At 49.2% G+C, this 219927-nt stretch overlaps 4 protein-coding genes and 1 non-coding gene across 11 annotated transcripts; 1 reads left to right on the top strand and 4 right to left on the bottom strand.

Annotated features, from left to right (window-relative positions):
• Window positions 1-8816: 8816 nt before the first annotated feature.
• Window positions 8817-8898, bottom strand: Trnas-aga (transfer RNA serine (anticodon AGA)). The gene has a single exon. It is a non-coding gene; the product is annotated as a tRNA-Ser (tRNA).
• Window positions 8899-13484: 4586 nt separating this feature from the next.
• On the bottom strand, window positions 13485-14541 carry LOC120951930 (trypsin-1-like). The gene is made up of 3 exons (XM_040370941.2): window positions 14414-14541; window positions 13903-14360; window positions 13485-13835 (listed from the first exon to the last, which is right to left on the bottom strand). Exons 1-3 carry the CDS (start codon window positions 14472-14474, stop codon window positions 13506-13508), a joined length of 849 nt encoding a protein of 282 aa, XP_040226875.2. The 5' UTR covers window positions 14475-14541; the 3' UTR covers window positions 13485-13505.
• Window positions 14542-19610: 5069 nt separating this feature from the next.
• LOC120952804 (general odorant-binding protein 56a-like) lies at window positions 19611-20378 on the top strand. Of its 2 annotated transcripts, none has more exons than XM_040372322.2 (3): window positions 19611-19727; window positions 19814-19966; window positions 20083-20378. In XM_040372322.2, exons 1-3 carry the CDS (start codon window positions 19680-19682, stop codon window positions 20293-20295), a joined length of 414 nt encoding a protein of 137 aa, XP_040228256.2. In that variant the 5' UTR covers window positions 19611-19679; the 3' UTR covers window positions 20296-20378. The 2 variants fall into 2 exon arrangements, with proteins under 2 accessions (XP_040228256.2, XP_040228255.2); XM_040372321.2 differs by having other exon boundaries at window positions 19612-19727; window positions 19811-19966.
• A 5966-nt stretch (window positions 20379-26344) lies between these two features.
• LOC120951862 (homeobox protein cut) lies at window positions 26345-193083 on the bottom strand. 6 transcript variants are annotated; one of them, XM_040370835.2, is made up of 8 exons: window positions 192919-193083; window positions 190867-191719; window positions 116626-117348; window positions 56237-56418; window positions 55148-55275; window positions 50992-51654; window positions 31168-31582; window positions 26345-31082 (listed from the first exon to the last, which is right to left on the bottom strand). In XM_040370835.2, the coding sequence occupies exons 2-8, from the start codon at window positions 190984-190986 to the stop codon at window positions 27842-27844; spliced, it is 5472 nt and encodes a 1823-aa protein (XP_040226769.2). In that variant the 5' UTR covers window positions 190987-191719; window positions 192919-193083; the 3' UTR covers window positions 26345-27841. The 6 variants fall into 6 exon arrangements, with proteins under 6 accessions (XP_040226769.2, XP_040226771.2, XP_049461631.1 ...); XM_040370837.2 differs by having other exon boundaries at window positions 192923-193083; XM_049605674.1 differs by having other exon boundaries at window positions 31168-31576; window positions 192923-193083.
• On the bottom strand, window positions 144845-148029 carry LOC120951863 (uncharacterized). The gene is made up of 2 exons (XM_040370842.2): window positions 145355-148029; window positions 144845-145283 (listed from the first exon to the last, which is right to left on the bottom strand). The coding sequence occupies exons 1-2, from the start codon at window positions 145685-145687 to the stop codon at window positions 145008-145010; spliced, it is 609 nt and encodes a 202-aa protein (XP_040226776.2). The 5' UTR covers window positions 145688-148029; the 3' UTR covers window positions 144845-145007.
• Window positions 193084-219927: the final 26844 nt, after the last annotated feature.

Here is a 219927-nt window from a genome sequence, read left to right as displayed (position 1 = left end):
CAGAGAGGTCCCGCGACCATTCGATCGCTTTTCGCCGGCCAATCCATCGGCAATGATCCGCGCTCTGCTGTTGCCGGACGAAATTGAATCTATAACGCGTCGCCTGCCCGCGTTCGGGCGACCCCCACAAGCCGCCCATTAATTGCTCCAGATAAATAATCCGATATTAAAGCCGCTCGCGCAATTGGCTTTTCTTTTACGTGGGCTTTCTTCCCTTTCGATTTGGTACAGTTTTCCTCGACCGTGACAATCCGCATTCGGCAGATTTAATCATCCCGCTTCTCGTTTTATTTTGATTGCCCGGTGGGTGAAATGAAAGGAACTCCCCCCATTGGAGCGGAACCACCTGCCCGGTGTGGGGGCCGATTTTTTGCGAATTCTTTCTCTGCCTCTGGCTCTACCCCGCTGGCCGTTCGTCGCTGCCATGGGGAGAGTGGCAATCTAACTGATCAAATCAAACCAACGAAAGCCATGGCAGTTGCGCTAATTGAGTTCCTGCTATTGAGTTGAGTCGAGTCTTTATGGTTGCATGGCGTTTTCCCGTTTTTGTGTGTGATGAGTTTTGCATGCCATCCTACTGGTAGCCTTGTAGCTGTTTTTTCGGAAGCCGTTCGCGAAATTGTGACAAGAGGAAAATAATGGATAACTACGAAACCAACGGAGAAGTAGTCAATTGTTGCGAAAAAAACATTGCTTATGAGAGGGTATTTTTTTCCTTCGCTTAAGTACATTAACCTGACATTAGGTTGCCACTTTTTGCTGCCTTTTCGTGGTTGTGACAGTTGTCATTTCGTTGGTGGCAAGAATGCCAGCTGCAACCTAACTCTGCTCCGTAGCTTGGAGTAATAAGAGGTGCATTAATTCGTGCACACGGTTCATTTAGGAAGGAACAAAAGCAGCAAACAACCACCCTTCCCCCTCCAATCATCACACAACCGAGAAGGAAATCCGTTCGCAAAACAAAAAGCGACACGAAGAGGAGAACGGCAGAAGAAAGATGCAGCGAAAGAAATTTTGCACCGTTCGGAAGTTGGTAACTCGAAACGGGATCGGATAGAGAAGCCATAGCCAGTCAAACACTCTTGGGGCGGCAAATCTTGCTGCTTGCCATCGCTTTGGGGTAAAACTGCAGAATTGGAAGAACATGCGGCAACGAACGAACGATTGAGCATTTATGTTACTGTTTTTTAATTTTTTATTTTTTGCAAGAACACTGTGTTCGCACGTGGCGTGAAATGGTTCCAGTCATTTGAGACAAATTTGTAGCAGCTAATTTTAGACCGCAGTATGAGTCGTTTAACCCCTCTTGTGCTGCTACGCCATACAGTGTTTATTCGATATGTTTGCTTCACATTCAATGCTCTGCGAGATTTTAGACTGGAATTTAATGTGACTCTTTCTGCACATCCAATGATGCCTAGCTGGTTCTCCAATCTGCGTTTGATCGTTTGTAAACGCTTGTCTACAACGTGCATTAGTGTGCTGCGTAGCGGATTCTCGCCCAACGCAACTGCATGTTTCGGTGCAAAGTGCAAATTAGACATGATGCTTAGCAATTTGTCATCCGTACCGGTACACCGCTGCAGTAGTGGCCAACTTCAAGCCCCATCCCGCACTTGATGTACGCAGCAAACTCCAGAGAGCCAGAGCGAGAGAGGCAGCAGACGGGACGAGTAGGGAGAAAGGCACGGGCTCGTTCGTACAGTAGCGCACCGAACACGGCTCAAATGTCAAACACGAACAGCTGTTTGAGAAGTGGCGTGAAGCACAGATGTTATTCGCGCACCGTCCGCTAGAAGCAGTTTCCCGAGCCCTCGACCGAAGAACGCTCGATTGGCCCCCTTTCCAGCACCGTGACCGTGCTTCGGAAATGGTGCGCGAATTTTCCACTTCACCTGCCGCAGGACATTCCGGCTGGTGGGTTCGGAAAATCTGCTCACCTCTTGGCATGATTCTGCAATAATTTGAGAGCGAACTGTGAGATGCCCTAGTGTAGTAGAGAGAGAGCGCGCGAGTAAAGGTTCGTCGTGAGAGTCAACGCGTCTGAGATGTGCGATATGCGCAGGAGCGTTTTACTTCTCGGTAAGGGAATAAAGGGCACACCAAAGGGTTTTTCGCACAGTGGCTGCATACATTTGGGCACTGCATTCCCACCGTGACGCATCCACGCTCTGTATGCACGGTCGCGAAAAGGGCAGCAGATGATGCCGCGAGGAAGACATTGCATCCAATTCAGACTGATTTAGGAGCAGCGACCAAAGCTCATCATTTTGTTGGTTTGTTTGACTTCAGAAATCGACTTCGTTCGTCACGCTCGTTTGGGGGGCTACGCACCGCAGCACACGCGGTCGCACCTTACACGTGGTAAAACAAAATAGGGAAACAAACACGTCGGGGTCCCGTCGTCGTGCCACAACCGTATGAATCTAGCTAATTAACGTCGCTCGAAACTGGCGGAAGGGAAAGCGGCGAAACAGGGGCACCCCTTAACGGGTCAATTTCATTCGATTAACAGGTGTTAACTGCGCTGAAAAGTAGACTCGTTTACTGACCCGTTCGAGCGGACCATTCGAGCGGTTGTCTTTGCGATGATTAGCAACCGAAAATGATGTACAACAGCAGCAGCAGCAGCAGTGCGTACCTCAGGGGAGCTGGAGCGTGTATGCTTTCCACTTTATACTTACCCTTCTGCTTTCGCCGCTGCGCTCATCTCGCGAATTTCGCAATATTGACACGCGGGCAAGGTCGATGGACTTGATCGGTGTATCGCATCCGTTTGTTCTCGGTGCTTCTAGTTGGTTCTAAACTCGAAAGTGGAACACCTGTCAGTGTAAGAATAGCATCGGGGAACGGCACATTAATAGAACGACCAATGATATGCTTCATGAAATTGAAAGCTTTCCTTATCCGTTTCGTCTAGACCTACGTCAAGTGTATTTATTTCGGAACAGAAAAATTAATAGTCAACACATTTATTTTCATTCTAAACATAATCACAACTTGCAACTGAACTGTCTTCCGATGAATGGCTGCTGACGTATTTCCGACGCAATGAGGAGCTATTTATGATCAAAAGGAATGTTCTCGGACTCGTAATGGTAGCTCATCATCGGTCTTGATTATCAGAATCTATCTCACAGGCCTAATATCCGGATGATGAACATTCGGCACCGAAACGGTCAGATGCTGCCACATCGTCTTGCATTTCGAATCGTCAGCACCTGACACGCAGCACATGAAGCGAACGAAGCTGTCAAGACGTCGGTGCTTATCATCCGCCTTTGATGAAGCACTAATCGTGGCCTGAAGAGGTGCCTACTGGATAAGCTATTTGTGAGCTTCCCAGACACGGTGGTGGTAGACGTGCATTACCAAGGGTAAAGCTCAGTGCCCGTTCCTCGCAATCGATAAAGTAATCTTTGACACTGGCAGATGTGCTCGAGCCGGTGGGAAGGCAGGCGACACTGTGTTTTATTTGGCGCTTTACTGTCCGGGCCAATATTTCATCGGTGGGGAAAGACGGATGAATACGGAAAAGCATCGACCGATACGCCTTAAGTAGAATGGTCACGGCCAACTGGCAGAAGTATCGCTCCAAGTAACGCGTCCCCACGGGGACCGTCAGCGACAAGCCCCACTGCCCATCAAGCTGCCGGTGCGCTTCGACAGTCGGAAGCAAGCGAGCGGAATAGCTTCATTTATCCACGTCCAAGATTGCTGCCCGGGTCGCTTCCTCCTTCAACCTCCGACCTCCGACGCTATCATTAACTCCAATCGCACTCCGAAAAGTAGCTCTTCCACCCTTAGTTAGATCTCCCGCCCGGCCGTGTGCAAAGATGACCGAATGCGAAATCGATGCCCATTTGCCCAAATGTAGCTGTGTTGAGATTGGACCATTGGACAACCACCCTCCGTCCATCCTTCCACGCTCCTCCATCCCAACCAGACCGCTGTGACGGATGTCCCATCGATTTGTTTCTATATTTGTCGCCGAGGGTTTATTTTTATTTGGCTTTTGCCGGCTTCTCTTGCCGCTGTCGCACTCGCCGAATCCTTTGGGGCCGCATAATTCGCGCAAATGTTGTGGCAAATGGTGTACGATCAATAATACGGTGTGCGGGTGCGGGTAAGTGTTTGTGTGTGGGTGTGTGCTGTATATGCTTGCTCTAGTTGATGCCCTGCCAGCGGAACCATGAGTTCCGGTTGATTCCACATGATCCAGTCGGCGGTATCCTGGAGGGAATGAGGGAGCCAAATAGGAAATATGTCGCCTGCGCTGCACTCCAGCACAATGGTCACACAATGGTGGTGCTACCGTTGATGATGATGATGGTGGTGGTGGTGGTGCTAGTGGCGTATATACGATTTTATGGCTTTCTTCCGGTTCCGGTCCAGTTCTGTATCGGCCATTCGTTTTCGTCGTCGTCGTCGTTGTCGGCATCGCCGTTGTGGTCACCACCAGGAAGGTGTTAGTGGCTCTCATCCATTTCAGCAGGATATATCCCAACCCTTCGTACCCTTGATTTCGGAATACGTAGTGTCTATTAGAAATGCGGTGCCATTGCACATAAAGCCGGTGTGCAATGCAGCAGGGCGAAAGAAACAGTAGCCGGGTGGTGTGCACGGTTTGAACCTAACTGTGCATTCTGCACTCAACATCATCGCATAATGGCGTATCGATCGGAAATAAGCATTCAAAATTTCATCATCCTGTTTCGCGGTTCGATTTGCGACTTTTTCCCTTTCCCCTCCAACCGGAACTGTTCGATAAAGATGCATATAACACGCATTGCGAAATTGAGATATGTCCTCGGTGGAGCCACCTTTGGTGCTGGGGAGCTGTAACGCGTAGCTTGACTTCATTTCCATACGAATCGGGATGTTTTATAGCCTCCGTGGGGAATATCAACCCGTCAGCGTTGGCGACGGAAGGCGATACCTGGGCTTTTTTTTTCTTCGCGACTGCTTGCAACCACGGCTTGCTGGCTCCAAGCCACGCGCTGCCAGCCGTGGAACATTAAAAGCAGCGAATAATACCAATATAAATAATAATAAAAATCCATATCCGATTGCGCAATCAGGTGGGAGCTTTGGCGTGTGCGAAAATGCCATACTTTGTAGACGGTGTCCTGCGACACGACGCCCTTCGGAAGGAAGCAGGTGGATGGCAACCGGGACAGCACTATTACGCTTATATATGTGCACTTTACTCGGTGATACATGGGAGGGAAGGGTGGGGTTGCAGATGCTGGCGAGAGGACTCAGAATCCAACATTCCGACCACCTTTTGGCGGTACAAGTCCAAGTGTTGCCGGGACGAGTTGGCAACCGAGCTGTGTGGCTTTAATATGTAATGGGGCTTTGTTAACCTGCGAGGTTTATCCTTGCCCGTGCTCCTTTCATATGATAATGCCGGTGCAAATGGAATCACCAACGAAGCCTACCGAAGGACCCGAGGACGATTGCCAGACGGATCAGAGCATATTAAACCGGGCAGCCATAAAAAAAAAGATGGAAGAAGCGAAGAAGCGAAGAAGCTCTGGTCTAGGGGTGGGATGAATTTAAAATGTTGGAAAATGCTGGTAGCCTCAGGTTGTGTGCATTTGCGTCCGATTATGGTGATATTTATTGCATTAGAAATCTCTGCAAAAGGGGGGGATGCAGTCGGGGTACGATGGTAGCTCATGCAAATCCACTTGAAAGGGTTGAAACAAAATGTTTAGAAAAGGATTATGTACAAAAAAGGATGGTGTCAGTATATCCGTGACCCATTTTCGTACCTTTATACACTGCAACAGGTCACTCAAAGGTTATATGAAAAAAGAATGCTTGTTTGAATACGTTTCGTTGTTTGAACGTCGATGGCAAAGACTTTTCTTTTACTCTCGACTTTCCTCCCCGTAGAGAAACAACAAATCGATAACAGGGATGCACCGTTTCGGTGACCGAAACCGTACGCGATCGAAAAGATGGCCGACAAGCGATAGTGTCAAAAATTTAAATATAATAGGCACCGATGCGGCACCGTACATCATCATCAGCCCTTGCGTTTGTTCGTGCCTTTCTTCCCTTGCTCGACCTGCAGAGACCCCGTTGTATGATGCCGGGTCGTCCTCCTCAACACTTGGCACACTTCCCATCGAAACACGGAAAACTGCAAACTCGGCATTAATCAGCCAAATATCGATCAGTGTGGCGCTGCCCAGGTCGAGGTACTGGCGAGGCTCGGCGCCTCAAGAAAGGCAAACTATTTCGGTTTTAAGAAGTGTTCTTGTGTACGAATATCTTAACCTTTCCCCTGAGTTGTGGGAAGTTGGATAGTTGAAGCAAGTGCAGGGGAAGGTAATTGGGTATGTGTCAGTTTTAATTGTAATTTCATTCTATTTTCAAGTGCACCCAGGGAATGCTACTCGGGTTGCGGGACTATTTTAAACTTTTCCCTAAACTATTTGTAGTGCCTAGCGAATGCCGCTCGAAAGAGCTCCAAGTACAAGTGCGCTCGGTCGAAGCAGCAGAGAACAGACAGAATAAGCTTCTGGAGGGGAACAGAACTCAAGAAGCAGGCGTTTGCGTTGGATAAGCGACATCGATTTTTCATTAGCTTCCATCTCCGGTAGCTTTTTCGGTAGCTGTGGAATCGTTTGCCTTCACGGCACCGTTTGATTAGCTGCAATGTTCAACATTGCAAAGGGCACCAGCAATCATTGTCGCGTTCTTGAGCGAGCGAAATCGATTCTAAAGCTTGCCACAGCCGGCTCAGACACCAACCGCCATAAAGAGCCGTCTCTCGCAGACGAAGGAATTCCCTTTCGGTCGTCCTCAAGCGAAGCCCTGCTCCAAACCAACGGCAGGGAGGCATCAGGCTGTTGCGGTGGTGGAGCTTTCTCGACCGCCGCCCGAACGGCTCCCACCGAGCAAGCCCTTTGGTTCGTGCGCCTCTCCGTCTGTGCGTGTGCGGTGACCTGCTCAGTATCCGAAAAACATGCCATCCGGACCATTTTGGGCTCCGAAGCTCCCAAAGCTCGTGCTCGAAGGGCTCCAACGAGCAGCGGCCTCGAGCGAGAGCCTCCGAAGCGAAAGCCAAACGAACGAAACGGAATGAAACGAAACGAAAAAAAAAACCGGCACGCGAGCGCACGGAACCAACCCAGCAACAGCACCATGGCAACGAAGGAGAAAGCGAAACCGACGAATAATTCGAGGCGATCGGATCGGACCGGGCCACCTCCTGCGGGGGCTGATCGCCTGGCAAAAGTAGAGCATTGTTGTGGATGTCGTCGTTGGGCGTGCGCCCCGAAGATGGCCGGGATTCTCTTGCCGGTGTGGTCGGCGTGGTTCCCCAGCGCTCGCTTGCGCGACACCCGAATCGCAACTATACGTGCGTTTGTGTGGGTTGGGGGGAGATCATCTTCACACGCGCGGCGACGATGGCGTCGTCTAGCAGTTTTTCCCCGCCGTCTCCGCCAATGCTAGCGGGAGGGGTGTGAACTTATCGGCCCCACGTTTGCGCTAAGGGGAGGGGGGCACGAACTCGCTGATTGGCAGACGGCGAAAGTTCGCTTTCGATGACCACCACTAAACTCGATATGCCAACACCAGGAGCGCAGCAGCGCCAGGCGGCGGATCACATTCTACCAGACGGCTGGCGCGAAACGGACCGACTCGCGTGTGCGTTGAAGCGAGACCGAACTACCGACCACCAAACCGGTCGAGTCATGCGCAGCGCTGGTGCGAGCACCCGGTCGACTGGTACAACGGCGCTACCTCTTGCGCGCGCTGAGCGCCGGCTAGTTTTTGTCATTTTCTCTGGAGTCACGAGAGCGACCGAGTCGATCGGGCTTCTTCTTGTTGGCGACGCTGTCCTCTTCGTGCGACCGGGACCGGGGCGAACACAATGGAAGCGAACAAAAGCGCGCGAAACCGGCCGACCGGTACGCCTGGTGTGCGCGGCCCATCGGTTGCGTGACGTCGGCGGGCGTCGTCCTGCTAGCAATGCTGCCACACTGTTCTGTTCAATCATTTTCTTTCTCGCGTTTCGACAGTTGCACCAAATTTGCATCCGGCGAGAACGGCCGCCGCCATGGCATCACGGTGGCGAGCTCGCTAAGCACCCGGCCAAATGATGGCCGCGGTGGTATTATTTTTCAATGATCATTAACGGAATGGTTATTGCCATCATCATGAATGGCGAGGGGAGGTGGCGCTCCAATTCGGCGCGATAATTTATGTTTTCTTCTTGCCGTTGGGCGCGCGCCGCTGCCATCGCTACGACAGGGCCCCGAACGCCGAGGCCGACCGTGCACCCTCTTTGGCAGGACGGAAAGTATCCGTTCCTGGTAAGTTCGTGGATAGATGTTACGAGACATTTTGTTTTGTTTCTTCGGCGTGTGGTGTGCAACGCAAACGCAGCTGCTGGGCCTGATGGCGGCGACATGTTACGCCGCCCATTTCTGTACCGGTCCCACCACCATTGCTCTTTTTGTGCACGGTGTGGACATTGCACACACATCAACCATTTTGTTTGTGTGTTGCTTTGAAAATCGCGCTGCCATCGCTCGGCTGTCGCAATAGATTGGGAGGTGTTTTGTGGGGTACAATTGAAGACGTTACTAGTATTCACGACAGATTCGTGTATGCAAATGGTACACGAAAGCTCACATGCGCATGCTAGGCAAATTGTGTCAATGGTCGCCGTTCGTAACAATCAAAAATACAATGAAACAGTGAAAGATGAAAGAGGTCATTAGTGAAAGACGTGAAGGTGACAACTAGCTAGAAAAAAAAATCAACGAGAAAAAAAAAGATTTCATCTTTGCCGCAGTCGGTAGGATTCGAACCTACGCTCCCAGAGGGAATCTGATTTCTAGTCAGACGCCTTAACCGCTCGGCCACGACTGCTTCTTGTGAGAGGAGGCGATTATAGTCGTATAAGAATCGAAACGTCCAACAGACTTGTTCCCTTTGGTGCCAAAACCGGTTCTACTCTTCGTTTCCTCTGTCATCATCATCCTACCAGTTCCGTTGCACTGCTGCCGCCCTGAAGTGCATTTGCTGCTGTGCAACAGATCGTACGTTTCAGTCGTCGTATAAAAAAAGAAAAGTAAAACCCTTTTACGATCGCAACTGAATCCCCACCACACGCGTGCATTCACACTGCACCGAATGCACTTTAGCAGCAAGCAGTCCGCCTTCCTACGGCCGTCGCCCCTCGCAAGCCCTCGCACGGTGCAATTGCACTTTAGTTCTTAGCTAGTACAGACGTACCGCCGCGATCGCCTGATCTCTTGGTAGAAATGTTGCCGAAACATAATATTCTCGCGGTTACCCAACCACCCACGGTGAAGGGTGTTTCCGCAGGAAGCTAGTTTTAATCGTCGCTTAAGGGACTATTAGAACCTCCTCGTTCCCTTCCTTTCCGCGCCCTCTTCCTCCGCTGCGGCCTGCGACTGCGATAGTTGTGCGCATCGCGATAGTGCACTTGCACACTACCTCCTGCATCGCATTGGTGCATAGTGGGTTCGCGACTCGTGTGGTCGCAACTATCGCGCGCGTAAGCCATCGCGCTATACGCAGATGCAATTGGCAACCCTTTTTGCTGCATCTTGCCCGAGCGCAATGTGTGTGCGTGTGTCTGTTTTACGACACCGTAGTAGGGCCCTACCCGAGCCGTTACGAAGGCAATTACGACCCTTCGCGTAACGACCAAGGGCCGCTGGTAAAGGCGAACGATGGAGAATGTAGTTCGAAATAATAAGTGAGAATGCATTTGAGAAGCATCGTTAAAGGGAAAACTCACCCCTCAAGATGCATCGCGCCAAAGTGCATCATCATCGTTTTCGCGCAGGGGCTGTCAACTTTTCTGCTTGACGAGCATTTGAGTCAATATTTTTGGAAGTTTCTTCACACGATGGTGCTTTCGGTAGTTAAGGGAGGATAGTGAAAAGAATGTAAATTATCATTAATTGGTGCTTTTTCAGCAAAACGAATTCATTTAACAGCCCTTTAAATAGCTGGTGCGCCTAATTTCCTCAACGTTTTTCATCTTTTTGAACATTCTTTTCTAGCTTATTCTACAATAGCTCCCATATTTATTATAAACAAGTATCATAACAAATTATCTCACTTTTATGAATTCGTCATTTTGCTTTTCTAAACAATAAATAGCCCCTCCCACCTTCGCAACGCAGAGTTGCCGATCCCTGCGTACGGTGTGTCGATGTGTGCGTGGGGCAGATTGCCGCCTGGTACCAACCGCTCAGCCGTGAGAGGTGACGGGCGCACGAAGCCGCCGGTTCCCATGGCGAATCACGACGAATTCACTCGCCGGTACCGAGAGATGAGTTTCGCGCGTAAATTTCACAGGGCTGTGCCAGGGTCGCATGCGCTTTGCAGGGCGTTTCGGTACCTTCGGTGCAGTTCGCGCACCGGTCGTGGCCGCTTCGGGCAGCCGAGCGGCGCCGAGCGCGATGGCGCTGTCACGTTTTCATCACGTCATGGCGAACTTCGTACCGGGCGCGCAGGGGTTCGGACGGGCGGTCCGCTGAGACGCGATGACTGGCCGCCATGGTTGCGCCAGTCAAGTTCAGTGTCACGCCGCACCATATCGCTGCGGCGGCCAATGGTGAAACATCGCAGCCCCATGGTCGCCGTGGCCTCAATTCGCTGTCAGGGTTCGGTGTCAGGGACTCGCCGTTGTTGCTGTTGTTGCTGCTGTTGGTGGGAACGGCTTATTTCACTTTCGTTTTCTTGTTCCTACCTTTTTGAGACTGCGACCAGGGCAGCAGACCGCGCAGCAGTGGCCGGGACGGGATAACACTGACGGCGGTCGTGGCCGTGCGCGCACACGTCGTCAATGACATGGCAATGTCCTTGGATGAATCTGCACCAGGGAGACATGCGCAGAGCAGGGCGCTTTCGGTCGAGAGGGCAATCAACCCTGCTCGCTGCCAGCGTATCGAGCACACACATTCGCTCTGTACGGGGTGGTATGAGTGTGTGTGTGTGTAACCGTGCGTAGCAACGAGAAGTTACACGACCACCGCTGTAACGTTGTATGGGACAGGGCGAATGGGCGATTGGGCGAAGAGTTACAGTCGATCTACCAGCGTTGCTGTGGTGACTGGTGTTGTTCTATCCACCTAGTTGGAGGCGCATGACTTTCGCATGATAGATTGGAGGGCGTACGAAAAGGAGAAAATGTTTTAAATTATATTTCATGATAATTGTTCGAAAATATTAGGTTGTTTACCCTTGTGTACAGTTTTTAAATGCGCAAAAGCGGTGTTGCTGTGCTGTCAACTATTTAATTGAATAATTTGCATCAATTGAACATGTTTCATACGATTTTGCATGAAACCGATACTATAGTACAGAAATACACTCTTCATTAGGGACGCAGGCGCATGCCAAATATTTGTTCGGCCGTTCGAGCGCCACCGCGTGTCCCCGTGCTCTGTTGCACCGAGGGGCTGGTAATATGATGTTAATATCGTCGTTATGCGCATGGGGAACAACAGGCACACAACAATTGACACTAATGAGGATGCACATTTGGGTGGGCGTTTTTATAATCGTCAATTGGCCTGCTGCTAATTGATTGCGCTTGTACCTCCTCCGGTCGCTGTTTTGGCGCGCACGGTGTCCTCTTTCGCCCGAACCTGCAAAAAACAAACAAAACGCATCCGTCGGCGGTGTCCTGTTGCACCGCTAGTATGCAATCTTGGTACCGATGTCGCAGTGCGAAGAAGTGCGCGATCGCGGTCTTGCCGAAGCGAAGCAGTCCCGGCGTTCGAGCGCTTCTTGGAGATGTGTGTCACCGCCTCCCTGGGCACGAAGACACACGCGAGGGCTTTTCTTAGTGGAGCAGCGGTTTCGCTGTTTGTCGAAAGGGCCTGCCCTGCCAACAAAGTTGCGCCGACGCTCGCTCGCTCACTCGCTTGCTCGTTTGCGCGTGTTGCGCGCGTTCGTGAACCACATGTTCAATTTCGAAATCGTCTTCCGCGGCCAGCATGCGCCCCAGGAGGCAGCTGCCGGGTGTTTGAAATACGCGCGTAACAAACGCAGTGTGTGCCAGTGTGGAGAGATTGTACACCCCGCCAGACATACTGTGCTTCGTTCCCACCGACGAGGACCGACGCGTGTTGGTTGTGTTTGCTCTGCGCGCTCATGCGCCTCCCGGCAACATTTGTATGCAAATTATGATAGAATTAGAATAGGGCTTCAGAACGCGGGGAGATTTGATCTGCCTCGTTGCTCGAATCATCGCCGTTGGTCAGTCACAGTGGGACACACGACGCGGCATTAGTGGTCAGAACGGATCTTTGGAAACCCTTTTTGTCTTTTGGAATTGATTTGCATGCATACACAGGGAACATTAACAACATTATATTATGGATGGGTCCTTCTCGACCCTGAGTATGGGCAACATCGTGACATTGTAGAACAAAATCAAATTCTATCCGAACCGAACCTCGAAAGCAATCTTTTCCCAGTGTGTCTTACAAAATAGTTAGAACTAGACACACACACAAACGATTGCGCGGACATGCTCCTCCTCGGGGCCTACTCTCTTGTTACTTCGGTTCATATTTTTGCTGGAAAAATGGGTCCATCCCCTCGGCGTAGCCAGCACAACTGGGACTCCGAGATGTCGATCTGCTGGCTCAAACCGACGATTGCGGCGCCACCACCCTCTGTCACCCTGCCCCACGTCCCCAGGCCCGCACCAAAAAACCAACTCGCTCGCAGGTAACCTTCTCCAGGGTCTGCGCTGTTGTGCCAAGATTCGCTCTTTTTCGACCGGATTCGACTAAATCTTTCCGGATTCGATCCGCTCGCGTAGTACCGCACTGGCTGGACAGGGCGCGGATTCTTCCCGTCCCTTTCTCGAATCCCGAATCGAGTTGCTTCCCAGCTGCCAGCTGCCCAGAAACTCTTCGCACCACACGACTCCTGGTTGCGCTTCGACTCGATAAAAGAACAGCACACGTCGGCACTGGGCACTGTCGCGCCCACGGCACCTGCCCTGTATCTGGCAAGAAGCGCGCGCGTCCTGTGTGCGGCCTCCGCGGTCCGATGCTGGCGTCCTAGTGCCCTGGTAGCGGTACCCCATGAAGACAATAGTTTTTGGACAACTCGTGTGCCCGCGCCCGGGCGCTCTGCCAAACGGCGGCCATTACTCGAATCGGCCTGCGGGTGGGTGCGAGTGTGGCGGCGGTGATGGTGGTCGTCGCTCGCTTTTCGGAATCGATTCGGATCGAGTCGAATAAGTACGAAAAATTTCACAAATCATACCCGGCTGGCATGGCAAGGTGTAGGTGGCCATCTACGCCAACACGGCACTGCGCATGCGCACAACCATCTCCGGCTACGCGTCATTCCCTTACCGTTCTTAAGCGCAGCAGTGGAAACGTGTTGCATTCCGCGCGGTGGGTGCTTTCGAACGAATCCTGTGGTCCGGATAGAAATGACCGAATTGCACGTGGTATTGGGGCCGAAAACATGCTTTATTGAGGCTGCTCCTCCTTCTCCTCCTCCCGTGGCCCCATCTTCAAATGCTGCTCAATCCAGTCGACGAAGTAGGCAACGCCGGTGAAGATGTTGGGCCGCCAGGGAGATGCGCACGGGTACGGTCCCCAGGAAACTAGTCCAATCAGAACGGGTTCCTCGCTGGCACGCGTACCGTTCATCGTGACTAACGGGCCACCGGAGTCGGCGGAGCAGGATGATTTAGATCCATCCTCGGGCCCGGCACACACGTTCGTATCCGCTAGATGGCTCACGTCGTACCACAGCTGCCGACATTCGTCGTAGTCCACCAGAGGCAGTACCACTTTCTGCAAGACGAAAACGATTGCTATGAGATGCTGTTTGGACGTACGGGATGGGGTAACAAGTTCTTACTCGTAGCTTGTCCGGATATTCTGGCACTATGGCGGGGGTCGTCGATCCCCAACCACTGACCAGAGCGCTTCCCTGGAATGTCTCGTTCAGCGCGGGCAATCGGATTGCTTTAACGGTATCTCCCAGCACGAACGGTTCGACGACACGAATCAGTGCAATGTCGTACGGACACACCGTCCCACAGTACCGTTCGTGTGTGATAATGCGCTCAATCTTCCGCCGCTGGTTTACCTCCCCCCGGTTCAGAATGTCATGCGCTCCGGCCACTACCTCTATGTATCCGTCCGCCGTGTAGGACGTCTTACAGTGTGCCGCCGTCAGTATCCAGCTGTCGGTCAGTACGGCACCACCGCAGAAGTGCATCGGCGGTATGGTATCATTGCTGTAATTCCACTGCAGCGACACCTGATAAGGGAGCTCGTGGGGTGCCGTTTCCTCTCCACCGATGATTCTATTCACTGCAGAAACGATCGGTGAGTTGGTGGAAGATGCATGTTTAATGTTAGATTACCTGTTGCAGCTAGTACGGGTGACCACACGAAGGCAAAAGTGCACAGAAAGGGAAGATTCATGGCAAAAATGGATACACTCTGCGATGCACAGCACGACCGGCAACGGACTGGTGCGGTTCAATTGCGCTATTTTGCTATTTATATCAGCATGAAGTGGCCAACTAACCCACTGGATTAGGCTGAGATCTAGCTCTTGTCGCTAATCTACCGTTACGTCGTGTAAAAAGTAACTGTTGGCATCATTCCATCGAAAGAAATATAAATTACCCGATTTCAAAATAACATTTCAGTTGTCTTAAATGAATCCCCTGAAAAGAACTCGAATTTGAATTCAAATTGTGTGTTGCCTTATTTGTCTAAAACACCTCACATTGGGTCCAAGAAAAGTCAAAGAAACCAAACCGCCTCTTGGGGGATTGGAAGGCAGACGAACCCGAAGTGTACACCTATCGCTTCGCATACCATACTGCTAACGGATCGGGTCGAAAACTGAAAACCAGTTCGCAGCACCGCGGAGAGCAAGCCCCGACGCTTCGACCGTAAGGGGAAGGTGCCCTCACCTTACGATAAACACACCGAACCGGCCGGCCGCGGGTGTGGTCATCGACCGGGCGCAAAAGGGGAATCGAAAGCATTCCTCCACATCAACCTGCTGTTCTGCTACTGGGGGATTTACGAAATCTCGCGAGCTGCGGCCCCAACACAGCTGGGGAGCGCGCATCGTCGCTGCGTCACGGCGAACGCAAAAAGGGGGCCAACCGACGACCCACTCGATGTGATGGGGAAATGATTGCCGTGGGAGTGTTTTTCGCTGGGGCATGGCAAGGCGGGAAGAAGTTTGCCAAAAAGTTCGTATTTTTGGGGACCTCGTGGTGGTAAAATTTTGGACGCCCACCTCTCGGGGGATGGTGAGCGCAATTGCACCAGGAAATGCACGCGCCACACCGTACTTTTGTGGCGGATGGCAGCGTCGTCGTGGACAATAGGGGGGACCCTTCTGCATGGGCTCATTATCTCAGTTTCAGTTTTCTACATTTTCTTCAAAAATTTTATCCAATCTCACAGGAGAAAAGGGTTTACCGAAGGTGGCGTTTCGCGTTTTCGGGCCCCGCGCGGCAGGTGAACAGAGATAGAGCGCCGAGCGAGAAGAGCGAACAACGGCGGTGGTGGTGGCGACGGCGACACGTGGAACTTGCGCAACGGCGTCGGCGTCCGGCGAGTGCGGAAGCGTCGATGCGTAACGTCTCACGAAGGCGGCCGTTTGTGGTGGTGCTGGTGGTGGTGGTACTGGTGGGAAGCGTCGACCGTAGCACGCTTGTGGGAAGGTGAGCGAAGGCGATGCACTTGAAAAGAGCACACAGGCTGCTCGGTTGTTGCATGGTAGAGAAGGTTTGATGTTCGTGTTTTGTTCGAAAGGGTTCGATGCAAACGTTGAACATGATGGAAAGAACAGTATTGATTTCCACTGCTACAATTTTCACGTTTACATATTGAAACTTTGTCTCATTTTGCTGAAACTCTTACAAATGGCAAATATATTCGTATAAGATTCGTATCCAGTCGTTATTCTGCTCGAATAAGGCTTCCTCCCCAAGCAAGCCATCTGCTGCTCTCATCGGTTCGTCTTTTCCCTCGTTCGTTTCGCTCTCATTTCTTCGGCGCATCGTGTCCGGCCGTTTGCGGGCGGCGTTTCGTGGTGCGCTCGCTACAGCGGGTCGTGATGCCGTCCCCTTCCCCTTTCCACCCGACTGCGTTTCCGGACTGGCTGGCTGGCTGGCTGGTTGCTCGGTGCCCTACCGAATCCCCTGAGCCCCTGGTAGAATGGATAAAATTTTTGTTGAAATACCGGAAATTGAAATTCCGCCACAAGGGAAGCCGCCGCCGCCACAGCACGACGCCCGCTTCCATGCGCTAGAACCGTAGCGCCCTACGTGGTGTGTAGAATTTAAACCAACCGCCGTTACCATGGTAACTCTACAAAAAGCTCTCTAGGAGCCGGATCGGCAGCGTTCTTTGGCGGCTTTTCGCAGAAATGGAAGCAGAAGCTCTCGCCACCGGGATCGTGTGCTGTGGGCTCCTCCCTGCTTCTAGCCTAGAACACGCTGGGTTTCGCTAGCGTTATGCTTCTCGAACTCCTTCTAGCCTTGTCGTTCGTTTTCCCCCTGCCGAGAAAGAAACATGCCCGACACGACGACGAAGACACGACACACGCGCCCGCGGGGAAGCGCGTAGCCCAACCGGTTCGAGCCCAGCCTAAGCCCATCCGCGTGTGCGTATGCGGGAAAGCAACGGCAGCATAAACGAACCAGAGAACCGAGAGCCATCGAAAGGTAGACCACCGAGAACCTCGCCGCGAAGCAAGTTGAAGATGAACATTGGAAACACACACGGCAAGACAGGGAAGCAACAACACACAAAAAACAGATGCGCACAAGATGAGCGCGAAGAGAAGAACACGGGCGTTTGGTTGTCTCTCTATGTGTGTGTGTGTGTTTATGCCAAGTGTGAACCAGATACAGCGCCCGGCAGCTGGCGGCAGCATGCTCGGCGAGGCGTATCGACATCCGCGTCCGGGTGCGCATCCCATGCGGCATGCTCTCTTGTTACAATTTCAGAAAATGTGCAGCTGAAATAAACAACTCTCGCCATCTGTCGTTTCGTTCTGTTTTTCGTTTGCGCTTTTCTCAAAAAATAGCCAAGCGACGGGGCGGGGCGGGGCGAGGCCGCTTCTGGGCTGCGCTAGCCCCGGCTAATAGAAGAGTGTGCGTTGCGGTTTTCCTCAACCCGTACCGGGTTTGGCTCGAAAGCTTGGGCCAGACCTTCTGCGGAGGGTGAAAAACTGCAGAAACTACTTGCCCCATCAGATGGGCGTCCCGTTTCTAAAGCTCTTCCGGGGGGAGCCTAGTTTCCGATGGATAGTTTCCCTCCCCACACACACTCGCACACACGCGGCGAGGGATGCCATTTTCTGCTCTGCCCGATAGTTTCACTGCTAAGCAAGCATGCGATGGTGGGGGATCATCACGTCTCCAACATTCGGGTTGCATCGGAACTAGCTTGTGTGTGTGTGTGCATTTGTGTGGAACAACTAGTCTTTGCCAAATGCAACGCTATGGGGATGAGAAACTAGTTTTTGCGCGGGAACCAGCCAAAGAAAACAGCTGTTTAATCCGAAGAAGGTCGTCGCTGTGCGGACTGATACCAGGCAGGAGTTCCGAGCTAGAGAGAAAGAGATAGAGAAGCACTGGTCCTGGTGTGGGGGTTTTGCTAGCAAGAGTCGAAAAAGACCATTAAGCGATAATAAAAGGACTAGAGGAAGATGCTACACCGAAGGTAGCTTCATGTTTTTGGGAAATTATAGCTAAACAGTTGTAATAAAAATGTATATAAACAGTCGGCACACCCCTTGCACCATTCACCATGTCCACCAGGCCCGAGGAAGAAACCGTCATCTCAAAAAAAACACATAAAGCCACCCTTCCACATCGATGCGGGTGTGTTTGTGCTTGTTCGTGGTGGTTCACGAGTTGGAACGGTTTTATATGGGTTTTCATAAAAGTTTACTACCCATTTTTATGGCCCAAACGCACTGCTGTTACCCAAAAAACACCCATCATAAACTGTAACGTTTGATGAGCCTGGCCGTGCATGGGATGGGAGGGTCCGCGAACGATCGTAATGCCCAAGATCAACGCGTTCCTCCGAAGGGTAGGTCATGTGTCGAAGATGTCTCAAAAACTGCAGCCCTAAAATGATTCAAAACTGCATTGGAATAAAGTGGCGTCTGTCTGTCATAACAGACCACCCGGTCCATGCTTGCTGAATCGATCGTTTCTCCTGGCTGGCTGGCTGGCAAACACGCGCAGTACGAGGACTCTCTGGCGAAGCGACTACGAACGCCGTTTCTGTGCCGCTGTACATACAATAAAGCAACAACAAAACTCTCCTTCACCCCCCCTTGAAACCCGATGTGAGTGCGAGAGCGAGGGCAACAAGATCTCGGAATTTCGAGTGTGGGAAATTTTTTATCGATCCGCAACGATTCGGCCAGGAGTGAAGCACTGGCAGGAGCATTGCGCGTTGTGCCGCGTCGTGCCCAAGGATACAGCGGAGCGTAACGAGCGCAAACACACACCAACACACCGAGAGTGCGAGATAAATCGATCGAACTGAATAAAAAAAAACCGAACCTTTCCCTTTGGTCCGTTTCCCCCTTGTTTCTGGGACGACGAAAGTGGTTGATGGTTGGACCGGTTTTTTCAAACGCCAGCAAGGATATCGGCGTTGCCAGGGGTTTCCCTTACGCGGTCGGCATGAAGGCCGGCGACGAGGCTGCGCAAAGGATACACGCTAGGTAACAGCGTACTCCTCCCGTCGGTTGGCTTGAAATTTCACATTTGCATTCCACATTTCACTCGACCAGCCCGAGGCGGTTTCGGCTGAACTGAACAGTGTCTGGGTGATAAGATGCATGGGACAGGAAGAAGCAGAAGAGAACGCGCAGACAACGACGGCCACCGCATGCAGCATCCCAAGGGGCTCACTCCCATCCGGGGCTGTGTTGGTCCGGCGTGTGATTTTTTCGATAATTTATTCGAAATACTGCTTCTACCAGCATCCCAGGAGCGTGCGGAGGCTCCCGCCGCTCGGTGCACACGAAACGGCCGAAAATTCGAAAACCCGAATGCAGAATGCGACGAATTTAGAAGTGAAGCAGTGAAGAGATATCGGTGTACGATGCGACGTCTGGGCCGGTCCGAGGAGCAGACGAACGAGAAGAACCTAACAATGATGATGATGATGATGGTGTTGAACGGCTCTGTTGCATCTCGCCGTGTGTCCGAAGTGTTTCGAAGTGTTTGGGTTGTTTGATGCGTTTTGAGGCGATTCATGCACCTTACCCTGGGACTCTGGAAATGTAGAACAAACATCTTGATTGGTGCGTGTGTGTGTTTTGATGCAACGCAGTCTCACGCTGCTTGTTTTCCTCTTTTTTGCGATAGAACTGATATTATTCCACTACCGTGTGAGATCATCGATGCGTCGGTGAGCGTCAACGGATCAATAGCGCAATTATCGTTGCATGTCTAGCGGTGGTGGGATGATTCCATTTTTAATTACCCACGACTGCTCCCTGACTGCCTGGAGCCTGTTGGGGGGTCGAGATGCCCCTCCATATTATAAGATTCATAGGCGAGCGATAATGCCTCAGCAGTTGCCGTTTGAATCTCGTCCGGATCAGTTCGAAAAAAAAGTGTTAAAACGATGGTCCGCGTGCTAATCGTGTTTGTCGCCCTGCTGACCTTCGCCGGGGTAAAGTAGGCCATGGCGGGGCTTGCGCCGCGCTTGCTTTGATGGATTGATTGGGAACGGTTTACGCTTGTGCACTCTTTCAGCAGCCGTTTGCCGTCCGGGGGCAGCAGGAACTGTCCGATTTGCCGGAAGTGAAGGGCTACAAGCTGCACTGCATCGAGTCTAGCGGCATTACGGAGTCGTCCGCCAAGAAGCTCGCCGCTGGCGAGTCCATCAAAGAGCCCGATCAACCGACAAAGGTGACAACAGAACAGTTCACACCTTAACCATCCATTCGCACATGACCGTCTCACTTCATTACTCTCTCTCTCTCGCTCTCTCTCTCTTATCGCCTTCTTTCTCTCCCATTTGGCAGTGCTTTGTGCAATGCTTCTTCCAAAAGCTGCGCCTGATGGATGAGAAGGGCGTCGTGCTGAAGGACAAGCTGGAGGTGTTCCTCACCAAGCTGATGGACGCGGACAAGGCGAAGGATTACGTGCAGCAGTGTGACCTGCGGCGCACCAATCCGTGCGATACGGCCTACGCCGTGTACGATTGCTATTTGGGCAAGAAGGCGAAGCTGTTTTGAGTGCGCCCTCGATTGTGTGGATGTGTGTTTTTAAACAGTAAACAGTAAATTGGCACACCAAAACAGAAACCTGTTTTCTTGAACCGGGGGAGAGTGTTTCGTTCTTTTCTTTTCACTTTTGCTGCCGTCCGCCGCATTTCGCATGAGCCGAAAGTGAAAGTTTTGCTTCGTTGCGCAACGGCGCCTTGGTGTGGTGGAAAAAAACTGAGAAAATGATGTCGTTTTAAAGGGAGAAGCTTCTTCTAGCGTAGCTTCAATCGATTGGCTTTGCTTTGCACACTGAACAAATAGCTAAATGTATCATTCGTCCAGCTCGTTCACATCTCTACATCGTGTGTCGCGCTGTGGAACTATTTTCCACTGCAACTTTGCAATGAGCCCCAGCGACAATGTCTGTGTCTGCCTGTGTGTGTTTGTAGCGGCACCGCGGTGGCACTTCCATCACAATGAAGCTTCCACTTCCACACTGCACATTGCGTTGCATCGTTGCACCGTCGGCTCGAACCCAAGGCCAACCAGTCGACCGGTAATGGCAGAGTCGCGAGTGCATCGACGATGCACCGACGATGCAAGCGCTTCACAGCAGTGCATGCAGTACCCTCGCTCCCTCCCTTCTCGCCGTCTGTTGTGGGTCTCCATTGGTGGGGATTAAGCTCTTGGACAGAGGGGGGGGCACTGTGAGGCCGGTAGATGGAAAGCTGGAAGTTGTTCCCAGCCGCGCTGCCAGACGTTCCGAGGCCTGCTGAAGTGCATGTGTTCCTGGTACGAATTTTTATCTATGAAACTATTCCCAAACGCCTAGACGACGTCGGTCGGGGTGGTGCTAGTTGCCAAGTTGCCAAGAAAACCTTGTTTTTTTTCGATATTGTTTCGCATTAGGGCGGGGTGGAGAGATGGATCCCAATGGCATCCAATGGCAACGCCATGCGTAGACGAGAGCGCTAGCTAGATATACATTTTCCACCGCTTCCCCTATCTAGCTTAGCTTGCTGGGAAATCGCTCTACAGTTGCTGGGAAAATGCATCCCCCCAAAGTCGTCCGATGAGATGGGGCAGGAGGGGATAGTTTTCTAGCCAGCAACGAGCTCTCTGTGCGTGTGTGAGTGTGTTTGTGTGCCATTTTGCTAGCTAAGCGAACGACCGTTTTCTCCTACTATGGGCGAGGAAGATAGTTGGCAGCGAGTGAGCGAAAGGGAAGATTGACTTTTTGTTGTTGTTTTCTTTCTTTCGCCTGTTCGCTAGCTGCAGTGATGCATCGTTGCATCACGAAGATCGTTCCCCCCACTGTTGGCAATGTGCCGTGAAGTTCGAGCATCGCTACTGTGCGTGAGGAGGGGAGGGATGCTAAGGAGGGGAGTGTTAAGGTGATTTGTTTTGGTTTTATTGTGCAATGAACGTGGGGAAGTTGGACAAATGCCAAGGATTTCGTCTAGGAAAGGGTAGAAGTTGCTTAAATTTAACAAATTTTCATATAAAATCAGAAGTTGTTGTACTGTAAGTATTGTTTTTAAGGTAAAAATAAGCAAAAAATCCTGTTCCTATTATTTGAAGGAATTAAGCAATTCAGGCATAGTGAGTATATTTTTGTACATTTCCCCCTCTTTTTGGGGCGAAGGGAAAGCAGGGGGTTGGGGGGTTTAAAAAATGCAACTCTGAATCCTCCGCCAGTTGCTGCCAGTTTGGTAGTTTCTGCGCGCGTTTTAAAGTGGGAGAGCCACTCGATTCATCCAACGCCCCAACCCAGGGTGGTGGTACATTGTGAGATGAATGCATTGGGCGCGGTACCAATTGTTCGAAGCCCCAGACATCTCCGACACGGGGACACGGGGATCTCTCCTATTCGTTTGTTTCTTTCCCCCCATTGTTGCGTTTCCTCGTTTGGTGCTGTCCACTTTTTTAAGGAAGCAAGCTACCAGAAGCTCATAAAACGTAGCGGTCTGGGGAGGTAGCTGCTCGGTGGCGTAGGTTTGTGGGTTGTTTTTTTTTCTTTTGTTACTTTGCCTCCTCCTTCTTATCATCAACTGACCAGCAAACCGTATCAACGCAAGAAACGACGTCCGGCAACCCTTCTTTTTTGTCGCCTTTGTGTGTACTCTTCCAAGCATCTTCAGCTGGATGCAAGTCGAATGGGCCTGGGGTGGCAAATGGATGATAGACACGACCCTTTTTTTTTGGGTGGGTAATTTTGGAAGCGGCAGAGCTAGACATAGATTTGCAATGAGAGAAGAGAAGGACCAACAAGCAGTAAGAACCCTTTGCTTTTGTTGTGAAACTTCGGAGAAAGTATCAGCAGGTTTTTTTCTACTTTCCTACCGTAAAAAACACCTCCCCTTGCGCACGGCTTCGCCCAATTGTGGGGTGGAAAAGAGAAGCTGCTCGCTCGGGAGGATGGTTTGCGCGCAGCTACCACCCACAAAAGGGGTAAAGGGTTAAAAAAATCCAGCCCCCACGGATCTTCCAGCTATCAGGCGAACAAAACCACTCGCAAGGTACATCGAGCGACAGAGAGCGATGCTGATAAGGCAAGGGCCAGTCAGTCGGGGCAGCGCTGGTGTGTTTGTGTGTTGGGTGATGTGATCTGCTTTCTTGCATTCCCTTCGCACCGCCCATTGAATGGGAAGTTGGAGCTCGCGCAAAGAAAAATGAAACCAAACAGAAAGAAACATTTATGAATGTAACAATAAAAACCTGCTGAATATAACCTTAACATTGAACGAGAGTAGAGCCGAATGGAAAGGAATTGTTTTCAATCATTAGGCGCTTAATTATGTTCGATGTAGTGTCGTATTGATTAATGTGCATCAAAACTCTCTTTTAATTTAATTATAAACCACATTCATATTTAATATAGATTCTTAATTGCTCTTTTATTCTTTTTATAAATTCGCCTATCAATTGTCTATAAAAAATTGAAGAAACTAGCGCCACCTATTGTTCAGAATCGAAAGTATGTTGCGCCATCTGTATGTGATACCATAAACTACGTATAGCCTAAGACCAAAAAATAGATGCCGCTCGTTAGTTAAACACGATAGCGGCAGATGGCGCTACTGTCGATTTCATCCGCGTATTTAAATTTGAATAATTCGTTGGGGGCAGTATCATAATAATGGTTTAGAAATAACCTTTCGAGCGCAATGATTGCTAAAAAAGTAAAAAAAAAATAATAATTTCACGCAAGCAATCTCCAAGGAAAATCAATTACAACCAAGAACTTCGGATGTTAAACTGCAAATCAATGCATTTTGATAGGATCGAAGAATAACAACTGCATCATGTTTTGTTTTATATTATTCATTACAGATAATATTTTATTTTTCCTTTTATTGTATAGAAATTCATAAAGAAGACAATATAATTTATACTTCCATTACTGTACGCTGTACGTCGGTCTGCTTCTTCTTCTTCTTCGTCTTTCGCTACAACTTGTATGTATTTATGCGCTTTTTTCCGCGTCTTTGCTCGCATTTGCGGGCGTTATCCACCCGTTTGTCTACCGCGTTTGTTTTTTCCTTTTATCTTCAATGCAATAATGTATTACCATTACTTGTGTGTTTTGTGTGTTTTGTTTTAATAATATTAATCAATACAATATAATATAATGATATGATAATAAGTATTTACAATTTGCATTACCTTGTTTGCCTTCCCGTGTTCCCTCATCTCGTTCTCTTCCCTAGACATTTGTTTATTGTTTCGCTTTTATTTATGTTTGCTTGTTTGCTGTAGCTTTGTTTCTTTTTTTGTTTGCTGTTGTCGCTTGAGTTGTCTGTGCATGTGTGTGTGCTGTTGATGTGGATGTGCGTGTTGTGTGTTTTACCGTGGAATCGGAGTTTCAACTTCTTCAGCTGAACAGCAACTAACCCTAACCGACTCGACTGAATTACGAAACGAAAAAGAGTTTTGCATTCCTACATTCCAGCGGCTTTTGTTTCATTTATTTTCCCTTCCAGAAGCCGAATGAATCTCGATAAATTACTACGCTACCTTCGAAACACGCTGGTTAAGCGTACTTAATAATACATTAGTTTTATCCTTCATTTGCTTCCGACTCTTGACTATACCTTGGGCAAGTTTAAATTACTGTAAACTATGTTACTGCACAATTTTCGTGTTTTTTGTGTTATTTTCCCTTTTTGTGTTCCATCAAGGAAACTTTATGATTTGCTGGTTGGCTTGAGACATTTCTAAATACTCGATCTGGTTAATTTTGTGAAACAAACACCACGATCACCTTATCGCTGTGTGTATATGCGCTGATTTGAAACACAAACCAAAACTCACCGCCAACGTTCTTATGTACACGATCCGTCACATGCAGCAGATCGATCGCGCCCCAAAACGGTTAAAGTACCCCCTACCCAACAAAAATTCAACCGGAAACGAAACGAAACCTAACCGATTAAAACGAAAACAACAACCAGCCATCCTTGCTCCCTGCTTTCGTCGCGAGTCCTGCAAAGCCGGGAAGGGCTGACTTATTGGAAGGGACTTGTTGTCGTCGTTGTTGTTGTGCAAAAGATTCTGCTTTGTTCACCCTAAGAACTAATCAATAGAAGACTTACGGACAATAAGTTAACAAAATGTGTTTGCTTTTCTACTTTACATACTACAATGGGGGGGCATTTGTTTTTGTGCTGTTTTTATCAGCTTTTCACATTTTGTTGTTTGCTGTTTTGTTGTTTGCATAAAATTATTGTTTCCTTCCAATGGGTTTCTTCGTTCGCTCATAATATTGCATTTCGTTACCCTTTTTTCTCGTCCTCTTCAACCACTTTCCCCAGCTCACTTTTACGTATTCTTAATTTGCTTTTCTTTTATGTTTCGTCTCTTTCTTTTTCATTTTTTTTTTCATTCAATTTTATCATTACTTGTGTTTTACTTTCAATTTGTTTCGATTTACTTATGTATTAAAAAAAAGTTGAACCTTTTGCTAGCTATTCTTGTATGCCTTCCATTCGCCATTTTTCTTAACGCTTGCATGCTTTCTGCATTCCGGCGTTTCGAAACAATTTGTTAAACAGTTGCTTCACACGAACGTCCTTTAAGTATGCAAGAAAAGCAAGGATGTGTATCTGTGCGCTTATTTCGTTTAACAATAAACGCCACCAATACACGGTTGGGGATACACAATAAGGTAAAAACTAAAATCAGTTCCTCCGGGAGCATTGCCTGGACAAACCCAGGATCTCTATCGGCTTACGTACGGTTCTGAAATGTACACTGCTTACGAGCTACGTATTCATCCCCGCAAACATGTTAAAATGTGTATTTATCTCTGTATCTGTGTATCTCTTATTAAATGCGTAAACATTCAACCGATTTTGCTGATCGGTTCCGTTTGCTTTCGCTAAATTCGGGATATGCGTTTCATTGCTGCTGCTGCTCGGGGGTTGTGTTTTGTTACTCATTTCATCATCATTTACGTTAAAGATGGGAGGAGTTGGAGTGATTCAATTCATACAGTGGGGGGGGGGGGGGGGGGGGGCTCAACTGGAAGCAACGGGAAAAGGATGATCCAATGATCCAATGATCGCGTGTGGCTACGATCCATCTTTGTATGTACAGGGCAATGTACAACCTCCAAACCCACGCGTCGGGTGGCGAGGAAAGTAATTGTAAAGGAGAAAGGAAACACTTTAGCCTTTTAAAAACTTTTGTTGCCATTTTCCAGCCTTAGCCAGTTGTTGTGCTCGTTGTGTGTGTGTGTTTATGTGTGTAAAAGTGTTGCTTGCGCTATATTGTTAAATATATTTGGTATGAAATTTGAGATCGCTTCATCGATGCTAAAGGAGGAAAACAACAACACAACAAAACACGGCTACCTTTCCTACCCCTCCCGGTGTGTGGAATCGGGCAGTCACACGCAAGGGCGCGAAAATAAAACAATAACTAAAGGAGGAAGCAAAAAAACCTGATGTAAGCGTCTCCCCTCTACTAAGGAGTCGCTTCCCTCTGCTGGACTGATCGAATGCACAACGCAGCATCCTGCCGACAGCAAAACCGTACCTCAACACCGTCCTTACTACTCTGCAATGCTATCAATTACTTAGACTTTAACAATATATTTGGCCTTTTTTCAGTTTGTATTTGTGTACAAGTCCGTGTATAATGTGTGTGTTTGTGGTTGGGTGTGTGTGTGTGCATATGTTTGTTTAACTATAATCCCACTCGACGATCCCACCTGCCTGTGGGCGGGCTGAAGTTATGATTAATATAATTTACAAAACAAACAAATCGCCCTTTTCTTGTCGTGCGTGCGAGAATAGCGCACAAACAGGCGCATGGCGGAAGTTGATGAGCGCATAAGTGTGTAATTTTGTCTTAAAATATCTCACCCTCACTCGCTACTGATCGTCCTCGTCCTGCTCCAAAAAGGTTGGATAAATTTTGATTGATTCATATACTTAAATACGATTTGAGTTGTTTTGATTTGCTCCTTGGCCGTGTCCAACGCGATTTCGGGATTTGAATATGTTGCCTTTCCTTCTGTGTATGGTATGTAATGGTTTTGGTTTTGTTTTTGCATACATTGTTTTGTCTCGCTAAGTACGTTTATTAGAATTTTCTTTGCTTGACTCCATTCCCACCGCTGCGCCGTCCGTTTGTTGATATCTACAAGATTTGATTAAAAAAAACATATAAATGCATTTCACGAGCGTCGTCGCTCGGTTCGTTTCGTTCCATGCTCCCGCTCCGCTAGCGGAAGGCGGAGAGATTCCTTAACTCACGACTTAAGCCCTGCTGTTCGCTGGATCGCTGGATCTATAAACTATGTAAAAACATAAGCAAAGGAAAAGGAGTAACGTAAGCATAATAAAACCTAACCGATAAGCCGAAGCGCGCTTCGTTTCTTTGTATTCGTGCTATTCCGTACAATTAAACCATAGTTTCATTTAAATATTGAACGTGTCTTAACGTCTAACCGAGCCCGCCTGCTTTGTAGCTCTTTTTGTATTGCGCTGTTGCTAGCGATCTGCGCTTGCAATGGCTCAATGCCTTACATCTGGTTATTCATTTGTTTTTAAAACTTCACTTTTAACAGTCTTCTTACAGTGATAAAGAATAGCGAGAACAGGAAACAGAATTAAAAAAAAAAACAGGGGAATACATTTGCTTTACAAGAACATATGCTATGTACAAGTGTTGGGAGGTTTGAAAGAATATTTGCGATCGTACCCCGTGCGATCGTATCACGCTTGTTGCGATCGATGTTGCGATATGGTCGAAACAAAATAGAGCGAAAGGTAGAGCATTGAAAGGAAAACAGAAGGTTTAGAACAATCACATACAGCGCCAGCTGACGCTGTCTACTTTCTCTTGGTTTTGTTTGCTACATTTGTCGCCTCTCTCGCCCGCTCGCCCCGCTCGGGAGTGACACTTTTCGTTTGTCCAACGTCCATTTTGGATGCGTCCATTTTTGATTGCACTGATACCTGGGCTACCAGCGTCCTGTATCACCACTGCCACACACACACATGCACACGCCTGCACTGTCCCACAGATGCGGTTTAGAACCGCGTTGAACGGGGGATGGAGTTGGGTTTTAGTACGCATCCCATCGATCGCTGTGGTTGTCGTCGAGGATTTCCTTCTTGACGGTGACGGACGAACCGGCGGGACTGGTGGCACCCGATCGGTTGCCGTTGCTTTCCTGCGCCGCATCCGACGCATCTTCCGCCGGTCGTAACGCGTCCGAGGGTGCCTCCGATTCCGACTCGGGATCGTGCGCGGTTCGGGGTCGCTCCTCGTCCAGCTTTCCTTCCGACCCGTACGAGGAGTGTTTGGAATGGGTCGACTTGACGTCATCCTCCTCGTGTTCGGCGTCGCTCGACGGGTCGTCGGGGCTTTGGGAAGGCACGGTCGCACCGGCACCGGTGGCCGCCGCCACGGCGGCAGCGGCGGCCGCTGCCATGGCCGCGGCAAAGCGCTGCTGCACCGAGGGCACACCGTCCGGCGGCTGCAGAACGCACACCCCGTTGATGATGGCATCGGCGGCATCTTTCTTGGCGGCGACGGAGGAGGGAATGTTGGAGACTGCCGTGGCGGCGGACGCCGGCTTTTTGTCCGGATCCTGCCACTCCGGGTTGACCCACTGGGGGGCGGCTGGCTTGCGGCGGCTGATCCGCGACATGGCCTGCAGGCTGGCGAGCGACAAGGACGTCCTGAGATCGTCCTCGTCGCCGCCCCGCTTGCTGCTGCTGTCCATCGATTCCGAATCGCTCAGGTGCCCGCTGCCGGCTTCCTCTTCGTTCTCGGCGTCATCCTCGTAGTCGTCGTCGCCCTCGCGCTTGAGCGTCGATGGCATGGACAGGTCGAGGCCGCTCATCTGCTCGCTGATGCTCTTGTTGAGTGCCGCCAGGTCGGCCTCACTGCCCGGCATGAATCCACGCCCGATCAGTGCGGCCAGATTGGTGGCCGGTGCGGTGGCGGCGAAGTAGGGCGGGTAGGGGAGCGGCATGCCGCTCAGTCCCAGCCGCTCCTTCTGGATCTCCATCAGCCGCTGGCCGAGCAGGACGCGGAACTGCACCGGATCGAAGGGTGCTCCGGTTTGGTTTTCACGCGACGGGATCGGTTCCGAGGGCTGACCGTGCGGGACCTGCTGCTTCAGGCGCATCCGGTGGTTGTGGAACCAGTTGGTGATGGTGCGGGTGGAGAGGCCGAGCTCGCTGGCCAGGAATTCGATTGTCTGCACGTTGGGGTAAGGATCGAGGGCGAACGCGAGTCGCAGCGCTTCCTTCTGCTCTTCGGAGAACAGTACGCGCTGCTTCTTGTTGGGTGGAGCCGTTTGCGACCCGACCGATCCCGGGCCGGGCGAGTTGGAGTGATAGAACTCGGACGTGTCGTTGCTCGAGGTGTCGCTGCTATTGTCCTGTCCTCCAGGGCCGGTCGATCGACGCCGCTTGCTGGCTTCGCGCCGCTCGTTCTTCAGTACTTGCAGTCGCTCGACGTTGTTGGCGTCGCTCAGCCACAGCTGCATGCGAATGAACGGCTCGCGGCCCTTGATGCTCAGCATGTGCCAGGGCTTCGGTTTGGACAGCAGCTCGGAAACGGATCCTTGCGACAGCCCGAGCACGGCCTCGCCGAAGATCTTCTGGCCGATGTTGTTCGCCAACAGTGCCTCCTTGATCTTGGTCGTGATCACCTGCGTGTCGAGATCTTGCGTGAGCGCCGCCATCTCGTACACCGTCGGGGAGATGTGCTGGTGGAGCGAGCCGCGCATCGAGTTGGGTGCGCCCGGCTGGGCCGCGTGCTGACCCACGGAAGCGGGCGGACCTTGCGGGACGGGCGAGTGGATCGGCATCATGATGGAGGACTTCTTGTCTGGCGCGCCGGCATGGCCCTGCAGAGCGATGGCATGCTGGGGAGGAATGCCCGGAGGCGTCAGGAGCATCGTCTGGGGCGAGGCCTGCTGAGGTCGCTGCTGTGCGGAGGAGTTCTGCGAGCCGCCCATGGCACCGAGCGGCGATGGCTGCGAGGAGGAGGAGGAGGAGGAGGGCGGTTGTTGGGCAGAGTGGCGCTGGACTTCCTGCACCTGGGCCGCGTGATGGGCGGCGGCTGCGGCAGCAGCTGCAGCGGCCAGTTGATGCTGATGCTGGGCGGCAGCGGCGGCTTGGGCAGCCTGTGCGTTGGGCAGTTGCTGCTGCATTTGCGAGATCTGCAGCTGGAGCAGCGTTTTCTGCTGATCCTGCTGCAGCTTGCTGATCGAGTCGCTCAGCATCTTCGGCATCGTCGGGGGCATTTGCTTCGGCAGGTGCATGCCGGGCAGCTGGGGCGTACCGCTGTAGTTGCCCGTGCGCATCAGCTTCTCCGGCGCGATCTTGTACTGGCTGGCGACTAGCTTGTGCACCGCGTTCTCGTCCTCCAGGAACATCTTCATGCGGATGAACGGTTCGCGGCCCTTCTGGGTGAGCATGTGCCAGGGCTTCGGACGGGCGAGCAGATCGCTGACCGAACCCTGCGACAGCCCGAGCACGGACTCGCCGAACAGCCGCTGGCTGATGGAGTACTGCGAGAGGGACTCCTTGACGCGCCGCACGATGTCCTCCGTGTTGAGGTTGTTGTACAGATCGAACTGTTGCTGCGTGATGGGCGGCAGGATGGCTTTCAGCGGGCGCTGCTGCGTCGTGTGATGTGGCGTGACGGGCGGCTGCGTGATGAGCGAGTTGGTGATCGATGCCATCCGTTGCAGCGGACTGGCCGCCACGGAGAAGTCGTCCGTGGGCGTGATTGTCGGGGGCAGGATGCTGTTACCGATGGGGCTCGGGGCCGCCGAGGAGGCCGTCGTGGTGGGCGTACACATGCCCGACGGTTCCGAGGGCTTTGGTTTGACCAGGCTGAAGGCGCTGTGCTTCATGCTGTCGTCCAGCTCCTTCTGGCTCATGTCGGCATCGGACTCGGCATCGGATATGGTACCGTTCAGCTTGGAGGCGGACGATTGCTTCTCTTTTGGCAGGGATAGGTCTTGCACGGCGCCACCGTTCAGCCCGGTCGCGGCATGCTGCGATGGCTGCGAAGGAGTCGACGGCTGTCCGGATGGGGTGGAAGGTTGCGACGGTTGTTGTGGCTGTTGCTGCTGCTGCTGCTGCTGCTGCTGCTGCTGGTGCTGGAGTGCCAAGAAGTTGGGAAGGTTGGAAATGTTGGGCATACCGGGCAGGCCGGCCGAAGCGTTCTGCTGCAGTTTGGCCAGCTCCCGATGGTAGGCCTCGAACGCTAGCCGCAGGTTGTCGTCCTGTGGGCGATCCACGGGAGGCATCGCACCGCTGAGGAAATGTGGAAACAGAAGACTAACGATCAGTTATAGCAAAATCCAATCCCACCCAGCATGCATCAGTTGGGTGCATCTGCTTAGCCGCCGGCGGTTATACTTACTTGGGGAAGTCTCGCGGGCTGCGCATCAGCTTGGAGAACTCTTCCTGGTAGATCTTGGCGATCTTGTCCTGCGAGATGTCGTCGTTGTCGTACTTCTTGGGCCGTCCGGTGCTTCCGAGCCGTCCGCCGAGATAATCTTTGGAGAAGGGCGAATGGACGTCGCGATTGTGCGGCGACTTGGAGTCGTTGTCGCTGTGCTGCGTCGAGTCGTCCAGTCCGCTCAGATGAAGCTGCTGCAGTTGGTGCTGCTGGAGCTGCATCTGTTCCCGCATCTGCTGCTGGTGGTGGGCCTGCTGCTGTGGAGTCGGCGGCTCGCCACGCTTCATCATCGACGCTTCGGACAGGATTTGCTGCATGCGGTCGTCGCTGAGATCACCGTCCGGCCGACCGTAGGATGGCATTCCCGGTTCTGCACCTGCAATTAGTATACATCTGTCATATAAACCAGCGACATTGGGCCAGCCCGTGGCATGGCTGCGGACGAGGATGAAACCAAATCTGAACAACTCCCCAGTGGGTATCCTTCGTTGCGAGTGATGGCGAGGAAATCAAAATGGCAGGAGAAACTACAACAACGCACAATCAGTGACCGGAGATGGGCGTCACCTCGCGCGATGGTGCACGTCTTTGCGCATATATGTTTTGCCACCTCTACCCACCGCTCGAGGGTCAATTTCAGACGGCATGAAGAAGATGGATAAAAATATTGCTCTTCAAAATCTACATTTTATACGAACGTGTATCATCATCATCATCGTGTTCATCGTCGTTGACGTCGTCATCGGTTAAAAGGGAACAGCGCAGCACAAAGTACATCAGAAGAAGCCCTTGAGGCTTGCCTTTTTGGGCCGGGGAGGACGACGGAAAAGGACTCAGGGAAAGAAGACAGATCGCACATATGCACATCGGCACACCGAGCATTATCGTCCAATGGCGTGACGGGAATGGAGCAAAAGGGAAACAAAACGCACGAAGGGCATCGTCGGATTTCTCCGAAGGCTTCCAGTGCGCCTGTCCTCCTCCGATTGGAGCGACGAAAGGGCGGACATCGAAAAGGCACCGCCAACCCGGGACTGGAAGCACCGGGGAGAAACCGTGCCCACGGTCGGCGGCAGTCTATCTCCAGCTCCCAATCTATATTTATTCGTTCGTTCAGCTTTTATAAAATTTATATCAAACGACTCCATCCATATCTTCCCCACCATCAACCGGGGGGAAGGGAACGGAGGGGGTGGAGGCCCGTTTCTTGTTCCGTTTTTGCCATTTCGCGATTCTCTTGCGATTCGAGTTTTTATTTCCTCTGCCTTTGAAGCTCCCATCATCGTTATGCTCTCGGGGGCGCGCTCGGGTTGAGATGAGACGTGCGATTATGATGGCAGACGGCAGCAGAAGAAGCGATTAAACAGTGCAACACACACACATACAGAAAAGCAGCACTGCACGTAGTTTCGCGATGCGTTCGTGGTTCGAAATGAGCGCAGAAAACGTGCGGAACTAATTGGCATTTTTAATCGCGACCATAACCTGCATCCTTCTTTGGGATGCAATTTTCAACCCGAAAGGACCGGATGGCATTAAAGCGATCCCATTCGCCCTCAGCGATGACTTTGATCGATTTTCACCGATCGGCGCGTTTGGCGCAACGCGGCCATTTTGCGCCTCGAAAGCATTGTAGTAAGGTGAGTGAGTGTTGTGTGGTGGTGGTGGGTACTTAAACGGTAGGGTTGTAATTTTTCTAACCTCACTTTATTTGACAGCTCGGGAGTAGACAGTGCTGCGCGTGCTGTATATGTCCTCGGTGGGCGCGTGGGCACGGCGAGGGTCATGGCCCCGATAGGGTGTGTGTGTGTGTGTGTGTGTGGAGTTTATTTTCGTCCCCATTGGCCTCTGTGTCAAGCAAAGACAAGCAAAACAAAAAAAAAACCCTCCGAGATGGGGATCATAAAAGCGAATACCTATAAATCACATGTCTCGTAAAAAGTCGATTCCTCCCCGAGAGCGGTTTTGTTTTACACCCGTGCTGTGAGTGTGTTTGTGATGACTGGCGGTCGTCGATGTCATTTTGCAACAGGGCGCAAAACACCCGAAACCCGAAGCATCTTAACGATCTGTGACGCTGCAGTGTGCGTTTGTCCTTGATCAAACGCCCAATTCCGCGAAGTGACAACGATAGTTGCCCACCACAAGGGGGGCACCGGGTGGCGGTCTGGTTCCATTCGAAGAATCAATCAACCCGCAGGCACGGAGCTCGGGCTTCTTCGGGGCTTTGGGGATCCCATCAAATTAGTCATTAGCGCACGCAGAGGGCAAAACGACCGAGGCGCCGAGGGCCCGGGCGCACGTAATTGGCCAACAGCACGCAAATCCCAAACGCGCGGCCCAGCGTCGTCTGTCATTAAACGGAAGTCAGCAGAAGCATCAGCAGCAGCAGCAGCAGCAGTAGCACTCACAAATCGAGAGCCAGAAATCTCAAAGGCTCGCCCGATTCGCCCGATTGATGAAGTCTTGTGCGCCGGGACGCCGGTGCCATCAAACGGAAGACGAAGGCAGGATATGGGTTTGCTTGTAATCGCTTGCCTCCTTGGACCGCTCTTCCGGTAGATGGCATTCAGTGAAGGAGTCGTTTCCGATGAGACTCGTTCACTGTCTGCTGGGTATACCCGTCTAATGCTGCTGCTGCTGGGTCTGCGAGAGCAATGGCTGAGTAATTACAGCGAAATGTGTCTGTCATTTGTATTTATGTGTCGCTCTTTTCTGTTCTGCCACCCAACCGATATCGTCAGAGATCCGGGGGAAAAGAAAAGAGGGCAACAACAGAACAGAAATCATTCCCTGTAGAGCCAAAAACAAAAACTGTCGGTTCCGAAGGTTTTGCGGTGCAGTTTTGTAAGAGATTCGTAGCAAAAAGAGAGCGAAAAAAAGGGATTTCGTCTGTTTTTTTCCATTTGCATCTCGATAGGGAGCAGCGCCCGTGCCATAGCTTTGAAACCCTTCGATTCTGTGTGTGTCTGATGGTGGAAATGTGCCTTGTGCCCCGCGGTGTTGATGTAATATTTTTGATTGATTATGAATCTCTTTTCAATTTCGCTGCCGGGAAGGGCAGATGGCAGACAGCAAAACCCTTCGCAGATTGCAAGTAAGGGTAAATGCAGTTACGGGAGTGTAAGTGCAGCAGCTTCCTTATTCGGCGGGGTGAAGATCTGGGTGGATTTTCTGTGTGTTTTGTTTGTAGAGCAGCAAAACGCGCACCGCAAAGGTAGCTTCGAGCGGCATTCGTACGCAGAGCATTTATTCCCCCGGGCGGCGACGCGTACTAATCACGGCAGCAGCTTCGGTGGATCGAACAAACCAAAAACAACAACAGATTTATTTGATATTAATACGGTGAATGGAGGGAGAATGCATACAAAACCGCTGGTGTGTCTTTTGTGTTCGACGTACCACGCTCCTTCTTCGCACAATATCTTCGCGCTTCAACACCGCGCATTGTTTTTTTAGTTGCGCGCGAATCGCAATAGGGACGCAACACGCAACGGCACGCTTCGAAGCCCGAGGGCGAAAAAAAAAAACAGAAAAAAAACCTTTGCTGGCAGGATTTGATTATTTTCCTTGCCCGTTTGTAGGCTGCTTTAGGCGGATGCCCTCCCGCCCGTTTCCCTAATTGAAATTGACAATCGAACAAAGTGTGCCCGACGACGATGGGCGAAGTAATTATAAATCAGGTTCAATCAATTTCTGGAGCACTTGTTCACCCTCGGGGCGATCGGTCGCGTATTGATCGGCAATGTTTGCACATTCGGCGGCTCGTTAGTAAGTGTGCACGTGTCGCGATACATGTTGTTGTACTACCGAGGCTCTCATTAACAAATCGTTAGAAAGCTTGATTCGCTTTTGGCTGTGGCTGCTGGTGAGTTGCGACACGAGGCGACCTATAATTACGCCAGCCAATTGGAGGATGTCCTCTGGAGTCACCTGTCACCCGGGAAAGGAAACGATAAACTCAATGAGACGCGTCCAGTTCCCTGCCTGTGTCCTCCCTTGGCTCCGAAACGATTCCATTTCGTAGTGCAGAGGCATACATTTTGCATTTTAAAATGTAGCGATCGTTCGGAATTATCACTTCATTAAGTTTTACATCGTACTGCACTGAGCGTAATGATCCCGAAAATGTGTCGATGGGTTGAGTCACACAAGACCCCAGGTTGGGACTGGGCCTGGAGTGCCGGGATGAGACAGGTAGATCTGATTCCAAACGAACTGAATCAGTGTGACTGGGAAGCAGCCGGAATGCATCCCTTTATGTGTATGTGTTTGTGTGCATATGCACTTGCAGCCAGTATCACATTATTACTAAATTATTTTTATGACTACACCCGTACCATCCAACGGCGGGAGGAGCAACAGGAGCAGCAGCAGCAGCTGCTAGAGTGGGGCAGTGGAGATGGATTCAAATGGTCATTCGAACGACGTTGTAAAATTTGCGTTCAAATCGTCTCGTCGCCCGGAGCCCGGAATAATGCCAGCGTGCGAAATGGGGAAGCTTTTAATTATGAGGTGATGAAATAATTTGAAATTTTGTAATAATTAAAACCGATTTAGCGCCAACGTCACCGTGGGCAGCGGGCCGTGTGATGCGGGTGTCACTTGCAATTAAAGTGCCGAATGTGTGTGTGTGAGAGCGTGGAGAGCTGGTGAAGCGAAATCGATGAACCCACCACCACCACCACCACCACCGGCAGCAAGGCGGACGAAAGCGCATTCGGGCATTCGGGTTTAATTATTCGCGCTGCGTCGGAAAATCTCGTCCAGGCGCAAATCTTCACCACAAACACTCTGCCGAGGCAGAGGCGGGCCAGCCCATAATCCATCTAATTTAGCACCGAACAGCTGGGTTTCGGTGCTGCTCGCCCAAGCAATGGAAGGAAGCCAATCGAGGGCGGGATTAGGAGTGTTTGGCTTCGGAACTGACTGCTGGAATGTGGCGGAATTTGCATTAGCAAAAGAATGGCACCGAGGTGGAGGAATGGAAGAGAGAGAGGGAGAGAGAATGAGAGAGACATTTTTCCTGGTGGCAAGTTACGATAATTGAATAACTAATACCGCCTAATAAAAATAATCTGAACGGAAAGGTCCTCCCGATTGGCACAACGGAAGGCACGGAGGGAGAATGTGTTTGCTGGGAGGTTTGCTCGACCTACCCCCCCAAACCCAACCAAAGAGAGCACGTAATTTATTCACCCTCCATTTTCTGATCGATCTGGAGTGTCTTCTAGACAAGAATCGAGCGCCGCGAAACGGAACCGAGGCTTGAGCAGCTTTTTTTTGTGTGTGCGTTGTTTTCGCACGTTGTATTAACCTTGTGAGTGGGAAAAAGAATCATTTCTTCATCGACCCGATCTTTTCTTGGCCGGCTAAATAGACCTGCGTGTTTTTTTTCTGGCTTCTGCCACATCACAAACCATTGTTCTGTTTCGGAAAGTTCCCCATGCTCTGGGAAAAAGAGACGATTGTGTGGAAAGAGACAAACAACGAGCGAAGGGCAAAGTCGGCGTGTTTTGGGGGGTTTATCAGCTACCCATCCCCAGGAAAAAAAGACAGTCCATCTATCGTCAGTCCAACTCCCCGTGCGCGCGGGCGCGAGCTAAATGAGAACTAATTAATTCACTTTTCGGAAGCCGCGATGTATTGGATGAATTCGTAATTCGCTGTCTGCTGTGTCTGTCGAAGGCCTGTGTGGGGCGAAAAGCGAAAAGTGGGCTCATTTTCTTCGCTTTTCTTTCTTTTCCGCTACTCCTTTCTGCTCAAGTTGAATTGATACGGTTGTTTTGCCTGCCAACGCGCGCTCTAAAACGGTTCGTTTTTGTGTTGTGGGACGCTTCTCTCAATGTCACGCATTTCAGCACTCTAACGCTGTGTTGCGCGTATTGATAAAGCGTATTTTATGACAGTTTTCAACCCTCCCTACCCCACCCCACCGTTTGGACACACGAAACGCGGCCCGAATAGCGCAAAACTAATGGAAATATTAAACATTCATCGTAACGATCACACGCCGAAACAAGGGCGGCGGGTGGGTGGTGGTGGCATCCTTTTGGGAAACGCAGTGGGGGGAATAATTTTACACAGAAAGAAAAAAAAAAACCGAACCGGCATCGACATGCATTGGCAATAAAAATGGGAAGCAAACGTTTTTCGACCATTTAAAGCGGCATCTCCCTTTGCGTTGCTACAAACGCGCCATAAATAAATATGGATTTTTATTAACAAACGCTCTCACCTTTCTTCCCTAACTCCCGCCTCGCTGGAATGGTAAAGGGTAAGACAGTTTAACTGGAGAGAGAGGGGAACGGGGACGGAGTTTGTGTACTTTTTTGTTTCGTGTGGGGTTTAACAATGCATGCTTTACAAGGGCATGCAAATGTCATCCAAACCGGGAGGGTGACGATTATGCCATTTTCGATGGAAATCACATAAATTCCTTATTGAAAGCAATTCTAACCCGAAATGAATGAAATAATAAGGAAAGAAAGGTATCCGGGGGTTGCGCAAAATGAAAAAAAAAAAAAAAAAACGCACAGCAAACCGGATATCCACCCCCTCGATATGGGCCCGCGAAGGAGGAGAAGGAGGAGCTACATTTCCTTTCTTTGATATTCAGTGCCCGCTTTTCACTTGCCTTGCGTTTTTCCTTGCGGACGGGAAGGAATATTGTTATTAATCTCTCTCTTTCTCACACTCTCTGCTTCGTTTCCTCGTTCCTCGGGGCTCGTGTGGTCTAATCTACATGTCAGTTGTTTATTACCTTCACCTTTCTCTCCTTTGCACCACCACCACCAGCCGCAGCAACAACTCTCCCGAAGCCGCGTCCCTTTATTTCTTTCCTATCGACGAAGATCACGCGGTCGTTGTAAAATATTCGCGGGATACAGGTTATTTATTTCGTATTTATGCGTCCCCGTCCTGCTTCTTCCTCTTCTTCTCCTCTGCACCGAACGACCGAGGGTGAAATGTCTCCGTTATGGTACGCATTATACCCACACCCACCGCACCCCTAATGCCTGCTCGAGGGTATGATTTATACTACACGAAAGAGACACATCCGCGATAGGGAGGGCTGGGGCGGAAAACCTTTATGAAATTGGCACGCCCGGGGTCGAGGGAAATTGACGAAATTGTCACCGCTTTTCCACGGCAGCAGATGAAGTAGCCCGAGCACTGGGTAGGTTTGATGAAATATTTTCAATATTTTTCCCATTCCGGGTGGAACTTTCACTTCGCCGCGGAGAGGGTGGATTTATTTGATTTTGTCGTCGGATGTCGCATAAAGATACCCAAGGACATACACACACAGAGACCGGAAGGAGGATGTGCGCTGGAAAGGATGACGGTTTATTGAAGTGTAAACAGAGGGCTTTCGCCTTTGGGGGTAAAACACAGGGATGGCCGCGTGACGTCGTGATTGATAAATGTCATGTAATCAATTATCGTTAAGGAGAGTAAACGCGACCCGGGGCTGGGTGGGGAGGGGGTGGGGAGAGATTTCAGATCCTTGATGTGCCACTTTTGATCTCGTTCTCGTCTCTATCGCGTTTGGGTGGGTGGCCTTGAAGACGGCAGAGCAGACCGAAAGAACATTGCCGTGTCGCAGGATGGTGCCTGCGCACGCTGATTTATGGCAGATTGAGATTCGGCGAAAGAGACGCCCGGCCCGGGCCCGGGCGACGATGATGATGAGTTCGAATGCGTGATTTTTCGATTTTAATTACCCCGGTGGCGGGCGTCGGGTGCACAAGACGTCGGTGCGTCGGGCGACTTTTTACTTTCCGTTTGGAAATAGATCGATTGCGCGCGTATAAGGCCAACGGCATCGCTAACGCCGTACGCCGTGTGTCATCGAAATGTTATTAACCTCTCCAATCCCGCTCCATCCCGCCCATCGAAGAGCCGCGGGAATGAAATCGAATTTATAAATATGTCGCGCAATAATTAATTAATGTCGCGCAATGGTACGCGAAGCGACAGACGACGGTTGCGTTCGACATCGAAGTCGAAGCGATCGTTCGTTCATGTCTGTTCGCTCGCTGCGGATCTTTCTGTGCGTTTGTTTGCGGTGGAACAATTTGCATTAGTAACGGTTTGGCTTTGGCGCGAGTCTTTGTGTGTGTGTGTGTGTGTGTGCGTGCTTTACGCTTTTCCTCCAACTCCGCGATGCGTGTGCGTGTGTGTGCGTAAACAAAGAAATGTCACCCGAGGAGCCGAGTTTTCCACCGCGCCAAACCTAGACGCAGGGAACTCGCAGCTGCCGTCTGCCGAGACACAACAAGTGCAGCAAACCGCGCATGCAACCTTCGGGTGACAATATATTTATAATATTAGTTTATTGAAATGTGCGATGGCGAGGAAGGGGCGATGTTTTCCGGGGGATGATGAAGCAAGGGGATGATCGCACACACTAAGCCGCCAGATTCGCACGAAGGTTGCCCGCGCTACGGTTGGCCAATTTAAATTCATTCCCGCTTTTCGCTTCTCCTCGCACACACACACACGTCGTTACATTGAAATCTATAGTTGTGTAAATTTTGTATCAATGTATATAAATAACCCATTTCGCGGCAGAGCGACGGTACAAGCTCGGGGCCTCGTGTGTCTTGTGTCGCACACGCAAAAAACGCATGTTTGCCGTCACGAATCGGTTGCGATCACTTGCGATCGCACCCCGGGAGGAACCCCCTCCCCGGTTCGAGCGTTGTGTTGTGTGTGTGTGTGTGTGTGTGCTGCACATTGTGGCACATTCCCGGCGACATTTCCCTCTTTTGTAGCGCTGTCCGGAGGAGGGAGGGATCGTCGTCGAGATCAAAGATTAAAAATGTGTCCTGTCACATTATTGCGTTTAATTAGAATGGACTGAATTCGCTGAGAGCGTGCCCTTCTGCGTGTTGGTATTTGTGAGCCGTTGTGTGTGTTCTCTGCTGTTTCGGTGGCATTAAATCACACCCATGCGGTTGTTGTTTTTTCACTTCGATTCGATTTATTGGCATCACAAAGCCGCGCGCAGTGTTTGACCCGCTTTACCCCGAGCGCGCCAATTAGTAGCTTCGTGTGTGTGTGTGGCGGGGGAAAATTGAAAGAAAATCATCCGATTCCGTTGCTGGACATCGTTAGGCGCCTTGTCATGTCTTGAGAAAATCCTTCCAATCGGGTTTTTGTTTGCCACGCCACGGTGCGGTGGTTCGGGGAAAACTTGCCTTCCATTAAATTGGTGTCCATTTTCCGACCATCGTGCTACTTTTGCCTCTTGCCGAGTCGAGGCAATAACGGCCCTGTGGTGTGGTGGGTGTTTAAGGCAGAGTTTAACATTTTTAATAATAAGCTTCGCCGTATTTGTGGTTTTAAATGCGAATGGAAAATGAAATATGGCCGTGGTGCGGGTACGGGATCGTTCGGTTGTTGTTCGTTGGTCGGCTGCCCTGTTGGAAAAACAGGGGACCATCTTTTGTCCACCCGAATGGGGTTGCATGTCTCCGGGCAATATGAACACGCTTTTTTATTCGAAATCTCACCGCTTGCTTCACCTTCTTTTCCGCTTGCAAGGGACGAAAGGACATCGAAGGTAAAACAGGACACACTCTGCTGTTGTTGATGTTGGGGGTAAGTGTATGTTTTGGAGAAAGAACAGAAAAATGGAGCAAAAATAGCAAAGTAGCATAATCACAACTCGATATCGGCAGGAGCAGCAGCAGCAGCAGGGGAGCACGCGGTACGCGGTATCTGTTTCGTCATTGTCGTCCTCGTGTCCTCGAGGGCTGCGGCGGCGCACCAAGATGGCCGCTTCCAGCTAATTAGATATTGTTTGCTTTTGACATGTAGTAGCACCGCGGTGATTGGATGATTAATGCCACTCAAACACGCCGTTGTCGCCTGTGCCACAGCCCACAGACTGTACGACAAATGGCCAAATGCTGACGATGACGATAGGAATATTGATAGGGTCACCGCTGTCCCGTCGAGAGCCGGCAACCAGTGCTGCGCGGCAGTGCTTCAAATCGAAGAAGGTTCCCTGTTAGTCCCGGCTCCCTTCGACTGCTTTCTTCAATAAGCGAAAAATCGGAGCTAGCCAGTGTGTTTTGTTGGCCGATTCCCCCCAACCGGACTGACCGGCGGTACACTGCAGTGCCATAAAGTATAATTACAAGCAGCCGGAGCAAGCAGCCACGCTGTAGGCTCTCCAGGATATCGATAGTTGTAAATCAAAAGTCCGACTCGCTGCGACCGGTGGGACGGGATGACCCGTTTTGTGGCCGGTGGTCGAGTGGTCACTGGAATCCATCTATCAGAAATCCGCACACACACGACGCGAAAGTTCCGCGAGCGGGAATAAATTTCACATAATGAGTGTAATAAACAAATTAATAACCCGTGGGGCGAAGGGCTTTTTAGGTTGGGTGTAGTTTCCTGCCCCCTCTTCCCTTGTCGGACGTGACCGCACAATCTGCCCCATCCCCAATATCGAGGCTTTTCACCTATTAATATGCAAATTGGGCATATGGAAAGCTTTCATCATTTTCCATCCGCCAGCGCCAACGACTCCGACCGGGCAACTGTTTCCGACCGGCTCAAACGAATGGAAACTCACTTTTGCTGACATTTCAACCGGAAGTGGTTCGCTTTAACTGTTTGACCGGCAAGGCTAAAGTTGTGCCTTAGTGGAGTGAGGGTTGGGCAGTGAAAAAGAAAATGGTTCCGTTTTCTTGTTGCGGCCAGCTCATTCGCGTTCATGAAAGATTGACGAATGGAAGCAAAGTTTTGAGCGAACTGCGGAACTTAAAACCAAGATTATTAGCACAGCATTCACGCAGCGTGCAGGTGGAAAGTTTTAATTAGTTAGTGTTAGCAAAAGGTTGCTAAAGGAAGCGGAAGCTTCTTCGTTCTCCGAAACAGCACACAGGAGTCGCACAAAAAGTTCACTCAGGAGAGAAGCGAATAAAAACGGCTAACCGATTGGTTGGCTGTGGCGCGAACGAATTGCAACGAAAATGCACACGTGCGGATTAAACCATGGCGCACTGCTCCACCAACTGCAGCTTCTGTGCAGTGCTGTGTGTCGACCGGACCGGCGCTTGTGACACGCGGCGAAATAGCTGCGATTTAATTTAATTAATTAAAATACTTCATCACTATCGCACTTGACGCTCTCTCTCTCCTGCCGCGCAAACGAACGCGAACACACCATGTGTTTGTCGATCGTCGTCGGCCCTTCCCCTTCGTTCAGCCGGGTGGCAGTCCAAGGGGGTGTGGAAATTGGGCCCGATCTGATCCCAAATTCGCGCTCGAGAATAATTACACATTAATTAATACATTCCTCTTCACGCCGGACTGTGCCACTAAGTGAGCACTAAGTTTTTGTCACCGAGTGTGCTCACGCTATATTTAAGCGCTTCGACGACGATCTGGCATACCACCCAGCGGGGTGTACGGTTTGCTTTGTATCCGCCCGTGTATGTGTTTCCGCTCGTAAACTGGTCGATCCACCGTCCCATCTAATCTGCCGCATCGGACCAGGCGGCGGTGGTGGAGCAATAAAATGAAATATATTCTTTTATTTACTACACACTCACACACACACTCTCTCTGTCTTTCTCGAATCGGTGCCGGATTGAACGAATAATTGCGACACCGATCCGGTTGTTCTTCCCCGAACATCTCCGCCCCACGGCTGGGCAGGTGGCCAGAACGATGATGACGAATGACAAGAGCCCCCGAAACAGGGGCCTATGTTTGTTTACAGTTGTTTGTGAAAAGAGATTTTCGAGCGGTGATTGTGAAAGTGGCCCTCGGCGAAAGGGCTCAACCGGGTGCCGATCTCGGTCGGCTTGGGTCGTGAGGAAATGTCAAATTTAGAGATCATCGCCCAACCAACGACCGGGTGTCGGGTGTGATGGCATTTGATGGCCCGCGCAGATAATGTAAGGATTTGAGAAAATAGAAACAGCAACGCGATGGACCCCATTAAAACAAGGTCAAATGCAAAACAAAACGAACGGGCCTTTGTGCCCTTTGTGCTTGCGAACTGATTTGTCGTTCGAGTTCAATCGTAACAATCAATAGTTCATAAAGTTTCATCGCACTCAAAACTACCAACTACCAGGCGTCCACTTTGCTCCGCGGCTGTTTGATGTTTGACTTCCCCGGCTAGACGTGTTTTGACCTCGAAAAGTTTTCGACTGACTTGTCGAAATCGACACAAATCGGTTTGATAGACGTCTTACGATTCTGACGTCTTAGGAATTGGTTGTTGCTTTTTCGGCTTCGGTTTGTAGGTAAGAACCGGCCCCAAAACCCTAGGTCAAAGTTTTAAGGAATTATTTTGATTTGTTCGTTGATTGCTGGTAGACCTTCGACAACCCGCGGGTCCTTCACGGGCTGTGTGTCATGCTGTAGGGCAGAAATCAATCAATGGTATCAAGCGCTAGGGAAGAGAAAAACTCAAGCCATGCTGCTGTTGTTTTCGATTTCAACAGTCGCCACCGCTGTATCGTAATCGATTGTGACGCGTGACCTCCGAATCGGCGCTGTGCACCAGAATCTTCAAGAAACCGAAAAACGCCGCCTTTTCGATCTTTCTTCATCGATTTATAGCCGAGAGATAGGTAGTGTGTTGTATTATTCTTGCCCTTGCTGTTGTCGTCGTCGCTGGCGGTGGCTGGCGTGGTTTGTGCAAAACGGGGATTATTTGTGAGTTGAAAATGTTAAAAATAGAGCGACAGGTCGGAGTTTAGTTCTGCAAAGGTTCGCTGTTTGCCGTTTGCTGGGCGGTAGCGGTAGGCAAGGTGTGAAAAGAAGAACATCCCCGCACGACCGCCTGACAATAATACAGATAGGCATAATCAATTATTTTCCCATTTTCTTAATGCCCGCTCGGTGCTCGTTCTGGGGGTGGCGGCGCAGTTAGCAGTTGTTTTCCGCCCAGACACAATCACCCCAGGCACCTGACAACGTCTACCACTGTGTCGTGTCTGTGTGTGTGTGGATCAATAAATTATAAAAACAATGTTTTCAACCGGCCAGCCGATGCGATTAACCCTCGCGAAATAAGCGGTTTGTTGTGTAAAGGCGGCACAGACCTTTCATCTGGCGTGTGAGCGAATCCGACGAGCAACATTTTGTGATTGTGTAGCTAATGCCCGCTGCTCGCTGCACTCACGCTCACGAACGATCGGGATGCTCGAAATAAACTCCCGCTTGGGTTGGGTGGTCCAAGGATCCATGCCCATGGTGTGACCATTTTATCGCGTACGCCCCTGAGCCTGGCGGACCGTTCCAGTCACTTTCATTTTCATTATTTACAATAATTAGCTATAACGTCCGTGCGCGCGCGTTAAGAATGTGTCGTCGATGATGAAGCGTCGCGCGTCCCATCCTTGGTCGCCGGCTGACGGCATTCAAGGAAAGTGCAAACAACCCGCAGGCCCACAGTACAATGACTTTCGGCGTGGACCCACGCAAAGCCGACCGTCCGTCTGGTCCGCTTTTTTGACATTTCTCGCTTTCTCGTTACGGAAGATTTAATTGCACCGCAAACGAGTGCAATAAAATGCGTATTCGTGCGTGAAGAATTACAATGGCACGGCAGTGGCCGACCTGCTGCGTGCAGTCGCGGATGAAACGATGATTTGGGTGAAATTCGTTTCGCCGCTCGTGCGCCGCCGTTTCCTTGTGCTTGGGTTTGTGTCTGGCTTTCCTTCCTCCCCTGTTGCGATGGGAAAGGTCGGACTGTGCCGAATTATTACCACCAAACAGTCGAAAAATTTCATTTTCGATTTCGGGATTATTCATTGATCTAGAAATTCGTTTGATCGTCAATATGGTGTGTAATTCATATTTGGGGCATTTTTTGCCTTTTTTTGTGGGAAAAAATATTAATTTGCAAACAACTTTCCCTTTGAGTTCGAAAAAGCCATTTGCTTTAATCACAGCACAGAAGGATGAGCTGTTCATACTTTTGCCCTTTATTCTCAACCCCATTTTCTCGCCCGAAAAACAAGAGGAAGAGTGCATTATCATGCAATTAAAGTCATGCAACTATGAAGGGGCCAGTTCAACCCGTTTGACCTCGGCTCGGAAGGACACAGCACCGCTCACCAGAAGAGACAGAAATCTGTCAAAATGGGCTGAGAATGGGGAAAAGGCAAACTTTTCCTACCCAAATCGGCAGACGGTTGCCATCATCATTACCGACGATAGGAGAGAGGTACAACTGCCTCCCTTCCCTGTCTCCACCCACTGTGCCGGTGTGGTGTGGACAGTGTTTAGAGACAGAGGTTTAGCCGGATGTTGATCCTTGACCGGGTGGTGTGCAACAAATGCGTGTTGCTATCCCGAGCTTCACCAGTTCCACCGCTGCGCTCTGTCGTGTCTGTGGCAGAGATAAAAGAGCAATGATCGTCCCGATGGCCGATCGGCGGGATGGGGAAGAATAACTTTTATTTAGTGCGCGGAGTAGTACGGGAAGATGTCTTCATTTCGGGTGTTCATGTTCAGACGACTTTCGGCCGTGGTTGAGGCCAGCAGGAAGTGGCAACCGGGTGGCTAGTTTACGATAAATACCCCAGTCGCAAATCCATATCCTTTCCCGGGGAGGAGTGCGATGCAAAACTAACGAGCTGGTCCTTTTACTCGACGATAGTACGTACCTCCTTACCCAAACCCAACCACGGCAGGGACATTGGGAACCGGGAATGGGGTAAAACGGGTCCCGAGTTTCCTCCGCCTTTTTGGGTTTGGGAATGTTGAATTTTTCCGGCAATTACGCTACGCTCGACCTTTTCCCGGGGATGAGGGGCGCATGTGCTTAAGCGGGCACCTTCAACTTATCGAACGCAATTAATTGTGAATTATCGGAAGATAAATGCCCCCGAACCGGGGAGCAGAAAACTATAACAACGATTAGACCCCTGTTCAATGTTTAATTGATCGATAAATCAAGCCTCGGTCTCGGTGTAGTGGGTTGATTTAAAATGGCCGCAAAAGTGGGCACACACCCAACAGCCAACATGGACGGCGGTGGCCTATCGTCTGGGGGGTGGTAAGCTTTCGAACCTTCTCGGGCAATTGTTGGGTGAAGCAGAACGAGGGAACCTTAAATGTCAAAAGATCACTCATATTTGCTCATTGCTTTATGTGCACACACACAAATGCTCTTGTATATGTGTATTGTACCAAGTGCTCTGATCTGTGTGCGCTTTCTATTCAGCTGAACAAACAAAGAGCCAATGGCGGGAGGGGGATGAAAAATCGCGAAAAAGAACGCCGCGAAAGAGAGAGAGAGAGAGAAAGGGGGGCTGGCAGACAGACAAAGACACAACAGCACAGATCGCATCTTCTGGTGAGCGAGCTTCATTGCGTTTTTCGTCGACGAGCGAGCAGCAGAGCCGCCAAATGACGTTTAGCTTTAAGCATCATGCGGCCACATCAACCGGCGGCTGACAACATGATGCAGAACCGTTACCGTACCGTGGCTGGTGGTTGTGTGTCTGTGTGTGTGTCTCTGTGTAAACTTTGGAGCACTGGAGGAAAGCTAATACCCATGAGAACTTGTTCCCGCAGGGCCTATTGTTCTGCTGTCATTTGATTGAACTTGCGGCAGTCGCTTGCTGCTCCTGACGTTTTGCGCTGGTGGCAGTCCGTTGGACGTGACGAGCTGCCGAGCGGACAGAGCGAGACAGTAGTAATGATAGTAATCAGATTATGAAAATTTTTCTTGAAATTTTCTCCCTCTCCACGCACACAAACATGTACCAGCGCTTGCATTTGACCTCAGGTACCCAAAAAACAAGAGGAGCCCTTCGCGGTAATGCTTCGCGTTCGATAATATCTTGGTCGTTTCATTTCCTTTTGATGTAGCGTATGTGTGTGTGTGAGTGTGTTGGCGTGCTTTTTTGTGAACACATTTTTACCTTTTACATAAAGTGGATATTTTTATGATATCTTCGCGCACCGCGCTTGCCGTGGAGTCGTTGTATAAGGCATCCAGGGATCTGCCACCACGATCAGGCTGGATCGTTGAGCATAATTTATGCTACATCGTTTTCGCAACAGAGGGACAACACAGAGACAGAGATCGGCTCGTTTGTAAAAGATTTATCATTAGTTTTTCATGATGGAATCTTTTTGCTACGTTGTTTCGCAAAATGGTTGATAAATTGTTTCGTTCTGTGTCTTGCTCAGGTACTTCATCTTGGTGGTTTGGGAGTTCTTCTGCCGCCCTGGATACAGCGACCCTTTTTTCGGTCAGTGCAAAGGTGTCCAGTGTTGGGTCAAAGTTTAATAGCTGTTTAACTGTCGATAATTTCATCAGGCCCTTTATATCCCAGGCGAGGGAGAGTCATTCACAATCGGTCATTGGAGGATCTTTCGAGGCGATGCACAGTTTGCTGGGCAGATAAAGATGGGGTTACCTTGATTACAGTTTAATTGGGGACATATTTTACGAATCCTTTGCTGTGTGTGTGAGAGTGTGGTTAGGCTATAAGGTACGGAATGCTCGATTTGTCAACTGTCACGCACAGAATGTACGTAATTTTACTTGCAGGAGAAGTTCCGTTCTAAAGCACTTGCTCTGCACTGGCGGCGAGGGGTGTGAGTGGACGGGTGCCGTAACGAGTAAAGCATTCCACATGACGATTCCCCGCACAATAGGATGGATATAAATGTTTACCAATCATTAAACTGGTTCAGCCCCTTGCCAAGGAGGGGTGGCATTTAAAAAAATGGGTAAGGAACGGCTTCCGAGCGGGTTTTTGGCAGACGAAATTTGATGATTTTTAATTTCCATCTTCTCCTACGGTCGGGTGGAAAAGTTTCGAGCGAAGGCGCATGGGTGTGTACTCCCGCTGGCGTCGGCAACCCCTTATGATATGTTTATTTTGTGCTGCGGAGCGTAAAAATCGTTCGCTGGTGCCCCCTCTTTTCAAACTGCATGTGTATAAACCTTTTTCGGCGCACACTTTTCGTACACTGCGTCAATTAATTGATGAACGAAAAAAGGGTTACACACCGCGGAGGGAGGGAGGTGGAGGGAAAAGTTTTTAATCTCCACCACCACCCACTACGTCGTCCTTCCTCATCTTGGCCTCATTTCCATATGTAAACACACACACACACTCATGTGTGTCTTGAGACGACAGACTTCCTTACATGCAATGGGGTAGAACACGAAGACAGTGGGAAAGGAGCATACGACGTTGCATGTTGCCTTTAGCCCGAAAAAAGTAACCCCAACCTCTGAGGGGGGGTGCGTGAGATGGAGAGAGGGGTTGTGTGCCCCGGAAAAACTCGCCCAAGAAATGAAGGTTTTATTTTCCTTGTCGTGAGCCCAAGAACTCACTAACGACCTCCGCAAAAAGAAGCACGAAGGAGTGAAGTTTAATGAGCGGATTAGCGGTAATCGATTTTTCCTGCCCTGGCCTCCCTGCGCCTCAGAGTTTGTTTGGGTTTCTCCCGAGGAGGGGGGGGGGGGGTGTGCAAAATAAACCGGCGGGGTTTTGAAATAAAACAGCCCGGAATGCCCCCGAAACCGATGGCAACTGGGAAAATTCCATTGGCGCAAAAAACTCACCACCACCGAACTGCTTGTTGGTGTAAAAATGCGCCAAACTCCTTTGGTGCGCTGCTGCCGTTGTCTTTATTGTGCCTATAAATTGCCTTTATCTATAATTTATTCAAGACGGCAATTATCGCAGCACAGAGAGAAGGAGAGAGAGAAAGAAACTTTCCACTGCAGGATATTGAGATGTTCGTGTAGGTATCGGCGCTAGGCATTCGGAAAATGGTTCAGTGAGTTCTGCGTGAGGGCAAGAGGTTCAAGACGGGACATCCCCCGACCAGTAAGCGATTCGCGGCTCAGCAGCGGAACGCATGTATACTTGCGCGCACACATGTGACCACCCTCCCCAGTGGCGGGAAGGTAGCACAGAAAGGCAAACAAGGATTTCGCTGCGAGGGAACCTTTAATGACTTGAACAAAAAGCTGTCTTTCTCACCAGCCGGCAAAGAAGCTGTGTTTGATGTGAATAATTGATGAATTTGGTTGTGTTTGCGTGGGCTTTAAAATCGTGGTGCATATTTAAATTATCCCGATCGATTAATTGAACAAGCCGTCAAATGGGTGGAAAACTCTTGCGAGGGTTGGAGCGGGAAAGGATTAGCAAGAAAGACGGCGAAGACGCTGGCAGTTTGGTTGCGAAGGTAAAGACAATTAATCAAATTTTCAAATATTTGAACCGAACTCAACATGGGGAAGCTACGGTACAGAACCATGGTTGGTTGTTTGTAGCCGTTTTGTAAGCAAACCACTTGACAGCTGTCACCCATCTGGTAGTTCCGTGTCACTGTGCGTTCGGCGCTGCTTGATAAGCTGCTGCACGGACGTTGTCGACGGACCGACGGATATCCGGACCACACAATCATCTGGACTGCTGCTGCTGTGTGTGTATTCGTTCTTCCCTTTGCTCCCTGTGTGTCTCGTTGACAAGTTTGCAAGAGCATTTGTTTCCTTTGCTTGTAGTAATTATTGCATCCAGAGCAGTACCTCCCACCATCCACTTCATACCAAGTCCTGCATTACCCCGGCAACGCATGCTATCGACATTTGTATGACAAATAATCGCCGGCAAAGGGAGGCCCCACCGGCACAAATCAAAGCCCTTTGAGCGCGAATGTCAAAGCACCACAATTTCAAAGGACGAGCTTCAATCGATGGAATGATTCGTTTGAATATGATGGCCCCGCACCCACCGCCGCTGTGTGCACGGGTAGGTTTTTATGATTAATCAAAAGAGCAACTGAATTGACATTCTTTCTATTCTCAATCGCTCCGACCTGTCAAGTGTGCAGGCGCGCTGTGAACAGGGGCAGAAAAGAATCCCAACCACTTGGCGCAAATGGCAATTGCGCCCGGATGGCGGAACGAAGGATTGAAAAGCGGTGGTGCGCACGGGCGAAAGGGCGAATCACAATGAAATATTAATTATGAAACCAATCGCAACGATTGGTCGCGGGAGTGTGCAAAAAGAAATCAAAACGGCACCACACAGAAAAAAAACAGGGATGCTGCTCGCTATCGCAGCAGCGAAATTGCAGAAAAACTTTGCACAACACAAATGAATGAAAAGCATTTTCAAGTGGCTGATGGCGCAGCGCTATGGCATCGTGGAATCTGCCAATTTCGGGGTAGAGATTTCGGTATTAATCCCGCACAAGAAGCGATCTGTGGAGCGTGACTCAGGATGGGGAGTTCCCGGGAAGACAAACACAACCCCTTTACCTTAGACTTGTACGGTTTCATCTGCCATCTTCTTCTACCAGCGTTCCAATTCCAGCTTGAGGATGCACTTTGCGAAAAGCGCTTTGTTTTCGCTATCGTTGCACAGCGGTAGAGAGAGATATTGCAACGGCGATGAAGATGGAGGAATCGGTTTCTCCACCATCGGGACACGGTAGCTGCAAAGAATGCTCGGCTACAAATTGCAGCGCCCAAGCACTCCGGTCCCGGAAGCAAAGCGTATCGTATCGTCTGGGAAGGAAACTTTTTTAATAAAACATCATTTATGCTGGCGAACGAGCGACTTCTTTCGCTCGCGACGTCGGGCTGCACATTGGGATATTAATGCAGCTTTGCAGAAAAGCAACTCCTGCATCCGGCGGAGTTGTGTGCTGAGCGCTTTTCCTTTTTTTTTTTGAATCCTTCCTCATCACTCGCGTAAAACCCCACTTCCCGCTGTTGTGTAATTTCATCGTTCATCATTGGAAGTAAATCGATCGACTTACCTTTCTTCGGGATGAGAGACTTGAGCAGCATGATGGCGTTCTCGTCGCACGCCCAGGCGTGCATCTTCCGGTAGCTGTCCCGGCCCTTCTCCGTCAGCTTGTCCCACGGCTTCGGCTTGGACAGCAGCTCCGACACGGTGCCCTGCGACAGGCCGAGCACGTACTTGGCGAACAGCCGCTGGCCAATGTTGTGCACCGACAGCAGCTCCCGGACACGGCGCGAGATGTGCAGCGTGTCGAGGTTCTGGTTGGCGTACTTGTCCATGTTGTAGCGCAGCATCTCCTGCAGCTTCGCCTCCATCGGGTCGCCCTTCGGGATGAGCGAGTCGCCGAGCCGGCCGACCATCGAGCCCGGCGGCATCTGCATGTCGGACGCGTCGGCAAACCGGAAATGTCCACGCTCTTGGAATTGAAACGGAAGTCCCTGTATGAGATTGCCGGACGCCGCCCCATCCAGCCGGCTGAGCGCACCGAGCGTGTTGTTGTTGTCCTCGAGCGGGCTCTTGGAGATGGACATGGGCGTGAGGCCGCCGCCCCCGTTCAGGTGGCGGTCGTCGTGCCGGGACGAGTCCTCGCGCAGGACGGGCGTGCTGGCGGAGGACGAGTTCTCGTGGTGGCTGCTGGCCTTGTCTTGGTCCTGCAGGCCCGCGCCATGGTGCAGATCTGTCGAGGGCGAGTTAACAACATGGTGGTGGTTCATTAGTAAGGCTGGATTGCGTGCCGCAGCGGCGGCGGCTGCGGCGGCCGCGGCAGCAGCTGCTGCCGCCAGTCCCGGCGGCGGTGGCGGTAGATCGAGCGCTCCCCGACGCCAGCTGCTGACGAGCTCCTCGCCCAGAAAGGACCCGAACTGCTCCACGTTCTGCAGCGAAGGCGCCAGGAACGAGTTCAGGCCGGCCATCGGGTCGGTCGGGTTGGCTTGGCCCGGGGCGGAGGGCGTTGTCAGCGTCGTCGCAACCCCTGCTCCAGCGGTGGGCGGCGCTGGGCCCAACTGCTGCTGGCCGGCGGTGACGCCGGAAGACGACGGCGATCGTAAGGATGGCTGGGGAGAGCGAGGCGGAAGCAGCGGAGGATGGAGCAGCAGGGGCTGCGGAGGCGGAGGAGGACAACTGACACCGGAGGGCGTCGAGGCCGGCCGACCGGTGGAGGAGCAGTTATTGTTATTAATTTCGGCCAGGGAAGCAATGGCGTTCGTGCTGGTGTTAGTTGGCGAGTTGCTGTTAGTGAGATCGTGCGTGATGGTACGCGCTTCCAGGTCGCCGGTGGGCGCTTGGATGGAGTTGCTGGAGGTGCCGACCGACGCTTGGCTGACGCAGCTCGTGCTGATGCTGCAGCTGCTGTTGCTAGCGTTCGAGGGCGACAGGGCACGGGCGGGCTGCGAAGAGGCAGCGCCAGCCCCGGCCAAGCCGCCGTCCCCATTGATGCCACTGCCGGGACCGCTGGCAGGTGGAGATCCTACTCGCAAAGCAAACCCGACCAGAGGGAAAGAAAAAGAGAGAGAGAAAAGAGAGGGCAAGAACATGTTTTAAATATTACGAATTTGCCCTTTGCAGAATGCGACGTGTGCGACAAATCAGCGGGCGTCAATGAGTGTGTCAAACTCGCTCGATGTCTGTCCATCGCTCGGAACCAAAATGGGTAAAACGAAAGCCAAACCAACCCAAACACATGAGTAGAAACGAAAAAGGGATGAGATCAAACAAACAATCGGTGTATACTTTCAAAACATATAAGATTGCTGGAGCATTGCTTCCGTTCCATGTGGCGGAAACCGTTCAAAAGACCGATCCAATATTCCAACGATCGATGCATCAACCACGCATTAAGCTGCTGATCGTATCTCACGCGCGTGTGTGTTTGTGCTCTGTGTAAGATTTCCCTCTCATTTTGCTTTACTTTCAGTGTCTCGAGTGGAATATGTTATGAATGCATGAAGAGTGCTACTGTGTGTGTATGTGGCTGGCTGATGATGATGATGGCGTTTGGCATGAACGGGGTGTATTTTTTTCCAAGAGAGACAACCGTTATTGTATCATGTGTGCGTATGGGCGTATGGGAGTGAAGAAAACTTATGTAAAACATGTTTATTTTCCCATGAAATGGAGGCAACCGTTTTCGAATGCAACCCGGACACCCCCGGGGATAGATATAGCAGCACAGAAGCGATCTACTTCGGATCGCGGCGACGAGCGAACGAACGACACTCTGATCGAACGCAAAACAATAATAACAGTAGCCATAAATTTCAATAATTCCATCATCGTGCGCGCACACCCACGCCGCCGCCGGCTTCCCGGCTTCTCGAACACAATCGCATCTTGCTCGCGGGGGTGAGAGTGTGGGTTTGGGGGTGGCTGGGCGAAGGGTGAGAAGATAAACGGCAAGTGGGAACTTTGCGTTTGCGTTCGATCACTTGATCGTCGTTCGAATCGCACCGGGCCTAACAAAAAAAAAGAGAAACCATTTGAATTCAATTCTCAAGACCAACCCGAGAGCCAAATAACAAAGTAGGTGAGTTTTTTGTTGTTGTCGGTGTGCCTTCACGCCACTGACAGGTCGGCCACTTGACGGATGGCTGTGTGTTGGCCAAAACAACCGGGTGGTGGGGATCAGCGGGGGGAGCGGTACTTTATTCTGTCGCTATTTTTTCGCAATCGCGTGGGAGAAATGATCGTTTGGTGATCGTTTCGCGCCACAAGCCGGTCTTTTTGTCTTACTAATGATGAAACTTTTATTAATTGTCAGAAGAAGCATTTTGTACTAAGTAAACCGGTGGCTGGCAGAGCATTTCGAAAATTAGAATTACAGCCAGCAGCAGACACAGCAGACGTGTGGCAAAACGAGCACGGCAACACACACACACACACACACGCAACACAATACTCAATCAGTCGCGGCGGGCGTGTGTGTGGGCGGGCTGGGCTAGGATCGTAAAAATAAAATTTAATGCCCAAAGGGAGCACGCGAAGAAAAGGAAGAGGCAGAGGAATGGTCGCTCCAACAAACCGAACCGATCCAAACCGAACCGATCCGTGGGAAAACAACGAGGGAACGGAAAAGCGTCGATCGTGCAAACGGTAGCGATGAGCTGGATGAGGGAGGTGAAGAAGATGGTAATAAATGTACCATTTCCAAACAAAAGCATCCCAATAGCGATCCAACTGTTGAAGATCGATCTTGCGCTCATGGTGTGCACTGCACAGGCAGCACAAGATACACACGTCATTAGCATGTAAACATAATTAAGAGCATCGGCACTGGGTGTATCGCCTTGGGAGACCTCCCTGGAGACCGGGGCCGTGCCTGGTTGTTTACGAAGAGTGATAAAATATGAAGTAAAACAAACACACTTAATACATTAGTAATGAGGCCGCGTCGCGATTGTGCCGTATTATTGATCGCAGCAATCGAACGCAACCTGACGAATTGGTTCGAGCTGGTGAGTGATGCACACGAATAAAGGCACCCGCTGCACCGTTTTGTTGGCAACCGGCTCAAGGTGCCGATTGATGGTGGTGTTGTAAAAATTGGCGCCACACCGTTGCAAGCCGTTGTCTGCTGGGTGGTTCTCGCTGGGTTGCATTTTATGACCTGCTCCAACGGAACCGGCAAAGAGGGGAGGATTGCTTAGATTGTGAATGTTTTCAGTTGGTTTTCTTTCCCTCGTTCGAGAGTTTTTTTCTTCTATGTTCACGCCAGCGGGTGGTGGTGACGGTGGGGAAGGTTCGTTAGTCGAGCCGGCCGGTCGCGTAGTGGGAATGGGTGAGTTTGAATCTAATTTAATGAGTTTACGATCTGACGCGACGCCGCCGTTTGCCGCCTTGCGAGCGAGAGTTAGTGTTAGTTGCACTGTATGATCGATGCGCCTCCATCTCTTCACCCCGTTCGTGTGATGGTTTGGTGTGTCTGCGTGTGTATGTTAATGGAAACTGTACATTGTTGGGGTAAGCGTTAGTTACTGTGTGTGCCTACGTGTCTGTTCTCGCACACAAATGACTCATAAACATCATCGGGCTGATTGAAAAAGCAGCACAAGCGCCGCGGGTATGATGTAAACGCCACACCACACACCGATCGAATGCAGCATGCAAAAATGGGTTCGGAAAAATGGGAAACTGAAACTGAACTGCCCACCCACCCTCCCTGCTCCTCAACTTACCTTCCGAGGTGGCCGATGACGATTTGATTGCCTCCGTTTGTGCCGCCAGCGCTTTGGTGCGTTCGAGCAGTAGCTCCTGGAATTGTTTCGACTCGTGGGACGCACTCAGATCGACCGAGCGAAGCATACTGTGAGAGGGGAGGGGAATGGAATAGAAGGAAAGAAGAAAAAGAATCGTTAAAATGCATCACAACGTAACGCACGCATGGATTTGTGGACATTTAGTTTAAAGCGTATCGGGTGCGGCGGGAACAATTTAAACTTTGACCCAGTAGCTCAGCGTGGCTCGGCCTGGCATGTAATCCACTGACATACATCCGTGGGGGAGCGGCTTTGCGGTGGTAACCACAGTAAAAAACAACAACAACAAAAACACATAAAAACACGCTTCTAAATCCCGGTTTCACGCACCACCTCCAGGCGCGCCCGTTTGCGTGGTGAAAATTCCATTCGTTGGTTTGTAAAATTCCTCCTCCATTTTTTTTGTTTTGTTTTTTTGGCAGTACAGGGGAGTACGAAAATTGCGTAATGTGTTTTCCACACAATCGCAACGGTTTGAAAATATCCCTCCAAATCCATCTTCTATTGGATTCGGCCCAAAAATTCGACATACTACTGTAGGCGCGCGCGTTCGTTCGGACGCATTTTCCCCCATCGCTTTTAAATCGCCACCACGCGTCGTTCTGCGAAAGCGAAAGTGGGAAATGGGAGACGCAGAAACGCATTCGACGAAGGGCGCCACACACCGCAGGGGCACCGATGGGCTCGGTATGATAGGATATGGTGGTTTATGTTTTTGTTTACGTGTTTTTTTGTGGTAGTATTTGTTGTTGTTGTTGTTGTTCGTTGGCCAATTTAATGCCGGGGGAAATGTTTCCCGAAAAGGTAGAAAACCAAAAATAAAATCATACAAGCCCGCAGGCAAACATACGGACCTAGTTGATGTCTCCCCACCCACACACACACACCTATGCACGACCCAGTGCGGGTGCGATTGGAAGTAATGAGATTCAAAAACGTGTGCCACACCATAAAAAAACCCCCACCAGGAGGCGGGCGGAAAGCTAGGGAAAGGGCCCGCGTTATTACCTATTTTCCTTTTTGATATCGTCAAAGTCCTGCTGCTTTTCGATGCGCGACTCGAGCCGCACGATGTGTTGCCGCTTCTCCTCCAGCCGGTCCTCGAGCCGCTGGATCTGCAGGTTGTGCGATTCCTGAATGTTGGCGATGGCCGTCCGCAGCCGTCCAACTTCCTCGAACAGGAGCGATATCTGTAAACGGGAGAGCAAAAAAACAGAGGGAAAATGAAAACACAGTTTAGTCAAATGGATCGAACCCGGGGGCCGGCTATGATTAATGATATGAGTGTGGTTCCCGCTGCTGCTTAAATGCGACCTAAACGGAGGGAAGACGTCAAATTGACAGCGCTCCAAAGCGAAGAAGACAAGCGAACGCTTTGCTGGGAACGTATCCGTTTCGTTCGGTTGCAGCGTGAGCTCGGAAATATATAATATTCTAAAATTAATTAATTTCCCGTCATGTCCCGTCTTATTGTAAATCTATTAAACAGTGATAAATATAAATCGCCCATTTGTGCGTCGCTACACCGCATGTGTCCTTGTGACGCGCAAATGTCACCGAAGAATTTACCAGCAAATCACACACCGAGTCCTTTCGCTTTACACGCTTCGCATCAAGTGAGGGTGAGAAGCAAGAAATGACTGGAATGTGTCGGTGTAAATCGTCATTCCTCAATGGGTTCCTTGGTGTAGGTCCAAGGTTCTGTCTCGCCGGCATTTCCCCACGGTCGGCTCCATCCTTTCGCTCTACAATGTCACGGAAGGATTCGATACCGATTTGATTCATTAATTTTCACGTCGCTCACCAGCTCTCAGCAATGAACAGTAGCCCTAGATTGCCAGACCGAAACGACCGCACGGTTAAGGATGGGCGCTATAAATCAAAATTGTAAATACGATACCGCAAATTTCTCTCAATCGCAAGCCACTTGGGCTGGCGATGGGGGAAGCAAGAAGAGGTTGTTGATGTTCATTTCCGGCACCAGAAATCGATCGTTCAACTCACTCTGCCCGTTTTTTGAGGGATGGCAAACCGATTGCTGTAAATTTAACTAAACCCTCCAACCGTCAACAGAAGAACGAGTTTCTCCCAGTCAGACAATACACACACGCACACTCGGCATGGCAAATCAAATCCTTATCAAATGGAAGGAATGGAATTTCAGCCAACAAGAAACTATTCCGATTTCCCGGTTTTCCCGGGATGGATGGATAAAGTTTCTCACCCTCCCCCCTAGCAAAGCAATCCTTTGACGAAGCGCGAGCCCGCCCAGCACAAGATATACGATGGGAAATTAATATTTTGCAACGGAAAACGCTCACGCTTCTTTGTTTTGCACGGTGAAAATGGAAACGAGGGGGGAGTTTGGGAAAAATTGGCTGCATTTCGTCTGGCGTCGAAGGAAAAGCTCAATCACTCAGCGGCGAAAGCATTCGCAAGATGAGTTTCCTGAGTGATTTCAATCTCTCTCCCATTCTCGCCGCCGTTCCTTTGCTGGTAGCAGGAGTAAAGCTGCGGTTTTTGGAGGATTTCAAAGAAAATCACTGCCACTGGTGGAAAAGGAGGAAGAGGGACATAAATTCCAATCAAATCCGCCATAGTGAGAACCGGAGAGTCGAAACACAAAAAAAGGATCATTAGAGGATTGGTCGAAAGGATTTTCTTCTACCCAGCCTTCCCCCCATGCAACCTGCGACCCCGCATCGTGGTTCACGTTTTTTATCCACCCGCAGACCTTAGAGAGCCGTTATTGACGATGTTTGGATTATTTCGAACCAGTGACTCTTTCTTTCTCTACCCAACACCGACCGAAGTCCACCTTTCATTCGCAGCTTATTGTGGAGGGATTGTAACATAAATTTCATGTTTTTAAAATCGACGCCGGTCATAATGGTGCTCCATTGGGCAGGAGGGGGAGTTGGAGTGTTCTGTCCACCGGAAAATTCACTCGAGCGGGGATGATATTCTTTTATCTACTTGGCCAGCGTCCGTCCTGGACGGTTTGTTTGGCGAGGTTGGTCGCTGTCGGCGTCACAAACTCGCCCCGCTTTGGGGAATGGGAAGTTATCGTACGCGAGGACGCGCTTTATTTCAGTTCGGTCCCTCCCCGGTCTCCTTTTGGTCAACCCAGGAGGAGATGAAATAATATTTGGAGATTATTAGGTTAAAAGCAACGTTGTAGCGATGTTTGGAGGGGCTTTTACAAATATTGAATATCGATACTACCCTGTCAGGGCCTTTGTACGTGTGTGACGCTTGATGATGAGCAAACACAGACCAGCGTTTACCAGCGGGTTTTGGAGAGATCATGCGATCGATATTAATTACAGATAACCAGCGGATTGTGCCGCCCTTTGCTGTGTCGTGGATTTAGTGGCCATTTGGCAGGCTATTCCCTTGCAGCTAATAACTTACTCATACATTACGATTAAAGAGGCACTTTTTTGGCGTTGCTTTTCAGGTGGTTTCCACAACGCGAGCACTTTTCGCAATCCAACATGGGACGTCAATTTTTCATTATTTACCCCGTTGAGAGGGTATGTCTGTTCATCGGATGTAAACCGTTGATTAATCACTAGCGTCAGTGAGTTCCAGCGTCCATCTTTGAGATGAAACCATGAGCTGTGGGAGTGTGTGTGTGCCTGTGCATGTGTGGGAGCAAGTATATTGACTAATTTATGACCAACGGATGGATCTTTTGCGACGAGTGGCCACACACATTGGCCCGCTTCGGTTCACGGTGGACTTTGCGGATGGACGACGGGCAAAAAAAAGGATATGGACAGTTCGGAGCGTCAATTTATTTTCATTACGCTTGCCTTCATGCTTCATCACGGGAAGAGCTGATGCGCGAACGTGCGCGAGCGTTGAGAAGTGACACAGATTTCCTCTTTTACACTGCGACAAAATCATAAAAATCTTCCCTTTCGCTCGCCTAAGGACCTCTCGAAGGACGTCTCTCGTTTGCTTCCTGGGACACGGGGGCTTTTATTCTAAATCCACGAGGCGGTTCTTTGGCGGGATTGCAGACGAAAAGATGGTGTGCGACCGTTCTAATGCCTTCCTCACACATGTCCTACGGGAGAGCACAAACGAAAAAAGCAGCATTTTGACGAACATCCTTGAAACGATTGGAATCCTTGCTAGAACGGTGGACGACCGAACTTCTGTAATCCTTTTTGGCAGTAGAGCTCGTTTTTACCTACTGGAGAGTTGTCACATGTTTTGAGCTTCTGGTGAAAATGCCTGGCACCCCGAATGCATGTAAATAGATATAAATTTTATAAATATACGACCTGTGCGATACGGTCGTGCGATGGACGGAGAAATAAAACCTCTCCATTAGACGAGCGCAACATCGGCCATATCGGCCATACGTCCGAAAGAAAACGGACACGAGAGGACTCTTGATGAGTCTTGATGTTCTGGGCAAATGGTCAAGCAAAGTACGCCTTCCCTGAAAAGAGGAAAAAAACCTTCTCCCGAATCAATCCATTTCGTAGCCAGAAGACAACTGAACCGCGCAAAAGGATGTGTGTGTGTGGTGAAATGGTGCTAGGAGAGCGGGATGGAAACAAGCCACCCGAATGATATATTCATCTTAATATTACCATTTCAAATCAGTCGACCGTTATGTCTACATTTTTTCCACATGTTTTTGTCTGCTTGTGTGTGCGCGCTCTTACCGCGAAATGGAGCACGCGGAACGGAACATCCAGTCATCCGCTGCAATCCATCCACTTCCGGACAAATTTTCCACCATCTTTCCCATACCCGAAGGAAGATCCAACCGGCTGAAGAAGAGCAGCTGGTAGGGATGGACAAATATTATATATTTGGGAATCTCTCTCATGTGCGCTCGTGGCTTGGCAGGTTCGAGTGTGGAGCGTGGAGAACGGGTATCATCAAGATTATCTATCATATTATTCGCTGAAGTTCGTGGTCTCGTTCCCAGTCTTCCGGTGTTCGTTACACCCGTAACCAGACGAGACCACGCTTTTCGAGAGGATTTCATGATGTGGTTGTTTTTTGCTACTCCGTTCTATCGTTGTTGTCCTTTTTGCGCGAGTCCCGGTCGCGACATCTAGGACCACTCGAAAGGATGCCAGCACCAGGGAAGTAAGAAGGAAGGTGTATTGAAAAATATTATTTATTTGTACATCAATATGCCGTGCGATGTCGGGATGGATCATCGAGCAGGTAGGGACGCGCTCTCGGTTTCGCAATGTAATGGAAGCGTACGTACAATGTTGGAAATATCGTTCCGCCCTCGGTATACGCTGTTATATCCCACCAGGAGCAGACAAACGGGACGAGCTATAAGTGTCGGTGTGTAATTAAAAATAAACTCCATATCGGGAAAAAGCTGCGATGTACGGAAGGGCGAAATGTTTGAAGTGGATTCGGGGCAGGCAGGACTGCCTGCCACTTGAATTTTAACGACTCGCAAAAGATGACATCGAAAAGACATCTTTCACCCCTGGTTCACCCACATCCACCTGCGGGATCGTTATCAGTTCTATAGAAATTGATCCTCATTAGACGGATGAGCGGCGGCGGGATGGTCCTTTTCTATTTTCACCGACCGATTCTTCCGAGTTGACATTTGACAGTTGACGCAGTGAGGGAGCGCGGTGAGACTAAGTGGTTGCTCGCGTTGGCTGCTGGTGTGTTTTATTGATACACACCGAACGCTCCCCTACATAGGCAAATCATCAACCACTGTCGGCGAGTGTGAGTAGTTGAGGAAATAAAATTTGATTGTCTGCCGACAGGATGTGGACACTTCGTCATACGCCGACGGGACGGAGTGTAATCGAATCGTTAAAATTCATAACTTCCAAACACCAAAAACGCGCGCGCACGGGCGGACACACATATCGAGTGTCGGTCACTTTCGTTCGTGATTGAATTACAAATTTTCGCGCCCCGACTGGCGTACGGGCGTTGAAGGCGTGTGTCGTCGCGCTCGTATCGTGATTGAATTAGTGTTTGTCCGAAAAATTGCCCATTGACGTCGCTTCTAAGCCGTTGGCTGGAGTTTGACGGAAAACCGTTCTTTCTGAACTGTTGTTTTGTGTGCTGGAAATCAGTAAAACGCGAACACTATTTTCAAAATTAACTGAAATTAAAGGGATGCGAATGCGCTACACATTAGACGGCTCTAACAATCATGTAATAGAGAATGCAGAATTAAGGACGATCAGCTCAATCATGTAATGTGTGTGATAGCCTTTTTCATCCTCCATGTTACAAAGGAGGAGCAAAACAATAATGATAGTAAAAGCAGCAGAAAGCGAACGCAAGTGTGAGATCACGCAATACGAACAATACGAACGAATCCTTTCTGCCGCTTGCCGAGGTTTTTTGTTCCAAAATGTCCTTCTCTTTTTTTTGGTTCATCCTCCAACCACCGATTCCTGGGACATTCCTGAGTGGAAGGGGCTACGAATGAAGTGGCATCGGTATGCGGCGTTTGGCATTTGAATGTGCGCGAGTTTTGTCTTTCGCTCCGCTCGTTACCTTCCCTCACTGTATCCCCGCTGGTGTGTGGCCATTGTGTCGCCGAGCGTCGTGCGGTTGTGTTCACGCAAATATTTTTTGACAGCAACCAAATAATCTATACCCTATTTTTATGAATATGTAGATGATATCCTTTGCCATTTGGTCCGATTGGCATGAGGGCTTTTTTTTTTTGCTGCTGCTGCTGTTGTTATTTTCCGTTTGTTCTCTGTCGTTGCCTGTGGGAAGTGAGCGAGCGTAGGAAAAAAGGACAATCGCCATGCCCATGCCCGTTTTGGATGGAACGATCACCAAATTGAAAAATTATGTCCAACCCATCCCCCCCCCCTCTCGCTCGCGCTCACTTCCTGTGTGTCTTTGTGGTTGGAGCGAGAGGACGGGGATGTCGGTCAGTTTGTATGTGTCCTTACTCGCGGTGGTACCCCTTTTTTTCGCACACAATGTGTGCTGTGAGAGAATGGCTGGGGCTATTGGCCATTATGTGCCGGTCGTGGTTTTTTTGTGCTTTCCTCGCAGAGACCTCATTGATGATTAGGAAATGGACGAGGAACCTTTTTTTGTGTGTGTTTGTGTGTGTGTGTGTGTGCACTGGACGTTGGAGAGGGCGGCAGCTACTGTCGAATTCGTACTAATGGTAGTAAAACAGGACAATTGAGGGACAAGAATGCCCGAAAAAATAATATAACCATAACGCAAGCGACGAACGTATGGCGCGGTTTGGTGCTGTTGGATAGTTATTAATGGATTGATGGTTGGTTTTGGGCGCCACAAGCAAGCACATACAAAGACAGGAATCTATTTGTTTTCCCATCGCACCGACTATAGTTTGCATTAGCTGCTGAGGGTGCAAATTTTATGATTCGGAACGAGCTGATAACAAAAAAAGAAACGAACAACACAGACCCCGGATGCTCCATTTCTTTCTTTTTCCATGTTGACAATGTGCAATCTCTAAACAAATAATCGGGAATAATACCAAAAGCAGTGGTTTTAGAATGCGTTGTAAGAGTGCATTTAAAATAGTTTCTCCTCCAGTTTTGCTCCAGCGCAACGGAGCATTAGCATGAATATTTCCATCGCTCTGCAAACGTCCATAAAACGCAAGAAGCGTCCATCCATTTCGCTTGAATATATTTTTCACACACACGCATCGCACAAAGCTTTTGCGAAAGAAGCTTACCAAGCAAGAATCGGGAGGCTCCACCGTCATAAAAAACAATCTCTGCAGTCCTGACGCGATCTGCAATAGTTCATACGCAACTGTCGCAACGCAAGTTCTCGAGCCTCATAAAGTGGCGCTTTTTCCTTGTGCGGTGAAAATTCTTTCCAAAACCCAGTGAAGCAACAGCTCTCCCAGGCCAGGGCCACGGCGCTAGTGGGCAATGTTTGTTCAGTTTTTATCGCGATCTAGGGGCGAGAGTGTCGTTCGTCGGCGAAAATATTGAAGCGACGCCCATTGTTTGGTAAGTGGCCAGCCGGGGCCCGGGATGGTCAGTTGGTTGGTTGTCATGTAATCCTTTCTAAATACTGTGCGCGCAGCACACACACACACTTTCACATCAGGCAAAAGCCGATCCGGGGTCGATTCGCCCCGACAACACGCGCAGACATATATCATATCGCTCTCGTCCTCGGGGGCGAACGCAGCAGCGTTTGATGAGCGCTGGGAGTGGAAAAACAAAAAACATTTCCACGAATAATGGCACTTTTCGATGGTTAGGAAAAAAAAGGACTGGAAAATTAGAGCCCTCCGAACGGGGCGGGGGAAAAAAGGGTTTGACAGAATTATGGAGACGCACGGTGGTGGTCGAGAGGTTGAAAAATGTATAAGTAATAATCATTACCCGAACGCAACCGAAATGACAAACGGGTCCGCTCTCTGTCCACTTTCCATCCGCCCGGGCGCGCCAAAAAGGAGTGCGCATCTTGTGCGACCGTTATTGTTGGTTTGATTCCTCATCCCTTCCCACCCACATCCGGCACCGCCTGGCTGTGTGTGTGTGTGTTAGTTGTGTTGTCATTTTGCGTATTTCACAGGCGCAAGGATTCTTTCCCGGTCCTCCGTTTTTTTTGGCATAGGGTTTGGTTGAGTTAATGGATGTATGTGGCTTTTTTGTGTTTGTGTGCCTCCGTCGGCAAATGAACCCTTTTTTCCGTTCTGTCACCGGCCGAGGGAATCACACCCGCTCGGTGGTGTTGGCGGAGGGTAACATTATAAAACATAAATTTATGCGCGTTTTAGAACACGCATGAGCATCCGTTCCTCCCTGTCGGTCCGTTGCCATAGAACCCTCGCGCAGTGCGATAAACAACGGCAACGGGCGACCGGGTAGGCAAGCGCCGAGAGCAGAGGACATTACAAAAAGGATGAAAGGAATCGTCTTTTTTGCGCCTGCAAATGTGTATGTGACATTGCTTGTGGCATCGGGCGTTGCTTCGGCGTGGCAAGATGGGGAAGAAGAGCGAGATGATAATATCGCCAAGATCCGTCATTGTGTCATATCAAGAATCGGTGAAAAATTGCCCACCACCAACACCGCCCTTCGCACCTCGGGCATCGCATCGCATCAACCAACCGGGAGGAAAACAGGGCGAGAATCCATCGCTTAATGGAGCTGCTGCACGGTTCGGTGCCGCAAAGCGTGCGGTTCATTTGTGTTGCGAACGCGAAAATGGAAACAAGGACCAAGCATGGATTCAATAGCGAAGCGAAGAAGAAAAGCGCCCGGATTCGAAAAGGACTCATTATCGAAATGCATTCTCGTAATGGATTTATAGAGAGTCTCGACGGGCGTACGGGACGACGACGCAGGGCGACGACAAATGCGATGGCAAATGACTTGTTGAAATATGCGACGGCCGCACTCTAGGAGGGCGACCGCACGAAGAAAACAGATAATAGCGATTTTTCTTGTTTTTCCATCGACTGCTTGAGGCGTCATTGCGTCAGACGGTTCCTTCCTGTTTCTGTGGCGCTCGGGGGGGTTAGTCATTCCATTAAGAGCAAACTGGTCCGAAATTGTCGATCGTCACGACGTTAAGTGATACAAAAATTATGCTCTAGCTTACGATCCCTTTGGTTTTGTTTTCATGGCTGCCTGCCTGCATGAAAGGACAATTGGACTTCATACCTGTGAAGGAGAGAGAGAACAGAAAAGAACAACATTAGTTTGTTTAGGTTTTTCACACAGCAGTACCCATAAATCATAATTTGAGGAAAATGGTTGTAGCAAATGAGCCCCAAACTCGTCGTGCTCCTTTTTATCAGTACACAAATATCAGCCTTTTCTATCTGATTTAAATAAAACACGAAAACTTTCAGCTTCCTCCCTGTGAATCCTTTTCCCGCACCATCACCGTCGATACGTTGGCAAATCGTTGTTCGACGATAATTCATTTAAAAGTCAGAAACAATTTTTAACCAATCGCAAACGTGCCAACCGGGCCATGTACGAACATTTCATCCGAAAAAGTTGACTGTACACATACACACACACACACGTACAATCAAGTCCAGTGTTCCGGAATTGCGGAGACGAACTCGGGACAAACCTCACCACTACCACCAGTACTACGGTTGCTGGAGAAAAAGTTCCGAAACGCTCCAAAATTGGTTGGTGCTCGGTGCAACTAATCCTAACCTTATCTGCGTCGTATCACCGCCACCACCACCACCCGACAGGATACGTGGCTTCGTGTCTTCCTGATCGTAAACAGAGCAGCCCAGGGGGAATGCTGTACCTTTCGTCTCCGAACGCGAGGGCTAACTATAAATAACCCAAACCCCTAGCAAGGCCGGCAAGGACCGAACCCCGGAAAGGGAACTCGGGCTGCAGGCGGCTTAACCCGGGGACTTAGCCGGAACGTATGCCGGGGCAGAGATATTTTAAAATAATATTTTGCAGGATTTCAATTTTTAGTTTTCCCTCTCTGCATGTGCTGAATGCGGGCAGCGCCGCCAGCGACCTCCTCAATTGACCGCTTGCCCGCCTGTGACGGACGGGCAGTGGGAGGGGATTTAGACTGAGGTGGGGTGGAAAATCAACTAAAAATCAGACTAAAAACCAAAAATCCCGTCGATTCGAAGGGTACGATTTGGCAGGGTGGACGGGTTGGGTGGACGCGCGCGCGGTGGTTACGGTCCGTTTGATTCTCCAGCAATGGATTTGGGAGGATTCGCTGCTGGAATTTATGTTTTTCTTTTCATGGTGCACGCGGTGTGTGCTCGAGAGAGTGTGGGCAGAGTTTATCCTCCGGACATTATCCTCGAGCCGGTACCGTAAAGGCGAAAGGCAACGAAGACGTGGTCATATTTATACGTTGGCTTTTGTTTTATTTTGCCTTCCACGCGCCCTGGTGCGGGTGGCCGGGAATCGATTGGCCTGAATTTAATTAGAATCGGGAAAATGGACCCGGCTAATCGGAACAGATCTCGTTTCGGTGCAAACCTGGAATTAACTGCCACCGACCGCCGCCGGGGGTACCGGTGGCCGCCTGTTTGTGTCCTGTTTCTCGATAATAATCTCTAATCCAATAATCATTATCTGGTGAAATTGGACGCAGCGCAGCGAAGTGGAGTTTGAGCAGCTGGCCCGAGCGGAAACGGCGAACGGCGAGAAAGCAAAATGGTGGCCATTCGATTCGAAGAAACAGGACTTCCACACGGACCCTGCCGATCGTAAAGCGGACCACGGACGGCTTGGGAGGATGATTTAAAAATTCACTCAAGCAGATCATTGAAATTCGAGCGAGTAAGGAAGCGAATCCGATTGCAGGACGGATGGCAGTTGGCAGGGCCCGAACCGAACCGCGAAAGTGGACGCATAAGGAAATCGACTACTTAAACGCTTCACCATCGTCCATCGAACTGTGCGATGGCGGAGGTGCGGAGCAGGCAATTGAATTAATTTACTACGAAAGCAGATCATTCAATTAAGTCACGTTTTCCGTCGTCCACCGGACAGAATTCTTAGATGTATTTTTTTTCTTCTGGCTCCTGCTTGTCGTTCTTCGGGTTTCCCCCTTGCCCAACACAGGAGGCTTGGTGCATGTTTCAATCGTTTGATACACTTTTTTCGCTCTCTCTCTCTTCGTGGTTGGAAGGACTTCATTATTTACCGACAAGCAGACAGTGTGTTTGGGTGGTGTTTTTTCCCTTCTTTCGGCCTTATCATAAAAAACACACGAACCCATGCAGCGGCCGGAAGGAAGGCAGATGAACGCAAATACTTAACCTACCGGTGGCCAATGGGGTGGTGCATTGCGCGGCCAACGGATCCCCTTGACGACATTCAATCATTGGTGCTGGAGGTTAGGGGAAATTGGAAAACGGTAGTAAACCTGGTATTAGGCGGCGGAGCGACAGAGGCACGCCCGCAGCCCAATAAGGAGAAGCAATAATGATAATACCAACATTAAGTGTCTTTAATTGTTTAATTAGTGAAACGAAGCGTGAAAACGAAAGCCAAGACGCTTCGTCCTTCACCGTCGAAAGGGGAAGAAGACACAGGCAGGCTCTTTAAAACAGGGACGAAAAGCCGAAAAGAAAAAGGAACCAACCGAAGGAGACCCGTCTCGAAGCTTCAATCGATGGGCGATGGGGCGACTTTATCACTTTTCAATTAATATTCAAATTTAAGGCGACTAAATACCTAACGGTCCGTGCGAAAATCGGTCACGGCCCATTGGTGGCGCTTTGGTTTCGACGGTGGACGAAGCGGCGGCTAGGGACGATTTCAGTGGGCGAGAAATTGATTTCCTAATTCGATAAGATTGAGACGTGTCGGCTGGATTCGCTACTGGTTGGCTGGCTGGCTGCGCTGAAAACGCTGACCAAAGCGGCGTCCCATCTCTCCGTCGTGCAGTGAACGCCAACGGCTTGATGGACGAAAGTCCCGGGAGTTTGGAGAACGAGGACGAGCAGATAGTTCATAAAATAGTTCATTTAATATTTAAATCAACTGGGGGAAAGTAAAGACTCGTCTTGCTCGTTCTCCCACGATGGTCATTTCAATGGCCGGCAGGACACACTCACCCCGAAAATGTCCTCTCCCGGCCGTCAAAAATCGTGCCTGAAAAAGACGATAGACAATCGGAACTGTCCACCCTGTCGTTATCCTTCTTTTTGCGTTGCGTTCCGTCTCAACCACTCTACCGCTCGGTTTCGGAAAAGTCGAAGAGTTGGTTCAATTTATCATTTCACATAAATATTATTCCTCTCACAGCAGCAGCGTCCCTTGCGGCAGACGACGGACGGGAAACGAGCTGCTGTCGACCGGCTGAATGACTGAATGATCTTCCCAACCTCTTCAGCACTCAGTCCAGTCTTCGGTGAGTGCGGGCAAGCATTTGAATGCTGCCGTCAAAATTGTCCTTCCTCGGAAAGTTTTGTCCGGACGGTCCGGGGTCCGGACGAAGAAGCGGTCGGGGGGAACCTGCACGACTGAAGGATGGGCTAGTGATTTATAATATTTAATAATAAAATAAATACCAAAAAAGCGAAGATGAACCCGGAAATGTCCATTCTATGGGACGCGGGGGTTTGCGGCCAGTGGTTGCTGTCTCCGTTGATCCTTGGCCGGGAGAAAATGAAGCAAAAAGTGGCTGTCACCACTCGGCATCGGACCGTCCCCGAGACCGGGTTTGCAGTTTGTGCCTTGAAAAAATCAATATCCAACCATCCCTCCCCAGCAGCAGAGGCAGCTTGTCGCCTTTTAGATGCACTTTCTCCCCGTTCACCCTTCTCTCGCCTTGTACCACGGGCTTGTTTGTATTGTGGCGCGGCGTCATAGACGGGAGTGTGAAGAAGGGGTGTACCAGGGGGCACTTGATGGGTTGGGATGATTTTTGACGAGCAAAAATAAAGGGACAGAGGGGTTTGAATGAGTGAGTGTTGGTTGATTTTTGGAATACAAATTTTTAGGAATTTTGATTAAAAATATTCCTCCCATTTCGTTGCTGGGGCGGGCAAGGGTGAGGAAAACTATAACCACCGAATGCTGTGTGTGTGTGTGTATTTAAAATGGGTAAAGCGCGGTGAGACGAGAGATAGTTCGCTCTGAACAGGACGAGTTCGGAATTGGACAGGCGTCGTTCTCGTATTCAGATCAACGAGCAATCTTTGGCAACGGTTCGGTTTTCAAAAATTAAACCCTCTCTCTCTCCCCCCCTTTCGCACACCAAAGCCTTAAAAATGCAAATTTTTCTTTCACCTCTGACAGCAGACGAGAAGAAGACGCTCTTGGGCGCCGAAAAATGGGATACCGAAAAGACAGAAAAATATCCGGAAGGTAAGTTTTTATTGAATAAAATTACCCATCTTCGAAAACACGGCCGTGTGGCGTCGGTGCGCCAAAAGCAGCCGAAAGGATTGTGACTACAATGAGAGTTAATTAATGTAATTATGGCCAAACTTTTGCACATCGAGTTCGGGCACGTTCCGTTGCAAGAATTTCCCTCCCAGCGTGGTGAAAAAGAAATCGAACCAGAAAGAGCACGGGCGATGACGGGTGAAGCTGGCACTGGTGTGTGTGTGTGTGTGTGTCCTCGCTGTTGCGGTTGCTCGTTGGACAAAGTAGTGATGAATTTAATTTTAATAAATTTACAACAGTCTTCTCGGGCAGAGCGCGCACACAGAACGACGCAGAAAGTGTCGAGTTTGGCGAGGGTGAAAGGACGACTTCCTACTTCCTGCCATCATCAGCGTTGTTGCAGGTGCAACTTTTCACGACACTGAACGGTTTTGGTACTGATTTGAATTCCCCGAGCTTGCCGGAAAATCGAGCACACGTTGGCTTCGATTAATGCTACCTGGTGCGTCAAGACGGCTGTCAAGAGTTCGTCAGTTCGCACGGTTCGTCTGATTCCCGTTCGTGCAAAGACGCAGACACACTCCTTCCAATCGATTTACCTCCCAACCTCTCAGCGGCAACGGGCAAACCCAACCCAGACGGATGTAAAAGCATTTCAAGACGCTCTTGAGATTAGCTTTCATCAAACACACACACATTGAGAGCTGTAGGTACGAAACTATCGCTCCAATTCCAAGTCAGCACCTTTTCAAATACCAATTCCCACAACGAGACCCAACGGCACGGTTCCCTGGCCCGGTTCTATTGATATTGAAATCGAATTCAATAAATTAAGTCAAGTATGTGATGTATCTGTTATAATTTATTAATAGAATTATTAAGCAGAAGACGATCCGATATGCCGGTCGGCTCGGAATCGAACGCTCAAGCTAATCGAGATGCTGAGGAAGTGGTTGGGTTGCGGGTGTGTGTGGCTGGAATGTGTGTAATTTCTCACCCACTTCTCGAGCGCACCGAGATGCTTCGTCTGGAAATGGAGTTGTCTTTCGGCAGGAACTTTCGATTTCCTTACTCCGACCAGCCTTATTCAATGTGGCGGTGGCTTTGGGTTTGGGCCGAGCAGGCTCCCATTAACATGTTGTCGTCTCTTGCCTGAGATTCACACGAACACGCCCTAGCAAAAATCGAACACGTCGTCTTGCCTTTGGAGGAGGATGTTGTTGATGGCGATGCTGGTGGCTCTCGGCATAAAGTGAAGCAAAGGAATCTGCAACCTTTAGAAATCCCAATCCAAGCTGAAGACGATGGCGAAGATTTGCCACCACCGTCCCACCGTCTCGGCGCACGATATTCAAAGATAATACAATAAAATTGAATATTAATTGAATGATAAATAACGCCTTTGAATGGTTTTGGTGGGAAATTTGAATTTCTAAGGCAGTTGGTGCAGTTTGAGAAAGCCTCGCCTCGCCGCATCTACATCGAAAGCAAACGGCGTGTGTGTTTGTGTGCAATGAGCAAGCGGTAACGGATGACGAGTCTGAAGCTCCCGGTTTGGAATTGAAATGAATTACTAAACCAATTTATGAAATATATGCTACCAAAGCAGAAGTAGCAGGCAGTAGCAGCAGCAGCATCACCGACACCGGCAAATAGTTCGAATGGGAAAGTGCTGCTGACGCTGTGCTGGCTGATACAGGGAGGGCTGGCGGGCGGCCTGGCAGTTCTACCATGCGCTTGTCGGTTGGTTACATCGTCTCGACCGATGCACACAACTCAAAATGACATCCCATTCGAGGGAGTATCTGCACCGCGGAGCGAGAGAGCGAGCGAAGAGTTCGTGATCGTTGTGACAAATGGCAGGCAGGCAGCGCGCAATGGTTTTGCTGCGTGGCGTGTGTTGTTCGGGCGCGCTCCGGGGGGAAATTGGAATACTAAATTGATCGTTTCCTTATTTCGATAACTTGTTATGTACGTGTGAGAATTGTGTATGTGTGTGTGTTTGTATGTGTGTGTGTGCCTCGCGCATTGGACACATAAATAATGAATGGCGTTCTGTTTCGTGAGTTTGTGGGCACTTTGCTGAATGAACTTTAACTGGAATAGATGGAAAATCATCATCATCATCATCATCTCTGCAATCGGGTTGATTGGGAGCGAATGCGCACAAACACACAGCCACACTTCCACGTGCGGTGGGTTGTGTAAGTGCAGTGAAGCGAGACACGACCGACAGAGGGCGCAACGAGCTCGAAACTGCAGGTCCACACACAGAAGGTGAATTGATATGTTTTATTGTTATCAATTCAATGGTCAACACAATTTGCCGTCAGTGCGGTGCATGTGGAGGTTTGATCAATTCTTCCTTAATTGATTGAATATTGTCAGTTTGATGGGCTCTTGAATGCGGTTATTAAGTTACCATTCTCTCACATCCACCAGCCCGTGCGCCATTATCTATCTGCTCGTCTCAAAAAAGATGACAAGTATTGAGTGAAGCACAGCACAGTAAACGAGGGACCATAAATCCCATAACTCTCGGCAACTTTTAACCGGATGCAATAAATTATTTCATCCAGCGCCTCTTTCCTGCTCCCAGCACCCAGCACCCAGTCACAGCCACATTCACACAGACCCACATGCATACTCTCTCTCTCTGTTAAACTGTTTTTTTTCTGTGGCAGATAAAACGTTCGGCCAAAATAAAAGAACAGAAACAAACCAACAACAAAAAAACTGAAACAACAACTCAACATAAATGCATAAATTCAATATCATAATGACAGTGATGGAAGAACCGGGCGAGAAGGGCTAACAAACGTCTGGAGCAAGGGCAGAATGCGGCGAAGAATCCAAACGAAAAAAAGGTTGATCGTTGCATCGCGTTGCATCATCGAATATGCAGCTCGGGAGCGCACTGTTGCACACGGGAACTGTTGCCAGAACGGGACAGAACGATGGGAAAAAAGGGAGCAACAAAAAAGAGGCATAAAACACCCGTCCGAAAACCCGGAGGTGCAAGAAAAGGGTGCCTCGACGCGTGGTTCGAGACGAAAGACGAAAGAGAATACGGCCGGAAAATCCTATCGAATGATTCAATGTTCCAGAAGGAAAATGCGTAATGAGCAACAGTAGCAGGCAAACGAGCAAAAGACGTGGAAGGTGGAGAACGGGAGAGGTCGCCCGGGAAAATGAATTATGATATGCATTTCTTCATAGTTCCTGTTCTTTATGTTGCCTGCTTTTTTTGCATTTCGTTCCCCGTTCTTGGGGCGTTTTTTCGCTGCTGAAACACCCCAAGAACGACGATGATGATGGGGGGGACTTTGGTGCATTCGATTCGGTATAAATAAAATCGAGCCAGCGATGGTTGTTCGACTTTCGGTTCCACGCCGTGCTTGGGTGCCGTTGCGGTTCAGTTCATTTGACGTTTCGTCGCCGTCTAGCTCAAGAACGATGCAACACAGCACAACAGCACAGCACCCAGCACCACTTTTCTTTTACGAGTGAACCCTGCCCCTTATTGCACTTTCTTTCTCCCTCTCTTTCGTCGTTCGCAAAACTTGCCGCAAATCAACTAAATGGAGCCAAGTTGAAACAGCAAGTAGCACACACACAAAAATGTCTCGTCAAGTGCAGCATAATTTCGCGGTCGCGGCACATGGCACGCAACGAATGCATTTCATACAATCCAGCCACCATACATACATACACACATACACACATCCACTGACACACAAACGCTCCGCAGGGTTCGGGGACGAAGTTTCCTCCTCCTGCAGTTAAATGCAATTTCTATCTTTCGTCTCTTAAAAGGAAGGGTGGACCGAAATTGATTTATGAGCAGTTTCTTCCAAGTACGATAAATTATAATTTCTCTCTTTCGCTGTCGGTCTCCCGGTCCCCCAGTCTCCTTCATCAGCCAGGAACGGAAGAAAGCATAACTTTGGAGTACGGTTAAATAACAAAAAAAAAAATCACGCAAACACACACACACATCCATTAGTGCACAAACAAACCGAAACAAAAGTGGCATAACATTGAGGGAACAAAAAAAAACAAAAACAAACACAGAAACACACAAATGTAACTTTTTGCCCCACGTTGCACTAATTTCACGCAACCACACACACGCTCGCACACATACACAAACGGCTCGGGATGAATTTTGCTCACCTCCATCATGGCCTGCTGGGCGGTGTGCTGAAGTCGTCAAGGCAAGAGGGTAGCTTTTCCTGCTGCTGGTTTAGAATTTTTCCCACTTCAAAAACACCACACCGCACTATCAGTCACAGCTATCAGCGATGATGGTGCACCACTGCACTAGTTCACACGGCACGAACTCACACTGGCACTGGAAGTTTGGAAATCTTTCGGATTGATAATGCATACGGAGAGGTTCGTCTCTTAATGCCCAAAGCTCGTTGAAGCTGATTTACGAGTGCAATGAAACGGACACACAATCACACACAGTCACACACACCGCGACGCCAAGCACACACGTACAAGCTTGATCACTGAGGTTTCGGTTTCGAGAGGAGCGCTCAGCGAAAAACGGAAGAAAAAAGCGCCGTTACCGAAAGCAATTGACGGGCGCAACGCACACAACAAACACCTGCACTACGCTCGCGTCTAACGATTCAACGACCCGGTACCAGCGCCGCATCACCACGGACACCGCTGCGATCGAGCGCGTACGCGAAAGAGGATGTGTTTCTCTGTGTCTGAGAATTCGTATTCTGATGTTGATTGTTTATTTTCCAACGGCCGAACCCCTCGGATTCTGGTCGTCGCCCGTGCGGTGTGCGAGCAGGCGCGCAAGCGGCCCGCCAGAGCGAGCCAGCGAGTGGTGCGCGCGGAAGCGAGATGCTGCCAGCGTGGTGCCGCGTGCGAGAGCGCGACACCGATAGTGAGAGCACTCACGCGAGTGCCTTCTCACTATGCGCCGACAGAGTGCGCACGAGGCCGCATCGGGCAATCGGGCGTTCTCGCTCACGCAAAATGGGATGGGATTTCCCCTTCCACAGCACACAGCACACACAGGGCGCACGTTGTTGTCGATTCCCTTTTCGTATCGGTTTTCGCTGCTGCTGCTGCTGCTGCTGCTGCGCGGTGTCGTTTTGTTCTTGCTCTTCCTGTCTCTCTTCCTCTCTTCTACTTCTTCTTCTTCGCTCGTGCAGGACACTTTCAACCGCTGATGCCGTTCTTCCGGGTGGTGGAAGAAATGGAAAAGCGCCGTCATTCGAAGGGCAGCTTTAAACCCAACGGAGGTGGCTGCGTTACCACGGTAACCGAGAATTGTTGCAATCAGACCGTGCTTCTCGGGTTTAAAGTTCTCGGGCCCGCTCTATTGGCATTTGGGATAGAAGTGGCTGGAGCAACGACAACAACGCTCCTGCTGAGACACTACGCCACGTGAGCCACGAATAAATCATCGCGCTTCATTACGGCCGGGTTAATTTCCATTAGCGTTTACACACTTGTCGTCAGGTGATAATATTCCTCTATTTGCTTGGTGCCTTGTACGTGTGTGTGAGAGTGTTTTTTTGTAAGCGACATTGTTCCAATTTTGGGAATGACCAGCACTTGAGCCACTTATCATCACCATCATCAGCATCATCATTGAGCCAGTGAGTGGTAAACAGTATCTAGCTGCTGCTGTTGCTGCTGCTGCTGGCCCACGGTAAACCGAGCACAGTCCAGAATGATTTGTTTTGTGACTATTTGATTTAGTTGTAGCCAGTGCGTTCTTTTTTTTCCCCACCACCATCGAATCCACTTCCACTCAAAACAGCCATTCGAGTTGCTCTATTTCAAGCTCTTATCTGAGCGTATCATAATCATAAAATAAAATCGTGTGCAGATGGAGAGAAAAAAAAGCTCAGTCTGGCGCTTCTCGAAAAAATAAAAAAAAACAAGTACCACGAGCCATGGTGATGTTGATAACAACAGTTTAAAGTGGGGGATCGGGGGATGGATTGAAGGGTGGCTTTGTGTACTCGGGTGCATGTGGGTGTTGTTGAACGATAAAACCACTGAACGGGACTCTCTGGGGCTTGTTGCCTGGGCACTCGGTGCTGCCAAATGCGGCCCGAACCCAAGAATCAGCCCGCCAGCCAGCGCCGCCTTGCCTAGGTGGTGGGACAAACATTGCACGTCTGTTTGACAAGCGGAGAGTTAACAATAAATTTTATTAATCAATGTCACTTAGTATCTGCTCTGCTTAAATGGTCGCGTTATGTTCTACTTTTTTTTTCTCCCTCAGTCGTTTGTTTGTGTGTGTGTGTGTACGCTGTAACCCTTGCCAATGACGAAGACAAGTACAAACAGCGCACGGCGAACGGCACAGCGAACGACTTTGAGTAGACGCGTTTTGAGGAAGGGATTAATTAAACATTAAACAATTAACCGACACATTAACCGACCTTACCGTGTTGTTTTTTCTTCTTCTTCTTCTTCTTCTTCCTCTTGCTCTGGTCGCAAGTGGCAAGGGTTGGTAACTGAATTTGATTTAATTACTACGGATTGCGTACTAGCGTGTTCGCTGCTAGTGGTTTGCGCAATTGTGGTCCCCGAAAAAAACAACAACAGCGACCATTGGTCCAACGAAAAATGTTAGTTTTTCGAGCCCAATTGGACCATCGTCATCGTCAACAGTGGAGCCTCCCTTGGGGCCCCGTAATGATCGTGTTGATCGTGGACGGATTTATAGCACGGCTCGTGTCATTCGCGCTGGAGAGCAGGGGCCTAGTGTGCTTGCACAGGGCAGGACCGGGGCATTGGGAGGAGAGAAAAGCGACCTGCAAGAATTAACAACGAGCTATGACATCTCCGCAGCAGCAGCAGCACCAGTCCGTAGGGGGAGAGGGTTTCGTACGCTTGATTTATGGGCCGAAGGGGCCGAAAGATTCAGGTGTGAAATGGAACTGTCATCTTAAAGTGGATGGACCATGAGCATTCGGGGGGAGAGACTGCAACAAAAAAACGGAAGCATTTTATGCTTGCGAGATCATTCTAGGCTGATAGGGGAGGAGGCAATAAAGAATTAGCTTTATCAGAAAAACATCCCGCACAAATAAAGTGTGCTTCGAATGAGGTTGTTCGTGCGGCCGTGAGGTTATAAAATCATGATAAGAAAGATGCTGCTTGTTACAGAGCAACTTATCTCCGTTCAGTTTAATCCAAACAAGCGCTTTATATGGTAGCTTCCTTGCAGCAACAGAAAGCTCAATGATTATTTTGTTTCTTAAACCAATTTATTTCTTCTCAAAGTTTTCCCCCGTCAAAAGTTTGTCAAGAAATCAAATTTCAATCCATTCTGCCCGAAACCGAACGCCAACGTGGGAGATCCCACGGATCAGTGCCATCGGTGGTTTGGAAAATGCTCGCCAGCTTCCGGTTGTTCCGGTGGCGCGGTGGATGAACTGCGAAGGATTTCTATAATTTATTTTTATAATTGATATGCAAATCCGTATCCGTTCTCGGTGGAGTTTTGTTCGAGCTGCAGTCGTGTGCGGTACAAATATCTTGCCGCTGTGTGCCGAGTGAAAAAAAACGGCAGAACGGATCATGTTTTGTCTCCACCACCAAAGCGATGGCTTCGCTGGCAGTGGTAGAACAAAAAAAGTTGGTCTACTTCTCGCTTCCTTCACGCCCGGCAGGTGGGAGGGACGGGAGATTGAGAGTAATTTCCAATTCAATACATATTCCATTCCACCGCACTCACAAACACAAACACACACACAGACCTGTGCTCGGATGCGAGCAGGGAAAGGAGATGGGAAAAGGATCACAAATCTACCGCACCACTCCGGCAGCACACATTTCGTAATTTCGTAATGAAAAATATAAACAAAAAGGAGCAAATGTGAGAGAGACTGTACGAGATATCCTGAACGTACGATTTCGTTCGTTTGGTTTGATTGTTCCGGAGACCGACACCGTCTTCTTGTGTCTTCATATTTCCCTATCCCCCAGGAGGAACGCAATATCGAAGCGAAATCTACATATCTACGCGATGGAAGGAACACATCTCATCACACATCGCTGTCGCTCGTCCGGAATCGTTCAGCGATCCGGGGCAGAGAAAAATGCAAAGAAATGGGAACAGCAACAACAGCACAAAGGGAGGAAAAAAATGGTCCCGAGTACCATTCATATATTTATTATATAAAATAATCAAACGACAATTGGCGGCATAAGGTGGGTGAAATGAGAGGAGGGGGGAAGCACACCCCTTCCCGTGTTGTCTATTCCCCAAACGATGCCATAGGAAAACCGCGGCTTAGAACACAACGACGATGTTGCTCGCCAATCGGAAACAATGCGCCTGATGTTCCACAACCCCGTTGGAAATAACTTTTGCGCGATGAGTGAAAGAGCGCAAAAGACCGTGTAGAGAGGGGGGGGGGGGGGGCGGTGTGGGTGCGGAGAGGGTGTACTGATGGCAAGTGAAATGACACACCATTTGAATGGATATCAGAACGAAACCGCGCGCGCGGTTGGCCCCCGTTTTTATCCCTTTTTTCACCATTCACCGCGAAAGAGAGAGCGAGAAGATGACGATTAATCGGGATGAGAGGCGTTGTGGAATGGGGTTAGCACCCACACACCCCCACCCCCTCCCTCCCTTGGAGGGTAGTTGGCTTCGATCGTAACATTTTCTGATGGGTTTTCTTGTGCAGAAGAGTGTATGATTCGATTTTTAATAATTTTGCCATCGTGCTCCGTGTTTGAACCTATGCCGCTTGAGGGTAAGGGAGCGAGACAGTACGGGAAGCGTGGGAAGGGAAAAGTTATTATTCTCGATTTTGAAATGAAAAATCAAACTCCAGTCCAGTGATGCAGAGGGGAAGCGTGACGTCGTTTGTTGGCCTGCCGTCGAGCAAGGACGATATTCTTACGAGGACGATTTATTCGGCTGAGACGGGGGGGCGCGGTATAGTGTGGCAGCACAAAAAAGGGTTAATTTGTGGGGTTCGATGCGTAACGGATGCCAACGGGCGTCGCGTTACGGCTGTGTGTGAATGGAAAAATCCACCTCAATCGGCAATTCGTACAAACGGTAAGACAGTCGACAGTTTCTGGTGAAAAGCGGGAATCAAAGGCAAGCAGGATACACATACATAGATCCAGCAAACCCTTTTTAGCATACGAAATGGGTATATATACACACACACACACACACACATGCGTTTTCATATAAGCGATGACGATGATGGGCCAAGTTGGTCATGTTGGTTTGAAGGCACATCAAAAGTCGTAATTCGTAATAATAAACATAAAAAGTCACTCTCCCGCATGAGACAACGGAGAGGGAGAGAGAAAAAGAGAGAGAGACGGGGAGAGAGCCGCGCGGGAGTAAAGGAAAAATAACCCTTTCGGAAAAAGAACCTTTCAGTTTAAAAAAGGGACATACATAGCATGAGGGGATGGGAGGGGAGGGGGTGTACCAAAAACATACACACAAACAAACACACACACATGAGTGAGTGTAAGCGTAACGGGGAAGCAGCTCGAACCCAATTAATAACAGAAATTTGAATATATAATTCATGTCAGCCAAAAATTGATGGAAAATTCTGCTGATGCGAAGCGAAGCAGTCGTACTTCTGCGCCTTGTGCGTCCGAGGGGCGGGGAGTGGAAGGGAGCGGAAGGGAATTATGTTTATCCCTCGAAGCTTCGAGATGAAAACTCAGCTGCTGCTGCTCTCTGGGTTTGTGTGTGTGTTTGGTAATGATCGCCCGGGAAGGGATTTTTAAATTCCCGCTCCTTGTTCAAGGTGTCCTGGTCCTTTTATCTTTCCACCCGCCACCGAATGAATGAGGATGAGAAGAGTGGGGGAAAACGGTGGAAAACGGAGTGCACTGTGCAGGCTTCTTTCGGTTGATTGATTAAAATGGCCGAAATGTGTGGTAAAAATTAATCAACTTAAAGATCGATCCTTGCAAGCTCCACTCTTAGCCCTAATCGGTATCTCACCATCTGCAGCATCCGCGCCGCATTTCCCACACGCATCTTTGCATACGCGCGCACACACACACACATAGCCTTATCAGTCAATGATGGAGGAGGTAAAAAATGACATCCCAAAGGCAGACGCACACAATCACCACGCGGCGCACACGCTCTGGTGGCCGTTAAAGAGTGAGTAATGGCCACCACCACGAGAGGTTGAGCAGGGCCACCGCGCATCCCTCCACCAGCCCGCTGCAAGACGTAATGATGATGATTTCCACTCATCAACCCTTTCACCCTTTTTCGATGGAAAACCACACACACACACATACACATCAGAGCGTTTATGCAAAAACAGGGGTGACAGTTTCTAAGGATGAAAAGATTCTCCAATTCCTTCCGAAGGGCTCGTCGATATTGTCACCGCCGTGCTCCTCCGCCCATCGCCCAACGTTTCTAAAACTCATCGACAAACGAACGCGTCGCCGATCGAACCAACGCAACGCAGCCTTTCCCTTTTCCCTGCCACCCTGCAAAGCGGGAAAAAAGGGTTGACACATCGATGTCTGCCTTTTGTCCTTTCGACGAGCGCTCCGTTCGACGTTGGCCCGAGTTCTCAAAAACTCACTCACGCTGCTGCCGCCACTACACAGTGGCATTAATTTAGGATTTAGATTTATAATTCCTCCCTCGTCCTCCCTCGCAAGCGCCTCATTCGTGGCGCTTCCTTCCTTCCTTCCGCTTCGCTGCGATGCGATCTCTCCCGTCCCGAAAGCGGTGGAAGCTGATACCGAGGACGACACTCTCGAAACAGGCGAAAAAGGGTTATATTCCGACGGAAGGCGCACCATTACTACACCCTCGCCTCCCGGGGACCTCTTCTCCTCTCCCTACCCCTCCTTCCACACCAACGAACGATGATGAGGATGATGGAATATATTGGTAAATTTGGAAATTTTTCATTTTTCCAAGATACGAATGCGGGTCGGTGTGGGTTTCCCTGGAGCGAGCGAGCGGCACGGGAGGTTGTTGTTTAGTCTTTGTGTGTTGTGTGCTGGGGCCAATCGACAACTGGGGAGGGACTGCTTGATTTGTGAGCTGTGTTTGCCCCCGCGCGCGTGTGTTTGTGTGTGTTTGAGACGGATTTGGAGAATGAGAAACGACTCCCGTTTCAAATCTATGTCCCGAGGTTCTCAGCGTTCGAACACGCCAGCTGGAGAGAGAGAAAGACTGGATGAGGGAAGTGAAGTGGAGTTGAAGTTGAGTTTTGGTGAACATTTGGATGCTCTTGGCTTTTGCAAAAGGATCTCCTTGTATCATCTCCCTTCTTGCGTGCGCGTTTTTGTGTGTGTTTATGTATGTGACTCTAGGGGGTCGTCCTTGCGACGACGACGACGACGACGACGCCGGGCTGTTGTTTTATTACAACTGATTTTTCGCCAGAAGCCAGTCAACCGTCAAGCATCCGTCGAAGCCGTGGGGAGGAGGCATCCGCACACCGTATGTCTTTATCCACACGCGTGGAGAGTTACGGGGCCGATTTTTATTCTGCGGGAATGAGGGCGAGGACTTAATTGTGTCGCTCCTTTTTTCGGTAGCGCCACCGCGTTTGCGCCCCCCCCCCCCCATATGGGAAGCAATGGGATTAAGAAACGAAAATTAAATATTACAAGCCAAAGCATCCCGTCCCTTACTGTGAAGTTGGCAATCGCCAAACAGAGCACCGACCGGGTTGAAGATGTATCGCTTAAAGACTTTGAGCAAAGAAGCATTTTAGCTCCAGACGAATCCCAAACAAAAAAGGGGTTTGATCGAAGCATTTTAAACAAATGCTGGAAGCAAAGTGGAATCAGAAATCAATGGCATTTTGGGATTAGCAGCTGCTTTTGCGCCAGTGTCTGTCCTGCCAATACTGCCGACGAACGGAGCGCTTTGCCTGTGCGAAGAAAGCATAATTTCATCAAGAGTTATGAGCTCTTTCATCTTTCCGCCAAGCACAGGGAAGGATGGAATTGCAATTTGCAGCAAAGAAAAACATAAATTTCCCTCCTGCTCGAAGATAATTTTCACAAACACAGAATTTATAATTAACAATCTTTCGTTCGCGCATTCGCCCGATTCCTCCCGCAGAGACAGAAAGGGGAGTGTTTCACCACGCTCGCCAAAAAGTCAAACGAAGCGCCGGGAATGTGTCTTGCGCGCCCCGATCTGGTGCGACCGGGTGGTTTGCTCATCAATTTTTCTACCAACAGCTTTGAAGCCAGGGAAGACATTTTTGGGCAGGAAATACATACACACACACCAAGCAACAAACAAACACACACAGTCTTCCGTAGAGGGAATCATCTCCCCTCCCCAAAAGGCCACCTCTTTAGACGGCTTTGGAAAAACTGGATCGAAGCTTAATGATAAAAGTTTTCGGTGTAATTATATTGATTAAATATCGAAAAATGTTTGATGTTTTGACAGGGTTCCCGCAGGGCCCTGCCCTCCGTCTCGGAATGACGCTTTTTAGCGACACGGAAGCGACACGGTCCCACTTTTAATCATGATAAAACTTGTTCTTGTTTTAATTTTTGATTGATGGATTATTGGAGCCCTACGGCGACGGGTTCGGGTCTGTGTCTTGGGCTGTGCTTTCGAGGCTGGATCGATTCAGCCAATGCGGATTGGCCCTACTCCGCTCTCCAAACGCCAAACGCCAAACGGTTGTTGGCCTTGTCAAACAATCGTATCGAAACAAGCAGTCGGACCCGAGAACGGCTCGTCCGTTAAGGGGTTTGGGAAATAGGAACTCCCTTCTCCCTCGCTGGCTGGTAATCAATATTTACGATTGACGACACGGATTCTCGAAAGCACAGGCACGGCCTCCCACGAACAAGTTGCTTTCTAAGCTGTGATAAGAGACAAACAAGTTGAGCAGGGAAGGCGGCGGCAAGATTAAGACGAATAGTCTTGGTCTGTCCGAAGTTTGTAGTGACGCGTTTTTGTCCCTTTAAAAGCATTCGCTAATGGAGGCATTTGGTGATGGTGGAAGTTTTGCTCGAAACGATGTCGCTTTCCTTGCCTCCCTCACTTGTTTTTTGGGGTTCGCACACAGAAATCTGGTCCGCGCCCCACACCAACTCGTGCTAATTCGGTCCAAAACGGCCCAATGGTTGTTGGTAGAAGTGATTAAACGCGCGTGATCTGAGAGCATAGCTCGGGAGGTGTGTTTGTTTGGCCTGCAGGGATACCGGATACCGGTGCAATTCCCTGTGACTTTGAGGTACTGGTGGTGAGGACAGTCGACAGAAACACATCTCACAAAACAAAACTTACAAACTTTAGTGAAAAGTGCAGAACAACCCTTTTCGTGTAAAAATAGAACAAAAAAAAGTGCCCTCACACACACACACACGATATTTGCACAACGATTTTATTGACTCCGTTTGCATCGTCTAGTCGCGCGACAAACGAATCCTTTTCCCCCCCCTCCCTAAGGAAGCCAAACAAGAAGTGGTGTTCAAATAGAAATTCAACAAGAGCACGAATCGGTTGATGATTATTCGAAACGACAACAGCAGAAGCGGAAAAATCAACTCGGAAAAAGAGTTGCAGGCACAAGATGGTTAGGTTTTCGCAAAGTTGGTCCTTCGAAAGGATCGCTCGCTACGGCCGAGCTTCATTGAAAAGGAAAATAACAGTAAAATTTAATAATCCAACCTTCAATAAAAGCATAAATCCTTGCGCACGACGAATGTATCAATCTGTTTCCTTCTTCGCTGTTTTGTTCGCCAGCCGACAGCCGACAGCGTCGGCAGAGGACATGCACCAGCACCAGCAGGGGACAGATTCCTCCCCCCCCCCGTTGTGAGCACCGTGGGGACGCCGCCAAAATATGGTGCGTTTTTTATGCAAGAGAAAACTTTGCCGTCTTGCCATCGACGTGCTAATTACCGAAACTTCTCAAACGAAGGGGAGCACGCGAGGGAGTCGCGGGACTGGTGGATCCGGAACCGAACCATGAGCATCATGTCGTTAAAAATCGGATCGGTTGGAATTGCAAAACTGAGGCACCGGTTTAGCGGAGCATTAATTTCCTCGTTCCGTCGTTTTCCACTTGAATTGATCTGTATGGAAGGGAAATTATCGCGCTCCTGCTCCCCCGCTGGATTGTTGTGGTGAGTTGTAAATGGGGTTTTAAAAAGTTTACCTTATTTTATGGCTTTACGATCGATTGGCGCAGTGTGTGTGTGCGCGTGACGATGGGCCGATGTGTGGGGTGTCACATGATCATTTGCCGTCGCCGCCGTCGATGGGTACCGACGAGCGACGGTGTCACATGACGGCGGTGGGTCGCGCGGCCTACTTTGCCGCTCAACCAAGACGAACCATATTTGCTAAACAAAACGATAAATTGCTCCACCAGCCAGTCAGCGCAAGGTTGGCGGGCCCACTTGGGCGCAATGAAGCTCAATTATCAGTCAATGATGGCGCCGTGGAGGCGCTCGCGAAAGCTTAAAACGCGCACCTTAAGCCTTTACTGTGGCAGTGTGTCTGTGTCTGTGTGTGCGTGTGTGAGTGTGTGTATCTCTGGGGGTGGATTGATTTATTGTTTGTTAATTTTCTTAACCCTTCCACCACCACTTCCCTTGGCTGGCTGCAGACGCGAAACAAATCATTCACCCATCGTCGTCTACCCCGGTCGGTTGGTCGGTATGATAAGCGATGGAATCGGCTGGATGGAACAAATGAAGGGAAAAAGCCGCGAATTATCATTCGCACACACACCTTTGTGCGCATGAAGTGGGAGGGGAGGGGTGTTGGTGATCCAACCCCGTTCTGTTCGTCATGTTTGTGCTGCTGCCGCTGCTGCTGCGACAATAATTGGGGACAATAAATTAGTACATGATAATTTGATAACGCTCCACTGCAATGTCACCCGAGACTCGCCGGTTGGGTGGGACGGGCGAGAAGATGCTGAAGCGATACGACCATGTTAATTTATGGCCCTAACTAACAGCTTCTTTTTTCCCTCCATGTAATGATGCCCGGACATGTATCTTCCTGCTGCTGTGAGTCCTTTCGACACGAAGTCGCAGGTGTGATAAAAAGTAATTACCACGAAAACTTTCAGACGCCCTCTCGCTCTCTCTCTCTCTCTCGCTCTCAAAACAGTCAAACATGCATCATTTGGCAATCGATCCTCGAAGAAGGATGGGATCGTTTCGACGTGTCGTAAAGCAAAAATTCCAATGTTCAACTAGCCACGAATTAAATGTAGCGGATGATTGGATAATTTGATTGGAATTATTTATGTCCGTTCCGTGAACGGTGAAGCCTCTGGAAGAGTGTCTCCAATAGTCCAAGGCATCTCTGAGTCGGGAGGAAAAACTCTGACACACTCTGCGCCTGCAAACGAAACACAATGGACCGTTCACTTGCCAGCGTCTTCACTAGCAAGCACAACACTTACGCATACCGACAGTGGTGCAGCACCAAAGGACGACGACAACGACGACGACGACGACGACGACGCCTCCAGTACGACAGTCAGTGACAAACGAAGAGACAACGAAGAGACCAAACTGATACAATGAATAATTACGAAAAGGATATTAATTTGATTTATATCTTACGTCATGTTTCATTAAGCAATGCTCACTCGCTAGCACGCTCGCCCGCTCACACGCACGTGCTCGCTCGCTCACTCGTTCACTCACTAAGATCGTCTACTAAGAGCAGCCGTTCGGTTCGGTGGCACATTCCTTCCAAGCGTTGCTCCAAGCGTTTGGCATTTTTGGCACCACTGGGCGGGCTGTGTGGCGAATGGCACGGAACGGGACGGGATTTGTTTCCTATTTTTTCCTCCCCGGTTGCTGGAGTTTTCATTACAATTGAATTAATTTTTGCGTACTTTTCTCTTGCGCCCAAAGATCCTCGGCACTCCCATAGAGTCCTTCGCAGCAGTGGTACAGTGGGAGGATGCTGATAATGGAGCACAAACACGCGAGGGTGCGTCGTTCGGAGACAAAAGAGTGTAGGGCACCCGTTGCCATACCATTTTCCACCCTGGGAAAAGCGTTCCGGTCGTTCGAACCGAGATCCGATTTTCGATGTTTACGCCCGGCGCCCGTGCTGAAGCGGGGCGGAAGAATTGAATGGCAGGAGCGAAAGGATGCAGGATTTTGAAGGATTAGCATTTCAAAAACATCCACGCAGATAGCATCACTGCAGTTGTTGCAGCACCATCCTTCACCGGGCTGCCATTTGGTTTCTCTCCCCTTCCGCACCGAGTGAAGGAATGTATCTTGTCTATTCCGTTTAAGGCAATCACACCCGCTTCCCTCCCGCACCATCCGATGTGCCATCGAATTCCGTGTCCCTGGGATGCTGATAATTAGACGCTCGCAACGAGTCAACCGACTTGTTTGGGAGTTGATGTAAGAGAAGCGGAACGTTTGGTTTCGTTTGGTTTGGCTGGTGCAGTACGAAAACCCGACTATGCTCGATTGGAACCCGTTTTTTTGTAGGGAATCGATATTCGTTGCTTGCAATCTCTTGTTCCAGTTTTTAGCGCAATCGTCGCTGCGCTAACAAAGTCACGTCAAATGTAGACTTTCGCATCGAACCACGTTTAGTGTGTGTGTGTGTGTGTGTGTGTGTGTGTGTGTGTGTGTGTGTTTAGCTCCAGTTTTGTTTGGGCGGTGTGCAGTCATTGCGTATCTTTCAATCAAAAGTTAGGCACAGTGTCGAAAAGTTTTAACGAAATCGGGCAAAACGGGCGCTTTTTTTCGCTTCCCGAATTCTTCTAAATCGTCAAAAATTTGACAGTCGTCAAGTTCACATATGGTTTGGCGGGGTGCTGGGTGCCTGCGCGTATCGTTTAGTTTGACTGACATTGTGCTTACCTACCATTCGCATGCAGCAAATGGGAAATATCACCTATCGAAAGCATGGGTGTGGATGCGTCCGGGCAGGGCTCCACTTCGGAAGAAATCAAACGTGTGGAATAATAAAAGTTTTCTCAACGTCTCGCAGGGAATGAGAGGAGAGGGGAGAATTCCCTCACCTCTTTTCCTTCTGCTCGATTGTTAGAACTCCACAATTTGGCACGGTTTGCCGGTTTGGCATCAATTCAAACATTTCATAATCAAATTTGGCTTCCCGTCTTTGGCGGCCGTGTTCTGTGTGTGTGTGTGTTGTGTTTACGATGAAGAAGACAACCGTATGGGAAGCGGAATTTTCCCAAGACATAGAATGCGCTCAACCGTTTGCTTTCGTGGATTGAAGCCTCGGGCTACGAACGGATATGCGGGAGGATGTGCTTTTCGATGCATGATTTCCGGAGTTTTGCAAAACTTTTCTCCAATCATGCCCCCTCACCAAAGGGACGGGTGGCCAAGAAGTCAATATATATTGTGCAATGGTGCCACACACATGCATGCACACACCCGAAACGGAGTGACAGAGTTTGGCCGAGTCAATCAGCTGTCGAAAGGGCGCTGACTTCCGAAGGGCGTTGGTGCAAAGTGGAATTGATTTTTAATTTGTATTCCGCTTGTTTTCTTGGACGTTGGTTGCGAGGAACACGGCCCAACCCTCCCGCTTGACGGTGGATTCCATTAAAAGGAAAATGCGGACGAATAAGCTTCAGCCGTTCCGAGTGATGGATGTCCGAGGGGCACGAAGGCAACCGAAGGCGGCCCCGGAAGTAATCTTAGATTAGAAACGGTCGTTCCTTGTGCAGGCAATTTTCCATCGCAGGCTATCCATCGTTCGTCTGCCGGCGTTGAGTTTCGGCGAAGCAAGAAAAGCATAACGAACCAGCAGGAAGATAACATCACGGACGGAAAGGGGGACTGTGTCAACTGTGGAGTAGTGGTGCCAGACACCCGGAATGCTTCGCAGGAGTGAAGGCAACCGAAATCAACCTTTTTTCCCGTCCCAGTGCCCGAACGTCTTGCAATGAGACATAAATAATCTTTAATGAATTAAATGCAAAGACGTAGCACGACTTGAAGATTGGTGGAAATTCAATAATGTTTGATTGGGACATTGGAACCGTCCAGCTCCTCGGGGAAGCGGCAAGGGACATTCACATCCGATTACCAAGACGACAGGAGCGTCTTCGTTAAAGTGGGAGATTTATTTAATCATCTGTGCAAAGTTTGTGCCCAAAAGCGCTGGTGGAACGAGTACGCCCAAGCGAGTGTCAATAATCGCACGATAAGATTAGGGAATGAACGATACATACGGCGCAACACATCTTCAAAGAGCCCAATCAAGCTCCCACTCTCTTTCTCTTTATCTCCTTCTCTCTCCAAGCCAAGATCAAAGTTGATCCGATCGGTACATCTTCGTTAGAGTTTTTCCCTCGCTTTCGATTCGGCGGCGTTTCCGATTTTGATAGACCACCGTACCATCCCAAAACGGGGAAAAGCGATGTGCTTGGGATGAATATTTTTAATTACCCTCCCACGAGCAGCACAACAAGCCGCTGATTTGGCGCGGCTGGCCTGCGGAATCGAATCGAAAGTAATCAAAATTCAAAACGAGTAGGAAGTCAGTCGAAACACCAAACACTGCTGCTCAAACGGTTCGCTAACGGAATCCGCTCAGCCTCACCAATCTCCTCGCCCATCGTTTTCGTCTTCTGTTGATGATTAATTTGACGCAAGCTGGCTGGCGTGTTGGGGGGGACTCTCAATGCGCTCTCGGGAAAGGAAGGATGTGAACCGTGTTTCGGTGGTATCGACCTACTGTTTAAAGAGTTTTAATTTTATTTACCCATCAATTGCGTTACAAGCGGCACGCGGGAAGCAGCTAAAGCTGTACAACAAAACAGTGCGTTTATGCGCTTTGAAACAAATCAATAAATTTCCAACAACTCATTAATGTGCTACAACCCAATCTGATCGGAAGTGTGTAGTAGCCTTTAAGTGTGTGCCATAAAAAGCTTCTCCTAGCTAACACACGCGTACGAAGGTTTAGAGTTGCGAACGAGCGAAACAGTTCATTGGCTTCGTACGGCGACCAACCTGGACCTGGAGGTAAAACAACCTCCCCAGTGAATCATCATTCCGGGGCAGAGCATCGATCGGGGGCCAGTCCGTCGACTCGGTGATCAACCTGATCACGAACTCCCTCGAAGCTGGCGTCGGCACTTGTATTGGTGGGCACCTTCTCCCATTCGAGAACGGCAGTCGGTTTCGGTCGAGCGGAAGGTCTTCTTTCTTTGATGTGAGCTTGCAAGCCTTAGTCAACCGGAACTTCATGATCGGACGAGTTCTAAAGCACAACAACAATCCCGCACACACGCCCAAGAGAGGGAGGCAAAAAATCATCATTAAACATCAGCCCAACTGCTGATTGTGGTCGATCAATAAAAATTCTATTAATCTATAGTCATCGGTGCGGAAACGACGCTTCGACTGATTATCGAGGAAAACGGTGTGTGCGCATCGCACCGGGTGGAAGAATTGAAGCCTCGGGAGCATCGATTCGATTTCCACTAATTGCCATCGTCGGTTCCAGTTCCTCGCGCACCATAACGCACACACACACAGAGTGAAGTGGCGGTGGTGAAGCAAAAGGTAAAAAACGAAGGAAAATTCTTTCCCTCTTTCGCAACAAACAACTCACAAAACAGCGCACGGTGTAAACTCGACGGCAAAGTTGCAATTTGATGCGTGTAATAAATCTATTCCGCCATCGTCAGCTGGCCCATCACGGTGCGGCTGGCTCCCCTTTTTTGCCATCAATTTATCCCCCCTGGACACGCAGCCATCTCAGGGGTGTTCCCTTTTGGCGTTTTCACGGAAAGCCTTTCCTTCGGTGCACGGTATCTGTGCGGGCCGCCCGGTGAAGTGTGAAGCAATTCGAAGCATTCCGAGAGGCGCATCAGTCGCTCGTTCCGCTCGCCACACGGTGGTCTAGAGGGCAATTGGAAAATGCGGCAACCCAACACCATTCCTGACATTTCTCGATCGGCTTTTCCGATCGCACCGCAGATCGTGTGCCGGTCCCGCATTCGCATTTGGCATTCGCAGAGGCAGAGTGGGTTTTCCCGCCGCGCCGAAGAAAAACGTACCATGCCACCGGCGCTGGTTGGATCGATGAAACGCCACCACGGCTACGGTTCAGCTGATGCGATCAGATCGGACTATTAATCAGCCTGCGCGGAGCCGAACTCCGTAGGCACAGGCGGAGGGAGCTCCTCCTGCAAGCACTTCTCTAATTATAGCGAAATAGGAAACGAAAGAAAGAGTGAGAAAAACGCTGCGCACACCTGCGGATTCATCGAGTTAAATGAATTGTGAAGCACTCCCCCCGGGCCCCGCTGCCTTCCTTACACGATGATCGTGTGCTAATGATCGCAGAAAGCAAGAAGCCGGTGTTTGCGACGAGACAGCCCACGTCTTGCGCGAAGATCGAAGTGCGTGAGTTCGCGATATGGGAAAGTAGTGTGCAGATCGATGCCGAGACGGTCGGAAAGACTTCTGGCCAGAACACGACGATCGGCATTCATTCGATGAATTTATTCACCCGGCGGAGGGATAATGTGGCTTGCCAGACGCTTTTTATCGAACCCGGCCATGCGTATCGGTTGGTATCGGTCAGCTCGGGGAGTTCGCGCTCGGGACCGTTCGCCAAAACAAAGCCGTACTCCGAAAAAAGAACCGCCAACTTTACCCCAATCGAAATCGCTGCTCCAGTCGACCTCGAAAGTTACTGGGGGTTGCGGAAACGGAACAATAACAAAAGCTTTTAACCGCAATTGTTGCCGCTGCCGGTGGATAGGTTGCGGTTGAGAAAGAACGGGGGCCAGAAGACGGCCGTCTGCCGAAGGGCAACAATTCAACTCCAAACCCCTCGGTCCCGGGGCCGGGGAGTCCCAGGGCGAGCATGATCGCTCTTGTTGATCTATCAAAAATCATTCGAATGAATCGAAATAAAACGATCTTTCGCTCATCATGTGTGATGGTGGTGGTGGCTGGTGATGAAGGCACAAGATTGCTTTAGAAAGGAAAGTGCGCGCGAAAGAGAGCTAACGAACGCGCTTGGTGGGGCTTCCCTTTCTCCGTGCGCGGGCAGGGGAAGAAGATATCGAATGAATTTGTCTGCAAAACCACAATTTATGCGCAATTGAACAGCGATGAAATTCTGTACGATCGGAAGCCGATCTGTGGCCGGTGTGGCGGTAGGACAGGGCAGCAGCACCAGCCACCTGTTTGTACCGGTCAGTCACGGTTCGTTCGGTCGTTTTAGATGCAGCGATCGCTGCAAAGTGCAACAATGTGCCTCGAGGATCGAGGGGAGAAGGAGTGCAGTGCAGTTTTGCTTTCGTTTTCCTTTCATTCTGGAGCAAAAGCATGTACGTTCTAGACACTTCCTGGCCAGTTTGTCGTGTTAGTGATGGTAACCAGTGAAATGATTTAATATTTTCACTCACCCCCTTCCCGAACGCTTTAAAACAAACAATAGATAAGCGAGCTGCACCAGCACTGCGGTTGCTGTTGTTAGTTTAAGGCGCAAGTGTCATTGCCGCCAGCTTCCGCCAGCAACAGGTTGCGTTGGGTGGGTGTTGGATAAACACCGAAGCCAACACAAAACAATCAAATCACTCGCTCTCCCCCTCCCCGAGTGCTTTAGGGCAGTAAATCGATCCCACCGAACGATGCCGAACTTTCGTGTCAATAGCGTGTGTGTGTGTGTGTGTGGTTCTTTTTGAGTTATGCGCCACCGACACCGGAGCTACGGTTTGAAGGGCAGCATAATAAAGCACCGACACACAAGCGAATCTCACTATTGATGGAAATTAAAAGAACCCCCTCGTATGTTCGTTGCTTTCCGAGGAAACTTGCCCCGCGTCCCCCTTGTCAACCGACCGGGAAGAAGGAAAAGCGTTCTCAGTTTTCACCTTCCCTCGCACACACATCGGGACCGAAGTGCAACCGTTTTATCTGTTGATCGCGTATTGGTGAAAATTGAATGGAAACTGAATACCTGTTGCCTGCTGTGTGGATGTCACTTTGCAGTCGTCGCCGGCGTGTCTTCCCTTGTCATCGGATCGGCCCCAATCGTCGGCTGTGTGTGTTGCGCTTTGAAGTGCTTCCACGGGTTGCACGATATCGATACCGTGTTTTTTTTCTCTTGTTCAGCACGTTCGACGACACGAACCACCACCACACACGAGTCGCAAGGGTGCAAACGGGCAGCGTTCACATCGAGCCATTTCGATTGCACATCACACACGAAGCGAAAAAAAAAAAACATACACACGACAGGAAAAAGAGACAACGGCGCGTTGAGTCACATGTTTGCACCCTTTTCGGGGTTGAAGTGGAGGCTCTTCTTCCTTTTGGTTTTGCTTTTTGCCTGTCACTCGGATGCAAACAATCGATGCTTTGGCAAATTTGCACTCTTCAAACAAAAGGCACTGGCGAACACTCAACCACAGAAGCCAATTCCGGTTCCGGCGTTTTGGAAGGTGTTGTTCGGATTTTTTTACACGTTTTTGTGTTTGCTTGTGTGACTTAGCTATGACACATGAAAACACGAGCACGGTGTATAAATGGATTGAATGAAGCACAATAACAAACGCGCACAAAAGGCAACACTGCCACGATGTCAACGTGGTTTGCGTACTTTGTGTTACCTCGCGGACGCGCTATCACCAACTAATAATTATTCTAACAAGTTTCGTCTGCGAGCCGGTTCCCCTGGAACAGTAATCGAACCAAACCAACACACAGACACACACAAATCCGTGGCTCGATTGGTTTCGGAAGCGTGACAGCGCTGGGCAGTGGTTAGAGCAGCAGAAGATGAAGAGCAAGACTGGAAGAGGATCGTTAGAACGCGTACGCGTCACGGAGGTTGCGATGGGCGATAATTTGAACGCGCGCGCGGGCACTCCGCCGAAACGCGACGCGAAAGGGGTTGGGCAAAGGGTCGAAGAGGTGTTTTCCAATTTCATTGATAGAATTTTTGGCCCCGAACGCGTCGTTCGTTATCGCTGGCGGAGGCCGAGCTGTGCTTCACTGGTTCAGCGAATGGTCGTTGGAAGTGGCAGCGATCAATTGATCTGTCGCTGGTGTTTGCTTTCAAATCCCGATCAAATGTGTCCGATGCGTTTGGGTGGACATGATGAAGAGGTTTGTTTTTCCTCTCCCCACACACACGCACACACACACACAAACACACACGCAAATTGCACAATAGCTAGCAACCGCAAGCATGCAATCGGCCAGATTATCTCGCAAAAATCGTAAACAGTCGCTGATTTTCTATCAATCTCACATAAATTCTACACCCCGGTCGCAAAACAAAGCAAGCCGTTTTAATTCCCTTTCCGTCTGGGTCGGATTGGGCAGGCTTCTTCGATAGTCAGGCAAAAGGCACGGGCAGGCCACAGATTAGCCAGAGTTGAGCGACAAAAAAAAGAGGGGAAAAAACACCGATAACCTATCGGTTCCATGCGGCAAATGTAGCAAATCGCGAAAAACACCCCGCTAGCAAATAAATAAATTTTGTGAACTCGTGCCCGGTCTCTTCACGCCCGCCAATAGATGCGAGCTTCGAGGTCAAACGCTACGCTTATTGCAGCAGTACATTATGTACGTTTTCTGTCTGGGCCAGACAAAGACGCACGGCTCACTGACTGCGCCACGGTTGCGTTACAACCGATTCGGACCAGATCCCAGGACTGCAAACCTCCCGCTGCTGATCACAAACATCCCAGCGTCCCAGAGATGTCAAATGTCAATTTATGAGGCCCCGCTCCCCAACGCTGCGGCCTCGTACGTGTGCAGACGGGCAGAACCGCTTGTGTCCGACATTTCGATGGAATTCGTAAATTTGATTTGATTAGAAGATCAAGAGGTGATCGATGATCGATAGACGCACCAGCGAGCGCACTGACGTGGTAATAAGGCCTGACTTAGAGGCTCCGTTTATTGCCGATTCCCCCGCGGGACGGCACGGTTTACGCATTGGTGCCTTTTTTCGATTGGAAGTGATCAACCGCATGCTCTCACCAACAAGGTTATCGCGCCCGATTGGATGTTTTTCGTAGTGTTTGAAAGCAGGAGCTCCTGGCACCTCTTTCGTACCGTTTTCCGTCGTTCTGCCGGAAGCGTTCAATTATCGATTGGAAGTTTGTGCAAACCGCGTGTCCAGCTTGAGAAATTTTACGATGCTCACGCTCAGTTTGAGATTTATAACAGTAAACACCACTGAAGGCGCGGGAAATGATAAGACTTATTTAGAGCAGCAGCTCTAAATAAGCTTGCTCATCTCGACTGCTCGCAGATGACACAAACCCGAATACCGAACACCGGTCAATGCGGCCGCATCCATTAGGGCTAATGATATTTTTCATTAAAAACAAAATAATATCCAAAATTGCGCCAATATATCATACGTAATGGTTCTACCGTACCTCTTCTTCCCTAAGGCCACGCACACGTTCCACCTGCGCCAAGGGAGCGACAATGTGTGTGTGTGTCGCGCGCGCGTCTGCGGCCAATTTCATTGTTTCGTTGCTTGTGAAGCGCCTCTCACTTGGCGGAAAACAAAGCAAATGACACCAAAGTCAATAGGAAAATCGGGCACACGGGTCGGGCACAGTGTGCATAAATATCCTCCCCCAGAACCTTGCTCCCGTTTTTCCTATCCTGCCGAGCTGGATCGCAGTAGTATTAAAGGTTTTATCCAAGTATCACCTGATTACGGATGCCGTCTGTGGCACGGGAAACCATATTCTACCTTTTCTTTTGCAGCACACAATCATTCACTGTGTGCGCCGCTGTGTTTGGATGGTGCAAATTTGGTTGCCTTCCCGGAGAAGACACAAGACCGCATTTGGCGCTTTGGAGACTCACCTGTAAAGAGATCGAGAGAGAGAGAGAGAAAGAAGCAGAAAGAATACATTAGACACACACACACAGGATCGTTTATTAACGTTTCCCAGTGGAAACGGTGGTGTATTCCGGTTCAACGAATGCTGCCACACAAAGATGGAGGTTTCGGGCCTTGGTCTGTGGGGACAACACCCTCTGATGAAGTGTCGTCGAGTGAAGAAACAATTTGCTCGATTACTTTGTTGCGAATGGCAGCAGGTAGAGTCACTTTTTTTCGCCCTGTCTCCCGTGTCTTGCCATAGAAATTCTTTAAATCACTGGAAAACAGAACCACTCACAGCCACTCGTGCGCCCGAACCGAGCCGGGAACACATTGGCACAAAACAAAATTCAACCGATTGTGCTGAGAAGGGCTTGCTTTCCTTTCCCCCCGTTGCGTGTCGGGTACGTGTTTCGAGTCTATTGTTTCAAGCTGCAGGAAGGTGGAGCGGCCGCTCGTGTATAAGTGTGCCTATTTTAAGAGCGAAATCCTTCATTATCAATCGCAACACTCCGACGCGCGCGCCCTTCCCAACCTGTCCGACGCCGCGGGTTTTTCTTTTGGCGATTGGGTTTCGTTTCGCGCAGGAAGCAGATCTTGTCTCTAATGAGTACTTGATAGGAAAATAGCGACATGCCAGGCGACAGCTTCTGGAACGTGCCATCGCTGCCATATCCCTATGAAAGCCCTCTGGCCGTGCCCTCGCGTGAAGCGGAAAAAATGCAAATCTCAAAGGAGTGTTTCGCGTTTGACGGGTTTGTTTGGTCCGCCCTACACTCCACCGCCGCTGCTGCTCTCTCGGTTGGCGGGGGTTTTGTCCCATGCTCGGGGGAAAAATAACGCACCACACACATCGACAAATTGGGATCAACGGAGCCTTTTGCACTTGAATAAGATACCGGTGGAACGGTTCGAGGTGGAAGGAGCAAAGTGAAAAAAGAAGCATTCGCCAGCCAGGGATATGCAAACGATGCGACTTAGTCAATGACGCTTTCCCGTCGGTCCTGGCTGGCGGTGCGGGGCGTCGAGCGCATTGTGCACATGTCCTGGCGTATGTGGAGGAGGTGGCTCACGATTCGTTAGTTCGAATTCTTAGAAATTGCTGAATAGCAGAGTGTGTACGGGCTGGCTGCTTGTTTGTGTTCCGCCGTGTAGTGGCGCTTCGGATTAACTGTTAATACAAACTGAACGTCGCGTCACGCGCATTAATGGGATGAAATGAGGATGGCTGTGTCTCCCTTGCAGTGTCTCCGCTCTCCGGCATTGAATGCTGATTTCTTTTCGCTCGGTGCATGGGATGGAAAATAATTAATTAGATGAAGCTCGGATGCTGTTTTTGTGTGTGTGTGCAAGTGTGTGCTCCCCATTCGCCCTCACTAGTCAGTAGTTCTTTGTATTGAACCAAGTTCTTCGGCGTCGTGAAATGCCGGCGCATTTGGTGCATTTCGAATCCTGTCACTCGTAAAGTGCAACACTTCAAGCCTTCAAGCAAGTCACTTTTGAGTGTGTGGGAAGGATTGCTACTGTGGGCAAATTCTTGATTTCTGTACTGTGAAAGGGTTTTTTTTGTTGCTTGTTTAATTAAGTTCCATGCAGGAATCAGCCAAGTCACGTACGATTCCAATTATGTAGGGTTGAGCGCGGTAAAAGAATTGAAGCACAGCTCGGCCCTATTTGTAAGCATTTTGTGCTACCAGGAAAGAAGCAGATCTTTGGACATATTCAGTAACTTGAATCGTTAATTTCATCACATACCAATTGTAAAGCGTAATTCGACTCTTATCATACCTAACTCTTGTAATTCATCTTCAAAATGGTAGCGTAATTAATAATACATTCTTTTAAAAAGATCGTAAGAGTTATCTCAGTCTAATTATTGACCAGTTCTGCTGAATTGCAGAGACATAACTCGTATACATGTTCACACAATCGAATTAATTAGTCATCGTTCTCCATTGTGCATGATGTATGTCGTAACTGGGTACTAAAGTACTTAAAAAAGTGTCCTTAGTTTGGTTGGTATTGGCCCAGAACTTAAGGAAAAGGGTCACTTCATTGAAAATTCTGTAGATCCACTTCAGGATAAAGCTCATGTGCTCATCAGCTGAGAGGCTTGCACCAGGTATTTGCAGTCCTGGTGATGAAATAAATACTCCAATTAACCTTCCATCAACTGTTGGTAGCCAGAAGTAGCTATGCTGACGAAAATCAAAGAGGAAACGTTGTACAGTATACTTAAGTCTATGGATGCATGTAGAAACAAAAGGATCAAACAAATGGAACGATTTTCTCGAAGCAAACAACCGTTGTATATGTTTAAATGGACTCTTTTTTACTTATGTAGTCCCTAGTATCACAAATAGATAGAGATTTTACCCAGAAATTACTCCAAAGCTAATCTTACTACCCACGGCTATCTAGCTACCTTTTGGTTTCAATGGTAAAGATACATTACACCTGCTTCCTGCTGCTTATCATCTGCAGATCATTAGCCTTTTTGAAATGGCAGCCGGGGTCGATATTGCCTTACATCGGCTCTTAAGACTGACTTTGGAAGAATCAAATTAAAATGGGAATCCGGCCAAAAAACGTGAAGCAAACCATTCATTGGTATCGATTTTTGGGAGTTGATCCTTTCTCCTTCTCTCATTCCCTCTGCTACTGACTCTCCACAGCTCTCTCTCTCTCTCTCTCTCTCTCTCTCTCTCTCTCTCTCTCTCTCTCTCTCTCTCTCGAAACACGGTTTTCCTCCAACCGTGCTGGGACGATCTTAGCATCCGTACGCGTCCTTTCGCTCGCTTCAGAAGTTTGATTGCTGATGCCAATTAGCCTTCGGGCGAGGATTCGCTTTTTTGATGAATGAATCCTTTTCGAGCCATTTCCTCCCCGCTTGCCTGCACACATCCCGAGTGCGAGGAAAAACAAAAGATATCACAAACCCGAAACGAGCGAGCAAAAGGGCTCGGAAATCCTCGCAAGGGAAACTGTATGGACGGCCATACGTGACGATTTCCAATGTAAGTTCCGCATTTTTTCCTTACATCAAACACACACGCGCTCACATAAACGCACACAATCCCCCTCTCCCGCACGGTACAATGGTGGCGGAGGTTCATTTTTCACCGAACAGCAAAAAGGAAAATTTACATAATATATGTTACGATTTCATATTTTTCCCCTGGTGGCCGTTCTCGCCACCCCCTGTTCCTCGCCTGTTCCTAACACTTTCTCGTTCGAAGTGTCTTTTCGAACCCTTTTACTCGCACACACTCACGCATGTACGAGTGTTTTCCGGGGGGGGGGGGGGGGGGGGGGGCTTTTGATACGAGCCTGGAATTGGTAGGATCCGGCGAGAGCGACAGTCGGAGGAATGTTTCCTGTCTTCGACCCGTGAATTTAGTGCTTAGAAGAGGAAAATGATTTTTCATTTGTTTCTCGCTTCGATACCGTTCCCCTGGCCACGGACGAGAGATGGATTATTTTACTCCTCCACTGAGCCGTCCAAGGCGCTTCGGTGAGAGAGACAGAAAGGAGTGAAGGAATAATTTGACTTGCCATCCTGTCCCAACCACCGTCCGTGTGCTGGCATCCGCACAAGTGGTCAAACGAAAACGGTCAAATATAATAAAAAATGTATGAATTGAGCATGGATAGGAAAAACAGAGAGCTTTCGATCCTCTAAACAAGATTCCGCCATTCCGGTGAAGGGCCGGAGAGTGGAACTGTGGGAGAGAGGAAGGGTGTATGTACATTTTTCATAAATTTTTGGTACGCATTACCGTATGATGACCATTCGAAAAATGCTAAATTACCGGGGCACCCGGTAGAAAGGGATGCTTCCGTACCTGTCCCACTCAATACGGCTAAACTCCCGGTTGCCAATGGTTTTGCCGGATAATAGGAAGCGTGTGTGGTGTGGTGTGGAAAATATTTGTAGCATTACAAAACACCGAACCACCACCGACCGACCAGCAGCGAGCATAAATAGACTGTTGAAGTTGAACAAAATAAAACTCTCGATTCGAAAGAAAAACAACACCGAAACCCTATCCGTGATGGGAGAGCGAGTTTGGGAAAAGCGTTCAGTTCCTTTCCTCCGCCTGCCTGTGATGTGCGCCATGCGAACGATGATGAGGAAATTTATAACGATAAAATATTTATCGAAGTATTGTTGTGATGCTGCTAAACCTGGGCTTCACCTGGGTACGTTCCGGCCGCGCGTGTACTGTACACCTCCCCCCCGGACTGGAATGAAATTTTAATACTTGGACTTCAATTAATGAAGAAGAAGCAGAAGAAGAGCAGCAAGCTAGACGCATCGGTACCGCTCCCATCCTGTCGCAGCCAGCACCCAAGCCTGGCCACTTTCGAAAAGTGAACCAATTTTTCCAAAATAAAAACCCGATTCCACACCCATCTGGGGGAGCGGTTCGGGGGGATGTGAGGGAAGGGGATGGCGAGTTGTATATTTTATTTACTTTCATTAAAAACCCATAACTCCGAACACATACATACACTAGGCGAAAACAGACCACCCACCCACTCTCGGGAACAAAAGAACGCGATCGGGGTGGGTTTTTCTCCTGCCCAGAAAAAAGGGTCATGTCCGGCGAGAAGGATTTCTCTGGCCTGGGCTGGTGTTTTAGTGGTCAGTGGCGTTTGCGTTGGTTCTGGCTTCGGTTCGGGGTTTTTTTTTTTTTTGCTGCTGCTGTGTTTGCATTTGTTTGTTCCTTTCTCCGCATCCGAAAAGGGGTTCCGCAGATCGGTTCCGCCTTTTTCGGTGGCCAGTCATTCGCCGACCGGCCCAACCCTGCCGCAAACAAAAAAGCCGGTCTAATTCCGGGACCTCGGCCTGCCGGTCGGGGTCGCTCCGCTTTTTCGATCGTTAATTGTAATTTGTTTTAAATAATTTTAATAATTTACGCAACCGGAAAGGCCCAATACGTCCCCGGCGAACACGCGCGCCCAAACGCACACACACACACACACACATCCAAACCTAGGGGTAGGGATTATTTCCCGTGGCTAACGTCGAGCAATTGTCTACACGTTTTGTGGCTGCCACCTTGCCAATGTTTCCCGGCCGCCCGGACTGCCCCAAACCCCGTTTGGAAATGATGTATCGGTTTTTATTCGGCGCTCCGTTGGTCGGCACAAAAGGCGGGCAAAGAGGGCGGCGAGGGGTCGGGTTGGGGATAAATTATAAGACCCTTGGCGGAGTGGCAACATTACACAAAAGGATAAAATAAATGCGAGAAAAAAGCCGTCCCACTTTGTGAACCGCTCGGGTATGAACGGGAGACCACATGGGTAGGAGGGTGGTGGGACAAGATCTTATATTTGCCGGGCAGCCGTTTGGGACTCCCGTTCCCGTGTGGTAGCATTGTTACAAAAATGGCTTCATTATTTTATTACTGCGCCAGTTTGATTTTTTTTTCTCCTCTCACCACCATTCGCCTCGTGCTGGAGTGAAACTGCTCGAGGAAAACTCCTGTAGGAAACATAAAACATCAGAGCAAAGGCTGCGAGCTGGAGGTAGAAGTGGTGAGTGGGAGAGAAGAGTAGATATTTATGCGATTTCTGCAAAACCGTACACGAGATTACGGTTACTCGAATTACTTCGATCGTGAGGCTTTGTCTGCTGGCTCATGTCCATCATACGGAGGGCTTTCTGGTCACGAACGAAGGCATGTCTTCGATCTGAAAGCGTCCAACAACACATGGGCCGCCTTCATCTCCCAGCTAAAGCCAACCCAAAACCCGCAAGCCATCGTTAGAGCGAAGCGAAAAATCCGAAGATTATTAACCTTCTCAGCTTGTTTACATCGAAATAAAAGCCCTCCCCGTGACAGGCCGGGCAAGCCGGGGCAGCACAACAAAACAAAAAGTGTCATGGCAATTGAATGGATCTGGCACACACACACACACCCACCCGTCCCCAGAGAGCTGGGCAGCTCCCAGGTTGTTCGAATCAAACAGATGTAATGGGATCGGATCGGACAGCGCATCACCATCACCCCTACCAAACATACCACACTCACATGGCATGGCAATGGACAGGATGGCCAAACTAGCGCCACGTCCAAAAACTATCCAGACGAACGGAAACACTAACTAACTAGCTCTAGCACTGGCAGGAGCAGGAGAACCTTCCAAATCCATCGACCCGTTCGGGATGAAAAGAAGAAAGACGTCTGATGGAATCGTATCTCCTTCATCTCGTCCACGTCGCCTGTTTGGATTTGTTTGGAGCTCGAAAGTCTTTGCTAATGCACCACAAGCGTCCACACCCGATGCTTGCCGAGCTTGCCCAACCCAACACTGCAGGACGTCCTGCAGACAATGCTGCAGAAAGAAAGTCGATAGAATCAGATAGAACAGCTACTGGGAGAAGCTGGGCGCTTCACCCGACCAGTGGTCCACTCTCATCTCCCGCTGGTCCATTGGTTGGATTTTTGTACGATGCTCCGTTGGCAGCTTCCTTTTGATTGCAAATATTTACAACAATAATATTATAGATGGACTTGATGCGAGGTGTGATTGTTTTCACAGGGGCTATCCTTCCCGACTGGCATGTAAAGTGAAACCCTTTTGCCGCACTGTGTCGGCCTGAACAAAGAAGAAATCAACCGAGCTGAGCCGCACATGACGGCAGGCGGATAGTCAACTGGTTATGATGTCTCTGCGCGTATGCAAACACACTCACACACACCCACCAGCCATCCTTTGGGTTGGAAGGAACGAGTCCTTTCTACCACCGAGACCAACGTCAACGATTGGAAACAAATGAAACGAACACACGTAACTGATCGCTTTTCCATCCTCGCACGCTCACCCGGAAAATCCACCGGTCAGTTCGGAGCGCTGGGGGTTTTAGGAAAGGAAAGTTCCCACAAACTCTCTGCTCGGGTGTCCCTGTCCCGCCCTGTCAATCGGGTGTTCTGCTCCGACCTGCTGCTGCAAATGATGCCTTGCGGTGGTGGTTGGTTTTTTGGGCAGCAAGATCTGGTCAAGATTGGGACTGCGGGACACTTTCTGTCGTTTCGATTTCCACTCTTAGTTGCCGGGGTGGGTTCGGTGCGGTTGACCGACTCGCAACTGTGCAAGGCAAGGCACACCGGGAGGCCTCTCTCTCGCTCTCTCTCTCTTTCTATCCGCACGGCTGCCGAAAGCTGCCAAAAGTAAGCCGTTCTAATAAATATTGTTTCACTTGCTGGTTTCTTCTGTTTGCGATTTGTTCAAATATTGAATCCGGCACCCATCAGTGCTGACCACTTCGGTGTGGGACTACGTCTTTATTTTGGGGGACGTTTTTGTTGTTTCTGTTGGAAGGAAAATAGCTTCCAGCTCTTTCTTCACTTGGGCAGGTGGGTTTAAAAGTTTACGATACTGTTGAAACCGATTGTAGTTTGAGTGGAGAAGAGCAATATTTCACCGTAACCACACCGTTTCCCAACGCTCCCCCCCCCCCCCCCACGGAGTGTTCTTTTTAATCGATTGTATTGCCGGTAACTCCCCAGGGAAGATCCATCCCACAGCGTCAGGCGTCTTTGCTGGCGTTCGGTAACAGTAACCAAGCGCTTCTCGCCAAGATCGTTAATCGAGAGTTATTGGTCGCGAATGGTCGCCCGCGGTCGCGGTTTTCGTGTCGCGCTTGACAGACTTGCCAACAGCTGGTCGATTAAAACAAATCATTAATTGTGTCGTTAACCAAACCCACCTTTCTCACTCTCTCTACATGTGTGTGTTTGTGTGGTGGTTGACCGCACCAAGAAATAGCACACATTTCGATTCTTTCGGTGGTGATTTGACCAACCGTAGCGGTGGTAATATTTTTATTTGCTAGCAAAAGAACCATAAACCGAATCGATTGTTGAAAGTGAAGATTGTAGACAGAGAGGAGGAGATGAATAGAGAGAACAGACTGTCAGTGAAAGAGTTTAGAGACAATAATGATGTGTGAGTGTGTGTGTATTGGGAGGGCCCTGTGGAGACGATTGAGAGGACTATAAAATCCGGGACCACTCCCGGCGTGCTCAGTAGGTGGAAACCTTACGCCGTTTCGCATACTTTAGACGAAAACTATAAAATCCTCTAATTGACTCTCCTCGTCGTCGACGACGACGGAGACGACATCGATGCGGTGACAACGACGCCTTCCCCAGCCACGGGTTGACGATAGTTTCGCATGGTTGAAGCCCCCCCCCCCCTCCCCAGCACTGCCCCCGAAAAGAGCCGGCAAAAATCTTGGGGTTTGCGTTGCAAAATCGGCCTCGGCTTCTTGGGCGGAATTTTGTCATCCAATCGATCCCGGGCAACATTGCAACCGTGCCGTAGGGCGACGCCGCGGGCAATAAAAACAATAATAATATGTAAAACAGCTATAAATTATAGACGATGCGGACAGAGATTTGGTGTTCTGGGGGCTGGCGTGTCCCGTTCTCGCGCTCGCGCTTTGTTTCATAGACGCTAAAAATAAAGAGCACCACCAGTCGGAGAAAACGGTTGGCCAAGCACGGTGTGCCGTTGAGGGGCGGTGGTGGCTGGCGGTGGCACACTTTTCCTCTCCGATAATGGGATGAAGCTGCTGAGCGTTGTTGATGCTGCACGCTCAAAACAAACGCTGCACATTTGTTAGGCTCGGGGTGATTCGAATTAGGAGCGACTACTTTCACCCGTAACGTGTCTTATTAGTTGACTATTTTCTCCCACACTCCCGCTCCCCGGCCCCGGCAGCCCCCCCTTCCGCCCCGTTACCTTAGGGAGACGGAGCAAAGTGAAGACAACTGCTTAAATCACATATTCCCTTTTCACCGGTCGGCTGAGCTGCAGAAGAGAATAGTTTCAATGCACCAGAACCCGATGGTGGAGGGTTGGACGGCCCTCCTTGGCTCGGAAATAAATCGCTACACATTGTGGTGACTCAAGGAGAGGCTGGCTGGCAATGTAGATACCACCCATAACCTAGCGCAAAAAAGCGATTATGTCCTTCTATTATAGCTGTGCACTGGCGTGGTGAGCTATTTTCGAAATTGCATCACTAAACCATTACTCACAGGGCCGTGGAGAGAGCGGGGGTCGCGGTCTAACTCGATCGAGAAAAACGTGCACGGTGCTTGGGAGTATTCCCCAAAGGTGCGATTCCCCCGCGCGCTTCCAAGCAGAACAATTTGTTTCATCCTCCGCGCCGGGGCAGAGAACACAGCCAGAAGAACAAACATTATCCCACGGGAGGTACGGGGTGGATGAACATTCCGTCACAACCAATCTTGCACCACTGAGTGCCACTTAGGCAGGAGTGTTTGACCCTGCATGTGTGTGAGTGTCTGTGTGTGTGTAAGTGTGTTTGGGAGGTTGGAAAATCTGGCCAAAGAAATTTGTCGCCGTGAGGGTAGTAGATCATTTCTTGCGAGAATTCGGTGGCCCTCGCGTTCGTTCGTTCGTTCGCTCGTTCGCTTTTCGGGGCTATTGATCGCACCGGTGTTTGGGTTGGTTGCTTTCTTTTCTGGAAATTCCCCCGAGCGTGTGTGAAGAACGTGCGTCGACGTGCACGACGTTTGCGGTTGTGATTGCTGCGTGCATTTCGACGTGAAAAGGTGATTCATTGCCGATGGATGGTGATTTATTTGGGGGTGTCATTTCCACACGCGGCTTTCGAATCCGAATCCGGCAACCCGAAGAAAGTTCATGTTCGTGCGCTCGAACAAAAGCCCCTTCTGATCGACGTGAGGGAGAGGTAACACGGACACACACACACACTCAGACATTCAGTCCATTACTATGGTTGCGTTTTCCGCGTTCGCGCGCCCGCCACAAGACCATACTTCATTTGTGATCTGTGTTCGATTTTGGACGGCCGGAGTGGGTGCTCTAAACCGTCGCAACCCACCACCACGTACCGGAATGTCTCGATTTCCTTTGCGGAGGTTTGTGGTGGATATTTTCGAGAGATGGGATTAAAGATTGATTTATGTGTGCGGCGTTCTTGATAGCTGCGGCTTGAACGAGGGCGCGAGGTGACAATTTGAGGTGAGCAGGAAGGGGAGCAGCGAGCATTACCGTTTGTTTTGCATTTGTTTTTGCCTCTTGGTTGAAGGCCGGCGTGCGTAGGTGGCATCGGCGACGGTGCTGGAATGGAAGGCATGGGAAGCGTTCGATATGCGCCGTAAATAAACCATTCCGCCACGGATCCATCTGTTCCGCGTCGTCGTCGTCGTCGTTGTCGTTGCGGTTTTGTTGGTCGAAGGGATTGTTGTTGTTGTTGTTGCAGGCGCGCTCTAGACGACGGGAGCAATAGCGACATGAAAAACAAATAGGGAGCAGTGTTGCGAGCAGGGATGGAAAGTTGGGCCGATTGTTTCAAAAAACCCCACACACGCACAGCCATACTAAAATAGCTGCCAATTAGAAAATCTATCCATTAAGCGCTGATGGGCAGAAATAAGGAAAGAAAAAAACCTTTTTTCCATTATTCCTTCGAGAAGTCGTGTAATAAATATTCGACAAAACTCATATTGCTGCGGATTGCGCTCACAGTTACACCGACAGTCAAAATTTTAGACACTGTTTATCACAATGAGCAATCTTTGCTCGCGTTGAACTATGTCTGGCTGTTCGAGAATGTCTTATTTTGCACCGCGAGATTGAAGATAGCCGCGTAGCGTTCCATCCATCAATTGCAATGAAACAGTAGACGATACTTTCGTTTTTAATGCAGCTTTTGGTGGGCTGTTTTTGTGTGTTACGGTAGTGCCAAATATCTCGTTTTTCCTTTTTGTTTGGCTGGTAGTTTTTCGTTCGACCGATTAGCATGAGCTGTGCCCGGTTTTGTTTTGTTTTCTACACTTTTTATTGTTGTTTCGTTGCACTAATTTTGGGGCCCAAAGGATGGCGGCCGCGGATCGAAGAAGAAAAGTGCATGTTTGATACCTGGGTGTCTTCGGGGGTTTCAGGGAAATGTTGTAAAAGGTGCCGTTGCGAGCGAGGAGGCGAATGTTTAATGTACCGAAAAGAGGTGCTACCGAAGCATAAGGCGAGGGACGGGGCCATAACCGCTCGAAACAAACGACCGAAACACGAGTGCGTTTTGCTTTTAGCGCATTTTGTGTGTCAGTACATGTTCGTTTTTCCGTTTTTCCTTTTTTTTCTCTCGGCCCACAAAAACAACGCAAAAGGGCAGAAGGCGCAAGAGGTCAACCGGGGCATAGGGCGAGGCAACGGCGCGTTGTTCGTGTTTTTTGCAATTAATGTGATTTTTGAACCCGCTTTTCTTTTGTTTCGCCCCGCACCGATGGCGCATCACGTGAACAGATGCTCGTGTGCAGCAAATCGCATGTGTTGTGCGACTCGAGCATGGCTGGGAAAATGCGAACTGCGCTCGAAGTGATGCATTTGGGTGTTCTGGGAGGTTTTGATCTTACATTTCTCGGTATTATTCCCATCAATTAGTTCCATCCTTTCAGCATCCTCGAGAGGATAAGAGACGAGAGTGAAACGGCGTGACATCGGATGTCGGTGACGTTCTTTGCGCTTATTGATTAATTGCAACCGATACGGACGATTTATGTTGCCCAAGCCGATGCGCTGGAGACGCATGGTTGATCGTACGAAGCATTGTGCAACCGATCGTGCGAATGGGAAGACGCTGTTCATCGCACGATCGTCGCATTTGCAACCGCAATCAATTTGGTACGCCCTTTTCCCGCACGACTGTTACTGTTTCCGGTGCACTTGGGCAGCGTTTGGTGACGGTGGGGACGGAGAGAGGGAAGGCCAAACGGGGTGGCGTACTTAGTAGAGCCTAAAATAAAACGTTGCATGTGCTTTATTGCAGTTTTATTTTAAATGCCGTTTTGGAGTTTTGTGTGTTCCCGGTACCGTGAAGCGAATTTGCAAGGTTTTCGCCCGAGGTCGGTGTATTTGTTTTTGTTTGTTTCATTTTTGCAACTGTTTTCCCTAGCGTTTTGTGTGGCGCGCGGTTTCAGTCAGGAATGTTTTGTTTGGTGCTCGGTTGTTTTTGTTTTTCGCTTAATTTCTTCTAACGGTATTTCGACCCCGATGGTCGAAGCGTGTTTTATGGCGGCTCTTGCCAAGATCTTTATGAGATATGGAGGCTTGTTTTAATTAAGAATTCACAAAATTTGCCCTCCTCTCTTCGTCTTACTCCTGCCGAATTCCTTGCCCGGCGGTCGGTCGCTTACTCAATCGTGTATCTGTTTCACTTTCCAACCAATGTTCGATCCGTGCGACCGTTCTGCACCGAACTGCAGGGTGAAACAGCGCTAATCACCCCAGCGTAAAGTAAAGCGGGAAATCTTATGCAGAAAGGAGGAAACCGACAAGGCGGTTTTTTGAGGCGGTGCTTACCCACAACTGCAGATAAAACGTTTGCATGAAAAAAGGACCCCAAAATTGGCCGAATCCAACCCGTGCAGACACAAAGAGGAAACTTTTTGCCCTTTGCTCAGCGTTTGGACGGCTTTTCGGAGTATCCTTGAGGAGTTGCCGCGCAGGGGGAATGGGAACAACCGTACAAACTGTTAATTACTTTTATGTTGCATTTCTCTAATGGGTTTGGTGCATATGATTCAGTGCTAATGAAAGGCAGCGTTCAAGGATGGGGCGGGCGGATCGGTTGCAGATGCCAGTGGAACTTTACACCCTGCGACGTTTCTTGCTTTGAATGGAGCCGTGCCATCCAAAGGGAAAAGGGAAGGGATGTGTTTGCGCACTAGCTTGGGAGCCAAATAATAAAAAGCGCTTCATATCAACGGTCGGTTGCTGTTTCTTTGCTGTTTGATCTCGACCTGATAACGGGCATTTGCATGTTCGTGCAAGAAGCCGGAGCTTGGAAGACAGGAAGACAAACTTTCGCTTACATTTTGTCTTGTGTTTTGAGTCCTCTATTGATAGCTTTTCATATTTCTGCTCCGTGTCGGTGTGTGCTGTACTTGAGCAATGGTTTCGTGTTTTTTTGGGGGACCGTTTTGTGCGAGATCCTCGCTTGCACAGTCACGGCCGGAGTAATGAAACATCTTTTGATTTTCTTTTCCCCGCCGCATGTGAGCGATGTAGTTGTGCAATGGGATTGCATTACTTGAGGGTTTCTGTTTGGTTTCATTCCAAGAGGAACGTCTTGCTCGGTGGAACTTCATTTTAATAAGCACAAAAATTGATGAAACAACATTCTCTTTCCCTTTCTACGGAAACCATCTCGATCTCTGGTTCTGGTGGGTTGTGAGCAGTAGTTAATCAAAAAGTCAACAGAAAACACGAGTTTTTCATCGCACATGCGGCATTCTCGTATTCACATGCACACGCACACACACGATGCGATGTGGCAGGGTTGTTGGAAAATAATGCAGAAAGCAACCCGATCTTTATGAACGTTTCGTTAAATGGCTTGGATAACGGATATAAATATCACATTTGAAAATGCGCTTGGGCGAGCATTCCCGCTGCCCGCCCACCCCAACGGCCGCCTCTTTGCGCGAGGGCGGGAAATTTAGTTTTTGCGTTTGATGCACTTTTTCCTCGCGCTTCTGTGTGTGTGAAACATGTGACGCATGGGAGTTTTGTGAGGAAGGAAAAAACGCATGCATGACGGTTAAGAGAATGAAAAGAAATAAACGGTGACAATTATTCGGGAAAAACGCATGCAAACATTTTAGCTCTTGCACACACTTTCATTCATTAATGATGTTAAAAATCCAGCATCTCAGGGCTGGCCGTTGGGGTGGTCCCTTTTGAGGATAAAATGCACGCTTAGAGTTGGAGAGATAGAGTGAACAAACCAAAAAAGCCAACCAAAAGGGGTGGCTTGGGTAACGAATTATGCTTTAGTTTTATTTTCTATTCGCACTTTTCTGTGCGGTACATCGTGTGGTTTTTTGTTGGTATCTGAGTGTCCAACGAGTGTGGGCAGAAAAGAACGCTGAAGTTGCTCAAAGCCGTTGTTTTTTGTTCAGAACCCCTTTTTTCGTTATTTCCACTGTTCTTCTCTTCTCCAGTTTTTTTTCTGCAATCAGTGTTCATGCATGCGACCACAGAAATGAGTGAAAATGTGCAACGTTTTTCACTGGTGTACAGTGATTCAGTTGCCGTTCCAGTGCGCTCTGGATGCTCGAGGATGTAATTTATGCACTCAATGCAGCCGCTCTCCCACCACCGCTTGCTGTGGTGTTTGCAATCCGAAGGAATCCAGCCGGACATCCAGCGTCAAACGCATCGCGCGAAAGTGTGTAAAGTCTCCCTGAAACCTGCCCTCTCCTCCCCGAGCGCCGCGGGAAAATGCTCAACCTGAATGCAAAAATGTAGCATAAATCATAAATTTAGCTTATAAATCATTGCGCCAAGCAGGTCACATACATAAAGCGAGGGCCGAGGTTTAGGGCAGGCAATGAGGGCGGAGGTCGAAAGGGAAGAGAGAAGAAAGGGAGGAAAAACTAACGCCACGTGTTGTCGTCCGGTGGTTTTTCGCCTCACTTGGTGGAATATTAGAAACATTGGAATCCCGCAACTGCTGGGGTTTTGGTGGGGCCGAGTCGCGTCTCTCTCTGTCTTTCACTCTGTTTTCTCGTTCCGTTTAACATGCACATGTTTCCGCTGTTTGGAAATAGCTGAGCTGGGCAAAGGGGGGGTGAGTTCAAAGGGAAATCGGTTAAAGTGACCTCACTCACGCGCAAACGGCGGTAGATGATCACACATTTCCCAATTTGATGATGAACGATCATCGTTTGGCCCTTAATTGGGTGATCTTTCATCACTCGATGCTGGAGGGAAAACGATTTAGCAGTAAAAATTAAACAAATTATAAATTGACACAACTTTGCTAAAAGTGGAATGATTCACTTTCCGGCTGGCGCCGCGTCTCGTTGTCAAGAGAAGTTGTCACAAGACTCCCGCAGCAGTTTAATTGCCCTCCGGGTCCGGAACAGGGAGCACGGATTTTTCACAAACATTCTGATGAGGGGAGTCTCGATAAAATCGACCCGGTCGCTTGTACACTCGAGTGTACTACTGCACCGTAATAAATCAACTCGCATGCAATTGAACGGCTAATGGGGTCCCTGTTGTGCTGTGGCTTGTGTTCTACCCACGTATGTGTGCTTGCTGAGCCGTGTGTGGCAAGGAAAAGCAAAGAAAGTCCTTCTCCAATGACTTCCTTGTGCGACGACCATTAAGTTGGCTTTTCCTCACTCCAAAGCACGGGTTTGATAATTTATTCCACCTCGTCAATTCACCCACGATATGGGTTCGGTTGATCGGTGAACTGTTGGTGGAGGGGGGAAAAACCCGGGAGTCAAGAATTCTCGTACCTTTAAGGCTTGTATTATTTGTTAATCACTCACGTGATTGTATCTGGCGCATTGGTGACGTGAAAGGAAAGTTTTGTTTTTCACTCCCCTTTTGCTTTTGCGGAACAAATCACAAACGATTTTCCTTTCCCATCGCATGCCGAATGGTGCAAGGCAAAACAGTCCCCACACAAAAGAACTCCAAGAACGCATTCTGACAAAACAAAAGCCAAACCAGGACACACGCAGTCACACACCGACACACACATACACACACACACAGCGTGATATGCGCCAATGTTTCGGTGGCATTTAATCGAAGTCAAAACTTCAAAGACGAGCCGGAGAGGAAGTTTAAACCGTTTGATCCAATTCTTCGGTAATTTGTAGTGAAGGGAACGGTAACACTACCGCACCATTGGCACCCCTTTTCCACCGTTTCGACCGTTCTTTCCGGCCCCCGAATGGATTAACAAACCGCGCGGGAAACAACACACACACACCCAACGAGGGAAAAACATTTGCATATAAATTTCAACTTTCCTCTGATAAGAACTTTTTATTTTTATTACCTTTCATTTCTCCCACCCAGCGAGCGGTTGACGAAAGCGGTGCGATAAGCGCGGCAGTGCTGGTGGCACGAACCGCCAAGGACGGACGGGAATGGGGAGCAAATGAGCGCGTGAACAAGGAGTTTGGATTCGATTCGGTTTTATAATTTGTTTCGTTTCGGGGTCGGAACGGTTTGACGTGGCGTTCTTTCGCTGTTTTGTCCCCCGCTCGATAACGGCCACAAGGCCCTAGGAGCACAGAGTTACAAACGATATTTTATCAATAAAAACATTTTCTACCAACCCGCATCCCTGGTAGGGCGCCTCGTGAGCGCTAGTTTTGTAGGAACGTCGCAAAGGACAAAGCGAAACGATTGAGTTTTTAATTCGATCAAATACTAATGCCGTGTCTTTCGATGGGTGAAAGGCATCGTGCAGAGGGCAGGAGACGAAAGGGAAACTTTCATCGAGTCATCCATTAGCGAGAACGCAGCTGCGGACTGCGGATTTGCCCGTTTTTCCAGCAGCGCTCGGCAAATGGAAACAAATCGAAAACAATCGCAAAACCTCCAACGAAACGATCACGCCTGTGTGTGTGCCGCGGTGGGGTAATGAATGCGACACACGGCTCGTGTGGAAGGGAGGGCCTGAGGGAGGGTGCAAATGTGACATTGCTTCGCGGCGTGTTGATGAAGGAACTGGCTGGTGGGCGGATTGTTTGATTATATGGTTAACTTGTACCGCTTTTTCGGGTTCGGTGCCGCATGCCGCACGGTGGAAAGCGTATGATACTCCACACTCCACTCACCCACCCAGGGGGGTTGGGTGGGTTGGTGCTCGATTGCTCGAACGATTCGAACGAACCTTCGCTCTTTATGGAGGCGTATCGGGCGGGCGATGGGAAACACAGCACCAATGCTATAAATATACCGAAAGTATGTTTTGTTTTGACACTTAAGAAATTTGGACTATTTTATCCCGAGCTCGAGCCCACATGCCCAGCCCGTGCTCTCCGTCCCCGTTGGGTGGTGAGCGAGTTTTAGTGCTGTGCAACTGCGCCGACAACGACACGATGAGTGTTGCTGCTTTTTGCATTTATTCCAAAGTGCACCGAAGCGCTTGTCGCGACGGTGGCGTCTTGTGGAGGCGAAAGAAAACTTACTTCCACGAGTGGGTCTGGGTGGTCGTATTCCAGCGGGAAGTAAAATTCCGCGCCAGTCGTACGCCCACCGATATCGAAAGCATTTCTTGCGCTGGTGTGTTTGGATGCTCTTCAATGGTGTAGGTTTTCCCCCAGCTCTCTTAGTTGTATAAGAGCACTTTTCTTCGGGATTGTTAGTAATTTTTCTTGTTTTCAATCATTATTGCATCAAGTTTAAGGCCACTAATTAATAAACTTGTTAACAAACGCTCACCAAACCGCATGTCGATTTTTCCTCCCATTTTTTTGTCCATCCCGAAAGTGAAAATGAATTGGCTGCCTTAGTGATATTTATAGTTTACATATTGTTTTGTCATTACTGAATAATTCATGCAACCAAACCACGACGACAACCTGCTGCCTGCCCCATTCCCCGCGCGGCACTGCTGGTGGCGGTGATGTTGTTGAACAAAATGAGCATATTGCCAATTCTCAAACCCACACACAGCCATACACACACTCACAACCTTCTGGTTTTCGCTTCCGATACCACTCAGACCGGGGGGAGGGTTGAGGATGTAGATTTCCAACTGCAACGACATCCCAAGCAAGGGAAAGAAAAACCCCAGCAAAACGATACACACGGTGCGGTGCACGATGACGGTGATGGTATCGTGTAGCTCATTTCTCACTTTCATTGCGCAGTGAAGAGATGCAGAAGATCGTTCATCGTTTTGCGGGCGCTTTTCCAACGGAGCACGGTGAGGCCAGGCCATGCCAGGCCAGGGCAGGCGGTTTGGTGGAAAGACAACAAAATGAACACAAAGAACCGATGCCACTGTCTCATGAGCGTATTTTCTCTGCCAACCGGTTTTTAAGGCTCAGCCATTCGCAGCAAGACACACAAACACACACACAGCCACACCAGCACCGTGTGCAGCACATGTCTTTGGATCGTTGACTGGTGTTGCTTCGTTTGTTCTGCTTGCGAAGGAAAAAAGCAGAATTGCAGCCATCGTTCCGACAGACAGTGCAAAGCAGCGAAATAATCGATGCAAAGGTCGACCGGGAGGACGAGACGTGTTTGTCTAGGGAGCGGATTGAATTTGCTTTGTATTGAATGTTTAAACACCACAAACGTAAGGAATGGATAAGAAGGAGCTCTTTAAGTTGTATCTAAAACGCATCTTCAAGCAGAGAAAATTGGAGAAAATTCCAGTACACAAATCGAGTAAAAGTACATGGTGTAGCAATACGTGAAAAAATCCATACGTTAGGGAGGTAAATTTACATGCTAATAGGCCCGCTCCATTTCTCACACGAACTGGCGCTTTTCCTTGCGAGAAGTTGCACGTTCTTGTTTGCAGAAACTCCAAACGCCGGTCTAATGGTGTTTTTCTTGGTGGTTGGACTGCACCAAGTGAAAATAAGTGTGTGTGGGTTGATGTTTTCCTGCTTCAACGCTGGCGGGAATTTAATGAAACAAAAGCATACGTTGCAGGGATTTTTTTTCCTTCAACCGTGCTCTCACGTGGCATGGAGGCGCCCAGTCTGTGCTGCAAACTGGATTCAATAAATGTCGTAAATAAACGATTATTACCTCCAGCTCGAGCGGTGGGAGTTTAACGACCCGATATCGTGTGTCGAATTCCTGGAAAATCAATCGACCCATGCGGCTCATTATAATCCACCCATAAACCGCACCAGTTCCGCCCAAAGGCTCGTTATGCCCGTTCGGTGGGGCTGGGTGGTTGTTAAACTTTACCACAACCACAAAATCACCTTTCTTTCGGGAGCGAAAGAACGGTTCCGGAACCAGCAACTCTTCCAACCAAGGGTATCAAATTCTTTAAATATTTCCATGGGTTTTTATGTTCTTTTCCCGGCGAAAAAAAGGGATCGAACAACATTTTCACCAACCCCTTCCCCAAGCTCACGTCTCTCGGCATCGGCATCCAGCGCAAGGCTTGTGTTTTGATTGTTCCATCACGGGGCGATTTTCCTTGCTGTGAGGATTTCGCTTCAAAAACGCCGAATCTTGTTTGGCATGTGGCAGGGCTGTTTTTATGACGCTTTATAGATCAATTTCGAATTTTACACCTTACCTCGACCACGAATGTTTCGAGCTGGTTCGAAAGGGAGGGCGGGCGCGCTACCCAAATCCAATATCAGTTCGGTTTCGACGGAAACTTTTGCCGGGAGACGCGTCGAAGCTCCGACTTTTTGGGACGATGGGAAAACAAACAGCTTATGAAGTTATTACCACGTGTTTCCTTCCCGTTCCTGGGACGCAAGGCTCACTTTTTTTCGGTCTCTTGTTTCTTCTCCATGCCAAAAGAATCATTTTTACTCCCCAAATCCATCACCCTGAAACCAGGGGCCAAACAAGTCCGTAAACAAGATAATAACTTATTGACAAACCATCGCCGTTTTACGAACGTGCCAGACCGAGGAAAACCCGTGGGAAACTGATACTCTAGCAGCAGCACACCGACCGAGCAGAAGAAGAAGGAGAGAAAAAAACAACATTCTCAAACGTTCAAACCATATTCCAGTGGGTGGGAAAAGAGAGAGAAGAGAAAAAAAACAGCTCAGGAAATTGGATATTGTTTATTTTCCTTCAGCCGTAAACGGAAAGGAAGCCAAAGGATTTTCCCCGACCTGCCCGTAAGGGCCACGGGCTGCGGACTTTCGGGGCGTGAAAATCGTTTCCATCGTCAACAAATCAACTGGAAAACTCGTCACAGGATCCGATGCGCCCCGCAAAAAGGTGAAAAGTCCTTCCGTTCACTTTCGCTATTCTTTATTGATACAGCGACCTTTTTGTTTCTCGCGACCTTTCTGTTATGGAAATAGAGACGCACAAAAAATGAAGAAGACGCGTATGATTGGTAAAAAATTGAGCAGAAAAGTGGCCGCAAACAGGTCAAATCGTAAGGAATGCAAATGATTTGGCCGCGTGTCGTCTGTGGTCAGACTGTTTGCCTCCAGAAGAAAGGACAACCGAACAACAGCAGAAGCAGATGATGCTGTCGGAAGGAAATGTTTTCAATATTCGTCCGCCTGTTTGTGTGGCGCCTTTGATCCTTCGGGTGGAAAATAAGGCGATAAATCACCCCCTCGAAATCTTCGACACCAAAAGATGCCCGGCATCTTCTGCTTCATGGGAGCAGTAGCAACAAAAGCAGCAAAAAAAAACCGGCCCACAAAAAGGAATCCCAACACGAAAGGCAAGCAACCGTTCATCGTAAGTAAACAAACAAACCTTCGCCCGTCCTTCTTCTTGCGCCCAGGTCCTTTGCCGAAGGAAATGGTTGTCTAGTGTGGCCGGTCAAAGGCGAACTTTGCCGGTCAAACTTCCATCACCTTTTAAGGATGGCCTTTTGCGCCTAACCGTGCGCCTGCCGAGGAAGGCAGAAAGTCTTGGGTTTGGTCGATAAGTGGATTTACGAGTGTATCTTACTAATTCCTCAAGTGGCCACCAAGACCTTCTCCTTCCTCTCCGCAGCACAGCGTCTTCATTAGGCCGGGTCGTGTGAAAAGAAGGTTTGCCGCACTCGCTTGTTGTGGCGAGAGAAAAGTTTCACCCTTGACTAGGGTGGGCCCCGTGATTGGAAAACGAGAATCAACAAGCGATTTTTATCGACTCGTTTGTTTGGTGGTGGTGGTGGTGGTGGGTGCGTGCGTCCGTGTTGTATTTCTCCTTCACTCGGGCCGCACAACATCTTCTTATCACACTCTTGCCTTGGTTGGGAAGGGCAGCGAAAAGCGAAAAAAAAGGAAATTGGCCGTCCCTTCTCGAAAAAAAAGACTCACTCCCAGTACGGTAGAATGACATGAAAACATTCGATTCACAAGATTCGATTTGCCACAATGAAGAGATTATTTGAGCGCACACACACACACACAAACAGGGGCGTTTGGGGTTTAGGGAAGGAGAATGTTTGGTTTTGGGCGTTCTCTGGTGGCGTACATGGATACACGTTCCACCAGCAGCCAGCAGCACGAAGGAAGTAAGCTGTTATGACACGCACAAGCGACATTCATTGAGGGGTGCGTTGCGTACTTTTTTATGGCGTTTTTTTCTACTTCCTTCGCTTGAAACACCCATCACCATCACCCATCGGAAGGCGGAAGACGATCTCCCCACTTTGCCCAAACCTGGAGCGTCAATCAAGCGTTGGTGTTTTACCGGGAGATGGCAACCAGAACAGCATACCAAAAAAAAAATCAAACCCCTTGCAAGGAAAAGTTGCCTGCACTGTATTTTCCTTTGAAAACTCGTAAACGGATCCTTGGCGTGGAAAGGGAACGCACACACAAAAAAAGAACTCTTCGCGCGCGCGCTTGGTTCCTCAATCCAACCTCACCTCCCAAAACATCCGTGGCCACAAAAGCGAAATTCAATGAATTGTGTATAAATTATGTAATAAAAAACCGATTGTATTGTTATTTGAAACATTTTGGATTGGAGGACGCGCTTTTTTCCCCTGTACGCGGTCCTTTTTTGTGGCATTTTTGTTACTTTGGCGGGTTGCGGTTTTTTGCCGTTCCTGTACTGTTGCTTTTCATTCGTTTTTGTGTGTTTTTTGTTATTATTTTCCAAAGCATGGAACCCGGGCAGGAAAAATGAGGATGTTTTTGGCAAACTTTTACTCTTTAATAACTATGTTGTACTGTTGTACTAACCCCACTCAGCTGGTGTACTCGCACCCCCACCCCTCCCAAAACAACGGTCCCTATTGATCTTTGTTTCTTGTGTGGTCAGTGGCAGTGCAGCAAAGGCGAAAGCGTCCCCTCCCCTGGTTCGAGGGTAAGAAAACTCTTTTCTTCCGTTCATTTGTTACATTTCATGTTGTTAATGCTTTTTCCTTCTTCATCTGCTGGTTCGCTTTAGACTTTAGCCCCACGATTCCAAGATCCTTTGAATTGTTTTCCATCCCTCAATATGGTCACCCGCCCCACCGAACCTGCTGCTTGTTTCGCCGTGATTCGAACGGATAAAAAAGTTTTTCATTATTTTTCAGCAAATATAAATCAAAAGCTTGTTTTTCTTCCTCCCCACGCGCGGTGGTAACCGTTACCATCGCCCTGCTACGCCACAGTCCCCACCAGCGGGATGCAGCTGGTTTGGGTCCCAGGACTCTGCTGACCACCCGCGGATGGTGAGGGTTCTTTCCAAGTTTTTTTTTCTGTTTTGTTCACTCTCTCCTTCCTTTCTGCTCATCTATGCTGCTTTTCTTTTTATCACAATGGGCATAAAAGATGCCAGCACGGTTGCAATGAATACCGAAAAATAAAGCACCGAAAAAAAAGGGGAAAATGCTTTCCAACCGAAGATTTAATTAAAAAATGTGGTGAAATTAATCAAAGGCATTTTTTGCTTCTGTGTGTGTGTGGGCTATCTTTTAAAAGCGAAATCCATCCGCTGGCGGCTCGATAAAATCAAGAATTATTTCTTGAATCCCTATCACCGGAGGGTTATCCTGCAGCTTTGAAGCTGAAACCCCCCTCCCTGTGACTGCATCCTACGTTTTGGGTGTTTTGGCTTTTATCTTCTAGAGTAACGCTTCCTAGAACATGAACTACTGCTAAGTGTCCTTTCTTCTTCGCCGAGGGATAAGGTTAACTCATCAAGAAATTATACGATGATTGCTATGCAAACGCGATTGTTTTGAGCAATGTTTTTTTCTTTCTTTTCAAAATCATCTCCGCACTTTCGACACTTACCTCACGATCCTTAGCCGATAGCTCCTCCGTCAGGGATCTTGTTCTGCTGTCCAGCGCCGGCTCCTTGGCCGGTGAGTCCGTTTCGCCTCCGCTGCAGTTCGTTTCCGCAGAGTGGTTCAGCTTCTCACTGCTGCTCGCTTTGTGGCACTCGCTGACGGTCGACTCTTCCTTCGTCTTGCCCTTCGACACACCCGTCGCACTGTCGTAATCCATCTTGTCGCCAACCGTGGTCGGAGGCGATTGGGTTGGCGATCGATTGCTGCTGTGATTGTTGTTACTGCTGGCGAGGCAGTTGTTGTTGTTGATGGAGTGCGCCAGAGCGGCCAGCTCCTGCTGCACCTTACGATCGAGGTCCGGTGTGCGGGCGCGTGCCATCGGTGATCGAGCTCCGCCGTGGGGCTTTTCGCTCGGACTGAGCGCTCCCTCCGGACGATGGATGCTGCCGCTCTCGGAGACCGGTGTGGTCGAGGGCGATGGTGGTGTGATACCGTTCTGTTCGACGATCATCGGCGAGGAGACCGTCGGTGGTGTCGGCGACGTGGCCAGTGGCACGGACGGTGGCAGTGTCGCCGAGGTGGCAAGCGATGGCGGTAGTGGCGGTGCCGTGACGTCCATATCGTTACCGTCGTTATTGTTGTTGTTGTTGTTGTTGCTGACTCCGCGGTCCGTGGTCGACAGTTTCTCCTTGAGCGAGTTTACCTCCTTTTCCGCCAACGTGGCACGCTGTAATGGAATCGAGTGGGGGAGAAAATAAAACAAACCGGTTCATTAGTATATGGGATCTTTGTTTTTTTTTGTTTGTTGCCGTTCGGGTGGCTTTTCGCCGCGAAAAGAATTAAAATCGTTTCAACATCGCACCAACGATCGTTAGCAGTTATCTCGATTCCTGACCATACATCCCTTGCCCCGCAACCCCGCCGGCAGGGCGTTCGTGTCCTTCGAATGTTCTTGAAAAGATTTAAATTAATCGCATCGAATAAAACACGTTACCCCGAACGACCGAACACACGTACGTACGCAGCCATTAAACGTGGCCGGTCGTTGGTGTACCCGGTACGGTGGTCCGTCAATTTGTGTTAAATTGAATTTTTACGATTGTCTGTACTCGGCCAGTCAGCACCTTCACGCACTCGCGCCGTGTTCGTCATCCTTCCTTTTGCGTAAACACGTGGGCTGTTGTATTGTGTTTTTTTTCTTCTTCTCGCCCCTGTCGTGTGTTGTAAGATGTGCCTTTTTTACACCGATCCAAGGCCACTTCCAAAAACACAATTTGAAGGAGTCACACGTATCCAAGCAGTCGCATTGCCCAAGGAAAAGCCCCGCGCAAGCGAAAACGACAACTCATTACATCTAATGCACCTGTTAAGGGTCTTGGTTTTTGCGCACCCAATCGCTCTAATGCACGAATGATTCATGTTCAAAACTTCAAAGCAAACTTCACCAACACTCGCCTGAACGACGGAAATCGAAGCTAATAGACTATAAATATCGAATTCTCAAAGCATCCGACTAAAAGCTGCTCCGGTACAGCCCTGGTTGAGGAAATGTTGTTACAAGCCGGTTCAAAAATTTCACTACCCACACTCCTTGGGGCCGTGACTTCTCGAGCTGATGATAGTTTGTGTGCGAAGGAAGGCGCCCATTTCTTCGGCTCTCGACAAGGTAAATAAACATCGCCCGATCGGCCAAGAGTGGAGATGATGAGCATGGAGACGCCGAAGGGCAACATAAATTTCTCAATCTTCACACCGGCCCAGCAACATGCCCGGGACAAGTGTTTGCTACGCCTGCTGCCAGCGTCGCCCAGGCCAGCATCGTCGTCGGGAAGGTCGTCGAACGGTTTCGAGGAATATTGAACGCGTGAAAATTGATCCAATTAGCAAGATAAACATGCACACACACACACACACACACACGCACCGCTTTCTAAGAAGTGCGTTATGGAGCGGCACCTCCCTCTCGAACGGACAGGTCCGCGCAGCCGTGCACCGTGCTTAATTAATGTTGCAATTAATATTTTAATCCAGTCGCCGCCGTGTTTGATGCTGGTGTGAGCAACATTTTTGATCTCTGTGCCTGAAGCGGGGCGCATGATCGATGGCGCATAAGCAATGTTTCCGTTTCACGCGCGCGCGCCCAGCGAGACTGACAGTGACACGTGACTTTGAGCGAGGATCAATCGCGATCGTGAGTGGTTGTTTTGTGACAAGATCACACTCAGAATGGGGCATCTAAACAAGCTGACGCGCGTTCTGGATCGCATTTTACTCTCTTAAGAGGAGATGGGCGCGATGCTTAAAAATAGATCAGTTACATTTCGAACCAACTTCCTCCGGGCTCACGCGGAGCTATCGATTATCCATATTTATCCACTTCGCTGTTTTAGATACATCGAGCTGAGTGGTTTGAAGCATATTTGGGTAAACCTCCATGCACCAACACCACCACCACCACTTCAGCTAGGGAAACGGAACTAGGAAACGCGTGCAAAGCATTTCGCTTCCGGTGCGGTACATGGGAATGTAAAAATCGCGACGCATGGAGCCATCTGTTTGGCAACTGCGCTCGGTTTCGCTCGGTTCATACACGTAGGGGTAGCCGAGAACGACTATGGAATTCTTGTGCGCGTTATGGGGCGTTTGTTTTGGCTAGCGATTCATTTTAAAAACACCACCACCACCACCCAACGGCAACCGCAGTTTGATTGAAAAACGACTTTTCCACACGAAAACCCTCCGGAGCAGCGTGGAAAGGCGTGCGATAATTATTTGGATAATTAATGCTGTAATTATACCCACCAGCCAGCAGTGCCATTGCGGGAAAGGGTCAGCATGCCGGGCAAAACAAATACCCAAACCGTCTGGCGCGGAACCGAACTGCATTGCGCTATCGTGCATCGTGGTGATATCGAGATGAGTTGGTAGCTTTGCTTCACCAAATCGCCCTAATATGATGCATCGATACTAGCGAGTGAAGTTGGCAAACATGTGGCTAACAGCGAACAATTAAATGAATTCGATTTGCCGTTCAATGTTTCCAACCCAAAACGCCAGATACGCGTTAATGGAAAATTTAAACCAAATCTCTTCGTACTCTCGCACCAGACATTGTACCAGTTGTACCGATTTAAAAATGGCTCGGTTGGTTTTATTGAAAATTGCTGTAAACAAAGGCTGAACATTGAAAACAGATGCTCGCCGTACAGGATGAGATCATGGACACCGGGAACGAACAAAAAAAAAACGATAACGACGAATGGTAGTAATTTTCCATTCAATTTTCACAACCCCCACCATTTTCGCACCGTCCATGCGTACGAGCATGCAAATGTTCGGTGGGCGTTTTATGTTGGGCCGGAAAATCGCACATAAAACGCATCGATGAGCTGACAATTGGTTGACCAGTGTTCCGGTCGGTCCTCCCCTACCCCACAGCAAGCATATGTGCATGGGGCGGATATTGCATTGTCTCGCGCCGCAGTGCAATTGGTCTGCGGTTGACCATTCGCTGCACTTGACATGAGCGTGGCGGGGCCCTCGGCAACATTAATTGCTGATAAGTATCAGTTTTTGTCATCGGCAGCGCAGCACTAAAGCCCAACCCGCCCAGTACCCGCCTTCATACGCATTGTGAAGGTTAAAGGTTCAACGTTGTCTGTCTGGCGGTGGTTTCTTTTTTTTCCCAATCGTTCTTCACCATTCCACCATCACGAGTCGTGGGTAGTTCCATCCCATTTGCACTTGAGTACGCAAACAGATCGAACGGATTGGTATTGACAACGCTTTCACCAACACCGATGCCGATGGTCTGTTTGTGTGTGTGTGTGTGTTGATGCAGTTTTGCAGTTGCAATTGGGATATGCAATTGGAGCTGTCTCGTTCGAAAGCGCCAAGTGGCTTTCTCTCTTACGCCCGTTTGCATTTCGATCACCGATACCAGCCCACCGATTCCAATGCGATACGATACTACCGAGACGCCACGGCCCTGAAGCACATGCGCATTTCACCAGCGACTCGACCCCGAGTGTGTGCGTGTGTGTGTCGGTCCCGATCGATCGCAACGGATGCACTTCCAGCTGGGCTGTTGCAAGAGCGCGACTAGGCGAAGTTTGTTGTATTTCGTTTGGAAGACGGCGTTTCATCCAGGTTCTCCAACGTGTACCACAGCTGGAGTAGTTGCTGGAATGACATTTGACAGCTCGAGACGACACGAAGCAGATGGACTTCCCAACACCAGCGCGATAATCGAAACTGTCACAATAGTTTGGAACAAAGTCTGGGGCCGGGCGTAATTAGCGCGTGAAACACAGTCCGTGGGCCCGAAACTCAACACAACGGCTCAAACGGCTCTTGGCATTGGCATATCTCGACCATTCAAGAGCACCAAATCGAATGCACGTTCATTCATTTATTTGCCCTGCCCTCAATCTGTCACTCGGTCTGCATCGCTAGACCGGCGATATTAATTTATGCACAGATGCGTTCCAATGTGAATGAGACCCCAACTTCCACCGCCACAACCACCACCATCGTCACAGCCACATTCATTGGTAGACTTTGGGTTGAATGCCATTTTTTGTGACTCGTTTTCACTTACAGTTTGGCATCATTTTCCCATCATTACCATATCGCCGTCGACGACGTGGAGGTTTTTGCTTCTCTATTTCTTAAATATTATTTTTCATTCATTCACACTCATACACATACAGCGTCCCGTTGTGTGTCCTCCCCGTGTGATGTACCCTTTTCCATTTCCCGATCGGTGTCGGTCTGGTGGCCAAGATCGCGGGAATGATGATCGCATAAGATGTCGTTTCACTTTTTTTCATTCATTCCGAACCATCTTTCCATTCATCGTGCCCGAGCTGATGTGCCCGTAGCGCTTCTTCACCGGCCTTCCTTCACCACACACTCGCACACCCGTTGATCTGGGAGGGAAAAACGTCATGTCGATTCAATTTCGGTAAGGATCGAGCTTCTTTTTTTTTGTGTGTGTTTGCTGCCTTTGCCGCGCTCTGTACCCGTCTGTACTTCGACCAGATTCGATTTAGATATTTCTCACAGTCTGTTCAAGCTTCGTCTGTCTACCGCCGCCAGCCCTTGGAGCGTACCCCGTTCCCGAACATCAATACCCCAGCGCTCGACGATCAGAAATTCCTTTTGCCGCCCTCCCGCCTTTTAATGCGTGTGCCTGTGTGATGGTCCCGATCCCCGAAGGTCTTACGCTTCCGCTCCCTTCCTCCCTGCTTCACTTCCTTAGGTGGCTTTGTTGTTGTTGGCATATGCCCGCTCGTCGCTCTTTCCGGACCATTTCGGGCACAATGCATGAATCAAACACAATAAATGTATGCTCATTTGAATAATAAGATGATCTCGTTTTTTTCTCTTCCTATATCGTCCTCAGCATCCTCTTCCTTCTGTGTGTGTGTGCGTTTTCCCCTCAATGTCTTCGACAATCACGCGATGGAATGACGAAATTCGTCATCCCATTCTGTGGGTTCCCGCTGCACTCCCTGGTCCCCGATCTCCGCACTCCAGGTGAGGACAACGAACGCTCAATTACCAATTCCCGCACTGTTCTCTGTGCGTTCGGCTGTGCAGTTGTAGTTGCTGTTTGGCGTGCTGTATGATTTATGGTAGTGAAATTTAAGCCGGGACGTTATTGAATTCAATTCGGTTGAGCGATTTTTTCATCCACGCCACACCACACCGGGCATTAATTTTTGAACATTTCGGTTTTCTTTGCGAGATGCAGCCTCAACCCTGCTCAATGGTAAATGATGGAGTCAAACGAAAAAACAGAAAAACCAAGCCTCAAAAACAATCTCAAAGACCTTTCGATTTTTGCTTCCGGCCATCGTTATCAACACCCAGCAAGGGAAGCGGGTGGCACAGGCAGCATGGATCGGATCAAAAGATTCTAAAACCGGGTTGTACTTTTCCTTTCGGGGGAACAGATTGGGGAAGAAAAAAGTGTAAAATCGCACTCGCTTAATTAGCTAAAAAGCCAATATTAGAAGCCAACGAATCGAGCACTGGGAAAAAAAGAAAGGATGAGCATTTGCCGAAGTGGGTTTGAGAAATTTTAATCAAATTTTTAACCCTTTTTCGAATCCGATCCTTTTCTTTTTTCTGAGGTTCCCCCGGGGTTGTCTCCCGGGCGATGGGAGAGGGTTTACCGCCCAAGCGAAGAGATTATCTTTTTTTTTTGTTGAGCTGCTGCTGCCGTAAATGTGCGATTTGTTCAGCGATTGATGAAGATCTTGTCTAACAAGACCCTTCAGCTTGGTGGGGAAAGACAGTCCGTTGAATCACTCATTAAAATGTTCCGAAATAGGAAAACCGCACTCGAAAAGGCAGCAGAAAAGGGAACCGGGGGGAGAGAACCGCCGTTCCTGCCGTTCGATGGGATGTAAAAGTATTTCGAAAGCCAAATGCTGGTACCGCGAGTTTCCTGTAGCACTCAATTCTTCAATGACCAATCTGGGAAGAGGTTCCCAGTTTTTTTGTTGTTGCTATGTGCAGGATAGGCAAAAATGTGAACGACTTTGCGAAAGGATGGCTTACACGGCGGTACAACATCGTTGGAATTTTCGTCAATTTATTGGATGCTTCCGAGTCATTGCGAGCGATGGAAAGGCCAACCCTTCGATAAGGACCTGAGGAAGGTGTATTATTTTTTGGGAGTTACTGTGCCCTTTCGTCTGCGGTCTTTGTGGGCGGACAGTTGAGGTACTGAGGATTTTGAGTACTTCATTAATGGGAATCCTTGCTGTTTCTGTTTTTTTTTCTTCTGCTGGTTGGATTTCTGACAGCTATAATGCGAAAAATAATTCAGTTGTTCAATAACTTTTATGGCTTTCGTGTAATGTACCGATTTGTCTGTTGGGGAACCCGTTTGCAACGGCGAATGATGAGGACGCAACAAAGAGGGTGAGCATAAGAAAAGGCTTCTGATGAGCATCAATTAAACCGGAAATACGAAAAGATTCCCCTTTGGCAAAGGATGTTCACTTCCGTTACCTCTTTTTGTAGGGAATGATGATGACGAGTATGAGCGCTCTAGAGAATTTAATGTTTAACGGTTATATTTACATACAACTTTTGGTTTTGAAGAGTAAAAATGAATTCCAAGTTTTCTAACATATAATCCAAATAAATAAATAATCAATCGCTGTGAAGTGTTCACACATTTCAAACGTCCACAATGTACTGCATCGTTCATCAAACGAGACTTAAAACATATTACCCGTATATTGCGGTTTAATTGATCGTAAAAAACTCTCCCAAACATTCATTCACTTCCCGCTTCTGGGATCCACTTGGAACAATCTGAATCAAACACTTACACACACTCACAAACGGTCGTCACCGATATCGAACCGAAAACTATTAAAACCCAAGCGCCGAACGACCCGTATTTTGCCTCTCCGCTCGACTGGTTCGCCGTTGGTATTCAACGGGGAAGACGAGAAGCAGGTCCGGTCCCTACCAGCAAACCATGTTCCAAAACCGACCGTCCATAATACGATATCGACAGTTTCATTACGATCCATTTAGCCCGAGTATTAAGATGTTTTGTTTGATAAAATTATTCCTCACGCCCATCGCGCTCCGCTGCGATGGCGACCCCTGTGCATGTGCTCGTTTGCCCTGGGACACGACGCGGCGTGACTAATGAAATGACGGCGAATGAGTGCTCATTGAAAATTCGATTTCATATCTTTTTGAAATGATGCTGCGAACGGCAACAGGGAAATGGATGGGTGGATGAGCCGAAGCCCGATAAGGAGGGTGAGCAATTGATTCTCGAAAACTTCTGTAATTCTAGCTGAACGGTGGAAGTTAAATTGAATCCGATATTAGTTAGTATGTTGGGAGGCAAACACGCAACCTTCCCGCAAGACAACGCTGTATCATTTAATCGAATTTTGATGATTCAACTTCTGCTCAACATCGAACAATAAACCTACGATGTATCGATTGAAACAAGTCTTTCAATCAAGTGCAAAACATTAATCTTTGCGCTTTGTGCGACGCTTCCAGTTTGGAGCGTCCAACGTTCACAATCTCATAAACAGCGACACAACCTTTCCTTAGGTGCTTGATATAGTGTTTTTCGGGGGTTAGTTCCTTAGCGGTTTCGGTGCCACGTCACTCGAGTTCACTTGCTCGTTCGGTTTCTGTTTTATTACACGCTTCGAAAGCGGTCGATGGACGGCTCGCGGATGTCGAATTTCCCACGCAGATCTGCTGCGAACAATGGAACTGCTGCTCCACTGCCATGCCGTCCGACCGCTAACCCCCCCCCCCCCCCCCCCCGCGTGGCCTAACCACATTCTTTCCATACTCCGCTTTAGTTTGGGACCCATCCAGCACAGCTTCGAGACCGTGGTGGAGATTATTCTTGTGCACTGTGTGGAGGCAGAAGAAGCAAACACATAACGAGCACACTGGAATACAATTTCGATTAATTCTTGAAAATTGTTTTCCTTTATCTCGTCCAACAAATCTCGTCCACGGTGGAAAAAATATTGTATCGACACTCAGACCTCAGTTCCGAGTGCCACCCAAACGCACAAACCATCACACCACCCTTCGGAATTGCTCCACAATGAATGTCATCTCTTCCCTTGCGGGCCTCCGATGAGTTGTTCGGTTAACTATCGAGCATAAAAAAACGCCACATCCCAAAATCTGCTTCCGTTGGTCGGTCGGTCGGTCGTTGAGGCCGGCCTATTATTTGACATTCGATTGTTCTCCTAACATCACTTACAAACACACCAAACCTCCCCGTCACAGTGCTGGAGCGCACTTGTGCGTGTGCCCATTCATTCACCCAGCAAGAGGCGAGCTGCTCTTTCTCTATTTATCGTTCCGAATCGATCCACAATTTGTCGTCTTCGTCGTCGTCGTCGACCCTTTGCGTGAGCCCGTCGTTGAAGTAGGTAGGCCATTTCTTGAACTGTCTTGGGATAGGCGGAAGGCGGAAACAATAGCATGACAAGAAATTGACGAAGATACCCACCACCGTGGAGGGAAGGGCGTCGAGGGAAGGGAGCAGCGAACGACAATCAGTCCTTATCAGCTCATTTTTTATTTATTTCTATGGTTGCTCCATTTCCGTCGCTATTTTCCATTGCTCCCTCCCACACTCTCTGTATGTGTGTGAGGGAGTTTGTAGTCGGATTCAGATCGGCACAGAAGCACAAGCTGCGTTTGCTGGTTTAATTTAACTTTATTCACGTTTGACGTTCGACCCAATGTTTCTCATCGTTGCTTTCGCGGAAAATCTTCCACCGCCAATTGCTGAGAGGGTGCGCAGAGGGAGCAGTGCAACGGAGAACTCCCATGGGGTGGGATGGGATGAATGCGAGGATGCGTTTTGTGCCCACGATTATCCCGCGAACTCTCCTGGCTCGTTTTCTTGCTTCCCCGTCGAAACACAACAGCAACAAAAAAAGCAAGACAAAACAACCGCCAGCATGAAAAAGCAACGAGCGTGGCTCATCCGTGGTGACGGTAATAATAACAGACAACAATGATTGTAAAATTTGAATAAATGGCAAAGTCGTTCGGGAATCGAAAATCGAGTCACCACGGTGTGCCACTTTTTTGTCTTGTTTTCGGTTTTTTCCCCACTTCTAACAAGTGATGGAAAATGGGAAAACTTTTATTCCTGTTCGACCTGAATGGGGAACAGAAAAAAAACTGCGCACCAAACAGGAGGCGGGACTTTTCATCTTGTTCGATCTTTATGCTTCGTCAGGATAAAAAAGAACGGTAAATAAGGGCAAAAATTGACCTCGGAACGGAAAACGCTTCAACCGGGGAGCGAGCAAGCGGGAAGCGAGAAGCAATAATGATAAGGCAGATTAGAAAAAAGTGATATCAATTACCGGAAGAGTGGACGGGGGTGATGAGAAAGAGCAAAGGAAGATGAAAAAAACAACGCGAAGGGAAACGCGGCACCGTACCGTGGAGAAGGTAAACAACGATACCAGTTGAACTGTGACAGGTCGACCTGTTTGCCCTAGTGGCCGCGGAAAAGCCTGCGCTTTGAATGGGAAAGCCGAAGAGGGGGGTGAGTGATAGGTTAATCGAAATTGTTCCTCCCTCCGATGGCTTTTGTGGCGGCTTTTTTCATGAATTACGTCATGGAATTCGCTGTTTTTATCCAAAATGATGATATTTAGAATTCTTATTCTCAAATATCCATTTTATAAGGAGTTTTCAACTAAATATATTAGAATAAAGTATCTGCTAAGATGCATAATTAATCGTGTTGGGGCCACTTATCAGTCCGCTCACACCGATATGTCAGCGTTTTTACGAACCCCTCCAGCTCGTTTAACGCGTTTTCTGCAGGTTTTGAACAAACAGTTCAAGCTAAAAAATCGACCGATCATATTCACATTCGCTTTGATTAACACCCGCCATAACCAGCTGCTTGCGCGACGAAAAAGGGGAAACGGGTCCAACGGGGGTGAAGATTATAAATTAGCCTCCTTCAAAATCAGCGTTCCTCCCTCACCACCACGCGTTGGAGGAAAATTTATTTCTATTCATTATCATATTTGATGAATTTTCACCCGTACGCCCAACACACATCTCCAGCTTCTCGTCCCCTTCCGAGGGCAATGTGTGGCATGGCAATGGTTCTCTCGTTAAAAACAGCGCATCCCATCGCATCCCCGTACCACTCCCTGCACATCCCTTGGTGCTAATCAATGGAAAAATGCCAACAACGCGCGCACCCGCCCAAACGCCTATATGGTCGCTTTTAACGACAAAATCATTATCTCCTTACATTATGTCATGTTCAGCAGCAACCTTAAAGGCGGCAGCCTGCGAAAAGGAATGAACTGCACTGGGGTGAGAAGGTGTGCAAAAATTGATGAGCTCAAGTTCCTTGGAAGCTTTTTCATCGACCCCGCGACAGGTCTTTTCTTCAGCTGCAGCTGATCAGAAGTTTTGACGAACAATAATAAATATGATGCGTGTGTGTGTTAAAGACGATAGGAATGGGAACCAATGTTGGCAACGTAGTCTTTCGACCCGCGCACACAGCGACGGAGGAAACGGGCCGTGCTCTGTATCACACATCCTTCTGGAATCTATTTATAAACAAACAAATGGTTCAGTTCCTGTGTCCCCAGGGAAGTGGGTGCGAGGGAGTGGGAAGTCAGACGTGAGGGATGTGATAAGAATGTGCCACAGTCAGCTCAACTGTTCGATAAAACGTATGCGAGTGTGTGTGTGTGTGTGTCTGTGCCTTCGCGTGTCGAGGGAAGGAGACCACACCAGCGATACCACATCTTGACGCCTTCCAGCGCGTGGCTGGAGAAGCTGAAGATTGAAAATAATTAAGCTCATACGCAACCACACACACACGTCCATGAGGTTGGAACGAGCGCTTGATAACGGGTTCCATGTGCCAGCAGTGTGGTGGGTATGTTGCAAAGAAGTACACTTTTGACAGCACATAATCAATCAATCGAAGGATGTGGTGCGGAGAGCGAGAGCTAATGTCAGTTTTGCAACATTCGGAGTGACTACGTCACGGGTGCGCGTCAAATCGAGATGACAACGTCATGAATATTGCTCCGCCGGGTATTAACCAGTCCCGACATCGACAGGATGGTCGATACATTAGAATAGAAATGGCCATTTATTGACTGCTGGTGCTGCTGCTGCCGCCGAAGGCCACCCACCAGCAATGAAATTCAATTAGATAATGAAACCATTGCCATTTGCACATCTTCTTCTTGGCCAACGCAAACGCAAACCATTCTTTAATTATAGTTCGATAGCACAGCAACCGTAAGACGTTAAACATCTTTTACTAGCGCTTGCTCCTCCTCCACTCTGCACCGCTTCCAAAGGTAATTATCTCGCTCGCAAATGTAGCCGATCCGAGCCGACGCTGGAGAAATGTTATCTCCATTATCGAGAAAACGATAACAATAAACACCGCCATACTGTCGGCTGTGCGGTGGGTGCCAGTATCGACGACCTTCGGGGCACCCTTTTCCTTGGGGCGGTTTGCCGGTGCTGGTGCTTGTCGGATCATTACTAATACCTGGGATACTGGGCCCCAGCACCCAGCATCACTCCAACCCACCGGAGAGGCGATCCCTTGACGCCTCCAGACGCTCCAAAAATCGACTTCACCGACTCCCGGAGCGGTTAATGTTGTTAATTTGGTATTCATAAAATTCGACAGCTTCCGTGAGCTGCGTAGGATTACAAATTTATCTCCATTTCCTGCTACACTGCTTCTTTGTTTGACTTCCGGGCGCCCGCGTGCTCGCTGGCCACTGTGCGCACTCCCGCATTTCGGTGCATGCTTTGGTGAAATGATTTGTAAACATCTTAAGTGGATGTCTGCAACCTTAAGGCGTATCAAGAGCAAATCTTCGGAGCAGCTCTAGAGACACTCCAACAAGCAAAAGGGCCGGGTAGGGCAGGAAACAATCACGACCAATATCATCTCAGTAAAAAGCGACGCTCGGAAGATGCAACATTCGGAAAATAACCACCAACTTTGAGTGTTTTTGTGTGGAATTCGATCTGTTGGAAAGTGTGCTGCTGGGTAGGAAACTGAAAAGAAATGAAGCAAAACAAACATCAACCACCCGACCAACCCGACACCCGACGAATTTCGGGACTGACTGCCCGACCTTCAGCCATCGCTCGGGATGACTTTCGTGATTAAAACCCACTTTAAATATTTATGAATGACCGTCATTGTAGTTGCGCCCGGTGGCCACTGCCGATGCTCGATGGAGCAAGAATCAAACAGCGTCGTCGACGTTGTCGTCGTTGTCGGAACCATCATTAACCCGACCACCAGATTCTGCGAAATTCGTTCGCTAGACGGCTTTTTTTGCGTATCGATGCACAGCGCTCGATTCGCTTGCGTTCCGAGGGGCAAATTCTAAACGACGACCTCCAACGGAACCATGTGGCTATGTAGGGTAACCGCAATAGATAGCAACAACATTTCAGAGACGTCTCGTACAAAAATTGGGTTCAATCCCGCTGCCAGTGCCGAATGAAAGACGCCCCAAAATCCCGGCGCGAGTTAAAGGAACAAGATGCAACGGGGAAAAAATACACTTCAGGGAACTGAACTGCCTGCCGCAACATCGCCAAAATCGGGTCCACTCCACCGCGAGCGACAGACCATCATAAATTCATGCGCCAAGCCAAGCCAATGGATTGTTGGATGGAAGGCGCAGGTCGAAGAGTGTGTCCGACCGGCACTCGGTTGACTGGTGGCAAATATTTGCTTTCCATTAAAATCTGTAAATCCTGACATTCGGCGCTGCATTCTACTAAATCATCGACCGCTTGCCCGGTCGAAGGAGAAGGAGGAGGTTTTCTAAAACCGCCGGTTGTTCGTTTTTCTTTTTATTTCGATAGCTGCTTTCAAATTTTGCACAAAAATTGACGTTTTTTTTGGGTTGCTGCTTGAATTCATCTCGTGAAAAACGGCGTCTAGGGACGGTTTGGGCGAATGGTGTGTGTTTGTGCTTGACGACTTGAAATCAGTAGCAGTGAATTATTTATTGATTTAACAAATCCTTGAAAACCCCCTTCAAAACTTTTGTGGATTTTCTTCTTTCATAAACTTGTCGCGACTTGTACTCGGGGTAATTAGCTTGGATGGCCCAATCAATCAGATGACCCACGATGGCTTGCAACCAACCACCACGACGCGATTCCTATCACAAAATGCATCGCCAATTACGTATGCACCCAACCCCCGCCTCCAGCTGGCATTGACCGCGAGTGGAGAGAACAAAACAAACATCTAATTGCAAAATAATAGCTTTTACCCTGTCCCCTTAAACCCGCCCCGTTCGATGTCGGTGTCATGTGCAACAATTGCAATCGACAATGCACATACAAAAGCGCACACCAAAGCAAACAAACAAACGAGAAACGGCTCAAACGCAAACGCTTGGGAGGGGATAAAACCGACACAATCACGATGTTGCTGTTGTGTTTAAGGCGCATTAATTCCAAGTGATAAATTTTTAATTATTCTACCGATATTGCCTATCGTTTGTGTGTGCACGAGAGAGCACCAGAACAGAACAACAGTATTAATGTGTCGCATAAAGGGGGAAAATCGTACGAAATCCCGATTATTCATTGGCAGTCGTGGTCGTGGAAAACCCTAGAAACGTGGAATAAAACAACCAATACACTCGGGCTGCCAGATTTGAATCCAATAATTTTTCACTTGCATCCTTTGTAAGCGCCGACCAGCCGATGTGAATTCAATGGACTAAAAATGCTCCCCCGTCCTCGACGCATTTTTTCCCCTTTTGCTACGTAGTTTGAGCGAATTTCCTTTCGCTGAACGTTTGCTCGAGATGTGCATCGCAGCAATAAAAGCATCAAAAGACGAAACACAAACATTGCGCGTCCGCGTTATCTGGTAAAGGGCTATTTGATGGAGTCTTCGTGGTTCTTTTTTGTCCCCTCAGTAACTCCCTCTCTCTCTAAAGAGTTAGCACACGTTCGGTTAACCTCAAGCTCAAGCCGGACGGTTCTGGACGCTTTTCGAACGTCTGAACCGTTTTCCGTGGCCCGAGCGGACGCCAAATCCGGCGTTTTGATTTATCGAAGTGGTTCGACGCGAATGTTTACAAGTCATAATCTCACCCGACAGAGCATTCCGTGTGCTTCCGAATCGCATCGTACGGTTCACCGATGATCGGGACGCTTTATCCTTTGCTTTTCCCTGTGTGTGTGCGCGTTTTTTCTACTCAACCTTCTTCTCCGTCCATTCTCTGCAAATGCAATCGGAAAAAAGGATTTTCCTTTTTCTGTGGCCACCGGTTCAATCGGGCAGCGGCACAAAAAACGACGCCTTAAACCAGTGGATAGTTCATTGAAAATTCTGAACGAGCACGGCAGACCAGTCGCATCGTATAAATCACCGATCGAATGGAGCGGCGAATGGAGCTGGAAACACAAACTGGCTTTTAGAAGGATCATTTCTTCCCGAAGAGCTCTTCCCGGTGAGAGGGAGAAGCATCATAGAGGGATAGGAAACTGTTTACATACGTATTAAGCCACCTCATCTTCACGTATGGCAAAAGGCCACACACATACACTCTATGTGGCGGGGTTTTTTTTTCGAGCGAGATTTGTATGCTTTCCCTTCTGGTCATGTACGCTGCAGTCATCCCAAACGGCACTGGAACCAAAATCCAATGCAACCGTTCGATGGTGTCGAATGATAGGTCGTTCTTGTTGAAAGACGGCATGGGTGGGTGGGTTTTTGTTTATGCTTCTAAACGGCCAATCCTGCAGGCTACGAAACGATTCGAACGATTGCAGCTTACGGTCGAACGGGATTGCTGCCATTCGTCACTTCATCCTTTCGATTTAGCAGGCGCTTCTACCCCGCACACACACACATGGGACGAGATGTAGGCAAAAGGACGCGTGATGAATTGACTGATGATGATAGCAACACAAACGCAAACAGACCGACCGACCGACCGACTGACATTGCCCAATGTGACGGTTTGATGGTTCGAAGGTTCACCTTCAACACGGAACCAACGAACTTGAAATGGAAAAAAATCCACCCCACCGTACACACGCAAAAGGGCAGTAGAATGCATCCCGAAAAAACAGAATAAAAAAACGGACAAAACAACCACAGGAAACACGGGCGGCGGACAACAACAGGTCACCGCAGAGAGCACTCCCAAAGGGGGAATTCAGGAAGCGACGAACACTCGCCAAAAAATGAAAGAAAAGCGCACAACCCCCCACACACACACACACATACGAACACACAAAAAGGATGGCAATGCTGTGCCGTTCTGCAAGTGCCGCGGTTCTGCAACGGTTCACGCGTGCATCGCCGTGTATGCATGTTTCGGGCTGCACCAACAATAACAACTACCACCAACCATCGGGGGCAAGTGATCCGGAGATCTCTGCTCCATCCTGTATGCTGCATCCTCATCCGGCCCGGTTCTGGCCCGGTGGCCGTTCGCTGCAAGGCCTACGGGAAAAAAGCACAGAAAAAAGAACGAAGGCCACATGGCCTGAGCTGTTGATTTTCACAGTCAACTGCAGACACAAGGGCTCACAATTTCACGGTAAACAGCGCACATGCACAATCGACAATCGGGGCTGGAGATGCGCAAACGGATGCAATTCTCACCTTTTCCCCCCCACCCGGTTTTGTGTTAGGGATGGGACTGGAGGGAACTGTCCCGGACCGGACGACAGCGGGCGCGAGGTTATCAGTGCAAAATGACCGCAATTAGTAAGCGCCCAATATGTGGGAATTTAGCGTTTTTTGATTGCAGCTAGAATAGGGAGGTGCGGCGGTGGATGTAACGGGATAAACTGGGCGGTTTGGTTTGTGTTTTTTTGGTGTCCACTCTTCGCCCCTTCTCCATTTCTGCATTTCCGCTCGATCTATCGCGCGTCAGGATGCGTGGAAATCGGCCCACTGCAATGGTCAATGGTTGCATTCCCGCCGCATGCAGTGGGATGTAATTGGATTTTTGCGCCAGTGCACTTTGGCCGGTGTGCCGTTCGTTTCGGCATCGTACGCAGCGGCAGCATCATCATCGTCATGTGCATCGTCATGTGCATCGTCGATATGATTGCAGCTGAGACCACGCGCAACGGCAAACGATTAACAAACTCCGCGGGAAAACACATTTCGGGCCGAGGCGAGGCTCAGGCCCTCGAAACCGATGGGGCGATGATGGCGATGATGATGTTCGTCCGGCACTAAATACTGTGTGTGCCACCGACCGACCCCAACCTCAGCCCCATGGTCATATGCACGGGACATATGCACTTTTGAAATCACGCGGAATGTACCACCCGTGGCGCAGTGTGAGTACGTGCAGAGGGTGCATCCGTTCGCTGCAACTGTACGCTCAGCGGACAAGACAAACAGGATCAATTTGGGGAAGGTTAATTTTTGACTATTTTGCGGATTGGCCGGGATTTGTTTATCGGTGGGGTGATTTCTTTCCTTCCCTTTACGCGCTTTTTTCTGCCTTTCGCCGGACCTGTTGGCGACCACTTGTGCGATGATGACCCGTTTGCGCCGTTTGATGGACGGGAAGCTCGTGACTGGATGGTAATTGGATTTTTATTCGAGCACCGTGTGAAGAGTCGATGCAATTGGGAAGATTAAACGTGATCAAGTGTGTTTGGCTGTGTGTGTGTGGAGCTGTGGAGAGAGAGCTTGACGGTGGAGTTTAGTGTGCTTTCGCTGCTGGTGCCAAAGTGCCAAAAAGGGACGAAAGTAGTGAAACAGTTTCATTGACATTTCCCGTACACGAAAACAGCAATGCAAGGGAAGTTCCTTTTTGCGCAGCTTCATCATTCGGATGAAACAAAAACACACGAGAGGGGTCGATAATTACTATTTAAAAATTCACAAACTACTTCCGAAGGCAAATGTGCTCACTTGACCATTTGTTACCGCTTTCCAATTCCACACGAAATAAATATTTGTAACATTTTTCCCGTTTTTTTGCGCAACCCCGGGTGGGAGAAAAACTTTTACTTGCTCGATGCGAGCTAACCCGCCTGAACTGCAACACATCCAACCGACAGCGTCCCGGGTTGTTCCCCGAAAAAAGGATCCCGGTCCCGGCAACCCGGTCGAAGGATATGCACACATTGCGCCACGACGAAAGAACAAAAGCTAATTAACGACAACTGGACCGACCTGAGCGTAACAGCTCGCCCGTTGCAACACTGTCGTGGTGGAGCGAAAGGATTTATGCTTGTTTGATCTTTGTTAATTTCCTCGCTCTCTCCCTGCTTCCCGATCGTGGTGCAAGGGTGTTTTACAAGGGAGGACGAGGGCACTACAGCACACACAAAACGAAGCAATTAGTCTGTAACTGGGCTGGGCTGCACAGTCCGTTCCAATAAAAACCTGTGCGGAAAAGCAAACACTTTCCATCAGCACCGAAAAAGAACTTTACCGCGAAGGACATGCGAAGAAACCGGCCCGTTACGACCGTGGGTGGAAACCGGGCGACGAAACAAACACGGGCAAACGGTGAGCGTATGTGTGTTTGTGTGTGTCCGTGCACGGAGCAAAAAATAAGAGAAGGAAATTAAATAATACATATTTAATTGGGTGCAGACCGAAGAGCGAGCGGCCGGGGTCCACCGGCAGTGGATGGCAAATGTAAATAGGTATTGATTCGTCGGGTAGGTTATTATTCCTTCCTAAGCAAATAGTACACCAAACCCCGAAGGGTGACGACTACGCTTACTAACATCATTATCACATTCACACACTCGCACAACAGGCCCGATTGGAGGGGGCAGAAGAACCCACCAAAAAAAAAAAAAGAGAAGAGAAAACGGGCCCTATCTTCCGGCCCCTCGGTCAAGTGTATTGACCGACGGGTGGACCCTTATTTTTTCCTCGCTCTTCACTCACTCAGCTCAAATGTAATTGAAATAAGGTATCATTTCGCCCGTGCGCACAGGTCAGAAAACTCCTTGCAGTCTCTAATTTATATTTTGAAAGGACCAGCCCTCGGAAAAGCGGATTTTTCCATTCCCTTAGGAGCGGACAAAACGAACCTGGGTTAGAGGCTGACCTGGCTAGCTGACTCGCCACTCATGGATTGCGTACCGCTAGACCGACCGTACAGACCGTAGAGATCTGCTATCTGCAACACCCGAAAAACCCTTTGATAGCTAATTAGCGAGTGTCCACCACACCACACGCAAAATGGCGCAAAAGGGGCCGACCTGCTCCTGCTGGTCAACGGCAAATAGATACAATTCAAACGAATCACAACTGTGCTTCGAATTTCCAACCCCTTCGGGAGGACACGCAAACCACCATCACCAGCATCTTTTACAGTGGAAAGACTAGCTTCATTCTCTGTTTGTTCTTTCACTTCATAAACGGGAAAAGTGGATCTCTCTTCTCTCCGTCAGCTCATCCGAACGAACAAAAAAACCGGTCCATCACGTCGTAAATTTTAATTAAAAATCAATTTCCATCAAAACGCACTGTCGACTGTTCAAAGCCAAATGGCGACTTTTTCCGATAACCATTTCCGCTCCGAAAAACCCTTTTCCTCCTTCTCCTCCTCGCCAAAAAGCATCCAGTTACGCACCAACGGCTCCGGGTGTCCGTTATCATTCCGAATTCTATAAATTGATTTCATCTTCGCGTAGTTTCCAAAGACCCTTTTCCCTCCAAGCGAGTGGGGAACCTTCAGTGGCAGCCTTTGCTTCAATAAATACTCAATAGCACGCTGGATGCCACATTTTTCCGGCCCATTTCACGGTCCATCTTCGGCAAGCGAACAACACGATATCGAAAGTCGCCATCTAATGGGCGGGAGAGGTGGTAGGGTAGTTTGGGGTTTGGGGAAAATGAAAGAATCTTTCGAACCAATATCTCAAGCGCAATACTTTCCGATCGGCTTGTAACATTGGAAAACTCCAGCTGTGCCGCGCGCTAAATCGACACCGTTTTTCGGGCAAGGCAGAACGGGCAGAAGTTTTGGGAAAGAGTTACAAAGAAATTTTACACAAAACAGACACAGCGACGCCAGATGCCGGAGAGATACGCGCCATCCCTTCGCTGTTGGAGGGGAGGGGCCCGAATAAAATATCAATACCGTAATTAAAAGTGTAATTTTATTGAAATTTAATTAAATTTATACATCTACGAGGGCGTGTTCGAGCTGCCGTGGAAAATGGAAAACTCGATGCTAGAGATTCTTCTTCTTCTTCTTCTTGTATTGCTGTAGCGTTTTATTCCAACATTCACCAATCGATATCACCACCACCACCACCGGCCGTCACCAACAAAGACGAGTAAGAGGCTTATTAATATTCGATCAATGGAGAGGCATCTCTCACACCTCGTGCTTTGGCGTGGAAAGAGTTTTCCATTTGCGCGTTCCGGACCGTTGTGTCCTTTCGATCGGAAAATCCGATTGTCGGGTTTTCCCGATGCTTGCGGTTCGAAGGGTTTTGTCTCCTTTTTTGGGCAGGAAAGGATTAAAAATCGTACTGCGAGTGAGACGGTAGAAAATCGATACAGACGCGCGACAGCGAGCTCGTTGCAATGAGAGCACAGCGATCCTTTCATCCCTTTTTTAAAGTGTATCTGTGTGTGTCTGAGTGTGCTGGTAAGGAAATGAATTATTTTTACGATTAATAAACATCATTGGTACGTGATTCGAGAACAGGCACTGCTTAAGAATTTTAACTCCTCCTCGGCACCCCTCGGATGGAATTAAAACCGGAAGCGCATTTCCAGCGGCCTTCCAACATGGTGGCAGCAGACAAGCAGTGTGTAAAAATGCCTCTCCGTCTGTGCGTGTGTGTTACGCTCATGCAAACCATAAAATATGCAAATTGCAGCATAAAAATTTAATCGAATAACACCACAGTCACAGGGACTGGTGTCGGCGTGCTCATCCCTCACACAATCTGTCCAATATCTCACACGGGCGGCATGCCCCGGCACGAGCAAGTAATCGCTCACATGCAGAATTATTACGCCCGAGAACAAATACATCGCACCTTACGTACAGCGGAGGCAAACGCACATATGAGGCCGGAGGTTTATTTGGCACTCACACAACGCTCAGCGGGAAAAAAGGCGTCGCTTGAGCGACGCATAAGAAAGATGCGCCACAAACGCAGCCAGGAGGAAGCAGTGGTGGGAAGGGGAGAGAGGAAGACGTGTCATAAATAATATGCAAATATTATTAGACATTAAAATTATTTCCATCCCTTCCGCAGCCTTCGCAATCGTCAGTGTTTACGGGCAGCAGCGATGGAAAAATTCTCGCCTTCAAACCTGCCCGTAGAAAAACAATGTGGAAAATTCTGGCTCCAAATGGGGTAAAAAATTAGCCAAGGGGTTTAGACACACACACATGGCTGAGGCATCCTTGCTCGATTTTCGCTTTGATGAATATCGCACACCTTGCACCGCCATCCGTTCGGGGTAATTTCTTTAAATGTGTCCGAAGGGAAAACGAACACGATTTCGGCACAATGAGCTGCGTTGAGGAGTAAAGAACATCCTTCTACGCACTGGTAGCCCTTGGTGTGGATAAAAGAACGCTGAAAAATTAATGCATCATACACCAAAACACTCCTCGCTCGTTTTTTTTTGTCGGGATACGAGCAGTGAGCGAAGCACTTTCCTCCAATCGATCGATTTAGTAGGTCACAGTGATGGGGTTCGCGAACAAACAAAGGCATTACAGCACGACGTGGCAGTGAAATTGAAATTTATTTCCTCCGGCAACCGACACGGGCTCGAACGCGGTGGTTCGAACACGTAAAAGGATTTTTTTGATTGATATCAAAGATCAAACTGTTCCACCATGCTTCCCCCCATTAATCCCTTTGTTAAACCATCCCGATACATGTGGTGCAGTGATGGAAACGAGGAGAAGAAAGAGAGCGAACGCGGGAGCATATTTTTATTTATTAACATCCTCCCGCGGATTCCACACCGTGCTTAGGACAACCGTCTCCTTCCCTTCGGCTTCGGCGCGGTGGCAAGGGAATCATGATCCCGCAGCTCCCAGCGATGATCAAACATGCGAACCAAGGCGGGGGGCTCCTATATCTCCTGTGCTTCTCCCATACGCAGCCATGCTCGATTTGGCAGCTCAATATTTCACCGAACGCTTTTCCCGAAATGAGCATTTTCCCGCCTTTCCTTTCATTTCATCTTTCGGGAGGGGTGGGGCATCACCCTATCTCCTTTTGCTCGAGTAAGTTGAGATAGTACCAGAAGGGAGTGGTGGAGGGAAAAAACATATCGCAAAGCCGTCAATTTTACCACACGCAGCGGGAAAAGCGGAAGGAGAGAAAACTCGCTCGCAGGATGAATAACGAAAAATTTGCATACACATAACCTACGCGAATATGTGTGCCCACAGCACCCAGCAACTCGGCAACGGCATCGTCATCAATTATTAATCGGAGTATCGTTCGGAGGCTTCCGTGGCGTGTGCGCGCGTGGTCTCGCCAATCATCCGTGTGTTCCTCGGTGCGTACGAACACACATACACACTCGTATCGACGAATCGAAAACCTTCGTGGGAAAACAGTCAAAATAATACGCACCAACATTGGTTTGAATTTTTAATTCTCACCCTCTTTCTCCTGCGCTGGAGCAACACCTTTTCTCCCCGGGGGGAGGTAGCAAACAGCTTCCGCCTCAAAAACGGAAATGAATCGGATCAATACAGGGCCGGTGAACGGTGAAATGAAACCGAAAATAAAATACGACCCCCGGACGACGAAGCAGTTAAACGGCGCAACAGTGGCGTCGGTGGTGTGGCACCCGCGATAATAACAATAAATTTTGATCAATGGGCAAAATATCTGTCTCTCGCGAATTGTTCCAGCCGGTGCGTGTTGGGGTTGGGGTGTGCTCCAGCAAACCGGGAAAAAGTTCAGTGTCATCGAGCTCACGAGGTTCACGAGCGCCCCTCGGCTCTATCAAGCTTTTATATCCGTTTTTATATTTATGATTAAATTTTATTATTTTTATTATCATTACACCCGCATCCTTCCCGGCTGATGAAAACCGCTCGCTTCTGCTTCTCTCTCACTCGCCTTTTCCCCTATATCCTTCACTCGCTCTCACTCTTACGATAATTGCAAAATTCTTTCTCCCCGACAGCCGTGAACTGTGCACGGAACAGCAGCAGAACTGGGGATTTAATCAAAAAATTCTTATCCACCAGCTCAAACTCTGCAGCCCGGCCATTTGCATTGAATTTTCAAATTATCAATCTAACTTTCACTCGGCTCGGATTCCAATGCAACTGATCCCCATTATTGCTCGCGGGCTGTGCAAGGTTCCGGCAGTGGTCTTCTGTTCTTAAACAACCCGGGAGACTGTGAGGGAAGGAAGAATGATTTCATAACTTTTTTCTTCTGCCCAAAAATATATTTGTAAGAAGCTTTTATATTACTTTTTTTCAAAAACATCCGTAATTTACACCCACAATCAATAGATGAGCACACTGATAAGCAAATTTCTTTCAGCTTTAATGAACACTTGCCAAAAAAACACAAGAACCAACAACCGTGCAACAAAAGTGTCTTAGTCATCGCTTTTTGAAAGCAAAGTGTCCCAGGGGCGCGAGGTGTTGATTATTTTCCACAACATCTTCCTCGACCCCTCTCCAACGCTCTCTCTCTCCCTCTCTTTGCCACCCAAAAGGTATCAGTTTCGTGTTTGCCGTTTCTATTAAGTCTCACTTCATTCATTTTTTCGCTCTTCATCTATCAAAAAAGCCGCGTACCGCCGCGTGACTGGGCATGGTGGCGGGGGACTGATTTCCGCACCGGTCATTAATTGATTATCTTTCGTGTCCACGGGCTGGTGAAGCATAATGATTTTAAAGCGCACCCAGATGACGTGAACCAACGACAAGCGGGAGAAGGAAAAAACAACACACACAAAGCATGAGGTGATGTAGAAAATTTGTTAGCAAGTAGCCGATCGTTAGTCGAGCAAACAACGCTCAACGCTACCGGGGCCGGCTATGATAGGAACACATTTTTCACTTTCTTAACCTATCACTCCCCCTTACCCCACCTCCCTCTCGCAGAGGGTGGAAAAGAATTGAATAGCATTAAAAAAATAGGGTCAACGCGTGTCTATTAATATCTTCTCCCCATCAGTCCAACGGGGGCCATCCTTCGCACAGTAGTTGTTGTTTTTGTTGTTGGTTTTTCCTCCTTCTTCCCTCTGCCACTATCAGGATGGGCATTTTTTTTCATTCAGCCTCTCCCAAAGGGGACCACGTGGACACATTGTATTCCAACGATACTTGCGCTCCGTCATCGGGCAACTCCGCCTAGCGAGTGGCAAACAGTGCGTTTGACTACCGTTTACCGTCCCAGCGCAGGCCAGCGAGGGAAAAGTGATAGACAGGATAATTATTTTCACTGCGTTCAGGATACGGCCGCTGTTGTGGGGTGGACGGGACAGTGTGCACGCCTTGATGGGCGCACGCGGACGTCGTTTTACGCCTGTGAATATTTAATGGTGCTGAGTTGTTATCAACACCGGTAATTAATTTATGATCACTCGCGCTCGTCATACGCTGCTCCTGGGGACGACTTCCGGTAGGTGTCACGGGGGGGAGGGGGGTTGGTGCTCTTATCACTTCGATTTCGATACGACCGCGGTCAATTGTGGATGGAGGAGCATAGATATCTATGAAGGGAGCAGTGCGTAAGTGCGTGGAAAATAGTGATAATTGTGAGGGATAGTTGACCTTTGACCTATTGACACGTGAAGAATCTGTTTGTCTTTCTGAACACGTTTCATACGATTTAAATGAGCTCTGATGATGGTTACAACTTTATTAGCGTTTCGCTTCAAAGCCCATATGCTGCGCTCTATCATTATCGTCATCATCAGGGCCATGACTAAGGCATATTCGTTTGCATGCCATCAATAAGTTTGCACGATGGTACTCAATAAATGGAAACATATTCAAGTCGAATTAAAATTTGACCGTTATGAGGGCATGCTGTTGTTTAAAGTTTTTTGTGTAAAATCACTTCTTTCCATTTTATTCCATCCCACCAGTCCAGTCCCTTAGTCAAAAAAAAGAAAGACCAGAATCGTTCTAATCGTCCCCACGCTTTCCGATGGACCGTTTCGTTCCATTTCATTTCCCCAGTAATGCACGAAAGCACGTCGGTTTGGCTTCCCCTCTCTTAGCTTCATGTCCAACGTACTTAACTCACGGTCCGGGCGAAGTGTGCGGCCTTCAGTGAGTGTGTGACTGTGAGTGTGTACACGGGAGTAATTTTGTATAAACATGCGGTCGCACACATTAGCCACCATTTGACTTTGGACGCGGTCGTTTTTCGGTGCGGAGAAGGGGGAGGGGAGCGTTAGATTAAGCGAACGAAAAGAAAGAACGAAAAAAAAAAAACACACACACACACTCGGGACGGTCGCCCCTAGTGTGGCTTCCGGAACTTTCAACCGGTCGGACGGTCGGCCGTCGATTTGGTCGCGTTTTCGGAAATGGAGCATAACGTTCGATAGGCGAAAAAGGATGACGAACTCGGCGCACGAGCAACACTCGCGCGGCCACGTGTTCGCGGGCTGGTGAACCACAGACTAAACCTCTGCCAGCCCCCACCCACCCCACAAAAAGGGGAATTAGCGTACGTGTTTGTTGTTTGCGTTTAACATTGATTCGATTCGAGTCCCGCAGCTCCGTAGTGTCATCTTGTTTTTGTAAACATTACCGCCGGTTAGTTCCAAAATGCATGGCCTTTACTGCGCGTAATTGGTGAAAACATTGCGTACACAACGGGGCACTCCACCCACCGGTTGCGACATCTGTCAAATAAGCGACACGAATTGATGTTGAAGCCTACTTTGGGTCGAAATTCGATCAACTTCTCATCGCAAAAGTGTCGCAGCGAGTCTTCGAATGCGCAATGCGAGGACGGTTTTGGAGCGACAAACATTAAATGCTTGCCTCCATATTGGGCTTCAGTTTACGTTCCCCGACCGAGCACTGAAATAGGCTTCCTCCCATGTCAAAGATGATTTTGAAATCGGATATAAATCATCGAATACCGGAAACAATAATACCACCGTCCACCACGCGACCATTATTCCGCAGCAAGACCGTGTTCGGGCGTGTTCCGTTCGTTCGTTCATCACGGAACGCACAAGCAGTGAGATTAAACGAATGTCCTTCGTCTCCGGCCAGCCTCCTCCCGGTCCGCCGCAAGCACGGGCAGGCAAGACGTCAGGTTCGTTCGAATTGAATTACTTCTTTTCTTCGTTTGTTAATAAACGAATTTATTTGTTATTCAAAACCTTCGCCCGTGTCGCACCGCGTCGCAGCACCACCGCACACACCCGTACCACGTTGCTCAATGAATCGTGAAAGACGGTCCAAGCGCCCGGATGAATGGGGTTCCACACGGCCGGGAAGCGGGCGGCGGTTGACAGGTAAATGCAAATTACGCTCGAAACTGAACGACACCTTGATGATGTCGCACGGGGCGAGCCCTTTCCCCCATCGGCCGGAGGGGACAAAATTGAGCTTTAAACCTACGCAGCAAACAATTTCCCTTGCGCTTTGGCGTATTGAATTTGGCGTACGAAGCGAGCCAGCACGGGCCACCACCAGCTGCCCTCATCTAGAGGCAGGCAGCACAAATTAAGCAAACACAGCTAACAATAAAAATGTAGAGACGATGTGCAGAAGTGAAAAAAACACACACAAACACACACACAAAACAACCCAAAGGAAATGTGTGGAATGTGCAGAGTTGAGCTTCATTTCGGAAGGAACACGATCGAACCGTGGAACGATCGAAACCAAACGACGATAGGGTACCCTCCCTCCACCCTCCACCCTCCACTGCACATAAGTCTCACTAAATCACTTACTGCTTTGGTATGGGTGTGTGTGTGTTTGTGTGGGAGCACAATAATAAAATATACCGAGATAAATGATTTCCATTCATGATGGTGCATGATGTTTTCCCCGTTCTGCGCGCGATTGTCGTTTTAAAGTTGAAGTACACACACACAAAAAACAACTGCTGCCACAAGAAGCATGCGATGATCGGTCTGCGGTCTGCGGTGTTGCTTCTTCTTCTTGTTTTGTTTTGTTTGAGCCACACTCGGTCGATATCCGCTCGAGGAGCGCCCGCATCGTCGCATCGTCGGGCACTAACGACCACGTTTCGTGATGCGGACGTTGGTCATTACACGACGGTTCTGAGGGCCACCGTCAAGCGAAGTGCGAGTGGGGAAGTTTCGCTCTTCCCAAACTGCCCCGGCCATCGATTGAAGGGCGGTACACGGAAGCAATGGGCCCGATTCTATGATCGTTCTAAATTATCGGACCCGAGAGCGAGAGCCTGCCACGGCGAACAAAGAAAAGCGACACGACACACGGAACGGAACGGAAAGGAACGATACGAAAACGAACCGAAAGCGTATTATTTTCAGGAAGGAAATCGTACCGGACTATGATTGATAACGTATCGAAATATTGCGTGTCGAGATTACTTCCCTCGGCGCGGCTCTCGGGGTCTCTCGGTGCAACCACAGCAACATTAAGCACTTACCACTCCGCGACACGCTAACCAGGGCCCGCCACCAACGTCGCCAACGCGCGCCGGCTTTGTGCTTACGACCGGAACACGAGTACGGGGCGCGTTACGAGTGATAAAAGCCTTCTCTCCTTCTCCCCCCGAAGGGGGGTGGTGGAAACAAATGCCACCGCTCCACAACGAAACGCTCGGTAAAATTAACCCTCATCATTCGGCTTTCAAGTGTCAATCTTTCATGCAGGATCTTGAGCGAAATCGAATCGAGCATAGGGGAGGCACCGAAAATGAGGTCATACCCGAGCAAACCGAGGGGATGATGATTTTCCGGCCTTCGGCCTTCAAATGTTCGAGGTTGGATTAATCATACTGTACGCTGGCCACTTCCGCACGTGTGGAGGGTATTGTACAGTGACGACAAAACAAAAATGGAAAAAAGGTGGAAAATATTGGTTCATCGGTGAGAAAGACGCCGAGGTCGCCGTTCGAGTCAGCTCCTGCCAGGCAAATCAGCAGCGCACGTGAGCCAAAATGCCGCGCAAAAGGTGGCTGTTGTTTGCGATTTATTATTTAAATTTAAATTAGTGCCACCGTGCGCACCGGAGTACTCCTTCCCCTGTACACACACACACACACACACAGAAACGTTCGGGAACTGATTAAGAAGCGCCGAGGGCAAATGCCGCCACCGCCGTGCCATACAATTGGGTTATTTAATGCGCTCACAAACAAAAACAAACGCCACGCAGTGCAGTGAGGCCGGCGCACCCGTTTTGCATGCCCCACACAGAGAGAAAGAGAGAGAGAGAGGGAGGGTGTGTGTGTGCAACTCCGGTTTTGTTTTAATTACGATCAAATCGAAACAATGCAACTTGTCAACTCAGTTGATGAAAATGACATCCCGACTCGACCGTGTGCTTCAGCGTGTGTGTTTGTGTGATGCTCGTGGGAGGAATTGCACGTAGCAGCTGCTAAAATTATGCTGCAAACCCCCACTACCCCCCTTCCCCCGGGTAATGGCAATTCGAGTGGTGGAAATTAAAACATGCATAAAATCTGCACCGAAATACACACACAGACACACTTTTGCCAGCGAATGCCATGCAGCCGTGGTGCCGTGTTCTTCCACCGCACAAAGGGGAAGGGAAGAAATGATAGAAATGATAAATGTTTGATTGGAACACAAGTTTTGATTACGCTTGATGGGTTCTGTTGCTGTTGCTGCCGGTGCTGCCGGTGCTGCTGCTACTTCGAAACGAGCATAAATGTGCAGCAGAATAGGAACGATATTCCGGCCAGTGAGCTCACCACGAGGAGCAGTTTCAAAAAGTCCATAAAAGCAATTGCTGGAAGGTCGCCGCCGCCGCCGGTATCCACCGCCCGTTCCAGCTGTCGACGCGCAACGTCCTTCGCATCTTCGTGGCGAATCGTTTCATCAATCCAGTTCCGGTGCAGGCTCAAAGCGGGATTGACTTCCAACTCACTCTCGAACGGTCCACCGAATGGACGGCTTAGCAGCAGCTGTGTGGCGTGAATAATGTATGCAACAATTGGCAAGAGAGGACACTATACTGTCGAGGTATGCTCCTTACCAGCAAGACAGTGTCGTTTGGGGATGGATGGTAAATCAATCTATCGACCTTTAGCTGCACATACACGAGCTCCAGATTCGTCAGCGTTACCTTCACATCTTGGGTACAGTTGTGTCGCAGCCATTCACTTGGCAAACAGCTCTTTTCCACCGCAATCCAGCGTCGGTCCCACAGCCATCCATCACAAGCTGCCGCGAGTGAGCTGTTACTGTTGTTCTCCTCAATTGGACAGTTTGGCCCCTCCAGCAGCACTTGACAGCCATGCTTATCGCCGTACACCGAGGTGGATTGTAATGTTTTTAAAAACAACAACACGCACACCAACTTTTTCATGTTCTGTATCGAAAGGACCGTTTCCCCAACTAACGAAAACGCTTTTCAAAGGCTACTTTGATGGTTTGATTACTGGCGGATCAGCCTGTGCTTCACAGGGCCTCGCCGAATTTGCATTTGATTCACCCCCTTACCTCCCCAAAACATGAATAATGAGCAGCATGCGTCGCAAATCATCGCTCGAAACCCACCATCCCTCGGTCGTTGTTCACTTTCGAACGTTCGCTATTGAAATTAGAGTTCAACTCTCCTCACAAACCCCCCCATGATTCCTTCCAAAATGTGCAATGAAAGGAACCCCCTCGGTGCCTCTCTCCCACTGTGCGGAACACAATCGTTCCTGTTGTGTGTGTGTGTCACTGCGTGTGTGTGTTGTACAAATTAATCGAGTGCGCGTGTGGGTTGCGCGTGCCAACTTCTTTTCGATGCATTTTTGTTCCCCCTCCACCACCGCTTCCCGACCTTTCTGATCGATCGCTGGTGGACGTCCTCCTCCCATCCCCCTCTCCACCGTGAGGTTGCATACAATCGGGCGATAAATCATTCTACAATGTAGGTCCAACGCGCGGGGACACATACGGAACGAGCTGCAAAAAGATCTTCCATAAGGATGCATTGCGTGATGCATTCACGCTGCTGATCGAGTTGAACGGGAAGTGCGAAACAAACCAACAACAACAACAACAACAAAAAAGACTCCCCCTCCCCGTTTGTGACTTTGCCAAATATAAATAAAAACAGCATCGAACGGAGGATGCTGGCGAACGATGCAGCCGGAAAACGGGAAGTCGTCCGGAAATCAATTGTTGCGTACCGTTGCCGTGGCCGCCAGGGGAGCTGGATGTGCATGAAGTATGGAAATTGATCCCAATTGATCCCAAAAAACCCCGACTGTCTTCGAACAAAAGTGTGCAACTCCCACGTCCACGACTCGTTTCCTGCTTGACGCTTCTTTTGCTTTTTTTTTGAGGCCCAAGTTCTTACTTGAAGATCCGTTTTGCCGTGCTGCGCTTTAATCGTGCTGACAAAAATCTGATTCTAATTGCGTGCAGCGTTCTGACAAGGCAAGGGCATACACACAGACACACTGGCGTAAGGCACAACGCTTCCGCAACGCTGTGCCGCCGCCGCAGCCACAACCGCCGACGACGATGACGATGACGGTGATGATGGGTTGCGATGATGCCGGTGGATGCTGCCGGGGCTAAGAACCCAGACAACAATATCTCGTTTTTCAGCGACGTTCAGAGCGCGCCAGACGCATACACACACAATCCTTTCCTCGCTCGCTATCTCTAAGCCCATGCTCGGCCTCTCTTTCTCTCTCGCTCTCACTTGGCTGGATGTCGCTCATCAGGCTGATTTTTGTCGCCCCATCCATCCCCCCATCCTCGATTGCAGCCCTTTTTGGCAGCATCCAGCGTGGTACTGGCTGGTACGACTGGTCCTGTGTTATGCTGTTTAATGCTTCTGCTTCTGTTGCTTTCACCCGTTTGACCTGCGAAGCGCTTCCTCCGGCGTGTATCCCTCGCCCCCATGCCCATCATATGCTCATCGCGTGCGGTTTTTATGCATAATTATAATTTATACATCACTGACACCGTGCTCCTCGACTGCTCCACCGTGCTCCATGCTTTAATGCTGCTGCCTTCTCTGCCCAGTAAATGACATGACAGCTTCAGAGTCGGAGAGTGGAGAGGAAGGAAGCAGGAACGCTAGATAGAAGTTGAAGTTCAAGAGTAACCTCAAAAAAGCAACAAACGAGGACGTTGGATTGTGGCAGGCAGGCAAAGAACTCCGGGTCCATCCTGCTCTGCCAGGTTTCTCTTGCCCCCTGTTCTCCTTTCGATATCATTTTTGCGATATCAAACGTCGCTACTAATTCTGACGGACGATGTTTATGTCTCGCAGTCATCGTCATCAGGTTGCGAAAAGATTTCCCCCCGCGTTTTCCTCCACTGTTCGGGCTTCCGTGGCGGAGATTCTAAGACGACGATGGTTTGATTTGATGCACGCTTCCCAACCCACATCGAGCATGTGTGTCGGTTGATGGTTTTTTTCTCCTGTTCTTTGTCGTGCTCCAAAAATCTAACTACATCTTAGTTGTGCAGCCAAGACAAGAACAGGCCGTACCGTCTTCGGTCTCGTAAAAATGTTTACTACCAGGCTTTGCTTGCCTTTTTCCAGACAATTTGACGACTGATTTGAAGCTACTGGGGGAAGCATAATCTCTGCACTGGAGTGTTCTGATTAGCGTATGTCACGGAAGGACTGTTGTGCAAGAGTCAGGCATACCTAGTGAGCTGGCTTGAAGAATAGAACATCCAATGTTAGTCGGGTATTTACCTGAAAGTAAAGAAAAGAAAGAATTTTTGTTAAGCACTTCTGGAGGTACTGAAAATTTACAGCTAAATATTCGATTCAAAAGATGCTCAAAAACACGCCTTGGAACAACACTCCTCGAAAATGTTACAAAATATTGATTTCATGTCTACATTCGTACTCATCTCCATTTCGCCTTCGGGGAGAGGAAAAAAAAACCCACCGCAAAACAACGTCGTACAAACAGCGAATAGCCATGTCGATGGAAAAGTCCTGCCACAAACAGCTCTAGCAAACGTGCCAACCATCTATCGGATTCCTCGCAAATGATGGTTCGTCGGTATGTCACTTGCCAGTGGCGGCGGTGAGACGCGGCGCGGGCAGAACGTTTGATAAAAAGCACTCATACACTGCTTTTGAACTCGCCTCACACCCTCTACTCCCGCACCCCTACAACCCCCCCACCCCCCTCCCCACTCCCCTCTCACGGAACATTGGAAATGGAAAATGTTTATAAACTTCCACCGGAACGGAACGATTCCGTGCCTGATTCTAGACACAAGTTCCTACGCGAAACGAACGAGTGAGATGGAGAGTGGACTGCGCGAGAGGGAAGGAATGAAAAAAAAACAGCGTCCTTGCATTTCTCTACTACACACCCAGGGAAGAAGAAGTCGCAGAATAGGAAAAGCTGCCTCCTGCATATAGATAGACGATATTTTCCGAATTGTATTTCTTCAATTGTTGGAGAGTGATTGAGCGACTGTATGCTGCTTCACTATGTGTGTGCGTCTGTGTGTATGAGACAGTGTGGAAGAATGAGAGAGAGAGAGCGAGAGAGTTGAAGCTTGCTTGTGAGAAGCTTGCAGCATCCCACCCACCCACCAGCACCACCACCAGCACACACCACAGCGGCGGAAGCTGCGAAAAGAATGAGAAGAGCTTTTTTATATTTTTCCACCGCGCTACCGTGGCCTGTTCCCGAGCTTCGCCAAGCACAATTCGATTCGGAAAAATCGAATCAAAGCGCATCATCCTCTCTCAGTTGGGTTCGGTTTTTCGGTCGCCGTGCACGGCTGTGTGTGCCTTGTCGTCCCGGGTTTTTGCAAGAGAGCGGGTCTTTCGGTTCGCTTCGTTCGCATCGTCCTTTCGCTCACAATCACACCAATTCGCTTCTTCGTTTCGATAAGAGCGATGTATTTTCGAACCACCATTCAGGTCGGTCGGTGGGTCGTTTGGGCGGGTGTGCGGCGGTCCTTGTACATGAGCGATGCTATCGAGCGGTGTTCGGTGAAGAATAAAAGCTTGTATGTATGCAGCGCCATCGTCGTCGTCGTCGTTGTGGGGGTCGTTTGCAGTGTTGCAAGGGGACGTTGCTGGGGAGTGCGCTATTGGGGACGCCGTTTCGAGGGGCCGATAGCCTCGAAATTGATAACGGGGGCGCGCGCGAGCAAGCGAGAGCGCAAACGAGCGCACCGGAACAGAGATGGAATGCAGTTCTCGAGTGCGCAAAGATGCCGATTCGGTTTCGGTGTGTAAATAACACCGTTCGGATCGAGCACCAATCGATGCACAGTGGAGGATGGGAAGATGGGAACAGCACACACAAAAAAGCAGCGAAAAAGCCACTGCTTCCTTTTATTCCTTCCATTCGTGTGCGATTACGTGCTGCTAGATGGTATTGCGTACATTCCATTTGCTCAATAAACCTTAAAGCACACACACATATACTTCCCACCCTGGGGCCGCTTTTTCGGTACATAATCTTATCTTGGCTTGGAGTGGCTGGCTGGCTGGCTGGCTGGGTGTGGGCTGAGAGGGAATGAAATAGAGTCTGCGATGCAATAAAGTCGCAAAACAAAAATGGCGAACGTTCGAATCCATTAGTGTGGCTGCCGCCTTGATGGTTAATCGAAAATTTCAATCACAGCCCCGCATGAAAACGCAGCAAAACCTGCCCAAATTAATAGTTTATGCGGTCCGAAACGGTTGTCCTAACTAGTTCGTGGAGAGGCTTTATCGAAGCCCCAGCGTAAAGCTTTTCCACCCGCCCCGAGCGTGGAATTATTCAAAACAGACAACAGACGACGCGTGAATGAATGGACCGGTAAGGCGCGCGCACGTCGGTCGAAGCAAAGGCACAACAACAGCCGAAAACGACCACTCAAAGAAATGGATTCCAATTAACCAATTTTCACCTCGTCGTCGTCAACAAATCGACACGCTACGCGCCAAAGTGCCCCGTGCTCGTATCGCGGGCCGGATAAAGCGACCGTCCAACTGAAAGTGCCCAAGTTAAAGGCAAAGAAAGCAACAGTATTACTACAATCCACACACACACACACACAGCCACACACAGAGAGCGGAGTAGATGAAGAAGGGAACAAAAAACTGCAGCTTCAACACCGAAAGCTTAAAGCCCATATTGTTGTGAGGACGCCCCAAAGACGAAGCTGCTGCTACTGACGAGCCCTTCCAGTGTGTGCGGGAGTGTGCGAGAGAGGTCATAAAATTGAACAACCGCATAAAATTAACTCACGCTCAATCCCTCGCCCACCAATCGGACGATGGTGCAGGGTGGTGGTGAGCTTTGCGCCCGTGAGCCACACAAACCGGACCGTTTAATTAGTGTTGGGACCACTAATTTTTCGCTCTTTCACTTCGCCAACAGCGGTTACGCGGGGGGCGCTGGGTAGCAAAATATGGAAAACAAACGTTTCGGTGGGGCAGCTCGCTCAGGTCATGTCAGGAGCAGGAGAGGAGAGTATGCATAGGTCAGCAACAGTCGTGAAGCCGGAGCAGCAGTAGAAGAAGTCAGCAGTTGCTAACAAATTACTAACGTCCCCTAGAGACGCGTGGTCGGTTGGAGTCCGGTCGAGTCCGGCTCGTTTCGACTCCTGCACGGGAGGAAGAGAAGAAAAAGTTCTTCTTGGGACCACCACGCCCTCCCCCTCATCCTTCACATCACTCTCAAGGGCTTCCGCTTCGGTTCGGTGGAAGCAGTGAGGCAGCGAAATAGCTGAAACATAAATTAAATTCCTTTCATATTGCATGTTAAAGTTCAGCTCGCGTGCTTTCCCTTGCCTGCCGTGTTTGCATGCGCTCAGCCCTTGGAGTTTTCACCCCCTCGAGAGCTTTTGAGGTTAGGAACAATGGATGCACGAACTCGATGTGTGTGTGTGTGTGTGTGTGTGTGTGTGTGTATGTTCCGAAACCGGAAGCTGACGACAAGTTCGATAGCACTGCGGGAAGAAACCGTCGTCCTGTTGGAGCGCGCGCTATGCACCATCCCGGAAAAGCACATAAAAATCGACCCTCCAGTGTGTGTGTGTGTGTGGTGGAAGGAATAACACACAAAAAACATGTTCTGCTGGAAGAAGAAAACAATCCTGAAGAGCAAGCATGAAAAAACAGCCACGTAAGGGAATGAAGAGAAGCAAAAAAAAAAACTGCCCCGACGATGGTCCAATATCGAAGTTAGAGGCGTTACCAATAAACGATACTGCTCCGCCTTTGGTCGACGACTAAAACCACCGATGGCGATGTGTTTGCGAGAGCAGGACGCGAAAAGCGCACCCTCATCCCCCATATCCCTTGGAGCGCCAAGCGACCCGAGCGAGCGAGAAGCGGACACACCGAAACTCACAAAACCGAACAGTATCGATTTATTATGTACATATGCATGTATACGCTTATTTGTGTGTGCGGCTGGAGGGGTAGGGGAGTGGAATCCGCATTCGGATTCGTCGATGTGTTGGCGAAACCCTGCCTGGAACCCGCCGCGTCGTCACACGATGATAAATAAAATCATTCAGCAGAAGCGGATGGAAGGGAAAAAAATCATTCAAAGAGCAACGATACGAACGGAGGGTATGATGGGGTGAGAAGGTGACATCGACACCCAACGTCATCGATGGTGTGTGGCGCCCACACTGGGGGGAGGCGGCGAGCGCGCAACGAATGCAATGCCGGGCGACTCCATCGCTCTCTCGCACGATCGTATTTTATTCTCTTCTTTTCGATACTCGATTTATGTATTTCGCCACCGTTGGTTTCCAGGGAGAGAGAGAGGAAGCGCTACGAGTGAGCGAGAGAGAGAGATGATATGAAAGAGAAAGAGAGCGCGCATGTATGTACATAAAAAGCGCCACCTGAATGTATTGGCAGCAGTGTGGAGCAACAAATAAAACGGAAGCACGATTGCGGAAACAGGAGAAGCTCACACAGAAAAAATGGAACCGAAGTCGCGCAGTTGCACCGAGATCGAAACCTTTCCAATAGTCCCACCGCTCACACTTTCTTCTATCGCGCAAGCTTTCTCCCTCTTGTGATGAAAGTGTGCAACTTTTTTTCCCCGATTCCGAAGCTGCAGCTGCTTCTTTCTTTCCTTCTGTCGGCGCCAATCGACGTGATTCGATTCCGATACATATCGATGGGCTCTCGCGACATCAATGCTGCTGCCCGTCTGCTGACCTGACCACTGCCTGCCAAGGAGCGGAGTGAGAGAGCGAGAGATAGGGAGCGTGAGAGAGAGCAAGTGCTTTCACTCTCTCGCGATGGAAAAACGCATGTTTTCCCATTATCTTGCCGCCCGTGTCCCGTGGTTCGGGGCCCTGGAACGGTTTCGTTTGGGCGGTCGTCGGATGGATCTCGGATGGTTGCATATGAGCGAAATGCCATTCTCCTTCTTCCTTACCCACCCGGGCGGGGGGGTGTCCTCGATTCACACACCAACACACACACACACACACGCCCCAGCTTCGATAGCATGCACACGAGAAGGATGTGCGCACGCGACGTGCGCAACGATAAAGAAAGTATCGAAGAATCGAACTACTATCGGGATGGGATTTTTTGCTGCTGTCCCATGTCTTTCCTCCCCCTCTTTCCCCGCCTCACCTTGATGCCTTATTTATTTCCTTCTCGTCCGTATTTCCTTTTCGTCGCCCGGATCGACGCCCGAGCTTTGGCAGCTTTTGCACTCATACACCGACACCCCGAAGCCGAGGTGCTCTCCGGCGTGGTAAAACCTGCCCGAGAACCCGAATATCTCTGCCCGTGTTCGTTGAAGTGCATGTTTTTCCGATACTTTTTTCGCCTCGGTGTGTTGGCCTCTTTTCTTCTCCTTTCCCGTATGTTGCTTGGGTGAAAGTGTGTGAGTGTGAATTTAGTGCAGGAAAGGGGGAGCTTCTTCCTATTGCACTTTACCCAAAGCACAAGCACACTCATACACAGACAGAAGCAGCAGCAGCAGCAGCATCATGCTTGTTGGGCGAGTCGATCCCTCGAAGTCCGACCGAACCCGTGTGGGGGAGCTTTTATGTTTCCTTCGATCAACGCGTTTTTGTGTGTGTGTGTGTGTGTGTGTGTGTGTTTCTGTTCTCGTGCACGCCTTTCACTTCCGGAAAATGGTTCAGCATTCTTGCGGGAGAGAGGAGATGCAAGTGGCGCAGATCGAATGAAATACTGTTGCAAAAGGCGAGATAAAGGCGAGCGGGCAAACTTACGAACGGGCAAAAAGAACGCCATGGTGGAACGTAACGTTCGCGCGCACTCGTTTCATGCACTTCAATAAAATGGCTTTCCTGCCTTAACTGCGAAAAACTTTGATCATTTTTGCCGCGGCCTTTTCCCTGCAACGGAAGTGGAGCAATAGCGGAGGAGAAACTCTTTAAATGCAAAACACCTTCAGCTCTTTCCAAGCGGAACTTTACTTTTCCGGACGCTTTTCCGGAGTGCACTCGTGGGACCGTGGGCTGTAAGACACGGGAGAGGGTGTGCCATTTTAATATCTTTTTGATGCCTGCACCTAACGATCGGGAAGCATCCGTCCGCTCCCTTTCGTCCATTTCGCCCACAGCGATGATCCTTGGTGTGCAAGAAAGCAAGAGCAAGAGGCGGTGAAAAAAACTTTTTTCAAACACAGCAGCGACCTCAAAACGGGCGCGGAGCTGGCCGAGGCGTTCGTCTCTGCAAAAGCGCATCCTTTTAGCGCGATTTTCCGCCCTTTTTTCCGCTTCGACGCCACCAACAACGGCAACACAGCTCGACGGTGTGCTTCGGCCACCGAGCCAACCGAGCGACCCGCGACGTTCGCTTCGGCGTTCGGTTCGTTCGGAAAAGCGCATATAAGGAAAATATTGGAAGCTAGCTCGGTCGTGTGTGTGTGTGTGTATGACTTTGGCTGCGATCACTTCGAACCATCGTTATCATTTCGCTTTTCACATCCATGTGTATGTGTGTGTTTATGGACAGGAATTATGTGCTCTATATGTGAAAGCTGCCGCATATGTATGTGTTTCTGTGCAGCTGATGGTGGTGTGTTTGTAGCAACCAGAAAGAAAGAATCAGAAGGAATAAAAAAGCAAACTCAACGCTGGCAGAAAAAGAAATGAAACTTTTTCGCTCACACATTCTCACTACAGCGTGTGTGTGTGTGTGTGTGCCGCGAGTATGTGTAGAAGAACGCGAAGTCATCTTGTGCCTTTGTGTGTTTTTTTACTGCCAAGGTTTCCATTATCAGACCATGGCGCCTGGGAAAAGCATGAAAGAGCGAGAGATAGAGAGTGTGGAAAATTGAGTCTGTGAAAGCGAGACAAAAAGGAAACACTTTCCACGCGGGAGGATGGCGAGATCGAAATCATACACTTTTATATTGATTTAGCTTCGTTCGAAGGGAAAAGATGAGCTTCGCAAGCTGCTCCAAGTGCTTTTCCATTTCTCTCTTTCTGTCTCGCGCTGTTAGGACACACAGACACACACCCGGAAGGAATTCTTTTATATTTTCAAACGCTCTATGTTCCACTGTGCGCTTCCCTGGGTATCATTTCATCCTTTAATGCGTCGTTGTTTTTCCTTCTTTTTTTGTTCGAGCGAAAAAGCGCTTTTATTTACTTCTCGTCGTTCGTCAAATAATCGAAACCTATCTCGGGCCTCACATACTCCCCACACGCGGACGCTAACGCTATTGGTGAAGATGGAATTGGACTGGTCGGTGTATGTGTGACATTCGTCGGTACGTACTGATTGGAAGACCTTGCTTCGTTCAAAGGAAATTGATACGGTTTTGTGAATAAGATTGAAAAAAAAGCTCATAAAACGCTAAATTTCCTCCATTTTTATTGGTGAAAAATACTTTCAATTCTGTTGAGTTTGGCGCTTCAATATTCACAATACCGAATGCCGACACCAACACAACCCAACAAGACAACGATGACAACCCAGGAGAGCCAGGACACGATACACGATGAAATAAAATTTATACGTCTGGTTTCCACGATACGTCGCACTGATAAGACGACACTGGCTCCACCCTCATTGATTTCTTTTTATTTCATTCCCTTCCGTTCTAATCTTCTCCCGCCTTCTTCCGCCCTCTCAGCGCACTCAAGCTCCATCGCGTAACAGTGGGGCTTTATTCACTCCCTCCTCTTCTCCCTCCCATCCTGCCGTCATCTCCATCAATAGATTTCCATTTTTCCTTTTCCTTATGTACACCTTCAGCTGGGGCTGGGTGTGTGTGTGTGTTTTTTTTTAGCTGCCTCTCCTGTCGCCTTTTTTATTTTCCAATCCATTCTCGGGCTGCACCGTGCGCGAGAGTGGGAACGACAGAGAGAGAGCCAGCGCAACCGAGACCGTACGTGAGCAAATTCTGGAGCAAATTTGGAGCACCACCCCTTTGCCTGTGGGTGGTGTTGGTGGTGGCATCAGTAAAAAAAAGTGTATGTGTCTTACATAACGAGCTGCTCCCCGTGCCTCCCAACGACTCCCCTTCTATCACCTCCCTTATCAAGCACTGTCTGAAGAGGGCTGTGTGTGTGAGTGTGTGGTTGGTTCGTGTGATTCCTTTTTTTTGCTCCATTCGATACTTGATGATAGAAAGTTTCCAATACCGTGTCGCTTGGATAGCTTTTTTTGCTCGCTCTCTTGGTCTTTTCGCTCGTTTCTTATATCATTTGCCACGAAGGCGAACCTCATACGCACACGGCGGTAGAATGGCGTTTGGATGGATGGCGCACGAAATGATCCATCCATCGGACAGAAGCTTCCTTTTTTTCTTTCTTCTTTGCCCTTGCCGATACATAGCCCAAGGAATGAGGGGGAGGGGAGGTGGAGTTCGGCGAAGGACAGGCAAACCACGCTCCTGGGATACATAAAGCAGCAGAAAGGACACACACACACACACACACACATACAAAACATCATCCTTCGAGCGGAGCAGCAAGGGCAATCGCAGTGAGCATTGAATATCCTCCGAACCGAACGAAATGGATGGAAAGAACATCATCGAAGAGGGCGGCAAAAAAAACCTTCACCTTCCCTTTCTCCGACACCTTCTCCACCACCAGGGGGACGTAAGGGTGTGTCCTAAGACCAAGACCCATCGGTGGATCCATCCGAGTGAGATGGAACATCGTTAAAAAGGGGACGCGCGAGGGGTGAAAGTTTTTTTTTAACGCTCACTTCCTTGCTTCATGCCCGTTGGCCTTTTTTTCCTTCGCTTCCTCGACACTTTGGGCAGAGAGGGAGAGAGAGTGTGTGTGTGTGTGTGAGGAACGGAGCCAAAGTGGGGAGCAAGGTTCAATTCGTTGTGTTTCTTTTCTTTTCCCTCGTTTTGTGCCGCCGTTGGCCGAGGGCATAGAAAAATGAAAGATTTTTATCATCGACGAGAAAATGGCAACCGTTCGAGTGATGACGGTTGCTCGGGTAAGGTAAGAAATCGAGGGCTTTTTTGCATTAAATCCCTCCCCGCCGCTGTCGGACAATCGTGGAGCGTTGGAGGGTTGGAGAAATTTGTGGAAAAGGGAAGCAAAAAGCAATTTTTCATTTCATGAGAATTTTTCATACGCTTGAGGTGAAGTTGAGATGAGCAAAAGCAAAAAACCATCGGAAAATAAAAGGCAAGGAAGCACAGGAAACCTCTCACATCCATCGCCGGCGGGCACTCGGCGCTCGGCTGGTCAGTGAAGCGGGGTAGCGACGGTTTCGAACGAACGACGCCATTTTCTTTTGCGGGGGGCGAAACTGATAAAGTGTGTCCGATTTAGTCCGAAAGAAACGCTCCGCAAAAATGGCAATCAGCGTGTTTCGATTCGTGTTCGAAGTGGCAAAAAGAAGTAACACAAACGCATAAAAATCGTGCCCTTCGGTGTGGCATTTGCGGGTAGAGTTATCTTCCTACGGTGCAGAAAGGAAGTAAGAAAGGTAACGCATATATTTCACGGCTTCCCCAAACCCATCCGGGACAGTGTCCGGGAAATGGATGAGTGTCATATATTAAAGATCAACGGAATGAGACGCCTTGTCTTGCTTTTGGGATGGCTCGAGTGACATGTCGTTCGGGAATGTTCTTAAAAAGAGTAGAAATACCTTCGAAAGACCTCTCTCTGGAAAGAGTTCGATGGAAGATGGGCATATTTTTTAGTGTCGCTGATTAGTTAGCACCCATGCCACCGATGCACGGAGAGTAACACGATACTGACACATTCCATCGCTGCAGCTGCCTGCAACTTTGGCGGAAAGGGGTGCACATTGGTACGGCCATATGGATGTAATTTAAAGGCTCGTGAATCGTGAAAAAATGACATCCTGTTCTGGGTGTGGGTATTGATTTGATATTCGATATACGTCGGGGGGTGAGTTGTGTTGCTTCATTCTAAACAGTAAACAGCATTACATTGAGTTAACGCTTCTCATGAATTGTTCAATGTACCATTTCTGTTAATAAGATAAGCGCTTTCCCACATCAATCACTCACTCCAACAGCTCCTACATGCGCAAACACACACACACAGTGATGTGGTAAAACTGATTGAAACTGCCTGCGGTATGACGCGATGGCAAAGCTCTCGATCGTCAGCGGCATCTGCGTTCGCGGTTTGATCGAATTCGAGCCGAAGCGCGAGCCAGACCTCAATTAGCTTTGATTGGATTTATTGAATTGATACGGTGAGGAATTATTTAATCGTGCCGCCGCCAACCGACAGTGTGCACAGTGAGCAAGTTGGCCGCTCGTTCGTTCGTTGGCTTGTTGGTGATGAGGCTTAAATTGAATTTCCTCCGCATTTCCGATTGAACGCATCAGCTTCCCGGTTCGTTGGGGCGGTGAAATTAAGGTCAATTATCGGCGCATACAAACGGACCTCTGCAGCAAGGATTGAGGCATTGGTGTGGCCAAGCAGAGCGCCAAAAACTCGCATGACCATCTGCCCTGTATGCAGATATGTTCGATAAAAGTTGCTTCTAAGGTAGTAAAGTGGTGTTAAACTCCGTCTTAGAATCACATTCCGAAACACAGCAACACAAGTTTTCCTTTCCAATTAACGTATTTTGTTTGAAAACGCTCTTACAATGATGGTGCGCGTGGTGTAATTTAAGAGACCCTTCTCATTCCGACCGAACGACACTGAACGTATGTTTTGTTTGGCTCTCCTGGCGGTGGATGTGTTTAAAACAGCTTCTCTTTTGAAGTCGTCCTGAATTGAGCCTCTTTTTTGTTGCTGTCTCCCGACCCCTGCCAGATGGAAACATATGGCGCCGAAAGCGGGGACCAGATCCGTGTTCGGAAGGTCTTTCCTTTCGCTCCTTCTATCTTCGCTGACCTGCTTTCGGAGCTATCGGTATTTTCGGTTCGATCACAAGATGCATCGCAGCCCTCGCAGCATCTGACCTCAAATTCGTAGGTCCCGAAACACGCAACTCCCTGGTTCTACGAAACCGTTCGATTGCTCCAATTATTTGGAAGGGCATTTTGGAGTTCGCTTCGCTCTGTGTGATTGACACTTTATTCGCTCGGGTCTTCCTCTTCCTTGTACGCGACCGTACGCAAATCCCCGTTTGGCGCAACATGTGCAATCTCGCGAGAGCCGCAACCAAAACATCCCCCATTGGTAAATACCGTTGCTTGCCATCCTTTTGCCATCGAGACGCGGATAAGCAGGCGGAAGAAGCAAAACAAACCAAAAAAAAACTGAAAACAGCCAGCCAGCCAACCCGTGCGTCCACTAATCTCCACACACCTAGCAGCAGTTGCAGCTGGCTTGCAAGGTCGGAAATGCCCTGCCACGTGTAGTCAGCGTGTGTGTGTGTGCGAGAGCCGTGGAAAGGTCAAAGCGGAAACGTAAAAGAATCCCGAAAAAAAAGAAGAGGTGTTAAGCCCCGGCTCGAAGCCGCGCGCTGCGAAGGAATGAAGCGCGTACGCGGCCGAACCGACCGTGCGCGCAAGTGAACCGCCGGCATTTGGCGTCTCGACCGCGGAGTTCCGCGTGCTTTTCTGGTACCACCAAGCAGCAAGGTGGCAAGGTGATGAAATTTTATGATACCACACCATCCCACACCCACACCCACGCCAAGAATTGGTTCCTTTGGCGTTTCGCAGCGTAACCGATATTCAAATATGTTTAACACGCGGTTTACGCCGCATTGTTTTTACGCTACGCAGCGTCGTAATGCGCAAGAAAGGGAAAGAAAGCCAACAGAAAAGGGTCGATGTGGGTGTGTGTGCGTGTGAGAGAGAGAGAGAGAGGCAGAGTTGATAAGCAGCAGTTGCTGAGGGGTTTGCTGGGTTAAAGCTGAAGCTCGCTTCAATGTCGACAGCGCGAGGACGATAAAAGCACGCGCCAGAGTTAAAGTTTTTCCGCCAACCCTGTTACAAACGAGCCGAGCGGAGTGTGGTATTTGGTGGTATACATTTTCGCGACTAAACGATTACGTCCTCGCCGTGTCCCGTCACCCCGGTCCCGTCTGCGTCTTCCCCGTCGTCGTTGGCGTTAGCGTTGGCGGAGGGAACATTCAATGCGCGTGAATATTTGTAACAAAACACATCTAGTAGGCTGGCGGGAGCAAGCGAGACGGCACAAACGGTTTGTTTGTGTTGCTGTCTCATCTCAGTGCTCTCTCGGAGCCTTTGCTCTGGAGCCCCTTACTATCTTATCCGACGGGAGGGAGGCGGCAAGGCGTCGAGATCACTAACCCGACCACGAGACCGGCGACAACGACGAGTCAGCTGTTGTTGCAAAAGTGAATGGAAATGATGGAAAACTGCCCCGCGGCAATCCTTTCCCCGTCGGTCGGGTGTTCCCGCCGTTCCCGCCAGACGGAGCGTAACTCATTAACGTAAAATGTTTTGCCTCACTTTAAAGCATCCTCTCCATCCAAGCGTCCATCCGAGGGCGAGGGATGGTTTCGTTCTTGATAGGAAACACATAAACTGCAATGAACTCGCCTTAAAGAAGAATATCTACCACAACAAGCGGACGATGTTTATTGCCTCGAAACGGAGCGTTAATGAACGGTTTTAGAGTGAAAAGTACGGAATGGAAGAAATGGTTTCCTGTCGTCCTTCACCCGCCAATCCTAACCGTGAGAGTGTTCCGATGCGCGACCTCAAAAACCACTCGAGAACGGGAAAAGTCGCCAAATTGTAGCGTTCTGATTTAGAGTGCCTTTCTCCATTTGCTGTCAGGGAAATTGTCCTCTCGGCCAACTGCGAGACGTGTTCACAAGCGGCGGAGGCTCATCTTTGATGCTGATCTTTCCGCTGCCGATATTTGTGGCGTACGAAGGCTTACCGAAGGACTCAAGTGGTCCTCTCGTCGCGTTGGCCATCCTCGTCCCGAAGCAGACACATCATAGCTGAGGTTTTTCAAGTTCAAACTTTAATGGAGAAATTTTTGGCCATTAAATACAGTGTCTTTGCGCCGGTCCGTGTCCTTTGGCGAACCCTCTCCCGTTGGGTTTGCCGTTGGGATTGCGCCGTGTGTCCTCAACACGGCGGCTGGCGATGGCTGTGGAACAACTTTTCCCGACGATACCGATGATACTCAGCTTTATGACGGCTACGAACGACAACCATCACGATGATGACGATGATGATGGTTATGATAAAAATGTTGCCAACCCCGTGCCTCTCCTCACGCCTGGTGGGCTACTACAGTCGGTTAGACATTCTTTCGGGCAATGATACTACGCCCGCAAAATCTCCACAATCAGGACATGCAATGATAGCGATGATGCTCTCCCCGCCGATGACGATGGTGTGATGGTTGTTTAATTATTAGAATGGTTATCCGAAAATATGATGAAAGCAAGGCAAAGACGGAAACTTTCGGACGGTATCGCGTTCCGGCGCGCTTCCTAACGTTCCCCCCGTTTTACGCAACCCCTTTCCTTGGCGCTTTAAAATGTGCCAGACGCGTGCTTTTGCTCTGCACAAAACTGTCTTTTTGGGCGGGCGATTGGCCATTGAGGACGCTCGAAGATACTGCTTAATAGCTGGTGAAGGTTGCATTAAAGGCTGGAAAGCGATTAAAGCAGCTCACTGGAATGGCTTTGATTATGGATTTTTCATGCCACTATCCAGCGACCCGCTTCTAGAGGTATCACAGGGGCAGGTATCGCATAACTTCCGAGACGCTTTTTGAAACCTGAGAGCATTTGATGTTCAATTTACCGCCCGCCCTATACTTTAAAGAGCTGAGCAGCACTGCGTCTTGGAAGGATGTAGGTTTTATCGGGTTATTCGAAACGTGATAAGACTCTGTGTGGTAGGAATTATCGAAGACGATCCACATCAACGCCGGTGAGGCGGCCGGCAACGCGGAAAGGCGTTGGGTTAAAGTTTTGCTATTAATTTATTTAATTCCCTGTTAATTATCTTGTTGGCAACAGTTTGCCCTTTCTTGTTTTTTTTCTGTGGCTGTCACAACGACTGGCACGAGCGTGCTCAAAGTGGCCGGCAAAGCAAAGAGTACATAAAAACGAGAACGACAAATGTCACTGATAAAACAGACCCACACACACCCACCGAATTCGACGATCCCAACAGCACAATAGGATGCTCTTTTTTGTCCCGAAAGATGTTCTCGTGACAGTTTAAAGATGGATTCCGTGTTTATCTCTACGCCCAAGAAAGGGGCATAAGTCAAGGGCTTGTGATGGTAGGCAAAAAAGGATTTATTCAAGGATAAAATCGATCGCAAAACATCGGGCTGGGGTGAAGGCGAAGACGGAGGACGTCTTTCTGGCTAAACAGCGTGTCTCAACAAAAGGATACACGAAACGCGCACAACATTCCCCCCCGAAAAGTTCGCGCGAGAGTGAGAGTGTAATAAATTAAATTAAATTCTTATTGATTTATGCGCAAATCCGTGTCAAAGCAATTAAGAACAATTTATTACGACAGTCGAAGAGCGACTCGACTGGTTGACGAATTCAGCTCCATTCCCGAGATGGAAAACGGGTTGACTTTAAAGTCGTCGCCTTGCGCTCGACTGCAAACATTCAACGATGGAGCGGAGAATCCTTTCGTGTTTTTCGACACTAGGCCTTTTACAACCTTGAACCAGAGAGAAAGGGCCATGGGGTGTGCTTCCCAGTAACACTTTTCCACTGCTGCTATTTGCGATCGGCCAGACGAAGGATTGCCCGAGCAAACAACAAACAAAATCACTCGGAATTAAATCATAATCAAGCTCTCCGACTGGGCCCCGTTGGCGTGAGGCGTGGAGGAAGTATGTTTCCCTGTCCTTGTCAGCATTCTGAAGCGTGGGGGGCCGGATTGGGCGTCCAGCTGGGTGCGATGAGACTTTCTTTGTCGGAAGTCCACTCGGTCGGTCGTTCCTCGGAGGCCGTTAATAGACACAGCACGCAGGACGCAAGGACGAAGAACAAAAGTGTTTGCCTTCATCCGAAAGGCGCCTTCTTTTGATTGTCCACCATGCTCGAGTATGTTTTGCTTAGACACCCAGCATCACCATCATCATCATCATCATCATCAGCAACAGCAGCAGCAGCAGCAGCAGCAGAGACTGGGCTTAAGAACGGACAACGCGCCGTAGTTTATAGTAGCAGAGTTTCTTTGTCTCCGGTTGCTCCCGGACATCCTGCAGGGACGGTGACACTCCTTCCCGCATAGTCGTACACACGCACACCACTCCCAGCATCCAGCGTCCCAACACGAGGGGAACAAGTTGATGATCTTTTAAGTAACCCTGACCTTTTGAACGCACGATGGGAAAAAACTAAATAATGGGCCCACCACCCACCGAAGGGACAGAGTGGTTCTTCCCGACATAAACACACACACCCAACCTGCAGCCAAGGAAACTCTCGCTTAAAGTTCTCGCTTAAGGTCCTGTGTCCCAGCCACACAGGGCTAGGGCTTTTATCCCCAAAACTAACTATGCCGAGGGAAAACAATCACAGCTAAATACTTTCACTTTCCTCATTCACACACATACGCACACACACGCTCGGTCTCCTTTGCTTGGGGCTATAAATTCTCCAAGAAACTTGCACTCGTCCAGTTTCGGGTTGAAGGATGAGTGCCCTGTGTCTTTAAGAACTAATGCTCCGACTGTGTCTGTCTGCGTGTGTATGTGTGTGTGTTAGGGTAAAGGTATCGCTTTAAGTAGTCACTTCTCACCCTGGCGGAGTGGAGGCGGAAAACTTTCGATGAGAAATTAATGAAGAATGCTTAAGAATGTCCTGTCTGCTCCCTTGCCTGCTGGAAATGGTGACCAGGGGTTCGACATCTTCGACTCGTACTTCCGCTAGGCAGAAGTTGGTGAGCTAAACTATTCATTCGGAAGCGGAAATTCTTCGAGAAAGGTTTCTTGTTGTTTTGGTTGGGGAACGAACGAGATCCTTCGTTTGATTGTTTCCTACTGGTAAAAGAGCAAAAATTGGCAGGAAAAATGCCATGAATGGTAAACAAACGGCACAACTATTCGTCAAGAAATCCTTCTCGAAAGCGCTTGAGGTTGTGGGGGACAAAACCTAGCAAAGGGTCAAAACCACGGGGTCAACATTGATCAAATACCGGCCACAAAAACGAAAGTTTTCCTCAATCCCTTCTTTCTGACAGTGCTTGTTGAACCCACCCACTTTCGGTTGACCAATATTTGCATAGGAATTTGATTAAAGCTATCATCGGCCACAAATTTGACAGATAAAGGGCGAAAGGAACAGTCCAAACGGTCCAGCTGTGTGGGTCGATTCTTCTCCCTTCACTCACCTGGGCCGGCTAACTCGGCCTGTGCTATTGAATATTCAAAAGTGGAGGGGCAGATGGGCATTGTGTTCAAATTGATTACAATCAACGATTCGATTTGCTCTCCCTTTGCGCTCCCTTTCGCCCCATGATGACGATCAATCGAACGGAACCGATGCCATTTAGTGGACCCCACATGCAGTGTGGCGACAAGTGGGCACGCGACAAGTGACCTCCTATTAACGCCACCGATCGGCTGCCCTGTTGACACGATCGATCGAGGGTAAGACAATAAGGAAATGCCAATACACCCCTCCAGTGACACATCGGGTCGGGGACCTACCAGAGAGACCCGCGGACAAACGTCAATCAGCGTTCCATTGTGTGGCCGTCGTCAATTGAGAGCCGTGTTTAACGCTGCTTTTATTGATCTTTTGTGTGTGTGTGTATGTGGTTCCGGTTCGATGGTGATGATGCCGGCATGCATTTCCCGCAGGAAAGTCAGAAGGGACTCACATTCTCGCCTCTACACACACGCGTACACCTCACATATTGTCGCTTCGAATTCGATACCTATTACGAACGATTGGTAAGGAAAAAGGGGGAAAGTTTGGCAGAGAATTTTCGGGTGCAAAACCATCGAAATAGTTGCCGAAGGGTCGACGGTTGTTGCGGAAGATAGCGGTCGTGTTTTTTCTGCATTTTCTCTTTTCTATCCTTTGTTGGGATGTATTGTTTGTTGTTTTTCCCCGGTTTGTCGAAATTGGGTGTTTCGGGTTTCCCGATCTTGTTTGCAGAAATTGATCCGCAGAAGCCCCTTTTTTGCGGACAAACAACAAGTAGTCAATACATCATCATTAATCAGTGATTGAAGGCTCGATAATTGGCAAATAGGAGGAAAGGGCAAATCATCCCAAAAAAAAAAAGGAAGCAAACGCGAAAAGGGGAAAAGCATATGTAAGGCGAGTTGCTGGCGCAGGGGGAATTGCGATTGTTGTTTTTATTTTTGCATTTAACCCAACTAATGTGCCTTTATTTGTTGATTTTCTCGCTCGCTCGCCTCTCACCCGGGATGTTATCGACTTACCATCGACGCACCGCCAAATAGGTTGTGTTTTTTTAATGTGTTTGCATTACAACACTTGCTACCTTCCTCTTGCACTTCTCTGTCTTTTCTCTGTGTATGTCTCTGCTCACAACCTTGACGTAACAGCGCGTCCATTCGTGGCCGATCGCCCACCAAAGCCCACTCAACTCAACTAGCCGCCTCGGGGGAGAAAAGGAAAAGCCCGGTGTGGCGGAAACTTGGTGAGAAAAATGAAAATTCCACGTGGGAAAAACAGTGCTCGTGCTCGACGAAAGCGACAAAGGTATGCGAATGTGGTTGGGTGCAGAAAGAGGCAAAACAACAATCACTGGACAAGAGGAGGTGGGAGGGGACTGAGGATGGTGTGGAAAACTATAACATAATGCTGCAATAATTTATGTTTATTCCCATTGTGTGCTTATTACTTGACGGTGTCTTAGTGTGTGTGTGTGGTGGCATGAAAAAATGGTGGTAGAAATAATAAAGCCACAACACCTAACGATGATGTCGAGCCGACGACGAAGGGAAGGTGGCTTCTGCACTGGTCACAAGCGAGGGGGGAGAGACTGAACGAAGGCTCGAGAAGGCAATCACGTGAATGATTTTGATCCACATCACGTTAACAAACACCCTCGTGGCGAAGTAATGTGTGTGTGTGTGTGCCTGTGCAAAAGGGAGAGTAAAAGAGAGGGCACAACGCCACGCGAGCGCCACGGCAGAGATCATTGACTGGTATGTTGTTATTGCAAAGCAACGGCTGCAGCTGCAGTTGCTGCACCGCTCCCCGCCGCATGATGAAATGCAGTTCAGCAGTTGAAATGCGAGTTTCATATTTGGAAGACAGTTTTCCCTCGAGTACACAATGCAATCGAGGTCATTATTATCAGCAAACATGCACCGACCCGAGCTGCAGCCACTCAGAACTGCAGGCGCACGAGCGCGAAGGGTTCTTGTGGGCCCGGGTTCGAGCAAAAAAGGAATTTGAACGATTGAATATGCATCAAATCTAATGATCTGCGTGTTGCACTTGCAACAAAGCCAGCAGCGTGCATGAGTGTGTATGCGCGTCCCGTTACTCCATGGCATCTCGTGGCTCATTAGCCCCTGTGCCGGAAGTGAACGATTCTCGTCGACCCGCATCGGGTATCGGGCCCACTTGCCCGACCGAAGGAACGTTGTCTCCGAACTAATTTAGATTGTCGAAGAGATTACCGAAGGAATCAATTAAAAATGTGTAATACGCCACCCATTACGAGGGAGCGCACTGGGCAAACTTTCTCGCTGATCCCCTTGTCAAACCACGGCACCTTGTGTGCGCTCCGAATCCGCAAACAAATCGGGAACCAAAAGAACGACCGGGTGCCGGTGGTTTGAGGACAAATTTTGATTTATACTTTTGTTTGTTTTTAATCTTCGAACGGGTTGATGTTGTCGTTACGCCCGGTGAAAATCCACAGGAGGGTGGTGGTGGTGGGGTGGGGGCTGTGTTCCAGGTTAATCAATTGATTGTGTCTCGACAACCCTTTCATCATCGTCAACCCCCTTTGGAAGTGTCCACGCTTTTCCTCGTCCCCCCTGCCCCCTTTGTGTGAAGGGAGTTTGCCTCGTAAGCCCTAGTGCAAACATATCAGAGAAGCTGTTCCCGATAAGAATCTCTTTGATGTGTCTCTCTGCCTCTCTCTCTTGCTCTTTGCGAGTGTTTGCGTTCTGCAGCCAGCGTTCGAGCGTACAGCCCGAACAGAACTAATGCGGCGAGGGAGAACTCGACAGGCGCAGTGGCAAAGAGCCTAACGATAAATCGTAAAAATCGAAAGATTAATTTACCGATATCGCTCGAATTTCAAACCCGTTGCAGAATGCCCCCGTAAAGAGGGTAGGATGGTAGGGATATGGATCAATGCGTTTCGCAGACAGAGAGAGAGAGAGAGAGAGAGAGACCCAATGATGAGCTTCATTCGCGTTTCGTTCGTCGGGCGGAAAACACTTTACGGATTTTCTTCCAGCTCCCCCCGCAAAGAATTATCGATAATTAACCAGCTCCAGTTTGCACTACTCTCTGTTGGCCCGCTAGTGTTGATGCTGTCGGCACGCTGACGATGAGGACGGGTGGTGCTGCAGAGGGTTATTTTTTCTAAATGAATTTTAATTAACAATCAGTAAAAGTTCATTGCTCGCCCGCATCGAGTATCGAGACTGTATCGGTGCGTTGAGGCCGTCGCTTTTTTACAGCTGTTTGTGCTTTTAAGGCAAGCAATAGCGTCGTACTACAGTGCAGTTTTATTGATTTCTTGCGTCATTCCTGACTGGCACTGGCTGAGAACGACCGCCCCGAATACGAAATTCAATTAAATGTTTATGTGATTCTGATACCGATCATCTTCTGAATGTGTTTTGAAGGTCATTGGAGCGGCTGCAGATTGCAATTTAGTGGAGTTCGATTCTGTGCCTTCTTCGCACGCATAATGAGGCAGACCGTTTTTTTGTTTGTTGAGGAACTCCTTCGAAAGAAAGGCAATGTTTGCGCTGAGAATTTTGACACATGGGCGTCATAATGAGCGATTGGGAGGACGGTGAAACGAGCCTTTGTTGCGGGAAGCTTCACCGTCTTTTCTTTTTCTACATCGCCGATTGCCGATACCGGAATGGGTCCATTAAATTCGAATAAACCAAATCCCTTGCCATCAAATCAATCGCTCCAAGCGCTGCCACTAGCAGAGGAGTAAAACGGGAGGGAAGTACATAAAAACAACGATCAAATCGCGTGTTTGACCGGTTCGAACACGAACCCGCCTCGAACCGTTCAATCGTGCACAATTTTCTCATCGGCTGCGCCCTTCCACCCACCCGAGTGCGAGTGGATGATGTTGATGATGATGTGGATAGTATGTAAAAATTACACCACCAAATTTAACCTGCACACCACCCCCTCTGTGTGGAAGACGCACTGGTCGGGCGTCTTGGGAATTGGAACATTAGAAATCCATCGAACAGCCAGTGGCCTGGGGGAGGGAGTCGGTGCTGACGGGAAGGCATGCCCGGTGTGGGCACGAAACAAGTGCTGAAACTCATAAATATCGTTTCCCACTATTTATTGGAAATAAATATAAATTTCTTGTTTTTACGATCGCTTTTCTGTAACGGGCGTAGAAGCCAAGGGTGTATTAGTGTGCGCGGGGTTCGTTCCCTCTTTTCTTTTTCGTTTCGTTAGTTGCTTCCATCGCTGTCGTCGACGCTGCTACTGCACGAATCGAACGACACGACTGCGCCCGCTGGCGTCTTTGCCGGGGGAAAATCAAAACGACAACTATATTTTTACGGTCCCCCAGTCCAAGGGTATTTCCTTCACATTTACAGCCCGGGCCCGGGTGGGTGACTAAAGCAACGTTGCCCGGTCGCTGTCAAATCGAGTAGCACCCACTAATAAATCGATCGACGAAATGTGGCCCGTTCTTGATTCAAGCGTGCTGCCTTTCCTCCCTACTTTCGTTCGTTTGCGTTTGATTTCCCGGCGCACGGTAGCCGGGTGTAGGAAAATGTATGCCAGTGTGTGGGTTTATTATGTTGCACCATTCATGTCCCCAATGTTGACCGATTTTTATTCATAGCCGGTGTGGCGTGGTGGCCGAATCTGAAAACCGCGCGTCCTGCCGCCACTCCCCGTGCGCCAACGATGACAACATGTGAAAAGTGTCAATTTTAAAATTCGATGCGCCTTTGATACCCGTACCCGTATGTGTGTTTGTCTCTTACAGCACACAACAGCAACAGCAGCAACAACAAAAAACCGACTCATCTTACTCTCTCTTTTCTTTTTAATAGCCTTTTTCTTTGAGGCAATATACATATTTCACTGCGCGTTTCACACAACGCGGTTTTATGATCTTTGACAGGGGAAAATCTTTTGCTTCCGCCATCCCGGGCGGCGCTAGAGCAGGCGTATCTTTCCCGTTCGAAGAACCGAGCATCGTCAACGTTCGACAGCTAATTTACAAGTGGAATGAAAATAAGATACAGCAAACGAACCAACAGAGAGAAAAAAAAACCGTTCCGTGTACAAGCGCAGAACGATCGGCAGAACGAACGAGCATGAAAAGTGTCCCAACTTTATGGGCGGCTTCGAAGGAACTCCGGGTTACCGAAATTAAGCAATAAATTTTCAAATTGAAAGCAGATGATGGTTGTGCCTTGCCAGCTCCCGAACACATCATACAAGCACACACACTTAGTCACAACTACACAGACAGCTCTTGCTGATGACGACGACGATGGCGAAGACGACACCGTAAATCGATCGAATCGAATCGAGCGTGTGGGTTTTCCGCGTCATTTTGATGTGACGCACGATCACGCAGCATGAGCATCGAACGCATGATCGCAAACACACCGCAAACACGCAACGAGCAAACGAACGGACGGACGGACGGAGTCGCTTCATCGGGAAGCACCGGTGCGTGTGGTTGACCTTTGCGCGAGTCCGATCGATATCAATCACCTGTCCGTGTGTCCGTGTGTCCGTGTGTGTGTGTGCAGGAAGCCGCAAAACATTCCAAAACAACCCTCCCTAAACCCCGAAATAACACACGCCGATCCGATCGATTCGATAATTCATATAAATATAATTTTCATCCATTAATTAATTCCTTCATGCAATGTTCCTCACTCCGACACGGACACTCACACACACACACGAGGAAACGACCCTGTTCCCTCCATCAAACGTCACCGCACCTGTCGAAGATCCATCTTTTCGACCCCTTTTTTTCCTTCGATCGAGCGCTATTCGATAGGAAAAATCGAACCAACCAGCACAGGCCCAAGCATTAGGACCTAATTCGATCGGTTTCGTGCGTGAGAGGCGCCTAATCATTAGCTCGCTCCGGAGTGGCAAACCCAACGTCACCGACGAGCGGTGGTGTGCGTGCGTGAGCCGTGCGGTGCTCGCAACTCATCCCTCTTCCAATGCCACGCACTTGCTCATCTGTCAGCCGGCTGACTAAAATACTTTCATCGTAAAATTTAATGTTAATTGTGTGGATCTTCTTTCCGTCGGATGCCTGCTAGCTTGTTTACCGTTTTACGGCTGTGTGTGGCAGTAGCTTCAATGTGAGAATGTGCGTGCTTTAAAGAGCGGGAAAGCCCAGCATTTGCACAAAAAACCGTTGCGTTGTCGCTCGCATTTGATACATCAGGTATTAAATTCCCCGTTTCCCGTTTGAAGGTTTTTGTGCCAGTGAGGTGCATTGGTGCGCGCGTTGTGCTAAAAACCGGAGCACCTTCAACTGTGTCATTGTCAACGGTGGGGCACAACGCGACGGGGAGGAAGAGGAAGGGACGCCTAATGCCGAAACTTTTCGTCAACATTTTAACCAACCCACCGGCAACTCGCTCCATCGTGTGTGATCTGCTCATGTGGTGATAACCGCACGCATCGGTATGCACCATCCACCCTTCAATGAGCACCAGATGCAGCGTGCCTTGCACCGACACGACGATGACACACTGCTAACTCGCCTGTCATCTTCCTGTGCTCGGTGCCGCTCTTGTCATCAACCATTATTTCATTAGAACGAAAGTGAGATTTTCTTCCGCCTGCTGCTGCTGCTGCTGCTGCCGGAAATGTGGCCAGCGCCGGGACGGGAGAAAGTTTTCCGTTTGGCTTCTCTCTCCGGGTGTGTGCTGTGGCGGCGAACGCAACCGGCGAAAAGTACTTTAATTTGTACACCTCAACCAACGAGCCCAACCTCACAACGGCAAGTTCTCATAAGCATACGCATATGTGCCGGGGGTGTGTGTCAGTGTGTAAAGCCTGTCGTAGGGAGTGAGGGTGGTGGATGATGCTCATTTAGGCAGCACACTCAAGGAACTACTGTATGACAGGAGCGCGTGGCGCGGTGGAAAGGATGTTGTAAAACTTTTGCTTTTACTTTCCTCGACCACCACACCCTCATCGCCACAGCCTAGTAGGAGCTCCGTTAAACGGCTCTATGTCCTGTCCATGTCGGAAGTATGAAATTGTAGCAGCCCAACACACACACACACGCGCGCGCTTAAAGCCGGATTTTAGGTTTTTGCATCGACACTCTGGGGGACATACACACAAACACTGGCACACCATCGTCTGATCGAGCTTCGGCCTGATGTTCGGCAACAGGCAGCACACACCACAAAAGCCGGCCCACCATTTAAAGCGACTCCGCCGAAGGGAAGGGAAGGACGCACGGACCGTATTCATCGAGTGGTAAGAATAGCAATAACAGCTTGTCACCCGATTTCGGTGGTGGCTTTAAATATTATTAGATTTTAATACAAAATAATAACATTAACACCGTGTTTCGTGCAGCCGAGCCGGGAGGTTGAGGCGTTGTCTTGGCGTCGAGGCTGGAACAAACCAGGCGCGTGTGAGTCAGCCACGGGATGTGAACCCGCGATCGCGACACATCGCTGCCGTTGATTAATTCCCAGAACCCGTTTGCTCTACTGTTTTTGGCCTTTCTCAGGCGAACACATACCCCAATCGTTTATTGTATTTCGCCGAAAAGTGTAAGCACTTCTGCTGCGTGTGAGCACACAAGTCTCGCTCTCTCCGTGGCCCGTGGAATGATGATTGATATATCACTTTACAAAACCCCACGCGAACCGCATTTACCGATATTGAAATTCATTGTGAAAGATAGCTTTTTTTACTGCCCGAGCTGGAGCGACAAGTTATGAATGTGAAAAACGCTGCCTTCTGGTGGTGGGAACGAACGGGATAACGCACGGCTTTAACAAATCAATTAATACACCAACATAATGCCACCCTGGCTCGTTAATGCACGGGCACGTGTGTTTTTCTTTCGGTGGGCATGGCCACCGACAAACAAAAAAATAAGGCTTCCCGTGTTTTTGGGCTGTGAAATGAGAAGCGAGTCGGCGTTTTATGGCCCAAACATGATCATCAATACATTTTACCGATTTTCGGGATTTTCGGGAGTGCGTGAATAAAAAGGGCAATGGTTTGTGCTTTTTGAAAGCGGAAGGGTCGCCAGCACACAATGGAGAACGCTCCCGAATGGCATGAAATTTATTGTGTTTTTTTTTTTGCTTCTGGTTTGGGTTTCATCTGGCAGCCCCCCTCGGTCTGGGTCTATTCGATCGAAACGATTATTAGAAAATAATACGACTATCAAAACCGATGGTGCTGGTGCTAATAGCTCGATGTCTTCTTCTGGCACGGGAAGCAACCAGCAGAGAGTAGCCATAAATTATGATCATCATGTGTACAGCAGTGGTGGCCCACCGAGCAAAGGAATCGAATGAAACGGTTCGGCTCCGATACGAGAATGGCTCGATGATTATTGCTAAAAGCCGTACAGAAAGAGCAATGAAGGAAAAAACACCACCACACACACACATCTAATTCATACCGAGAGAGAGAGAGAGTGGTGGCAGTGGATGGGCACAATCGCTAAATAAAAAGGACGTTTGCAGAACTTGACGCACTTGGCAGGAGTTTGGGCGGATTATGTGGTCATGGGGAAATGGCTTTCAGTCATGTCGGGTGGCGGTCGGTCGGGCGAGCATATGGTCGAGAAACATGGCTTATGGGGCCATCGGTTTGGGTGTGAGTGTTTTTTGCCCTTCTCCTTTTGATGGGTTTTTGTCGCACATTCGATCGTGGGGATGTGTAATGTGAAAGATGATAAATTATCGACTGTCGCGTTTGTTTTCTTTCCTTTTCGTTGCTCGCTCTACCACACACGGCTCACACTCTGACTATCACACTATCAGCTTGTTTGCAAATGCGTCGCTCCCGCTTGCTCGATATCTCCGGGAGACATCGGCCACCTCACTGGCCCCGCGGGGCAGACAGATGATGATGTTTTATTAATCCCGATCCACAGAATCTACGGGCCCGCTTCCCGACCTGAATCGAAATCCAAAACGCCACGACAGACCTCATCGACAACCCCGTAGAGGAGGATGGGTTTCGTTATCAACAATCATTTTTCGAAACATCACACCGCGTGAGGCAAGTCGACCCTACCCCGGTTTTTGGCGGATGCCACTCCGGTGGGAATTGAAACTAGTTTTCTCCGCCCTGTTATTTTACAAACGGTCCTTAATGTCGGCCCCTTTTGCGCCGCTCGCATCATCACAATCAAACAACACCACAGACGCAAATCGGTACTGTATCGAATGGAATGGTGTGTTTGGATGGAAAACTACTCATTTCCCTACGCCGGATTTTCAAACAGCGTTTGTGTGTGTGTGTGTGTGTGTGTGTGAGAGTGTGTGTGTGTGAGTGCTCGTTGTTTACCCCAATCATTTGAGAAATAATCAAACGGATAACGAACAAATGGACAAATTCGACGCAAATCCACTGGATGGTAGCGGAATTGCGCCAGATCCTTGCGGCACCCGTTCCGCTGGGACCATGACACCGCACTGCCGGAACCGGTTTTCCAGCCCTGCCAATGGATGCAAAGCAGGCAGTGATGGGATTTCTTTTTTTTCTCGAAATGAAGAGAACAGAGAGAGAGGAAAAAACGCGATTATTCAGCCGCGCAACTGTCACGGCAAAGGAGGAAAAAAAGACGCGACATCAAGGATGGCATGAATCGAAACCGGAAAAAGGGATTTACTACTCGAATTAAATCAATATGGATAGGAAAAGCACGCGGTAGTGGTGTGGAGGGAACAAAGCATAATGCTGCCATAGTAGGGCCTCGCACACCATTTTTGACAGCATTGAACAATAAACTTTAATTTATGGGCTGGTTTCGGTGGAAATCGGTGGTTCCCGAAGATTCAGGATGTAGTTTTTTCCTTCCGGCGGTGGCTTCGCACCGTGTCTGCTAAGTGCATCCGTTTGCCATGGCCGGAAGTTAATAGTTTTTGCCTGAATAGTAGCTCAAGAGGAAGAAAATTGCTTTCCTTTTGAGTGCTTGTGCAGGAGAAAAGATGGAATGGTTTACGAGCGACAGATTTACAGAGATGGAAGTAACGGCAAACGGTTGCACAGTCTGTCACGCGTTACTGAACCGACTTGTGGAGCTTGTGATATTGAATAGGAAGGAGGAAAGGGAAAACATGATTGAAAACTCCTCCAACGATGCGCCTAATCACGGTCGATGCTTTTATTCGTGGCCAGTCACTTTGCTCGGTGCATCTAAAATGCAAGACTCATTAAAAAGCGAATGAATGACGCCTGTCTGCATCGTGACCGGAGGTCGTATCTTGTTTTTTCTGTGTTTAGGGCTCCGAGCCATGCTTCCCGTATGCTGTAGTAGCTTGTGGATCGATTCAATTCGATTTCGATACGACCACGCTGAGGCCTGAAGCCAGTAGCTTGACCGAGCCTATGACATGGAGCCCTACGCCGGAAGCAGTTGTCCTGGAAGCAGAACAGCATGCCTGACGCTTGAGCCGGCAAAACGAGACAGAAGCTTCCGGCAGACACGACCTCTCCGGTCAGGACAGCGCAGAAAAGCAGGTCAAACAGCAGGCTCGCTCACGCTCCCAGGCGAGTCTCAACTTTGGCGAAGCTTCAATACAGGAAAAGGGCTTTCCACTTGTTTATCTATCCGTCTTAGCGTCAGACGTCCAACGGCCGGAAATAGCGCCCGAGCCCAAGCACAGGCTTGAACAGGCTGTACTATTTATAATTAATCATTATTTATTTACCCATTGATTGAAATAAGCTTTGCGTCGAAGGTGCAGCCCCGAAGCCCCGGCCGGGGCCGACATGCAATTGTGTCATTTTCCCAATACCCTGGGTGGAAATGCAGCAGCGAGGGAGCCGCGCGCGGGTGCTGGAAAAGCGTTTTATCGCAATTATGAAATCTCACTATCGCATGCCAAGGTGGTTCTTTACCGTGGTGGAAGCGAACAATCCTTCCTTCCGTTCATTTCGCGGGCTGTTAGCCGGTGCAAAAAAGCCGGTGCCACAAACGGTTTCCGAAGCCGAACGATAATTACATCAATTTTCAATCCGTTTTCCCCGATTAAGCGACCAACCGTTAGGGGAAGGCGTTAGGCGATGGAAAGGACAAACAAAACCATTTCCCAACGCACGATGCAACCTTTCGTGATGCATCCGTTCCTTGGTAAGGGGTGGGTGGATGGGTGTTTGTTTGATTGCCCACCTCGGCACACAAACAACTGTCCGTGTGCGAGTGTGTGTTTGTTTGTAAAGTGCGTGAAAATGCGTATCGGCTGGCGTAAACGGGTGCGTAAATTATTATTTTCAACTAGCACGGGGAGGCGGGAAATTAATTATTGAGTATCAATTATCAATGTTTTATCATTTAAAATACTCATATGAGCTCTACAAAATGTGCGTGTTTGTGTATGGAATGGCGTACAACGCACTCTACCTTTAACTGTAAATGAGAAGTATTTCAGTTCAATGTACACTGTGTTCCCCTGCCCGCCTCTAAATTCTACACTTGTGAGGGTAATTCTTTTTTTTTTTAACTGCTATGCACATTCTCAGTAGACTTGCACTCTTGTACAAACGCTGATTTTATCACCAGAACGGTGTGTGCAATACGGCTGCAGTACGGCCAGTGTGTGTGTGCAGCGTGCAGCGTGGGGCCCCGGTGAGAGTTTTGACGGATGTAAAATGGCGTTTCAACACGCGAAATAGGCTTTGCGTGTTTACCCTGCCGAACAAAACAGGGCAGAGAAAAAAAAAACCCGTCCGTCGAGGAAGGTTGTGACGAAAGGGACGAATCGACGAACGAATTCTGACTGCGTTTTTTTGCTATTTCCCCCGATATGTGTAATCGAATGCAAAGCAGAATGCGGGAGGGGACGAAGAAAAAAAAACGTTAAATGCACCTCCATTGCGAGCGTGTTCAATGAGTTATTTATAAATAATTATCTGCAATCGGATTGTTAGAACGACAAGTCGCTGGAGGGCAGCGGGCAGGCAGGTTAGTACAGTTTCATGTTAATCAAACGATGCCAACTGTTAGATAAAGTACGAAAATGTATATTAAAACAAACACACACACACACACTTGGCCGAGTCAGTGCGTAATGGAGTTGAACTTTGCGCCGAAGTATTGATTTCGTTCGTACGCAACCGACCAGCTCGAGAAATGCTAAATGGACAGGCCAGCCGGAAAAGAAAAACCATTTCTGTACGCTTATTCACTATAATCAGCAGTTAAAGCAGCATTGATTTATATGGCCCTAGCGCTATCACCGTTTTTCCCCATTCCACAAGACAAAGTGTTGAAATCTGTTGAAGCTTCTACAGTCCACATTTCACTGCCTACACGCACACACGCCTCCGTTGACGTTGTGCACCCGGACACATGCTTGTTGATTCAGGACCAACGGTCTCCCTAGCCACAACACCACCGCAACTGGCGAACTGTTCTATTTTCCAACGGTGGGCAAAACGACGCCTGTAATCAGTGCAGATCAACGGGGTTGAAAAGTGTGTCAAAGGCCATTACATCCCATTAGAAACTTTTCCCTTTTCATTCACATCAACTCACACACACACACAAACAGGAGTAGAGGCTCGCCATCCTTGACCATATGCACTTGGCATGTGCGAAGAAGTGGGTTACCGCAGCTCGCACAGAAACACGCGTGTTTCCCCCTTTTATTTTATTCGACCAACCAAACCATCCCTGCGGCCAAGCAGCGGAGGGGCCAGCGCGTCCACCGGGCCACTTTTGCTGTTGCGTTTCGAGTACGCACACACGCCACCACCGAACAACGCGCTTGGAGTGCGTTGCGTACAGTTGTGCGTATTTTGTGCGCACCCCGTTCGTTCGTTCGTTTACTTTTGCTATCGTTTGCATTGGAGTGTAATTAAAAAAACTTCTGCTCCAGAGAAGCCCCAGCCCGATGCATCAGGTGCATTTTGGTGAGTGAGGAAGGAAAATTTCCTTGTTTTCAAGTGTGAACTAGGACACCGTCACAGTGTGCAGTGTCGGTCTTCCTCCGCCTGAATGGAAGCCGCCGGGATGTGCTGGGTTAATGGAATGGGTGACTTTAAGCCCACCAGACATTAACGCTCCCACCAACAGGCCCAAGCCATTGGTGCGTTATGAAAGCGTATTGCCATAATCTATGATTTATCATCGTTTATTTATCTCATTAGGACGATAATTTGATCCTCCCGGCACGGCACGGCACGGCTCTGCTTCATGTCCGGCACCCGAGTGGTGCTAGTGCAGAATATAATCGCCCTTGCCGAGTAATAAACCCATCATTACTAGTTGCTGTTCGATTCGTGTCCTTCAATCCGCGTGGGCCATTGCGGGGGGAAGCGAATGGGTGTGGCTGTGTGAGGCAAAGACATAAGCTTAAGGAAAAACTTTGCCATCAAACCGATGCTAGAGTTTTCTTAATGGGGAAACGGCCACTCCCGACACTAATGAACCGAACAGGGAGTCTGGTCTCTATAACCCTCCGCAAGATCTTTATCCAATCTTATTTATGAGCTTAATAAATCTTTATATTATTATTAACAAAAATATTGCACTCATTTCGTCCGCCGGGTCCGGCTATTGTCTGCGTGACTTCCGTTCCCTTTGCGGTCGTGATTGGAGGACAGTCGATACTGTTTTCAATTTGTGCGCTTATCGAGCGGACATTCCAAACAGCGGTGCAAACCGATTGCCATCTTTGCCATACCCCGCTCAATCAGTTCCCGCCTGTCCCCGAACAACGTAGAAAAAAGCTTGCTCCCACTGCCAACGGTTGATTAGAAAATTGCACCATACACTTCAACCATTCGTCACCGTCTAACGTTGCTTTACGATGTCACCACATCCGGTTTTACAAAAACCGCGGTCCCCGGCGCGATTGGAGATGATTTTCTCCAATTGAATACCTCGCCCATCGGCTGGGCTTCCCTGCTGAATACACCCCCCCCTAGAACTTCAGTGATCTGTTATTGCCTTTTTTGTTTGTTGATTGGAGAGAGAGAGAGAGAGAAAAAGAGGGCGAGTGTTGTCTGTGTGTGTGTTATTGGCATCGAACCGGTGTGTGGGGATGATTGTGTTTGATGATGAAGGTTACGATATATTTCGCTTTTATCAGCTCGATTGGTCTCTCGCCGTTTGTTGTTTGTTTGGATTTGGATTTGTCCCCCCCCCCCCCCCCCGTGTGTCCCCGGTGTGTGTGCATTGAGCAGCAACAGTAGCAAACAGACATTCAAAGCCAATCAAGCGCTATGTTATCATTAGAGTCAATTCAGATTCGTGATTTATGTGATCGCGACCACTTTGATAGAGTGTGGAGTTTGACGACGGTGCTGCACTTGCGGGTGAGTGTATTGGGGAAGGATTAGGTCACTAACAGAAACGCACAAACACACACACACACACCAGGGATAGCTAGGGAAATCTCCAACATGCTGCGACGAGGTGAGAGCAATTGCGCATCATTGGTTTGTGGTTTGTGGCAGATCGCAAGACACGCATAGGGACTGCGGAAGAAAGCACACACAGCATGGGTCCCGGTAGGTCCCGGCAGCAACCGGAGGAAACCCGATAATGGCGTGCATAAAGCATACAGCAACAGCAACAATAATAATAAACGCCACATGTTGTCTGTCGCGGCGTTATGTTGCCCTTCGTTTCGCATAGCACCGAGCAAGCGGACGCGTAATGAACATTTCGTACAATTTTTCTCACTCCATTTCACAACACAAACTCACACACACACCCGTAGGCAGATCCATAGAAACTGCCAGTGTCTTTGGGGGTGAACGTTCCGTCTTTAAATCCGGTCTTGGTTCCGTACCGTCCGTCCGTTGTGTTTGGGTTTGTCGCCAGAAAATCTGCCATACACCACCACCACCACACCCTTGGGCCGAATCGTACGAACACGAAAGCAAATCTCTCCACCCCAGTGGCTGTGGCTTATTGTCACCGTCTTCTTGCCGCTAGGGCAGCAGTTCCCGGTGACACTGACACTGACACTACAGTACACCAACGGTTCCGATCGATGCGGGAGTAGCATCGATTATTTCTTGTTTTTATTTTACGCTGAATCAACCAGACCCGAACGGTTTGAGGTACGTGGCAAGTCTTCATTCAAGAGCTGTGAATTGCCTTACAAAACAAATCATCCGCCAAAGCCCACTCCCTGCCCAGCGTCCGGAAGAATCAAGAGACGCTGGTTTTGTATTATTTGCGACACGCATTTCTTTTTCGACACGATCGATGCGTGTTACGATGCGTATCTTCGTGCGTTATCGAAGCGATGCTGCCAACTCAAGCCAAGACGACGACGACGACGGCGAAGACGACCAGCGCGCAAATTCAGAGACACAATCCTTGCCCTTTTTATTCCATTCCTTTTGTTCATTTTCACCGTTGCCGTTGCGTCTCTCGTGACCAGAAGCCATGCCATAATAAATCCCGGTGCGAGGGACAGGACAGTGGCACAGGAGGGGACTCTCTTCCCTTCTTCTCAAGTAAATGATCCAATGAGTAACCCACGCCCGGGCATGTACTGTATGGATTATAGATTAAGATCCGACGACTGCTCCGCGCGCAGAACATCTCCGAGCCCAGAGCATCGGAGAAGATGAGGAATGGGAATAAATCGTAATGCAGCGGGAAGCGAGCGAACGGATGAAGAAGCAAACGATCCCCTGGTGTACCCCGCGACCAGCACGACACTGCACGCACTCTGCTTACATCCGTTTGGTCGTTTTTTTTTTTTTGTGGGTGTTGGTTTTGGTTTGGAACCGATCGCACGCACTCGCGCCGAACACGGAACGGAAGATGTGTTTCGGAGGCTTAGACAAGGGCATTTGGAAACTCGCTCTCTTCTTATTGCAAGAACAGACACTTAGTTCAATGGAAGTGAAACAAACACACACACACACACAGAGACACGTAAAACCTTCCACTTTTTTGCTGGTCTATTTGAACAAAAGCAATACTCTAATTCAATCGGGTTGGTTCGCTTTTTTGCTTCTCTCCGTTGGGATCCGTTCCGATGATGAAACGTCACCCAGGGCGTGCGTGCTGAAAGTTTGTCCCCGGGTGTTTGTGCGCTTCCTAATTGTCATGCCTCGGCAGTGGGATTTATGAACATTCCTCGGCACGAACCTCACCCTCGAACAATTGAGCGCTTCCGTCTCGATCTTGATCGTCGCCCTCGATGCTTGCGAGCGTGCAGGCAAAGAGCGCGTTGACGTTGACAACATCCGAGGCGAAGGAAGAAGCCCAAACGAAGTCCCAATGACTAATAATGTCTTCGACGTTTCCGATGCCGATTCACGAACCCGAATCGATTGAAGCGTACGGTCTGTGTCCCCCGGACTGGTGATGCAATCGACAACGACGACCACGATGATGATGCTGGGAAAATATGATCGAGTTGCATCAATGGCATCGGGAATCGGGGAGGTTTTGATTTCGTTGCGGAAGTTTCAATTAAGGCTAATGATTGAACCACTTCCCTTCTACGACTCAAACACTGCGACACTCACACATACACACACACTTACCAGTGCGTCGTAGTCCCTCAGTATGTGATCTGGGGTGTGATGTGTTGGTGACAGTCATTCGAACATCAATTTATGACCCACCATCCCACACTTGCTCGTCCGCCTGGGTGCGCCTGCTAGTTTTATCGGTCGTAGCGGATCGACTCGAACAAATCTCATCGTCAGAGATTTTCGTGCGTCCGCTGAGAACGGGCGTTGGCGTCCGTCGTCGTCGTCGTCGTCGTCGTCTTCCCAGACTTAAAAATAGCTTGCCACCGTGTTGAGAAACCCGATGGCCCATCGAAAAATGGGTAGCATTGTTCTTCAAATCGCATCGATCGACGGGGCAGTTTGCTCGGGATGAGCCCGGGGCCCGGAGGTGCACACTCCACTCCCGAACGCCACTGCTCTTCGGGTCGGTCTTCGGGGAGGGGAGGGAATGATTTCTAATAACAGGTGTAATGGCAATTTATTTATTTCCTTTGCCACAACCACAGCCGCGCTTTGCTTTGGTCGGTTAGTGTGGCGAGGTCGCAAGGTGAATTTACGTCGATTGACGATCCTGTCGCTGTTGCGGTTTTACTATGACGATGCAAGCAGCTATTGTGGTGTTGAGAAGAAGTCACAGGGAAAAGCAGCACACACACTTGTTTTCCCCCGCGAGCCCGCGAGGTTCGATCAATGGTTTTGAATGTTTATCAAACTCAAATCACTCGCAATGAGGAAATTCTCCCCCGAATTTATATATAAAGTCAGCTCGAGCGCTTAACTTTTACGAGCGCGAAGTGTGTATTGTCCACTCCGTTTGGTAAAATATTGCCCGCGTTTGTGCGCTGTTTGCTTTTTTTATTTTAAGGCAGCAAAACAAAATACTGCGCCGATTCGCCTGATCATCGTGGGATGACAATAAAATTTAATTTAACACAGCCAAAACCTTCGCGGCGAGTTCCGTTTCGCGGCGTGATCTGCCGCCGACCCGTCAATTGTTGTTGATATTTGGCGACGGCGAGTAACAATTTTCGATCACATTTTTACACTCGATTAGCGTGCCTTTCCCTAGCTACCGCGCTGTGCTATGGTAGTGCTGGCGAGCAGATCTCTCTCTCCTTCTGTTGCCTCAGGTTGTGTGTTGCTCAAAGCAAAGCCGTGGGTGGCCAACAGTCAAGAGCAACATCACTCTTCCTGCCTGCTCGGCGAGGGAAGTTTCGCTACTTTACGATCGGGAGAAGCTGCATCTTGCGCCCTCTGGTCGCGATGGTTCTATCATAAAATTTCGTCGAACAGAAGCACCGTTGGCACGTTAAACAAACAAACAAACTAAACGCCTAAATCGGCGTCATCGACAGTTTTTTCTTGCCACTTCTCCCGTTGGCTTCCCGCTCCATCCCTTTGCCCGCGGTGGTCCATTCTTCGGGCTCGATTTAACTCTTCGAATCTCCCGCTGAAGAAGATCGTACGATCCGGTGGCAAGATCGTGTTACAAAATAATGAGCATCGAGTCTCGTTGCCCGGCTCCCCTCCGTCGGTTGTCTGTTCCACCTTCTCCCCGCATGCAAGCCCATTTTCCTCCCCACCCCAAGATGGTACAGAAATTCATTTATTATATATTGATTAATTTGCACCACGGTGGCGGTAATTAATACGACCCGTGGGTATCTTGGGTGCATGTTTGACCGTTCGGCTTGCGCCGTATTTTTTCTTCTTCTTCCAGCCACCAGCGCATAACTTCCCAGAATGCCGACCCCCAGAAGCCGGCTCGGCGAGGGCCACCACTACCGTTAGGCACATTAGCGACGATGTTGAGGAGAGAAGCACGGAGCACCGGGCGAGGAAACCAGCAACGAAAAAATGAGCATGAACTGTAGAATAGTAGTTGAACCGACTCGACGCGACAGCTGTTCCGTAAGGGTGCTACGCAAGGCAATTTAGCCGGACGCACACACGGAAGAAGTAGGGCTCGAGCAGGGCGCTTGGCTGCGGCAGATAAAAAGAGACCCCGTTTGTTTTCGTCTTGTTTCGGCCGCATTTGGGTTTATCTCCAGGCGCACACTGGGGCGATGGGTGCTGCTGGTATTGGTGCGCGTCGCTCTGTATGGGTATGTAAAAATGTAAATTTGTTCCGTTCCGTTCCGTTCCGTGGCAGTATGCTAATGAAGACGAAGCACCGGGCAGCAGAAGCAGAAAGGAAGGAAGGAACCATGTGCGCTTGTGTGTATAGGTGTGTGTGTATGAAAAAGGGGTGAATTCTCACGCCGCGTCTTCGGATCGCTTTAATGAGGTGGAAAAGAGGTGGCCGTCCTCCCTTAATCTTCATTTTTTCACGCAAGCCGCTAAGCTGCAGCGACAGCGTACGCGATCAAACGCTTCACGGTTTGTCTAGGCTCGAGTTTTGCTAATGAGACGCATTCGATTCCTGCACCAAGCACAGGGGGGGGTTTTGCGATCGCATATCAAGCTGGGTTGCTGTTGTTCCAGCTCCGTTTTATCTGTTCACTTCCTTCCCCTGCAACGTTCGAGTGATAAAGGCGGCTCGGTTTGGACCCGAGCTGCTGGCCGATAAGTTCTGCACCATTCTGGATGGCAGTGGTGGCGGTGATGGCGTTATCTTTGGCAAGCCACAGCCGGAGTACTGTTTGTCTTGGAATTCGGCCGCAATCAAAGGCGAGGGCAGCAAGTGTTCGAATATCGCTTGCCGCCTTTCGGCTGCTCATTATCGAGCTTGTGTTTTCTTGGCGTAAGTGTTGCCGGCGTGTGTTATCGTGGTTTGTGTATAATTAATATCCCTTGCATTGCTGATACGATTTTGTAACTAGTTTCGGTTTCGAGCGGACGTCACAGCGTCGGTCCTCATCACTCACAACGCACCTTAAATCATGAAACCCCTCGCCCTCGTTTTTCATGCGCTTTATGATATAATGCTGACGAAATGGAGGTCTCCGCTTTGTTCAGCAAAATGGTCACCATCGATCACTTTCTTGCCTCACGGCAACACGACTTAAGTCCACCAACACCAGCACAAAGTTCAGTATCAGATTGAGCCGTGGAGCCATCTTAAAAGCCAAAGCTGCGAACTGCGAGACTAGAAACAATTGCAACGGTTCTCAAGTGTTCATTGTTCTGTGGCCGGTGTGTGTCTTTTGCTGCCCAAAAACTATCCCACCACACACACACACACACACACGGACGGGCACACGGACACACCGTTACCGACCAGGGGACGAGGGCAAGCCCGGCCAGACCAGCAGCACGTCCGTCATCTGGTGGCTGAATTTATTAACCAATAATTAAAAATTCTCGAAAGCGGGCGGCTTAATTAAAGTCATTGTTCCAGATATTAATCAGGCAGTTTTGACTCTCTGTCTCTGTGTGTGTGTGTGTGTATTTTCTCTCTTTCTCTCTCTCGCTTTTCGGTGGCGTCTCGTGTAGGAGTAGTAGCAGAGCTCCAACGTGCCGAGGTGGTTGCACCTCGGTTTTGGGCGTAATTTGCTAAATTTATTTAAAAGCTTCTCCATTTTGTGTGTCTTTCGGCGTGCATGCATTGGTCACTGGTGCATCCGTGTTTAACGGAGGTCGGCGTTGTTTGGCCGCTATGGGTTTTTGGGGTCCCGTGCCTGCACAGATCGCCACCGCTTGGCGGGCGAGGATTTTCGGGCGGAAAACAGAGTGTAATCCTGCTGATTGTATGATTACGCTGAATTAATTCATTATCTATTGTTTTCCTTCGTTTCAAAATGGAGATGGAACACCATCACCACCATCACCGCCAACACACTTACACATTTCCCGCACAACCATTCCGTAGTCGCGACGGCTGCTGAAAAATGCTGACCTCAAATGGTGGGTGGTTTTATTCGATGCTTGCGGCGGTTTATGCTGTGCAATCGTCGCCGCACCGGCAAATGGGAGTAAAAAATATTCACCATAAATCATTGAGCTCACACACAAACATACACGCTGTGTTTTGGGGCGCCCATTTTATGTGCGGCCACTAAAGTGCGGTCGATCTTCTCTATCTGCAAAATAGAGTGTACATTGACCGCCGGGCGTTTGGTCATTTGTTTCGCGTGTGCCAAACGCACTCGTGGGACTGAAATACAATTTTGAAAAAAACAAACACACACACACACACACACACACACTAACAAGCGACAGTGAGTCGTCGTCTATATACCTCGCGTAGCAAGTGGTGTGAAAAAGCGATTAAAATGTACGCGGTGGATAGCTCTCCCGAAAGCCCCTGCCGACCCCAGCCGACCAGCCTGAACATGGTGGGGCAACGGGGACGCACGAACAATCATGCGTTACGGGAGCCGCGCTTTTGTCACGAACGATTAGAAGCGAATGCAATTAGATGTGCATCTTCTGCATGCAATTTCTTGTCCCTGCTGCTGCCCGGGGTCGGTCGTCGGACGATGGACGATGGCTGCAGCGGGACAGTTTGAGGCGGCGAGTGTCGCGACAATTAGCTGGATAATGGAAGTTCACACCCCGGGACAACCAGAGCAGGCGAGCTACCGAGAGGCATATTTTACATTATTCACAGAATGCACACCAGGTAATGCAATATGTTTGATCTTGGACAGCAAGAGCGAGTGAAGAAAAGAACATATCAAACCAATTTCTGTCACGTGATCATGATCCGGATTTCACTGCATCTGTGAGTTTCGTTTTTTTGTTTGTTCGTTGGAAGCGATATGATTCCGTTGAAATCTGTCCCGTGACAGTAACGAGGTGAAAATATACATTCTAATAATAACGGGAGCTGCATCCGTGGGGGGAGGTAAGAAATTTGCGCGCGCCTCTTTGGGGCCAGAGAGCTTTAGCATAAGAAGACGGTGAGGACGGTACGAGGACGACGGTGACGGCGACCGGCTAGCATTCGAGGCGGCACCACCATTATGCGTTCCGGTCGATTTGACCCCTCGACAGACGCTCGTAAACGCGCGCGGCAGACTCACCCTTGCGCTCCAGTGGATCCACCCTTCCCCCACACTCGGCGATCGTCGAGCGAGTTGCGTGTTTTAGGCAGACGCTACACAGAACAACACGTGTTTCGATGGATGGCGTGAAGTTGAATGTGTGGCGCGCGCGCACACAGCGTGTGTGGCTACCGGAACTGCCGCTTGAAATTGTGGCCGAAACAGCAGATACAGATTTGGTTCGACATTGCAGTAGAAGCAGAATGCACCCTGGAGGTCTTGTTAGGCCAAAAGCAGGAATAGGCACCGAACACCGCAGAGCATCGAAATGGAGTCGGTTTTTTAATGGAATTCCACTCAATATCCCGCGCGTCTGCCGCCTTCGGCCGATCACTCACTGACAGCGCTTAATTAGCCACAAGTAAAATGTGTGTCTAGCGAGGGCCGGCAATCGAATCGAACTGGTCATCGTTCACGTTGCTGTGTCGCTTCTCTATCGCCCTCTGCCCGTGCACTGACACTGACACTCACTATTGGAGGCATTATTTATGGGCAAAAGTACAACGGCAATACCGAACCGTATCGCTGGAGCGCTCGCGATCATGATCACACTAGCAATCGTAGCTTAAAATGTTTTCACACGAACGCAACTGACACGGGGCACGGGGGCGCGTTAGACCGACACACACACGATCGGTCGATGGTAGAATTCAAATGAAAAGTAATTAACTTGTCGATTGGTTCTAATTGCTCTTAATCATAACCGCCGGCAACCCAAAGCGGCATCCCATCAGCGACCCGAAACTGGACGCAGCCGTGGCCCCGACGACCGTGAAGCTGTTGTCCTCGTTGTATCGGTTGCAGTTTTGCATTTCTGCTTTATAGCACCAACGGCGCCAAACGGCTCGCGGTGAACATTTTGCGCAGAATTCGACACCACCCAGCCTCCATAAATCGGCAATTTTCCATCATAAAGAGACCCGAGAGTGGACCCCGAGATGGTGCGCGCTGATGATGGCATCTGTGCTTGCGAGTGTGTGTGTGTGTGCATTATCCAATTATCCCCTCAGGATATCGACAGCCAACCCTTGCCGGGTCGGACAGCGGATGGTGGAAACCGCAAATACAGGGCCCGCATTCTGCTGTTCGCGAAAGGAAGCGATGGAAGCAGCAGCAGCAAAAAAAGCAGACCATGCGCTGCCCCCATTTTGTGTTCCGCCTGTTCCTTGCGGTCCTGCCCGCCGCTCTTTCTTTCTTTAATCGATCGTGTCGGCAAATGATCGACGGAATGCGCATCTCGCGCGGTACAAAGCGGAGCGATTGGCAGCAACAAATGAGCGTCTATTTATTTTATTTCAAGCCGGCCGTACCGAGGTCCAGGTCCTTGGCGGGCCTTCGGGCGATATCCATCATCTTTGATCGTTCATACTTGCTCCTTGGCTCTCTCTCTCTCTCTCGCTTGAGACTCCCCCCTTTTTCCGTTCTCGCCCATCAATCGTTCATCATCATCTGCGTGCCGGAATGGGCCCGTTTGTGGCCGGGGCCCCGGTTTTAATGTGATCGAAGCCACTTCAATCGATGGTGATTTCTCGTTCGACGAATCCGGATCTCTCCCTCTCTCGCTCTTGGCTGCACCGGCATCGATCCCGACAACGATGACGAGGACGGACCGGAAAACAAGAATTCGTTAGCGAGCGTTCACTCTTTACACAAACACACACACACACTCAACAAAGACACCACCCTCGATCGCCGGGTCCGTGTTCCGTTCTAGCCGTTCGACCGTCCGCTGCACGGTGGGTAACGTGTTATTAAAATCGTATCAATTTCAATAATAAATAATGATGATTACCAATACATTTCCCAACGGCAAGCGCAGCGCGGCGGAGGGTGGCGCGTGGGGAGGGTGGGTGGTCAGATCGTGTCCGAGTCCCCGGCGGAGAGGCTGAACCAATGCGAGATGAGGAGCGAAACTGCGAAACCAAATCGCCAAGGGATGCAAGATAATGATGATTATTTTTTGTCTTTTCGCTTTTCGCGCTTTTCTGTGCGGCGTGTGTACGTGTGTGTGTGTGTGTGCAATGTGCACTTGGGTGAGTGTGTGTGTGCGTTTGTCATTTTGCATTCATTCCGAAATGATGCATACGCTGCAGGTTCAGCTGTTATCAGATCGTTTCGGCGGGGCTGCGGCTGAACAATCGTCGTTGGCCACCCCGATGCGTTCGAAGCACTGCGATGGAATCAAGATTATGGCACTTGGTGAGATTATTTGCAACACCAACACACACGCACTCGCACTCGCACACAGAAGCAATGGGTCGTTGTGGTGTTGCTTTTTTCCCTTTTTCCCGGGTGCAATTTGCCGATCGCCGGTCCCATTAAGCCGGAGGAAAGGCATCAAAAGCATATCTTTTGAAACAAATGTCGATAGATTAATCAATTTATGGTTTCGCCTCAATACCGGTTGGGATGGTGTGTAATGTTTTTGAATGAGAGAGAGAGAGAAGAAGGACGCACATTGCCAGCTAAAGAGATAAAATACGAGAAAACGAAGTGAAATTGAGTGAAAGAAAAGCAGATAAACTGAGTTGGTTGTGCAAGTGTGTTGGGTTTTTCAGTGGCTGAGGCTCGTTTGCCGGTTGAAAGGGTCTTTAGAGACTTCCAAGCGGTTTCTTTACCGCTTCATTTCCCACAAAACAGGAAGAGTCGTCCAAAACAAATGAAAGAAATGAATTTCGTGTAGAAAAATTATACGTACAAACTTTTACACACATCAATAGTAATCGATGGCCAATTAGGCTTCTCGATCGTGATTGCTAAATCACAATTTTGCGCGTCCAATGATGATCGAACCTTGCGTTTGATTCCCAGCCGGCCCCATAAGGAGACGAAAGGCGTCGCCTAACGAGAATTTGATTATTTATTAATGACGAACCGGGCCGAGAAGTGTTTCAATCTTCCCCCAAAAAAAAACATCCATCCCATTCTGCCATCGGCCATTCACGTTCACGTCATGACACTTACACGGCACACACAGAATGATCAATGGAGTTCGGGAGCATCACTTGCCGTTTGCCAGGTCGGTTTGGTTGCTGAACCGGAAAAAGACTCAGAACATGCAGCCTCTCCTACGCACACACACTCACACATTCAAGCACCCATATTGGTACTAATTTGTGTTCCGTTCCCTTTCACTGCATCCATCAATCGCGGGCGGTTTCGGAACAACCCCGGGACAGAAATAGTTCCCTCGATTGATGTCCGAACTAGCGCACCGAAGCACCGAGAACACCGAGCACCAATTTTTCTTCCCCGTCCCGTTTGGATGGCATTCCGTCGATGAGCTGTAATTACAACTTCCGGCACTGAGCCGTTCTCTCCCTCGTGGCTGACCGTAGCAGCAGCACGACAGAACAACACAAAAGGACACACAAGTGTCTGATTTTTGGAAGAGCGGAATCCGATTGACAGCATCAATCGAACGTTCGAAATGAGATTCACCCGCACGGGAATCGCACGCAATCGGGCGTGGGATGGGATGAAACAGTAAACACGCATCATCTCGAAACGGTCAGCTCGTCCGAAAAAAAACGGGGGAAAACTCAATCGACCACGAAAAATGCATCTCCAAAACGGGCTGACCAACCGGCCCGTGCTAATAACTGCTCCCGGGGAATAAAAAAGGCGAATACTTGTGCCCGCTACCGCCGTGTTCTGAAGCATAAATTAGGCACACGCAAACCACACTGGCATGAGGAAGCACTTACACACATAAACACACGCACAACATCACATACACACACACGTAGGGAAACACTTTAGTTATCTTGTTGCTATGAGTCGGCTTGCGTTTTCATCCTTGCAAGCAGCCATCGAACCGAACCTGCACGGCTGCACGGCTGCACGAGTACGCATATTACTTTAAACACGTATCGATGTTCGATGGAGGGTGCGTTCCTCTGCCGTGCCGTGTTCTAGATGAGCGATTTGTTAAAAGAAACTATCACCGTAAACAAACACATGTCGTAGATTTTGAAGGCAAAAGAAAAATGCACGAGGTACGACTCGAATTGCGAGCGGCTCTCAAGCAGGAACGCGTGCGGCGACGTGTTGTGCAAATTGCCGTCGGTGTTTTTGCGCTTGCGAAACAGTGGTGCAGTGTTGGTGTTTTGCAAGTGTGTTGCACAATTTTCTTCACTTCCGGTAATGAGGTGGTGGTTTTATATATTGAAGAACATGGTAGAATTGTTTTCAATTTAAAAATGAAAGCAGTAAATCAAAGCATGATTCATAGAGCTCAGAGCACTCTTCAGTTTCGCCGAAGCAAAATGGAACAACAATCATCTGGCATAACAAATAGCCAAAAAGCCAAAGTTTTGTGTCCAACAATTGTAACAATTCATCATTAAGCAGCATCGAAAAATCGCACCGCCGAACAACAAGCAAGCAACGGAAGGGTTAATTTTCGATATCAACGAGGCCCCAAATTCCCATTCCATCACTTCCGCGTTTGAAAAACGACCAAAGGAAAGAGAAGTTCGTAGCAGCAGCACACTTCACCAAAGTGTAAACACTTAAATTCGACGCCCGGTCCAGACCGGCCACTGAATTCGCCCCCCAGCCGCCCATAGGATCGAAGCACCATCATGCTGATGATTGTCGCCGCTGTTGGCCCTTCATCCGAGTGTGTCTATTCCGCAATCCGGGCTTTGCGGTATTACAGCGTGCTGTTGAGCCTCCGATTTCCTGTTGCCGGATGAGTGGCAAGGAGGAGAGAGACAAGGGGATTGAAAAGTTCGCAAGGGTTCGCCATTGGCCACCCACCACCATCGGTGGAACCAGAGGAAGAGTGGGGTTGGTGGGGGCGACAAAAGGGTTCAGGCCGGAAAATGTATCACAATACACGACGCGTCAAAGCTGGCGGCAGCTCGTTCGCGTGCTCATCGCTGTAGGCCGATCCAGAAACGATGCTACAATTTTCCTTTTTCGTTTTTGTTGTTTTCCACCTCCCCCTGGAATGTGGTCAAGGACAATCGACGACACAGCACAGCAGCATCTCAAGAAGGCAATGTCACCATAATCATCGCCACTGTCTGCCGGCTCGCACTGCCGTCATCATCGTCGTCGTCGTCGGGCCAAATTATCAATTTTAAATGAAACCAAATTAAAGCGGAACGACCCACTGGCACGGGCCCCCGTGGCACAGTGGCGGGCCGGGAAAAAGGGGTCAACAAACTGGGCGCGTAAGGATACGCAACCGAATCTACCGAGAGATGGCGCTCGCACGCAACCAAACAGGGCGCCCCATACGCAGCTACATTGACGCCTGCTTAAAGGGGATAGACCGACCTGGGACCGCGCTGGTACGAGTTTTCCGAGCGAAAGGGGGGGCATTTGCTTGCTTACCTGTTGCCAAAACTGTGCTAGCAGATAGATGCGCTCCTTTTTGAACAACCAATCCATAGGCTGGACGGCAGGGAGGTCCATATCACTGCCTCCCGTGCTCTGCGGAATGGTCGGCTGCATTCGGTGGCCAGTGGTGGGGGCAGCGACGGGAGGGGCCACCACGGTGGAAGCGGAAGTGGAAGTCGTGCCCACCTGCTTGATGCCTCCTCCTTCTCCTCCTCCGCCTGCTTCTGCTCCCTCCGCACCGGGTGTTACTGCGTTCGTGAGGGAAGCCGTGTTTGATGCCACGCTCTAGCCCCGAATCTGGTGCAACTGTTTGTTTTGTTTTCTTTTCTTTCTTCTAACACACACACACCTCACGATGATGCACACGCATGTACGACAAACACGTACACACAGCTTCACACTTGAGCTTCTTCGTTCGGTGTTTCACTGCTGGATGCGGCTTGTTCGCCTCGCCTCAATCACCAAAAGCACGATCTTTTTCTTTTCATCACTAAATGCACTGTTTTGTTTGCTGTGATATTTGCAACTTTTCTTCCAACACGCACACACACACACACACCTTCACATGGTTATGGGGAGTTGTGCTGTTTTTGCTTCCCCTTGGATCGGATGCATTCCACCGGCCACGGCCACACTCATCGGTCGCGAACCACAATACCTTCGAGTATTGGCGGCAAGCACTGAACCATCGATCTGCTCCGTCAGGGTCGGTCACTTGTCACTGTTGTTTGTCACACGCCGTGTCGTTCTTTTACGCTTTTTTGGGTTGTTTGCCGAAACTGCATTCAAATGCACACAAAATCAAATCAAACCCTACAATAAAACTACATCGAACTGCGAATCGGGGCTGCAGAAGGAATCGAAAAAGTTGTTTTGAGTCAAATCTCTATTAATTGGCATTTTATGACTTGCTTGCTGTTTGGGCCCGTTTGCATGCATGATTATGACGACCGGTCACACAGCATGATCGAATTAAACGGCCAAAACCCAAAAGTCAAACGCATATCGGTGAATATATAATATTGGCTGGCGCTCTTCAATAGTGTTTCGTTCGCGTTGATCGTTTGCTGCTTTGCGGCCATTTATTGCATGCATTTCCGATCGATTTTTATGGCTTTATGGATGGTTGTGATTGTGCGATTCACCGACCACAACGGGGCTACAAAGTTGAGCGCCAGTTCAGGTGCAATTAAAAAAACCGCAACAGCAAATTAAAACAAAATAAATACAGCTCCAGAGAGGAACATTAGCGAAAACAAAACATCTTATTGCATGGATTTCGGTGCAGCGGGAATCGTAAAACTGCACCAACTGTATGTCGATCACTTTGTAGTGTGATGGTTTGGAGTGGGTGGAGGGAGTGAGGAAGGGGGTGGATTGAGGGGGAATCTTGTTTTGGTCGGCGTCTCGATTTAATTTGAACACTAATCATGCTGGATGCGCTTTGATCGGGGTGATTTCATAGTCATTTTCATTGCATCGCTTGCGCTGTCACCCCGAATTACGGCTCACTTCGATGTGCAATTGCGGGTGTATGTGTGTGTGTATGTGTGTATTTGCTTGAGTGGATGGCTGTATGTGTGTATGTGTGTATGCAAGTATGATAAGGGTACGGATCACGGAGCGAAAGTCGGTTTGGTTTCAGGTCACTCGATGTAAAAAAAAACAACAGAATAACAAAAACAAACAAAATACTGCGGAAATGCAATTCTTTTCACACCATGGCACTGGGGTTCAATTGCAATAGCACACAGTCACACAGACACCCGATAACGGTCTCGATCGTGTCGCGAAACACACACACTCGCACACACAGACACACACACCGCACTCGCTCTGCCTCAGTGTATCGATCGCGCGCCACAGGATCATCATCAGCCTGATCGGCACCTGTCCCGTTTTGGGTGGCGCCGGTACGGACGGACGCAAACGGGGACCGCAAAACCGCAAACGGGCGCCAAAACCGGGACAAACGAAACGAAACGTCCAAAAAAAAAAAAGTAACCATCAACAACGAAAAAACAAAAATATTCTTATCCCACGCACGCACGCACGCACGCACGAACGAACGAACGTCGATGTCGTCGATGTCGTCTCGAAAATCGTCTCGTAAAAGCGGGCGCTAGCGGCGTCGGCGAGCACGCATCGAAAGCCCCTGGTCGCAAACGATGTTTTCAGGTATAAAATTCCAGATAGACTAAAATTCAGCGTAAATCCCATTCAGCCCAATCCGCTTTGTTTTGCCTCGTGCGACGGCCGCACCCGCTGGTGGTCTCGTTTTCGCACGCGAGCAAAATCGCACCCTCTCGCGCGCCGTGACGGCACGGTGAGAAAGTGAGTGACCGAGCGAGCGACACTCAGCAGCATAGTTTTCACAACAAACAAACAAACAAGCAGTAGGGCAGGAGGTGTGCGCGGTGGCTGAAGCGCACGGCGAGGAGCGGTAAACACACGCGTTTTGAGCCGTGAGCGTTCAGTCCGTGGGAGATTGCAGCAAAAACACGCTCTGCGGTAGTGAGAACGGAGCACTCTTGGCAGTGAGCAGTGAGAGCTCAGAAATCTCACCAATCGCTCGGCAGGCGACGGGTGAGCGAAGTGAGTGTGTGTTTATGCCGTTTTCCCCTCCGTGAAGCGTATCATTTTATCATTCTGTTTTGCTTGCTGTAAACATCGACTTCGGCTCCATATGAACATGTGCGAGTGATATGTATTTTTTATTGATTTCTTTGATTGAGCTTCATTAAAAAATGCCTCATTTTGCTTCTGTATTGAAGGCTATATGCTGTTTTAAAATGTAAAAAGAAATGAAAATCACACTAAAAGTATATTTTTAACCATAAACTTTCGATAATTCATAAGCTATTAGGGGAAGTTCGACGGTCAACGGTTCAAATCGCTCTGAACCGATCAAAGAAATACAACAACAAAAAAACTGGTCCGCGCGCACAAGAGCAGCGGATCACATTTTTACGAGAATTGGGAGAATCATCCCATACATAGATGTATCTGTGCGTGTGTGTATAGGTTCGGAATCGACACTTATACTAATAGAGTCGATTAGCCACGCCTTTTCAATACACGATTTGGCCGCGATTCCGCGCGCGCCATCGCGACCATTTCTCAATCCCCGCTCGTGCTCGCAACCCCTTTTCGGGTGACGTTTTTAGGGCCACCACCAATATGTGTGTGCCCCGCTCTCACGCTCTCTCCCTCTCTCTCACTCTCCTTCTCACTCGCCTCGTCCACAAATCCCTCTGCACACTGATCCATTTCGCAGCACCTTGGGCCGGTGAGGAGTCGCTTTCGGAGGCGCTGCCGCGTACGGGGCTCAGTTACACTAACGACGACGACGACGGCCGTGCTTTTATGTCGCATATGTCACCATGTATCCCCCGCTCCCTTTGCTCCCGTGCTCCAAAGATCCACCAAAACCGTGCTCGACGACAAACGGGGCAAGAAACGGCGTTCTCTCATCTCGCGCCCCGACGAGAAGCTCGACTCTCGGTTTTGCGCGCTCTCTCTCTCTCTCGCTCTTGCTTACTACGTTGGACGCTGCTCCAACCGTGGTGAAGGAGAAGTAGTCGTGCTTTGCTGATTTGTTTTTTGCGCTGTTTTTTCTTCCGCTCCCGAGCATCCTTATTGCAGTTCGGGCCGTGGCAAACAGAAAGAAGTAAAAAATAGCCCCAACAGTTCTGCTTAGTGGCAAAGCTTCTCGTTCTTCATCGACCTCCATCGACTCCGCGCGCGCGTTTGTGTGTGTGTGTGTTTTTCGCGCTCTTTCTGGTGCACCGATGCGATCTCGCTCTCGCCCACCCACCCATCCCACCCACACGGGTGGACGGGTGGGTCCGCTATTTCTTCGGCCGTTCGGCAGGAGCGCCTGCATCGATTCGCCATCCTTACAAATACACCGGCAGCAGCAGCATTTTTAAACTAGGCAACGGAATGCAACAACACATGCACTGTTCGCGGCCACATAGCGCCACGAGCGAACGGGACAGAGGACCTGATCCGAAAGGGGGTGGGTGTGTGAGGGGGAGGAGGGGGAGTGATTGCAAAAGATTCGTGTGCAATTTTTCCCATCCACTGGGGAGACGAGAGAGGGAGAGAGAGAGGGTAAGAGGCAGCGCTTAGAGGGGAAGAAATGGATCTTCCGTGCAGATAAATATGTACCGCTTCTTCTATTCTCCCAGCGTTTTCGTCGAGCACTCGTTCGCACACCAACAGCGAACGATTGCACGGCCGAGTCGAGAGGGTGAGGAGAGCTGGGGAAAACCCAAGCGAAGAAGACATGCATGCAGCTTCATTCTTAGATCGTCTGCATCCTTTCATCAGTGTCTACCCTCTCTTCCGCAGCAAAACTTCCATAGAGGACAAATACAGGCACACACTGACACCTTCGATTGGATATCCCGTGGTGTCGGCTGCTGCCGGCTCGCCCTTCAGCTGCGTTGGTTGGGTTTGGGGCATGGTTCAGCAAAAAATGAGAGCAGCGGAAAAAAGAAATCCATCCCCATGATGCCACTCTCGGCCGGCCGGAAGGATAAATCAGAGCTTTCGCAGAGAAAGGACGCACGGGAGGGGGAGCGAGAGTGATGAGAAGCTTTAATATTTTACCGGATTCCTCGGAAATCAGAATTTATTTCCCCACACACCACCACCACCACCACTACAGGCTTCTGTCCTTCGTACCGTCATAGGTGCAATTGGTATTTTTGGGGTCGAAGACGTGTGCAAACGAGTGGGCCCCGGCATGCAGGGGATGAAATGAACGAATGATTCGCAAGCGAGATTGATAAGCCAAATGTATGAATGTGAGAAAGAGAGCAAGCAAGAGAGAGAAAGAGAGAGAGCGAGAGCTACACACAGTGAAAGAGTAAGAAAGCGCACAGAGCTTCAGCGGAAAATGCAATCGATATCCTTGCGGAGGATCCTTGCATGAGGGAGGATGCCTTCATCTTCGACCAGGTTCATGTTTTATCCTTCTCGTTGTGTTTTTTTTTGTATTATTTTTGGTCCGCTTCGGTGCAAAAATGCATTACGTACATTATTAGTGGTGGGTGGGTGGCTCGAGTGGGTTGGTTGGATGGATTGGATTGGTGAACCGGAAGTGAACCGGAGCTGAAACCGTGCGTACGGCGCAAGGGGAAGATGAGAAGCTTTTTTCATCATTTATTACTCGAAGCCGTTCGTGTAAAGTTCGCTTGCGATAGAACGCTTTCTTACTCATCCCTTGCGTGTGGAAGCATTAAAGGATGAGATGGCACACTTAGACATTGGCGAAAGTGGGGAAGAATCGTGCTACAAATTGGATACAGTTTTAATAAACGTTGTTCTATTTGATACGAGTTTCACTTTTAAATACATTTAATACAAGGAAAAACTATTTAAAAGACTATTTTCAATCAAATATCCATTTAACGGAACACAATGTGTGTCCTCCACGGGAGTGCACAATCAAACATAAAACGCACACACACACTAAACTAACTCCACCTTTGCGTACAGTGAAGCAGACGACTGTGCAGGCAGGAAACGGATGCACATCGAGGGTGAGAATATAATACGATCCCACCCAGTGACAAGTATGGACTCCGGTAATGGTGCCAAAAAGAAAACGACCAGATTGGCACTGGCAAAAATGGTTCGTGACGCGAGAAAAATAGTTCATTCCGCGATGGAATATGGACAGTTCTTTTTCCCCCCCTATTCCCCTCGTGTTGTTTGGTGTTTTTTTCTTCTTTCTTTTTGCAGCTGCATTTGTTTTGTGTTCCTGCACTCGCATCCAACAGAACCAACCTGATTCAATCTTGACCCAAAGCAAGAGGGGCGCTGAAGAGGTGGAAATTCATGGCGCAAAAGAACCGTATTTTTCAGTCCAAAGTCAGCAAAGATAATCTGATTTTTCTTTCCCATTTCTCGCTTCAATACGACCGCCCGAGGGCCAGCCAGCGGGAGCGTAGCGGTGGGTGGAATGGAGCGAATGCTTCACATACTGTCACCTCGTACATTGCTGGAGTGGATGAAAAATTTGCATCGGTTTGATTTTTTACTATCTTTCGCTGCAGAATGCATCCCAGCGCTGTGCAGACTCGCTGGAAGGTCTGACACTTTTCTGCTTTTTTTTGGCCATTCACCGGCTGCGCTTCCGAAAGACTAGCACGAATGTGATGCCACTATCTGTGTGCTGGTAGAACAAACTAGAAACAGTAGCCGGAACACCAGCAAGAATAAACTATCATCATCATCCTTCTCTGGGCTGTGGAAAGAATGGACGAGAGTTTTCAGAATTTCCACAAACATTCTAAAACACAGGCTAAAACTGTGTTCCATCGATACGACTACGGTTGGAGGGCAATTTGAATAACTCGTGTCGATTGGAAGATAAAAATGACTCCAACAATTTATACCGGTTAGAGATAGAAAAACAATGGCAACAGTCTGCATAGAATTCCATACACAAATCCCCCATTCACGATGGGGACGTAAAAGCAACTGGCCCCAATCTGTATCAACAAACATCGTTTAAAAAGCAAATTCAAACCATTTGATGCGCGAAACCAAGGGACCATTTTTTCGCTATATTTACCCTTTGCCTGTGTGTGTGTGTGTATTTTGCAAAATGGGAAATCAGGGTCCTTCAAAAAACGAAAGAAAAAACCCCAAAAAAACTGCACTCGCTGGCAAAGATATGCATTAGAAGTCTTTTGAAATGATCGTTTTTTGCTGTTCGCTTGTGTTCCACCATACATGTACCACTAGCACACACCAATATCGTTCATGTGCATTTCCTTTTTAGCGTTATTTACCTCAACTCCAAATGAAGCATCATGGAAGCTGGTCGCGATTTGGGGAGCGCTTTCGCTATTTACCCATCATCAAAATATTCTCATCAATTTTCTTTCGGCAATAAAAATGCTAAACTCGTCGCCCGGCTCGTGTGTGTGTGTGTAGAAAAAGCGACAAAAAAAAAAACGCTCCACAAATATAGTTTCCAACAGGGAAAGAAGAGGGAACACACATTTAACAGAATTCCAAATTAAAACTCCACCGTTTGCAAACCGGCCCCAAACTGGGTGGGAAAGGAAGGGGAGGAGGATTCTTCCTTGCCTGAAAAAGCTCAAAAAGAGCCCAGCGTGGTGTTTTTTTCCCTACTTCTTTCGCGAACATTTCGCGCCAGGAAAAACGTCTCATCTGCATGTTTGAATCGTACGGAAGTGAGTGGAAAGGCAGCGATGGCAGCGCTTGCTTGCGCCAAGTGTGACAGCGCTGCGACAGAAGCGCATCAACATCAGATTCTCATCATCGGGACCTAAAACCATATGTGTTCGCGCTGATGTTGCCTTCGTCATTATTTTTTTGCTGCTTTTGCTGTCGTTTGCTGTTGCGTTCATTGCTTTGCTGTTCTTTCTGTAGTGCGAGCGGGCATCTCGCAGCGGCGGGCATTCTATTTTTGCCGAATCCAGCCAGCGCAGCTTCCAATCAGAGCCCGCTAGAAAGCTTCCTTCTACTTCCGGGTGAACCCTGTCCCAAGAGCAGCCAGTCGCTTGGTTGGTGGAAATGAGAAAAGGTTGCATTTTTTGCCCGTGCGCTGAAGCCACTCTTAAGGAACGGGCAGAGGAGCGTATTGCATGGCAACGAACAGGCAGAAGAAAAGGCAAAAGCGAGCACATAATAATTATCAAACATCATCTATTTGCATCCTTTGCTATCTTCGGTTCCCCGAGCATGTGTCCAACCCGGTGGCCTGGTGGCTCTGGTCTCTGGTCCTCTTCTGCTCTGCTTCAATCAGCTTCAATCGTCCCCGTGCCGTACGTGCCCTAAGCTTCCCGTAGCAATGATGTCCGTGTGTTTCCCTTCTCTGTGCTTACCCTTCAGAAGCCCGGTGCTTTCTTTTTCACCGAGTTTCGTGTTTCTCCGATCTGTGTGTGTGTGTGTGTGTGCGCCCTATTAATAGCGAATCTTACCGTACGCGAGCGCTTCCCGCTTCGATGTCGGATGGAGCCGGCCATGTTCCGAGTCCCGCGGGTGAGTGTGTGGCGAAGAAAGCGGACGCTTCTTTTTCGTCCTTTTGCCTCGGTCGAAGGCATCAGAGGATGTCATCGTCCTGATGCTGCTGCTGCTGCTGCACTTCATCACTGGAGAAGGTGTTTCCATTCCGGCACTGCATTCCGGATCCGCCACGTTTTGCTTCTTGCGCTAATGTCCTTTGCCCGAGCGGATCCATCCGACCACGGTTCAGGTTCGCATGGCGCACAGTGCCGTTGTCGTTGTCGGTTCATCGAGAGTGGCAGGGAAACGTTTTTCACGAATCGGCTACGAAAGTGCCACAACACACTCACACGCGGCGGTGAACGCGGTGCCATGTCAGCGCACCATGATGCATAGTGTCATTAGTTCGGTTCGCTAGAATGCGACTCCTGATGTATGTCTGCGTGTGGTGGTGCTTCGTTTTTGGGACCTGCCGGTGAAATTGACCAGCTACAGGCTGGCAACGGGGGAGGCACGGGCTCATAGGAGAGAAGGAGCCAGCGCAGGAGGGTTCAATAGATGGGAATAGATGGGCTGTACATGAGTCTGTGTTTCTTCCCATCTTTTGCACCTGACCTGTCCTGCGAGCGGTGGCAATGCAGAAGGGAAATGGGGGCTTTTCAGCACAAAAGGATGGCGCATTCTTTCTTCCGGGGACTTATGATGGTAGGACACGATGTAAACTCAACCAACGCTTTTGAGCTCGCATGTGTGTGTGTCTGTGTTCCCTCAACCGGTGCACGAATCTTTCCCACTCGCCAAGAATTGAAGCGGACAAAAAAGGCAAATTTTCATTTGTGATTTTTCGTTTAAAAAATGTCCCTCCGTACTCCGTCCACGCAGAAGAGCAGCCACATTGCCAGCGAGCATCAGCCAATGGAGGTTTGATGGAAAGGAAAATATCCACCCTCAAAAGAAAGCAGCACGATGACGATGCGAGCAAACGAAATGATGTGCTGTAGTAATGTTGGCAAGAAGTGAAAAAAAAACGTCTGCCGTACGAGCTGCAAATGTGACTGACAGGGATATGTGCAGCTGCTGGGAAAATGGATGGAAAGGAATTGGACAGGCTGGTACTCGAATTGTGATTAAAATTCGCCAAAGAATGGATTTTGCTTTTCTCTGCAGATGTCGTGAAGGGCACAATGAGATGTAAGTGCATATCACTGCCAATTTTGAGGAAGCTTTAAGCTTTAACGAGATTTCTTGTACTGCTGGAGACTCAAAGAAACCATTTTAGTGCATTTTCAGTGCCACTTTTGGATCAATATTGATTCTTCTGAACAGCTACAAGCAGTCCAGCAAGAGATCCACGTTCAAACATCCTGTCGTTCATATGTTTGTCGCCTCTTTCCTTGAGAACCCCTGTTCAAACGGCTTCATGTTTATTCTTCTGCTCTTATCAGCATCCGGCGGGAAGCGAATAGCATCCGGATCGGACAATCGAAGTCCAAGATACTTAAGTCCCACCACCAGCCCAGTGTTGTCAGCGACCACTGCCACCACCAAAAAGACATCTGTCTGCATTTCCGTGTGACCGACCGACCGTTCGGGTGCATTCAAGTGCATTCAACATTCAGAGCGACCCTCAACAGCGGCAACTTCCTTCCCATCGCGTGCTACGTGTGTATGTGAGTGCTTTCCCCCCCTGCGCCTCTAGAAAACAAACAAACGCACCTGAACGTAAATGTGTTTTTCCCCCGAAAGTGGTCCACTAGCAATGGCACGACGACCCGCCAAAAAGAAATTGTCTGTACCGGACGGAAAATGGACTTACTCAATGGAGTTTAAAGAAGCGAGATAGAGCGAATAGAAGAAGGAAGGCGAAAAAAGTGCAACCGAACGCCAGTAAAAGAAAATGCATTATGTATTTTATGAGCAAGCATTGCCTCCGCCACAGCCTTCGGCGGTGGTAAGCCCCGGGCCAACGGGGCAAAATGGGACGGTGGGCGAGGTGGCGCTGCTGCTATTTTGTTGCTACACAGTGTCGAACAAAAAAGTGCATTTTCCTTGCCGGCGTTGTTGCCCCGGCGTACAAACTTATGCTAATTTTAATTGGATCCCATTTCACACCGTAGTGTGAACCGTGGCGCGTTCGACTCCTCACCAACACACACACGCGTGAAGACGGAATCAGCTTTTCCTTTCTCTGCCTCTGCCGTGGTTCGTTCGTGACACACGCCGGGAGAAGGTTGTTTCGAGTCCGTCCGACTTACTACACGGTGGAGCTGATGCTTCTTAGCCCGATGGTTTGTCGGACGCTCTTTAGCTTGCTATCTTTATTCTCGACTTAATGCTCAGCGCGTTTCTCGCCGGTTGCCCCTTCCTGCAGCCGCTTATTCCGTCGTAGATCTTAACGCGGATGCTTTTAGGGTCAGAGAACAAATGGCCCGAAACCGAACCGACGATCGGTGGCACTATTTGCACCTTGGTTTCCGTCCTCCCTGTGGGGTGGGTTGATGTGTCTTTTGTATCCCGAGATCAATCGGTAGACATCGGTGTGTTGACAGACTTCATTTGAAGGGCAATAAAATCATTCCTCATTCATTCGAAACATTCATCGAAATTTGTGTTTGAAGCGATGAAAGAAATCAATTGATGAACGATTTGGATGTAGGGAAAACACCTGCCAAATGTGGGTCAACCGGGATCCATGGGAATGTTGCGAGATGTTGTGATCGATTGTTGCACCTCGCGGATGGGCTTTTGTGTAACTGTTACTCAAAAGAGACCGTGAGAAATGACAGCCTCAACCTCATCCTTCGAAATCTTTCCGTGAATAACAAATGTTTAATGTATTGTCGTACGCTTAGGATGCAAATAGAATGCAAACTTTTACATCTTTTCGGCATGCTTTTATCATCGTCGCGTATCAATTGCTGCAACACAACACAAACAACCCAAAAACCTTTGCTCTGCCACTCCAAACAATCGCTCCGGAATGGGTGAACTCATCAACAAGTCCATAATCGGAGGCCGTTTTTTTTTTTTGGGAGAGCGGACTTTCGTAGCGAATTATGTATGACTCATAAAGCAGTGAGTAGCGTACGGATCTTGCGGTATAAATCTCCTTCGAGGAGGGAGGGTGGGGATGGCGAGTAGCTGATTTGCGATACTTTTGTCTCTTTCTCTTCCTCTTTTCTGCATTTGTTGGACGCAAAACGCTCAGAATAAAAACCACCGGCAGGAGGATTATCGTGCGGAAAACATCGACTCGAGACAACGGTAGCATGTAAAAGGTGCCCAACTGGCTGTGGCCGGCGATAAGAAACTATGTGCAAAAAAAAACAACACCACCACCACTACCGGACAGAACACGCTCAATGCAGGAAACCATTCCAGGGTGCAACATAAAAATGCTCCCCACTCTCCTCCCTTATCCAACAGTACAATCTGACCGCACTCACCCATACCAACGCAAGCACACACACACGTTAATCGCGCCCTCGTAGATCGCACTCGATGAATAACTAATAGCAAAACCCTCCACTCGACCACGGAGGTGACCGTTTGCCTTAAGAACAATATAAAAATTAGCAAAAAAAAGGGAAACCTCTACCCTCGAACCAACGTGCTGGTCAGGTGGGGTGGGGGAAGAGCTAAGACGAATTTACGACCGGGCGCAACTCGAGTGATTCGCGAAATCAGCGAGGAAACATCAGTAACACAGCCCCGGCTCGGAAAAGGGTTGTTTGCCTTCCCTTTGGCGAGCTTTATAAATAAACAAAGCGAAAATTAATCACGACAATGCACAGGCCAGCGGACACCAAAACCTGGCACCGCTGCTGCACCGCATTCAGGGGGTTTGTGTGCGTGTGAGGGAGATCGAGGTACGGGCCGGTACGACGGTCGTCTTAAGGTGCCGAAAACAAAGTCTTTGCTCTCGGTAAATGATGCGAACGAAAAGTGTTCGAATTGATGTGAGATTTTAATTTTAATAACCCTTTCTGCAACCAACGCGCCATAAAATGTCAAACAAGCGTGGGTTTGTGCAGGAGGGACGATTGAGGGAGTGGGACAGAGTGGCTCAAAACCTACAAGTGAAGATGGGCCACGGGCGCGACACAATAAACAATAGGGGGATTATCATATACTGATCGCTTGCAGTGGTGGCCCGAGTGTCCTCATTTGCTTGCCCGTGGCCCCCTGTGTCCAGAAGGCTAGAGGGGGGAGAGAGGGAAGGATGGGTGGACGCGATAAAATAAAACACCTTCGGAATGGTTTGTGAGTAAGCAGCGCAGTTAAAGGCTCAACGCTTCACTTCCGTTTGGCTTTTTACGCTTTGGCGCGGGTTTGTTTGCAAATATCAACGCTCAAACGCGCTCGTACTGGGTGATTCTGAACGTGAAATGAGGTCAGAGGTGTTATAAAAATCAAAACGAACAATAACTCAACGCTTTAAACGATTGTACATCCTCTGTTTATGGCTCTTGATGAAGCAACTTTTTCCCCGGGTTGAAGCACAGAAAAGCTTGCGGACAGTATATTAAAACAAATTAAAATTACAATTCTAAAGCCCACCACTTGCTTATCTCTTGCGCGGAGGCTCTAGTTCTAATTCTGATGACTTTGATATACTTTCGCGGTGAAATGGCGCGGCGTGTACTCTATCACTCCCATTACTCCCATTACTTCACACATGATCGTATTTGCGGAGAGTGTTGCTTACATTCCACGGTTCATCGTACGCCCAGACGGCATTCCAAGCGACTGCATTCCCCCCCACCCCCTCCCCATGGTGACCTTTGCCGGGACTGTCCGCGAAAGCGTGTGTGCACCTGTCAGCCGAAGCGAATCCGACGACGACGACTACCGCGACTACCGGCCGGTATGGACACCCGCCAGACGACGGCAAAATTCGATACAAATCAAAACAATGTTGATGAGGCAGATGCTGATCCGACCAAATGCCATCCTACCGGGGCGGGGCGGAAAGGGGAAGCGTGTTGGGAAGGTCAGTCGGGTGTGGATTTCGATCCGACCACATTCTATTTATGTTTACGTTCGGCTTGCAGGCTTGGGCTTTCCACGAATTAGCCAGTGCAGGCAGGCAGGGCCGGTGGTGCATTCCAACTTAATTCGATACGGTGGTGCCGTTGTGACATTGTCCTAGGACGGGACCGGCTCGTTGGTGTTTGATTAGCTGTGCAGGAGCTGTGCACAAAACGGTTGAAAAATGATCCCAGCGTATGGGGGTGTGGAGCGCAAGAAGGATGTCAATACAGTTAAGGCAGCCTAGCAGCGCCCTCAGACGGTTGGTGATGGCACTAGCAATCATCGCTTCAGAATCGCCTACCGTTCGCCTTCATATTGCGTCGTGCAACGTGGGGAAAGATGTTTCTCCAACTGTCTGCTGTTGCTCTCCCAGAAGCCCCACAGCGCACCGATGTGGCGATTGTGCTCGGTTTCGAAGAGGAGAAGTTCGCCCAATGCGCATGTCCTTGGGGAGCCGTGTGTCTTGGTCGCGTGTGCGGACGATACAGAACGTGACAAATAGCACCACTGTAGCAGTGAGGTAACAGCAGATACTTCATTCAATTCAATGCAAAGAGCAAGAGGCGAGCGAGCGAGAGGTCCGGAATGGATGAGCGTGAAGGTGATAGCAAGACGCCGAATCCTTTCAAATGAGCTGACTCGTGACTCTCCTCCTGTGTGCTGGCGGGGCCTGGCCTTATCAATTAGGATAATCATTCACCTTCCGGAACGGGAGCTGGAATGCTACTGCACACTGCGACGGTCATTCATGTCGCTCAATCGAATGCGATGGTGTTTATCACAAACGGTAGTTAACGCTGCACACAAGCTACGCGTAATTGCCGGTGGTTGCTCTCGGGATAGAAATGCAATAAAATCCTTCTCGAACATTTCAGCTTGAGCCCGTCCGCGAGAGTTCCGAGAAGCACGGGCGACGATCAAAACGCGAGATCGGCCGTTAAGCTGGTGGAAGGCCACTGCTCTACAGCAATTAAATGTCATCTACGGGGAAGGGCAGGTAAGGTGGAAAATTGGGGAGGACTCTGATAGCGGATCTGGTATGTCGAGTATCAACTGAAAGTAAAACAAAACCCAACATCGTTATCTCCTCCGCAGTGCCCGCGAAGCGAGGGCTCTCGTCGACGATGGCGTATGGTGCACGGGAAACTATTTGATATACAATATTTGATCGCAAAGTATTTTTTCCACTGAAAGGCAACGAACACGAACGCGAAGAGTTTGCTTGGTGCCACCGTGCTCTAGCCAAGGACCCCGTGGGATGGTTCGGTGAAGAGGATGGCAAGCATCTCAGCTCGTTCTTGATGATTCCCACCAACCTTGCTTCTTTGGGGCCCGCACCTGCACTGCAAACACGCCGTGGCAGCGCATTTGGATCACGTAAATATGGACGATGGGTTGGCTGACACGAGCCACACGGCTGATAGTGTAGTATATACGATACATCATCAAACAATCATTGGGCTCCAACAAAAAAGCGCTGGTCTAGGTGAGTCAGGAAGATGATGCCTTGGTACATTCTTTCGAGAACGCTGTATTTAATAATCGTCCCTTTGTTTGAGCGACTGTCAAAACAACACCTGAAGCTGAACTGTTGTTGAACGGGAAACAAATCAGAGCAGGATGTTTGTAAATTCCACGGCTTTTAGTATTCCGATTCGGTATAGTATAAATCCAATGACTGATGAAAGACTCTGTGTGGTGAAGCTGTTGGAGAGGCTTGCATTCCAACCCAAACCCGGAGGCACGGGAACGATAATCACTGTTGTAAAGCCTCTTATTTTTCCAGGCGCTTTTCTCCACCCAACCTCCATCAACCCACCCACGGACACACGCGTGCTAAGGTGTGCGTACCGGTGAAGCGTACGTAGTTATCAAAATAAAAACACTTACATGTTTGCGTTGCTTCCAACCCTTCCTGTGTTGTCTTTAACCCAACCGCCATGACACACTCGAGATGATAAAGATGGCGCGAGTGTGTGTGCGCTGAGACGTTGAGCAGCGCGCTGCTCCACAATGACAGTGATTGAATTGACAATATCAATTACAGGTTTTGTTATCCACCAGTGCGAGCGTCCGAAGGCGGGTGAAGGCTAAGTAAGTAATCCGCCATCGAGAATCGGTTTCGGGGAAGGAGGAGAGCGTACATACGCCAGTTCTCGTTACGCTGCATCTCCAAGGGCTCGTGGGGCGAAGGCGAAGGCGGAGGGTGTGGGTGGCAAAAACCTTTTCATTATTACCCCACCCCGCCGATAGGGGTGAGAGGGACGTCCCGTGGCCGCCGCAGCGGCGGTGAGGACGATGTGTGAATGACGTTTACTTTTCGTTTAGTGCGCGACCAGGTACGTGTCGTCGTCGCTGTCGCCATCGCCGTAGTCGCCATCATCGAGTTTTGGGGACGACAGCGACGATGGCGACGCGAATGCCTTCGGATTCTTATCAGCTCGAAGTTCGAAACAGTCACGGGCAACAACCAAGGCACGCGGTGCGGGCTCTCGGGTACTACTCGGTCGTAAAAACAGAAGCAAACAATGCGATTACTAGCGATGACACGAGATATACGGACGGTGGGGCTTGTGCCCGGGGTACCATTATTGCTGCCACGTACGCTTGACGATGATTTTATTGCGCCATCCCTCGACCCCACCACTACCCCCCCCACCACTCCCTCGATGATACACACAAATATGGCGATCGCTGATAGATGGCGAACGTTTCGGTTGTCGTCCAGCGCGTGTGGTTTGCTTCCAACTGACTAAAAGGCAAACAGTTGCACAGGAAGTCGTCAGTGGCCGGTATCGAACTTTACCGTGCCGAGGATAAATGGCAAATTTACATTACGCATCTCATCAAAAAGCCTGGCCTGAATGTATTTAGAAATGTCGTTCCACCATCAAACATTTTGGCGCAGTAGTAGTAGTTAGCTTGGTGCCGCTCGAAAGGCCTTTCCAAGATATGTGGAGCACCTCAAAAAGGTCGACTTGCTAATGACACCCCTAATAGGTCCAACAAAGTCTCAATACTCATCTTCAACTAACCAGCACACACACACACACACACACACACACACACACACACACACACACACACACATACACGCCAGCGTGTCTTGGTTTTCGTCAAAATAAGCGCAATGTCAACGCACGCAATCTACGATGCAGTTCCAAACAGTCCCACCATAGGTTGACATATTTCATGCAAAAGTCATCATCATCATCATCTCGGCAAAAGGCGGCAAGAAGTTGGCCAAACCGACAACGGCACCGAGGGCCATCCCAAACGGACCTGACCGTTGGTCGTCGACCAGTCATCCAGTTGGACACGATAAATGACAAAATTTGCAACACATAAATTATGCAAGTATAAATATTAATTTGCGCAAACATAACTCAATTAAATGTTTTACTAAGCCACTGTCGCAATCTCATTTGCCAATGAATACGAGTGCGTGAGAGGACGTGAATGAGGGGAACGGGAGAAGAAAGGATACGGTGCTGCAGGTGCAAGTAGGAGCGCTCGAAGTGAAGGAGGATTTACCGCGAAAATCCCGTCGCTAACAGCGTGCATCGCTCGTGTGCATCCACAAAACACACACAGCCACACACAAATGCACGTGTCACACAGCTGACTTTTGCAGCAGCAGCAGCAACAACAACAGTGCATGGGATCGCAAAATAAACGCAGCACTTTACGCAAGCCCTAGTCTCGCCCCTGCTGAAAGGGACCAATTGGGCGGGAAAGGCAGGGCAGCAACATGCGTAACCCAAAATCAGAAACTGATGGAATTTGTTGCTGTTTAATAATCCCAACTGTCACAACACGGTGCAGTTGCACTTGCACCGCTCTAACTACCAGCACGGTAGCGATGATGATGATGACGACGCCGTCGCGTACCATGGATGTTTGGAGTGACGCTGATGCAGGACGGTCCCAGTCTCGTCATCATCCACGCCTAGAGTAGCCTGCGTCGCAGATAAATCGCCGGCTAACCGGAAGAGCCGATGTACGCCCCGGTTTCGTCTCGGCTCCGGACTGCGGACGAACCGTGCGGACAGCGACACGGCCAAACCTATTTAGGCCCAAAGTTTGTCCATCTGTTTACGGGAATGTAATAATAGTAATAACTGGCGTCGCGACGCGATTCTCGCGCGAGCGTGTTATGCTTCGCTGCAAAACGCTGCCCGTCGACTAGCGCGGTGCATAATGTGCTTCGGGCCCCCGCCAGTAGTCCGGTACGGTGATGCAGTAACTTGGCCCTTGCCCTGGTGCTCACGGACGTGACGTGCCACGCGCCTATGACAGCAAGATTGGCTGCTGCCGGTCTGCGCTGTTGCGTTCATCTGCAGTGAGAAGCGCGGGGAGTGGTCTGGGGTTGAGGATACACGCATGACGATTGTTACCGCGGCCGTCGGGATGCTGCTGGCACTGTATTTATTTATAGTGGCCAGATGATTTATGGACACCTTTTTTGGCGTTTGGAGCGGGAGCAAACGTGTGAAAGCGCCGTGAAGATCCTGCGGGATCCTATTGTCTGTCGCGCCAATCGTTCACGTGCTCTGGCGCGCGCGCGCGGGCGCGTACGTTCGCGTCCATCGATTGCGCGTCCAGGTCAGTGGGTTTTTGGGCAAACCGCGGCGGTACCTTACAACGGTGTGAAATGTGAATGGCGCTACGAGACGGCGGTGACAGGCCGTTTCATAGGGACAGCGTAGCCGTTTTGGGGTGGATTTCCGTAATTAGCGGACAGCCGACTGCACAAATGATGGCGCAAGGCCCAGAGTGTAGGCCTCGTTGCACTGACAAATGGATACACAAGTTTGTGTGTGTGTTTGTGTGCAGGCATACAGGGGGTCCCTGTGCTAGTGGGGGATAATAAATGTACAAATCTGTCGCGGTGTTAGAAGTGTCAGGAAGAACGAGAACTTTTTCATGCAAACATGACAGCCAGTTTTCAGTCAGCTTCAGTGCTTAAGCGGTTTGGCTGTGTGGATTTCAACAGGATCAATTACATGGGCGATGGTTTCGGACTGTGTTTAGACAAATGACAGACATCGTTGGACAGGCGCGCGACTCATCGACATTCCAACGCTTATTGGGCGACAAATATTCGACCATATTGATACTTCCTGTCGCGCGAAAATCCGATACAACGCCACCGGTGACTTCCTTCCGTGCGGTGGTCGTCCAAAGTGAATTCGGCTTCGTCTTCAAAAATGCATCTGCCTTTCCCACGCTCGCTGCACATGCAAATTAACCCACCGCCGGAATGATGTGTGCAGAGAAGCATCGAAAACAGTCGTACAGAAAACAGACGGCCCCGGACTGGAATATTAATGTGCAAGGAATTTGTGTCTAATTAATGACAGCTCCATAACTCACGAATCCCGGCCTACCGTTTCCAATACACACACACATGCGATGTGTGCGTCTGTGCATTCTGAGATCGTCAAAAATTGCAAACGATTCCAATAAACACATGTTTTCTGGTTGGGTCGGGTCGTTAAAGCAACCGAACTGGTGACGATCAGACGGTTCTAAGCGATTCTTGTGCCGCACACTAAATGACCGCGCACAAAAAAGGGGTCTCGTAAGGAGAGGGGAGACGGGACCGGGCTGACAGTGGCTTTTGGGAGGTTTGATGAAGGTGGCGGCAGCGCCCCTGAGAGTGCTTGATTGGAATGTTAAATATTTTTAACCAGAAGTGGGCTCGTTTTATGCGGTCCAAACCCAACCGATCCAAACCTGCCAGGGAGGGAGCTGGGTGGAACAGCGACAGGGACAAGCAATACGTTTTCCGGTACGCAGTTGGGCAGGCGAGCGGACGGGCGGTGCGTCGTCAGCGAAATGCTCATTTCTCTTTTCCAGGCCAAGTTCTTCAGGTCAACCATGAAGCGCCGCGGTGTTTCGGGCCGGGAAACCTTCGAGTGGCGGGCGGCCCAAACGCACACACGTTACGTGCGCCATCGGGAGGGCTTGCAAAGCAAAACATATCAACAATTATGCATTCGGACTCTCGGTTTCGTACGCGCTGGCAGGCCGCATCGAAACAAAAACAAACGGATTGAAAATATTTTCCACATATTGTTTGATGTTTTAGTGAAACAGCTGAATCCAAGGAAGTTGAATTGCTTTCACATGACGACGCGTACTGACCAGTATCAACCGGTGAGTGAGCAAGAGGCCTACAGATGGATTCGTTTTTTTATGAATTCTCCAACTAGTTGATCATTCTTAATCCATGCACGATTCTTATCCGATATCGATCGCTCGTTGCGCGTAGTAACATGAGTCGTAAATGCAAAACGCGCTTTATGGCGCTTCTTTATTAGCTATTCGCGTCTGTAAAGCCATTAAGCATTGGCCCCAAATCGTTTCGCCGAAGTGATCCCCCAGGAACGGTGTGCGATATGCATCGAAATTAATCATTTGTAAATCGATCGTGGATCGATCGCGTAGAATATTTGATCAGCTAGTTGCTCGTTGCAGGCGCCAGGGACACAGGGACGTTTACGGTTCCTGAAGGCAAACGAGCAATTGCCGCGCTTAGTGTTTTATTATTCCATCGTTCGAGCCATTTTACGAGCTGTTGAAGCAAGCCGCCGTTTTGCAAAAAAAAAATAAAGTAAACCCCGCGACAGGGTCGGCAGAGATGAAAGAAAAACGATCAGCGTGCCCGGTTCGGTAGTCGGTACATTGATTGTGTACGCGATCCATTGGTGAACGGATAATTTTCCGCGAATGTGTCTCGAGCACAGGCGGAAAGGCTCGTTAGGCGGATGGCATAGGACACATGTTATTCCCCCGCGGACCCCGGTGGATAAGTGCTTTGATCGTACGTGATCCGCGTTCGTGATCGCGTTTGCTCTCCCGAATTGTGCGGGATCGTGCGGGATTTCTGGGATGGGAGCTTACACACTCACACACAGAGAGAGAGACGAGCGCGCCAGTGCAGTTTTGTTTTGACTCCGAAACGTGCCAGATAATCAGGTCAATTAAGCCATTTCGAGTCTTGGCGGGATCGCTGCTTTGGTCGAATGTCAAATGTCAATCTTGTTAGGCCCGGCTCGTCTCGCCTGTCACTTTTGGAAGGTTGATTAACATATCGGTTGAACGGAGGGGGAGGGGTTTTGCGATCAATCAGCGGGTGGCAGCGCGCTCGGTAATCGACACTTGTTGCATGCTGCATGAATTCGAAGTCACCCAGGTCCTACCGAAAAACAAAACGCTCGCCTCCTCCTCGCATCCATCCTCCTTTGGCGGCTTTAATTAAGTCCTATTAACGACTTTCTTTATCCATTATTATACAGTACAAAATTTAATTAACCATGGACGGAAACTAGACGCGTTAGAGCGACCGGTTGCTAGTTGTTTTAGTGGCGCGGTATGTGTGTGTGTGTCTCGTCATTGCCGAGTGTACTCGCCTGTGCGTTCCACGAAATGCCATTCGATTTCTCAACTTTCGGGCATGAGCTCCGGGAGGAATGGTGGCGGTCAATTAAACCGCCGAAAGGTTATTGGATATTTCTTCAGGGCGCAACACTGTTTTTACGAGCCACCATTCGTAGATTCTCCGTTTTTATGCGTACGATCGCAGATGTGCGGGGAAGTGTGGATGAAGATAGACGAGCAAGCTGACCACACAGGGAAAAGTGTTGAAATTAAGCAACGGGGACAGTTCTGTTTTTTTTTGTCCTATTACGATTATTGCCTAAACTTATGGTGCTTACGACTGTCCCTAGTTTACATATCCAGCAATAGTAATGGGAATGGCGGCCGCTTGCGATCACACGAAATCACTAATAGTAAATGTCTAAATGGAAGTTGAATGACGTTCGTTGATTCTTTTTTACACGAACAGATTTATTGTCAAAGTGTCTCTAAATGGGGTTGAGATATTTAAAGCTGTCGACCTAACAAGATAAAATCCTAACGACGTTTTGTGTGTGTGTGTTTTTTTTCGGTTTGAGCATTGCTAGGGAAAGTGGCTGTTGGGAATGGGTGCGAGGAATATAAAGTGCGAGGAATTTGGGAGTTCAAATGTTTCAAAATAACGCTGTTGATGTTGTGCAATGGGATACATTTCAAACTGTTTTAATTTAAAAATCAAATTGTAGACCTCATGAAATGCAAAAATTGAAGCAAAGATCTTCACAGAACACGACATCTCGTAAAAATGATCCATCATTTAATACAGCCATTCCTAATTCTCAAGAAATGAAGGGCGACACACACAAGAATCATCTTGAAACAAAAACGTTGTCTCACGTTTGTCGTCATTTCTTGTCATTTAACAGATAATCTACGTCACTGCACCAGTCAGCAATTACGACACACGTTCGTATGTTCGTTGACCACAATGCAGTGCAGTATGTGTGCGCGAGTCCCTTTTACACCCGCCTTGTCATGCGATTTATGAGTCCGTTTATTTGCATTCTTTTTTTTCCCGTGATTTGGCCCCTCAACCCGGGCAAGGGAAAAGCATTCTTTTTCGAGCTTCGTTCTTTGCTTTCCACCCCTTTTCCGCCAATAAAACGGACGAAATCGTTGTTCCTCCGAGCTCCGAAATTATTCACCTTCCTCGGAACGCCATCAGGGACATAATTTAATATGTATCATATTTTAAATAGAAATTTATGTCCCCGGGACTGTGTGCAGAATGATCGACTTACCTCAACGATGAGCTGCATTGTCCGGCGTCGTCTCGTTTGGGACATCAAAACTCATCCGTCTGCTTCAAAGTTCAGGTGATATAGAGTTTCGGGGTTGCAGCTTTTTTGTGTGCTGTTCCACGCCGGCGCTGGGGACTCATTTGTTGCGCAGGACATAACAAGAGGGAAGCTACGGGTGCGGAATTGTATTGTGTTGAATTGTTTACAAGACTTGTCAAGAGTTGATTTTTAAGGTAGGTTTGATTTTAGAGGAAAAGATTTCAACATTTCCCCCCAAAAACAATGCTACAACTTTGATGACTTTAGGAGTGTTAGCTCCCCCTTCTTTCTGTTCCAGAGTCACTCTACATGTGCAGCAGAAGATCAGCTTTCCACCTCTGGCAGGCGATTGTGATTTTCCCTTTTCTCGATCATTCGCTCGGTTCCACTCATCTCAGCTCAGGCTCAGTCTCACGAGATCATGCCCTGCCCATCACGCGCGTATGTAAAGCGATTTGATGATGTTTGGCTTTGACCGGGGCGGCTTTCGGTTTCCTCGAAAAAAGCGCAATGGACACCGAATTTTCGGTATTTTCAGATACTGCGTCCCCTCTCCCCTCCCCCTCCACCCGCAGACCGGATCATTGGACCGACATCTTTTCGGGGTCGTTTCTTCTTTCCCTGCGCAGTGATTCGGCGATCGTGGTCGTCTCGTTGCTGTTTCTTTTATATTTAATGGCTTTGGTGGTCGTTTAATTTTCTGTACTTCTCCCTCGTTTCCCGGCTGTCCCGGACTGACCCGTTGCCCCATCGGGGGCAGTGGACAGCTTATGTATCGTGACTGACTTTAACTGTTTCGAGGAATAGTGTCGACACAGCGACGACGATCATAAGGAGCCAGAAAAAGTCAAAGCCTTCTTTAATTTTATTACCTTCGAGAAAGCTGCTCTTGCCCGCTTTTGGCCGGACCTGTCATCGACGGGGAGATCGGTGCCGTGAGAGGGTCTTGGGGGGAACCTTTCAAAGTGGCCATTTTGTAGCTCCAGCTCCATCAACCGGTCATCCGGAAGCCGAAACCACCATTTTCTCACGACCATTGGCTTGACATTTCGGGTTCACACTCAGTCCACACTCAGGCTCGGTGCGCTTCGCCTTGCTCCTGCACTTGCTGGCTTGTATCACTTAATCGACACAATGAGTGACATAATATTGACATTTTGCTAACAAGAAGCAAACAAAGCCAACGCTCACTCACCGTGAAAAGGATGCAGATTGGTTCGATGTTGGCTTTTGTAAGTCCTTCAGAAAACCAACAAACCCATCATCATCGTCACCGCTGCTGGGTCGAGCGCTATTGACGCCGTCTTCGATGAATGCCTGCACACTGCCTGTCCCGGAGTGGAAAAATGCCAAACGAACTGTGCAGGCAAATAGAAAAAAGAGGAAAACCTCGTTCAAGTCATCCTCAAGGGAAGAGGGATCCGAGGGATGATGGCAAACATTGCGAAAACCTCTCGTAATGATGCAAATGTTACTACCCTTAATGATGCTCGTATATCGAGTGCGGCTTTGCGTGTTTTTTTTTCTTTCTTCTCCCTCCGGAGAAAGCTCTTGTCAATAAATAATCAATTGTTGCCATTGCCTTCGGATGAGTTTCAGAACAAAAACCGTGCCAGCCAAAGGCAGAGTGCAATCAATCCCAAACATCCCTTGCCCTGGGTTCATGCTAAGCCCACTTTAAACCGTGTCCCCCTGCTTCGTTGAGTGAGAGTTTTCCTGCTCTCGAGACGACAGACCACCGAAAAGGACGGCCTGGCACACACGCACACAAACGACTGGCAGTGGTGGCAGTCGAGCAGTTTGCATTATCCCGCTGTTTACGTGTGTATTCTACCGCACACTGATCGCTTTCCCCTGAGGAACCCCCGTCGGTATTTTCTCTTTCCACTCGCGCATCCCTTTTCTTTTTTGCATGTGCTGATTTTTCCCATTCGGTGAAAATGTCAACAAGGTCCCGTGGCACCGGTTGATGCGTTTTCTCTATCCATTCATCGCGTTTATCCCGTCTGTTGATTCACCACTGCATCGGTGTGAATTGCTGTTGCTTCCTCGTTTCCACAAGTGCTGCGATGATGCTGATGACGATGATGACGGGCGAATCGAGGATGGCGAATTGTGAACTCCTGTCAGCGCAGACATCGATACCGGGCCGCTACCGGGCATTATTGGATCCGCATGCCGCAGGGACGAGCTATATTGAACATGGCAGAAACATGTGGCCAACGATAATGGCTCTGTTAATGTGGGGTTGCATTGGACGGGTGCGGCAAGGACGAAGCGCAGACACGGTTAAGAAGGATAAGTCAAATTTGCATATTGTGAATCTCTCAATGTGCGGCACTCCACTAGGTGCTGGCTTTCGACTTTTGCAAACGTATCGTTGCTCGTAAGGTTAACAAAGCAAGCGACCGGAAGCAGGAAGCGAAATTGTTGCCTGCATTGTTGCATCGCATTTTCCGATCGAGTGATTCGATCGGGATTAAGGGCTTGACAGGGACGTCGGTACCAATCGGGGTAATGTTTTACAGCCTATCTACAGGGAAACCGTTGAAATGGATGCGGTTTGGTTGAAATGGATTCATCGATGCTATTTGCATACGGGATGAAGGGTGAAGAGGGAAAAGAGCTGTACAGTAGTGCATGTTAGCAAAAATGGTTTGAGGGATAAATGAAAGAATGGATTCAATCATTCAATGTGAGTGGTTGAGAGATCTTTTTTATCAAGGATTATTGCTGATTTAATGGTGTGTTTGACTTATGGTGAAATGAAAAATGGGGAAAAACACTCACCAGTGCTTGTTTTTATGATCAAACTAGCTCTTTTGTGGCCTCATTTATCGAACTACTTATGTGCATCTTTCTAGGAAATTAAAATTAAAAATAAACTTGTCGATGTATGCCTTTTTACCGAACAAACGTTTTCGTAAAAAAAGATATGATTTGCTGCAAAAACTGCAGCTGAACTTCACCTACCTCAAGCTAACCTAATTAAAATTGAGCTTTTTCAGACAGTATATGTAAAACACCATAGCCGCAGTCATAAAGGCCTGCAACGGATTGACTTCCACTCGCCCTACAATTATGCTGGTTCCGCCAATAGAGTGACCCAATTTTGCTTTACATTTTTTGGTATTTGTTTGTCGTGTCTTCTTGAGCCAAGGCTCCACTCCACTCCACGTTGTTTGCTTATTTTTGTTTCATTTTGCAGCGACATTGATGTTCTGAGGGAGGGAAGGGGACGATAGCTCAAAACACAGCGAACCAGTTTGCTATGGGTTTGCGTTTATTTAATTGTTTTGTTTCTTACCTACCTCAAACACACTAAATCGTTTTTTGCTCAGGCATCGCTGAGTCGCACCAAAAAGGTTAAATATTTGCAGTTAAAGTACAAGCATGCAATTATGTGTGTGTGAGAGTGTTGTGTGTTGCGTACACATCACTTGTGAGTGAGGGAAAGCGACCAAAGCCGAGACACCGCGAAGAACAAATCGAGCTCTCCGATTTCATGCGGCGCTGCTGTTCTAGCCGTTTGGTCAGTTAAATCGCCGCCGCAAGGTAGCAAGAAACCTCATACTGTGCTGACGAAGCAATTTGCTGCGTTGTGTCAACTGACGGACAAAACGGAGAAATCGATCATCGGAGCCGTGTGTGTGTGTGTTGTGTCATGAAGGAAGTGGAATAATTCAGGCCAGTAGCACACCGTCGATCGATCTGTTTTGCAAACGCTTGCAAAAACGGCCGTCGATCGGTACCGGTGACAGTGGCCTTGAGAAAAATGACCCACTTTCCAGGGGGGAGGAGTTCTGGGGAAACGGTAGCGCCAAAAGTGGGACAGCCGTGGGGTGCGTCTGCTTTACGGCTTAAAAGGTTTACTGTGGGAATTTGGGTACTTGGGCGCTTGATTTTACATATGACTCATGGGTTAAGCGTTAGAGAAGACTGCCAGCTTTTATATCGACCCCAACAATGATGTAGATTAAAGATTTGATGGATTGTGTGGATCTTGCGGGAATCAGATTCGAATGAAGGAAGCAAAAAGCCCGCTTCGCAATCAGATCGTGGGAAATCATACGTCAATGAGGCATCGTGTAGATTTTCTTGCTATTCTCCCGTTCGATTGTGCGTTTCATTTTAGGCCCTGTAACTCCCTATCGCTGACCACAACCACTGGACGCCACGCTACCAACTCGAGCAAAAATGACAACCAAAGTGGTGGTCTTGGAAGGCTGCACTACCGAACTGAAATATGCAAGCCTCAGTCGTGCAAGTCATGGCCATTCCAAGGGTTAGGCGAGCCATTGCGACTTTCTTTTGCGTGGCAGTAACCGCACAAGATGGCATTCTTTCTTACACGGCAGCGCAAAACACAAGGCGAGGAATGTTTTAGTCCGGTAGCTAGTTCAGTAAAGCCAAAAGGAGGCAGCACTGGAGTCGGTGGGATGGAAAAGGAGGCAGGTCTCCAGTGGCAGGGCAATCGCGTTTTATGATTGCCGAGTCGAGTGTATACATGTCGCAGTAATAAAACAAATATGTAATAAACATTGAGATAATGGTCGATGATCTGCAACCGTACGCGAAGGAGAGTTTGTCATAATGTCGCTTACACGAACCGTAGGCATGTAATTATTCAGTTACTAGTTTTGCTCGCATAATGGACGGTCGCTCGTTCGAAGCCCCCCCCAGAGCCTCCATCGACACAACAATGAAATCTATCTTTGCGTCACACCGTCTTCAAGATTGTGGCGTCGTGCTGCCTCCCCCGCTCTCATCTGCTGCTGGAAAAGTGCACTGAGAACTTGTCCCTTGGATGACAATGCCACTAATTGAGTCAAGCGTTTTACTTTTCCAAACTATTGTCATATCAAATCGGTTCACAAACCTCCCATCGTACGGATTACGAGCAGGACAGAGAGAGAGAAAGAGATGGAGGGCAAAAAAGTGATCATTAATGATCATCAACATCCCATATGCAAAAACGGTACGAAACATAACGATCCGTGAGAGTTGCAAAGCGTTGCCACTCACGAGGACGGGACGGTTGGGGCCCTCGAGTGGCGGTGAGGTTGAACAAATGACTTATCATCATCAACAGCATCAGCATAATCTTGGCAAACAGAAGCACATGCAATGGCGGCAGCATCAGTAGCATGAACCGAATCATGAGCTACTGTGCTTGGTCGGGTCGGTAGGTCGGTCGAGATATTTCGTCTGTTCGATGAGAGAGAGAAAGAGGGGGAGAGAGGGGGGAACAGTGGGGGATATCAACTAATAACCCACATGCAAGCAAGTTAACAGAAGAGGAGGAGTAGGAAGCAAGCATGGAGCAGGCAGTGACAGTGGCGTTGGAGGTGGCGGTGGTGGTGGTGGTGGTGATTTTCATTATCTCCCCATCTCTCGAGTGCAGAGTTCCCGCTTGGCCGAATGGTTGCATCGACGGGTTGGTGGTACAATTCGCTGCACCGACCCCGGCCAGCCATTCGGAGACTGCACATGCTAATGTGCGTTCCGGTGCATTCGATGCACTTCAGCCTGAGCGTGTGCTGGGAAATTCAATAAACATTTGCACTAGAATTTCGTGTCTCTTTCGCTCGCGCTCGTGTACGCGCTGCAGCACATGTCGCCCGGGACGAGTCTGGCGCGCTGGCGCTGGCGAAATAAATCCATTTGTTTGATAATCATTAAGTTTACGAGGTTTTTCGGCATGAAGCAACGCTGTGGTGAAGCATTGTGTTGGCTGATCGTTGCTGCAGTTGCCGTTCAATCGCTACCCATTCGAGGCGAATGGGAGCGTTAGCGAAAAGTGGTTCACAGCACGAACACTACTCGCTCGGTGGCTTTTATGTCTCAATTTTGAATTGGCGTATCCGAAAACTCGGTGCATGGCCCGATCGTTCGTGCTTCCGAAATTCTGAAACTATCAATTAGAGAAACAACAATGCCAATGGTTCGCAATGGCTAGGAGAGGCTTGTGAAACACGAGGCCCTGTAGCTGGCATGCGCCATCAGCCTTTGCTGTATGTAACGTATGGCAACCATTTCCAATCACTCAAAGCAAGATACTGATTTTAATAAATTCCTGCCTTTGCGTATTTGTGACTCGTGCAATTGGAACGCAAAACTGTCGGCCACAGCTAGTTCCCGTTCCCTCGCTCGGAAGCCCGAACCGGACCCTCATTTTAACCCTTTCGCATCTTCCGGCCGATGGCAGCGTTTGTTGGCGACACACAAATCATCCACGCAGCTGGTCGCAGCAGCGACTCCGGTCGGGGTAATTGATTTCGGTATCGAAACGAATTGCTGTCACCATTAATTCGACCCTTTCGCTTCCCAGCCTCCTGGACGATAATCCACGCCAGTGAAATGAAACGAATAACAGAAAAAAAACTGTCGCAGAGCAATCGCAGATGCATCCGTCCGTACGAGCGAGGGACCGCAGCAGCGAGTCCGGCATGAAAAAATGGCCTAATAATAAAACGGGCAGGATGGCCTTCGAACGTAACTGCCCCTTCCGGCAGGAGCGCCGGAACTCGGTCCGGTTCGGTTCCTGCAGCCGCTCTTCGACTCATAATCTGATATTTGATCAAATAATTTCCTCCACGCACTGTATGTGAGTGTGTGTGTGCATGTAAATGTGCTTACATCCGGAAATATGAGCCAGGCACACACACATAGAAACACACTCAAACACACTATTCAGTTGGTCCTAATCCGCCGAAGGGAATCAACGCCATCAGTGCACCCGGTTCCATATCAATTGATTAATTTATGCAAAACGAGTTCGGCAGGGAAAGGGTGGAACGCTTCTCTGACCGAGTGTGCGTTTTCCCCCGGCAGGAGCGCGCGGTGGTCGTTCCCCCTTCGATTGCCAACGTTTCGGTGGCTCGGTGGTGGCCAAGAATAAGAAATCGAAATTCAAACCCCTTCATCGGTGTTCGCTGTGAGTGTTTCGGTGTTTGTCTCCAGTAACATCGGTTCGCTGCTTGTTTCGATGGTTCTGGGACAAAGGGATTCGCTCACACACACACGTACACACAAACACCGCTACTAACCCTCCTTGGGCAAGACGTTGCCTGGCCACGGATTTGGCTGAGTGCTAGCGAATGGCCAATCCATCCATCGTTTGGGGTTGAGATGGTGGTTTGCAGAAAAGAATAAGATCCCATTAGAGATATCAGTTCGTCGCTTGGTGAAATGCAATTTTTACCAATGGGGAGAGAGAGCGAGAGAGACAGCGAGCACGATTTGTTGTTTTTTTGTGATGGTTTTTCTTGTTTACGATGTCAATTCGAGGCAAAATCTCATTTGACTATTGCGAACGGAAATG

Source organism: Anopheles coluzzii, chromosome 2, assembly GCF_943734685.1.
Source record: "Anopheles coluzzii chromosome 2, AcolN3, whole genome shotgun sequence".
Taxonomy (NCBI): Eukaryota; Metazoa; Arthropoda; class Insecta; order Diptera; family Culicidae; genus Anopheles; species Anopheles coluzzii.
The sequence above is the reverse complement of the archived record's forward strand: the minus strand, read 5'-3'. Positions and strand labels throughout refer to the sequence as shown.

Bases quoted from the DNA above. Each gene is read 5' to 3' on its own strand.
- LOC120951930 (XM_040370941.2), bottom strand. From the start codon at position 14,474: ATGAATCTTCCCTTTCTGTGCACTTTTGCCTTCGTGTGGTCACCCGTA. The intron at 14,361-14,413 runs GTAATCTAACAT...TCGTTTCTGCAG, and splicing joins ACCCGTACTAGCTGCAACAG to TGAATAGAATCATCGGTGGA. The intron at 13,836-13,902 runs GTAAGAACTTGT...TTCGTCTTGCAG, and splicing joins AATATCCGGACAAGCTACGA to AAAGTGGTACTGCCTCTGGT.
- LOC120952804 (XM_040372321.2), top strand. From the start codon at position 19,680: ATGGTCCGCGTGCTAATCGTGTTTGTCGCCCTGCTGACCTTCGCCGGG. The intron at 19,728-19,810 runs GTAAAGTAGGCC...GCACTCTTTCAG, and splicing joins CCCTGCTGACCTTCGCCGGG to CAGCCGTTTGCCGTCCGGGG. The intron at 19,967-20,082 runs GTGACAACAGAA...CCCATTTGGCAG, and splicing joins AGCCCGATCAACCGACAAAG to TGCTTTGTGCAATGCTTCTT.
- LOC120951863 (XM_040370842.2), bottom strand. From the start codon at position 145,687: ATGAAAAAGTTGGTGTGCGTGTTGTTGTTTTTAAAAACATTACAATCC. The intron at 145,284-145,354 runs GTAAGGAGCATA...CACGCCACACAG, and splicing joins CAAACGACACTGTCTTGCTG to CTGCTGCTAAGCCGTCCATT.
- LOC120951862 (XM_040370835.2), bottom strand. From the start codon at position 190,986: ATGCAGCCGACCATTCCGCAGAGCACGGGAGGCAGTGATATGGACCTC. The intron at 51,655-55,147 runs GTAAGTTGAGGA...CGCCCTCGACAG, and splicing joins GTCATCGGCCACCTCGGAAG to ATCTGCACCATGGCGCGGGC. The intron at 31,583-50,991 runs GTAAGTCGATCG...TACTAATTGCAG, and splicing joins GTCTCTCATCCCGAAGAAAG to GTGCAGAACCGGGAATGCCA.